At 42.1% G+C, this 225444-nt stretch overlaps 6 protein-coding genes and 1 pseudogene across 20 annotated transcripts; 2 read left to right on the forward strand and 5 right to left on the reverse strand.

Annotated features, from left to right (window-relative positions):
* The first annotated feature begins 11908 nt into the window (after positions 1-11908).
* On the forward strand, positions 11909-140824 carry LOC139382416 (leucine-rich repeat and fibronectin type III domain-containing protein 1-like). Of its 10 annotated transcripts, none has more exons than XM_071126448.1 (8): positions 12180-13076; positions 29723-29796; positions 75478-75531; positions 81143-81196; positions 81356-81425; positions 103764-103894; positions 119039-120463; positions 138988-140824. In XM_071126448.1, exons 7-8 carry the CDS (start codon positions 119067-119069, stop codon positions 139901-139903), a joined length of 2313 nt encoding a protein of 770 aa, XP_070982549.1. In that variant the 5' UTR covers positions 12180-13076; positions 29723-29796; positions 75478-75531; positions 81143-81196; positions 81356-81425; positions 103764-103894; positions 119039-119066; the 3' UTR covers positions 139904-140824. The 10 variants fall into 10 exon arrangements, with proteins under 10 accessions (XP_070982554.1, XP_070982551.1, XP_070982549.1 ...); XM_071126447.1 differs by lacking the exon at positions 81143-81196 and having other exon boundaries at positions 12224-12287; positions 12980-13076; XM_071126450.1 differs by lacking the exon at positions 81143-81196 and having other exon boundaries at positions 12170-12287.
* A 237-nt stretch (positions 140825-141061) lies between these two features.
* Positions 141062-144673, reverse strand: LOC139382418 (NKAP domain containing 1). The gene is made up of 6 exons (XM_071126457.1): positions 144586-144673; positions 144071-144147; positions 143890-143984; positions 143059-143211; positions 142896-142949; positions 141062-142769 (listed from the first exon to the last, which is right to left on the reverse strand). Exons 2-6 carry the CDS (start codon positions 144137-144139, stop codon positions 142394-142396), a joined length of 747 nt encoding a protein of 248 aa, XP_070982558.1. The 5' UTR covers positions 144140-144147; positions 144586-144673; the 3' UTR covers positions 141062-142393.
* A 2311-nt stretch (positions 144674-146984) lies between these two features.
* LOC139382696 (dixin-A-like) lies at positions 146985-177890 on the forward strand. 3 transcript variants are annotated; one of them, XM_071126789.1, is made up of 15 exons: positions 146985-147651; positions 158045-158202; positions 159087-159235; positions 164638-164727; positions 164992-165045; positions 165154-165204; positions 165447-165551; positions 165706-165759; positions 165873-165962; positions 166068-166142; positions 167625-167828; positions 167957-168023; positions 172633-172741; positions 173216-173324; positions 177517-177890. In XM_071126789.1, the coding sequence occupies exons 1-15, from the start codon at positions 147629-147631 to the stop codon at positions 177598-177600; spliced, it is 1422 nt and encodes a 473-aa protein (XP_070982890.1). In that variant the 5' UTR covers positions 146985-147628; the 3' UTR covers positions 177601-177890. The 3 variants fall into 3 exon arrangements, with proteins under 3 accessions (XP_070982890.1, XP_070982891.1, XP_070982892.1); XM_071126790.1 differs by having other exon boundaries at positions 147210-147651; positions 159090-159235; XM_071126791.1 differs by lacking the exon at positions 177517-177890 and having other exon boundaries at positions 147407-147651; positions 173166-173313.
* A 19-nt stretch (positions 177891-177909) lies between these two features.
* On the reverse strand, positions 177910-180597 carry LOC139382698 (PIH1 domain containing 2). 2 transcript variants are annotated; one of them, XM_071126794.1, is made up of 6 exons: positions 180531-180597; positions 180015-180204; positions 179448-179574; positions 178985-179215; positions 178525-178823; positions 177910-178353 (listed from the first exon to the last, which is right to left on the reverse strand). In XM_071126794.1, exons 2-6 carry the CDS (start codon positions 180198-180200, stop codon positions 178219-178221), a joined length of 978 nt encoding a protein of 325 aa, XP_070982895.1. In that variant the 5' UTR covers positions 180201-180204; positions 180531-180597; the 3' UTR covers positions 177910-178218. The 2 variants fall into 2 exon arrangements, with proteins under 2 accessions (XP_070982895.1, XP_070982896.1); XM_071126795.1 differs by lacking the exon at positions 180531-180597 and having other exon boundaries at positions 180015-180224.
* Positions 180598-180836: 239 nt separating this feature from the next.
* LOC139382697 (transmembrane protease serine 5-like) lies at positions 180837-192372 on the reverse strand. 2 transcript variants are annotated; one of them, XM_071126793.1, is made up of 13 exons: positions 191006-192372; positions 189871-190021; positions 189272-189352; positions 188871-188984; positions 184093-184228; positions 183747-183860; positions 183592-183635; positions 182675-182837; positions 182306-182490; positions 182022-182120; positions 181733-181875; positions 181208-181360; positions 180837-181072 (listed from the first exon to the last, which is right to left on the reverse strand). In XM_071126793.1, the coding sequence occupies exons 1-13, from the start codon at positions 191006-191008 to the stop codon at positions 181064-181066; spliced, it is 1395 nt and encodes a 464-aa protein (XP_070982894.1). In that variant the 5' UTR covers positions 191009-192372; the 3' UTR covers positions 180837-181063. The 2 variants fall into 2 exon arrangements, with proteins under 2 accessions (XP_070982894.1, XP_070982893.1); XM_071126792.1 differs by having other exon boundaries at positions 189871-192372.
* A 1109-nt stretch (positions 192373-193481) lies between these two features.
* On the reverse strand, positions 193482-196296 carry LOC139382341 (G protein-activated inward rectifier potassium channel 4-like; annotated as a pseudogene).
* On the reverse strand, positions 196241-225088 carry LOC139382340 (zinc finger and BTB domain-containing protein 16-A-like). 2 transcript variants are annotated; one of them, XM_071126307.1, is made up of 8 exons: positions 224944-225048; positions 221727-223018; positions 218335-218435; positions 215586-215672; positions 208227-208397; positions 199524-199691; positions 199151-199361; positions 196241-196467 (listed from the first exon to the last, which is right to left on the reverse strand). In XM_071126307.1, the coding sequence occupies exons 2-8, from the start codon at positions 222920-222922 to the stop codon at positions 196464-196466; spliced, it is 1938 nt and encodes a 645-aa protein (XP_070982408.1). In that variant the 5' UTR covers positions 222923-223018; positions 224944-225048; the 3' UTR covers positions 196241-196463. The 2 variants fall into 2 exon arrangements, 1 of the variants encoding a protein (XP_070982408.1); XR_011628630.1 differs by lacking the exon at positions 196241-196467 and adding an exon at positions 196583-198794 and having other exon boundaries at positions 198953-199361; positions 224944-225088.
* Between the last annotated feature and the right edge of the window lie 356 nt (positions 225089-225444).

A 225444-nucleotide genomic window follows, 5' to 3' on the forward strand; every position in this document is an offset into this window, starting at 1 on the left:
TGGCGGGCTGGGCGCAGTGTACGCTAACCAAGGTGGCCAGGTGCACGGTGTTTCCTCTGGCGCATTGGTGCGGCTGGCTTCCGGGTTGGATGTGCGCTGTGTTAAGAAGCAGTGCGGCTTGGTTGGGTTGTGTATCGGAGGACGCATGACTTTCAACCTTCGTCTCTCCCGAGCCCGTACGGGAGTTGTAGCGATGAGACAAGACAGTAGCTACTACAACAATTGGATACCACGAAATTGGGGAGAAAAAGGGGTAAAATAAAAATAAAAAAATATATTTAAAAAATCGTTCTATCTGAGGTCCAAGAGAGATAGGGTGTGCTTTAGCACGAGAATTCAATTTTTTAGTAAACATAGCCTACATTCTACTAATCCTATTGTTGTTACTATACAAGTGGAATGGGACTCTTCATTAGTTCTATTGTGTAATAACAAAAAACGTACATCTTATTATGCAATTACAATGCAATTACTAAAGTACAATGTTCGGTACAACTTTATTAGGATCCCTATTAGCTGTTGCAAAAGTAGCAGCTACTCTTCCTGGGGTCCACACAAAACATGAAACATGACATAATACAGAACATTAATAGACAAAAACAGCTCAAGAACAGAACTACATCAATTTAAAAAGGGCATACATAGCCTAGATATCAATACATATACACTATGGTATACACTATCTAGGTCAAATAAGGGAGAGGCGTGGTGCCATGGCTCAGGTACTGAACGCTCTGGAGCAGGTTTTCATCAAGGATCTCTCTGTTCTTTGTTCCGTTCGTCGTTCCCTCGATCCTGACTAGTCTCCCAATCCCCGCCGCTGAAAAACATCCCCACACCATGATGCTGCCACCACCTTGCTTCACTGTAGGGATGGTGCCAGGTTTCCTCCAGACTTGACGCTTGGCATTCAGGCCAAAGAGCTCAATCTTGGTTTCATCAGACTAGAGAATCTTGTTACTCATGGTCTGAGTCCTTTAGGTGCCTTTTGGCAAACTCCAAGCGGGCTCTCATGGGCCTTTTACTGAGGAGTGGCTTCCATCTGGCCACTGTACCATAAAGGTGGAGTGCTGGTGGAGTGCTGCAGAAATGGTTGTCATTCTGGAAAGTTCTCCCATCTCCACAGAGGAACTCTGGAGCTCTGTCAGAGTGACCATCGGGTTCTTGGTCACCTCCCTGACCAAGGCCTTCTACCCCGATTGCTCAGTTTGGCCGGGCGGCCACCTCTAGGAAGAGTCTTGGTGGTTCCAAACTTCTTCCATTTAAGAATGATGGAGGCCACAATGTTCCTGGAGACCTTCAATGCTGCAGAAATGTTTTGGTTCCCTTCCCCAGATCTGTGCATCGACACAATACTGTCTTGGAGCTCTACGGACAATTCCTTTGACCTCTTGGCTTGGTTTTTGCTCTGACATGCACTGTCAACTGTGGGACCTTATATAGACAGGTGTGTGCCTTTCCAAATCATATCCAATCAAATGAATTTACCACAGGTGGACTTCAATCAAGTTGTAGAAACATCTCAAGGATGATCAATGGAAACAGAATGCACCTGAGCTCAATATCACGTGTCATAGCAAAGGGTCTGAATACTTATGTAAATAAGGTATTTCTGTATTTTATCATTATTTATTTTTTTACCAAAAATGTCTAAAAACCTGTTTTCGCTTTGTTATTATGGGTTATTGTGTGTAGATTGATGACCATTTTTTTATTCGTTTTTTTTTAAAGGCTGTAAAGTAAAAAAATGTGGAAAAAGTCAAGGTGTATGAAAACTTTTGGAATGCACTGTAATATTGTACTGTTTTTTGAATTTGTTCTGGATTTGGGGACTGTGAAAAGACCCCCGGTGGAATGTCTGGTGGGGTAAGTGTGTGTGTCAGAGCTTTGTGTAAGTTGACTATGCAAATCAATCATCAGTAATTTGTGTCTGTGCGGTACATGTTGAGTGCCCTTCTCTATAAGCATGCCAGAAGTCTGTGGTTAATTTGTATACAGAGAAATAGCATTGTATTTAGTCAAACACAATTTTTCCCAACAGTTTGCTAAGAGCTGTAAGCAAACTGATAGGTCTGCTGTTATAGCCAGTAAAGGCTGCTTTACCAATCTTGGGTAGCGGAATTACTTTAACTTCCCTCCGGGCCTGAAGACAAAGACTTTCCTCTAAAATATGACAGATAGGAGTGGCTATAGAGTCAGCTAACATCCTCAGTAGCTTTCCATCTAAGTTGTCAATGCCAGGAGGTTTGTCATTATTGATCGATAGCAATCATTTTCCCATCTCTCTCACCCTAATTTTACAATATTAAGTCTTGCATCTTTTTGTTGCGTGAGTACGATGGCTCACTGTTTGTTGTTGACATTTCCCGTCTAAGTTTGCCCACTTTGCCAATGAAGTAATCATTAAAACAATTGAAAACATCAAATGGTTTTGTGGTGAATAAGCCATCTGATTCGATGAAAGATGGAGTTGAATTTGTCTTTCTGCCCATAATTTCATTCCATTCCTTCATTTTTTATATCATTGATCTTTGCATCATCATACAGTTTCTTCTTCTTTGTGTTGAGTTTAGTCACATCATTTCTCAATTTGCAGTAAGTCAGCCAGTCAGATGTGCAGTCAGACCTATTAGCCAGACTCTTTCACCATGTTGTTGCTACAGTTATTACAGTGCTACTGCTCAGGTATAAGAGCAACATGTAAAGTGTTTCAGAGCACTTACGTAGGAAACATTTCAACACTTAGAAAGTGATATAAATGAAGATAAGAATTTCCGATTTGCCAAACCTGCCTTCTGTAAAAAGCAAGAAAAAATATACGAAAAAATATAAATAATATATGTGATTTTTAAAATATTTTATATATATATATTAATTGCGCAAACAACTCATTTTTTGGATCTCATTGTTTATTAGTTTTATGCACTATCTAAGACTATTTAAGTTTAAGGCAGAGCGCGATGTCACCTGCTTTTTTCACTGTTTACTAAACAGACATCGGAAGACCAATGTATTCTAGTTGAAGACCTTTCATTTAGCATACAAGCTCAGTGTAAAAATGCTCAATGTGCTCTGTTACCACTCTTGTATTATTTACAAATGACTCTGAGAAAGTGAAAATGGTTCACTGGCACTCCTACGTTTGTACACACGGTGAGCACAGGAATATACTCATTTATGACTTCCATACCAAGCTCGAAAAACAAGCAGTTGTTTTTGCCAGGAGTTAAAAACAGACTTCATGTCTTTCATAATTGTTTACACTCCCACAATCAACCACAGGAAGCTTGTTGCTGTTCACATATTACACACGTTTCATTATACACTTGCTTGATTTGATTTTGCATTGCATTGCATCATTGAGTGTTAGTAATGTATAAATCACAGCCTTAGCCCAGGGGGGATAAAGTCACCTTCCTTCACCCTCCTCCACCCCTAAGCTTGTCCCCTGTGATTCAGCCTGCTTTGTCACTCACCCACTTGCCCTCCCAGGCAGAGGAACAGACCAGTGGCTGTAACCTTTGCTCAACCAGTGATTTAGCCTGCCTGCCCGCACTGATAACATGCTCCTCCATCAGAGAGTCTTCCCTGACAGGCCGCCCGGTGCCCGGTGTAGAAGAGGAGATCAGCGCTGCTCTGCTCCTAGGTAGGGCCCTCTGTCACCATAGCATTCCCCTGTGTTAGCCAGCATCCTCCTGTACCTTCACCTTGCTCCCCTCTATTCCATACAGCCACTGAACCCTAACACTCATCTATTCTACAGGTCCATAAAACCACCACAATGAACCTTGAAGCTCACCTCCATCAGCTCAGTACAGAGGCAGCAGACACATTTATCTAGTCAACTACAGATGTAGGATCTTAATTTGAGCCAGCTTGCTAGAACAGGAATATAATCCTGCAGCAACAGGAAATGTGAATAATTATGTGGATTATAATTAATGGACATTTGTGTAGGCATTGATCCATTTTTCAAAATGGAAAATCAAGTATGACATTTAAACGCCAAAATTCTTAACTGCAGAAGCCTTTATAAAATGTCCTGCATCAAGTTAAGATCCTACATCTGTATCCTTTCTCCCACCCTCCAGCTCAATCTGCGATCTCAGGGACTAAAGTTACGTAGCTCACTCATTAGTAGCACCTCTCTAAACCTCTAATTTCAGTGAGGTTACATTTCAATAAGATGTGGCTTTCCTCTCGCTTTCCTGCTCTGACCTTAAATGATCTTTCTCGGAATTCGGAGTTAGCGGATAATAAGCACCTAACTAAAGGGTGAAACATCATTTAAATATTAATACTGTCAGCTACAACTGGTACAATTGTATATAACTACATAAGGCTTGTTTTCACTGTGGGTGGTAAAGTCAAGTAAACACAGAAATGCACTGTAGTTTGATGAGCTTGAAGAAATGTTACTGCAGGTATGAAGGTGCAATGTGATGGGATGACATGGTAATAGGCATAACTTATTAGATATAAGTTCACTATGTGCCCTATGCTTTCTTCACATCACATCAGGCATACATATTCATTCACCTTCAATCCATATGGTATCACCAGTCAGGGTGGCTCAGTGTGTTAACTTCAATGCAAATGAAGTTGTTACAGCCATGACACATGAAACAACTGTTCATGAATGTTAACAAATTCTAATGTTGTTTCCTGTCAAAATGTTTATAGAGGGGGACTTTTACCAAGTGTGTGTTTCCACTGAAGAAGTCATCAAATGATAATCATCAGCTCAGGGTTGTATACTATTGACTTGTGTAAAAGGTGTTTAACTGTGGGTGTGTGTGACATTTTTTCAGCCGGCTCTGTGCTGACAGACGGTTTCTGGATCTCAGTGTTGTGTGTGATTATATTTGTCAAGACAGCGTTCCTGTTTGCCGAGCACTGAACAGTGAGATTGGATGGGTAAGAGAATGGCAGCCCAAGATAGACAGCTGGACTGTTATGCTGATTGCCACTTCCCCTCAATGCGATCAGAAATTGAGTTTCTCAGAAAGCACTGACTGGTCCCCACCCATTTACAGTAGCACGTGCAAGTGTCGTGGAAATATTGAATCAAATATTTCTCAGATACCGGAGCTTGTGGGGTAGCCTAGTGTTTACAGCGGTGGACTAGTAACCGGAAGGTTGCAAGTTCAAACCCCTGAGCTGACAAGGTACAAATCTGTCATTCTGCCCCTGAACCTACTCTTCCTAGGCCATCATTGAAAATAAGAATTTGTTCTTAACTGACTTGCCAGATAATAAAAAACAATCAAATTCACTTTATTACAAAAAGTAACTATGCCGAGCAATTCCATGGAAGAACTGACTCTCCATTCTTAGTACTCTGCTTTTATACAGTCTTACCTTTACATAACATTGTCACTCCACTTTATGAATCTTGTTGTCTTGCTTAGTTTCCATTCTCTTATTGGCTCAGACATTGGGGCATAGATTCAATTGGTGGCGTGACATGCACACTCCTACTGCAGGTCTAATGGTGCCTATAACTGATTAGCTAATGTTCCTGTCCAAAGGTCTTCACAAGTTCAGGCCGATGTTGTCTATGTATGATTAACCCATGTGCATGTCCAGTAGCCTTCACAAGGTCAGATATGGCCCAGACCAGTCAAATCTTGTTGGTCTACCTTGGTCTGCCTCATCAACACAGATTCTGCTTATGTTCTGTTTTTTACATGTCTAATGGTTAACTCAGTGTTGATCCTGCTTTGTACAGTCACGCTCAGCCTTCATTCTACTTACACATATCTAATATTTAAACTTATATCGATTCTTCTTTCTACTTCAAAGAGAACAGTATAGGTACTGAAAATCACCAGATGACTGGAAATTCTCTGATACAAGTTTTCATGCTGCAGCAATGCCAATCACATCTCAGTGTCCACCTCCCATCGCTATGCCAACGATTCAGTTGCGGTCTCAGTGTCCTTGATTCAACAGAAACCTGAGTGCTTCATCTAAGGGAAATCAAGATGCTGAAGCCTTCTCTCCTTCTCTGACTGAGGGAATATTGTGATAGGATGACAGCAGAAGACAACAGGGTTTTTGCTAGTCCAGATAATAACTATGCCAAAATACTTGTGTGTGAAATCAGGCTCTGTTGCTGTTGCAATTGGGGTAACAAATTGTCTCCCTTGACATCAGCCTCTCCTTCCCTGCTGCTCTCATCAAAATTCTTTTGAATGCCCGGTTGCCATGGTACCCTGAAAAATGTAGTGCTGAGATTTTCCCCTCAGATAGTGATCCTGACTTCTTCTCTCTGTCTGCCTACTTCAGAAACAGACCTTTGGCTCCACTTGAGAGGCAGAATTAAAACACAACATGTGAGGAAAGGTAATTAGAAACAAAGTAATTGATGAACCACACCATCAACCAATTACACTTTCTGTTGCCGTGGACCGTCTCAGGAGGTTCCGGACTGTGGACCGTCTCAGGAGTTTCCGGACTGTGGACCGTCTCAGGAGGTTCCGGACTGTGGACCGTCTCAGGAGGTTCCGGGCTGATGACACGCACCTCAGGGCGAGAGCGGAGAGGAGGCACAGGACGTATTGGACTGTGGAGGCGCACTGGAGGCCTGATGCATGGGACCGCCTGTGAGGCGTCTGCTTCTCAAACTAGACACTCTAATGTACTTGTCCTTTTGCTCAGTTGTGCACTGGGGCCTCCCACTCCTCTTTAAATTCAGGTTAGAGCCAGTTTGCGCTGTTCTGTGAAGGGAGTAGTACACAGAATTGTACGAGATCTTCAGTTTCTTGGCAATTTCTTGCATGGAATAGCCTTCATTTCTCAGACCAAGAATAGACTGACGAGTTTCAGAAGAAAGTTATTTGTTTCTGGCCATTTTGAGCCTGTAATCGAATCTACAAATGCTGACGCTCCAGATACTCAACTAGTCTAAAGATGGCCAGTTTTATTGCTTCTTTAATCAGAACAACAGTTTTCAGCTGTGCTAACATAATTGCAAAAGGGTTTTCTAATGATCAATTAGCCTTTTAAAGTTATAAACTTGGATTAGCTAACACAACGTGCCATTGGAACACAGGAGTGATGTTTACTAATACTGGGCCTTTGTACGCCTATGTAGATAATCCATTAAAAATCAGCCGTTTCCAGCTACAATAGTCATTTACAACATTAACTATGTCTACACTGTATTTCTCATCAATTTGATGTTATTTTAATGGACAAAAAAATTGCTTTTCTTTCAGAAACAAGGACATATCTAAGTGATCCCAAACTTTTGAACGGTAGTGTATATGTTTCAATGTTGTTTGTGCAATGTATAAAAACAAATGAAATCAACACTTGATTAGGCTTATCGTTTGTTAAAATCAGCACATGGTGTGGCAGTGTAAGGCAGAGTCTATTTCATGTAATTGAGCCATAATTACTGAACAACACAATTCGTAACACAATTTAAGCAATCAATAAACAAGAATAATACAAAAAATAGATCAAAACATCAGAATAGTACAGATAGAGATTCTAATGTGGTCCTCTGTAGCTCAGTTAGTAGAGCATGGCACTTGTAAAGCCAAGGTTTTGATATCCGAGACCACCCAAATGTAAAAAATTTATGCACGCTCCTATACACGTACAGGTAAGTTGCTTTGGATAAAAGTGTCTGCTAAATGGATGCAAAATGTGTTAAGTATCTGCTATGGGTAATTTGTATTGCAGTAGCTACAGTTTTAACTGGCATGTCTGAGTCATTAGTTCTATGCCACATGGTTATCTCCAGTTGCAGGATGAGGCAGCAACCAAAGCCAGGAAACCCTACGGACTGCCCGTACACATTAAGCATAATATGGATAATGAATCTCTTAATGATCCTATTGAAAAACAGAATTGAACTTTTTATTTATCCACCAGGGTTTGTAGGCATGTGCTAACCCACAGAAATAAATCAACAGAACACAAAGGACCACATCCAGTCAGGCTGACCTCGGAAGATACACACTGTTCTGTTCTCTCTGAGGATGAATTTCTTCTGGGTGTGAACATCCCTCCTGACAAGCCAATTACAGGCTGTTATAATGAAAAACACAGGGAGGCTGCATGCTCTCCTCATAAGAATAGGAGTTTTAAGTTGCGTTAAGATGAACATCTGTAGATTGTAGGAGGAATTCAATAATGTGCTCACTGAGATACAGAAATACAGTTGATTTCAGAAGTTTACATATTTCCTGACATTTAATCCTAGTAGCAATTCCCTGTCTTAGCTTCCCACAATAAGTTGGGTGAATTTTGGCCCATTCCTCATGACAGAGCTGGTGCAACTGAGTCAGGTTTGCAGGCCTCCTTGCTCGCACATGCTTTTTCAGTTCTGCCCACAGGTTTTCTATAGGATTGAGATCAGGGCTTTGTGATGGCCACTCCAATACCTTGACTTTGTTGTCCTTAAGCCATTTTGACACAACTTTGGAAGTATGCTTGGGGTCATTGTCCATTTGGAAGACCCATTTGCGACCAATCTTTAACTTCCTGACTGATGTCTTGAGATGTTGCTTCAATATATCCACATAATTTCCCCCCCTCAAGATGCCATCTATTTTGTGAAGTGCACCAGTCCCTCCTGCACACAACATGATGCTGCACCCCGTGCTTCACGGTTGGGATGGTGTTCTTCGGCTTACAAGCCTCCCCTTTTTCCTCCAAACATAATGATGGTCATTATGGCCAAACAGTTCTATTTTTGTTTCATCAGACCAGAGGACAGTTCTCCAAAAAGTATGATCTTTGTTCCCATGTGCAGTTGCAAACCGTAGTCTGGATTTTTTATGACGGTTTTGGAGCAGTGGCTTCTTCCTTGCTGAGCGGCGTTTCAGGTTATGTCGATATAGGACTCGTTTTGCTGTGGCTATAGATACTTTTGTATCTGTTTCCTCCAGCATCTTCACAAGGTCCTTTGCTGTTGTTCTGGGATTGATTTGCACTTTTCGCACCAAAGTACATTCATCTCTAGGAGACAGAACGCGTCTCCTTCCTGAGCAGTATGGCGGATGCGTGGTCCCATGGTGTTTATACTGTACTTGCATACTATTGTTTGTACAGATGAACGTGGTACCTTCAGGCATTTAGAAAAATTTTTCAGAGGTCTTGGCTGATTCCTTTTGATTTTCTCATGATGTCAAGCAAAGAGACACTGAGTTTGAAGGTAGGCCTTAAAATACATCCACAGGTACACCTCCAATTGACTCAAATTATGTCAATTAGCCTATCAGAAGCCTCTAAAGCCATGACGTTATTTTCTGGAATTTTCCAAGCTGTTTAAAGGCACAGTCAACTTAGTGTATGTAAACTTCCAACTTCAACTGTAGATATATGACCATCTAACATACTATATTGGTGTTTTTTTCCTGCAGCGCCTAAACGATGGCTCTTCACAGTATTATTCAATAGTCTGTATACCTGAATATAATAATACTGATCCTCATTCGAGCCACAAAGCACTACACTGGAGAGCATGGGCACAGGAACAGATGGAGCATCAGATTAGGGCTCCTTTGGGCTCACTCACCAGGAAAGGATTGGGACAACAGTGTTCTTAATGGAAATCGATCGCAGTAGCAGGGGAAACTATATTGTCAGAAATTGCATTTTGAGCCTGACCCATATCCATAGATTTTAAAACCATTAGATGGTGATGAGAACACACAAGCTTTTGGTAGTGGTTATCCTGTGTTTCATACGGATTTATCTCATGGTATGTGGTATGAGTTACATTGTTCAACATATGGTCCCTGCGTTAACATGCATATAATCTACCTACAGTATATCCTATATTGTCTTCTGAACAAGCGGTGAGCGGCACCAGCCTCCTCGTAGCCTGCCGGCCAGTGATTGGTCTGTGCCAGCACATGGTCCTGTGGGATGACAAATGTAGTAGTCAGAATGGATCACTATTTAATTAAACATCTCGAATTGTAACAAACTTTAAAAGAATTCACCATGGGGATCGAACTTGATAATAATAATCTAATTTTAGAGCCCAATACCCACAATTTCGATAGGTTTTCTAGGGCAGTCCAGGGCTTTTGGAACCGCTAGGTTGCTACACAGTAGCCAAACACCAAACAGCAGAGTTTGTGACCTCACGCTCCAGACCGGACACTGGGGGCCTGCCCATATCAAACACATGTGCGCCTGAACCCAGGCCAGGAAACATAATCTTGTAATATGTTCCAGAACATTAAGCACAGCCTCTAAGGATATTAGTGTCCGGGTGGTGAGTGCTGGATCTGTACATGTGTATTCGCCACTTTTATGATCTGCAGGAAATGGCAAGTTTCCGTATCAGAATAGATGGATAGCAATGACCTAATCTGCGATTATGCTTTCAGAGATCAGTGCACAGTAATTTCATCACATTGGTGAGTGAAGACAGTTCAGATGGACAGTCTCTCCATATCATACCAATCAATCACTTTTACAGTGCATTACTGGGAGAGGAAGCCTGGCCCCATGGGGTGCAGCCTGACACAAATAGTGGATTGGCTTTCCTTCTTTGCTCTCTTTTTATTTCTATCAGTATGCAGTGCATGAGCCCTATGCGTTCATCCATTCCATGAACACACAGATATTCATGGACTTTAAATTCTGTAGGCTACACAGACTCTGACAATGCAGATTATCAAATGATCTCTTTGTTGATTATAGGTACATGCATGTTAAATCATGGTGGGTTTGCTCTCATTTCCAACATTTAATTATGAACAGTTAAGAAGAAAAACGAAACAGTGCAAAATATCACAGTATTCAATTGCGTAACTGTTCTTGGTAGATATTAGGTTATTGTGGTGAAATCAGTAGGTGAGTATGAGAAACACACCCAATTGGTCTTACTTGGATTGTTAACCTTGGATCTTTCTTTTGAAGTAAATTGTTGAAAGGTTATTATAATAATATTTTATATAAACATAATGACCGCAATGTGTCAAGGCGAAAGGTAAATACACAATCTCATCTGCAGTGACATATTGTTATAAAATGTCATATAAGCCTGACCTGAAAAAGCAGCAAACCATTTTTCATGAATATAGCTGGCAACAGTGGCAGAGGTTTTTTGTTGCCATAATCTCAGGCATTGGACTTGGGTGTTGAGTTCTGTGGTAAATGACTCTAAAAACAGAATATACATATAAAAGACTAGAATAAAATATATAACCACCACAGCACACATTCCCTCAGTTGCCATTGAGCCCTGTATCCCATAAGGTTTGTTACATTGAACTAATTTACAGGCATTGATAGCCTTTCCAGATGCAGAATTTTCAGACAGACAGAATGCTCTTCCTCCTCTTACAAAGAGAGTGTAGAGAGCACACAACTATACATGCTCCCAATTCATTTCACCATGAGATGATTTGGCTGGTTGTAGCTCTGCAGCCCTGAGTGGATTACCCATTGCTTTTCTGGTGGGTGGATACTCACAAGGTTGTGTCTTCATGCACTGTTTGTTCAGCTCCATTGATCCAGCACAGGGCTGAGTGTGTCAGGAACTATGAGGTGTCTTAGAGACAGCATTATGGGGGTGTTAGTGTAATCCTGATCCTGACCAATATACTTTTCTCAACCACATTTCCCTTACAGGGGCAGGTTTCAACCTCTAAAATAAAGATGATGTATTATATTTGTTCCATCAAAGTTCCATCAGATATGGATTAGGTGGAGTGTGAAGTTGAAATGGATGATCATGTAAAAAATAATACTTTTACAAAGGGCAGCTCAACTGGCATTCAGACAACACAGTATCTAATTTTGTGCTGGTCACAACAGCCAGCCCACCCTGAAGTCCCATCCCATGTCACTCTGGCATCCCACCAATATGGATACACTTTCCAGAAATCAAAGACCCTAATCAGCATCACATCCAAGACCAGACTACGCATTGTTTGGTGTATTACCCTAATGACATCACATTGCTGCAATGCTGTGCTTGTCATAGAGAAGGTGTTGCAAAGTAATGTTCTTCGTATAGCATGAATTCGTCCTTGGGTCATTTTGTAAAGATTTGATATGTTCTGCATCTGTTCAAGACATCATGGTGAGGAAATATGTTTTCATTTGTAAGCCTATCATTCGTGATCCTCCTATTACGCAAGTGTTAGGTTGTTGAGTAGAGACGCATTGCAAAATATTGCCTGCTCGCTCTGTGGAATTAAGCAGGATACATTCTCCCACTACCCTGCCCGGAAAAATCGACTGCATTGTCTTTGCTGAACGGGTGGACAAAGAAGCAAGCCATATATGAAAACTAATTGCACGCGTGGGTAAGCATATATTGGCTATCAAGAAAGAATACACGCTTTAAACTATGCGTGGATGGAATTCATTCAAACGACAAGAGAAGTTAACGACCAACATTATCAAGGAGAGCAGTATGTTTGTCAACCTTGATTTCTTATCATAAAATAAAATACATACGAGTTAACTATTCTAGGCTATTGTAGTCGTCGACCTTCACGACCATCTCAGACTTTTAGATACGCAGAATAGCAGAAACCGCGTGGCTGAATTTAAAACCAACCCCAATGCGTTTATTCCATGTCCGTGTCTGTTCAACAACACTAGCTGCCTACCCATTGCTTCAAAGGATCCTTAACTGCATGGCTTTCTACCTCCATCATTCATAATGACAATATTGGTACATGCATATTGCACTATATGAATATACCTCTGATACAGTCCAACGTTTCTTATTCAATTCAAGGCTAATTTGACTGAGGCTACACTGACACGTTCCTTGGACGATAGCTCTGGATTTCAGATTCTGTTTTCAGTTTGTATATCTTTTTCTGTCTCAATTGGATCGTATTGGGATTAAGGTGGTTTTAACCCGATGCAGATGGTTTAAGAAAGGACTTCGCCTACCAATTTGGTGACCAATTTCTGAAGTAAAAGTCAACCCGTTGTTGGTTACTACCTTTACTACCTCTCGTCAATTTCACTCCTCTTCGATTAGAAATGCTTCAGTAAGACAATGTTTGAACAGTGGAAATAACGCCCATGTGTCTACCCCTAAACATCCACGGCGAATCATATTAACGACAACGGTAAAGGTAAGTCAGTCATGTATTTTATATTTGATCATAGCAATTGCATGCTCAATAAAAAGCAAATGAGCTTTGTGCTATATACTTCTTTTGACCTTCCACTTTGGTGCATGATTTGTTATTGTGTGCAGTGTTTACAGATATATTGATAGGTATATAATGTTCAGGTGAGGCTATTTTGAATAACATAATCTAATCTGCTATTTGTTAGTATAGGCTATAGGCTATTAATGCGTTCATGCCGCATAGGCTATTCAATCTAAAGTATTGCCTGACTAATTGAATTATGATATATTTGAATAGCGTTTGATGTTTTGGACCAGTTGTGTTGAATTATTTTGCTAATTAAGTCATGTAGCCTGTAGCCTACATCTGTGTAGGTCCGAAAGCGCGCTATCAAAATGATAAATAGGGATGATAAATAGTAGACTGTAGCCTAAAACTAGTGCTGTGAGACAACGCGCAGCTGGGCTAAAACAGCCCAAATAATATGATATTTGTATGTTGATTGATGACTCATTCATTTTCATATGAGATGGTTGACATTGTAGACTAATAACACACAAGGGTTTCAATTGACCTTTCGCAGTACTGGGTTATTCACCTGGTTTGGAATTCCAATAAGGATTCATTCCTAAAGAAGGCTATTGCTAGGTGATGTGTGTAATCAAATTGTCAGAGGGAACGAAATCAGAGAATAGATTGGTTCAAGGCCGGTCTGTGTCTGTAGAAGCAGCATGCATTCTGCATTTATTATCACAGGGTTGTGTTGGCTACAACCCCTGAAGCTGTATAGGCATTAAAATAAAAAGGAACACAGAACAGACGGGCCACACGTAGCTCGGTGAGTTGAATCCTCCATTGAAGTTGCCAACGTTGGTTGAGAGCACAGACCAGCTTGCTTGGAGCGCGAGTGGCACGGGCGTGTCTGCATCAGAACAACGTCGACTTTCACAAGTTAGCATCAGCACTGGAGAATATTTCTCACTGCAGAAATGTCAAATGACCGCTTGGGGACACTGACTGCTAAGCTACAACCTTCTATTATTCGTTTCAGTACCGACCAATCGAACTCATAAGGAACGAATGTGAATATTCCGAATTTTATGCAACGGGTTACAAATCAAAGCACGCTTTTCTCATATACCTAACGTTACCCATGGGCGGGATATTGAGAGGGAAGCATAGCCCAAAGTAATGGCAATTTTTCTGCTCAAATGTGTCTATATGACATATAGTATAATTCATGATCATGAGTAGACTAGAATGCTACAGTGCAGCAACATAGCTGACCCTGTGTATTACGGTCGCTGTCCACTGCCCTGTGGTGCTAAACCTCCGGGATTCCGAGGTCATGGCTGTCCATGGTGCTGAATCTGGTTGTTTACATAGGCTCCACATACCCTTTTACCACAAAACAAAGTCGCCACAGAAAGCTACATGTTGTATTAGGTAGACTCCTGAAAGTGACGCTATTATACAGGAAATCATTTTTTTCAATATGCAAATTAGTTCGTTAGCTCACCAATTAATATGCTCATTAATGAGTTGTGAGTGATGCACTCTTAGAAATGTTAATTGAGAGTCTTTATTCAGTTCAAAAGAAAACACAGGACTTCAAAAAAGTAAGGTAAAAAACAATAACAACACAATATTATCTCTAGCAGCTAGCAAAGGTATTATTCACTGCCCAACCACTCTGATGGACCTCAGTTTGAATGTGGTCTTATGGTCAAAAGAGGTGATAACTGGTAGCCATTTTTCTATGGTTATTTTCTCCTCTCTCTTTTTCAGGCATTCAATATTTATATTGTTAGTTTCTGGAATAATAGGCTATGTTTCTGTGGACAGTAGCCAGAGATGGAGGTATTTGTGTCCTTGCCAACCCTTCAGACTCAATAGAGGACTCAAAGAGGTCAGCATGTGGCTTTTATAGGATTATATATATATACTTTTTTCACTCAGGGAATGTAAGGTGCTCTGTCAGATGTAAACAGGGTAGTAGTGAAGGTTGTAAATCCATTAAAGAGAGATGGAGGCAAAATATCTAAACATTTACCGTTAAATGAAGCATACATCCCTTCATATCACTACCATTTTATTTGGACTACGCTCATAAGATATACCAAGGGGAAACTGTGGACATCAATTTGCAGAGTTGCTACATCAGTAGTACAGTATGCCGCATGCATTTTACATAGCAGCTTGCAGTCCCACTCCACCACTGGTTAGTACCGTTTACCAGGTGCAGCTGCGGTATCCACTCCTCCATCTCAATCAGGAATGGGACTCCATGTTCTGGCACATCAGGGGCACCACCTCTCCACAGCTGCCCAGCCTGCCCAGTGCAATGAAGCGTAGAGATGGAGAGGATCTGTCACATGGTTTATGTGTTGTAATGGCCACTCCCTGTCGGACGGATGCCTTCATAGGGGAAGATAAGAGACACACATTCAACACACAGATAAAACAACGTAGTCATGGGTGGAGAAAAGTGCTGGGTCCTTTACAGGAATGAAGACTACAACAATAGGAGTCAATAGCCCCAAGCATATAGAATTTAGGAGACGTATTGCTTTGGGTGTGCATGTTGAATATTTGAATGAGCTGTTGAAACATTTGTTTCAGTAAGAACCAATGACATTTGATGCTACAGAACCAGGTTATGTATTTTAAATACTTGCTCCATGTCTGTACATAATAAGGGCCTGCTTTAAGAACCTTGTAAATATATCTGAACACAGAGGTTAATGAGGTTTATTCTTAGGAGGGTTAATACGCTTGAGCCCTATTGGCTTAGTAATTTGAATTAATTAACAAGTTCAACAGGCCTTCCCACTGAGCACAGGCGTCAATTCAACGTCTATTCCACGTTGGTTCAACGTAATTTCAGTGAAATGATGTGGAAATAATGTTCAGTCAACCAGTGTGTGCCCAGTGGGTTGTTGTGTATTTAGATTTGGACTATCTATGCAGCGGTTGGGGTGAGATAGGTTATCACCGCTTCTCTAGCTTGTCAGCGCATTGGACCGTGTTACAGTAGATACCCAGGGTTCTGGTGCCATGCCTTTGCCTAATGAAATCAGCCATCATGAGATCCTTATTATCATACACTGACTACATGGATTTCAATATGGATGCATGAATACACACAATATCAAGAAATATGTGAGAATAATTTCAAATTCCAATAGCTAATAGTTAAACAGATCCACAAGCAGATAGGTGGGAAGGTTTCTGCTGCTTTCTAGTTTGGCAGTATAGGCAGCAGGGTGAGATTAATGTAGCCTCTCTGTCTTGCCAGTCTGTTGCATTGTGTTACAGCAGCTGCTCTGGTTGCTGCTGTCATGTGTTAGCATTATGAAATCAGGGCTGATATGGGTATTATCAGCCACTGCAGAAATGAGAGGGAAGAGACATGCCAAAAGTACCATATCTGTTTGGGGAGAATGAATGAAAATTTGGATTTGAAAATGATTGTGCAGAGCCTACTCACTGTAGAGCTGCACTCTATGAGGTCTGGATGTCAAACAGCTGTATAAACAATGTCTGTTTTTTAATGTGTAAGATAACTTCACAGGAAACAATATTGCCACTTTCATTTACTATTGGGGTAGCCACAGTAGAATCAGTACACAATTCATGAAAAATGTACCCATTGCCAGCAATTTGTGTTTGAAAAGTGTTAACACACATTTGCATACTGTTATATTAAAGATGAGTTAACATTGAAACCAAAAAAATGCAAGATGTAATTATACTCCCATTTCAACAAACAACTTAGCCTACACATACATCACAGACACTCAGCATGATAGGTGTTTATTTCAAACTAGATAATACTGCTGGTTGACTTGCTCATGTAAAATGTGGTATTCTATCTAAGCAAACATCTTTTTGAATGATCGGTCGGTTGATACATTAATGTACAGAACGGCTTTCCTTTTGCCGCCCCCAAGGTTGAGCTTGAAATCAGCGTAATGGGAATTTTCTGTTGGTACTGGATGATGAGCATAGGCCTGGAGCGTGCATCTCATCCTGGGACAGATGCTGAGCAGATAAACCAGGCTGGGTCCTGGAGCTGGGGAGCTGAAGCGTTGACCTGGTACATGCGGCATGCAGAGCATCAGATGTAGGAAGGAGCTCAAGGGCAGCAGAGAACAATGGGGGTGGGGGCAAAGGTCACAACAGTCAGCAGGGAGGGAGCGCATGGTAACAGAGGAGCAGAGGAGGCAGAAAACCAAGGTGTTTATGGAGCAGAAACAGCCTCTATAGCTTGATGATGGGTGTGATCAGTTGATTACTGGAAGGCGAAGATGAGGACTCAAGGTAGAAGCAGATGGATTTCCAATGACAGGTAAGGGCAAGTTGAGCTTGGTTCGATAGTATCCTGATTCAGATGGAAGATGGACATATTAACAATGTCATTTTCTTTGGAGCATCTCATACCTTAACTGCTACTGCTAAAGAGAGTTTTTATACCCAAGCCATATACCAGCCTCCCAGCCTCTCTGTTGACTCTATGGCGCACAGATAACAAGATTACAGGTGGCACCTGTCTCCCCAAAGAACCTCTCCCATACAGTGTGGCTGTTCCACCTTTGACACAGTTTTAGACTACTGCTACAGGACATAGATGTCACTGTCTTTATAGGGGCATTAAAATGAAGAGATATGATATTATTATCCACACAAGAACTAGTGTTTGCTGTACTGTAGTAGTCAGCCAAGCCAACCAGTCAAGCTCTTAGACCATAGCCGCTCCTTGAATCAAGGAAGGTGTCATTGATCTGGATATACTTTCAGTAGCTGCATCAGATGATATTGATTAGGCTGATCTCCCAGACTAGCACTTTTCTAAGCTCTTTGATGCTCATTCACTAAGGCAGGGGAAGGCAACTAGCCACAGCCCATTTCTTTTGGCCGGAGCGGATGGTCGGGGTAGTTAGAATAATTTGTACACTGCAAATTGACCACAACTAAGCCCAAAAAGAGATTATATTTGAAAATAACTATCATTTTATACCTTGATTACATTGAGACATGTTCACATACACTGTATGTCTCCTTTTTTATTCATAGGAACACTTGAACAGATTTTGTAAATGAAACACATTTTTTACTTGAATTCCTGGTGATTTTAGTCACCTTTTTTTAACCAAAAACTAAAATCCCCCAAAACGAAGGGGGGCCAAAAAAAATATCAATCACGGGTCGGTATTGGCCCCGCGGGCTGCCTGTTACCGAACCCTGCACTAAGGGGGTTCGGCATAGTAGTTACTATGGGCCTTAGTGCTACGGAGAGCAGGTCAAAGCTACATTGTAACAATGATTGCTGTTATGGGAATCATCATTTGCGAACACTCACTCAATAAGGTGAGTTTTTACACTTACTCTGCATGACTTGGGCTGTCTAATGTGTTTGGTCGGCCAGGACTCCTTCGGCCCTGTAAGTGCAGCATGGATCGCTTGCTCCAATACAATTTCATACCACAGTATTGCCTTGGGCGCCAAGTAGTGTTGTAGCAAGCTCTGTAGCAGACCTTGTAGCAGACATCTCGGCTGACCCTTCCCTGCAGTCAAACTAGAAAAAAACATGAACTATTCTTGTGCAACCAGCCCAGCAGCAACTGTCTGTGATAGCACAATCACTTAATTTCCTCTGTTTGGATTGGATGGCTATCTGATGTTAAAACAGTAGCCGGTCCAATCTGCCTGTAGACTTCCTCAGCAGGATATAAACGACCTGAATAATCTATGCCACTTGCCATACTTTTGTTAACCAATTGTCTAAAATGTGCCAGCTAGTTGTACTTCCTCATCTAAAGCATCTCAGCACACTGCTAGATGAAGGGAATGTATCAGGAGATAAGCTAATAAACTACAAAGTTCTCTTTCATAGTCTCGCCATGTTCTTCGGGATTATTCCTTCATTTTGAATCAGAAATGAAACCGCATATTGGAGTTTGAAAGAAAGGTTGTCAGACTGACCTTGCATCTTACTGAATAATTCTGAAGATAGTTCTAAAATGCTCTCTGTAGAGCAAAAAGTATACTTATGTATATTATGAGTCTAGTCAGAGCTGCCGCATTGCTGCTATAGACATGCTGTCCTCTGTGGTAACCCATTGAAGAACGATGCCAATAGGTAATTAGTGGATTTGACAATCACAGAGAGAATATATGATGTAAGGGAATTGATACATAGCTCAAAGGAACACTACTGGAGTGTAGACACTTAGCATTAGAACACATGCTCTCAGTTCCAAGGGGAAGGGTCATGTTTCCAATTAAAGCTTAAGATCATTCATACACTCTTGTTGCACGACTAAGATTCCAAAGATGAATATACAGTTGTTCTTTAGATACCTACCATATGAGTGTCAGAAACAAAGAAGTCAAACTTGAAAGAAATGCGAGATCTTGAGTGAATTTCGAACCTGTAAATATGTACTCAGTGAGTGACGTTCTTGTATTTGATGTATCAGTCCATAGGGAAGGCGGGAGTGGTTTCAAAAGACTATCCTCTCCTTATACAGGGTGCTCGAGCACATCATTGGTGGCTGATATTGACTTGCATGAGATGTGAATTGACAAAAACAAAAGCACCAACCACCAACTCAGAACGAATACATGTTGGAATAGAAAACAGTGACATAACAGGCCCTGTCTGCCCACAGCAAACCTGTCTCTCAAAATGCATTGAGACATGGCAAACTACCAGTCATACCTGTCAGGAGGAAATGTGTGGCTGAATTCTGACAAGTAGAAGGTCAGCCAGCATATTGATAAGAGTGATGCAAGCACGTCCCAGAGCATGCCAGCTTTGTGTTTAGATACCTGGAAAAGTGCTATATGAATACTTTCCATTGTTAGAATACCAAAATCAAAGCAGTCTTTATGATATTCAGAACCAATTGAAGATATGCTTCAAAAATGAATTAGCGAATTAGATATTTAGCTGGCCTATGATTTATAGACACATATCATGCCTTTTCTCAGAATTTATGGTTCTCTTTGAGATTATTACTTTATTGTCCAATAAATGACTAACATTCTCAGTAGAGATGCAGGGTGGATGATACATGCACTGAGTCAATGTTGATGGGCTGTTTATTCACTCACTAGTCCAGTCATCAGGAGATCTCTATAAACCGTATTTCTACCCCTGGCTGGGAAAAGGGACCTAATTAAGGGATTTCTCCCAAATGGCACCCTATTTCTATATAGTGCACTACTTTTGACTAGGGCTCTGGTCAAAATTAGTGGACTATACAGGGAATAGGGTTCCATTTGTGACGCATACATGGTGACTAGGATTAGCAACAATTGATCTGCCAAGATGAATAAATACCTTCTCTCCACTTCCCCACACTCCACCACAATCAAACCCACTTAACGACAGGTTCATTTAGTTATTTTATGCAGATAAAATTACATTCAAAAATCCATGTTCATATTTCTTTAAAAACAGATAATAGATGCAGTATTTGCATTCTATTTGGATGAACAAAAGGGTTCATAAACTGTCAACAAACTGTTCATGAACTAAACAACTTACCAACAATTCACAATCAGTAACAGCAGTTATTCTGTAAACGTTCTGTTTCCCCAGGGCAATTCAATATTTCCTTTTATTGTAAATGTGACCCCTCCTTGTACATTTCCTCCCTGCATGACTTCATTGGATTGCATTAGCCCATAGCTGACGTATTACCATACACATAATGAATCAATGGTTCACAATACTGTGTGCTGTTTTAGAGAGTCACTGTGATAATCTATATGTCCCCGAGAAGATGAATCTTCCCAAACAGAAATGTTTGGCTTATTCAGTTAATGTCCTCTTTTTCTTTTTTTACAGCAGCTGCTCTGTGTTTATTTTGCTGGATGATTGGATGCCAGGCTGCAGTAAGCTTCTTTATGATAAGAAAACAATACTTTCCTACAGGATAAAAAGGAGCTAATGGCAGAGAAATCCTCTAACAGGACTGAGCACGTGGCATTAGCGCAGTAATAGCACATGGATACCCCTTTGATCCATGGTAGGGGTGGGGAAGTCGATTAAGTGACTGGGATAGACATGTAGCTGTAGAGCCCCGTCATTCATTTTTGGGACAGACTGGCATGCTGATAACATTGTTTTGTTCTCTTTTATATGTAACAACATGGAAATCAATCAATTTACCATCATTAACACAATGTAAATATCTCATTATTTCTTATTAAAATATTGAAATAGCATATGGGCGACCAATAATAATTTATTTGTACAATTTACAGCCAAGTGGCAAACAATAATGCAGACACTAGGGATGGGGGTGTGAGCATACGGGTCTGGGCAAATGAGATGTAGTCATTGTTGGTGTTCGCATGTATAAGTTTGTATCTGGAGTAGATTTTTGAAATGTCGTATTATTATTACATGTAATCCCCTATGGCATTGCTGTATACAGTACCGACTTGACATATTTAGTAATACTTGACATATTTAGTAATATAGGTTGACAAGCAATGAAAACATATCAAATCTCTAATGATGGTCTAATAAATAAACTATTATGCGCCTTTAACTGAAATATGTTTTTGTTGTGTTCAACCTTTATTTCTGCTAAAGCTATCTAGATATGTAATTGTAATGCACGGGGTAATCACATCATGAAGCTCTGAGGCCTCCAGTCTGTAAGTGTCTGTAAAGCATGTTGACAGTTCTGCAGATCTTTGAACTTTGACATGACAGTTATCCTCAGATCAGACGACTGAAGGAGGAAGACACTTGGCAGTTGGCTGTCAGCCCAATAGTTTTAAGGGGGAGAGTCTTCTGCCGATGAGACAGTGAGATCTGTTGTGCATTTTATGGTCGTCAAAGATGCCATTTACGTAGAAATCAGTGTGAGGAGAGGACTGCTGCCTATCCATCCAACATTTCTATTTCAATATCTCAGGTTTGAGGTGTCTTCCTGAAATAAAGACTTGAAAAATATGTATCCCCTATAGCCCTTTGAAATCTACATAGGCAAAATATAAAATTATTCACAGAAATCCAGCTGTGAAAAGGAGTGCCCACATCTGTGACAAGCTGCACATTATGCTGTGACGCCTGCTCTATAAAAGGTCTGAATGCCGTTTTGGCTTGATGGATTTATAAAAAAAGATTTGATAAAAAATAATCATTTTTCTTTGATTTTGGTCAGAAACAATTTTTGGGTAGCCTCGTACAGTATACCACACTGATCTCGTGAGCTTACATAAATTATTTGTTATAAGGGTCGGTATAGCACATCATTTATGTAAACTCGCAAGATCAGTGTGTTAAGAACGGACCCTTATAGCTAATTGTTGGGTGGTCTACCAATGATTCAAGATAATTATCTTTAAAAGCTATAATTTCTATATTAATTGCTCTATTATGTTGTATTTTAAGGAACAGAATCTGTAGATATATAAATCATGCAATATGATTGGTGATGCTGAAGACTCTTAAATGGACTGTTTTAAATATGTACCATTAACTTTTGTTTGTTTGATTACAAAAGCACAGATTATGACCTTCTGTGTTGATGATTGTTGATGATTGTTGTGCTGATGCTGTAGTAGTGGCAGTGGAAGAATCGTTAAAACTTGGTGTTTGCAGGTTTACAGCATAACATCAAACCAAATCTGCACAGGCATTCAATCCCATAGAAAATTTGTGGGCAGAACTGAAAAAGCATGTGCGAGCAAGAAGGCCTACAAACCTGACTCAGTTACACCAGCTCTGTCAGGAGAAATGGGCCAAAATTCACCCAACATATTGTGGGAAGCTTATGGAAGGCTACCTGAAATATTTGACCCAAGTTAAAATAATTTAAAGGCAACGCTACCAAATACTAATTGAGTGTCTAAACTGCTGACCCACTGGGAATGTGATGAAAAAAATAAAAGCTGAAATAAATCATTCTCTCTAATATTATTCTGACATTTCACATTTTTCAAATAAAGTGGTGATCCTAACTGACCTAAAACAGGGAATTGTTACTAGGATAAACTTCTGATAAACTGTAGATTACCCATTTTAAAGGAAGTGAAGTGGTTTTAACAATATATTGGGGATGTGCATCAGGGGAGATTGTTGGGGTATTTGAGCATGCATAGAAGCACAAACTACAAATAATACATCAATACAAAATACTACCTTCTATTAAAGTAACTTATCAAATATTCCAGAAGTTTGTTGGTACAGTATAAGCTAAAAAGAAACCATTCCCCTCAGAGAAAATGCAGACATTTTCTGCAGAAACCTTTTGGGATGTATTTAGTTAAAACCAGCCATTGTATTACATGATTGGCAGTGTGGTAGCATTGGAATTTAACATGACTAATTTCTGACTGGATGCTTTGTTTTGAATCAATTATCACAATAATGTTGCCAGTTGTGACTAAGCTGATGCCTCTTAGAGGAGGGTACCTGTTAAGTGGACGCTTGAATTAATTGTCCCCTTGAATCAGATAAGGACATTGGAAAGATGTGGATCAAACCAAACAGATGCACCTCCATATTTATTCTACTTAGGGGATGGTGTTCTTCTTAGCAAGGCTAAGCCCTAATCAGTGCCCTCACCATATGGCTGATGAGCCCAAAGCTCCATCATTTTTTTGCCTGAGCACAGATACAGACACAGCACAGCACTTTCTGTCTTAAATGAAAATGTAGCTTGGTCATACTGACCTGGTTTGTAATGGGCTCTCAGAAATAGCTTCTCTTGACATTAGGATAACAATAGCTTCCAGTCTCAAGTCAGTCTGATCTCCAGCTTTAGTGTTCGACATTTAAATTGTATTTTTTTGAGACATTGTTCAGTGACAAGGCCAGGCTGGCATGGAGCGCCTAGACTTTTAGCTTTGGGCTGGATTCAGCACTTCAAACCAACTTTGCAGACACATTGAACGTTTAATGATGGATAGCATACCCTGTGGAAAATGGTACATTACTTATATTGTAGAGATGATCAAGAAACAGCTCTATTCCACGTGGATGATCAAGAAACAACTCTATTCCACGTGGATGATCGAGAAACAGCTCTATTCCACGTGGATGATCAAGAAACAACTCTATTCCACCACGGATGATCAAGAAACAGCTTTATTCCACCACGAATGATCAAGAAATAGCTCTATTCCACCACGGATGATCAAGAAACAACTCTATTCCACGTGGATGATCAAGAAACAGCTCTATTCCACGTGGATGATCAAGAAACAACTCTATTCCACCACAGATGATCAAGAAACAACTCTATTCCACCACGGATGATCAAGAAACAACTCTATTCCACTGTGAATGAACAAGAAACAGCTCTATTCCACTGTGAATGATCAAGAAACAGCTTTATTCCACCTTGAATGATCTAGAAACAGCTCTATTCCACTGTGAATGATCAAGAAACAGCTTTATTCCACCTTGAATGATCTAGAAACAGCTCTATTCCACTGTGAATGATCTAGAAACAGCTCTATTCCCCTGTGTATGTTCAAGAAACAGCTTTATTCCACTGTGAATGATCAAGAAACAGCTTTATTCCACTGTGAATGATCAAGAAACAGCTTTATTCCACTGTGAAGGATCAAGAAACAGCTTTATTCCACCATGAATGATCTAGAAACAGCACTATTCCACTGTGAATGATCAAGAAACAGCTCTATTCCACTGTGAATGATCAAGAAACAGCTTTATTCCACCTTGAATGATCTAGAAACAGCTCTATTCCACTGTGAATGATCTAGAAACAGCTCTATTCCCCTGTGTATGTTCAAGAAACAGCTTTATTCCACTGTGAATGATCAAGAAACAGCTTTATTCCACTGTGAATGATCAAGAAACAGCTTTATTCCACTGTGAAGGATCAAGAAACAGCTTTATTCCACCATGAATGATCAAGAAACAGCTCTATTCCACTGTGAAGGATCAAGAAACAGCTTTATTCCACCATGAATGATCTAGAAACAGCTCTATTCCACTGTGAATTTCATATTTCCTTCTGATGTGACCTTTTTCTGTATCACACAGAAAAGTATATTTTGCATTCAGTTCTCTGATGGTGAATGGCTTTCTAAATATATTTACAGTAGATCCCAATTTGTTTAAATACTGTTTATCATGTTACTCATTCAATTTAGTGGATAACAAATTAGGCTGTGCCTTTCAGAGATGCTTGCATTACAAATAAGCACATTTTCAAATTAACTGAGCAAAAATATTTCACAGTCAAATTTCAGAGGAATCGTGTTAGTGTAAAAAGGTTATTAATACATATTTATTTTGTGTTTATTTTCCCTTTATATCCCAGGTAAGTTGACTGAGAACACATTCTCATTTACAGCAACGGCCTGGCGAATAGTTACAGGGGAGAGGAGGTGGCACGAATAAGCCAATTGGAAGCTGGGGATGATTAGGTGGCCATGATGGTATGAGGGCAGATTGGGAATTTTGCCAGGACACTGGGGTTAACACCCATACTCTTATGATAAGTGCCATGAGATCATTAGTGACCACAGAGAGTCAGGACACCCAGTTAATGTCCCATCTGAAAGACAGCACCCTACACAGGGCAATGACCCCAATCACTGCTCTGGGACATTGGTATATACAGTATTTGTTTAGACCAGAGGAAAGAGTGCCTCCCACTGGCACTCCAAAACCACTTCCAGAAGCATCTGGTCTCTCATCGGTCTCCCAAATATAGATGGCTCTGTAACTCTTGATTACAAGGATACTAACCATGAAAGAATTTCAGCTATCACTGTGAGCCACTTGCTTTAGTTTGGCTGAGTAATCAAAAACACTCCAAATTAATAGTAGCCTAACAGTTACAGAATTGTCATATCTGGCATCGAGAGGTAACTAAGAATTAAGCATAATTCTTAATGGTCTAATTATCACGTGCTAAAGAGTTACTGAACTGTATGAAGTCAACATTAAGTAGATTCAGGAATCCATTTGTACATCAAGAATTTCATTAGTATGCAAAGTATGCACATATTTCCTATTTCCAGCCATAATTACAAAATGTATTGTTGTCATCCAATTCATGATTAAAGCTGCAATATGTAACTTTTTGGGTGGCCCGACCAAATTCACATAGACATGTAAGTTATAGATCTGTCATTCTCATTGAAAGCAATTCTAAGAAGCGGTAGATCTGTTCTATGTGTCTATGCTTCCGTTATTAAGTTTTGTTTTTGCATCAGTTGAAAACGCTATGTTTTTGGTTATGGAAAAGTTATTTCACAGCGGTTTAGATGGCACAATGATTCTCCACAGTATAATTGCTTGTTTTGTCACAACCTGAAATTAGGCAAACTATTAGAATTTTAGCAACCAGGAAATGGTGGAGTAATTTCTGCACAATGCCCCTTTAATTTGCTTGATTGACTGCATAATGTTGAGGCATGGCAGTATATATTTATTAACCCCCCCCCCCAAGTTTCTTCACCAGTGATTCTATGCATACACCTTAATCTATCTCTTAAAATGCAAAACCATTATCACGGTTTTCACATTTTCTCCATAGCTCTTCATAATTATCACAAATGTATGCTTAGGTTCCCTGAATAGGTTCAAGGCATACAGTTCCTGCAGGGGGGACATTGTATGTCAGTCCATCCAACACAGTCCCCTCATCCTGAAGTGCAGTCACATCACATCAGCATGCAAATGACTCATTTATTTTGAGATCACATCACATGTAACTGGGAGTACGTCTTCATTTTGAACTCTCCATCCTTCGAATCAAATTAGATTTACTTGGAGTTTTTGACAATTGCATTCACTTGGCTGGCTAGTGAGGTTCACGGTGAATCCTAATGTTCATATGGGAGTTTATCAAATAATCAGGTGATGACTACATTGAGCTGTAAGTGTGTCAGCATGACAGCTGATAAAGTACCTAAGCAGGCAATTCAGTGAGAAGAGGGAATAGAGGCTGATATTATTATTGTTGTAGGGGCAGTGTGACCTGACTGTGAATGTACTCACAGCGATTAAGGTCATTTGAAATTTGACTAAAAGCTCCAAACAGGCTCTGAGTCTCATTTTCCTGTTGCTTTGGTCCTTTACATGTATTTTCCTAATGTGTGACATGCACGCCAAGTTGTGTCTACCTCCCACCTTTGCTCAGAGGCATATGAGTAGAACATCTGAGTAATCATGAAAGACTACATGTAGATGTTAAGATTCATCATGTTCAATGTGTGTTGACTGGATGAAAAACATTGATTGGTGGTGGTTTCATTCATTTGATTTGATCTATCTATCACACCGGTTACACAGTATATTTATCAATTGAAATCATTGACCACTTTCATCCCAGACTGTGTCCTAAATTCCTAGGGCTGTTAGACTTAGGAGAGGGGGGGGGGGGGCAACTTAAACGTAGCATATAAGGTGACCATGAGATTCCACAAGGTCATGCAAGGTTGCCTGTTTTTCCACAAGCTCACGCTGGGAAGTTCTTCCATCCAGTTAACAGTATTCAAATGTCTGGAACTTATTATGTCAACACATTTAAACAGCAGTCAAGTTTATGTATCTCATAGGGGATTGCCAATCGCACAAATTAGATATGAAATATTGTATTGATACAATGTCTCAGTGAAGTTCAAGAGCAATTCACTTAAAACAAAATCTCTCTCAATATTCAAATTTCAAAAAGAAGCCAATGACCAGACTCAATCTTCAGTCTATTTGATTTGTGTTGTCCTATCAGATCCTTGTGAAGAATATCAGATGGGATGTTGAAATGCAAAATCTTAGGGCCGAGAAACCCAGTAAGGATACAGCAGATTAACTGATGCCAATGTTCATCTCAGCAAAATTTATTTTGTCCCTTTGACACAATTGAGATGAATGTGACAGACTAATGTATTCAACTTTCATTTCTTAAAGGTCCAATGCAGCCGTTTTTATGTCAAGACCAAATTATATTTGGGTAACAATTAACTACCTTAATGTGAATGTTTACAATTAAAATGGTCAAAAAGAAACAAAAATGGCTTCTTAGCAAATAGCAATTGCTCAAGCAAGAATGGACTGTCTGGGAGTGGTCTGAATGGAAAAATGAGCAATTATTGGCAGAGAGGTTAGGAACTCTCTTTCTTATTGGTCTATTTCAACAGCTCTTACACCAAAATGGTTTTATCATTTTCAAAATGTCACAGTATTAACCTCATAGTGTGAAAATATAAAACACAGATAAATCACATTTTTGATTGCACTAAGCCTTTAAGGTGTGTTTCAGTACAGAACAGTTTTTCTGTGAATGTGTGGACTTTGTAATATACTGTAGATAATATTTAATTTTTCTTTTAATTTTCTAAATCTAGAGGAGCTTGATTTGAAAGACACCATCATCAGCCAGAGATGTGGGCTGTCCTTGAATAACTAGGTCCGTTTTGAGCTTACTCGTTACTCGTTAAGAAGATTAGAAAGGCTATAAGCTACAGCATAAGCTGTCTAATGGAGGTAAATCTTGCAGACAAACTAATGAGAACATGTTTTAGATATATAGATAGGGTCTATCTATATACTTTGTATTTTTATTGGTGCCTGTATTATGACCATACATAAATCCATTTAATTGATTAAATATTTCTACTCTGAGTCATGTAGCCATGCAAGTGACAGGGAAAGGTTAGATACTATCAAGAAGGTTAGTGAGTTAGTGACTACCGCAGTCAGATGGGGTAGATTGAGCTGGAAAAGTCATCAGGGTGAGGTTTGTTAAGTGACCCCATATGACTGCGACACCCATTGCCTTTTAAAGACGTCTACATTTTCTAAGCCATTACATTTGAGAGATGGACACCAGTCAGAGGGTAAAATCCTGCTGAAGCTGTGTTTCTGTGTTTCCCTCCACCAGTGACTGACATGGAAGGTGCCCTTGTTTTGGTCAGGAAATCAACATTGGCCTATGTTTCAGCTATCTGCTCATGAGAGGAATCATCAGCACATCCATCCTCGGTGTACTTGACCGTGTCTAAACTGTGTCTCAGAATGTCAATGACTTTACTGGGAATATGTGCCATGTTACGCAGACTTTTGTATCTGTGTAATGTTCCGCTGTTCCATCGCATATGCAATGACAGTTTAGATATTGTGTTGTATAGTTATTGTGTTGTAAATGTAACAGGGTTGGTTATGTTTCCAATTGACACTGCAGAAATATCCATTTGATGTTTATGTTTTCCTATTGGTTTGTTGAATTTACATATCAATAAGCTGTTATGCCATTCATTGGTCATGCTAGCAGATAGTGGGAGATCGCAAACGTAAATTCTTCCCAGTCTGATATTGACATTGACATGCAAGTGGTAGGTCACGTTCTCAAGTACTGTATTCTATATTCATATTTGCAATCTATACGATTTCACTATGTACATGTCCTGATGTGTGTGCATGTACGGTACCTGTTAGATATTGGGAGCTTCCTGTGATGTGCTTTTGTATGTCTGATTCCTGTCCGTACGAGTTAGCTAGCATGCTTTAATTGTAATGTTCACATTAGCTCTCTGCTAATTCACAGCTATTTTCTTGCTAACAGATGAATCATGAGTCTACAGCCATCAACATATTGTTGTCCTACACATTTAATGTGCATCCTTGTGTCTATCGTCAGAATAAACACCAATCACCTGGGACCGCTGGCTGGACTGGCCTTTCTTTAAAAACACAACGCAGGAGAGTTACGAGGTAAGAACACATCTGTTGCAGAGTCCAGTCTTCGTGTCTTCTCTGGACAGCTGTTACATACAGACTACATTGAAGGGGACAGCACTAATATGACCAAAATTGGAACTAATTTAACAGAGCTGCATATGTGCCTCTTTCAGAGTGTTTAACTAATGAAGCTCGTATCATTTTACATAATGTCAATCAGATAAGCGACAGCTAAATGTATCTTTGAGTAATGTGATTCATACAAGATCCCCCCCAGAGAGATTTTGAAATACAAACAATAGTAAAAAAATATATATCCATCAGTGATGGCACTGGCAATTTTTCAGAGACAGTAAATGTTCAGAAGATCATTTGGTGCAAGTCCAATTTATTATTTTATTTTATTTTACCCCCTTTTCTCCCCAATTCCGTAGTATCCAATTGTTAGTTATTACTATCTTGTCTCATCGCTACAACTCCCATATGGGCTCGGGAGAGACGAAGGTCGAAAGCCATGCGTCCTCCAAAACACAACCCAACCAAGCCGCACAGCACACATCCAACCCGGAAGCCAGCCGCACCAATGTGTCGGAGGAAACACCGTGCACCTGGAGACCTTGGTTAGCGTGCACTGCTCCAGGCCCGCCACAGGAGTCGCTGGTGTGCGATGAGACAAGGATATCCCTACCGGCCAAACCCTCCCTAACCCAGACGACGCTAGGCCAATTGTGCGTCGCTCCACGGGCCTCCCGGTCGCGGCCGGCTGCGACAGAGCCTGGGTGCGAACCCAGAGTCTCTGGTGGAACAGCTAGCGCTGCGATGCAGTGCCCTAGACCACTGCGCTACCCGGGAGGCCCAACAAGTCCAATTTATTTAAACATTTTTAGGGGGTGGATCAGCTTTAATATTACATATAGATTGTTGCTTCTATCAATGTAATTGTCTGCATCCTTTCCAATCCCTCTTATATATTTTTTATAAATCTATATATTATTTTAAATATATATATTTTAAATATATATATTGTCCTTTATTATTTACCCATAACCCTACCACCCCTCCCCTTATTGGCGTAAACTAATGGATTCGGAAAGTATTCAGACCTCTTGGCTTTTTCCACATTGTGTTACGTTACAGCCTTATTCTAAAATGGATTAAATACTTTTCCCCCCTCATCAATCTACACACAATACCCCATAATGACAAAGCAAAAACAGTTTTTTAGAAATGTTTGCAAATTTATAGAAACAAAAGAAATGTAACATCACATTTACATAAGTATTCTGACCCTTTACTCAGTACTTTGTTGGAGGCCCTTTGGAAGCGATTACAGCCTCGAGTTTTCTTGGGTATGACGCTACAAGCTTGGCACACCTGTATTTGGGGAGTTTCTCCAATTCTTCTCTGCAGATCCTCTCACGCTCTGTCAGGTCTCTCACGCTCTGTCACCTGGCCGTGCTGCTGCTCCAGTTTCAGCTGTTCTGCCTGTGATTATTATTATTTGACCATGCTGGTCATTTATGAACATTTTAACATCTTGGCCATGTTCTGTTATAATCTCCACCTGGCACAGCCAGGAGAGGACTGGCCACCCCACATAGCCTGGTTCCTCTCTAGGTTTCTTCCTAGGTTTGGGCCTTTCTAGGGAGTTTTTGGTGCTTCTACACCTGCATTGCTTGCTGTTTGGGGTTTTAGGCTGGGTTTCTGTACAGCACTTTGAGATATCAGCTGATGTACGAAGGGCTATATAAATAAATTTGATTTGATTTTGATTTGATTTGGATGGCGAGCATCCCTAAACAGCTATTTTCAGGTCTCTTCAGATATGTTCGATCAGGTTCAAGTCCGGGCTCTGGCTGGGCCACCCAAGGACATTCAGAGACTTGTTCCAAAGCCACTCCTGCATTGCTGTGGCTGTGTGCTTAGGGTAGTTGTCCTGTTGGAAGGTGAACCTTTGCCCCAGTTTTAGGTCCTGAGCGCTCTGGAACAGGTTTTCATCAAGGATCTCTTTTTACTTTGCTCTGGTCATCTTTCCCTCGATCCTGACTTGTCTCCCAATCCCTGCCACCGAAAAACATCTCCACAGCATGATGTTGCCACCACCATGCTTCACCATAGGGATGGTGCCAGGTTTCCTCCGGACGTGATGCTTGGCATTCAGGCCAAAGAGTTCCATCTTGGTTTCATCAGACCAGAGAATCTTGTCTCTCATGGTCTTAGAGTCCTTTAGGTGCCTTTAGGCAAACTCCAAGCGGGCTGTCATGTGCCTTTTACTGAGGAGTAGCTCCCGTCTGGCCACTCTCCTGTAAAGGCCTGAGTGCTGCTGAGATGATTGTCCTTCTGGAAGGTTTTCCTATCTCCACAGAGGAACTCTGGAGCTCTGTCAGAGTGACCATCGGTTCTTGGTCACCTTCCTGACCAAGGCCCTTCTCCCCCGATTGCTAAGTTTGTCTGGGAAGCCAATTTATGAATGATGGAGGTCATTGTGTTATTGGGGACCTTCAATGCGGCAGACATTTTTGATTCCCTTCCCCAGATCTGTGCCTCGACACAATCCTGTCTCGGAGCTCTACGCACAATTCCTTCGACCTCATGGCTTGGTTTTTGCTCTGACATGCATTGTCAACTGTGGGACCTTATATAGACAGGTGTGTGCCTTTCCAAATCATGTCCAATCAATTGAACTTACCACAGGTGGACTCCAATCAATTTGTAGAAGGATGATCAATGGAAACAGGATGCACCTGAGCTCAATTTTGAGTCTCATAGCAAAGGGTTTGAATACCAAATAAGGTATTTCTGTTATTTTTTTAAAATACATTTGCAAGAAATTCTAAATGCCTGTTTTCGGGGTATTGTGTGTAGATTGATGAGGGGGAAAAAAAACATTTCATCCAATTTAGAATAAGGCTGTAACGTAATAAAATGTGGTAAAAGTCAAGGGGTCTGAGTACTTTCCGAATGCACTCTATGTACATTTTACGGACGCAGTATATTTTACAATAGTTATCTTTTTTGTGTGTTTAGTCTCATCCTCCAGCTACCCTCAACCCCTCCCATCTATTTCTGAAGACCATCCAGTTTTTATTTATATTTGCCATGTATTTTTCAATTGTGCTGTGATGTTTCACAAATGTTCTGAATCTTTCTATTGTCATAGTTTCTACAGATTGTAAATTAAAGATAAACATTTTTGCCAAGAGTATTATTATATTATTGATCAATTGACAGTGACTTTTCAGATCACCCAGCAGTGCTATTTGCAGAGTTAACTCCAGGTAAATGTTGCCATTCCTTAGCCATCCCTGAACCTGTGACCAAAAACAAGCTTCATGAGGATAGTACTGTTAGGTTCTTATTTTTCAGAGTAAATAACCCACGGACACTAGAGAAGCTTTAACCAAGTTTAATTCTTCCCAAAGGTTCTGTACAGCTGTAATCAGACAACCCCAAAGTTTTCCCATCCAGATATGTATATCCCACTTAAGACACTCCCTCTCTCCATTCCTTACAGTTTATGCCCAACAGCAAGAAGATGACAAACCCTGATTACTCCCTTAAGGGAAACTGACCTCACCCCTCATTTGCTGACCTCAACCCTCCCTTCACCTAATCCACAGATATCCATCTGTCTTCCCTATATCAACACATCGCTCTCCTCCCCTCCATCAAACACATTCCAAAGCCTTCTGGCTTTCTACAGAGAACCTTTAACTTTCTCCTTTGATTCTATGCTTCTTCTCTATCATGTATTTAATATTTCAATGTTCAAAATGTCAAAACCAACAGTACCAAAACAAATGATCTAATGACTCTGTCTCTTCACAGCAAAATCTGTATAATAATTTAAATTGAAAAACTGTACGTTTTGAATCCGGCGTCATTATGTGTATCAGTAAATAAACCATGTGCCATGAAATCGGTACATCGAAAATCTCATCCCAACTATTTTGCCATCTGTATGGCACAGCTGTACATTTTTGGTCCTTAAATGAAACTGGTATACTTTTTTATTTATCACAATTTTCTTTAACCAATTGCAAGTCCTACTACTAATTGTTTAATCAGTGATATGTAACTTGTGTTTGTTTTCCTTCTTAAAGTTTGTTAAGTGCTTGAGATGAGGAAATAGTCTCCAGGCTCCAGCTAAGGACTCTGTAGCTAGCTAATTTATTCTGGGTACTCATAGTGCACACAACATGCAGTATTTACATGTTAACTAATATCATTCCCTCCAGACTGTATCTTTTCTGAGATCACACATAGGAATAAGTGAATGTCTTGCTTTCAGCATGGTGTCTTATCAGCCGATTCCACAGCCCACTAATGAAGCTGCATCCAGGGTGGGAATGACGCAAATGGTGTTGCTGTCAGAAGACTTGTTTCTGTGTGAATCTAAATTTGGAACAGGGCCAAGTTGTCTCCATTTATGAACATGCATTAAAGATACAGACTCATAGTAGAGGAATAGGTTTGAACTACATTGTTGCAACCCAGTCCACTAATTTGCCTCTCCTTTCATTTGTATACAGTGGACTGACAATAATGTGAGGAATCTCTTTTGTATGCTCTGACAATGTCAGAATGTACTGAATGTACTGAATGTACTGAATGTACTGCAGTTTATGCCATTGTTTTAAACTCCCTAAAGATTGGGGAAATTGTCAGCGGTTTAGAGAGGAAGGTTATTTCCTCCTGAGTATGGATCCTCTGTCTTTCAGTCAGGAGGGATGTGGTTTTGGGAAAGTTGGCTGCAAACAGTTGGGATGCTGTGCAGCATCTATGGTATAAGCCATGAATACATGAACACATTCCTCTGATTTCCTGCATCCTGTTGCAGAGCCTCTGGGGAGGATAAATGTAACATCACAAAACATGATTTTCACGGGAGAGTTGAACAGCACCTAGCTTCTTAGATGGAGGATAAAAATGAGTGTTAGAGCTTGCAAATCCAGTGCTATGGTTCAGTGATTTGCAGCTATACCGCTTACCCCAGCCATTGGCATATAGTCGTACTGCATTCATTAGTAACTGCACGGTTCTGAAGGACAAAGTCTGGAGGAATTAGCATGCAAAGGGTGCTAAGATCAATCACAAGCTGTGGCTCTACTTCTGCTGCAGAAAGAACAGGTTTTGACACTCTCTGCCCATTGCTCATGGTGGGTATGGGCTTGGAGTGTTAATAGGTTGGTTAATCAAAGGATTTACTAATATCACTTGTACGTTTTAACATATTCTGGACCCATAAAGACAGAGACCATCATTGTCTTGCTGAGTAAGACATACACTGAGTGTACAAAACATTAAGGACACCTTTCTATGACAGACTGACCAGGTAAATCCAGGTGAAAGTTACGACCCCTTATTGATGTCACTTGTTAAATCCACTTCAAGCAGTGTAGAAGTAGGGGAGGAGACAGGTTGAAGAAAGATTTTAAAGCTTGAGACAATTGAGACATGGATTGTGTATGTGTGCCATTCAGAGGGTGAATGGGCAAGACAAAATATTTAAGTGCCTTTGACCAGGGTATGATAGTTGGTGCCAGCACCACCGGTTTGTGTCAAGAACTGCAACGCTGCTGGGTTTTTCACGCTCAACAGTTTCCTGTGTGTATTAAAAATGGTCCACCAGCCAACTTAACACAACTGTGGGAAGCATTGGAGTCGACATGGGCCAGCATCCCTGGGGAACACTTTTGACACCTTGTAGAGTCCATGTCCCGACAAATTGAGGCTGTTCTGAAGGCAAAAGGGGTGCAACTCAAAATTGGGAAGGTGTTCCTAATGTTTAGTATACTGAGTGCATATGATTTTGCATTGTGATTTGGAGAAATAGACTTTACTAGAAGGGTCCACTATGATGACTGATTGTAGATTGGCCAATCTATTTCAAAATGAACTATAGACTAAAATTGTATTTATTGCATGTGTGGCCCAGTGAGCTGAAGTGATGTACGCTATTTCAAAATTACAAGCCATCCATACAGATAGGCCTGCTGTGGTCCTCTTAAGTTTTCAGTATGTGAATATTTTAAATTATGAGAGGGCAAGAGGTTCGCAGGTAATTTATTCTATGGAGTTCTCTATCAAAATACGGGAAGTTATTAAATTACAGTGTGGTTAACATGGGTCTAACTAAAGTCTTCTTTCATGTAGAGAGATTATGTTAAAAGCCAAGGCCCCATCAGCACACACTCAGCGGATGACATTCAACTAATGACTCGTCAGTCCGTAATATATTAATCACCCGGGTGTTGCTGAGAACATATTGAACACACACCAGGGATTTATCAGTCAGCTACCTACACATACATTTCAGTGTGTATAGGTGGGCGAACGGAACGACACCACCATTTCCAAACAGGAGTGGACACACAGCTACACACAGCTAGGAGGAAAGTGTCAGGCTCCAGCCATGGAGCTGCAATAGAACAGCATCACCATAGCCCCTCTCGGTGGAAATGGAGAGTCAATAGAACAGCATCACCATAGCCCCTCTCTCTGGAAATGGAGAGTCAATAGAACAGCATCACCATAGCCCCTCTCTGTGGAAATGGAGAGTCAATAGAACAGCATCACCATAGCCCCTCTCTGTGGAAATGGAGAGTCAATAGAACAGCATCACCATAGCCCCTCTCTGTGGAAATGGAGAGTCAATAGAATAGCATCACCATAGCCCCTCTCTGTGGAAATGGAGAGTCAATAGAACAGCATCACCATAGCCCCTCTCTGTGGAAATGGAGAGTCAATTTTAAGAGCATCACCATAGCCCCTCTCTCTGGAAATGGAGAGTCAATATAAGAGCATCACCATAGCCCCTCTCTGTGGAAATGGAGAGTCAATTTTAAGAGCATCACCATAGCCCCTCTCTCTGGAAATGGAGAGTCAATATAAGAGCATCACCATAGCCCCTCTCTGTGGAAATGGAGAGTCAATATAAGAGCATCACCATAGCCCCTCTCTGTGGAAATGGAGAGTCAATATAAGAGCATCACCATAGCCCCTCTCTGTGGAAATGGAGAGTCAATATAAGAGCATCACCATAGCCCCTCTCTGTGGAAATGGAGAGTCAATAGAATAGCATCACCATAGCCCCTCTCTGTGGAAATGGAGAGTCAATAGAACAGCATCACCATAGCCCCTCTCTCTGGAAATGGAGAGTCAATATAAGAGCATCACCATAGCCCCTCTCTGTGGAAATGGAGAGTCAATAGAACAGCATCACCATAGCCCCTCTCTCTGGAAATGGAGAGTCAATATAAGAGCATCACCATAGCCCCTCTCTGTGGAAATGGAGAGTCAATAGAACAGCATCACCATAGCCCCTCTCTGTGGAAATGGAGAGTCAATTTTAAGAGCATCACCATAGCCCCTCTCTCTGGAAATGGAGAGTCAATATAAGAGCATCACCATAGCCCCTCTCTGTGGAAATGGAGAGTCAATTTTAAGAGCATCACCATAGCCCCTCTCTCTGGAAATGGAGAGTCAATATAAGAGCATCACCATAGCCCCTCTCTGTGGAAATGGAGAGTCAATATAAGAGCATCACCATAGCCCCTCTCTGTGGAAATGGAGAGTCAATATAAGAGCATCACCATAGCCCCTCTCTGTGGAAATGGAGAGTCAATATAAGAGCATCACCATAGCCCCTCTCTGTGGAAATGGAGAGTCAATAGAATAGCATCACCATAGCCCCTCTCTGTGGAAATGGAGAGTCAATAGAACAGCATCACCATAGCCCCTCTCTCTGGAAATGGAGAGTCAATATAAGAGCATCACCATAGCCCCTCTCTCTGGAAATGGAGAGTCAATATAAGAGCATCACCATAGCCCTTCTCTGTGGAAATGGAGAGTCATTAGAACAGCAGGCAGCAGGGAGGGATCTGGGGGCTCAAGGAAATAAAAATAGTGCTCTGAAGGTCTCCCTCCAATAGAACTTGACCTAACCCTGAACCGGGTGTGGCGCTTAGAGACACTCTAGACCCACCCGGATGGAGAAGCACAACATCACATGGTGAAAGTGTCCTTTACCCTGTTGAAGATGGTGTTGTCCCTGTCACCAAGATAACACCAGCCCTCCCTCCACCGTGTATTTCCAAAAGAGGGTGAAAAAAAATGTATGCTAAAGTGGAACCTTTTAGGGCTAAATGTAGTGCACTTAGTGGTCTTTTGTGGTGCAAGATTTTCTGGGAGGTGGGACCTTTCTATAACTGCAGTGTACAGTATGTGTAATAGAAATCTTGATAGGGAGGGACATGAAGTAAAAGGCATCATGCCATGCAGGAAATGAATTGGATGTTTCTTATTAGGCTGAACTTAACCTTCTTGATACTGTAGAGCGAACATAACCAGAGGAAACTGAGGAATCTGTCACCAGAGCTGTGTTAAGTACCTCAGAGAAATAATCCCCACCCAGAAGAATCTGGATCTACACAGAGCTCAGCTCTGAGAAATCCCCAGTGTCAACCCATTTAAACTCACCATCAACCACTGATTGCAAAGTCTTTGAACTTGGGCCTTCAAAATTGATTTTCTTTAAGTTGCTTTAATGAGCGCGGTACTATTTCCCCCCCTTTTTCTATTTCTCTCGTTCATTTTGAATGTGAGATGGGTACGTTTGAATCCAGATGACTCACTGCTTCCCTCTGCTAGGCTGTTGTGACACATTCTGCCCATTTCCTTGTGTGATTGGCTCATACCTTCACAGTCTGCTATCCCCCCACCGTGGTAGGACATAATTTGGACTGAAGTGGTGACCGGGGCTGGTTCTCTACTTCAAGGAATGGACAAGTCGCTACTCCAAAGGCCTGCTGGGTGTTGTAGGGTTGGTCTCTCCCTGGTGGCACATACTGTCGTTATGCCCTCCAGTGCAAGACACTTAACCTGGCCAGTTAATCAGGCATGGTAGTGATGTCTGCAGGGAGCTCATTTGCACCACACAAGAGTCCAGGGATGAACAGCTTTCATCGCAGAACCACAGTCAAATCTACATTCATGTCAACTGTAGGTCTGGCATTCTCTCAACTGATGGGATGTGGGTTGACGATGAAGAGGGATGGTTCTTCTGGCAGCACATTTTATTATGGAATGTTCCATTCATAAACATGAGGACAGGCAGAGGTTCGTGATCAGGTCAGAGTCAGGCAGGTACAGGACGGTAGGCAGGCAGGCTCAGGGTCAGGGAAGACAGAATGGTCAGAACCGGGAAAAACTAGGAATCAGAACTTGAGAAACAGGAAGACGGGAAAGCACGCTGGTAAGACCTGGCAAGACAAGACAAACAAGCAACAGACAAACAGAGAACACAGGTATAAATACACTGGGGATAATGGGGCAGATGGGTGACACCTGGAGGGGGGTGGAGACAAGCAAAAAGACAGGCGAAACAGATCAGGGTGTGACAGTCATTGAACAACCCCATGCCATGATTAAATAGAGAAAAAGCACACCAATCTCTTTCATCATTTCTTTAAACAATAAAGCCAAGTTACAAACTTTTCTCAAAATGGAAATATAGCATTTTGGAATGGAATCAACCTGCAATTGAAGGGCATAATTTATTATATACCAACGCCACACACAACTCACTTGAAAGGTATGTTGAATGTAAAACCATGCAAATGTAGCTTAAAATAATGTTTTGGAAAGGATACAACGTGTGCAGTGTTTCTATGATTCAGTATACAACAGAATGCTCAATTATTTATCACTGCAGCAGAGAAAGGTGCTTAAGTATAGCTTGCAGTGACTCAGATTAGGGCCAAGTTGCTGTGCATCCAACATGAACATTTCATATTATGCCTCTTTACCTTAGGCTATTCTGCCTCATTTTCTGTTTCCTTTGATTGACTGATCTGGTTATACAAAACCCATGTACAAAGGGCTTCCTGGGTGGCGCAGTGGTTAAGGGCGCTGTACTGCAGCGCCAGCTGTGCCATCAGAGTCCCTGGGTTCGCGCCCAGGCTCTGTCGTAACCGGCCGCGACCGGGAGGTCTGTGGGGCGATGCACAATTGGCCTAGCGTCGTCTGGGATTGGTCGGTAGGGATCTCCTTGTCTCATCGTGCACCAGAGACTCCTGTGGCGGGCCGGGCGCAGTGCGCGCTAGCCAAGGTTGCCAGGTGCACGGTGTAGCCTCCGACACATTGGTGCGGCTGGCTTCCGGGTTGGATGCGCTATCTTGTCTCATTGCTACAACTCGCGTACGGGCTCGGGAGAGACGAAGGCTGAATGTCATGCGTCCTCCGATACACAACCCAACCAGCTGTACTGCTTCTCTCACAGGGCTGTCATTATCCTCAAGCCTCAAGATCCAACTTTGAATCACATAGAGATCTATATCTATCACATAGAGTATCTATAATCAACGGTCTAAAAGAAGAGGATGACAGGAAATAAAGCCTAGGTGCAGTCAGGGTTTGGCTCATTTAGAAGTTACATACAGATTTTTATGATAGGACTTCAAAAGGTAAAATAGGGAGTGCTTATATTTGTATTGTTTCACCACATGTACAAGTGTGAAATGTGAAATGTGTTTTTTTCATATCCCAACTCCCCCTGAGACACCCTCGGAGAGTGGGGTCACAGCCAAAGATCAGTCATTATCGATGGCGACCCTGGAGCCTTTATGGTTAAGTGCCTTTACTCAAGGGCAGATTGACAGATTTTTCACCTTATCGGCTCTTTGAAATAGCAACTTTTCGGTTACTGGCCCAACACTCTACCCACGAGGCTACCTGCCGTCTGCCTAGGAAGAAACCTAGAGAGGAACCAGGCAATGAGGGGTGGCCAGACCTCTTCTGGCTGTGCCGGGTGGAGATTATAACAGAACATGGCCAAGATGTTCAAATGTTCATAAATGACCAGCAGGGTCAAATAATAATAATCACAGTAGTTGTCGAGGGTGCAACAGGTCAGCACCTCAGGAGTAAATGTCAGTTGGCTTTTCATAGCCGATCATTGAGAGTATCTCTACCGCTCCTGCTGTCTCTAGAGAGTTGAAAACAGCAGGTCTGGGACAGGTAGCACGTCCGGTGAACAGGTCAGGGTTCCATAGCCGCAGGCAGAACAGTTGAAATTGGAGCAGCAGCACGGCCAGGTGGAATGGGGAAGGCAAGGAGTCATTCTGCCAGGTAGTCCTGAAGCATTGTCCTCGGGCTCAGGTCCTCTGAGAGAGAGAAAGAAATAAACAGAAAAAGAGAGAATTAGAGAGAGCATACTTAAATTCACACAGGACACCGGATAAGACAGGAGAAATACTCCAGATATAACAGACTGACCTTAGCCCCCCGACACAAACTACTGCAGCATAAATACTGGAGGCTGAGACAGTATTTATGATACCCCCGGACAGGGCCAAACAGGCAGGATATAACCCCACCCACTTTGCCAAAGCACAGCCCCCACACCAGTAGAGGGATATCTTCAACCACCAACTTACCATCCTGAGACAAGGCAGAGTATAGCCCATAAAGATCTCCGCCACAGCACAACCCAAGGGGGGGGCAACCCAGACAGGAAGACCACGTCAGTGACTCAACCCACTCAAGTGACGCACTCCTCCTAGGGACGGCATGGAAGAGCACCAGTAAGCCAGTGACTCAGCCCCTGTAATAGAGTTAGAGGCAGAGAATCCCAGTGGAGAGAGGGGGAACCGGTCAGGCAGAGACAGCAAGGGCGGTTCGTTGCTCCAGTGACTTCATTTTCACCTTCACAGTCCTGGGCCAGACTACACTCAATCATAGGACCTACTGAAGAGATGAGTCTTCAATAAAGACTTAAAGGTTGAGACCGAGGCTGCGTCTCTCACATGGATAGGCAGACCATTCCATAAAAATGGAGCTCTATAGGAGAAAGCCCTGCCTCGAACTGTTTGCTTAGAAATTCTAGGGACAGTAAGGAGGCCTGCATCTTGTGACCGTAGCGTACGTATAGGTATGTATGGCAGGACCAAATCGGAAAGATAGGTAGGAGCAAGCCCATGTAATGCTTTGTCGGTTAGCAGTTAAACCTTGAAATCAGCCCTTGCCTTAACAGCAAGCCAGTGTAGGGAGGCTAGCATTGGAGTAATATGATAACATTTTGGGGTTCTAGTCAGGATTCTAGCAGCCCTATTTAGCACTAACTGAAGTTTATTTCGTGCTTTATCCGGGTCGCAGGAAAGTAGAGCATTGCAGTAGTCTAACCTAGAAGTGACAAAAGCATGGATTAATTTTTCTGCATAATTTTTGGACAGAAAATTTCAGATTTTGCAATGTTACGTAGATGGAAAAAATCTGTTCTTGAAACAGTCTCGATATGTTTGTCAAAAGAGAGATCAGGGTCCAGAGTAACGCCGAGGTCCTTATGGCTTGGAGATAGAAGCTGTTAATAAAGAGCCTTTTAGACTGAGACTATGACTTGGGTGACTGGAGTCTTTGACAATTGTTTGGGCCTTCCTCTGACACCGCCTAGTATATAGGTCCTGGATGGCAGGAAGCTTTGCCCCAGTGATGTACTGGTCTGTACGCACTACCCTGGGTAGCGCCTTACCAGGAGGTGATGCAACCGGTCAGGATGCTCTCAATGGTGCAGCTGAGAACTTTTTGAGGATCTGGGGACCCTTGCCAAATCTTTTCAGTCTCTCGAGGGGGAAAAGTCATTGTTGTGCCCTCTTCATGACTTTTGTGGTGTGTTTGGACCATCATAGTTTGTTGGTGATGTGGACACGAAGGAACCTGAATCTTTTGACCTGCTCCACTACAGCCCCGTCGGTGTGAATGGGGACATGTTCAGTACTCATTTTTCTGTAGTCCACAATCATCTCCTTTATCTTGCTCACGTTGAGGGAGAGGTTGTTGTCCTGGCACCACACTGCCAGGTCTCTGACCTCCTTCCTATAGGCTGTCTCATCGTTGTCGGTGATCAGACCTACCACTGTTGTATCGGCAGCAAAATTAATGATGGTGTTGAAGTCGTGCTTGGCTATGCAGTCGTGGGTGAACAGGGAGTACAGGAGGAAACTAAACACGCACCCCTGAGGGGCCCTGTGTTGAGGATCAGTGTGGCAGATGTGGTGTTGCCTACCTTTACCACCTGGGGACGCCCCATCAGGAAGTCCAGGATCCAGCTGCAGAGGGAGGTGTTTAGTCCCAGGGTCCTTAGCTTGCTGATGAGATTTTTGGGCACTATGGTGTTGAACGCTGAGCTGTAGTTAATGAAGTTTACATACACCTTAGCCAAAAACGTTTAAACTCAGTTTTTCACAATTAGTAACAATTCCCTGTTTTAGGGCAGTTAGGATCACAACTATTTTTTAAGAATGTGAAATGTCAGAATAATAGTAGAGAGAATGATTTATTTCAGCTTTTATTTCCTTCATCACATTCCCAGTGGGTCAGAAGTTTACATACACTCAATTTGTATTTGTAGCATTGCCTTTAAATGGTTTAACTTGAGTCAAACGTTTCGGGTAGCCTTCCACAAGCTTCCCACAATAGGTTGGGGGAATTTTGGCCCATTCCTCCTGACAGAGCTGGTGTCAGGTTCGTAGGCCTCCTTTCTCGCACACGCTTTTTCAGTTCTGCCCACACATTTTTTATAGGACTGAGGTCAGGTCTTTGTGATGGCCACTCCAATACCTTGACTTTGTTGTCCTTAAGCTGTTTTGCCACAACTTTGGAAGTATGCTTGGGGTCATTGTCCATTTGGAATACCAATCTTTGACTTCCTGACTGATGTCTTGAGATGTTGCTTCAATATATTTTCACATAAATTTCCTCCCTCATGATGCCATTTATTTTGTGAAGTACACCAGTCCCTCCTGCAGCAAAGCACCCCCACAACATGATGCTGCCAACCCCTTGCTTCACGGTTGGGATGGTGTTCTTAGACTTGCAAGCCCCCCCCTTTTCCTCCAAACATAATGATGGTCATTATGGCCAAACAGTTCTATTTTTGTTTCATCAGACCAGAGAACATTTCTCCAAAAAGCACGATCTTTGTCCCCATGTGCAGTTGCAAACTGTAGTCTAGCCTTGTATGGCGGTTTTTGAGCAGTGGCTTCTTCCTTGCTGAGCGGCCTTTCAGGTTAGGTCGATATAGTGCTGCTGCTCCAGTTTCTTTCAACTATTCTGCATTATTATTATTCGAATATGCTGGTCATTTATGAACATTTGAACATCTTGGCCATGTTCTGTTATAATCTCCACCCGGCACAGCCAGAAGAGGACTGGCCATCCCACATATGCTCTCTCTAATTCTCTCTTTCTTTCTCTCTCTCGGAGGACCTGAGCCCTAGGACCATGCCCCAGGAATACCTGACATGATGACTCCTTGCTGTCCCCAGTCCACCTGACTGTGCTGCTGCTCCAGTTTCAACTGTTCTGCCTTATTATTATTCGACCATGCTGGTCATTTATGAACATTTGAACATCTTGACCATGTTCTGTTATAATCTCCACCCGGCACAGCCAGAAGAGGACTGGCCACCCCACATAGCCTGGTTCCTCTCTAGGTTTCTTCCTAGGTTTTGGCCTTTCTAGGGAGTTTTTCCTAGCCACCGTGCTTCTACACCTGCATTGCTTGCTGTTTGGGGTTTTAGGCTGGGTTTCTGTACAGCACTTTGAGATATCAGCTGATGTACGAAGGGCTATATAAATACATTTGATTTGATTTGATTTGATTTGATATAGGACTCGTTTTACTGTGGATATAGATACTTTTGTATCTGTTTCCTCCAGCATCTTCACAAGGTCCTTTGCTGTTGTTCTGGGATTTATTTGCACTTTTCGCACCAAAGTACGTTCATCTCTAGGACACAGAACGCGTCTCATTCCTGAACAGTATGACGGCTGCGTGGTCCCATGGTGTTTATACTTGCGTACTATTGTTTGTACAGCTGAACGTGGTACCTTCAGGCATTTGGAAATTGCTCCCAAGGATGAACCAGACTTGTGGACGACTACAATTTTTTTTCTGAGGTCTTGGCTGATTTCTTTAGATTTTCCCATGATGTCAAGCAAAGAGGCACTGAGTTTGAAGGTAGGCCTTGAAATACATCCACATGTACACCTCCAATTGACTCAAATTATGTCAATTAGCCTTTCTGAAGCTTCTAAAACCATGACATCATTTTCTGGAATTTTCCAAGTTGTAAAAAGGCACAGTCAACAGTATGTAAACTTCTGACCCACTGGAATTGTGATACTGTGAATTACAAGTGAAATTTGTATAAATTTCTGTTAACAATTATTGGAAAAATTACTTGTGTCATGCACAAAGTAGATATCCTAACCGACTTGCCAAAACTATAGTTAGCTAATAAGACATTTGTGGAGTGGTTGAAAAACAAGTTTTAATGACTCCAACCTAAGTGTATGTAAACTTCCGACTTCAACTGTAGGTGTTCCTTTTGTTCAGGTGGGAAAGTGCAGTGTGGAGTGCGATTGAGATTGCGTCATCTGTGGATCTGTTGGGGGCCGTATGCAAATTGGAGTGGGTCCAGAGTTTCCGGGATGATGGTGTTGATGTGAGCCATGACCAGCCTTTCAAAGCACTTCATGGTGACTGATGTGAGTGCTATGGGTCGGTAGTAATTTAGGCAGGTTACCTTCACTTTTTTGGGCACAGGAACTACTGTGGTCTGCTTGAAATGGCATCGTCCTCTAATATGTGTGTGATTCCTCTGAGAAGAATACCATTCTAACATTCTAAGATTCCTCCCAAGTAACATGGACAAGATGTTCTCCTGTGTTCATTGTTGACTGACCCAGATCCCAGCATCCCTTATTCAAGGCTGTTCTAATTGGTTTTGCAGGAACCTCACATAACAATCAGTCAAGTAACACAGAGTGACTATGTGAAGTAAGCTACTTATCCACTCGGAGTCCTTTTAATCCTAGAGCTTTTTGGTACTCAGTGCTATGATTCTCACACTCAATGGTAAATTGACCAAATTACACATGCTTATTTTACCTTTATATATACAGGTTTTTTCTCATTGAGATAATATCTCTTTTCCAAGAGAGACCTGGTCCAATAGCAGCAGAGGGAACAACGTTTCAGACAGAACAACTTACATACACTAACACATCATTAAACAAAACTATAAACACACATACTGTACAACAAAAACATTGTACATTAAAAACACAAACGTCTTGACTAAAAACAGCTGGCCTAAAAACAATTGCACTCTTCTATGATATATACATCGATCAAGTGTTCAAACTCCACCAACGAAACTAGATCATCACATTTTAAAATGTTCATGACAGAATTCCAGGACCACGGAGCTAAGTAACTAAAACTATTCCTGTCCTGTTCTAATTTTTGGTACTGTTAGAAGCAAATCAGAATGGGACCGTAATTGATATTTATTTACTGACCTGATTTAAAAAGAATAGAGATAAAATGGCATTTTACCCAATATGGCCTTATAAATCAGTGTATACCCGTGTTTAAACCTACGCAAGATCAATGACGACCAGCCAACAGCGCTGTAGAGATCACAATGATGTGTTAGACGTTTCTGATTTGTAATGAACCTGAAGGCTGCATGATACACTGAATCAAGTGCAATCAGGGTAGTGGCACAGGCCTGCATATATATATATAACATTACTAAAATATAAAACTGACAGTAATGTACATCGTACCAGCTCCTTCCTGGCCTCAAAAGAAAAACAAGCCTTATGCCGGTAATAAAATCCTATTTTCAGCTTGAGCTTCCTTATCAAGTTCTGTACATGCACAGTGAAGCTCAGCTTATCATCAACCCACACACCCAAATATTTGTACACTTTAACTTGCTCTATAGTGTGTCCAGCCAATGTAGCAATGACATGATTTGTAACATGCCTGGCATTTGAAAATACCATGCATTTTGTTTTACCCGAATTTAGAATCAGCTTTAAATCATACAGATTATGTTGTATGATGTTAAATGCTCTTTGGGCATTTTCAAAAGCTAAAGATAAACTACTACCACTTGAATAAAGAACAGTATCATCTGCATAAAAATGAACATCCGCTGTTTCAATAAGATCCACAATGTTGTTGATCTACAAAATAAACAACAGTGGGCCCAAAATAGAACCTTGCGGAACACCTGAGCACACCTCTATGGACTCAGATTTACAACCATCCTCCATTACACATTGTGTACGATTTGATAGGTAATTTATAAACCAATCTAGAGTATGGCCAGTAATTCCACAACATTTTAACCTTTGCACTAACACAGCAGGGTCCACGGTGTCAAAAGCCTTCGACAAATCAATAAAAACAGACACACAATGTAACTTCTTATCAAGAGCACAGTGGATGTCATTTAAAACCTTCAATGTTGCTGAAACAGTGCTGTGGCCAGACCTGCAACCTGATTGCATTCTATTTATGTTGTTTTCTTGGAAGTAGACCTTTAGCTGCCTAATAACTAAGGACGCCAGTACCTTTGACAGTACAGACAGTTTTGATATGGGTCGATAGTTGTCAAGTAGCAAAGGATCTCCACCTTTCAGGAGAGGCAGTACAAAAGCAGATTTCCATAACTTGGGGATTTCCTTAACATCAAGCGTGAGGTTAAAAATACATGTTAAGGGGGAGCAATGATGTCTGCAGCTAGGTGTAGGAGGTGGGGGTCTAGTTCATCAGGGCCAGGGGATTTTTTAAAATCAATTTCTTTCAGGGCTTTACACACTTCTGAAACAGAGAAGGATGAAAAAGTGATCCTGGTGAAGGAGTGCACAGGTGTGTCAGGTAAATTCATAGGGGGCTCAATTATACCTTTGACCTTTTCAAATAAACTGCCTGCATCTAAAAAATGCGTATTCAAGGCTTTCAGAATGGAGGTTCTCTCAGTCACAATCTGTGTATCGACCAACAATTGTTTGGGAAGCTGTGTATCTTTTTTGCACTCCAAACCCTTCACTACTTGCCAAAATTTGGATGGATTATTTACATTTTGTGAAGTAGATTTCAAGTAGTGGTCTGCTTTCAATTTACGGATCATAGCCACACCCATATTTCGAAGATGTTTAAAAGCCGTCCAATCATCTGCCAAACCAGTCCCTCTTGCTTTAGCCCACATAGCATTTTGTTCCCTTACGATTTTTGTAAATTCCTCAGTAACCCAAGGGTTCTCTCTGCCCTAAATCCTGAATTTTTAAAAAGGGGCCTATTGCATACATCCTGGAATGTGTTGTGGAAGTAAGAAAAGGCTAGTTCAACATCAGGGATTAATTATATTCTATTCCATTCAATGCTAGATACATCATGTAAAAAACCTTGAATATCAAACCACTTCCAATTTCTTTTCGTAATAACGCGTGGAGATTTCTTAGGAATTTTACCATCTCTCACACAGGCAATAGCACAGTGATCACTTATGTCATTTGCAAAAATACCAGAAGCATTAAAACGATAGGGAGTATTGGTTAAGATCAAATCAATCAAAGACGATTTCAGAGGATACTTTATATTCAACCTCGTTACACTGTTGACAATCTGATTGAGATTGTAGGTATTGCACAGAATTTTGAGTTGGTCAGAGCTAGATGTTAGCCAGTCCTGATTCAGATCACCCATCAGGACAAACTCAGAATTGACATTCTGTGAAAACAATTTGAGAATACAATCCAGAGAGCCAACAGTAGCAGATGGAGGTCTAACAACAAGATACAAAAATATTTAAAGATGAGCCAAGGATAAGGTTCAGAGACAGATATCCAAATTGCTTAGGTTTAGTAACAGAAGTCAGAACGACCACCGAGAACTTGTCTTTTACATATACAGCAACACCACCACCCTTAGATTTACGATCTGTACGAAACACATTGTAACCATTTATGCCAATATTTTTTTGTTAGTAATAGATTTTTTAAGCCAGGTTTCAGAACGCATAAATACATCAGGTTCGGCAGTTTTTATCCATATGTTCACAAAATCAAGCTTCAGCAGAAGACTTCTTACATTTATATGCAAAAACTTCAGGCCACTCTGACTAGTTAATTGGGCAGCGGTAAGAATGTCAGGACCTGGATTAGACTGGACATTTCCAGACAATAGAAACAAGTCTAGATCGAGGGTTACAACATGTGGATTTACAGACAGCAGTTGAACGAGAATCCAGAGTCACCAGAGTCTTTAAAGCCACATATTTCAGGAGATGTGTAAAGTCCAGAGGCATTGAAATAGTTACATGAGATTCTAGGTCCTGGGTAACCACGATGTAATTACTTGCAATGACACCGTAATTATAGTACTGTATGTGCACCAAGCGCCTACCATCCTTCACTCGTCTGGGTAATTACTCCCTGGTTACTGAGAATGCAACACAACCTCCAAAGATACCGTGGCACCGAGTAAGGTATACAGAACACTTATAGGCAATATCATAAAGGCAGATGCAGCGGCAGAACTAAACCATACTTACAACAGACTCTCTGTGTACTATGCACTGTTAGATGCTGCCACCAAATAGACTATGGGAATTTGAATTAAAGAAATGCTTGACTACTCATTATTATAGACTACATGATTTCCGTCTAGAATTTGTGTCTTTCTTTGCAGATGGAGATCCTATAGTGAAGATTTGGTTGTCCAGTTTGACATCAGTCATATCTCCAGGCACAGGAAAATACTGAGGTCAGGACACATAGTACAGTAGCCGTATACTTTATTTATATTGTAATCATGTGCTGTCCAGTCCTGCCATACACTGCCAACCTACACTCTTACGTGGTTTTGTTGTCACTGTAAATTCACTGGGCCATGAAGCATCTTTGGCACCCGTCCTCGCTAGTATACCTCCTACCTCTGCCTCCTTGCTCCCCTTTGTCTGTGCAGGCAGCAGTGTGTTTTCCTTGTCCCTCCTCCACCACAACCTCTCCTCTCCTCGTCCTGACTCTCATAGCACCCAACTAACTCCCAAGGTTTTGACTGGGAAGTAAAAGAGCTCCACCTCCACATATTTCTTTTTTTTTCTTTTGGGTCAAGTGCAAAATGAAATAAAGTAGAGTCAGGGATGATACGCTAACCAGAGCTGGTTACTATGGTAACTGTAAGCCTGAATTTTGTGTTGCAGTTGGTGCCGGGGCCTCTCTGTTTTCCACCACCAGCAGCAGTGAAGAGTGGGGACCATCCCCAAGGGGCTATATAAAAAGGGGGGGGCAACATATCCCTTCACTGTGCATCAATCAAAATCTCACAGCTTGGAAAGGGATCATTTAATGAATTCCCTGCCTTATTGTTAACAGCGAATGGATTCAGACAACAGACACACAAAGGACAGCAGGGTTGTACAGCAGACATGATCAAATATGTAACATACATTTTGTCACAAGGCTGCAAACACAAACACTTAGCAATGTGACCCCAGCACATAACAGTGCCATTACTGACACCTGCATAGTGCTGTACTCTGAATCTTCTAACAGCAGTGTAGAATGCTGCAGCAGATCAGAAACGCAACATAAATAGGCTTCTATTTGGTTTCTGTTGAAATGCCATGGCCTTCTGCATTTTACTCAATGCCCTTCACTGTTGTTAAAACAACGTGTCCGCATGAATACTCTGCTGCACAGGATATTCCTCAAGATAATGTCTTCCGTTTGATTTATAATGAGTGCATTTGTAGGGGGAGTAATATAGTTTGGGCTGAAGCCTGGGCTGTTTGACTGTGAATAAAACTACCTCCAGACTACAGTGCTGCCATTAATCAACAGGCCAGGCTGACAGGGCTCTGCCTCTCTCTGTGCTGCTCTCCCCTTAGACACACTGGTCCTGAATATTTATGTTGATTGTGTCCAGCTCCTCTCCTCATCCCCCTTCATTTCTCTCTGTCATTAATTAAAAGCATGTAGAGAAACGCGAGTCTCAGCTCTCCTAAAACATGCACGCTAATTTCCCCATAGGGCTGTTTTCATCTGGCATGCTTTGGCTCTGGCAACTATCACTCCCGTTCTGTGACAAGACTGAACGTGCCACAAAACACACAATCCAATTCTGTCACAATGAGACGCTGGATGACCCGATCACTGCTGCGGAGAAATTAATGTATTATTTAGTGATGGTTGAGGGACTAAACATGTATGCTTTGGCATGGTCTTGGTCTAAATGCTGGATTCAACACACATTGTCATCATCACAGGATTGTGGTAGCCACTCAGCGTGTGCTGAAATGAACCACATCGGACTGGGGTCAGGTTTAGAAGGAGTGGTAGAGTTCAGGGGTAGAAGGAGTGGGAAGACAGTTGCTATATAGGACAAAATGACTGAAGGAGGTGTGTATGGAACTGATAGCTGCTGTGGATAGCTGGAATGGATAGCATGTGACAAATAAAATCTGATTTGTCTTTAGGCCGGAAGCTGGCCTGTTATTCTAGTGTGCAAATAAATACATTGAAAGTTCACATAACAGCCAAACTCTAGATGATCTGAAAGAACAGACCTAGTTCAATAGATTGTTCAAATTCTTTTCTAACAAGAAGACATACCACACAGAATGACAAACAATCTGAAAATTGTAGTCCATGCAATTCACAAATCTCGTCCTCTTCCAAAGAGAGTGGGTGGTCAAAATGCAATGGAAAAACTATTTGTGGCTTACTCCTCTCCTCCAAAACATTTCATTAGTGAGTACTTCCTTTGTGTTCAGGTTGTATTATTATTATTAAATGTCCACAAATAATACAGATTCCATCTCTCTTTGAAAAGCTTGAGTGCAGTGGTGAATTCGGCATAGAATCTCAAATTGAACTCAGGCAATCAGAGACTAGGGTGGTCTCATTCAGAGGGTCCACGTAGTCCCAAGCATTTTGACACCTTTGTCTTATTGTGGCATAGAATCTGGCTTCTGTGGTAGACAGATGCCTCCCTTTTATATTCTACAGAGAGACAAAGTAGTCTTGGGATATAAATTCAAAGTGAGACTGTCTAGCCATCCCTTGAGATATGAGAATACAGGGTATTGATGCCACGGTCACACCTTAAAATCACCTTTATCTTCTCCATTTTCAAATGGAAACAAATATATTTTTTGGCACCTACTGTATATGTTCGCATTGTACAATGATTGACTGATTGATGTAACATATGTGATAGACTAGTGAAAGGCTTTGATTACTTGTCAATAGATATAGTAGCAGTATAATTTACAGTAGTAATCATATACAGTAGCTTTCTATATGAGAACATTTCCTGAAAAGAGCAACTGGGCTGTATTTCATAAGTCTCAGTACTGTAGCTGCATTCATAGAAATGAGCAGTCCTCCTGAACATGCACTGTAGGTGTGGTGCAGTGGTGGGTGGGAAGTGAGCCCTCAGCTATGAGCAATAAAATCATCAAACAAAACACACAATATAGTCAAATCTTGGCAATTTTCCAGAAGTTTCTTGGAGGCATTATGGGGAGGAAAAACAACAACAACACATCTTGGAAAATAGTAAGATTTATAAAGTACTGAAGTCCATTCAGGGTTGAAACTTTCAAGTCATTTATCAGGGAGGGAGGATAAGCTCCTGCAGCTATCCTTCTAGAGGAATACATCAAATAATCAGAATTAACTCTGTGTGCTGTCCAGTTCAAAGCATAGGTCAGACAGTAAAGCAGATTCTCAGCCACCATTGCAGCAAGTACCAGATAATTCACTATATAGTTTTGTCTTATCTTATTTAATGCCCCCTCCCAGGCTGCACAGCCCAGAGCGGCCCAGTGTGGCCTAGCCCCCTTCTCCCACAGAAGTGGTGTAAATTGCTGTACCACCCCTCTAATTTTTTACAACAAAAAAAGTTTAAAACTTAGGACTTTTATTTACGTAATAGTGTAGACCTTACAGTGTGTAGACCTTACAGTGAAATGCTTACTTACAAGCCATTAACTAACATGGCAGTTTTTTAAAAAGTGTTAAGAAAGTATTTACTAAAATAAACTGAAGTAAAAAATAAATAAAATAAAATAAGAATAACTAATAATTTAACAGCAGCAGCAAAATAACTGTAGCGAGGCTATATACAGAGGGTACCAGTACAGAGTGAATGTGCGGGTGCACAGGTTAGTCTAGGTAATTGAGGTAATATGTACAGGGTACATGTAGGTAGAGGTAAAGTGACTATGCATGAATAATAAACCAAGAGTAGCAGCAGCGTAAAAATGGGTGTGGGGGGTACCAATGCAAATAGTCTGTGTAGCCATTTCATTAGCTGTTCAGGAGTCTTATGGCTTGGGGGTAGAAGCTGTTAAGAAGCCTTTTGGACCTAAACTTGGCGCTCCGGTGGTACCAGAGAGAACAGTCTATGACTAGGGCCTTCCTCTGACACTGCCTGGTATAGAGGTCCTGGATAGCAGGAAGCTTGGCCCCAGTGTTGTACTGGGCGGCACGCGCTACATTCTGTAGTGCCTTGCGGTCAGAGGCAAAGCAGTTGCCATACCAGGTGGTGATGCAACCAGTCAGGATGCTCTCGATAGTGCAGCTGTAGAATTTTTTGAGGATCTGAGGACCCATGCCAAATCTTTTCAGTCTCCTGAGGGGGAATAGGTTTTGTCCTGCCCGCTTCACAACTGTCATGGTGAGCTTGGACCTGGTGATGTGGACACCAAGGAACTTCAAGCTCTCAACCTGCTCAACTACAGCCCTATTGATGAGAATGGGGCCGTGCTCGGTCCTCCTTTTCCTGTAGTCCACAATCATCTCCTTTGTCTTGATCACGTTGAATGAGAGGTTGTTATCCCGGCACCACACCGCCAGGTCTCTGATCTCCTCCCTATAGGCTGTCTCCTGATGATCAGACATTGTTGTGTCATCTGAAAACGTAATCATGGTGTTAGAGTTGTACTTGGCCATGCAGTCATGGGTGAACAGGGAGTACAGGAGAGAACTGAGCATGCACCCCCAAGGGCCCCCCGTGTTGAGGATCAGCATGGCAGATGTGTAGTTACCTACCCTTACCACCTGGGGGCAGACCGTCAGGAATTCCAGGATCCAGTTGCAGAGGGAGATGTTTAGTCCCAAGGTCCTTAGCTTAGTGATGAGCTTTGAGGGTACTATGGTCTGGAACGCTGAGCTGTAGTCGATGAATAGCATTCTCACATAGCTGTTCCTTTTGTCCAGGTGGGAAAAAGCAGTGTGGAGTGCAATAGAGATTGCATCATCTGTGGATCTGTTGGGGTGGTATGCAAATTGGAGAGGGTCTAGGGTTTCTGGGACAATGGTGTTGATGTAAGCCATGACCAGCCTTTCAAAGCACTTCATGGCTACAGATGTGAGTGCTATGTATCGGTAGTCATTTAGGCAGGTTACCTTTGTGTTCTTGGGGACAGGGACTTTGGTGGTCTGCTTAAAATATTTGTTGGTATTACAGACTCGGTCAGGGACAGGTTTAAAATGTCAATGAAGACATTTACTAGTTAGTCAGCGCATGCTCAGAGTACACGTCCTGGTAATCCGCCTGGCCCTGAGGCCTTGTGAATGTTGACCTGTTTAAAGGTCTTACTCACATCGGCTACGAAGAGTAGAAATGAGGTGAAACAGATTTAAGTTTACCTGCATTAAAGTCACCGGCCAATAGGAGTGCCGCCTCAGGATTAGCATTCTCTTGTTTGCTTATGGCCTTATACAGCTCGTTGAGTGCCGTCTTACTGCCAGCATTGGTTTGTGGTGGTAAATAGACAGCTACAAAAAATATAGATGAAAACTCTCCTGGTACATAGTGTGTTCTACAGCTTATCATGAAATACTCTACCTCAGGTGAGCAAAACCTAGAGACTTCCTTAATATTAGATTTCGTGCACCAGCTGTTATTTACAAATAGACATAGACCGCCACCCCTTGTCTTACCAGAGGCAGCTGTTCTATCTTGATGATGGACCGAAAACCCAGCCAGCTGAATGTTATCCATGTTGTCGTTCAGCCATGACTCGGTGAAACATAAGATATTAGAGTTTTTAATGTCCCGTTGGTAGGATTGTCTTGATCGGAGCTCATCCATTTTGTTATCCAATGATTGCATGTTGGTTAATAGGACTGATGGTAGAGGGGGATTACTCACTCGCTGTCGGATCCTTACAAGGCACCCTGACCTACGTCCTTGATATTTTGGTCTCTTCTACATGCGAATGATGGGGATTTGGGCCTTGTCGGGTGTCTGAAGTAAATCCTTTGTGTCTGACTCGTTAAAGAATAAATCTTCATCCAGTACGAGGTGAGTAATTGCTGTCCTGATATCCAGGAGCGCTTTTTGGGTCATAAAAAACGGTGGCAGAAACATTATGTACAAAATAAGTTACAAATAACGAGAAAAAATACACACAAATCAAATCAAATTGTATTAGTCAAATTGTATTTGTCACATGCGCCAAATACAATAGGTGTAGACCTTACAGTGAAATGCTTACTTACGAACTCCTAACCAACAGTGCAGTCTAAAAAAATATGGATAAGAATAAGAGATAAAAGTAATAAGTAAATAAAGACCAGCAGTGGGGGGGGGGGGGGCAATGCAAATAGTCTGGGTAGCCATTTGACTAGATGTTCAGGAGTCTTATGGCTTGGGGGTAGAAGCTGTTTAGAAGTCTCTTGGACCTGAACTTGGCGTTCCGGTACCGCTTGCCGTGTGGTAGCAGAGAGAACAGTCTATGACTAGGGTGGCTGGAGTCTTTGACAATTTTTAGGGCCTTCCTCTGACACCGCCTGGTATAGAGGTCCTGGATGGCAGGAAGCTTGGCCCCGGTGATGTACAAGGCCGTTCGCACTACCCTCTGTAGTGCCTTGCGGTCGGAGGCCGAGCAGTTGCCATACCAGGCAGTGATGCAACCAGTCAGGATGCTCCTGATGGTGCAGCTGTAGAACCTTTTGAGGATCTGAGGACCTATGCCAAATCTTTTCAGTCTCCTGAGAGGAAATAGGTTTTGTCGTGCCTGCTTCACAACTGTCATGGTGTGCTTGGACAATGTTAGTTTTTTGGTGATGTGGACACCAAGGAAGTTGAAGCTCTCAACCTGCTCTACTGTAGCCCCGTTGATGAGAATGGGGGCGTGCTCTGTCCTTTTTTTCCTATAGTCCACAATCATCTCCTTTGTCTTGATCATGTTGAGGGAGAGGTTGTTGTGCTGGCACCGCATGGCCAGGTCTCTGACCTCCTCCCTATAGCACAATTGGTTAGGAGCCCGTAAAACTGCAGCCATCTCCTCCAGCGCCATATGTTCTAATTCAATCCAAGACAAACATATTGTTGAATAAATATAGTACAAAGTCATTGTTTATACACCTACTGTGCATTCAGAAATTATCCAGACCCCTTCCCCTTTTCCACATTTTGTTACATTACAGTCTTATTCTAAAATGGATGAAATAAAAACATTTCCTCATCAATCTACACAGTGCAACATAATGACAAAGTGAAAGCAGGTTTTTAGAAATGTTTGCAAATGTATTAAAAATAAAAAACTTAAATAACTTATTTGCATAAGTATTCAGACTCTTTGATATGAGACTCGAATTTAAGCTCAGGTGCATCCTATTTCCATTGATCATCCTTGAGATGTTTCAACATCTTGATCGGAGTCCACCTGTGATAAATTAAATTGATTGCACCTGATTTGGAAATGCACACACCTGTCTATACAGTACCTCCACAAAGCATTCATACCCTTTGACTTATTCCACATTTTGTTGTGTTACAGCCTGAATTAAAAATGTATATTTTCTATGTGTATTTTTTTCTCACCAATCTACACACAACACCCCATAATGATAAAGTAAAAACATGTTTTTAGATGTTTTTACAAACTTATTGAAAGTGAAAAACAGAGTCAATACTTTGTAGAATCCCCTTTGGCAGCGATTAAAGCTGCAAGTCTTTCTGGGTAAGTCTCTAAGAGCTTTCCACACCTGGATTGTGCAAAATGTTTTCAAAATTCTTCAAGCTCTGTCAAATTGGTTGTTCATTAAACATTTTCAGGTCTTGCCATAGATTTTCAAGTAGATTTAAGTCAAAACTGTAACTCGGCAACTCAGGAACATTCACTGTCTTCTTGGTAAGTGACTCCAGTGTAGATTTGGCCTTGTGCTTTAGGTTATTGTCCTGCTGAATGGTGAATTCCTTTCCCAGTGTCTGGTGGAAAGCAGACTGAATCAGGTTTTCCGCTTGAATTTTGCCTGTGCTTAGCTCCATTACATTTATATTTTATCCTGACAAACTCTCCAGTCCTTAATGATTACAAGCATACCCATTACATGATGCAGCCACCACTATGCTTGAAAATATGGAGAGTGGTACACAGTAATGTGTTGTATTGGATTTGCCCCAAAAATTGTTGGAGATGTGAATCCAAAATATAATTTGTTAACTTGTTGACAAGTTATTACGCTAATTACTGTATTGCAAAAGTGATATTGAGTTGTGTTTGGTTGTCAACACAACCAAATATCCACATTCGAAGGACATCTTTTGTGCCACTGGATTCTATCCATCTCAACCAAAAATCGAAGTTTAGGAATAGGACTAAATCAAATCAAACTTGAAGTGCATTTGAAGTTTGATTTGATTTTGTTCTATTTTTTTTATTTAGGTTGAGATGGAGACGTGAATCGAACATATTAATCAATAACTTGACGATTACATTAGAAATCAACCAAAGCTTGAAACTCTAGGCTTATATGTATTGTCTATTTTTTGTTAAACCCTAGGTTGAATTTATAACAATAGCTGTTGATGACTTTGCAAATTCTATATAGGCCTGAATAGTATAATTGATGATATATGAGTGATAAAGTATAGTGACATTTCATTTGCTCTGTTAAACCTACCCTTTGGAATGACTTGGCAACTGTGAATCTATTTATTTATTAAGAAATCTCTCAATAACCATTCTCACAATAGAACATTGGTAGTATTCAATGACAAATATCAAAGCTAAGCAGGGTTGGACTTTGTTGGACTGATTGGGAGACCAATTGGATATCTGTAGATAGATTAAATCTCCAGTAAGAGTTGCTGCCTAGCCTATAGCTATTTTTTCTGATAATGGATATAACGTTGAAGATCTGACATTGGTAAAAATTCAACATATTATACATGGTTTGTCTGTGTTGAAAACTGGTTACCGTGATGAAATGATCCTGTGGTAAAATGTTTACCATCTAAACAACAGTTTATGTTGATTACTTTTTTCAAATCCAATGTATTTTCCATGTAGATTCCATGTCACAATACAATGACAAATGATGTTGAAGCAACATTGATTGAGCAGTGCCCAGTGGGAAAGTGTGGTATGTATGTCTACCTGACTTCCATTATGTTGGTAGACATGCGAAATATGATACAAATGGTTTTTTTTCCAATGCCCAATTTACAGAAATGTATTTTTACTACTGTAGAACGACCCATACGGTATATGGTTGAGTTCACCCACAGCGCTGTCAGAATGGACATTGTTGTCAGCAGAATGTGACAAGCTTCATGTTGTTTGCCCAGACAGCCTGCAATCTCCTTAATGAGGCCCCTAGCTCCCTTATGTAAAGTAAAAATATGTCAAAAAATATCCTGTAATTACCTTTACCCATAAGTGTCCAAGCCCTGTCTAAGCTGGGGGAGGGGGTGGGTGTTCTACAAAGCTATATGGAATTGTTTTAAGAAGGTCATATCAAGGATAATTTTGCAATTTGATTTGAAATTTTAACACCCCTTGAAGTATGAATAAAAATATGATTTGATTAAACATTTTATTTGTATTTTTTTAAAACTATTTTACATTGCAGAATAATAGTGAATACATCAACACTATGAAATAACACATATGGAATCATGTAGTAACCAAAAAAGTGTTAAAGAAATGAAATATATTTAATATTTTATTCTTCAAAGTAGCCACCCTTTGCCTTGATGACAGCTTTGCACACTCTTGGCATTTTCTCGACCAGTTCTTGAGGAATGCTTTTCCAACAGTCTTGAAGGAGTTCCCACAGATGCTGAGCACTTGATGGCTGCTGTTCCTTCATCCAACTTATCCCAAATCATCTCAAATAGGTTGAGGTCAGGTGATTGTGGAGGCCAGGTCATATGATGCAGCACTCCATTACTCTCCTTCTTGGTCAAATAGCCCTTACACAGCCTGGAAGTGTGTTTTGTGTCATTGTCCTGTTGAAAAACAAATTATAGTCCCACTAAGCGCAAACCAGATGGGATGGCATATCGCTGCAGAATACTGTGATAGCCATGCTGGTTAAGTGTGCCTTGAATTCTAAATAAATCACTGACAGTTTCACCAGCAAAGCACCCCCACAACATCACATCTCCTCCTCTATGCTTCCTGGTGGGAACCGCACATGCAGAGATCATCCGCTCACCTACTCTGCGTCTCACAAAGACATGGAGGTTAGAACCAAAAATCAAAAAAATCTCAAATCTCAAAATCTCAGATTCATCAGAATAAAGGACAGATTTGCACTGGCCGAATGTCCATTTCTCATGTTTCTTAGCCCAAGCAAGTCTCTTCTTATTATTGGTGTCCTTTAGTAGTGGTTTCTTTGCAGCAATTCACCGCCGGCGGTGAAAGTCGGCGATGAGGATGGTCATCGATGACCCGGGGAGGAGGGGGGGAGGGGTGGGCCTAGAAACAGAAGACAAAGAGCTGTGAGACAAGGGCTTAATCCTAGACACATGAAAAGTAGGGTGTATACAGAGGGTACAGGGTAACAGCAGACAAACTTCAGTGGGAGTAAGAGATGGAGAAAGAGATAGGGAAATCTAGAGATGGGGAAAGGACCAATGAAACGGGGGTAAAGTTTGCGGGACTCCACCCGGAGGGGCAGGTCCCATACAGACAGCCATACCCTCTGCCCAGGATGATAGTGGGGAACTGGAGTCCGGTGGCGGTCCGCTTGTTGACGGGACCTGGAGGTGGTCTTGAGAAGAGCCAACAAGCTCTTTTCCAGGTACGCCGACAGTGGCAGTCTGGACTGGGGATGAAACCCGAAGGACAGGCTGGACGACGACCCAATAAGGGTGCAAAACGCCTTCCAGAATTGGGACGAGAACTGAGGACCGTGATCAGAGACAATGTTGACTGGGAGTCCACGGATTCGGAAGACGTGCTGCACCATGAGCTGGGCCGTCTCCTTGGCTGATGGTAACTTGGGGAGAGGGATGAAATGGGAGACGTTAGAGAACCTGTCCACCACCGTAAGGATGGTGGTGTTGCCATCTAACGGAAGGAGCCCAGAGACAAAATCCAGTGAAATATGGGACCAAGGGGTGATGAAGAACATGGAGTGGCTGAAGGAGGCCAGACGGAGCTTGCCACCAGAGTCTTGTTTTGAGCACACACTGTGCATGCCGTGACGAAGGCTGTGACGTCCGGAACCAGAGTGGGCTACCAGAAGCGTTGTGAGAGGAAGGTCCCGAGACCGGGCCGAATCAGGGATGAACATCCGGTTAGCCGGGCCCTCCCCAGGGTCTGTCTGGGAATGTTGTGCCTCGCAGACCAGGGCCTCAATACCACAGACAACTGAAGCCACAAGACATGAGGTAGGGAGGATGGGCTCAGATTCAGAGGGTGTAGCAGCAGAACTGTACAGGTGAGAGAGGGCCTCCGACTTCACATTTTTCGACCCTGGGCTGTAGGAGATGGTGAAGTTGAACCTGGTAAATAACAGGGCCCAACGGGCCTGCATAGAGTTAACCTCTCAGGGATAATGCAGAGTGCAAAATTCAAATAAATTACTATAAAAATCAAACTTTCATTAAATCGCACATGCAAGATAGCAAATTTTATTTTTTTTATTTTACCTTTATTTAACCAGGCAAGTCAGTTAAGAACAAATTCTTATTTTCAATGACGGCCTGGGAACAGTGGGTTAACTGCCTGTTCAGGGGCAGAACGACAGATTTGTACCTTGTCAGCTCGGGGGTTTGAACTCACAACCTTCCGGTTACTAGTCCAACGCTCTAACCACTAGGCTACCCTGCCGCCCCAAATTAAAGCTACACTTGCAGTGAATCCAGCCAACATGTCAGATTTCAAAAAGGCTTTTTGGCGAAAGCAAACAATGCTATTATCTGAGGATAGCACCTCCGTAAACAAAGAGAGAAACCATATTTCAACCCTGCAGGCCCGACACAAAACGCAGAAATAAAAATATAATTCATGATTTACCTTTGACAAGCTTCTTTTGTTGGCAATCCAATATGTCCCATAAACATCACAAATGGTCATTTTGTTCGATTATTTCTGTCGATATATATCCAAAATGTCAATTTATTTGGAAGATGGGATGATCTGTGTTCAATACAGGAAGAAAACAAACTGTAGATAGCTTTCTGGTCATGCGCCTCTATCTAACAGTAAACATCAAGTGACCCTCGTTCAAGATGGCCATACTTCTTCATTACACAAAGGAATAACCTCAACCAATTTGTAAAGACTGTTGACATCCAGTGGAAGCGATAGGAACTGCAAGACAAAATCTGGATTCCCAATGAAAACCCATTGAAAAGAGAGTGACCGCAAAAAAAAAATCTGAATGGTTTGTCCTCAGGGTTTCGCCTGCTAAATAAGTTCTGTTATACTCACAGACATGATTCAAACAGTTTTAGAAACTTCCGAGTGTTTTCTATCCAAATACATAAAAATAATATGCATATCTTATCTTCTGAGGATGAGTAGCAGGCAGTTGAATTTGGGCATGCATTTCATCCGGACGTGAAAATACCCTGTCACCAAGAAGTTAAGGCACTTGGCTATGCGGAGGTATTATAAATTCTAATGGTCAGTCCTCACCAAAAATGGATGTTCCGCCCCTTCCAGCCTGTGCCTCCACTCCTCCAGCACCATCTTAATCGCCAGAAGTTCCCGGTTCCCAACGTCATAGTTCCTTTCCGCGGAGTTGAGACAATGGGACAGGAAGGCACAGGGATGAAGCCTTTGTTCCTGGACAGACCGCTTTGACAGGATGGCCCCCACTCCCACGTCAGAAGCATCAACCTCAACCACAAACTGACGGACCAGCTCCGGATGGACGAGGATGGGGGCTGTAGTGAACCATTGCTTAACCTGTTGCGTCTACCAAACCCGGATCCGGGATTCTATTTACAGACCTAAGCTCATTACCATAACGCAACGTTAACTATTCATGAAAATCGCAAATGAAATGAAATAAATATGCCATCTCTCAAGCTTAGCCTTTTGTAAACAACACTGTCATCTCAGATTTTCAAAATATGCTTCTCAACCATAGGAAAACAATCATTTGTGTAAAAGTGGCTAGCTAGCGTAGCATTTAGTGTTAGCATTAGCGTTAGCATCCAGCACGCAAGATTTCAACAAAAACATAAAAGCCTTCAAATAAAATAATTTACCTTTGAAGAACTTCGGATGTTTTCAATGAGGAGACTCTCAGTTAGATAGCAGATGCTCAGTTTTTCCAAAAAAGATTCTTTGTGAATTCGAAATAGCTCCGTTTTCTGCATCACATTTGGCTACCAAGAAAAAAACGAAAATTCAGTCCTCAAAACGCGAACTTTTTTCCAAATTAACTCCATAATATCGACTGAAAACATGGCAAACGTTGTTTAGAATCAATCCTCAAGGTGTTTTTCACATATCTCTTCACAATATATCGTTCGTGGAAGCATGGTTTCTCCCCTCAATCAAATGGAAAAGTACAAGCAGCTGGCGTTTGCGCACCGAATTCCACGCAGGACACCAGGCGGACACTTGAAAAATGTAGTCTCTTCATCACGCATCATCACGCATCATCTTGGTTTCGCCTGTAGAATGAGTTCTGGGGCACTTACAGACAATATCTTTGCAGATTCTGAAACTTCAGAGTGTTTTCTTTCAAAAACTGTCAAGAATATGCATAGTCGAGCATCTTTTCGTGACAAAATATCGCGCTTAAAACGGGAACGTTTTTTATCCAAAAATGAAATAGCGCCCCTAGAGATCCAAGAGGTTAAGGTCCACAAATACCCTGTCAACAGCTGGGGACCATGTCAACGGTACCTTGGGAGAGGTGAGTGCAAATGTGTGTTGGGGCCAATCCACCACCGCCATCACCTTTACAGGATCCATCTGGACATTCCCTTCAGTGATGACGTATCCCAGAAAAGAGATATTAGAGAGGTGAAAATCATACTTCTCTGCTTTCACAAACAACTGATTCTCCAGGAGGCGCTGAATGACATGGAGAGCGTGTTCTTGGACAGAACGGGAGAAAACAGGTAGACAAATACAAAACGATTCAACATGTCCCGGAGCACATTGTCTACCAGGGCCTGGAAAACAGCGGGAGCATTGGTAAGCCCAAACGGCATGACCAGGTACTCGTAATGTCCACTGGCAGTGTTGAAGGCCGTCTTCCACTCGTCTCCCTCACGTATCCAAATAAGGTGGTAGGCATTCTGAAAGTATTGGAAAACATGGTTGCCCCCTGGAGAGGTTCGATACCAGAGGAAATGAGTGGCAGGGGGTAATGATTCTTAACCGTGATGTCATAGAGGCCCCGGTAGTTGATACATGGACGCAGGGTCTTGTCCTTCTTCTCCACAAAGAAGAACCCTCCGCCTGCAGGGGAGGCAGAATTGCGAATGCTCCCGGCAGCCAATGTCCTCAATGTACTCCTCCATGGCCTTGGTCTCAGGACCAGACAGGGAATATAGCCGGCCTTGAGGTGGTGTGGTGCCCGGGAGGAGGTCAGTAGCACAGTCGTAAGGACGATGCAGAGGAAGAGAGATAGCACAAGCCTTGCTGAAAACCTCCAGGAGGTCATGGTACTCTGCAGGAACAGCAGAGAGATCCGATGCTGTACTTAAACCTGGAGGAGGACGTCCTGGGGGATGCTGCGCCGCCTTAAGGCAATGTGAGTGGCAAAACGGGCTCCAACCCAGGATTGAACCCATGGTCCAGTAAATAACAGGGTTGTGCTTCTGGAGCCATGAGAATCCCAAAACAACCGGGATGTGGTGGGATTTTATGAGGAGAAGCTGTATGGACTCACTGTGATTGCCTGATACCCGCAGGTTAATGGGACCTGGGCTGTGCGTGCACCTTCCAATGGAGTGGCCGCCCATTGCTCTGGCGTCCATGGGAATGGAGAGGAGTTGTGTGGGGAGTACGGGTAATGGGAGTAAGAAAATTCCCAGTCTGGACCACCAGCGTACTCGTTCCTACTGATGAGCCTGGTCTTTTGACTGGCGGGTGGCTATGTAATGCCCTACATCACCAAAATACAGACAACAGATGGAGCTCAGCCTTCGTGAACGCTCCTTAGGCGATAATCTAGCTCTGCCTAGTTGCATAGGCTCCAGAGTAAACGAGTCACCCGTCCCTGATGATTCCCAAGGGAACTCGGGTGGCTTTGGCTCCTCTCGAACATGCAGATGTCGGGGACTTCTGGACTTCTTCGGAGGTGAGCAGGGAGCAGTGGATGAACGAGTGTGACCGAGACCCGACCTCCTCTCACTCCTGCGTTCCCATGGACACCCATCAATCCTAATGGTTAGGGCAATGAGGGGATCGAGGTCCAAAGGTAACTCCTGAGCTGCGAGCTCGTCATTTATCTCCTCCAACAGTCCGTGAAGGAAAGTATCGAATAGGGACTCTTGATTCCAGGCACTTTTTGTGGCCAACGTGCAAAAATCTACTGTGTAGTCTGCCACACTATGGGAGTCTTTACGTAATCCAAGTAGTTTTTAGGCCGCCTCTCTCCCGGATACCAGAGAATCAAACATCTTCCTCACCTCCACCATGAAATCTTCCAGATCACGACAAATGGGGGATTCTTGCTCCCAAACTGCAGTCGCCCAGGAGAGCGCCCTTCCAGACATTAGCGTAATCAGATACGCTATCTTCGATCGATCCGAAGGGAACGAAGATGGATGCAGCTCAAAAACGAGGGAGCACTGAGAAAGAAGCGCCCCACCACTGGGTTGTACCAACCCATACCGTTGTGGTATGCTGCCTGTAAGATAATCCACAGAATTGCTCCAGTAACGTCTTGAACCGCTGGTCGTGGCATTCCGCCAGTGAATGGAGCCCTTCCACAAGGTTCTGGAGTAGCTCCTTATGTCATTCAATGGTGGATCCATGCAGGGAAACAGTGCTGCGGAGATGGTCCGAGTCTGCTGGGTCAGTCATGGCCAGTTCGTACTATAACAACACAGGGTGAGTCCCAGATGCAGACACAGGAGGCAGATGGTTCAAGTCTCTGATACTTATTGAACAACAAGGGGCAGGCAAGAGGCAGGTCGAGGGCAGGCAAAAGTTCATAGTTCTTGAAATGTTCCGACTGTCATTTCTATTTGCTTATTTGAGCTGTTCTTGCCATAATATGGACTTGGTCTTTTACCAAATAGGCCATCTTCTTAATACCACCACTACCATTTCACAACACAACTGATTGGCTCAAAAGCATTAAGAAGGAATTTAAATGCATTCCAGATGACTACCTCATGAAGCAGGTTGAGAAAATGCCAAGAGTGTGCAAAGCTGTCATCAAGGCAAAGGGTGGCTACTTTGAAGAATCTCAAATAAACATATATTTTGATTTGTTTAACACTTTTTTTGCTTAAAACATGACTCCATATGTGTCATTTCATAGTTTGATGTCTTCACTATTATTCTTCAATGTAGAAAATAGTAATAATAAGGAAAAACCCTTGAATGAGTAGGTGTGTCCAAACGTTTGATTGGTACTGTACGTGTCTCACCTTATTATATTAGTGTGTAGCGTAAACTGTTCGGACGCCCCAGCAGATCGGCTGTACTGACTTCCGATGAATCCCAAGACTCTTGTGGGGGTCATAGATCGAAAAGGAGAACACAACGATTTTCGTGAGAGTCTAATAGTTTGTAGGCCAAACCGTTCGGACGGTACAGACGATTTTGTGAGAAGACTGATGTCTCATGGTGTGACAAACACTGCTCTAGCTCTGTCACCTTTCACCACAGATGGGGAAGTGCGACATAGTTAATGCGGTGGATTGAGACGGATATATGTAGTTTAAACTGACCGATTTTTCAGGGATTTGAACATTTATGTTAATTAGATTTCCGCAGGGGCGTGGTGAAATCAATATGTTAATTGTAAGAGCAAAATAAAGTAAGGGATTTATTTATGCTGTTTGTATTGAGAATGTAGTAGAAACCAACTGACGAACAAGAATGTAGAGATAATGATGTTGAGAGAAATGTCAAACAGGAATCTACCTTTAATGAAAAATAGATTCCTGGCAATGCTTGTGTGTCAGATCCCAATCTACATATGAGATGTCATGTAAAGAGGGCCTCATTGAACTGTGGATCTGATCCGGCCCGGTGACAGGCTAGGGGCCTGGGTATATGCCACACCTCTCCTGCTGTCTGGGTTATCAATCTCTGACAGCCCACAGCTCTCTGATGGTTGCTGCCGTCACAGGAGTATGCATCACACACTTGTCAAACCACCTCTCCATTCCCTCCACCCCCGTTCCTCTTTACCAGCCAGCCAACAACAAAGTCTCAACACCCTGTTTTCATTATGGAGACAAATCCTGCTTGATCTGGCATCCATCTGTGAGGCACGGGCGTTGTGTTGAGTGACTCAAGTCTCTCATCATCTGCGCTTCACAGATGGATCTCCATGCATGCAGGGTCTCCGGGGGGCTGTCTGGTGGCCCGGTGGCCTTGATCCTGGCCTGGGCGGGGTGGAGGACAGAGCCACATGGCCTGAGCCCCGGGGCCAGAAAGGCCATCTACTCCATAATAGAGTGAGGTTAATGAGCGGGGCTTGCCATTCAGCTTAGTCCATTAACCTGGGAGCTCACTCCACACAGCTCTTTTTCTGCATGGATAGCTGAATGTCCACTCCAGATCTATTCTCTGTGCATGCATATCTCCCAGTCTTCTTCCCTTTCCCACCCTGGCCTTTCCCTGTTCATATGATGGGATAAACTAGAACGACTCCAATCTGAGACCAGGCCTCAATGTGCTGTCTCATTTCACTGTTTATTCCCATAAGGGATAAAGCTGGCGTGGTTACAGTACATAGTTTGCACAGTCTCTCATCCAAATGGATATGATGACAAAGTAATGACAAATAATACTGTAGCCCTTTCATTAGTTTTCAATCCCACCCTATTTAAGCTGCCTCAGTTAAAGCCTTAGGATTCTGATAGAGAATGTAATGTATATGGTGGGCTGAAAAGTGTACATTGCGCCCAGTATGGAGGATAGCTCAAATTAAGGATCTCACACATATTAACCTGACGCCCTACATCTGTGCCAAGGATTCTGGGCAAGGGTGTTAACTTTAACGACATGGTTCACTGTTTTTGTAATGAATATATCGTAATCCATTTTCTACACTAGGCTACTGTAGATACCAGTTAGTTTTCCAGATAGCGGTGCTATCCCACAATAATATTTGATGCACAGCTATTAAGATAGCTTTTTGTCAAGCTCATTTTCCCCTTCGTAATCAAATCAACCTGGAACAATTGACCTTGACAGACCAGAAATCCTTTCACAGCTCTCTCTGCCTCATTCCCATGGTGCAACGGGACATTACAAAGCAGTTTCATTATTGGCTTTCTCACTGCTCCCAGGGCCATTAACAATCAACAACCCCTTTTTTCTCTCAAAATTGTTGCTGATCTGCTCTCAATGGTCAAAAACAGGATAATTCAAGGCCGTATAGCACAGATTTCTTACTGTAATAACACAACATATGGGTGTTGGTGGTAATCACTAGTGGAAGTGCAATGGGCTGTATCTAACCACACTTGACCTAATTTATTTCAAAATGGCAAAAGGTTCTTCACCTCAACAGATGAAAATATATATTTTTTCTGAGAAGGCAATTGAATTTAATTGACAGATGAATGATGTATTATACTGTACATGCTGCTATGCTATACATACACTGCTGTACATATTTTCCAAAATGTGTTCCAAAATCATTTTTTAAGAAGGAATTGGCATCTAGCAAATGTTATTGTATTCCAGGACGCTAGATTACAATTTATTGTGGGAAATGTTGTGCCTTAAGTTGGTTTGAAACTGTAGCTGATATTTATCATCCATCTACATTAAACATTCCATAGGATTTACATCACAGGAACAAATGGAGGGCAGAAAGGGCACAAGATCCAGGCCTTAAGACATTGATACAGTTGAAGATTTAGGGTTGTACCCTGTAGGTCCTTGATCATTTCTGTGAGATTTAGGGCATCTAGCTTAGATTGTAGGACAATCGAGGTGTTAAGCATATCCCAGTTTTGGTCACCTAAACAGTATGAACTCTGAAGATAGATGGGGGGCAATCAATTCACATATGGTTTCCAGGGCACAGCTGGGGACTGAAGGGGGTCTATAACAAGCAGCAATGGTGAGAGACTTGTTTCTGGAAAGGTAGATTTTTAAAAGTAGAAGCTTGAATTGTTTGGGCACAGACTTGGAGTGTATGACAGAACTCTGCAGTAGATTGCAAGTTCTATCTTATCAGAAGATATTATAGTTAGGGATGGAAATTTCAGGATTTTTGGTGGCCTTCCTAAGCCTTCCATGATTCAGACACGGCTACGACATCAGGGATGGCGGAGTGTGTTAAAGCAGTGAATAAAACAAACTTAGGGAGGAGGCTTCGAATGTTAACATGCATGAAATCAAGGCTTTTACGGTTCCAGAAGTCAACAAATGAGAGCTCCTGGGGAATAGGAGTGGTGCTGGGGGCTGCAGGGCCTGGGTTAACCTCTACATCACCAGAGGAGGAGTAGGATAAGGGTACGGCTAAAGGCTATAAGAACTGGTCGTCTCGTGCGATAGGAACAGAGAGTAAAAGGAGCAGATTTCTGGGCGCAGAAGAATAGAGTCAAGGCATAATATATAGACAAGGGTATGGTAGGATGTGAGTACATCTTGACTCTGCCGGTAACAACTCTCCTGTGTACTGTACCTAATCATCTGCAATGCTTCATTGAACAACAGCTGTATTGCATAGAAATAAGTTTGTAAGTGATATGTCGACCGTGTTATTAAGCTGAGTCATGGGTCTTCATCCTTGGAGCTGTAGGCAGCAGTGTCTGTTGGCCATATGACGAGCATAAAAGTAGGTCAAATTATGATTCACAATCTTATATTCTTTATCTTGTTTCCGCTGAAATGTGTGAAGGATGTCGACTTTGCCTGGTGTGTCTAGTATTGATTGAAGAGGGACGTCATCAATCCGACCGGTTTTACAACTCTGCCCACTATACCCAGATGATCTCTGTAGTGTTTCTGTCCTTCAAAAGTACCAAAACATCTTCATGGATATAAAATAGTGAGATCTTTGTGAGTAGGCGACAAAATATGTAGTTCTTTCTGTGTGCAGTAGGAAAGAGAATCTCTCTCTATCTTAATGGAAATCTGCACCTTCTCTACCGAAAGACAGCTGTGGGAAGACATTGGGTCACATCAAATGTTGAAGCCAACACAAGGGCTGAATCCCAAAGAGGATTTAAGGATTCCGGAACACTACTGAAAGTATTAAATATAAAACCGTCTGAAGCCCTCCCATAACTTACAGCTACTGCAGTAAGCAGCGCCTTTTCAACCTCAGGAGGCTGAAGAAATTCGGTTTGTCACCAAAAGCACTCACAAACTTCTACAGATGCACAATCGAGAGCATCCTGGCGGGCTGTATCACCGCCTGGTACGGCAACTGCTCCGCCCACAACCGTAAGGCTCTCCAGAGGGTAGTGAGGTCTGCACAACGCATCACCGGGGGCAAACTACCTGCCCTCCAGGACACCTACACCACCCGATGTTACAGGAAGGCCATAAAGATCATCAAGGACATCAACCACCCGAGCCACTGCCTGTTCACCCCGCTATCATCCAGAAGGCGAGGTCAGTACAGGTGCATCAAAGCTGGGACCGAGAGACTGAAAAACAGCTTCTATCTCAAGGCCATCAGACTGTTAAACAGCCACCACTAACATTGAGTGGCTGCTGCCAACACACTGACACTGACACTGACTCAACTCTAGCCACTTTAATAATGGGAATTGATGGGAAATGATGTAAATATATCACTAGCCACTTTAAACAATGCTACCTTATATAATGTTACTTACCCTACATTATTCATCTCATATGCATACGTATATACTGTACTCTATATCATCGACTGCATCCTTATGTAATACATGTATCACTAGCCACTTTAACTATGCCACTTTGTTTACATACTCACCTCATGTATATACTGTACTCGATACCATCTACTGTATCCTGCCTATGCTGCTCTGTACCATCACTCATTCATATATCCTTATGTACATATTCTTTATCCCCTTACTGTGTATAAGACAGTAGTTTTGGAATTGTTAGTTAGATTACTTGTTGGTTATTACTGCATTGTCAGAACTAGAAGCACAAGCATTTCGCTACACTCGCATTAACATCTGCTAACCATGTGTATGTGACAAATAAAATTTGATTTAATTTGATTTGATTTACTGTTGATGACAATACACATCCCCCTTGATGACTTACAGCTCAGCTCTCACCAGTCATTGTTTTTTCTCCCCCAGTCACCTTAAATCTCATCCATGTTTCACAGCACATCCTCGCTGACATGTGGAAAGATTCCCGAGTGACATAAAAGGGCTGGAGCATCCACGGCCGCATATTTCTGATTCACAGGAATAGAGAGAGCTTTTTTAAGGATAGGCATTCAAAAGTTGTCTTTTTTCATTGGATAATCTGAGTGGGAGGAAGTGAGTAGTCAGACAGAGATAACTGGCGCAGTGAGATCTGTTCCTATCCAAGTGGAACACTTCTCCAGGCATACAAAACATGTAGGCTTAAGTCACATAATCCCTTACAATATCAGTTAGAATGTCAATATGCTGACATGAACGGACAATACGTCTCAGCACACTTACTGTTAAAGGACTGGTACTACATAATATCATTTTATTGTTGTTATTAGTACAGGCTACTATTGCTAGACAGTGCAGTGATGTAAATGTGATAACAACCCACATTTAAACCGAAGCTGAATACAGTTGCTCACCAATGGCATTTGGTAAAGTGAATTTTCTTGACATTTTCTTCTATTTTCCCCTGTACACAAAAGCATTGTTTGTCCAAGGCCTGCAGATATTGAGGCAAGTAATTGGATACACAACGCTCAGACCCAAGTGCATCTCAGAGGCTAAGCAAACAGTTGTGCTCTTTCCACATTTGGGTCTTGGTTCAAATGAGGCCATCAATGTAGAATCCGGTGGTGTTTCTATCACAGAGTTCTGGATGACATAGCACCACCAGCATGACTGAGCAAGGCTGTCTGAGCCCAGCTAACTATTACAGTTCTGGAAAGCTGAGGGAAACCCAAGCGTTTCGTTTACACTTTAGTGTATGAATTAGATATTACATGCCAAATGTTTTCTATTCTATTTCCTTCATGCAACAGATGCAAACGTAGATCAAATCACGCAAAGGAAAGTAAATAAAAGTTGAGTTTGACAGAATAATTTAGTTAAAGGTAAATACTGTAAAGAGAGACGACATCAGTGTGTCAGATGGTGGGTAACACATTCAGTTGGTGGGGATTTTTTAACTGAGCAGTTTTCTAAAGCTTTTGGCCTGACTGCAATCTGTAAAATACCCTGCACCATCTAAGTTAATCCTGAGAGTTGTGAGGCTTGAGACGTGAGATCATAGAACCAACATTGTGAAGATGGAAATGCCCTGACCCTGATACGACCTTCATACCTTCAAAAACCTAACCCAGGCACTTCAACACAATCAATACAGCCCTCCCAGTGTTGGCTGGCAGCTCCAGACCAGCATCCATTAATGCTCTCACACAATTGTTAAACTTTGTATTAAGGAGCAATATTAACTTTGTTATGACATGTATATTATCTGGTACATTACAGTCAGGAGGGAAAGATGGAGAGAGAGAGAGAGAGATGAAGAGAGAGATAGAGATGAAGAAAGATATGAAGAGGTGAAGAGAGAGAGGGGGAGAGAGATGGATGAAGAAAGAGGGATGAAGGGATGAAGAAAGAGATAGAGAGAGAAAGATGAAGAGAGAGAGCGAGAGAGAGAGCGAGAGAGATAGAGAGAGAGTAGGCCTATAGAAGTTGGTTGTAGCTAGAAGTGCTGTGTTAAAAGAATCCATCCTTCATGGACACCCTCCTCTCATACCAACAGATTATTTATGTGGAGCCGGTTAAAGTGCTGAGCATGGCTGAGCGTATAAATAGGACTGTGTACATAATCACAGGCTCACATGGGAAGCAAATGGGAGGGAGAGGAGGGGAGAGAGCCTATTACTAGAGCATCAGATCATCAGCTCCAAACTTGATCTACTCTGACTCATCAACAACTGAGGAAAACTCTGATCTCCCTCTCTCACACATGTGGTCTGCATGTAGGCCTAGGTTCACGGATATAGCCCCATAAACTTCTGTGTCTACTGGTGCACAAAGTTGTGAAATGGCATTGTGTATAATCATTACTCATATGAGCTGACTGAGTGCCTCATCTAATTCCATATTTGACTTGGTTCACTGACTGACTGATGTATATGTGAGAGATGATTTGGGTCAAGTCTGACTTGCAAATACATCTAATTTGTTAGGCAACTTTTTATAAATAGCCGCATAATCAACAAAAATTCTTGGAGCATGCCTGATATGATCATATTCTCTAAGGCAATATTTTTGTTACTGCTTAGTGGTACTAACTAGGGTCATCATTTTCTAAACAATGCCTAGACTCTAATAACGCTCTGATGAGGAATCAAAAGGGATAATTGAATCAAATTCCACGGTAGAGGGCACAATTCATGCTTAACTGTATAACTCCGAAGAGTCTGAACTCATGCATATTTGAATTGTTCTCTCTGGTGGCCGATCTCAGTGGATGCTCTAGGTTGTTGTCTTTCTCTGGAGGTCATATTGGCCATCCTGAAGGTATGGGCCTGGTCAGAGTGCCAACTGTGGAGAGGCCTGCTAGGAGATCCATATGTTATCAGCTAAATCACAGTCAATGGAGGCCGTTACTGCACCGCTCCTGACTGGTATCTAATGAAAACCATGTCATGCTCCGTTGCCTTTGTTTTTAAACCAGCGATGTGAAGGAAATTGGAAACGACAGAGGTAATACTGCAATCAAACCTCACAGTTTCGCATGCAGCACATTCCTACAGCCAAACCTATGATAAATAAAATTGGGGAGTATAGGGCCGCCTCTCCCTTTTCAGTTTATGAAAATGAATACTTCACAGTCCATAACGATCCACATCAAGGGAGAGATGTATGGTGCTTCAGAGAGGAGGTGCAGGTTCTTTAATATGATCAATAGGCTGGTCTGGACTCCCCCCAACCTTCCCTATCTTACTGGTTCAGGTCAAGGCACCACAGGCCACGACCAAATATGATATGTTCATTACAGAAAGCTTTAAGCTGGAGGCGTGGGCCCTAGCATCTTAATGTTGTGTTAGCCTTGTGGCAAGTGAGGTTGACTGACTAATAGAGGAGATATTGTATATGAGCTCTTTGCCCAGGTTTTCACACAGGGGTTTGAGACGGACTGCAGAGAAATGTACTCTCTACTGTAACACGTTCTTTCTCTTCAGTAAACATTTTCAAAGGTGTTTGAACAAGGATGTGATCACTGCAGTTTTTACAATATGGGGAAAGGGGACCTTAAAATGGAGGAAGAAATTAACTTGAAATATCTTTATTGGGATACAGTCAGTTCAATTGAATATTCTAATACAGTACCTGCAATTACCAAAGAGGAATGTCCTCTGCAACTTCCCATTTCCTTCAATACTTGTTTAAAGCATCTGCTTTTGTAGCACTATAATCTGAGTCCTTGGCGCGGCACCAAACAAAGCGTTAGCTTCGTATCTGTCTGCCCGAGGGACTGCATTGGTTGTACATGATGGCAGAGGACCCAGACTGGGCACATCTGGTAGAAGGAGAGGGAAACAAAACACCATCCTGAGACAGCTATGATTTACTTATCTAATGAATCATCAGCCTTTTACACCAGTCCCAGAAATTACATAGTTTGAAGCGATGCATGAGTCTGAACACATCTGATGTTTTCAGCCATACCAGTTATGCTCATAAAGATGCAAGTTGTCTATTTTCATCAGTCATTGACTCCAGCCTCAGAAAAGAAGTCATTTGAGGCAGTGTATGAGTCAGAGCATAACTGATGTGTTGGACCATGCTGAATCACTTGCCTTACTTATACTGTAAGTCCTTTCTTATCGAAATACCATACAATACCATATTTCATAGAGTTGCACATGACTGTCACCACACTGTCCCTACACTCAACACAAACCCCAGAATGGTGTGATATGTGTAGGGTTGGTTTTAGTATGCTCTTTATATAAGATTACAGCTGAGATATGAATGATTCTACTGATGCTTGCAGTGCGAAGAATATCAATCGATTCCTTAACTGTTGGATGGCTCAGGGAACATTAACAGCAGTTGGACATTTCAGTGAAGTGTGGCATGCATGGATGAAATTGTACTTCTCACATCCCTGTCTTAGGTCAGGGTAGTGCTAGCCAATGGGCATCTGTAAATGTTACTTTTCCAACAAAGGAATTGCCAAATCATGCTGGATTTGGACAAATCACAAAAATGTTAGCTTCCATGCTGATTTTATGTGATGGAATCACATGCACATACTGTCAAGAAAAGAGTCGATATGAAATGGAAATAAATGTCATCTCAAAATAGAACCCAAGCCCTAAAAAGTGAACCAATGTTGTGGATACAAGTGTTTCTGAAGGACATTCAAAGGCCCACCTCAATGTCAATGTACTGAGTGATGGACCCACTATGATTACAGTACAGAGGTTTGCTGTGTAAACCTGTCTCCATTGGACACAGAATATGTATTATTATGGCAGGTACCAATAAGGGACCACTGTGGAGATCATAATCAAGATGGCTGCTGCGGCATTTACATTTGACAGAGGAGAATTGGTGCAATGACTTTGTTATCCCTATCTCTGTAAAAGCGGCTAGGGAAAATAGTATTCCTTTCTTCATCTCATGGACCTTCAATTAACGGTATTTGATAGCTGCGTTGAGCCCTCTCAGCCAGCTTGGTGAGAAGGGAGAAAGGAGATGGGTGAAATTTGATAAATGGATATTTTAAGAGCAGTTTGTGCCGCTTGCAGTTGCGTGAAAAGTCTGAGGTGTTCAACAGCATAAATTATTGGGATCTTTTTTCACGACACACTGTACGTCTATCACTTCGGTTATTCACCAGTTGTTCTTACGTATTGCCGTGTTGTATTTCCTCAGAGCGTCACAGTACAGACTATTCTGTACAAATGGTTAATAATCAAATTGAAAAGAGAGACACAAAGGCTAGCTTCTGGTGACCAAGAAATATGATTCAGAAGCATTTCTTTGTAAAGCTGAAAGTTGGTAAATAACATCACTCAAGTAAAATCAAATGTTTAGAACAAGAACAAATAGGCTTGTGGAAATGTATTGGTTTTGTTTCTGCAGATTCATACGATTTGATTTGAAAAGAAGCACTCTATATCTGTTTTACAGCAACACGAATGTCATATAATTTGTGCTGAACCCTGTTTGATGGCATTAAAGATGGAACTTTAATTTGAACCCTGTTTATGATTGTGACAGCAATACATGTGGCGGGTTGTTCTCCAAATGTTATTTGTGGCAGCACATTAAAGTGTGACTGTTTGTTTTCTCTGCAGCCTGCTTTCAAGTCATCATTGAGAGAAGCATTTGAGAAGAGACTACAAATACTGGTGAGTGCCACCTCTTCAAATTGAAGCCACCTTATTTACAGTACATACTGCAGTTCAGGCTAGCCCGGGGAGGAAGGAGTGAGACATGGCATTGAGAATGAAGATATACAAAAGAAAACAGGATAATAATAACTAAAGAAAACAGGATAATGGAATGGCCTGTCCTTATTCCCACTAACAGTTTCTAAAAGCTATTCAAATTATATATTTGTTAAACAGACACACCTGCACATACTCATGCACGCAGACACTCACGCACGCATGCACACACGCATGCATATACACAGAGAGAGCTACACAACTCTGTTCCATACAGCGACATTCCCTTACTGGTCCAGTGCAGCTATTTCACCACGACTGTGTTTTTTCACATAGGCAGGGTTGGGCTGGAACCACAGCTTTTGCATCCCAGCCTGCACAATGGGAGTCGGCTCCATTATCAGAGCTGCTGCCTCGCCACCCTGCAGCAAACCCAGCATCCTCTGCTCCTGCAGATTTAATTTCTTATCTCAATAGGGAAAACAGCCCCTCTGATGAACAGCACAACTGCCCTGGGCTGCTGTGAACATGGCTCCATAATACATAGCTACAATAGATGCTTCTGATTAACTTATGAATGGAGGAAAGCACTGATATTCCTCTCAGGAAATTGAAGTTGGTAATAGATATTCAGGGGGATTTGCTATATAATAATTGTAACTGGGATAGGGCAAGGGAGAACCTCTCTCCAACATTAATCCATTCCCGGAGCAGCAGAGAGCAATGTTTTATAAGGGTCTGCCATCGATGACATATCGAATCCATAAAGAGGATCGCAGGTAGATGAATATCAGTAATGTGCTGCTGTTGTGTATTCTGTGTTCTAAGACAGCCAGGCTTTAAGTTATTGATTGTAGGTAGTTGAAGACATGCACTCATTTCAAAAGAGGATTAGTGATGAGCTCCTTACCAACAATGCTCTGAGTCACATTTCCTGCTTCTTTAAGTGTGTCCAAAAATAATCTGTATTTTTCTTGTAAAACAAACAAAAAAAAGCCATAATTTACAATGGGAAAAGGGCAGACTGTTTTGGCTTACAAGACAAATATATTAAAAAATGCGTTGGTGGAACAAAATATGCAAGCTTTGTACTATGTGACTAGATTTGGGAAATTGTTTATATTTTGCAAGATGCTTTACACTTTTGTCCACTGAGAGGCCTGAGTCTTTTAGCTGAGCCTAAGTGTTCGACTTTTCTTCCGTTTTTTTTGTTGCATTTGCTCACAGCTTCATCAATGTCATGCAGAGCCATGGGAAAAGTAATTGTGTGTCAACTCTTCTGGGCCCTAAAACAAAAGTCATTATGAGAGCGGAAAGTAATATGACCTGATATACCTTAAATTCGTAAATTCGTTTTACCAATGAAGCCTACTGTATGGGCACCAGTTGTTAAGAGTACATGATCAGTAGTTGCATTTATTTTATAATGAGAAAGCTTAGAGTAGCATTATGTCAGTGACAATTTCTTCATCATTCTTAAAGCCTAACCTCCTCAAGAATAATTTATATAAATAATTAAAGTTAAAAGGGAAATAAGCTGTTGCAACATCCATTTTTGGATTTAATATAATTTATAAGAATATAACTTATAAATGGCTCATGAGCATTTTTCAACTGTCGTACCCCATCAGAACCCTAAATATAAGAGGGTTTTGCTCCAATGTTGGTGAACAAAGTAAATGTAAACAAACTCTATATAGCCTCAAAACGTGTTTAATGCTATCATTTTTACATTATGGATGGTCTATGAATTTCAGAGTGGTTCCATTTCTCCAGCCCTATCCCTCAGATTTTTACCGAAACAAGGGCGGGGCTCACAATCTGTACTGTACAAGCTTTCCAGATCTCTACAGGAAGAACATAGACAGACAGTACAACACAGCTTAATAAAGCAGGCCACACAATATATTAGATGGTTAGGATTAGGGCTTTGAATTCTTCTCATGGACTAACAAGTACCTTCCTTATGTATTGGCATAAGTTGTACTTTACATATCATTTTGTCAAATCCTGAAATGAAATTATGCGATCAAGTTGTTACAGTGCATTTGGTAAGTATGCAGACCCCTTGACTTTTTCCACATTTTGTTACCTTACAGCCTTAAAATGGATTCAATTGTTTTTCCCCCCTCATCAATCTACACAGAATATCCCATAATGACAAAGCAAAAACAGGTTTGTATAATTTGCAAATGTAGATTTTCTTTTACTGAAATATGACATTTACATAAGTATTCAGAATCTTTACTCAGTACTTTGGTGAAGCACCTTTTACTGAAATATCACATTTACATAAGTATTCAGAATCTTTACTCAGTACTTTGGTGAAGCACCTTTTACTGAAATATCACATTTACATAAGTATTCAGAATCTTTACTCAGTACTTTGGTGAAGCACCTTTTACTGAAATATCACATTTACATAAGTATTCAGAATCTTTACTCAGTACTTTGGTGAAGCACCTTTTACTGAAATATCACATTTACATAAGTATTCAGAATCTTTACTCAGTACTTTGGTGAAGCACCTTTTACTGAAATATCACATTTACATAAGTATTCAGAATCTTTACTCAGTACTTTGGTGAAGCGCCTTTTACTGAAATATCACATTTACATAAGTATTCAGAATCTTTACTCAGTACTTTGGTGAAGCACCTTTTACTGAAATATCACATTTACATAAGTATTCAGAATCTTTACTCAGTACTTTGGTGAAGCACCTTTTACTGAAATATCACATTTACATAAGTATTCAGAATCTTTACTCAGTACTTTGGTGAAGCGCCTTTTACTGAAATATCACATTTACATAAGTATTCAGAATCTTTACTCAGTACTTTGGTGAAGCACCTTTTACTGAAATATCACATTTACATAAGTATTCAGAATCTTTACTCAGTACTTTGGTGAAGCACCTTTTACTGAAATATCACATTTACATAAGTATTCAGAATCTTTACTCAGTACTTTGGTGAAGCACCTTTGGCAACGATTACAGGCATGAATCTTCTGGGGTATGACGCTACAAACTTGGTACACCTGTATTTGGGGATTTTCTCCCACACTTCTCTACAGATCCTCTCAAGCTCTGTTAGGTTGGATGGGGAGCGTTGCTGCACAGCTATTTTTAGGTCTCTCCAGAGATGTTAGATCAGGTTCAAGTTTGGGCTTTGGCTGGGCCACTTAAGGACATTCAGAAACTTTTCCCGAAGCCACTCCTGCGTTGTCTTGGCTGTGTGCTTAGGGTTGTTGTCCTGTTGGAAGTTGAACCTTCGACCAGTCTGTGGTCCTGAGCGCTCTGGAGCAGGTTTTCATATAAGATCTCTCTGTACTTTGCTTTGTTCATCTTTGCCTCGGTCCTGGCTAGTCTCCCAGTCCCTGATGCTGAAAAATATCCACACAGCATGATGCTGCCACCACCATGCTTCATCGTAGGGATTGTGCCAGGTTTCTTCATGATGTGACGCTTGGCATTCAGGCCAAAGAGTTCAATATTGGTTTCATCAGACCAGAGAATCTTGTTTCTCATGATCTGAGAGTCCTTTAGGTGCCTTTTGTCAAACTCCAAGCGTGCTGTCGTATGCCTTTTACTGAGTAGTGGCTTCTGTTTGGCCACTCTACCATAAAGGCCTGATCGGTGGAGTGCTGCAGAGATGGTTGTCCTTCTGGTAGGTTCTCCCATCGCCACAGAGGAGCTCTGGAGCTCTGTCAGAGTGACCATCAGGTTCCTGGTTACCTCCCTGACCAAGGCCCTTCCCCCCAATTGGTTAGTTTGGCTGGGCGGTCAGCTCTAGGAAGAGTCCTGGTGATTCTGAACTTCTTCCATTTAAGAATGATGGAGCCCACTGTGTTCTTGGGGACCTTCAATGCTGCTAAATTTTTCTGGTACCCTTCCCCAGACAGTTGTGTGCCTTTCAAAATCATGTCCAATCCATTAAATTTACCATAGGTAGACTCCAATCAAGTTGTAGAAGCATCTCAACGATGATACATGGAAACAGGGTGCACCTGAGCTCAATTTTGAGTCTCATAGAAAACGGTCTGAATATTTATGTAAATAAGGTATTTTAATTTATAATTTTTTTATAAATGTGCAACGTTTTCTAAAAACCTGTTTTCACTTTGTCATTTTGAGGTATTGTGTGTAGATTGATGAGGAACATTTTTATTTAATCCATTTTAAAATAAGTCTGTAACGTAATAAAATTTAAAGGTCTGAAATCTTTCCAAACGCACTGTACATAACGCACTCAGTTGTATTACAGAATACATTATTTTACAATGGAAAAGGCATACCTCAGATGGTGCATTTCCTTAGTAGTGTTGAGGTAAGTTTGTCAGTTCCTAACGATGACACTAATTAGGCACAGTGGAAAATTGCATTCCCTGCTACATATCTGATACCTTCAGAGACTGACAGAACAATTAACAGATTGACAGTGAAACCAACCATAACATTGTGTGCGTGATACAAAGGACAGTGACATTATGTTGTTGACAAGATAAGGAACTTAGGAAACAATTCAGACACAAAAGAAATGTGTTTAATTAAAAGTTGTGGTAATTTAGATGCACTTGATCAGTCTAGACTGGAACAGCCCAATTTTAAAATGAGCTGAAATCACATATACAACACTGAGAAACTGCACCGACTGGATTATATCTACCGGTCAGTGAAATTACATCATTTTTCACTATGAAACAGCCTCAGCCTCTTCTATTCATGGAAAATAGCCTACAAAACACATTTTGTTGGAGATTTGTGTGTTTTCACTCTGTGATTAAAAAAAGGGAAATATCGACCCTTTACAGAAATTGGGATTTTGGCTGCCGTTGACATCAACTTCCTCATCTGAAAACTCATACTTAGAATGTGTCTTAGGTCCCCAGTCACTGGTTATTTCAAGCCTGCACTGCTGATTTCAAAATTCCACAAGTACAGAGAAAGCGAATGTCAGCTCATTTTAGAGTATGCTTATTTTATCCTGCTTTAAGTAGAATATGAATACCTGCACAACAAAGAGTAGAGAAACAGTGTACCAGACCTGATATATATATTTCATTAATATCGAGCTAAAAACCCTTGTTGGTTTTTCAATGAGCAGCAAATTGACAAATCAATCGGGGGAAATGGTACCATATGCCAACTATTAATGCTCTTTGAAGCAGGGGTGAACTTGAGGGTATTTTTTCATTGAATTAGCTTTTAGAAAGTGACAACCCGGAGCTTCTGGTGTGCGATTTTACTACGATAAGCAGGAAAGAGGATAAGCTGGTCATTTAAAAAAGAGATGACCTTATCCTCACTTTTCTTGAGAAAGTGATTATGATTTCTTTTAGTGATGAATTAAGTGTAGGAAATGAGACTGACAATCCTGGAACGCAATTATTAGGTTTTGCAGATGACTGTGACGTTATTTTCATTTAGCACCACACTAATAGCAGTCTTGTTTAAGCACCAACAGCCTAGCAGAGGCTGAAGAATTAGCTTTTTGATTCATCTTCTTCTGTAGTCTGGTCATCATATCTGTTTTGCTCATACTGTATATCTCTGCCTCTGTGAATCTAGTAGCATTATGGTTTGCTGCGGGGAATAAGAAATAGCAGCACAGGACACAGACAGGTTGGTTCCTGTTATCATGTTGTATTGTGTGTATACCTTGTAGACCGACAACTGTTGGCAGATTAGCTCTTATTATGGACTTAAATGATCTGAACTGAGACGGTCCTTAACCTACTCTTGCAGATTTATTTTATTTTTATTTCACCTTTATTTAACCAGGTAGGCTAGCGGTGTAACGATCTTCTTCATCTGAGGAGGAGTATGAAAGATCGGACCAAAACGTAGCGTGGTAAGTGTCCATTTTAATGAAATATAACTGAACACTGAATAAAAAATAACCAAAGTGAAACAATGAAAATCGAAACAGTTCTATATGGTGAAACACAGACACCTAAGTATGCCTAGGTATGGTTCTCAATCAGAGACAACGTGAGGACCATACCCGGCCAAAAACATAGAAAAAAGAACATAGAACGCCCACCCTAGTCACACCCTGGCCTAACCAAAATAGAGAATAAAAAGCCTCTCTATGGCCAGGGCGTGACAAGTTGAGAACAAGTTCACATTTACAACTGCGACCTGGCCAAGATAAAGCAAAGCAGTGCGACATAAACAACAACACAGAGTTACATATGGAATAAACAAACATACAGTCAATAATATGTATATGGCAATGGCATGCGGTTCATTGACAAGCAGATCCTGTTGTCTTTAATGGAAGTCATGCATTTATATTAATTTCTATCTAAGGGTCACTATTGGGAAAGACAAAAATGTTGACAATACAACCAAGGCATTATCGTTTGCTAATAATGTAAATGTTTGATACAGTGCCTTCAGAAAGTATTTATAATTCCTTGACTTAATCAACATTATGTTCCGTTACAGCCTGAATTCAAAATTGATAAAATATTATTTTTTTCTCACCCATCTACACACAATACCCAAGCAAATTTATTGAAAATGAAATACATTTACATAAGTATTCACACCTCTCAGTCAATACATGATAGAATTACCTTTGGCAGCGATTACAGCTGTAAGTCTTTCTGGCTAATTCTCTAATAGCTTTGCACACCTGGATTGTACAATATTTGCACATTATTCTTTTAAAATGTCTTTAAGGTCTGTCAAGTTGGTTGTTGATCATTGCTAGACAGCCATTTTTAAGTCTTGCCTTTGATTTAGGGTTGACCTTAAAATAAAGGACATACGTAAATGAATCTCTAATCACATGAAATAAATAATCATCTTCAGAAATGACTTTGTCAAAGCAACAAAATAACTAGGGCTTTACAATGATGGTTATTATTAAGTGGGTTAAAATCTTCCTAGAAGAGAGACAGGGTTGAGTTTTGGCACTTTAGCAGGCCTTCATTCATATAAAAGAAAATCGGATTTATTGATTTTTCCATGTGGTCTATTTTAAAGGGCACTTCATTTGATATATTAGGCTTTTAAAACAATTTATACTTAAAATATCAAAGGGACAAAAAATGCACTCATTTTGTGGAATGGCCCAAATACTGATGATGCCTTTATAATCCCTTAGTAAATCACAGTGTAAAATATGGAGATGGCAGCATAACACATACACTGGAGTTTCATTTCCTGTGTTAGATTGGGTTGCTGTGTGACAGAAGTGACACGATTTGTCCTCGTAGTGCCTGGCTGCTTTAGATCTATGACCGGTTGGAGGGAATTGACAGGGGTAGCACTTATTGTTAGGAGTTATAAAATAGACCATGTTGCTTTTCGTATTGGGGCATCATTACACCAAAATCTGCTTTTTCAAAACTGTTAATAGCTTTTGTCACATCTTCTGTTGGCAGCAATTCAGTTGTCACCAGTTGAAGGCTTCAAATATTATCTTATATTCTTACGCTGTAATTAAACAACGGGGTGTATAACCAATAGATGTCAAAAAGCACACAGATTACTCACACAATGGAGGCCATTTTGGGGAATGTGTAGGCCCCTACCTAACTACGGATTCATGAACTAATCCTCATTATCTGAATGACATGCATGTCTCAAACACACTAGGGAAGTGGTTGGCAGAGCAATTTGCTAAAAAGTGTCTTATTAACAGCCAATTTTCATTTGCTGCCAAAAACGATCACATGGATATCCTATTAAATGTGTTTATTTGTAGAAATACAGTTGCATGTCCAAACAATTTCTGCAAACGAACCCATCTAAACCAATAATAGGATATCCCCGTTTTAGCTGAGCCATATCTCTATGTATTGTGACTATACCAGTGAGTGTTTTTCAATGGAATCATTTCCAAACACTATTAGAGGATAAACACAGACTGGACACGCTGAAAGTTAATAGTCAATGTTAAGGTCAATTTAGCAGAGTGAATCAATTTGAACTTTTTTCGTTTTATTTTCTGAAAGGTGTATTCCATCACAATATCCATAATTTAGTAAACGCTGATGTTACAGAGTACTTGTTTGAATCATTTTTCATGTGTCAGTGCCTTACCCCACGCCCACCACACAACTCCTGAGTTGACAACCTCCTGCAGTGATAAACCTTGTCTGTCATCATTAATGTGAATGGGCATTCAGTCAGAGATACTGTCCAATACAAAAGGAAAGGAAATACAGTACAATTTAAATACATCCCAAAAAGTCATAAAGAACAAGACGATCAAACAACAAACATATTTGTCACAATTGGTTATTTCACTGTACTAAGAGGGCTTATGCTTGTACAGTATATCATAGGGAGAATGACTGCAGCTGGTGTATTGCATGTGCACTTGATTGACCCTACAGATTTATACCCCATTATGGTGCATTAGCGTGGTGATTACGTTCTAATGTATGGGAAATGCTGTTCCTACAACTTGCATTCTGTAATGGACCCAGGATTCCATTGTACTTTTGTTTGTCAGTGAAACTACCCTCTAATATTAAGCTTTTTGGAGCCATGTTTCCATAGACAATGATATGTACATAAAGAAGGATGGGTCCAATTTATTGAGGTTTGTAAAGGCTCAATGACTGCTTGCACTAAATTACAGTAATGTGTATCTAATACGTGGTTGCGTTGGATGAAAAATGAACATGTTATTTACCAGGGTGGTTTATAATTGTGCATAACATAAAAGAAGCCACTTTCCTTTTGGATAACCCTTAAACAGATAGATTACCAGGTAGATTACCAGGTAGATTACCAGGTAGATTACCTGGTGAAAACAGACAAATTACTAATGAAATAAATTGGCTCATTTGAATTGCTTAACTTGCACAAGGGAACAGGAAGGAAATAATGAAAAGATGACACAATATTAAAAGCTGCACAGGGGAGGACTTTTCTATTCCTGTCTTAGGGTCCTGTATCATCACAGTTTGCTGCTCAGTGCTCTCCCTGGATTTGGTCGATCCCTCTTTGTCTCAGTGGTGGTTTTGTGTTGTGCAGTGCAGCTGAGCAGCTGGGTAATGTGCTTGGTAGGCGCTGTAGCTACTGTCAATATTCCAGAGCTTGGGGTTAGACACAGCAGCTCAGTGCTAGCTAAACAAGCATGGCGCTGCTGATAGATACAAAATAAAAGAAAGGAAATGGCTGCCTCCACAGAAGAAACATATCCTAGTGAATATGCTAAACTAAAATGTTCCCCATCTCATGTATCTGTTGTTTTGAAAACTTGAATGGCTGAAATGTATTAACCTTGTCAGAGCACATTTCAGTAGAAAGACTTAGCATGCCGTGTTGTTGGATCTCCTGAGGCAGAGCAGTTAGCTCTCCTGAGGCAGAGCAGTTGGCTCTCCTGAGGCAGAGCAGTTGGCTCTCCTGAGGCAGAGCAGTTGGCTCTCCTGAGGCAGAGCAGTTGGCTCTCCTGAGGCAGAGCAGTTGGCTCTCCTGAGGCAGAGCAGTTAGCTCTCCTGAGGCAGAGCAGTTGGCTCTCCTGAGGCAGAGCAGTTGGCTCTCCTGAGGCAGAGCAGTTGGCTCTCCTGAGGCAGAGCAGTTGGCTCTCCTGAGGCAGAGCAGTTGGCTCTCCTGAGGCAGAGCAGTTGGTTTCCAGATCAAGACATATGTGGTGGATTCTGACACCTGCCATATTGATAATGCAATTACTCAGGAACCAGTAGCAGATGCATTCATTATAAACACATGCCACAAAATTCCTAAATCAAATAAAGTAAATGTAATACATATGCAAATTAGGAGTATAAACATGACACGCTGAAACAGCATAATAGACACCCTGGTCTCTGTGTAGGACATAAAGCCTCCTCATTGTGCTGCAAAACAAGAGGACCTATCAATTATTCAGGACCTCTCTGATGGCTGCCCATTTAAAGTCGCTTGCTTTAGTCTGGCTGGACACATTCTTTCTGCTTTATTCCTATATGTTCTGACTGACTTAAAATGTCTGCAAAATGCATGTGACCGCTGAGTAGGACTCTGTCTTCGCTGCCCTAATGTTTCATTTATACATTACACTACTCTGCCTATATTGGGTATGCTTCATGTAGCCCTAAAAGCAAATGGAATACGAAAACGAATGTGAAGGGGGAAAAGAATATGGACGATTATTACTGCAATATGTAAATAATAAAGTGAAGTGTTGCCTCAATCGGTGCCACGGTGCGAGCATAAGATGGGGGAATCAAGGGCATAGGATGGAGTGCTCATATATAATAATAATGTAAGTTATTCAGTCTACCCCATGAAGGAAACGTATTCTTCAGACAGCACAGAAGTCTGCCTCTCCTCCTCCCTGTCCTTTCATCTGTGATCATGAAAGCTTTTTGCTGCTAGCTAGCCAGGGTCAGGCCAGAGAAGATGTAATCATCCCTAGGATTTGACTTTTTGGGGAAAGGGCACACGCCTCCTTGTCTACTGTAGCTGTCTAAAACTGTTAGGGGAATACAGAACAACCCCTGCATGTGGAAGTTTATTGTCGTTGTAAAACTTTAACGTAGACTTCTAAGGCATTTAATAAAGCACCGCTGGACAACTCGTGAAGAGACAATACTTGAGATGTAAAGTTTTCACAATTCCTGACATTTAGTAAAAATCCCATGTCTTAGGTCAGTTAGGATCAATACTTTATTTTAAGAATGTGAAATGTCAGAATAATAGTAGAGAGAATGATTTATTTCAGCTTTTATGTCACATTCATCACATTCCCAGTTGGTCAGAAGTTTACATACACTCAATTAGTATTTGGTAGCATTGCCATGAAATTGTTTAACTTGGGTCAAACGTTTCGGGTAGCCTTCCACAAGCTTCCCACAATAAGTTGGGTGAATTTTGGCCAATTCCTCCTGACAGAGCTGGAGTCAGGTTTGTAGGCCTCCTTGCTCGCACATGCTTTTTCAGTTCTTCCCACAACTTTTCTATGGGACTGAGGTCAGGGCTTTGTGATGGCCACTCCAATACCTTGACTTTGTTGTTCTTAAGCCATTTTACCACAACTTTGGAAGTATGCTTGGGGTCATTGTCCATTTGCAAGACCCATTTGCAACCAAGCTTTAACTTCCTGACTGATGTCTTGAGATGTTTTTTCCATATATTCACATCATTTTCCTACCTCATGATGCTATCTATTTTGTGAAGTGCACCAGTCCCTCCTGCAACAAAGCACCCCCACAACATGATGCTGTCATCCCCGGGCTTCACGGTTGGGATGGTTATGTCGACTCGTTTTACTGTGGATATAGATATTTTGGTACCTGTTTCCTCCAGCATAAAGTCCTTTGCTGTTGTTCTGGGATTGATTTGCACTTTTCGCCAAAGTACCAAAGTACGTTCATCTCTAGGAGACAGAAAGCGTCTCCTTCCTGAGCGGTGTGACAGCTGCGTGGTCCCATGGTGTTTATACTTGCGTACTATTGTTTGTACAGATGAACGTGTGCCTTAATTAAGGATTTTGGCAATTGCTCCCAAGGAAGAAGCAGACTTGTGGAGGTCTACAATTGTGGAGGTCTTGGCTGATTTATTTTTATTTTCCCATGATGTCAAGCAAAGAGGAACTGAGTTTGAAAGTAGGCTTTGAAATACATCCACAGGTAATCTGCCAATTGACTCAAATTATGTCAATTAGCCTTTCAGAAGCTTCTAAAGCCATGACATCATTTTCTGGAATTTTCCAAGCTGTTTAAAGACAGCTTAGTGTATGTAAACTTCTGACTCACTGTAATTGTGATACAGTGAATTACAAGTGAAATAATCTGTCTGTAAACAATTGTTGGAAAAAGTACTTGTGTCCTGCACAAAGTAGATGTCCTAACCGGCTTGCCAAAACTATAGTTTGTTAACAAGACATTTGTGGAGTGGTTGAAAAACGAGTTTTAATGACTCCAACCTAAGTGTATGTAAACTTCCGACGTCAACTGTATTTGGGTATTTGTTAGCAAGCAGGTAGCCGCCTCCATTTGATGTGCAAATTAAATCATGCACAGCCTTTACACGTACTTAAATTACTGTACCTGCCTGTGATAGTCTATCATACACAGTGCATTCAATATATGATGTGATACTAACTACTGGTTGTGGTGCCCAAACATTTCAAGTAACATTTTTTTTTATCTAGCACACTATTGCTTTTGTGAATTACCTTTCTCTCCATCTGGTAAGGCCTGCATTGTGAAGTCACAACAGGTCGTAAAATTGTCACAAGCACTTTATCACTTAAAAAAATATATGATCATATGATTATAGGTGTAATAGATTTGCCTGGGATCATATGTAGAGAAATAAGTCCCTTGATGCTGACAACCATTATCCCATTCTATGCTCGACTGACGGCCGCTGAGCAGTTTTTAAATCCTGTTTGTCGTTGAATAGCTTTAGGAAAATATGCAGTCATCGGGAGGGCTAAAGAAACAAATTGAGGTGTAGTCCATTCACTTTGAACAGAGAAGTTACCCAAAGACATGGATCGATATTGCCTCTAATCACTTTGCTACTGTGACTCTGACTGCTTAAATCCTTTTCCAAAAGACCAAGGTGAGGAAGGAGCCCAGTGTTTCACACACATTTCCCCATTATTGGTAATTGCTGCTATATCATTGAGGTATATTTACAGAAAAATCTCTTTAAAAAATGCATCAAAAGCTGGAATGCAAAATGTGTTTAACAGAGAGCATCCAATCTGAAAATGTGTCTGATCCCTCCTTGGCTGTGTCTTAATTTGAGCCAGTTTGCTACATCAGGAAAATAATCCTGCAGCAACATGAAATGTGAATTATTATGTGGATTATAAATAATGGACATTTTAAAGTGGAAATTACAAACAATATAAGCCTTTTTAAACCTTGAATACACCACATGTTTGCATTTCCTGCTGTGCAGATCCTACATCTTTATGCACCAATGATGTACACTGCCTTCAGAAAGTATTCACACTCCTTGACTTTTTCCACATTTTGCTGTGTTACGGACATATTTTAAAATTGATTAAATTGAGATTTTGTGTCACTGGCTTACACACAATATCCCATAATGTCAAAGTGGAATTATGTTTTTAGAAATTGTCAGAAATGAATACAAATATACACTGGAGCTTACCAAGACAACATTGAATGTTCCTGAGTGGCGTAGTTACAGTTTTGACTTAAATCAGCTTGAAAATCTATGGCAAGACTCGCTGTCTAGCAATGATCAACAACCAATCAACAACCATAATAACGTGCAAATATTGTACAATCCAGGTGTGCAAAGTGCTTAAGAGATTTACAGAGAAAGACTCACAGCTGTAATCGCTGCCAAAGGTGATTTTAAAATGTAATGACTCAGGGGTGTGAATACTTATGTAAACAATATATTTCTGTATTACATTTTTTATATAGTTGTAAAAAATTCTAAAAACATGTTTTGACTTTCTCATTATGGGGTATTGTGTGTAGTGGGTGAGATTTTTTTTTGAATCCATTTTGAATTTAGGCTTTAACACAACAAAATGTACAAGTTAAGGGGTATGAATACTTTCTGAAGGCACTGTATATAAACCCTGGATTGCTAATACTATGTATTGGCCATTGAGAGGCTTCGAATCCACCGGTCGAAGATATTGACTCTCCCCAGTAGAAGAAGGACTCCATAGGAATACATTTCATTTGACAGTAGTTCAATTAAAGGACAACATTACATGTATTACGTAACTGTTGGTTGTAGTGGGGACAGTAACATCAGTAACAGAAAAATAAAATAGTACTTTAAGGAAAATATTTGTATATATTTTTTATTTTTAGCTCACATGATATAATTTAAAAGTATGCATTAAGGTGTCTGTAATGTAGTACATGTGTGGCAAAAACGAATGTAGATATTAATAAATACTTTCCTATAGCTTCCCAAAAATGTTTTACAATGGTGGGGGAGTGCCAAGATGGAGGCACGGTGGCTTCAACACAGCGCCCCCAATTAGCCATATAATGTACATTTAAATCATTGATATGCACTTCCCTTGACAACCAAAACAGTGTTCTGCTAAAAGTTGTCATGGTAATATGTGCAGGATTCCTTTATTGGTCATTAGCCATGCACCAGTGGCCATGTTCAGATGTGCATCTCACGCTGAAACAGTCTGCTTGTAGAGCAGAACCTGACTAAAGCATCTGGATAGCAGGTTGATTAATTTCCCTCTGTACTCATGTCACCTCGTGTCCTCTCCTTTCTACAAATAAATTGGAGTGAACTGACCTTTCGTCAGATATGCTTGGCAGGTTTCAAGTGTTGAAGCTTGAGGAACCAAGAATGTTAACTTCAATGAATCATCTTAATGCTGTACTGTAAGTGACATCCTCTCAGTGGTTTACTGCACCATCCCCAGCTGTTGCTCAGTCTCCTCCACAGTACCCATGTTTCACTGTGTGGTGAACAACACTACACTTTGACCCACAGCCAAACTCACTTAGATTGCCTCATAATAGGAAGGTCCAACATGGGACATCTGTTGACTTTTGTGGCACTCAAAAGTAAAGATTGCCTGCAACTTCTGAGTGGAATGGAGTACTTGTGTCAGACTGTGAGGAAGAATCAAATTTGTGAGGTACCGATAGTGGGGGCAAACTCTGGGGAATAAGCTCAGCTTACTATCGTATACGCCATGTAGCACACTCTCTAGGAAGCCAGTGAAGTGTAAGGTTAAAGTCAGGCTATTCCAGTCTACACGAACGGGTACATTGAGACTCTTTACAAATGCAAATCAAAATCAAATCAAATGTATTTGTCACATACACATGGTTAGCAGATGTTAATGCGAGTGTAGCGAAATGCTTGTGCTTCTAGTTCCGACAATGCAGTAGTAACCAACGAGTAATCTAACCTAACAATTCCAAAACTACTACCTTATACACACAAGTGTAAAGGGATAAAGAATATGTACATGAAGATGTATGAATGAGTGGTATCGAGTACAGTATATACATATGAGATGAGTAATGTAGGGTATGTAAACAAAGTGGCATAGTTTAAAGTGGCTAGTGATACATGTATTACATAAAGATGCAGGGTAGCCTAGTGGTTAGAGCGTTGGACTAGTAACCGCAAGGTTGCAAGTTCAAACCCCTGAGCTGACAAGGTACAAATCTGTCATTCTGCCCCTGAACAGGCAGTTAACCCACTGTTCCTAGGCTTTCATTGAAAATAAGAATTTGTTCTTAACTGACTTGCCTAGTAAAATAAAACAATTATATAGAGTACAGTATATACATATGAGATGAGTAATGTAAGGTATGTAAACATTGGTTAAGTGGCTAGTGATATAATTTCCATCAATTCCCATTATTAAAGTGGCTGGAGTTGAGTCAGTGTTTTGGCAGCAGCCACTCAATGTTAGTGGTGGCTGTTTAACAGTCTGATGGCCTTGAGATAGAAGCTGTTTTTCAGTCTCTCTGTCCCTACTTTGATGCACCTGTACTGACCTCGCCTTCTGGTTGATAGCGGGGTGAATAGGCAGTGTTTTGGGTGGTTGTTGTCCTTGATGATCTTTATGGCCTTCCTGTAACATCGGGTGGTGTAGGTGTCCTGGAGGGCAGGTAGTTTGCCCCCGGTGATGCGTTGTGCAGACCTCACTACCCTCTGGAGAGCATTACGGTTGTGGGCGGAGCAGTTGCTGTACCAGGCGGTGATACAGCCCGACAGGATGCTCTCGATTGTGCATCTGTAGAAGTTTGTGAGTGCTTTTGGTGACAAGCCAAATTTCTTCAGCCTCCTGAGGTTGAAGAGGCGCTGCTGCGCCTTCTTCACGACGCTGTCTGTGTGGGTGGACCAATTCAGTTTGTCCGTGATGCGTACGCCGAGGAATTTAAAACGTACTACCCTCTCCACTACTGTCCCATCGATGTGGATAGGGGGGTGCTCCCTCTGCTGTTTCCTGAAGTCCACAATCATCTCCTTTGTTTTGTTGACGTTGAGTGTGAGGTTATTTTCCTGACACCATACTCCGAGGGCCCTCACCTCCTCCCTGTAGGCCATCTCGTCGTTGTTGGGAATCAAGCCTACCACTGTATTGTCGTCCGCATTGGAGCAGCTTGATGGTGTGGGACTAGCGGTTCTCCAATTTCAATGTTAAGCAGAGAAGTCAGATTGGATACTGTCAAATGTGCTTAGTAATTCTAACCCATTACTATTGGCTATACACTCAGTGGCCAGTTTATTAGGTTCACCACCCTGAAAATGGTTCGCTCCTACAAACACATGGCCGTGGCTTGCTATATAAAGCAGGCAGACAGGCATCGAGGCATTAAGTTACTGTTCGATTGAACATTAGAATGGGCAAAACAAGTGACCTAAGTGACTTTGAGAGGGGTATGATCATCGGTGCCAGGCGCGCCAGTTCCAATACCTCAGAAACAACCAGCCTCCTGGACTTTTCATGCACAACAGTGTCTAGGGTTTACCGAGAATGGTGCAACAAACAAAAAGCATCCAGTCAGCGGCAGTCCTGTTGGCAAACAGCTCGGTGATGAGGTAAAAGGAGAATGGCAAGAATCGTACAAGCTAACAGGCTGGCCACAAAGAGGCAAATAACGATGCAGTACAACAATGGTGTGGAGAACAGTGTCTTAGAATGCATAACTTGTCGGTCCTTGTCACGGATGGGCTATTGCATTAGATGACCACACCGGGTTCCATTCCTATCAATTAAAAACAACACTGGACAATTAAGGAGTGGAAAAACATCGCCTCCTCTGACGAATCCGGTTCCTGCCAGGATTTGGAGTAAGCAACATGAGTCCATGGCCTGGTGTCAGCGGTACAGGCTGGTTGTAATGGTGTAACACATTTTACACACAAACTGTAGGCACTTACAAAGGAGACAAAAGTGAACTGACACTAAGGGTATGTAAGGTCTATTATTTGTGAACTTAGTTTTTTTATTTTCATTGAACGCTCTGTCAATGCTGTATGGGAGAAAACGGGTGATAATGAGTTTTTCGTCAGGGCATGACAGGCTCATTGTGAAAAGTTATGGACTCATTGTTTTTGTTGTCTGGGCCTGAACGTTGTATAATATAATTTAGAGTTTTACACTATAATGTTTCTGGGTGATTGTTTTGTTGCATTTACATACTTAAGGAGTACTAAGAAATTATAAGGCTTCAGTTTCTCTGTAACTTAGTTCTTTTCAGTTTTCTATAGTTTGAATGTGTTTTATGAAGACGTTATTGCTGTGAAACAGGGTGAACGGTACAATGGTGTGGGGAATGTTTTCCTGACACATGTTATGTCCCTTGAGCCCAATTGAGCAAAGTTTGAACGCCACACCTTGTAGAAACCACTCCCCAAATAATTCACTCCCCAAGGCCGTTGTGGGGCAAAGGGGTTCCGACCCTGTACTAGATGAGTGTACCTAATAAACTGGCCACTGAGTGTATATTTCCTCACTATCCAAATCACATAGGGATAACAGTTGTAAAATCTGAGAAAATATGCATGCCAAGTCACATAAAGTACGAGAATGAAACAGCTTGTCAAGTCTTTTGCTTTCCATCAAGTGCAGAGGCTCTGGTGCAAACACATTATAACCCCCAAAACATCCACATCTGTTCTGGATACTTGACATAACCCATTTCATTCTGATGAAGCACTTATTTTTCCAACACCGTTGGGGGGGATCTCTGAAGGCTTGATAAAGAGTAAAATACATGTTCTATGGCTACCCTCCTGTATTAGACAATCACGAGAAACAATGAGCATATTTGAGGCCCACTTTAACATTTCATAAAGGCCCACTGTACCCTCCTGGAGGTGACTTGTTCCACCTCACACTCTCTGGTACATATGTTTACCGCTGTTGAAGTGTACATGGAGGACTTAGACTTAGGTTCCCTACTGAGATGCTCCTTTCTGAGCGAGATGGATCTGTAAGACCTCAGTGTAGTGTTATCTCCCAGCTATATCAATAATACATTCACAGATAAGTGTGCTTGAGTGCATAGGATCAGGAGGGGTGATACTACTGGATGACTTCTTATAAACAGGATGCTCGCTTGTACGCTATGTTACCTAAATAAAATTGATAATATGGTGTACTGTAGAAAGCCTCAGCTGCATCTACGGAACATGTACAGTGGTAGTGAGACTTTAAACTCTGCCCAAGTTTTCAACCTTTTATACAATCTATGAAAGAGCTATGAAAGAAAACAAAATGTATTGTAAAAAAAAATTGTTGAGTAGGCGATTGCTTTTTTCTGGCACCTACACCTCTGTTTCAATAACATCTTAGGGAATATTGTTGGGGGTTGATGTAACGGATCTCTTCGTCATCTGAAGACGAGTATGGAATATCGGACCAATGCGCAGCGTGGTAAGTGTCCATGTTAATTTATTAACTGAACACACAAAACAAAATAACGAAGTGAATGGAAGAAACAAAACAGTTCTGCAAGGTGACATACACTAAAGAGAAAACAACCACCCACAAACAAGAGTGGGAAAACAGGCTACCTAAGTACACACATAGAAAAACCAAACATAGAACATAGAACAAAAACATTGAATGCCCACCCCAACTCACGCCCTGACCAACCTAAAATAGAAACATACAAAAGGAACTAAGGTCAGGACGTGACAGTTGAAGTGAAATGGAATTTTAAATGACTGTCAAGTGCATGAAAGCTACTACCCAATTAAACTCAGAGAACTGCAGCATCTTTAAAGTTAGTTTTTCACTGTAAGATTTAAGCAGTGATTTCAATTTTACTCAGACAAATTAGACCACATGGGCACTTAGGGGACTCATTCTAGTTTCCAATGCGTCTTGAACTGTATTATTAATTCTCAGTGGCAGGGGGTTAGCGCTGAGGGTGCTGGGGATCTGTTTTTGTTTTTCTTTGTTTTGGGGAAGGTACTTGCATTATATATGAGCCACATAAACCATGTTGTGCCAAAAATTACAGTAATGGTGAATTTCTATGTGACGTTTATCTCATATTTATGTCACAAGTTGTGTAGCTAGCTTTGCCAAATGGGATGCTAGAGGAGTTTAACTGAGAGAGATTCAATTGTGAGCTGGGAAAAAAAGTAACCATATTAGTTTGGATTGCGAACTTGTAGACAGGTAATACGGCTGCTAAAGAACCTTCCTGATCTTGTGCCAGTTTGTGAGCTAGTGTTTGGGAGGAAAACAAGCAGATAAAGGGGGAAATCAGATTGTCCCTAGCTCTACTTTCTACTTTTAAGATTAGCTGCCTTTATTCCTGCTTTGGTGTATTGCTAATTATCAGATCAGAGTGAGCAGACTCTGATCTCCTCTGTGTTCATCCTTCTTCTTGTCTTGACAGAAACACAACTAATGTGTTTTGACAAAAATGCTATAAATATAGAAGTGGAGGACTTCAAATTACACAAACCATGAATATTCTGGAGCAGCAACATACTTTTTTTTTGCCTTTTCATGAGGATAGGAAATGATAAGCTGTTGTGTTTTCCCAGCAGCATCACCCAGCTTCTCTTAGGTTGGTTGGTGTTGTGCATATGATTTAGTCTTGAGCAGTTGCACAGGCTGTCAGTGTGACAGGTCTGACAGAGCACAGGAGCAGCTCTAACATTGTTTACACACAGAGACTCGGAGAGCAGAGCAGGGAGATTTATCTGGCTTCATTAGCAAGGAGGGTTCGTCGATAGTCTCTGCCCTTGTTTACAGAAGTTGTCACATTCATTTGGCAATGCTGGGGCTATGATGGAGGCTCTGTGTTAGAATACAGTGTTCATTCAGTAAAGGAGTACTATGAAGGATTACTGTGGAGGGGAACATCTTTAAATAGCATGTCCTTATGTAGAGACACTGAAAGTCATTTCGTTCCCACTCAACCAGTCTGGTCGTCTGTGAGCTGCCTGGGACTCAACATTCTGTTTCATTGATCCCTGCCAGGGGATTAACCAGGTCAACAGGTGTCAACTGAAGCTTTTTCCCCCCTTCAGGATGGTATGTAACAGGATATGTTCGACACTATGTCAATGCTAATAGTTGTCTCACTAATCCAGGTAATCTCCATATATGAATTTGTGAACATGGGGCAATGTCGTTTTGCAATATAAAAAGCAAAACAGATTTTTTTTTTTTTTTTGAATTTCACCCCTTTTTCATAGTATCCAATTGTTGTAGTCTATCTTGTCTCATCGCTACAACTCCCGCACGGGCTCGGGAGAGACAAAGGTTGAAAGTCATGCATCCTCCGATACACAACCAACCAAGCCGCTGCTTCTTTAACACAGCGCACATCCAACCCGGAAGCCAGCCTGGGCGTGAACCCAGGACTCTGATGACACAGCTGGCGCTGCAGTACAGCACCCTTAACCACTGCGCCACCCGGGAGGCCCCAAGCACAACAGCTTTTTATGAAGAAAACCTTAATTTAAATGTTGATAGGAAATCCATTCCTATGTCAGTGTGTAAAATAAATCCCATGTTATGGAGTGCAGATATACCATAGTCTGTAGAGTGTAAGACCAAAAACAAGATGGAGTTAAAAGTATAGGCTGCTATACTATAGGGACTGTATAAAATTACAATTGAAATGAAATTGAAATTGTAATTGAAATGATTAGAAAATAAATGGACGCAGGTTAAATTGTGTTGCATGCATTAGCCCTCCGTAATAAATAAATGTTCCTGGAAATAGAAGTGCCACGCCATATGATTATAAGGAGTCACTGAACCACAAAATCACTTAAGTATCATAGAGCATAGCTGCGTCCTCAAGTTAAAGCTCAATGGGCCAAGCAAGGGAGTCGTAAAAGCTTATCCTACCGTACAGGAACTGCCCCAACTTACAGTATTATATCTGCATTGAATATGAAAGTGTGATACAATTACTGTGATCAGAAAGCATGCTGATGCAACCGACCACACATTCAGAAAACAATCCAGCCTCAGAGGACATCACAGAAGACTGTTCTTTATGACCGAAAGTTCCCTCTTTCTGGGTGATCTCCTCTGATTCTTCTTATTGACTCACGCGTTCATTCATCGGGCCATGAAAATGAGAATTGTACAATAAATCAAATTTCATACCACTCTTCGTCCTGACCTATTTTGCATTTATGGTGTTTGGCACATTTCTGCTGAGTTGGTGGAATGTGATGTGAATATTAATATCAAACCAGGAGGCCCTACATTTCTTTGTGAGAGGGGACAATAAACCTCCATTTTGACCAATTTAGTAGCTATATTAGTTAGGGTTCATGTGGTGGTGCAGTGGTATTTACTGGGAACAACTAAGTAGCATACCTTGTGGTACTATTGCAGAAGCATAACAGATGTATTTGGAGCATGTTTTCTCTGACATCTGTGCATGTAATCACAAGCACATGTACCTCTGGTGGTTTAACAATCCCCTGTAATGTCTTTCCGCTAATGATCCGGGAAAACGCAATTAAGGGCCCCCGATTTTGTTTGAAATGTCAAGATGCCTCAGATGCTTTTTTGTCCTATTGATCTGGCAAGAGCCTCTCCCTGCAAATCACAATATGCCAGGTATTACTGTGATACTGGTAGAACTAACCACAGCCTGCGTTTAACATTCAAAGACCTGCCTGTGGAAAAGATTACACACATAATCTGTAGAAAATTACAAAAGCATCTTGTGGGAATTAGGTAAATGTGAAATATAATCCGCTCAAGCAATTTGTTCTTACATGAAAATGTAGCTTGATTTTTATACGGAAGGACAGCGTGTTGCCCCGGGATAATCATACTGTAAACTGGGGGAAAGAGTCATTTGGTAGACAGGCCAAAACAGTACTCCTCAGAGACATCAAGAGAACACTCTTAAATATTTGCAACGGAACATCTAAACCATGAGGCCATTTATTTTTACTCATATGCTCAATTGAGAATTACCCCCCCCCCAAAAAAAATCCTTACCCTCATATCTCCCAGAATAAACTGGTGAAAATGTCTAAATTGCACCTAAACTAGTTGATATTATGTTAATTTACTGTAACAATTCATTAGATGATTTAAACAGCTGCTTTGGATTGCTACAATGCTGGGCTGTTTGTGTTGGAAGCAAGCTATGCCCTACTGGCAGAGGTATACAAGATTTTGGCAGAACTATCGCTGATGCCTGCTTGAATCATTCTCTGGAGTCTTCCAAGTGCACCAGGGCCAGAAATGCAAAACCTACTCAAATTAAGAAGAGAAGGCATTATTCTCTGTGTGTGCCAAATCTGACACACACATATACACAAGTATAGCACCATTTGGATTTAAACTCAATATAACCATAACTAAGAATCCAAATTGTCATTGAGATGCAATTTATAAAATTCATTCCCTCCTTTATGTAGAGCTCTCTAAAGGGCTCTTAACCCTGTCCCTGCACCAGATTCATGGCTATTGATTGGCTAGCACATTGGCCGTTAGCTTTAACTTGACCTTTAATGTCAAAGGTTGGTCAAAGCTAATACAAAAAGCTATTAACCAATCAAACTGCATCTACAAGCAATTTCAGGGGAAAACATATTCTAGTCCCACCTCAAATAAAGATGCCCCTCTGAGATACCTATTGGGACTCATTAGAGGGGAACTATAGTGGATTATCAGCACAACATCTACCCAAAATGGCTGCTTGGCCTCAGTAATCATTACTGGTCGGAGGTTGTTTGTCTTCCAGTTTACACTAAGCATTCTGTATGACATCAAACACTTAGCACTTTGTAAGTCGTCAGGAAGACATGATCGTGCCTGCCATGGAATAATGTAATTAACTTCAAATGAGAGGGACCGACTTTGAAACAGATTTCAAGTATCTAAACAGATTTATTTCAGTGGCATGCTCTCAAAATCCTGACAGATTGGGAGCATTAATGTTACTAACAACCTATTTGTTAGACGCAATACAAATTTGATAGAGGTCATATTATGTTGCAGAAAATCATTGAATACTTAATTTGATTGATGTCCTGCCTGTGTTTCTGATGCTGCGATGTCCCAACATTAATCCAGTGGTGGAAAATTACCCATACAGAGCCTTCGGAAAGTATTCAGACCCCTTGACTTTTTCCACATGTTGTTACGTTGCAGCCTTATTCTAAAATGGATACAATTATTTATTTTTCTCATCAATCTAAACACAATACCCCATAATGACAAAGGAAAATTAGGTTTTTAGAAATGTTTGCAAATGTATATATAAAAAAGAAACCTTATTTACATAGGTATTCAGACCCTTTGCTATGAGACTAGAAATTGAGCTCAGGTGCATCCTGTTTCCATTGATCATCCTTGAGATGTTTCTACAACTTGATGGGAGTCCACCTATGGTAAAATAAATTGATTGGACATGATTTGGAAAGGCACACACCCATAAGGTTCCACAGTTGACAGTACATGTCAGAACAAAAACCAAGCCATGAGGTTGAAGGAGTTGTCTGTAGAGCTCCGAGACAGGATTGTGTTGCGGCACAGATCCAGGGAAGGTTAGAGTGGCACTCCTCAGTCTAAGGCACTTGACAGCCTGCTTGGAGTTTGCCAAAAGGCACCTAAAGACTCTGACCATGAGAAACAAGAATATCTGGTCTGATGAAACCAAGAATTAACTCTTTGGCCTGAATGCCAAACATCACGTCTGGAGGAAACCTGGCACCATCCCTACGGTGAAGCATGGAGGTGGCAGTATCATGCTGTGGGAATGTTTTTCAGCAGCAGGGACTGGGAGACTAGTCAGGATCAAGGACAGATGAATGGAGCAAAGTATAGAGAGACCCTTGATGAAGACCTCCTCCAGAGCGAAGGTTCACTTTCCAACAGGTACCCAACCCTAAGCACACAGCCAAGACAATGCAGGAGTGGCTACAAGTCTCTAAATGTCCTTGAGTGGCCCAGCCAGAACCCAGAACTTGAACCCGATCGAACGTCTCTGGAGAAATCTGAAAATTGCTGTGCTACGATGCTACCCATCCAACCTGACAGAGCTTGAGAGGATCTGCAGAGAAAAATGGGAGAAACTCCCCAAATACAGGTGTGACAAGCCTGTAGCGTCATACCTAAGAAGACTTGAGTCTGTAATCTTTGCCAAAGGTGCTTCAACACAGTACTGATTAAAGGGTCTGAATACTTATGTAAATGTGATATTTCAGTTTTTTATTTTTAATACATTTGCAAACATTTCTAAAAAGCAGTTTTTGCTTTATCATTACAGGGTATTGTGTGTAGATTCATGAGTGAAAAAAATGATTTAATACATTTTAGAATAAGGCTGTAAAGTTTTTACAAAATTTGAAAAAGTGAAGGAGTCTGAATACTTTCCGGAAAAATAAAGATACAGTGCCTTAATAGGAAATGACTCAAGTGAAAGTCACCCAGTAAAATATTACTTGATTAAAAGTCTAAAAGTATTTGGTTTTAAATATACTTAAGTATCAAAAGTAAATGTAATTACTTAAATATACTTAAGTATCAAAAGTAAAACTATAAATAATTTCAAATTCCTTATACTGAGCAAACCAGACAGTACAATTTAATGTTTTATTTTTTTTATTTACGGATACCCAGAGGCACACTCAGACATACTTTACAAATGACACATTTGTGTTTAGTGAGTCCGCTAGATCAGAGGAGGTAGGGATGACCAATAATGTTCTCTTCATAAGTGTGTGAATTGGGCCGTTTTCCTGTCCTGCTAAACATTCACAATGTAATGAGTAATTTTGGGTGTCAGAGAAAATGTATGGAGTAAAAAGTACATTCTTTTAATTTGGAATTTAGTGAAGTAAAAGTTCTTAAAAATATAAATAGTAAAGTACAGATACCCCAGAAAACTACTTAAGTAGTACTTTAAAGCATTTGTACTTTACACCACTGCATTAATTCACAGTTCTGTACAGTAAAGTATTAAAGCCTGAACAAGTAGTAGCTGCCCCTTGGAAAAAGGTGTTATTGTTACATTGTGGTTAAGCTTGACTTTACCTTTACTACAACTATCTGTCACTCTATACCATAATACCACTCTCACTGTTCCCTGATCAAATGGCTCATTGTGTCCAGTGCTGAGTCATCCTGACTTTGAGAGTGTCCTTTCATACCTTCCTTTCATACACTGAGTCATCCTGACTTTGAGAGTGTCCTTTCCTTACAGGAGCTAGTTACAGCTGGAGCTGCTGCTTTATTGCTTGTCTTCATTTCAGGCAGTTAGGGACAGGTGAGGAGGGAAACACCTGCTAAAATATGACATTCTAAACAAGACCTTTTACCCCACCAAGGCAATTGAAGAATAATTCAATTCCGTGATGAATACACAGAATGTGCCTCACTTGGTTATTTAGAAATTGATTTCCCATATCATGAAAGACTATGAGGCCAGGGTCCTATTTTACCTCATGGCAGGCTAAGGGGTTGTTCTGTCGATACCTGGATGGTGTAGTTTAGAGAGATGGAGAGTATAGGTGCCCTACAATGTGTAGGCTACGTACAGTATGTATTTGGTCAAAATATCTATAATTGATTTGGGCTTGATTTGGGCTTGAAGGCATTTCTTTTGTCCTTAAATGAGATCGGCAGGATCTGACAGACTATCACCTGAGGCCTTTTAGTTTTACCTTCTTTAGGAAGAGACAATATTCCAGTGGACTCAAATCCACTGTCCTCCCAACAGTTTGTCTGTTTTCTCTCTGCCAGAAACGGAAGCAGGAGCTACTGTGAGGCAGAATAACTAAGACAGGCCTTTATTGTATATGTAGATTTCCCAATTGTAGGTATAGATGCCTTTCAGCAGGGTTTGTTTGGATGAAGCATACCCATTTTTATGCAAATAAATGAATCATCAACATACAGCATATTTTACATTATTTACAGTAAGCCTAATGCCTTTTTAAAGTTTTAAAAGTTATCTTAAAGATTTCCTGATCAGGATAATAGACAGTGCAAATCTCAAATCACAACAAATGTTATTTGTCACATGTGCCGAATACAACAGGTGTAGACTATACCGTGTAATGGTCACTGTCATGTTCGTTATAAGGATCGGACCAAGGCGCATGAATGAAGAATGAACACTGAACAAACTAACAAAATAACAAAACGAACCGTGAAGCTATACAAACGAGTGCTGACAAGCAACTACACATAGACAAGATCCCACAAACACCAAAGGGAAATGGCTACCTACCCACCCTAGTCACACCCTGACCTAACCAAAATATAAAGAAAACAGAGATATCTCAGGTCAGGGCGGGACAGTCACTTACGAGCCCTTAACCAATAATGCAGTTCAAGATACAGAGATAAGAAAATATTTACTAAATGAATAAAGTAAAAAATAAAAAGTAATACAATAAAATAAAATAACAAATAACGAGATGTGTTACCTGAGACCGAGTGTGGTCAGTGAAGTGATGCTTCCTCATCTGTTCATATTCTGATCTGAACTGTCTGTCCCTGTTTCCACGACACTCCTATACATGGTTCAGAGTGGTTGATGGACTGAACGTAGCGGTGTGAGAGAAGTCCGCAGCACTCTTAGTAGGAGGGTTGGCAGATGAGGAGTAAAAAGGGAAAGGACTGCCTTTCTAACATCTGACTGTCTCAGTCCAAAGGAGAAGAAGCACAGTGATGGATAATTACTTGACAGAATCTGTCCATTGGCCAAACGTAGCCCACCATTGAAGGATTATTTCTCTTTCTACTTTATAGGAGGGAACTGCAGGTGGAAAGAAGGTGAACATCTGAAGGATGAAAGGGGAATGGCTTTGATATAGTGAAGGAGACTAGGAGAGGGTGAATGGAGATAAAGTCAGACAGGAGGGCTTGTCTTTACCTGACCCTACAGGACTTATCAGTGTGAGCCAGGTGATGGGGTGGCTGAGAGACAGCGATAAAACAGGGAAATCTGTTGTTGAGCCCATTGTGGAAAATCCAAGGACATGTTAGAAAACAAAATGTCAACTTCATGCACCAGTCAAGTACTGTACTTGTCACACCCCTGCAATGTTACACAGGATAAGTAAGCTGTAGATTAGAAGACAGACTTGAAACAATGGCTGCCAGACGCGGATAATAGAATAGATAATATGCATGAGGGTATGATTATGAATTGTCACCCTCCAATTGTTTACTGTACTAATTGCTTGCTCAATAATGACATAAGGTCATTTGCGGGCACCCACAGTCAGTCTTCCATTGTTTCCTTGTAACCTTCTCTCCTATGTGATGCAAAGTCTCTAAGTGGAATTGGATTACAGAAGGTGGGACTGAACTTAACACTAACAAAAAGCTTCCATCATAAATACTTCATTGGATGAAATTATAGCTTGAGAGGACAACCCTCAAACCCCATTCTACATACAAATAGATGGTAACCCTGAGTGGAGAATTCTGTTTTCATGCATGAGGGGCTCTGTGCAGATGAATGAGAGTAATATGGTAATCTATGTAGCATTGCATGCAACCTCCTCTGCTGCTGGACTTGGGACATGTTATGTACAGTAGGTGGTTTAAATTTTAGAGACAAGTGAGAAAACCGAAGACTTGCGACCTTACAATACCTCTGAAGTTTTTTTATTTGTTTCTAGCAATAAAATGGTATCCTAAGCTAGTCTTTAGCACAGGTGTACGTTCTCGTGGAGTCTGGTGATTTATTATAAGGGGAAATTTGCTACAGTTTATGGGTATAAAGCCAATAAAGTTAATCACCTCTGTTCTCTTTTAAAAACTTCATCAGGAAAGAAGAAGAATCCGGTGTGTTTTGTAGCACAGGGATAGATAGATTCCAAAGCTCTTGTCAAAACATGATAAATGTTTCATAATGCGCCTCTTTACACTTTGTTCTTCGTCAGCTACAATAATGCAATGAAATATTCATGATGGGATACACAGCCATAGTCATTGTGTCTCCAACTCACTTTTCTCCCATATATTTCCTGCTGTTTGTGTTTCTTTCTTCCATTGCCTTACAATCAGATCAGTGCTCATATCTCACCAAAGCTGCCAAGTTTAAAAGGAGTAGATATCAGCCAATTAAATTATGAATGTCTCACTGCTTATCTTTGGGAGTTCTGTCTTTTTTTCTAATAATATTGAGTGGCCAGATGACCAACCTCAAACAATGTGTTCAATCAGCCAGGGAAAGTTCCCATGGCTCTGAGCATCAACTTAGTTTAGCCTCAGTTACAATGTAACACTGTTTTAACCAGAGATGGTATCTTGTGTTCCCAGGCCTCTAGGTGTTTCTCTCTAATGCCAGTGGGTGTCGTTCTACTCTCAGAGCTGTGACTGACTGACTGCAAGAGAGACGGGATGCCTATACACATGTGATTTCTGCCATGGAGACCAGAGCTTAATATCTGGTGAGTAGCCCAGGCTGTTTGCAACCCTCCCCATGCCTTCTTTTCCGAGCCACTGCGAATTGACTTGAACAGTTGCAGTCTGTTCTTCCCTTACCCGGGGCAACTTTTCACATTGCGGAAGCGAGCTCTCTCTTTCGGGAGAGAGTGCATCATCAGAGGCAGCCTTATGAAGATAACTGGTAGTTGGGAAACAGCTGTTCCAGCTACAAAAAAAACACACACACAAAAACAACAAACTGTTCCATCAAAGCCACCGGTGCATGACCAATTATTAAAATGGCCTGTTCTGCTACTTTGACAAAGCCCAAACAGACCAGGGTTCTCTTTTTGCTAATAAACCCCAAATATAGGAGAGATGTAAAGACAATTATCACTGTCTAAATAATATGTAATATGAGCCTATTAATTAAAGCCGTAGTACACCAGAGGATCCAGTTGAATCATCTCTGCTGTGTCTTCAGAGTGCAACCAGCCAGAGATCAGAGTGTGCTTCAAAGAGCTGTGCAATACACACCTGTTTCCTCCATAACATCTGTCTTCTGACTGGAGTCGGGACCAGACATGTAGCCTGAAAATGTCACTGCACGGTAACTATTGCTTAAAGTAAATGATGATCCAATAGGTGTATGTGATGCCAGTAGTGTTGTCTGAGCTGAGGGTGTTGGTTAGGGAAGGGAGAGCTAGCTGGTGGCCATTCCCACGGGGGGCTGGTGGGGATGGTGGATTACGCTGTCTACTCTGTGACCCCCTGTGGTCAGAACTCCTGTGGTTTCTGTGGTCAGAGGGGACACACAATGCTTCTAACAAAGAAATATGATGTCCCCCACTTGTCCTCCCCTGCTCAAAGGGAATGAGAGGGCAATGCTAATTAGCCAGCTTGTGAGCTGAGCTGAGTTTAGCTAGTGCACACACCCCACCCTGTACACATATGCACACCTTGCCACACACACACACTCGCCCCTTCTGCTAACAAGCAACGCCTGCAATAGCCATGCTTTATGGATGCCTCTGCATATTTCCTTGCACCATAGGACTTTCTGATGGGTTTGTGTCATAAGAAATGCTTCCATTTTTAACTAGGCATTGTCAAGGAATGTATATTTCATGTCAAATTAAAGTAATTTATTCATGTCTGTATGAAGCCATTCTGGTCCATTCATATTTGTTTAACATCTTTGGTGCAGCTGTTCTTTTGTCTGCAGTTTAATAGTTGTCAGGGATGATGCAGGTGATAATAACATGCATAACAGGTAGAGAACTACTCCCAGTTCATCTCTACTCACATTAATCTAAGCCTACAGCTAAGCCTACAGTCAGTGCTCTGTAAGCAGGTAGTAAATATGAGTGTTTAATCAAGAATCAGAGCAAAGCAGGATTATGGCAGAGGTTAAGTTGAGGTATCATCCCTAAAACACTCCCAATGCAAATGAAGCTGAAAGGATAAGACTCAGCGACATTACATTACCCAGTTCTCTCCTCCTCTCCTCTCCTCCTTTTCCTCCTCCCATCTCATGTTGTGTGGTCAGATCTCTCCCCTTCACAGTAATCTGAGCCTTTCCCTCTCTAGTTCCTGGACTACCAAGTATGAGAGGCTGAGCGAGATTGAGAGACTGAGAGGCTGAGTGAGGAAGTGCGAAGCTGAGCGAGGCTGTGCGAGGCTGAGTAATAACCTGTAAAGGGGAGGCTCAAGGTGTACTCAGGGGGGTTCAGGTCTGCCATGATGACAAGACACTATTTTTATCTCAAATTGCACCATAGTCACTTAACAGTGCTGCGAGTACACTCTCTTTGGATAATTCATTCAAATCGTTTAAAAGTTAACAGCAGGTATTTTGCATGTAAGTTTAAGTATTTTGATATGTTCACAAATCTACAAAACACTGTTATGTTGCCATTTGGGACACATCCACTCTCTGCTGGGCTCAATCCCTGTTATCTGTCCACTAATCATCCACCAAATTAAAACCATATGCCAGCCGTATCACACTGAATCTGGGGAATAGCAAATGAAATGGAGTAATTTCAGGAACATTCTTAGTGGTGAAGTGATTGGTTAGAATATGCCTCTATCTTAGGCGAGCTTTCAGGTAACATCACATCACATGAAAAGCATAACACCAAACCAGACGCAATGGCTGTGTGACAGTGACACAGGGGGAGCTCAGTGGATTATAGATTTGACCTCTTGCTGTTTACTCTTACTCAGTCACAACTGATTAATATCTGGTCATGGTGAACACATGCAGAACGTAACGGACTCACTGAAGCTGCCTTATCTGATCCACCACCGACTCATTTAGATGTTCGTGGGCTTTTTCAGATGCATTGGTGACTGTTTGTTGTTTATCATGTGGTTGCTGTCTTTCTACTCCTCTGAGATGTCCGTGATTCATTCTTCCCCTCAGACACCAACAGGAACGGAGACGGTTCTCCAAACTCTTCTGAAGTCCCTGATATGGAGACATGTAATAGCCAGTTATGATAGATATCTCTGTAATCTCATTCAACCCCACTAATATAACAGATTTGTAATATTTCCTTTCAAAGTTTCATAATACTACATGTATGAATATGTATATAAATGGTTATGAATAATGTTTTTAGATCTAATGGATATCATTTCAGTAGTATAAAAGGGTCAACTGGCTAATATAACCGTAATGTTGCACTACTATCAAAGAACTGTGGTGAAACATTGCCTTATTGCATTGATGTACTGTAGATGAAAAAGTGGTGGTTTTCCCAACACAAGATTTGTTATGTGTTCCTCAGTCAAGTTAATGACACTTGTGGTATGCCAGCTTTGCATAAGAATGTATTTCACTATCCTCAGTCTCATTGTTCAAATGCTGCTATTACTTCTAAATGTTGCCTGTTCAGTGTATTGGTGCTATGATCAATGAGATGGCCAATATCTCATCCAGGCAGTATTGGTGTCCAACTGTGTGATGGAGTAAACAAGACCATGAAAGAAGGAGCCCAGCCTACTGCTTTCCTTTCGTTAAGTACATAGTGGGAGTGCACCATGGGACTTGCAGGCAGATGAGAAACTGGTTGTGAGCCTCCTCTCTTTCCACTGTCTACTCGTGCATACGGGAGACGCAGTGTCCTCAAAGAGGCCTGGCAGCACTCCTCCCGGCCTTCATCTGCCTTCATTCCTGGCCTTGGAGCAGAGCTCGCACCACTTGCAATTACTGTCACGTCCAAGCTGTTACTGTCATTTGCATTGGCTCATGGGTAGGGGGGAGTAAGGAGGAGGAGGAGCACATGAAGCAGGCCTGATATAAGTGGCCCTGGCAGCACAATGAGCTCGCCTGGCTTTAGCTTTCTGGATGAGTTGCAGAAGCAGGGCTATATTAAAGTGTAATAATGGCATCGAGCAGGTTGCTTTGCTGTTAAAGATTAAGCCTGGTGCAGGGTGGTAAATTGCATAAACACAGGGTGGGAGATTTGAAAACAAAGAAACTGGGGTTTAATTCACAGTTTATTAGACTGTGTGATGACTTTTCAAGGCTTTTTTTCTCCGAGTAGTCTCTAAATCTGTCCCATGTAGAATAATTAATGTGCAGTCTGAACGTGTGAACATAAAACAGAGCTGCAGCAACTACTCTGGCCAAAACTCAAGTTAAAGGCTTACATTTGTATTGACTTCTTTTTCACTTATTTGAAATATTTAACTTTCTGTGCATCAATAGCAACATTTTCTGTCACACTGAATCTAAATGTGGTTGTCTTACCAGTATTACCAAACGAGCTTGAAGGAAATGCACTTGCAGTCGTATGACCCAAGAAGACATTTCAAATAGACTTTAAGCATAACTATTTCTTTAATATGCCATAGCATAGCTGTCTCAGACCATACATCATAACCAAGACATGGTCCCTGAGTCCACCTTTATGACTCTTAAATGACCGAAACTGAAGTAACACTATTAAATCAGCCCCAATATTAAATTGTGGACCATAATCCTTTAAATCTTGATTTCATGTCTGCAAATTATTAATTAGCCAGTGACAGGAAATTAGAAGTAATTTAAGATAGCACCCCCTCCAGAGATGCTATTTGTAGCAGAAGAGCCAAAGGCCCCTGTCACTCCCTCAGGTATTTATTTTCCTCCTATATGGTACATACTTTCGGTCATGTAGTGTATGTGGACACCAGCTTGTTGAACATCTCATTCCAAAATCATTGGCATTCATATGGAGTTGGTCCCCCCTTTGCTGATATAACAGCCTCCACTCTTCTGGGAAGGATTTCCACTAGATGTTGGAACATTGCTGCAGGTACTTGCTTCCATTCAGCCACAAGAGCATTAGTGAGGTCGGGCACTGATGTTGGGCGATTAGGCCTGGCTCGCAGTCGGCGTTCCAATTCATCCCAAAAGTGTTTGATGGGGTTGCGGTCAGGGCTCTGTGCAGGCCAATCAAGTTCTTCCACACTGATCTCGACAAACCATTTCTGTATGGACTCGCTTTGTGCACGGGGGCATTGTCATGCTGAAACAGGAAAGGGCCTTCCCCAAACTGTTGCCACAATGTTGGAAGCACAGAATCGTCTAGAATGTTGTTGTATGCTAGCTGTGTGCTCGATTTTATACACCTGTCAGCAATGGGTGTGGCTGAAATAGCCAAATCCACTCATTTGAACAGGTGCCCACATACTTTTGTGTATACAGTGCATTTGGAAAGTATTCAGACCCATTGACATTTTCCACATTTTGATATGTTACAGCCTTATTCTAAAGTTGATTAAATAAAAACAATTCCTCATCAATCCCTACACACAACACCCCATAATGACAAAGCAAAAACATTATTTTTTATTTTTTTTGCAAATGTATTGATAATCAACATATATCTTATTTACATAAGTATTCAGACCCTTTGCTGCAAGACTTGAAGTTGAGCTCAGGTGCATCCTGTTTCCATTGATCATCCTTGAGCTATTTCTTTAACTTGAGTCCACCTGTGGTAAATTAAATTGACTAGACATGATTTGGTAAGGCACACACCTGTCTATGTAAGGTCCCACAGTTGACAGTGTATGTCAGAGCAAAAACCATGCCATGAAGTCAAAGGAATTGTCCGTAGAGCTCTGAGAAATGATTGTGTCAAATCAAATCAAACTTTATCTGTCACATGTGACGAATACAACAAGTGTAGACTTTACGATGAAATTAACCAACAGTGCAGTTCAAGAAGAGTTAAGAAAATATTTACCAAGTAGACTAAAATAAAAAAGTAATAATAAAAAGTAACAAAATAAGAATAACAATAACGAGGCTATATACAGGGGGTACTGGTATCGAGTCAGTGTGAGGGCGTACAGGTTATTTGAGGTAATTTGTACATGTAGGTGGGGGTGAAGTGACTATGCATAGATAATAAACAGCAAGTAGCAGCAGCGTACAAAAGGGAGGGGGGGGGGGGGTGGAGTAAAGGTGGTCTAGAGTTTTTTTTCCTTTAGTTGCACATGTAACAAGCTGGTAGAAATTAGGTCAAATGGATTTAAGTTTCCCTACTTTAAAGTCCCCGGCTACTAGGAGAGCCGCCTCTGGATGAGCATTTTCTTGTTTGCTTATGACAGTACACAGCTCATTGTGTGCGGTCTTAGTGCAAGCATCGGTTTGTGGTGGTAAATATACAGCTACGAATAATATAGATGAAAACTCTCTTGGTAAATAATGTGAGATACTCTAAAAACCTTGAGACTTCCTTAATATTAGATTTTGTGCACCAGCTGTTATTGACAAATAGATACAGTCATCACCCCTTGTCTTACCAGATGCAGCTGTTCTATCTCGCCAATGCTGTATGTTATCCATGTCGTCCTTCAGCCACGAATCGGCGAAACAGAAGAACAGATTTTGATGTCCCGTTGGTAGGATAGTCTTTATTCGATTTTTTAATTGTAATTTTATTTAACCTTTAGTTAACTAGGCAAGTCAGTTAACAACAAATTCTTATTTACAATGATGGCCAACAGAAGGCTAAAGGCCTCCTGCAGGAATGGGAACTAGGAATAAAAATATAGGACAAAACACACATCACTGCAAGAGAGACACCACAACACTACATAAAGAGAGACATAAGACAACAACATAGCGTAGCAGCAACACATGAAAACACAGCAGGGTAGCAACACAACATGACAACAACATGGTAGCAACACAACATGGTAGCAGCACAAACATGGTACAAACATTATTGGGCACAGACAACAGCACAAAAAGTAAGAAGGTAGAGACAACAATACATCACGTTAAGCAGCCACAACTATCAGTGAGAATGTCCATGATTGAGTCTTTGAATGATGAGATGGAGATAAAACGGTCCAGTTTAGAGAGCTCATCCGGTCATAAGAGACGGTGACAGAAACAATACGTACAAAAGAAGTTACAATTAACGTGAAAAACACACAAAATAGCACAATTGGTTAGGAGCCCGTAAAACGGCAGCGCCATTGTACCGAGTAAACAATCTGAATATTTACGCAAATGTGATATTTCCACTTTTATTTGTAACATTTCTAAAAACATGTTTTTGCTTTGTCATTATGGGGTATTGTGTGTAGATTGATGAAGGAAAAATACTATTATCAATTTTACAATTGGTGGAATGTGGAAAAATAATGTGGAAAAAGTCAAGGGGTCTGAATACTTTCCGAATGCACTGTATATAATGTATATGTTTACCTAAGATCATATGTTCACTGCATCAAACTCATGTCCACTACATTTACCCTCTACTCTCCAATCCATCACACCACCCTCTAAGCTCACTAGCTCACAGTCCTCTGGCGGTTTTATTTTGTCAGTTCAATTTTCGAATATTACATTCAAATAATAGTGCTTTTAAAAGTGGGCTATAAAGGTCAAATGTCTAAGCAATTTAAGTTGTGTTTATCTCCCTAAGGCATGGCTTTAAGACTGGAAGCAGCTAATTTCCACGGTAGCTAAAGAAAAATGGTTACTGTAGTCAGTGACCGACTGTTTCCTGGTGGTTCACCACTGGAAGGACACATTAATGCAACAACAACCAGTGGACACAGGGAACATTGACTAAATACTACTCAGCACAGAGCTAGACTGCTCCACTGGCTTCTGGGCTTATCCACCTCCATACCCCAACCTCTACTATATCCGTCTTTGTCTCCAGCTGGAGCAGACTACTACTTTTAATCATGAGTCACTCAATCCTCTATCTTCAACAAACTGAGTAGGCTACTATAAGTAGTATTTTTTTCTACAGTCCAGGACTATTTACATTAATAGTATAAACGGTATACAACAGTGTTTTATTACACCAGGGATCTTCAGGATTCAAGTGGAGTAGAATTTGTTTTTCTACTTGCAGTCTAAATATCTCCACTTGATCACTTGGATGTCAATGGTATTTCAGGTAAATAATGCTTTCAGAATAAACAAAGTGGTAATAGTCTTGAAATTGCATCGCCTTTTGCCCTTTATCATGTTTGCACTATTCCATCTCATTTGAATGTTTATTTTCCAAGTGCCTATCAATTTTTTTTATATATCTCACAATAGAAATGCATCCATTGTCGATCAATCTCAATGGGATAATTAAGGAACATCAATGAAATGGTCTGTGTTATATCAATCATTGCCTTATGACTTTGTGAACTTACAGAGAGAACTGTCTAGACAATCAAATAATCATCCACTTTCAACACTTTCAAACTCCTACTCCTGTGAAAATGAAGGCTAGTCAGGAAAATAATATGATTTTTGGTAGATTTCTTCAACAATCATGACAGCTCCTGTCCTTGTTCTATTCAGCTTGAAAAATGTTAGCAATTTGAATGCATAGATTACAGTTTGTTTATATTCATACTGTTCCCTATTATCCTAATGTTGTTAGTATGTACCAGGCGGACAAAAGCAGTAGAGAACACAATACTGTCCTTGAATAAAGAAAGTGGGAGTTTTTGTACAGCTGCTCATTGTCCTAAAGCTGTATTATAGGATAAGGGATGACAACAACCAGCCTAGAGAACACGTTTTGCAGTAATTGATCTGGTAACAGGTTATACAATAACATACAGTAATTTAGTGCTTTTGCCGATGACTCATTTTCATTCATGATTCACCTGCAATGTTATATATCTCAATATACTGCCCCTATGCAGTAATTTAACAGAAAACATAAACAATGAAGTTAAGGTAGATCTTAATTGCTCTCCCAGTGTTCTTAGCATAGTGTTTACTGTGGAATGTTATTTCTTATTCTCAGCACAGAGCTATGCACAACTTCCCACAGAATACTGAAAATGGGCAAGTGGGCAGCTCAAATAAGAGGACTTTGCATTGTCCTGATTATTATCCTAATTAATTAAGGGAGCTGACTGGGGAGGCTTTCTGGCTCGGTGTTTACAATTTATGCTTAATTCAACAACACATCCAGTAATTCCTTTTTGCATAGTTTGTCTTTTCTGTTTTCCAAGTCATCATAATGAAGAATTTCATGGACCTAATCCGGGCTTTGTGGATGATGTTTTTCAGTGGTTGTAAACATGTCTGTATCAGGGTACAATTTGTTTGGTATTACTTCAGAGCAGGGATTCTGTACAGTGCACTTACTGTATTCCAGTGGCGGTCATTGCCGTTTGTGATGAGGGAGGACAATTTTTTTGTTTCATGAGCATGGCCTTATTTCTATTACAGCATATTGGATGACTGTCATTCATATTCACCCAGTTCAATGTAACATCGATAGGTTTAGGCTACTATATGATACTCAAATTGTCCCTCATGAGGTTGCTACTAGAGGTCGACCGATTATGATTTTTTCAATGCCGATACCGATACCGATTATTGGAGGACCAAAAAAGCCTATACCGATTAATCAGACGATTTTTTTTACAATTTATTTGTAATAATGACAATTCCAACAATACTGAATGAACACTTATTTTAACTTAATATAATACATCAATAAAATAAATGTAGCCTCAAATAAATAATGAAACATGTTCAATTTGGTTTAAATAATGCAAAACCAAAGTGTTTGAGAAGAAAGTAAAAGTGCAATATGTGCCATGTAAGAAAGCTAACGTTTAAGTTCCTTGCTCAGAACATGAGAACGTATGAAAGCTGGTGGTTCCTTTTAACACGAGTCTTCAATATTCCCAGGTAAGAAGTTTTAGGTTGTAGTTATTATAGGAATTATAGGACTATTTCTCTCTATACCATTTGTATTTCATTAACCTTTGACTATTGGATGTTCTTATAGGCACTTTAATTTTGCCAGTGTAACAGTATAGCTTCCGTCCCTCTCCTCGCTCCTACCTGGGCTTGATCCAGGAACACAACAGCCACCCTCAAAGCAGCGTTACCCATGCAGAGCAAGGGGAACAACCACTCCAAGTCTCAGAGCGAGTGACGTTTGAAACGCTATTAGCGCGCACCCCGCTAACTAGCTAGCCATTTCACATCTGTTACACCAGCCTAATCTCGGGAGTCGATAGGCTTGAAGTCATAAACTGCTGCTGGCAAACGCACTAATGTGCTGTTTGAATGAATGCTTACGAGCCTGCTGGTGCCCACCATCGCTCAGTCAGACTGCTCTATCAAATCATAGACTTAGTTATAACATGATAACACACAGAAATACGAGCCTTAGGTCATTAATATGGCCGAATCCGGAAACTATCATCTCGAAAACAAGACGTTTATTCTTTCAGTGAAATATGGAACCGTTCCGTATTTTATCTAACGGGTAGCATCCATAAGTCTAAATATACCTGTTACATTGCACAACCTTCAATGTTATGTCATAATTACGTAAAATTCTGGCAAATTAGGCGGCCAAAACTGTTGCATATACACTGACTCTGCGTGCAATGAACGCAAGAGAAGTGACACAATTTCCCCTGGTTTATATTGCCTGCTAACCTGGATTTCTTTTAGCTAAATATGCAGGTTTAAAAATATATACTTCTGTGATACGCACCGCATCGATTATATGCGACGCAGGACACGCTAGATAAACTAGTAATATCATCAACCATGTGTAGTTAACTAGTGATTATGATTGATTGATTGTTTTTTATAAGATAAGTTTAATGCTAGCTAGCAACTTACATTGGCTTCCTGCATTCGCGTACCAGGCAGTCTCCTCGTGGAGTGCAATGTAATCAGGTGGTTAGAGCATTGGACTTGTTAACTGTAAGGCTGCAAGATTGAATCCCCCGAGCTGAAAAGGTAAAAACCTGTCGTTCTGCCCCTGACCGTTCCTAGGCCGTCATTGAAAATATGAATGTGTTCTTAACTGACTTGCCTAGTTAAATAAAGATTAAATAAAGGTGTAAAAAAAATGTTTTAAAAAAAATAAAATATTGCCCAAATCGGTGCCCAAAAATACCGATTTCCAATTGTTATGAAAACTTGAAATCAGCCCTAAGTAATTGGCCATTCGGATGAATCGGTCGACCTCTAGTTGCTACAACCTAGCCTATGAATGAAAGTTTACAACGTAGGTGCCCACAGGTCGAGAGAAACATTTGAGATGAGACAGTGACACATGGACAGACAGTGACACATTCAATACCGCCTTGCACACTATGGCCTGCATCTAGCTTATCTAGGGTGTAATTATTAGTTCAACAGTTGAAAACGAGAGTTTCTATTGGACAATTCAGGTATTTTTATTCCGTTACATTTACTTCCGTTTAAGAAACGTTTTCAACAGAATCGGTGGAATGAATACACCCTATTCACACATAAGCACAGTTGACATTCATAGCAGCCACATTGTATTCCTTCTTGCCTCTATGCACTCTCCTCCTCTCATCTTTTCCCTTCGTTGTGGACTTCAATGACCAACACATCAGCTGTATGTGACCAGGCGAAAAAACAAACAGAAAATACAAGCCAAACCACATCATAACCGCTACACATAGCCTACATAGTTTTCCCCATATTAGCTAAGTAACGTCCTAGAACATAGCTAATAGAACTAGTACTTTAGTAAACCCACTACAATCATCCAGTAACGGGACCACCGGCAGGTCCCGGTGGCAAGAAAATTATAAAACCAAAAGCTTACCTTGACTTGTAAGAGTTCCAGTGTTGTGTTGGATAGTCATAGCCAGCTAGCTAACATAGCATCCCTCTGTTTGAGCAGGGTGTTTGAGTAACTAAACTAGCCAGCTGCATTTGCTAGCTAAGAAAGTAAAACTGGAAAATATTACTTTCTCTTGCTTCTCCTTCATTTGCGAAGAAATGAATTTGTTAAAAAACTGTTCAACTATTGTCTTTCTCTCTCTTTGAGTCAACTACCCACCCAATTTTATGCACTCCAGCGCTAGCTAGCTGTAGTTTATGCTTTCAGTATTAGATTAATTCGCTGATACTTTGATTGGGTGGACAACATGTGAGTTCATGCTGCAAGAGCTCTGCTAGATTGGAGGATGTCCTCCGGAAGTTGTCATAATTACTATGGAAGTTTATGGAAGGGGGTGAGAACCAAGAGCCTCCTAGGTTTTGTATTGAAGTCAATGTACCAAGAGGAGGATGGAAGCTAGCTGTCCTCCGGCTACACCATGGTGCTACCCTACAGAGTGTTGTTGAGGCTACTGTAGACCTTCATTACAAAACAGTGAATTATTTGGTGACATTAATATATTTAGTATAGTTTTATCTAAAAAAGGATAACCTTTTCAATGTTTTACAATTTTTCTTTATATGAAATTCACTGAGGAGGATGGTCCTCCCCTTCTTCCTCTGAGGAGCCTCGACTGCTTTATTCAGTGTTGGCAGCCAAGTGCCATCATTTGTTGTATAGGTTTCTTGACAATAGAAAACGAATTGTTCAATATAAATCAAGCACATAATTTGTCTCAAGGCTCAATCAAGGCTTGCACACATTTACTCTTCAAATTCACAGCCTGTTCAAATTCACTGTGGAGCAAAACCATTTAGATTCCCTTGGATTTTAGGAAAAAGACTAGCAAAATGTCAATGTAGGTGTAGAATAAACCTCTGACAATTACTTGTTGTTCAAATAACCATTTAATCCTTCCTACAATTTAGTAGGATGGCAAAGTCTTCCTTCTTAGGAATTTGCCACAGTTAAAGGCTGTGACTCTAGTTAGTACTTTTCAATTACTTTCCCTGAGTACGTTTTTGGGCGAGGTATGAAATTGAAAATACAGGGCACATTACTCTGCATCCTTTTCGCTATTTGCATGTGGCTATAATTATAAAATGCAAATGTCCTCTATTTACCGAGGTATTCTCTCGATGGGACCAGAACTCCCCAGGGTTGTGTAGCACCACACAGAGCTTGGCTTAGTGGCGGAGATGGAACTGACTCCAATTAACTCAGCATGTCAATAATTATGCCGGTTTCCTGACGAGAGTCACTGTGGGGCAGCTAAAAGTTCACTGCCTACATTGTCTAATTTACTCTCGCCAGACAGTCACATAGGAAATAAATAAGCATTACTTGACCACGTTCTGCTTGTGTATACAATGAGGTGGCCTTTTCTGAACTATGAATAGGACATTGCTTTTGTGGTCAGTTATAATTGACTATTGACAATGTCCCATTCAAACTCATATTCATTTGATTTTAATTGATATGTGTTGATAGCAGAACATGTTTAATATAATATACTGTTGAATACACTATTGTGTGCTTGCATTGATCATTTTAGTAAGATCCCAATGACAATGGGGAATTGACATTCTTGATATTCTGTGTGGATTAGTCAGATGTTTTGATACTACATTTCAAATAATAATCTCTTCTTGATAGGGGCCAATTGTTAATTAGATATTAGACACTAGTTATGGAGGTTATTTAACTAATAAATGTTCTGAATAATTAATGAATGTCATAATTAGTATTTTAATTGATAATGAATATGCATATATTGGAATAATTTAGTCGATTAAAATGCACTATCATGCTTTTAAACTCATTATGTAGATTATTGACTAGTGTCAATTTGTTGTGGTTTGTTTGTTGTGATTGGCTAAGGTTGGACTGGACCACTAGGTAGTCTTATGAACGCTGTCTTTTGCCGCTCAGAGCAAATACAGTATGTCATGAGCTCCTCACATCTTCATCTACAGTCCCTCCAAAAGAGTGGCTGGTGTATAATGCAGTAATACGATTTTAAGCCGGAATCATTTGAGAGTTCTTCCCCGGTACAAGAAATATCCTCAATTAAATACAAAGACAGACTTGCCACCAGTATATTACTCTTTCATTCATTTCAGTTTGCACTTGAATTCCAATGCTATGTGCTCCTCGGGTCCTCCTCACCTATAGACACACATAATGTGGTTTTGAAGTGGGTGGCTGATACAACATCTTGTAAATGTCCTTATCTTCCCTTGTAAATGTCCTTATCTTCTCTATCTCCATTAGGGTTGAAACCTTATTTTTCTGGCAGCTTAACATCTTAATGCAATTGAAAGACCTACATTCTACACCAGAGTTGCCTTGGCAACAAAGTTTTCTTTCTTCACCGGAGATGCTGAGAGATCAATAGAGTATCCTCAATGGTGATGGCAGGAAACACTAGAGCACAGATGGTCCTCAGAGAAACCATAAGCTCTGTGGCCTAGTTACCATTTGAATGCTTACACAATTGTTGGAGAACAATATTCTACCTAAAAGTATATGAGACAATTGATGTTTTGTGCCGGTGAAACATATATATATTCAGACCAACCGAGAACACATTCATTGTATAATACTTTTGTTGTATGAAATGAGATTATGTTTTCTATAACCTACTTTATTAATTTTACCTCTCCAGCTTCTAAAAAAGGGTCAGATTGATATAAATAATTTACACAAGCCAGGCACAGTGTGCTACCAGCAATAAAGCCTCCCGTGACATCCTGATGAACTGAATTAACCGAAATGCAAATATACATACAGGAAATATACACATATGAATACAATAGCTTGTCATAGTCTTAAACTTATTAGTTATTGTTCATGTTCTGCTCTCTATATCTGGGGGTTCTTAGAAAAAAAAGTAGAACATGTTTTCTTAATAAAACAATCAAAAGATTCATGTCATATGATATGAATCTTTGATGTGTGATATACAATAAAGAAATGGAAAGATAAAGAACATCTGATCCAAAGGAAAAGATGAAAGGCAAGCTAAAGACAAATCAAAAGACTGCCAGTCTAGACAAGTAGACGGTTGTTATTTTCAAAAAATACATAGCCAGGAATGATTGGTTATCCGTGGAGAACAGTCAGTTATCATCATATCCCCCCTATACATGGGCTCCATCTGTGATAAACATTGAGTGTTAAATGCATCAGCAACAAAGATTGATACCGAAAAGAGGGAAAAGTACTGCATGGGGATATGGCAGCAGTCATGAAAGAATGGGCTTTCATTGTGATTTGGTGGTTATTACACCCAAGGATCTCTTTCTGCACCTGTCACTGCAGACTTATGCTCTCAGAGCTGGATCAATAGCACTAAATGGGGATCAGAGAATCTGAACATCAGCCTCAACACCGAAGAACCATCTAATAATACCTCCATCTGATGGATTTAGAACCAAGGTCTCTCATCTCACTTTTCACCTTCATGTTTAGTTGCTATGATTTACTTGACAGACTCATGTCTAATTCTGCAGTACAGTTCTGAAGCATGAAGAGTGAAGGGAGCATGAAAAGGCCATATAAATCCTTAAGCAGTGCTGACAAGTACCCCTTCTCCCCTTAATTCCCTACACTGTTGTGAAGTTCAGAGCTAGACAAACACACAAGCATACGGTATGATAGGGAAGTATATGACATATTAGCTCCATGTAAAAACAACACCAAATTTGGATGGGATCGACAGTCTGCTGGCATGGCATATTAGCCACTTTGTGTTTGTTTTGCTGGACTATTCTCTGTTTTTTAAGGGATAATGCCAAAGCTGGGGCAGTACAGTTCAGTCATCTATCATCTCACCATGCTATCAACAACCTCTGACATGTCTCTCTGGTGACCTGTACCCTACTGGCAGTTTCAATCATCTTGGTTGATGACTCCATTTGTGTATGCTCATTATAAATTGTATGATTTTTAAACCCGCCAAATATACTTATTTTAATGTATCTCTGCCCTTTCTTTCTCTATCTTTATCTGTTCCAGGATCTGGAACCTGATAGACAGACAGACCATGGAGCGTCTGGTTTTGTGTGTGCTGCTGTGTGTACTGCTGTGTGCGGTGCTGGTGAAGGGCTACAACTGCCCCGGCCGCTGCATCTGCCAGCACCTCTCCCCCACTCTGACTCTGCTCTGCGCTAAGACCGGTCTGTTGTTTGTGCCTCCAACCATCGACCGCAAGACCGTGGAGCTGCGTCTCACAGACAACTTCATCACCATTATTCGCAGGAAAGACTTTTTCAACATGACCAGCCTGGTTCACCTCACCCTGTCCCGTAACACCATCAGCCAGATCACGCCCAACGCCTTCCTGGGCCTGCGCTCTCTACGAGCCCTCCACATGGATGGCAACCGCCTCAGTGTCATCAAGAGCGACCACTTCAAAGGCCTGGTCAACCTCCGCCACCTCATACTGGGGAACAACCAGATCCACCATGTGGCCCCTACCTCCTTTGATGAGTTTGTGTCGACCATCGAGGACTTGGATCTGTCCAACAACAACCTGAGGACCCTGCCCTGGGAGGAGATAGGCAGGATGAGCCACATCAACACCCTCACCCTTGATCACAACCTGATTGATCACATTGGAGCTGGGACTTTCACGCTCCTCACCAAGCTGGTTCGTCTGGATATGACCTCCAACCGGCTGCAGAAGCTACCACCGGACAGCCTGTTTCAGCACGCCCAGGTGCTGTCAGATGCCAAGGGCTCCAACCCGTCCTCCCTGGCGGTGAGCTTCGGGGGAAACCCTCTCCACTGTAACTGCGAGCTGCTGTGGCTCCGCAGACTGACCCGGGAGGATGACCTGGAGACCTGCGCCTCCCCAGAGCATCTCATGGATAAGTACTTCTGGTCCATCCAGGAGGAGGAGTTCATCTGCGAGCCCCCGCTCATCACCAAACACATATCCACCAAGCCCTACGTCATGGAGGGTCAGGGGGTCACCCTCAAGTGCAAGGCCATGGGAGACCCGGACCCAGCCATCCACTGGCGCTTCCCCGACGGTAAGCTGGTGCACAACAACTCCCGCACGATCCTGTATGACAACGGTACCTTGGACATCCTCATCACCACCTTAAAGGACAGTGGTGCCTTCAACTGTGTGGCCTCCAATGCTGCCGGCATCGCCACAGCTGCTGTGGAGATCAACATGATCCCTCTGCCATTGCTCGTCAACAACACATTGCACCACATGCGCGAGGCCGATCGGGGCCTCTCTGACATCACCACCTCCTCCAAGTCAGGCAACGACACCAAGGGCCATGACAAGCACCAGGACAAGAGAGTGGTGGTGGCCGAGCTGACCTCCTCCTCGGCTGTGATTCGTTGGCCCTCCGAGCGCCACATCCCAGGCATCAGGATGTACCAGATCCAGTACAACAGCACTGCAGACGACACACTGGTTTACAGGTAAGCCATGTGGGAGCTGGGGCTGGAGAAATGGGAGCGCTGGGGCTGGAGAAATGGGAGCGCTGGGGCTGGAGAAATGGGAGCGCTGGGGCTGGAGAAATGAGAGCGCTGGGGCTGGAGAAATGAGAGTGCTGGGGCTGGAGGAATGGGAGCGCTGGGGCTGGAGGAATGGGAGCGCTGGGGCTGGAGGAATGGGAGCGCTGTGGCTAGAGGAATGGGAGCGCTGGGGCTGGAGGAATGGGAGCGCTGTGGCTAGAGGAATGGGAGCGCTGGGGCTGGAGGAATGGGAGCGCTGTGGCTGGAGGACTGGAGCTGGTGGAAAGCGGGTTTAGTTTGGTTTATTAGGATCCCCATTGGCTACTGCATATGCAGCAGATACTGAGGTCTACATAAAACATACAAATATATGACAAAGTACAGAACGGTTATAGACAAGGACATTAAACTCGACAACAAAAAAGGGGGTGGGGATGGGGCTGTGTTGGGGCGGGGGGCGAAGGTCTGAGCCAGCTCTGGAGACGGTCTGAGCCATCTGGAATGCCCATCTGCTGAATGACATGACAGTCCATTATAATAGATCCATAACTCCCAGAGCTGCATAGGTGCTGTATAATTAACTATGTCACTAAATGTAAGTAAGTGCACAATTTGATTATGGTTTTGGGATAAAAGAGTGTATTAACAGACTATATGTTGGTTTTAATAGAAAAAAATGCTTAGTATGACTTTACATTTGCAGTTGTTAGCTCTAGGCCTATTATACGATTAACACTTATGACTTGGCCTTTAGAGAGTAAATATAACCTTTTGTCTCAATATTATCTAGCTTCAGCAGGCACTATCACTTCCCAGTCCTTATCACCAAACCAACAATAACCCCATCCCTTACCATAATCCCAATAGGACATCATTGTGCCCAGGAAACCCATGAGTCAGACATGAACATGATTGCTATCTGCTGCAGACTTCTACCATTTTGAAGAACTATCAGTGGAACATTAGGGGAACCCTGTTTAATATGATAGATATTACAACATGTAATTTATTCCACATTGATGAATGACTCACTAAACACATACAAGCTGTTGAGCTGCTATTTAGCAGTCAGCTGTATAGTATTTATTTAACTAGGTAAGTCAGTTAAGAACAACTTCTTATTTACAATGACGGCCTACCCCGGCCAAACACGGACGACGCTGGGCCAATTGTGCGCCACCAAATGGGACTCCCAATCACAGCTGGATTTGATGCAGCCTGGATTCGAACCAGGTACTGCAGTGTCTTAGACCACTGTGCCTTTCAGGACCCCAGTAATGAAAGGTTTGGTTGCATCACATTGATGAGTAAAAGCACAATGGGTCAAACAACAGAGATTATTATAGTAATGTTTATCTGATCATTTGACAAATAGATATTTTATTAATACCATCATGGGAATTTTAAACCAAAGTTTTTGCGTACAGCCTATAGCCAAACGTGAATTGCAGAAAGTAATTTTACCTATTGGCCAATCTGATTTGTGAATTGCTGTAGAATTTATTAATATAATAGTTACAGTGCCTTGCAAAAGTATTCGGCCCCCTTGAACTTTGCGACCTTTTGCCACATTTCAGGCTTCAAACATAAAGATATAAAACTGTATTTTTTTGTGAAGAATCAACAACAAGTGGGACACAATCATGAAGTGGAACAACATTTATTGGATATTTCAAACTTTTTTAACAAATCAAAAACTGAAAAATTGGGCGTGCAAAATTATTCAGCCCCTTTACTTTCAGTGCAGCAAACTCTCTCCAGAAGTTCAGTGAGGATCTCTGAATGATCCAATGTTGACCTAAATGACTAATGATGATAAATACAATCCACCTGTGTGTAATCAAGTCTCCGTATAAATGCACCTGCACTGTGATAGTCTCAGAGGTCCGTTAAAAGCGCAGAGAGCATCATGAAGAACAAGGAACACACCAGGCAGGTCCGAGATACTGTTGTGAAGAAGTTTAAAGCCGGATTTGGATACAAAAAGATTTCCCAAGCTTTAAACATCCCAAGGAGCACTGTGCAAGCGATAATATTGAAATGGAAGGAGTATCAGACCACTGCAAATCTACCAAGACCTGGCCGTCCCTCTAAACTTTCAGCTCATACAAGGAGAAGACTGATCAGAGATGCAGCCAAGAGGCCCATGATCACTCTGGATGAACTGCAGAGATCTACAGCTGAGGTGGGAGACTCTGTCCATAGGACAACAATCAGTCGTATATTGCACAAATCTGGCCTTTATGGAAGAGTGGCAAGAAGAAAGCCATTTCTTAAAGATATCCATAAAAAGTGTTGTTTAAAGTTTGCCACAAGCCACCTGGGAGACACACCAAACATGTGGAAGAAGGTGCTCTGGTCAGATGAAACCAAAATTGAACTTTTTGGCAACAATGAAAAACGTTATGTTTGGCGTAAAAGCAACACAGCTGAACACACCATCCCCACTGTCAAACATGGTGGTGGCAGCATCATGGTTTGGGCCTGCTTTTCTTCAGCAGGGACAGGGAAGATGGTAAAAATTGATGGGAAGATGGATGGAGCCAAATACAGGACCATTCTGGAAGAAAACCTGATGGAGTCTGCAAAAGACCTGAGACTGGGACGGAGATTTGTCTTCCAACAAGACAATGATCCAAAACATAAAGCAAAATCTACAATGGAATTCAAAAATAAACATATCCAGGTGTTAGAATGGCCAAGTCAAAGTCCAGACCTGAATCCAATCGAGAATCTGTGGAAAGAACTGAAAACGGCTGTTCACAAATGCTCTCCATCCAACCTCACTGAGCTCGAGCTGTTTTGCAAGGAGGAATGGGAAAAAATGTCAGTCTCTCGATGTGCAAAACTGATAGAGACATACCCCAAGCGACTTACAGCTGTAATCGCAGCAAAAGGTGGCGCTACAAAGTATTAACTTAAGGGGGCTGAATAATTTTGCACGCCCAATTTTTCAGTTTTGATTTGTTAAAAAAGTTTGAAATATCCAATAAATGTCGTTCCACTTCATGATTGTGTCCCACTTGTTGTTGATTCTTCACAAAAAAATACAGTTTTATATCTTTATGTTTGAAGCCTGAAATGTGGCAAAAGGTCGCAAAGTTCAAGGGGGCCGAATACTTTTGCAAGGCACTGTACAGAGAAAAGAGTCGGCCCGAGAATTGAACCCTGTGGCACCCCCATAGAGACTACCAGAGGACCGGACAACATGCCCTCCGATTTGACACACTGAACTCTGTCTGCAAAGTAGTTGGTAAGGCGAGGCAATCATTTGAGAAACCAAGGCTGTCGAGTCTGCCAATAAGAATGTTGTGATTGACAGAGTCGAAAGCCTTGGCCAGGTCGATAAATACAGCTGCACAGTAATGTCTCTTATCGATGGCGGTTATGATGTCGTTTAGAACCTTGAGCGTGGCTGAGACCTTAGAAAGACTGGGTAGGATAGATATAGGTCTGTAGCTATTTGGGTCTAGAGTGTCACCCCCTTTGAAGAGGGGGATGACCGCGGCAGCTTTCCAATCTTTGGGATTCTCAGACGATACGAAAGTGAGGTTGAACAGGCTAGTAATAGGGGTTGCAACAATTTCGGCAGATAATTTTAGAAAGAGAGGGCCCAGATTGTCTAGCCCGGCTGATTTTTAGGGGTCCAGATTTTGCAGCTCTTTCAGAACATCGGCTATCTGGATTTGGGTAAAGGAGAAATGGTGGGTGCTTTGGCGGGTTTCTGTGGAGGGTGCCGGGCAGTTGACCGGGGTAGGGGTAGCCATGTGGAAGCATGGCCAGCCGTATAGAAATGCTTATTGAAATTTTCAATTATTGTGGATTTATCGGTGGTGACAATGTTTCCTAGCCTCAGAGCAGTGGGCAGCTGGGAGGAGGTTATTCTCCATGGACTTTTCTTATTCTCCATGGACTTTACATTGTCCCAGAACTTTTTTGAGTTAGTACTATAGGATGCAAATTTCTGTTTGAAAAAGATTGCCTTAGCTTTTCTAATTGCCTGTGTATATTTGTTCCTAACTTTCCTGAAAAGTTGCATATCACGGGGGCTATTCGATGCTAATGCATGTTGACATGAAACCAAGGCTTTTTCGATCACAGAAGTCAACAAATGAGGGTGCCTAGGGACATGCAGTGCCTGGGTTTACCTCCACATCACCCGCGGAACAGAGGAGGAGTAGGATGAGGGTGCGGCTAAAGGCTATCAAAACTGGTCGCCTAGAGCGTTGGGGACAAAGAATAAAAGGAGCAGATATCTGGGCGTGGTAGAATATATTCAGGGCATAATGTGCAGACAGGGGTATGGTGGGGTGCGGGTACAGCAGAGGTAAGCCCATGCACTGGGTGATGATAAGAGAGGTTGTATCTCTGGACATGCTGGTTGTTATGGGTGAGGTCACCGCATGTGTGGGAGGTGGGACAAAGGAGGTATCAGAGGTATGAAGAGTGGAACTAGGGGCTCCATTGTAAACTAAAACAATGATAACTAACCTGAACAACAGTATACAAGGCATATTGACATTTGAGAGAGACATATAGCGAGGCATAAAGTAATCGCAGGTGTTGATTGGGAGAGCTAGCTAAAACAACAGGTGGGACAACAACAGCTAATCAGCTAACACAACAACAGCAGGTAAAATGGCGTTGACTAGGCAGAGAGGGTCGGATTAACTACACACAGAGCCTGAGTTCGCGGTTGGGGCCGACAGATAAAAAATAAATAAACAGAAAGGAGTACCGTGATTAATGGACAGTCCAGCAGGCATCAACTATGTAGCCAAGTGATGATAGTGTCCAGGGGGTAGCAGTAGATGGAACCGGGAAGCCGCCACTACGCTAGCACGCGGGCGACACAGCGTTTAAAGTTAGTAGCCCGGGGCTAGTAGGAGCGTCTGCTCCGACGGAGTCCGGTTGAAGGCACAGCGGATGGAGTATTTGTTGGCAGACCAGTCGTGGTGGTGCGGCGGGGTGCCGTGTCGACAGAGAATCCAAGCCAGATGGCGAAAGAGGTATTGTAGAATTTAGTTTGCTAGCCGGGAGATGCGCCTGGCTCACGGCTAACTGGTGCTAGCTTCGTGGCAGTGGCGTTAGCCACTATAGCCAATCGGTAGCAGCGGTGATCCGGTGCCAAGGTCCAGAGTTTACAGCAAGGATCCGGTGGAGTATTGGGCTCTAGCCGTGTATGAGTGGGGTTCGGGTGAACAGCTGAGTAGGCCGGGAGGTGGGCCTCAGGGATAGCTTCTTTACTGGGTGCCACGGTGAGTGCAAGCCAGCTGTGAGCTAGCTAGCTGCAAGCTAGCTGTGAAGATCAGAAGTAGTGGTCCAGGGATTACAGCAGGAATCCGGCGTTGTTGTGGAGAGACAGTCCGATACTGGTAGACTAGCGAGTATTATCCAGGCTAAAATCAGGGCTGGTATCTGTGCAGAAGGTAAACGCCGCTAGCAGTGGCTAACAATGACTAAATAGCTTGTAGCTAATTATCTGGTTAGCTAGAGGTTCTTGAATGTGTTCTAAAATTGAAATTAATCCGTATCACATTGGGTGAGGCAGGTTACCGGAAGGTATAATCGAATTAAAAATCGAAAAGAGATTGAAAATAAATGGAAATATATATACAAAAAATACGAAAAATACAAAAGTACACAAGAGGACAAACAAACACGTCTTCACTGCTACGCCATCTTGGAATCGTCAGTATTTGTATTTCTTTGTTTTGGCCGGGTATGGTTCTCAATCTGGGACAGCTGACTATCGTTGTCTCTATTTGGGAACCGTAGCTTTTTCCCTCCATTGGGTTGTGGGTAGTTATTTTCTGTTTTGTGTTTTCTGCACCTTACAGGACTGTTTCGGTTTCGTTCATTCTCTTTGTTATTTTGTTATTAGTGTTCAGTCTAAATAAAAAGCATGAACACTTACCACTCTGCGCTATGGTCCGATTATTCCTCATCCGACGACAACACCCGTTACAACTTCTGATTTAATGAGCTATTCGCCTGTATAATGTTCTCCCTTATGATTATACAGCGACCTGAGTATTTGTCTTTAGGTGAGATATTTTTACCTACATGTGAGAACCATCAAGTGTTATCATGCTTCTAATTATATTAACACAGATGTCAGCCTAAAGACAATGTTTTTCTCCTTCATGTTCAAAGACAATGTGTTTATTTCACACATCTAACTTGTCTTCGCACCATGGGCATTTGGTCAGAAGCCTGCATTGTCCTTCCCTGCAGTTGTTGTGACGTGTATGTGTGTATATATATATATATATATATGTGTGTGTGTGTGTGTGTGTGTGTGTGTGTGTGTGTGTGTGTGTGTGTGTGTGTGTGTGTGTGTGTGTGTGTGTGTGTGTATAGTACCAAAATAACAGGTGTAGACCTTACAGTGAAATGCTTACTTACAGGCCCTTAACCAACAATGCAGTTTTAAGAGAAACACCTAAAAAAAAGTATGAAATAAAAAGTACGCTCTGTAGTGTCTTGCGGTCGGAGGCCAATCCAGGCAGTGATGCAACCTGTCAGGATGCTCTCGATAGAGCAGCTGTAGAACATTTTCAGTCTCCTGAGGGGGAATAGGTTTTGTCGTGCCCTCTTCACGACTGTCTTGGTGTGCTTGGACCATGTTAGTTTGTTGGTGATGTGGACGCCAAGGAATTTGAAGATGCTCCACTGCAGCCCTGTCAATGAGAATGGGAGCGTGCTCGGTCCTCCTTCTCCTTTAGTCCACAATAATCTCCTTTGTCTTGATCATGTTGAGGGAGAGGTTTCAGGTCTCTGACCTCCTCTCTATAGGCTGTCTCGTCGTTGTCGGTGATCAGGCCTATCACTGATGTGTCATCAGCAAACTAGATGATGGTGTTGGAGTCGTGCCTGGCCATGCAGTCATGAGTGAACAGGGCGTACAGGAGGGGACTGAGCATGCACCCCTGAGGAGCCCCCGTATTGAGGATCAGCTTGGCGGATGTGTTGTTACCTACCCTTACCACCTGGGGGCAGCCCGTCAGGAAGTCCAGGATCCAGTTGCAGAGGGAAGTGTTTAGTCACAGGGTCCTTAGTTTAGTGATGAGCATTGAGGGCACTATGGCATTGAACGGTGAGCTGTGGCCAATGAATAGCATTCTCACATAGGTTTTCCTTTTGTCCAGGTGTGAAAGGGCAGTGTGGAGTGCAATAGAGATTGCGTCATCTGTGGATTTGTTGGGGCGGGTTGCAAATTGGAATTGGTCTAGGGTTTCTGGGACAATGTGTAAGCCATGACTGTTTTTCAAAGCACTTCATGACCACAGACCTGAGTGCTATTGGTCGGTAGTTACTTAGGCAGGTTACCTAATCTGAAAACAAGGCTCCCAAAATTCTATCAGCATATCGATTGCCGGGCTGGCAAAACCCTGGATCATTGTTATTCTAACTTCCGCGACGCATATACGGCCCTCCCCTGCCCTCCTTTCGGAAAATCTGACCACGACTCCATTTTGTTGCTCCCAGCCTATAGACAGAGACTAAAACAGGAAGCCCGCGTGCTCAGGTCTGTTCAACGCTGGTCCGACCAATCGGATTCCACGCTTCAAGATTGCTTCGATCACGTGGACTGGGATATGTTGAATATGCTGATTCGGTGAGCGAGTTTATTAGCAAGTGCATCGGTGATGTTTTACCCACAGCGTCTATTAAAACATTCCCCAACCAGAAACCGTGGATTGATGGCAGCAAAAGCGCGAACCACTGCTTTTAATCAAGGGAAGGTGACCGGAAACATGACTGAATACAAACAGTGTAGCTATTCCCTCCGCAAGGCAATCAAACAAGCTAAGCGTCAGTATAGAGACAAAGTGGAGTCGCAATTCAACAGCTCAGACACGGGAGGTATGTGGCAGGGTCTACAGTCAATCACGGACTACAAAAGAAAAACCAGCCCCGTCGCGGACCACAATGTCTTGCTCCTAAACAACTTCTTTGCTCGCTTTGAGGACAATACAGTGCCACTGACACGGCCCGCTACCAAAACCTGCGGGCTCTCCTTCACTGCAGCCAACGTAAAATAGTAAAATATTTAAACATGTTAACCCTCGCAAAGCTGCAGGCCCAGACGGCATCCCCGGCCGCATGTGTCACTGTGCAGCTGTCGGCTGTGCTTCCCTTTGTAGTCTGTAATAGTTTGCAAAACCTGCCACATCCGACGAGCATCAGAGGCGGTGTAGTATGAGTCGATCTTAGTCCTATATTGATGCTTTGCCTGTTTGATGGTTCATCAGAAGGCATAGCGAGATTTCCTATAAGCTTCCGGGTTAGAGTCCCGCTCCTTGAAAGCGGCAGCTCAACCCTTTAGCTCAGTGCGGATGTTGCCTGTAATCCATGGCTTCTGTTTGGGGTATGTACGTGCAGTCACTGTAGGGACGACGTCATCGATGCACTTATTGATGAAGCCAGTGACTGATGTGGTGTACTCCTCAATGCCATCGGAAGAATCCCGGCTCATATTGCAGTCTGTGCTAGCAAAACAGTCCTGTAACTTAGTATCTGCTTCATCTGACCAACTTTTTATTGACCGAGTCACTGGTGCTTCTTGCTTTAATTTTAGCCTGTAAGCAGGAATCAGGAGGATAGAATTATGGTCAGATTTGCCAAATGGAGTGCGAGGGAGGACTTTGTATGCGTCTCTGTGTGTCGAGTAAAGGTGATCAAAAGTTTTTTCCCCCTCTGGTTACACATTTAACAAGCTGATAGAAATTAGGTATAACGGATTTAAGTTTCCCTGCATTAAAGTCCATGGCCACTAGGAGCGCCCCTCTCAATGAGCATTTTCCTGTTTGCTTATTGCAGGGTACAGCTCATTGAGTGTGGTCTTAGTGCCAGGATTGGTCTGTGGTGGTATGCAGACAGCTACAAAAAAGTACAGATGAAAACTCTGTAGTTAGATAGTGTGGCCTACAGCTTATCATGCAACACTCTAACTCAGGCGAACAAAATCTTGATACTTCCTTAGATATCGTGCACCAGCTGTTGTTTACAAATATACATAGACCGCCACCACCTTGTCTTACCAGAGGCTGCTGTTTTATCCTGCCGATAGTGTATAACCCGCCAGTTGTATGTTATGGTCCAGCCACGACTCTGTGAAACATACTGTAAGATGTTACAGTTTTTAATGTCCCATTGTTAGGATATACGTGCTTTTAGCTCAATCAATTTATTATCCAGGGATTGTACGTTGGTCAGTAGTACAGAGGGCATAGGGAAATTAGCCACTCGTCGCCTGATCCTCACAAGGCACCCCGATCTCCTTCCGCGAAATCTCTGTCTCTTTGTCCTGCAAATGACGGGGATGAGGGCCTGTTCGGGGGTCTGGAGCAACAATAAAATAACAGTAGTGAAGCTATATACAGGGGGTACCAGTACAGAGTCAATGTGCAGGGGCACAAGGGTTTTTCTTTATTTTACTATTTTCTACATTGTAGAATAATAGTGAAGGCATCACAACTATGAAATAACACATACAGTGGCAAGAAAAAGTATGTGAACCCTTTGGAATGACCTGGATTTCTGTATAAATTGGTCCTACAAATTGATCTGATCTTCATTTAAATCACAACAATAGACAAACACAGTCTGCTTAAACTAATAACACACAAACAGGTATATGTTACATGTCTTTATTGGGAAAAGTATGTGAAAAACTGGTTGACCCTCCTTTGGCAGCAATAACCTCAACCAAACGTTTTCTTTAGTTGTGGATCAGACCTGCACAATGGTCAGGAGGAATTTTGGACCTTTCCTCTTTACAAAACTGTTTCCGTTCAGCAATATTCTTGGGATGTCTGGTGTGAACCGCTCTCTTGATTTACTTCTTTGTTTTGGGTCGTTGTCCTGTTGCACCACCCAACTTCTGTTGAGCTTCAATTGGCAGACAGATAGCCAAACATTCTCCTGCAAAATGTCTTGATAAACTTGGGAATTCATTTTTCTGTCAATGATAGCAAGCTGTCCAGGCCCTGAGGCAGCAAAACAGCCGCAAACCATGATGCTCCCTCCACCATACGTTACAGTTGGGATGAGGTTTTGATGTTCATGTGCTGTGCCTTTTTTTCTCCACACATAGTGCTGTGTGTTCCTTCCAAACAACTCAACTTTAGTTTAATCTGTCCACAGAATATTTTGCCAGTAGCGCTGTGGAACATCCAGGTGCTCTTTGCAAACTTCAAACGTGCAGCAATGTTTTTATTGGACAGCAGTGGCTTCTTCCGTGGTGTCCTCCCATAAACATCTTGTTTAGTGTTTTACGTATCGTACTCATCAACAGAGATGTTAGCATGTTCCAGAGATTTCTGTAAGTCTTTAGCTGACACTGGGATTCTTCTTAACCTCATTGAGCATTCTGCGCTGTGTTCTTGCAGTCATATTTGCAGGACGGCCACTCCTGAGAGAGTAGCAACAGTGCTGAACTTTCTCCATTTATAGACAATTTGTCTTACCATGGACTGATGAACATCAAGGCTTTTAGAGATACTTTTGTAACCCTTTCCAGCTTTATGCAAGTCAACAATTCTAAATCTTAGGTCTTCTGAGATTTATTTTGTTTGAGGCATTGTTCACATCAGGCAATGCTTCTTGTGAATAGCAAACTCACATTTTGTGAGTGTTTTTATAGGGCAGGGTAGCTCCAACAAACATCTCCAATCTTGTCTCATTGATTGGACTCCTGACTCCAATTAGCTTTTGGAGAAGTCATTATCTTAGGGGTTCACATACTTTTTACAACGTACACTGAATGTTTAAATTATCTATGCAATATAGACAGAAAAATACAATAATTTGTGTGTTATTAGTTTGTTATTAGACTGTGTTTGTCTATTGTTGTGACTTAGATCAGATCAAATGATCAGATCAAATGTTACGACCAATTTATGCATAAATCCAGGTAATTCCAAAGGGTTCCCATACTTTTTCTTGCCACTCTATGAAATCATGTAGTAACAAAAAAATTGTTAAACAAATCAAAATATATTTTAAATTTGAGATTCTTCATAGTAGCCACCCTTTGCTTTGAAGACAGCTTTGCACACTGTTGGCATTCTCTCAACCAGCTTTATGAGGAAGTCACTTGGAATATCTTTCAATTAACTGTAGTGGCTTGTTAAAAGTTAATTTGTGGAATTTCTTTCCTTCTTAATGCATTTCATCCATTCAGTTATGTTGTGACAAGGTAGGGTTGGTATACAGAAGATAGCCCTATTTGATGAAAGACCAAGTCCATATTATGGCAAGAACAGCTCAAATAAGCAAAGAGAAACGACAGTCCATCAGTACTTGAAGACATGAAGGTCAGTCTATCCGGATAATTTCAGAACTTTGAACGTTTCTTTAATTAAAACCTCTCTGGGATAGGCGGGACGCAAATGTCCCACTTGGCCAATTGCCAGGGAAAATGCAGAGCGCCAGATTCAAATAAAATACTATAAAATTCAAACGTTCATTAAATCACACATTTAAGATACTCAATTAAAGATACACTCGTTGTGAATCCAGCCAACATGTCAGATTTTAAAAATGCTTTTCGGCAAAAGCATAAGAAGGTATTATCTGATGATAGCACAACAATAAACAAAGAGAGAAATAATAGTTCAACCCTGCAGGTGCTACACAAAACGCAGAAACAAAATATAAATCATGCCTTACCTTTGACAAGATTATTTTGGTGGCACTCCAATATGTCCCATAAACATCACAAATGGTAGTTTTGTTCGATTAATTCCGTCCATATACAGTGGGGCAAAAAAAGTATTTAGTTAGCCACCAATTGTGCAAGTTCTCCCACTTAAAAATATGAGAGAGGCCTGTAATTTTCATCACAGGTAAACTTCAACTATGACAGGCAAAATGAGAAAAGAAATTCAGAAAATCACATTTTAATGAATTTATTTGCAAATGAGGGTGGAAAATAAGTATTTGGTCAATAACAAAAGTTTATCTCAATACTTTGTTATATACCCTTTGTTGGCAATGACAGAGGTCAAACGTTTTCTGTAAATCTTCACAAGGTTTTCACACACTGTTGCTGGTATTTTGGCCCATTCCTCCAAGCAGATCTTCTCTAGAGCAGTGATGTTTTAACTCCCTCCAAAGATTTTCTATGGGGTTGAGATCTGGAGACTGGCTAGGCCACTCCAGGACCTTGAAATGCTTCTTATGAAGCCACTCCTTCGTTGCCCGGAAGGTGTGTTTGGGATCATTGTCATGCTGAAAGACCCAGCCACGTTTCATCTTCAGTGCCTTTGCTGATGGAAGGAGGTTTTCACTCAAAATCTGACGATACATGGCCCCATTCATTCTTTCCTTTACACGGATAAGTCGTCCTGGTCCCTTTGCAGAAAAACAGCCCCAAAGCATGATGTTTCCACCCCCATGCTTCACAGTAGGTATGGTGTTCTTTGGATGCAACTCAGCATTCATCTGACCATATGACATTCTCCCAATCTTCTTCTGGATCATCCAAATGCTCTCTAGCAAACTTCAGACGGGCCTGGACATGTACAGGCTTAAGCAGGGGGACACGTCTGGCACTGCAGGATTTGAGTCCCTGGCGGCGTAGTGTGTTACTGATGGTAGGCTTTGTTACTTTGGTCCCAGCTCTCTGAAGGTCATTCACATGGGTCCCCCTGTGTGGTTCTGGGATTTTTGCTCACCGTTCTTGTGATCATTTTGACCCCACGGGGTGAGATCTTGCGTGGAGCCCCAGTTCGAGGGAGATTATCAATGGTCTTGTATGTCTTCCATTTCCTAATAATTTCTCCAACAGTTGATTTCTTCAAACCAAGCTGCTTACCTATTCCAGATTCAGTCTTCCCAGCCTGGTGCAGGTCTACAATTTTGTTTCTGGTGTCCTTTGACAGCTCTTTGGTCTTGGCCATAGTGGAGTTTGGAGTGTGACTGTTTGAGGTTGTGGACAGGTGTCTTTTATACTGATAACAAGTTCAAACAGGTGCCATTAATACAGTTAACGAGTGGAGGACAGAGGAGCCTCTTAAAGAAGAAGTTACAGGTCTTTGAGAGCCAGAAATCTTGCTTGTTTGTAGGTGACCAAATACTTATTTTCCACCATAATTTGCAAATAAATTCATAAAAAATCCTACAATGTGATTTTCTGGATTTTTTTTCTCATTTTGTCTGTCATAGTACCTATGATGAAAACTACAGAGCTCTCTCATCTTTTTAAGTGGGAGAACTTGCACAATTGGTGGCTGACTAAATACGTTTGATCCAGAAAAAAACAGCATCCAATTTGCGCAACGTCACTACAAAATATCTCAAAAGTTACCTGTAAACTTTGCCAAAACATTTCAAACTACTTTTGTAATACAACTTTAGGTATTTTTAAACGTTAATAATCGATCAAATTGAAGACGGGTCTATCTGTTTTCAATACAGGACAACAACAAACTGACGCTACTTTTCTAGTCTTGCCCAACTCTCAACAGTGTTACACTGTTTCAAGATGGCCGTACTTCTTCATTTCACAAAGGAATAACCTCAACCATTTTCCAAAGACTGGTGACATCCAGTGGAAGCGGTAGGCACTGCAAACAAGTGCCTTAGACATCCAGTTCCCCAGTGAAAACTCATTAAATAGACAATGACCTCAAATAATTCTGAATGGTTAGTCCTCGGGGTTTTGCCTGCTACATAAGTTCTGTTATACTCACAGACATGATTCAAACAGTTTTAGAAACTTCAGAGTGTTTTCTATCCAAATCTACACTACACACTATTTATCCAAAAGTGAAAATGCTGCCCCCTATCCCAAAGAGGTTTTAAGTGCAGTTGAGTGCTATGATGAAACTGGCTCTCATAAGGACCGCCACAGGAAAGGAAGACCCAGAGTTACCTCTGCTGCAAAGGATACATTCATTAGAGTTACCAGCCTCAGAAATTGCAGCCCAAATAAATGCTTCACAGAGTTCAAGTAACTGTCACTGTCGTCGAATGAAGAGGACCAAGATGCAGGGTGGTGAGCGTACATATTATTTTTATTAGAAAAGACGCAGAAGAAAACAATAAACACTACAAAACAAACTGTGAAGCTAAAGGCTATGTGCCATAAACAAAGTAAACTTCCCACAAAGACAGGTGGAAAAAAGGGCTACCTAAGTATGGTTCTCAGAGACAACGATAAACAGCTGTCCCTGATTGAGAACCCTGCCCGGCCAAACATAGAAATACAAATAATAGAACATAGAATAACCACCCCAAATCACACCCTGTCCAAACCAAATAGAGACATAAAAAGGATCTCTAAGGGCCCCCAGACTGTCACTGGGGGCCCCGGACTGGAGACCGTCGCTGGAGGCCCCGGACTGGAGACCGTCGCTGGAGGCTCCGGACTGGGGACCGTCGTTGTAGGCTTCGTGCCATGACTCCTCACTGGATGCTTCGTACCATGGATCATCACCTGAGGCTTCTTTCCATGGATCATTGGACTCTCCGGACTGGAGACCGTCGCTGGGGGCTCCGGACAGGAGACCGTCCCTGGAGGCTCCGGACTGGGGACCGTCGTTGTAGGCTTCGTGCCATGACTCCTTCCTGGAGGCTTCGTGCCATGGATCATCACTGGAGGCTTCGTGCCATGGATCATCACTGGAGGCTTCTTGCCATGGATCGTCACTGGAGGCTTCTTGCCATGGATCATCACTTGGGGATTCCTGCTTTGGATCATCACTGGAGGCTTCGTGCCATGGATCATCACTGGAGTGGAGAGACACACAGGAGGCCTAGCTCTGGGAGCAGGCACAGGACTCACCAGGCTGGGGAGACATACAGGAGGCTTAGTTTTAGGCGCAGGCACAGGACTCACCAGCCTGGGGAGACATTGGACAAGGCTTTGTCCTTGGCAGAAGCACCGGATACACTGGGCCTTGGGGGCACACTGGCGGTCTCGAGCGCAGAGCTGGCACAACCCGTTCTGGCTGGATGCCCACTTCCACCCAGCAAATGCGGGATGCTGGCACAGAGCACACCGGCCTGTGAATGCTCACTCGAGACACCGTGCGCATCACCCCGTAACACGGTGCCTGACCAGTCACATGCTCGCCACGGTAAGCACAGGGAGTTGGCTCAGGTCTGAATCCTGACTCCTGAATCCTGCCTCTCGTGCCTGCTTCGATGGTTAGCCTCCTCAAATCGCCGCCGCTCAGCTCTAGCTGCTTCCAGTTCCACTTTCGGACGGCGATATTCCCCAGCCTGCCTCCAGGGTCCTTTCCCATCCAGGATTTCCTCCCAATTCCATGAATCCTGAACACGCTGCTCCTCCTTACCACGCTGCTTGGTCCGTTTGTGGTGGGACGTTCTTTCACGGCCGTCGAATGAAGAGGACCACGGTGCAGCGTGGTGAGCGTACATATTCTTTTTTATTAGGATGACACCGACAAAAACAATAAACAATACACGATACAAAAACAACCGTGAAGCTAAAGGCTATGTGCCATAAACAAAGTCAACTTCCCACAAAGACAGGTGGGAAAAAGGGCTAACATCGATAGACAGCTGTCCCTGATTGAGAACCCTACCCGGCCAAAACATAGAAATACAAATAATAGAACATAGAATACCCACCCCAAATCACACCCTGACCAAACCAAATAGAGACATAAAAAGGATCTCTAAGGTCAGGGCGTGACAGTAACAGACACATCTCAACATCAACTGTTCAGAGGGAACTGCATGAATCAGGCCTTCATGGTCGAATTGCTGCAAAGAATCCACCACTAAAGGACACCAATAATAATAAGAGAATTGCTTGGGCCAAGAAACACAAGCTATGGACATTAGACCGATGGAAATCTGACCTTTGGTCTGATGAGTCCAAATTTGACATTTTTGATTCCAGCCGCCGTGTCTTTGCGAGGCACAGAGTAGGTGATCGGACGATTTCCGCATTGTGTGGTTCCCACTGTGAAGCATGGAGGAGGAGGTGTGATGGTGTGGGGATGCTTTTCTGGTGACACTGTCAGTGATATATTTAGAATTCAAGGCATACTTAACCAGCATGGCTACCACAGCATTCTGCATTGATACACCATTGCATCTGGTTTGCGCTTAGTGGGACTATAATTTATTTTTCAACAGGACAATGGCCCAACACACCTCCAGACGGTGTAAGGGCAATTTTTTCATTAAACAGTACCCGCAAAACACCAGTCTCAACATCAACAGTGAAAAGGCAACTCCGGGATGCTGGCCTTCTAGGCAGAGTTGCAAAGAAAAAGCCATATCTCAGACTGGCCAACAAAAATAAAAGATTAAGATGGGCAAAAGAACACAGACACTGGACAGAGGAACTCTGCCTAGAAGGCTAGCATCCTGGAGTCGCCTCTTCAATGTTGATGTTAAGACTGGTGTTTTGCGGGTACAATATAATGAAGTTGCCAGTTGAGGACTTGTGAGGCGTCTGTTTCTCAAACTAGACATTCTAATGTACTTGTCCTATTGCTCAGTTATGCACCGGGGCCTCCCACTCCTCTTTCTATTCTGGTTAGAGCCAGTTCTGTGAAGGAAGTAGTACACAGCGTTGTACAAAATCTTCCGTTTTTTGGCCTTCTTTTCTCAGAACAAGAATAGACTGACGAGTTTCAGAAGAAAGTGATTTATTTCTGGCCATTTTGAGCCTTCAATCGAACCCACAAATGCTAACCCACAAATGCTGACATGTTCATCTGTACAAACAATAGTACGCAAGTATAAACTCCATGGGATCACACAGCCGTCATACCGTTTAGGAAGGAGACGCATTCTGTCTAATAGAAATGAACATACTTTTTTGCAAAAAGTGCAAATCAATCCCAGAACAACAGCAAAGGACCTTGTGAAGATCCTGGAGGAAACAGGTACAAAGTATCTAGATCCACAGTAAAACGAGTCCTATATCGACATAACCTGAAAGGCCGCTCAGCAAGGAAGAAGCCACTGCTCCAAAACCGCCATGAAAAAGCCAGACTACGGTTTGCAACTGCACATGGGTACTTTTTGGAGAAATGTCCTCTAGTCTGATGAAACAAAAATAGAACTGTTTGGCCATAATGACCATTATTATGTTTGGAGGAAAAAGGGGGAGGCTTGCAAGCAGAATAACACCATCCCAACCGTGAAGCACGTGGGTGGCAGCATCGTGTTGTTGGGGTGCTTTGCTGCAGGAGGGACTGGTGCACTTCACAAAAAAGATGGCATCATGAGGGGGGAATATTATGTGGATATATTGAAGCAACATCTCAAGACATCAGTCAGGAAGTTTAAGCTTGGTCGCGAATGGGTCTTCCAAATGAACAATGACCCCAAATATACTTCCAAAGTTGTGGCAAAATTAAAAAGTTGTGGCTTAAGGACAACAAAGTTAAGGTATTGGAGTGGCCATCACAAAGCCCTGACCTCAGTCCCATAGAACATTTGTGGGCAGAACTGAAAAAGCGTGTGCCAGCAAGGAGGCCTACAAACCTGACTCAGTTACACCAGCTCTGTCAGGAGGAATGGGCCAAAATTCACCCAACTTATTGTGGGAAGCTTGTGGAAGGCTACCCGAAACGTTTGACCCAATGTGATGAAAGAAATAAAAGCTGAAATAAATAAATAAATATTCTCTCTACTTTTTTTCTGGCTTTTCACATTCTTCAGGTAAAGTGTTGATCCTAACTGACCTAAAACAGGGAATTTTTACTAGGATTAAATGACAGGAATTGTGAAAAACTGAGTTTAAATGTATTTGGCTAAGGTGTATGTGAACTTCCGACTTCAACTGTATATACAGTGCCTTGCGAAAGTATTCGGCCCCCTTGAACTTTGCGACCTTTTGCCACATTTCAGGTTTCAATAATTTTGCACGCCCAATTTTTCAGTTTTTGATTTGTTAAAAAAGTTTGAAATATCCAATAAATGTCGTTCCACTTCATGATTGTGTCCCACTTGTTGTTGATTCTTCACAAAAAAATACAGTTTTATATCTTTATGTTTGAAGCCTGAAATGTGGCAAAAGGTCGCAAAGTTCAAGGGGGCCGAATACTTTCTCAAGGCACTGTATATACAGAATATATGTGTGAATGCTCCACACTACCTTGTTTGTCACCTTGCTTTTTAACCTTTACCATCATAGAATACTGTACATAACATGTTGGGGAGTCATTTCTCGCTGTCACCATGTCTAGAATTCAAGTGTCAGCACTGTTTTCTTTACTTGAGCCCCTCATATGAGGGTGATATTTAAAGCCTTCCTGGAGCTGAACTAAGTTGACATGACTGTCTCTTTTCTGTGTTTTTCAAACACCTCTGTGTCAGGTTAACACTTCTCATGTGCATGCCGTTAATGAGAATGCAGTGTGACACTGTGTCTGACATGGTTTTGTTCCATACAGTAGTATATTGGTGGTAATTGAGGGGGGCAGTCAAAATTCCCCTGGCAAAGCTAACCTTCACCACTCCTGTTTATTCCTTCCTTTTTTCTGCAGAATGATCCCGTCCACCAGTAAGACCTTCCTGATCAACGACCTGGCGGCGGGCCGGGAGTATGACCTGTGTGTCCTGGCGGTGTACGACGACGGCATCACCTCTCTGACGGCCACGCGCGTGGTGGGCTGTGTCCAGTTCCACACGGCCAGCGAGGTCAGCCAGTGTCGCTTCATCCACAGCCAGTTTTTGGGTGGCACCATGATAATTATCATTGGCGGCATCATTGTGGCCTCAGTGCTGGTGTTTATCATCATTCTCATGATCCGTTACAAGGCGCACAGCAGCCCCGAGGACAGCAAGGCCAAGGTCAGCTCCAGCATGCACTCCCAGACCAACGGCAGCCAGCACAGACTCCAGCGCTCCACCTCCAAGCAACCTGCTGAGGACAGCCACCAGAGAGAAGCCCTACCGGTGGCAGCCAAGGAGTGCATGGCCCTGGTGCTGAAGGTGGACAGTGACAAGAGGGAGTGGGACACCCCTCCAACCACTATGGCCATCCTGGAAGTGGAGCTGCCCCCCCTGCCCACGGACAAGATGAAGAGGACCAGCCTGGACGTCCAGTGCTCTGGATCTGGCCCCCCATCGGAGGATACACAGACAGACAGCAGCCTGACGGGCTCCACCATGTCCTTGTGTCTCCTAGGCCCCAACGCCGGCACCAAGGAGGCCCCCAGGCTCAAGGACAAGAAGAGCGCCCTGGCCAACATGGGGTTTAATAATGAGCTGGCACGAACTAGGCACAGGTTCAGCTTTGATGGGGGAGACTACTCCATATTTCAGAGCCACAGTTACCCCCGCAGAGCGCGGACAAGGCGACACAAGTCCACCAACCAGCTCAACGTGGAGTCCTCACCGCTCGCCAACCGGAGAGTCACTTTCAGCAGCACTGAATGGATGCTGGAGAGCACAGTGTAAGAGATGCAACCTGGCCTCTCTGGCTTGCTGTCACACACATACACACAGACACACACCAACAGTTTGACACATACACATTTACACATCTAACAAATAAAGTTACATGCATACACACACACAGACTCTCAGAGAGAGTTGCTGGAGAAGAACATAGTCTCCTTTCATCCTGCCTCCCCTCGTACTCCCAGAGAGACAGAGAGTTGTTGGTCATTTCATTATTTTATGCAGCAGTGCCTTATTCTAAAATATGTACAAATGGAGGATGCTGCTCACTGTAGTCATAAACCTTACTTTCTATCATGGTTTCCCCCTGTTTCATGGGGAGTGTTGCTTAGATTTTTTTACATGCCAGGGGGTGGGGCAAATGTGCCAGTTTTCCATTTAATGTTAAAAAACAAACATCACAGTGTAAAGTGAACAACCAGGTATCCTGTATGTTGATCATCCTTTGGGTTCTTTCAAAGACTTTTGCACACGAAGACACGACGATACGAGGACAAGTATCACACCAGTCTATACAGTAATAAAAAGATTATAGAACTATACACATGCCGATTTCAAATGTTAGCATAGAGAGGATGGACCTGAAAAACCTGTGGACTCCTCAATGCTGGTTGGACTCAATGATATTACTAGGTATTGTTCCTGATGTGACTGTATGATATTAATCGGTATTGTATCTGGCGGGTCTAGATAAAAAGTTAACTAAAAATACATATAGAAGTATATTAAAAACATTGGTGTATGTGTACTATGTAAGTAAGTCATATGTCACAACTTTTTACTGAGCATTTGAGTGTTGGCCACAAGTTCTTACATTAAAAACCTGTGTCATCACACTTCTCCCTATTTAGTATGACAAGGTTTGGACCACTTATCCCTCATGAGAGGGTATTAAATTTTTTGTGTGGGTTAACTGTACCGGTTGTGCACTGTGTCCTTTTCTTATGGTGATCCTGGATCCTTTCATCAATGTCATGAAAGCTGCTTGCGCATGGATCAGTGAGAAGTCCTATATGCATTAAGGCATATCTCATCATATATGAAATATATATTAAGATATATCTTGTGCCTGTTGAGACAAACATATGTGGGAGACTTCAATGGTCTCAAAGGAAGCTGTTGTCAAAGTATACAAACATCAGGTCGGAAAAAGTATTGTTTTGTCGCAAATAAATTCTTTATTCTGAAAAAGAAGCCATGAGTAAATAAATCCTCAGGGTGTACTACACTGATTGAACCACCAGGTGAAGACAACAGACCATAGATAACATTAGGATAGTGGATACTGTAGGCCTTCTAGCCCTTTCACTAAATAATAAATTAACCTTGTATAGTGATGACTAGAAAGGAATGAAATTGAAAATATACTTTCTAGCAGTGGCCTGCTCTCTACGTTGAATGAAACTCAAACCTGGTTTAGACAATAGCACCTTTTTCAGCAGGTCTCTTATTAAAAGAGTTTATATAGAAATATAGACATTCTCATTCAGTGTTAATCTATTCCATTTTCTTGCACATTGCATCTACAGTGAGTACTGTAGAAACTGAACACTAGAGGGAAACCGTACACCATTAACACAATGTTCCATTGTACATGGTACACATGAAGGATTCAACCAAAGGGCCATATGGAAGCAATATTTAATGTAGAATTGGATGCATAAAGAGTAATATACATGGTCATGGAATAGAACGGCTATAGGCCTACTGAGAATAGTGAATGATAGTCATGTAGATATCCTGTATTCAAAAGCATACATGAGATATGTGATATGTCTAAATGTGTGGTGTGATAACCAGAGTACATTTTTACAAACAAATATGCATTTTATTTTCAATGTTGTCCTGACATTCCATGAAATCCTGACTACCATAAATTACAAAAGTTTTAAAAAATAAATACTGAATAAAAAAAAGCAGAAGAGATTGTCATAATTGGTCGGGAAATCTGCATAAAATGAAAATTTTCCATAATATAACAGCTAAAGTAAAGCCTGGACACTAACTATGAGACATGGCTCTACAGTCAGTTTGTCATGAGGTGGCTTTTCTGAGTCCATATTTGTGCAGTGTCAGCTCACTATCTGAGCACTGCAGCCGGAGCAGAACCAGTAACGAAAGAGGTGAGGTATTACTGTGAAGAATGCCCAAGGGGAGGAGAACACAGGTTTGTGCTCAGCAGTACACAGAAAGAAGTACAACACAAAAGAGTATTGCAGAGGAAAGGTGTAAAGCGAAGAACAATATGCTTTCCCCTGCCAGTAGGTCTGTTCAAAAGTTGTATTTGTACTTTAGCCAATTCCTCAGTTGTCTTGTCATTGGATAAATCACAAACTTATCTAGCTATGGTGATGGCCATGTTCACAAGAAATCTAGTGGGAAACATTGAACTCAAGTGGAAGTGGGGTGTAACTGAAAGCTTTGAGACAGGCAACTGAAAGGGAGCAGTATGAAGTTACAGGTTACTGGCTGCCAATGGAAAAAGGTTCAATCCTCAGAACTGTCCTCTGATTTGTCCGCTCCTGCTTTCCAGTTTTTCCTCTTCTTGTGTGACTCTGGTCCTGAGTCTCTGTGGGAGTCCATGTGTCGTTTCCTCCTTCTCCCTCTCTCCTCTGAGCTGCTCTCCTCCTCTCTCTCACTCTTTTTCCTCTTGTGTTTGCTCTTGTTGCTTTTCCTCTTCTGTTTGACACTGTCGCTGCTGGACTCACCATCTGACTCACCGGTCCTATTTTCCTCTTTCTTCTTCTTCTTCTTCTTCTTCTTGGAGGACTTCTTCAGATGTTTTGATTTGGCTGTTTTAAGTCTGGACTTAGTCTTTTTCTTTCTGCAATGCCCATTCTGATCATCCCCACGGTCTCTTTCCCTGAAAAGACAAATCAGGCATTATAAAATGCAACATTTCTTGTATCGAAGCAAATAGTGAGATCTTCACTACAGCTACTACTGTTATGAGACATGGTATTTCATGTTAATGCAGTTCATGTCATACCAGTCACTTTTAAACTCCTCTGGGTATAGCTCCTTAAAACCGCTGTGTCCCCATCTGTAGAGGAAACATGCACATTACCAATGAGATCTACCTTTCATAGCATGTCGTCGACAAACTCACGAGACTATATTTCTACAGAGTTGTAGATAGAAAAGGTATGCACCTGTCTGGATCATTGGCTTCGAAGTCATAGAGTTCCTTGGTCCAGTAGCGTGCCTCCCTCTCGTCCTGGCCAGAGCTGTGTTCTCTTCTCCGCAGCCGGTCTCCCAGTCTATCTACAGACCCATCCTCCACGCGATCACAGTGCATGTGACTCCTGAGTAATAGTGAACTCTAATTCTGATGTCTATCAACCTGTTCCATTTAACACACTTATAAACTATTGTAAGGCTGCATCCTGATTCTCCACCCTACTCTCAAAATGTACACTTGCACAATTCCCGTCATGGATCTAACAACAGTGGAAACTGCCTCCAACCAATATTTACACAAATACAATGCTTTGAAATCCAGAACTGAAAGTGTGCAAGTGCACACTTTGGGAAAAGGGTGGTGAATCAGGATGCAGCCTAAAATAGCTAGCTATCACCTGCTGATGTATCAGGCTAACACTAACGCTATGTACCGTCTGAGACAATGTCATTTTTGGAAAGGCTCCTCTCTGGACCTCTGCAAGCCAGAATGCTGAATAAAATTACATTTGAACTTATTCTACCGGATGTCTGGGTGTTTGGTCCTTATGCAGCTAAAATCTGAGACAATAACCTATATCCACAGGTAAGTATTATTAAACCAACTTGTCAAAGCGATAGTAACTTAAGTGCGTTCAGACTTCTATCACCTATGCATATGCATGCATATTAGCCGGGCTCGTGCACGTGTTTATATGGTTTTACATTCTCCAAATAAGTCTCAGACGGTACATAGTGTTAGCTTGCCATCACCGGCTGATGTATCAGTCTACACTACTTCAATGCTGGAACAGTTAGTGGACCTGGATGGATTTGAAGATGGTGGCATCGGTCTGTGGCTGGTGGACGGACCCTTCTCCATCCACCTCAACTTCCACATTTCTGACTCCTCTTGGATCTGAAACAGACAACATCTATCATCAGGAGAGTACACAGGAGAGTGCAAAGCCACACACACAGATTAGTTAACTCCCCCACTCACACCTTGTTGTGGGCATCTGTGTGACGAATAACATTTCGCAGCAACACCTTGCCCATCGGCACCCTGGACATGATGACACCTTCAAGTAGAGAAAAAGTATAAGGTACTGTACACACAACACTGTGAATTACATTGGCAGCAACATGCTGGGATCACACTGCAAACAGGTCAGGTGCACTGGAGAAGTTGTGGATGCTAGCTAGCTAGCTAGCCAGGTGCTTTTAGCAAGGCGGGTGTATTTGTATACACCGGCGCTGCATTCAATTGTATTGGGTTGCACAAAACAGTCCGTGACAAGTCAGTTATCTAGCTAAACGTGTTGCTAACCAGCTGTCTACAACTGTAAGTGTGTATTTTGCGTACTTCCTACTATCACAACAACCTAGCTCCAACTGGCTAGCGTTAACTAACGGGTACTTTTATCAACAAAAGCTTTGCTAGATAATAAATAAACTCAAGATATGAATCGTATATCGCTAACTCTAAACTTGATTGAATATGTATTAACCAGAATTACCGTTTGATCTTTAACGTTTACGATTAAAACCACACAAACAGCTGACTTCCCTGTCTGTGGCGTGTAGCAGATGAACCACATGCGTAATATCCTGCTGCATAATCCCGCCTATGTGGGGCTTGTTACGTCACATGGCAATTTGGACGCTGATTGGCCATGTGTCTGTCAATCATTGGTATCCAAGTAAAAAAAATGGTTGAGGGCCCCAAGAGGTGGTTGGATGTGGTGATTGAAATACTGCACAAATTCACTCATTGAGCCAGTTGTTCTCACTTGGAAATGGCTCTAAAAGGCCAAGCTACATGGCATCTCACTAGCCACAATCCACTCTATTAATCAGACCTAGGTCTTTTTGGCTGATATCATCTGGATAAAATGCAATGATTACCTGTAGTAGGTTATGTAGCCTATTATGATTGACTGTATTTCTAACAATAACATACTTCCTAATGAGCACAGATGGTTTGACACACAACGACACAGAAGGCCCATCAGTAACTTTTCAGAGTAGGCGCTAAGCAGCATTGAGAGAATGTCCTCAGTCTTTTGCATTGTGAACTGTTGTACTAATGTTGTATATAGAAGTGTGATACACCTTTCATATTGTTATGTACACAATATAAAACAGATAGCAATGAGCTGTGTTTGAGAAACTGTTTATTGTTAACTGATGCTTAGGGTGGTAGCAAGGTATGGGTTATATAACAACAACAGCCAGTTTTGTCAAGGGATGCCCTCAAATCCTCAAAAAGTTATATAGCTGCACCATTGAGAGCATCTTGACTGGCTGCATCACCGCTTGGTATGGCAACTGCAAGGTACCCGACCGCAGGCACTACAGACTGTGATTAATACGGCCCAGTACATCACTCGGGCCGAGCTCCCTGCAATTCAGGACCTCTATACCAGGCGGTGTCAGACGAAGACACAAAAAAGTGTCAAAGGTTCCAGCCACCTCAGCCATAGACTGTTCTCTCTGCTATCGTATGACAAGCAGTACCAGTGCACCAAGCCTGGAACCAACAGGACCCTGAACAGCTTCTACCCCCAAGCCATAAGCCTGCTAAACAAGACTGCTAAATAGCTAATCAAATGGCTACCTGGACTACCTGCATTGACCCTTTTCTGCACTAACTCTCTGGCACTGACTCTATGAACACACACACTAGACTCTACCCACACACTCACACATACTGACACTGACATCCCAACACACACACACACACACACACACACACACACACACACACACACACACACACACACACACACACACACACACACACACACACACACACACACACACACACACACACACACACACACACACACACACACCACTGCATCTGCCCAGACACACATGATATGCGCACCTTATGCCTACTGTTGCCACAAACACACACACTCTCACACACTTTCACACTCACCGCGTACGCTTCTGCTACTGTCTATTGTCTATCCTGTTCCCTAGTAACTTTATCCCTACATATATGTACATAGCTACCTCAATTACCTTGTACCCCTGCACATAGATTCGGTACTAGTACTCCCTGTATATAACCATGTTATTTTTCATTATTGACTGTGTATTTTTTCCTCTTGTCAATATTTACATTTTGTATTTAATTTTTTATCTTTATCTTAACTCTGCATTGTTGGAGAAGGACGCATAAGTAAGCATTTCACTGTTCGTCTACAACTGTTGTTTACAAGGCATGTAGAAAATATGATACTTAGTTTTCATTACAAGAACACCTCGATCCCTTTCCGCTGTACTCTGCCTGCTGCTACTGCTATGGCCCAAAAGAGTCAATACATATCATTAGCATTCCATGTCACACAAAGCCTTTTGTCTTCATTGCCTCCCTTATTCAAACCAAGATGATCCTAGTTTCCCACAGTTTTGGTCAGGCTGATAATACTGTGTTGTGCAAGTGCCCTATCTGTCTCCAATCCAAAAATCCAGACATAAAATAAATGTCTTTAAACTCAGGTTGTAAGTATTTGATCTAATAGAGAACATATGCTTATTTATTCAAATCATAGAGTTGATGTGACATGCTATCATTATAGCTTTAAAATACTATTATTATCAATGCTTAAGCATTATATGGCCCAGTGTCCTCGATCTGATTGTTCAAGTTATTGACTGAGATAATATATCATTACTCACACATGCTTCAACTTGTTTGACGTGGCTTCATACAAACCTGTGATTTTGTGTCAGCCAAAAATGGCTCAGTTGGAAACCACATACCACACAGTGTTAGCCTATAATATACTGTAGCTTAGCAGACCAATGTAAAGGAGATATGCCCCATTTCAGCTAGCAGAACATACAGGCCCCCTCCTCCTCTAGTGAGAGGGGAAGAGTGTGGGAGGGGGAGGTAAGAAAGAGAGAGTGGGAGGGGGAGGGTAAACACTCAGCCAGAGCTATGTCTGACAGCCCTGCTGCTCACTGAAAGAACAAGGGACAGAGAAAAAAGCCTGTGCGGCTGAACACGAGAAAGACTGTGAGGAGGGAGGGAGATATAGGCTGAGGGAGAGAGAAAGCAAGGGAGAAAATATATGGAGGAGAGCTGCAGGAATTCTCCTCTAGAAAGAACACAAACATTGTGTTTGTGAATGGGAGTTGGTGAGCTCAGCCACAGGGGGAGTGTGTTCTGAAAAACTAGGCAGCCGCTGGTGAGCCTGAACACCAATCCTCTCCCTTCTGCCAGGGGCTGGGGGGATTGAGCCAGGATTTCCATTGGGTTCTTCCAGGGAGTGATTTAGAGAAGAGTCCAGAGCTGTTGGTTAGGATTTCTAGCTGTATGTAAGGAATATGCTGGAGAAGGTTTGAACACACTGTTAGCTGTTATTGCAGATTGAACACAGTAGTGTGTGCGACGTGGAGGCTCAGTCCGCTGGTTTAGTGTTGGCAGTGCTGCTCCCACCCCTGCTGCTGGGTCTGTTTTGGGGCTATGTTTCTGACTGACTAGGGAAGCATCACCCACATGCAGGGCAGAGGCTGAATGGGAGGTTAAGAGTGCAACAAACCAGCATGGGAGCCAAACAGATGAAATGGTAAGAGTTGGATTTGACAAATTATTTGCAATATCTCTTTTTTTACACAACACTGTCTCGCTCCCTCTCATTGTTACAATCAGTGGTTATAGAAATGCAGTGTTTGTTCATTGTCTTTACATGTTGCTACCTTAACAGTGACGGGAGTGGTTATGACACCTCGATACAATGCAAGCACTATGTCATTTAGAAGGAGATGTCATTTCTTTGTCTAATCAATATTATCTTATGTTCATACAATATAGATATATATTACACGTGTTGGAGAAACTAATCATAGTGTGATACCTTGTAGAAATTGAGTAGTTCACATCATTTTAGGGCTGGGCTGTCGGCTATTGTCTGAATGTAGGTGTGGGTGTATGGGTACTGTGCGTCCGTCCGTGTAGGTGTTTGTCTGGAAGTCTATGTGAGCTGGATGTGTGACATTGCCTAGCAACAGCTAACTACAGTGTTTGGCATTGCTGTGATTTCCATTTGCAGATTGGCTCACATCTCAGATTTACTTTGATCAGACTGATTAGCATCACACTGTATATGAGCATGTCCAATCTCATATTGTGTTTTAGTGTTATATAGTATTTAGTTCCAGAGATTAGGATAATTTCTGTTTAATATTTGCCCACCATAGTGGAGGTTTTATTTCTAACCCAAAATAAATTGACAGTAAACAAACAAATGACATTATACTGTAAAACTAGGCCACAGGTCTTGAATGTGTGTAAGTGATCCTCTTTCAGAGATAACATTGAAAATATAAAGCAATTCAGTTATATTGAAGAAAGATATGAGGTAAAAACATTTATTATTTGAAGAGGATTTACTATATTTTATACAGTTGAAGTCGGAAGTTCAAATACACCTTAGCCAAATACATTTAAACAATTCCTGACATTTAATCCTAGTAAAAATTCCCTGTCTTCCGTCAGTTAGGATGACCAATTTATTTTAAGAATGTGAAATGTCAGAATAATAGGAGAGAGATTTATTTATTTCAGCTTTTATTTATTTCATCACATTCCCAGTGGCTCAGAAGTTTACATACACTCAATTAGTATTTGGTAGCATTGCCTTTAAATTGTTTAACTTGGGTCAAACGTTTCGGGTAGCCTTCCACAAGCTTCCCACAATAAGTTGGGTGACATTTGGCCCATTCCTCCTGACAGAGCTGGTGTAACTGGGTCAGGATTGTACTCCTTGCTCGTACACACTTTTTCAGTTCTGCCCACAAATGTTCTATGGGACGGAGGTCAGGTCTTTGTGAAGTCCACAACAATACCTTGACTTTGTTGTCCTTAAGCCATTTTGCCACAACTTTGGAAGTATGCTTGGGGTCATTGTCCATTTGGAAGACCCATTTGTGACCGAGCTTTAACTTCCTGACTGATGTCTTGATGTTGCTTCAATATATCCACATAATTTTTTCTCCTCATGATGCCATCTATTTTGTGAAGTGCACCAGTCCCTCCTGCAGCAAAGCACCCCCACAACATGATGCTGCCACCACCGTGCTTCACAGTTGGGATGGTGTTCTTTGGCTTGCAAGCCTCCCCCTTTTTCCTCTAAACACAACGATGGTCATTATGGCCAGTTCTATTTTTGTTTCATCAGACCAGAGGACATTTCTCCAAAAAGTATGATATTTTCCCCCATGTGCAGTTGAAAACCGTAGTCTGACTTTTTAATGGCGGTTTTGGAGCAGTGGTTTCTTCCTTGCTGAGCGGCCTTTCAGGTTATGTTGATATAGGACTCGTTTTACTGTGGATATACTTTTGTACCTGTTTTCTCCAGCATCTTCACAAGGTCCTTTGCTGTTGTTCTGGGATTGATTAGCACTTTTCACACTAAAGTACGTTCATCTTTAGGAGACAGAACGCATCTCCTTCCTAAGCGATATGACGACTGCATGGTCCCATGGTGTTTATACTTGCGTACTATTGTTTGTACAGATGAACGTGGTACCTTCAGCCATTTCCTTTGATTTTCCCATGATTTCCCATATGTCAATTAGCCTATCAGAAGCTTCTAAAGCCATGACATAATTTTCTGGAATTTTCCAAGCTGTTTGAAGGCACAGTCAACTTAGTATGTGTAAACTTCTGACACACTGGAATTGTGATACAGTGAATTATAAGTGAAATAATCTCTCAGTCAACAATTGTTGGAAAAATGACTTGTGTCATACACAAAGTAACGTCCTAACCGACTTTCCAAAACTATAGTTTGTTAACAAGAAATTTGTGGATTGGTTGAAAACATTTTTTTTAATGACTCCAACCTAAGTGTATGTAAACTTCCGACTTCAGCTGTATGGGGATATTTTATACACTGCTCAAAAAATAAAGGGAACACTAAAATAACACATCCTAGATCTGAATGAATGAAATATTCTTATTAAATACTTTTTTCTTTACATAGTTGAATGTGCTGACAACAAAACCACACAAAAAATATCAATGGAAATCAATTTTAGCAACCCATGGAGGTCTGGATTTGGAGTCACACTCAAAATTAAAGTGGAAAACCACACTACAGGCTGATCCAACTTTGATGTAATGTCCTTAAAACAAGTCAAAATGAGGCTCAGTAGTGTGTGTGGCCTCCACTTGCCTGTATGACCTCCATACAACGCCTGGGCATGCTCCTGATGAGGTGGCGGATGGTCTCCTGAGGGATCTCTCCCAGATCTGGACTAAAGCATCCGCCAACTCCTGGACAGTCTGTGGTGCAACGTGGCATTGGTGGATGGAGCGAGACATGATGTCCCAGATGTGCTCAATTGGATTCAGGTCTGGGGAACGGGCGGGCCAATCCATAGCATCAATGCCTTCCTCTTGCAGGAACTGCTGACACACTCCAGCCACATGAGGTCTAGCATTGTCTTGCATTAGGAGAAACCCAGGGCCAACCACACCAGCTTATGGTCTCACAAGGGGTCTGAGGATCTCATCTCGGTACCTAATGGCAGTCAGGCTACCTCTGGCGAGCACATGGAGGGCTGTGTGCCCCCCCAAAGAAATGCCACCCCACACCATGACTGACCCACCGCCAAACCGGCGGTGGGTCAGTCTCCAGCATGGAGGATGTTGCAGGCAGCAGAACGTTCTCCATGGCGTCTCCAGACTGTCACGTGTGTCACATGTGCTCAGTGTGAACCTGCTTTCATCTGTGAAGAGCACAGGGCGCCAGTGGCAAATTTGCCAATCTTGGTGTTCTCTGGCAAATGCCAAACGTCCTGCACGATGTTGGGCTGTAAGCACAACCCCCACCTGTGGACGTCATACCACCCTCATGGAGTCTGTTCCTGACCGTTTGAGCAGACACATGCACATTTGTGGCCTGCTAGAGGTCATTTTGCAGGGCTCTGGCAGTGCTCCTCCTGCTCCTCCTTGCACAAAGGCAGAGGTAGCGGTCCTGCTGCTGGGTTGTTGCCCTCCTACGGCCTCCTCCACGTCTCCTGATGTACTGGCCTGTCTCCTGGTAGCGCCTCCATGCTCTGGACACTACGCTGACAGACACAGCAAACCTTCTTGCCACATCTCGCATTGATGTGCCATCCTGGATGAGCTGCACTACCTGAGCCACTTGTGTGGGTTGTAGACTCCGTCTCATGCTACCACTAGAGTGAAAGCACCGCAAGCATTCAAAAGTGACCAAAACATCAGCCAGGAAGCATAGGAACTGAGAAGTGGTCTGTGGTCCCTACCTGCAGAACAACTCCTTTATTGGTGGTGTCTTGCTAAATGCCTATAATTTCCACCTGTTGTCTATTCCATTTGCACAACTGCATGTGGAATTTATTGTCAATCAGTGTTGCTTCCTAAGTGGACAGTTTGATTTCACAGAAGTGTGATTGACTTGGAGTTACATTGTGTTGTTTAAGTGTTCCCTTTATTTTTTTGAGCAGTGTATATGAATGCTTCCGCTCAGTGTTTGAGATCAATTGACACTCTTTACCATGGCACTTTGAGATTTATTTTAAATTGCAAAACCCTTACGCACCACTGCACTTTGTATACCAGGGTTGGCTGGCCTTCTCTAGTCACTCGTAGGCTCAGCCACTGGTATACTTTTATTTACAAAGCCATTTTGGGTTTACTACCTTTTTATTTGGGCATTTTTATTGTTCAGAAATGTCGTGGGTACTCTTCGTTCGCTGGACTTTATCCTGCTAACTGTTCCAAACGTCCGAACTGAATTTGGTAAAAGGGCTTTTATGTACTCTGCGCCATCGTCTTGCAACACCTCACAAAATACTTTTAAACTGGAAGAACTTGTCCCGATTGGTGTTTTTAAATCACTGATGAAGGATTTTGGGGCTGATTCCCTGACCTGTCAATGTTTTTAATTTGCTGTTTCATACTCTTGTGTATTCAATGGTTTTTACTAGATTACTTGTAGTTTTTCATGTTGTCTGTCTGTAATTTTTTTTGTAATGACTTGGTGCTGCCTATCTTGGCCAGGGCGCTCTTGAAAAATATATTTTAATCTCAATGAGCCCTTCCTGGTTAAATAAAGGTTAAATAATATAAAATAAAGGGATTACAAAAGACATGCAAAGACCAGATATGCTGAAGTGAAGCTCATCTCTTGCTAATCTCAGTGGCTAATTTTGGTATCTCTACTGTATGTTGTTGTTTCAGTTGGCACAACAGATCAGCAGGGTACATCCTTTAAGGGAAATCCACAGAAATTACCACATGTAGCTATAACAAACTGCACCCAGGGCAAAGGAAGGGCGGTGCCGCGATAAGAGTGGTTTATACAGAACATTGGTTGGCATGTACTTCATACGTCTTTGCCTGCAGTTCTTATTCCAAGATGATTTGAAATGAGTTGCAGTGGAGTACTTAGGGATAATCACTTCAGTAGAATCAGATAAGATGAAACCGGCTGTCCTTGTTTCTCTGTAGCTCAGTAGAATCATCAAAGTAGGCCCCTTATGACAGAACATTTTCCAAACTTCCTGAGTATGATGGTACAGTGCATTTGGAAAGTATTCAGACCCCTTCACTTTTCCCAAAAATGTTACATTACAGCCTTATTCTAAAATGGATTAAATAAAACATTTTCCTCATCATTCTTCACACAATATCCCATACTGACAAAGCGAAAACAGGGTTTTAGAAATGTTAGCAAAAAATACAATAAAATAAAAACAGAAATACCTTATTCACATACAGTAAGTTTTCAGAGTCTTTGCTATGAGACTAAAATTTGAGCTCAGGTGCATCCTGTTTCCATTGATCATCTTTGAGATGATTCTACAACATGATTGGAGTCCACCTGTGGTTAAGTCAATGGATTGGACATGATTTGGAAAGGCACACACCTGTCTATATAAGGTCCCACAGTTGACAGTGCATGTCAGAGCAAAAACCATGCCATGAGGTTGAAGGAATTGTCCGTAGAGCTCAGAGACAGGATTGTGTCGAGGCACAGATCTGGGGAAGGGTACCAAATGTCTGCAGCATTGAAGGTCCCCAAGAACACAGTGGCCGCCATCAGTCTTAAATGGAAGAAGTTTGGAACCACCAAGACTCCTCCTAGAGCTGGCCGCCCTGCCAAACTGAGCAATTGGGGGAGAAGGGCCTTGGTCAGGAACCTGATGGTCACTCTGACGGAGCTCTAGAGTTCCTCTGTGGAGATGGAAGAACCTTCCAGAAGGACAACCATCTCTGCAGCACTCCACCGATCAGGTCTCTATGGTAGAGTGGCCAGACGGAAGCCACTCCTCAGTAAAAGGCACATGACGGCCCGCTTGTAGTTTGCTAAAAGGCACCTGAAGGACTCTCAGAACATGAGAAACAAGATTCTATGCTATGATGAAACCAAGATTGAACTCTTTCGCTGAATGCCAAGTGTCACGTCTGGAGGAAACCTGGCCTTATCACCTGGCCAATACCTAGATGTTACCATTCGGCCATCAGATTTGCCACCAATGCTCCTCATAGGACACATCACGGCACTCTATACTCCTCTGTAAACTGGTCATCTCTGTATACCTGTCGCAAGACCCACTGGTTGATGATTATTTATAAAACCCTCTTAGGCCTCACTCCCCCCTATCTGAGATACCTACTGCAGCCCTCATCATCCACATACAACACCCGTTCTGCCAGTCACATTCTGTTCAAGGTCCCCAAAGCACTGGTTCGCCCTGGGTCGCTCCTCTTTCAGTTCGCTGCAGCTAGCGACTGGAACGAGCCCCAACAAACACTCAAATTGGACAGTTTTATATCTGTCTCTTCATTCAAAGACTCAATCATGGACACTCTTACTGACAGTTGTGGCTGCTTCGCGTGATGTATTGTTGTCTCTACATTATTGCCCTTTGCACCATGCTTGTGCTGCTCCCATTTTTGTGTTGCTACCATGTTGTGGTCATGTTGTGGTGCTACCATGTTGTGTTGCTACCATGTTGTTGTCATGTTGTGGTGCTACCTGCCTAAATAAATAAAGGTTAAACAAATAAAATAAAATAAAAACCATCCCTACGGGGAAGCATGGTTGTGGCAGCATCTTGCTGTGGGGATGTTTTTCAGCAGCAAGGACCTGACAGAGCTTGAGAGGATCTGCAAAAAATACAGGTTTGCCAAGCTTGTAGTGTCATACCCAAGAAGACTCGAGGCTGTAATTGCTGCCAAAGGTGTTTCAACAACGTACTGAGTAAAGGGTCTGAATACTTATGCAAATGTGTCTAAAAACCTGTTTTGCTTTGTCATTATGGGGTATTGTGTGTAGATTTATGAGGGAAAAAAACAATTTAATCAATTTTAGAATAAGGCTGTAACGTTACAAAATGTGGAAAAAGTCAAGGAGTCTGAATACTTTCCCGAATGCACTGTATATAACATAATTCTCACAATTCTATTCATGTCATCATACTGTATCTACTATACATCCCTACCAACTCAATTACATATCAATCTAAGCAAGCATTATATGGTACCTGCCTCCACATACAGTATTAATAATTTATAGCTGAGGCACAGTAAGAGAGCACATACAGACCCACCTGTGGCCCAATTAACCCCCATACATCTCCCACTGTTCACAGTGTTAGTGAATGGATAAAGGGTGGATAAACGTCAATTCCATGGTAACAGAGTGATGCTGAGACTCCGATTTTTCACTTTAAAATGTATGTCAAATAAAAACCAGTGATTGCAAAGTAAAACAAACCACATAACTATATGCACAAGGACTACTTTTAACAATGTCCACTGAACATCACTCTGTTACCTCACGATCACTCTGTTACCATATAGTTTACGTTTATCTACCCTTTAATCATTCACTAACACTAACAAACCTAGTTGTACAGTTTGTTTAATTTGACAATCTTTTTTTTTTTTTACATACATTTTTAAGTGAAAAATCTAATTCTCAGCATTTCTCTTTTATCATGGAATTGCCGTTAAAGTAAAAACAATGTGTAGTATTCTTTCCCTATAGCAACCCCAAGTCCATCTAATTACATGGTTTGCAAAAGGGACAGATCAAGCCAGGGCAGTTATACGGTCGCAGCTCTCAAATTTAGTCATGCAATGTTGTTTTTTTAAATGCAAAAAGACAGATGCCATCCTAACACTACATTAAACCAGATATTCATCTCACACACAGGCTGTAATGTGAGTCTAATTACTCATGTCAACATTCCTCTTCACACCAAGTAACATATGGATACATACATGCAATCCATCATCATCCACCAATCTTGCAGAAAGGTTCAAACATAGTCTCTCTCCCCTTTTCAACATGTTATGCCCAAGGGTCTTATGTTGAATAGTGGCAGAGATGGGCAAACATGACAAAATACAATTACAAAATACCATGAAGACCAAGGTATTAAAATAAAATACATCATACTTTTGCAAAGCATTGATTTAAAATACAAGTATTGTATCTTGAATATTCAAAATACAAAATACATTTGCAAGTACTCCCTTAACCTCAACAACATTTTCAGTAATGGTAAAAGTGTTTTACTTGCTATCACTGTTTTAATGTGCTTGTTTACCTCTTTCTACATTAGTTGAATGCACTGACTGTAAGTTGCTATAGAAGCTAAATGACCAAAATGCTAATGTGAAGGGTAAAAATGAACACTTGCAAAGCATGTTAGATATTATTATTAATCCCCGAATGAGACCATAATATTTGAATAGAAATGTGAATGGCTGTAGAGATGGGTAAAGATACATCAAAATGTGAATGGCTGTAGAGATGGGTAAAGATACATCAAAATGTGAATGGCTGTAGAGATGGGTAAAGATACATCAAAATGTGAATGGCTGTAGAGATGGGTAAAGATACATCAAAATGTGAATGGCTGTAGAGATGGGTAAAGATACATCAAAATGTGAATGGCTGTAGAGATGGGTAAAGATACATCAAAATGTGAATGGCTGTAGAGATGGGTAAAGATACATCAAAATGTGAATGGCTGTAGAGATGGGTAAAGATACATCAAAATGTGAATGGCTGTAGAGATGGGTAAAGATACATCAAAATGTGAATGGCTGTAGAGATGGGTAAAGATACATCAAAATGTGAATGGCTGTAGAGATGGGTAAAGATACATCAAAATGTGAATGGCTGTAGAGATGGGTAAAGATACATCAAAATGTGAATGGCTGTAGAGATGGGTAAAGATACATCAAAATGTGAATGGCTGTAGAGATGGGTAAAGATACATCAAAATGTGAACGGCTGTAGAGATGGGTAAAGATACATCAAAATGTATCTTGTCATAAAATACCCCCAACAATTTATAAAAATAAAATATGAAATACATAAGTCTATCAAAATACAAAAAATACATTTCAAGTAGGCAAAAAACCAAAATAAATCATGCTCTAAAGTATCTTGTTATAAAATAGATCGGACTGTAGTACATGCCAGTGAAATACAAATGACAAAATACGCAAAAAAAGTAATTGAAATACATATTTCAAATACATTAAACAGACATACTGCCCTGAATAGTGGTGTAGTTTATCCCTTGTCTGGCAAATGACTTTATAACACAGACAGAAGCATGGTTGTTTTCCCACAGATACTAAGAAACGGATCTTGGAATCCCCCATCTGAGAGCCATTTCCAATGCCTGGGGTCATAGTACACATGATCGCATTTCTAGAAAACACAGAAGAGGGAACATGACAAGAGGCCTAGACCTCATCATAACATACAGACTGACTACATAACAGACCCAGTACCTAACAGACTGACTACATAACATACACAGTACGTAACAGACTCAGTACATAACAGACCCAGTACCTAACAGACTGACTTTATAACAGATCCAGTACCTATCAAACTCAGTACATAACAGACCCAGTACCTAATAGACTGACTATATAACAGACTCAGTTCCTAACAGACTCAGTACCTAACAGACCCAGAACCTAACAGATCCAGTACCTAACAGATTGACTATATAACAGAACCAGTACCTAACAGACCCAGGACCTAACAGACTGACTATATAACAGACCCAGTACCTAACAGACTGACAATATAACAGACCCAGTACCTAACAAACTCAGTACCTAAGATAATGACTATATAACAGACCCAGTACCTAACAGACTCCGTACCTAACAGACCCAGTACCTTACAGACTCAGTATATAACAGACTCAATACATGCTGAAAGAGGAAATAATCCTCTCAGAGACATTGAAATCATTGTTAGTTTTGAACTGATGTCCCCTGAGGAAAAAATTATCCTAAGAATGTGTTCATCCCCAAAACACTAAAACAGCATGTTTCTAAATCCTGCCCCTATTTTACTTTTTGAAATAATTGTGACTCAATGTGTCCCATGTGTCTTCTGTTGCCTGTAAAGTGTATTCTAATTTAAGTAAAACTTTATACAAACAGTCACTTATGTTTGTGTCAATCAAGTTGAATGAATGAATGAACAAACAAAGTCCATCTCTGTGTTTACTTTCACTCCCTCCATATTTATTTGGACAGTGAAGCTAAAACGTTTAGTTTGGCTCTATATTCCAGCATTTTGGATTTGATATCAAATGTTTAATATTAGGCCACTGTACAGAATGTCACCTCTTATTTGAGTGTATTTTCATACATACTGTCAGTTGCATATGAAATACTTGATCTCAAGTCCAAAATGCTGGAGTATAGAGCTAAATTTAAAGTTTTAGCTTCACTGTCCAAATAAATATGGAGGGAGTGTATGTTCACAGTGTATCATTCAGTTGAAATATTGCTTAGTCCAGATGGCATTTATGTACAGTATGTGTAATTTCAAGAAGAATAATGTCTTCCTTTTATATTTATTTACTGTTTCTTTTTATTTGGCTCAGCAGCAAACAAACTCATTCCTTATTCCTGTCTTTTCGCACCATCTGTTGCAGCCTCAGTTCAGCCAGCCCTGCACACTCCCCTAAAGAAGAGTACATCATCGCTCAGTCCACAGACACTCCTAAAGAAGCATTTATCTCAGCTCAATCTGAAGACCATGCCGAGCCTGGGGATAACAAATCAGAGTTGACGGAAAGGAAATCTGATACAGGTTGGCTGCACATCCATTTTCTCGTGCTGAGATCTGTTTCCATTTGATTAATCTGCTACAAAAAGGATGTTTTATCATGCCCGGTCTGTTTCTGTCTCTGTCCATCTATCCATCTGTCTGTCCATCTATCCATCTGTCTGTCCATCTATCCATCTGTCTGTCCATCTATCTGTCCATCTATCCATCTGTCTGTCCATCTATCCATCTGTCTGTCCATCTATCCATCTGTCTGTCCATCTATCCATCTGTCTGTCCATCTATCCATCTGTCTGTCTGTCCATCCATCTGTCTGTCCATCCATCCATCTGTCTGTCCATCTATCCATCTGTCTGTCCATCTATCCATCTGTCTGTCCATCTATCCGTCCATCTATCCATCTGTCTGTCCATCTATCCATCTGTCTGTCCATCTATCCGTCCGTCCGTCCGTCCGTCCGTCTGTCCATCTATCCATCTATCTGTCCATCTATCCATCTGTCTGTCCATCCATCCATCTGTCTGTCCATCTATCCATCTGTCTGTCCATCTATCCATCTGTCTGTCCATCTATCCATCTGTCTGTCCATCTATCCATCTGTCTGTCCATCCATCCATCTGTCTGTCCATCCATCCATCTGTCTGTCCATCTATCCATCTGTCTGTCCATCTATCCATCTGTCTGTCCATCTATTCATCTGTCTGTCCATCTATCCATCTGTCTGTCCATCTATCCATCTGTCTGTCCATCCATCTGTCTGTCCATCTATCCATCTGTCTGTCCATCTATCCATCTGTCTGTCCATCTATCCATCTGTCTGTCCATCCATCCATCCGTCCGTCCATCCGTCCGTCCGTCCGTCTGTCTGTCTGTCTCCGTCTGTCCACGTGTCTGTCTGTGCCCTCCAGAAGAGGTGTTGTCTCTCTGTGGCCTGTGTCCTGCCACAGGGCATGGTGTGCCAGAGGAGGAGAGATCATGGGAGGAGCAGCTGGAGTGTCACCAGGAGCAGCTGGAAAAGGAGATGCAGGAGGCCAGGAGGATGGTGTTCCGCCTGCAGGTAACTAACAACAAACACACACACACACACATGGACTCACACAAACACACACACACGCACTCACACATGCATTCACCCGCACACGCACACACACACACACATAAACCAAGGTTATATAGTACAATAAAACTGAAACCAAAACAAAAACAAATTAGTAAACTGAAATAAAATAATTAACAAACTTGTTTGAATAAGTAAAACCATGCTGAAACTATTATCTAAGACTCCAAAACAAACTAAAAGTAAAATAAAAAACCATCATGAATTATGTTCCGTTATAGTTTTTTGCGGGGCAAAAATCCAATGGAGTTTTCAAGCTTCTGAATCATATTGAGATTGACTTCATCATTTAAAGGTAGACTCAGCGAGACGACTAACCACGAGCAGCACTGCAGATTTTGGGCACGTTTGAGTGGTAAGGCTGAAGCAACCGACTGCAGACGAAAGTCGAGGAGTGAAGTTGGGGGAGGTGCATCTGGGACAGCCAAAAGTCGGACACTAATGTGGTTTTCCAACAGTAACCCACTGGGCACAGACGTCAATTTAACCTCTATTCCACGTTAGTTCAATGTAATTGAACTGAATTATGTGGAAACAACGTTGATTCAACCAGTGTGTGCCCAGTGGAATGGCTCAGATCAACATGGCAGTGTTTTATTAAAGGTTTTCTTTATAAAGTCAAAATATTTCTAACCCCCATATCACACACTCACAAACTGAAGTCATAATACAATATTATGTGTATAAACATTGTACAATCAATTAGGCCAATATCACATTTATTTGTATGTATCTACTGTACCCTAGTGATTTGTTGACAATAAAGCCTCCCACAATACAGGCGATGGCTACAGGACGAAGTTGACGAAGAGCAACTGCAGAAACTTGCCGTTGACTGCAGTCAGAACTTCATGACCTTTGATCACATGATTTTTGTAAAGTTCCTGCAGTCGACATGTAGGCACAATTTTTTGAATGCAGAATGCAATGCAACACACTTTGAAAGGCAGTGACACTTAACCAAAGTGATCTGCTCGAACGCATCCAGTGAGATGGCTCCTAGCATAGCATCTTTCTGTCTGTAACACTAAAACGGAAACAAAATAATATAAGAACGAAATAGAACTGTTTTTATGAAACTTAAACTAAATTAAAAGTAGTCATGTGGATCTAAAAACTAACTGAAATAACAATCTTAAAACTAATAGAAATAAAAATGAATATAAAAACACAATAAGCTTGACACACACAGATTTTAAAAAAACAACAACCTTTATTTAACTAGGCAAGTCAGTTAAGAACAAATTCTTATATCAAATTCTGCCTTGTTCAGGGGCAAAACAACAGATGTTTTATCTTATCAGCTCGGGGATTCGATCCAGCAACCTTTCGGTTACTGGCCCAATTTTATTTTACCTTTATTTAACTAGGCAAGTCAGTTAAGAACAAATTCTTATTTTGAATGACGGCCTAGGAACAGTGGGTTAACTGCCTGTTCAGGGGCAGAACGACAGATTTGTACCTTGTCAGCTTCCGGTTACTAGTCCAACGCTCTAACCACTAGGCCGCCCCATACACACAGATACAGTGCCTTGCGAAAGTATTCGGCCCCCTTGAACTTTGCGACCTTTTGCCACATTTCAGGCTTCAAACATAAAGAATCAACAACAAGTGGGACACAATCATGAAGTGGAACGACATTTACTGGATATTTCAAACTTTTTTAACAAATCAAAATCTGAAAAAATGGGCGTGCAAAATTATTCAGCCCCCTTAAGTTAATACTTTGTAGCGTCACCTTTTGCTGCGATTACAGCTGTAAGTCGCTTGGGGTATGTCTCTATCAGTTTTGCACATCGAGAGACTGAATTTTTTTCCCATTCCTCCTTGCAAAACAGCTCGAGCTCAGTGAGGTTGGATGGAGAGCATTTGTGAACAGCAGTTTTCAGTTCTTTCCACAGATTCTCGATTGGATTCAGGTCTGGACTTTGACTTGGCCATTCTAACACCTGGATATGTTTATTTTTGAACCATTCCATTGTAGATTTTGCTTTATGTTTTGGATCATTGTCTTGTTGGAAGACAAATCTCCGTCCCAGTCTCAGGTCTTTTGCAGACTCCATCAGGTTTTCTTCCAGAATGGTCCTGTATTTGGCTCCATCCATCTTCCCATCAATTTTAACCATCTTCCCTGTCCCTGCTGAAGAAAAGCAGGCCCAAACCATAATGCTGCCACCACCATGTTTGACAGTGGGGATGGTGTGTTCAGCTGTGTTGCTTTCACGCCAAACATAACGTTTTGCATTGTTGCCAAAAAGTTCAATTTTGGTTTCATCTGACCAGAGCACCTTCTTCCACATGTTTGGTGTGTCTCCCAGGTGGCTTGTGGCAAACTTTAAACGACACGTTTTATGGATATCTTTAAGAAATGGCTTTCTTCTTGCCACTCTTCCATAAAGGCCAGATTTGTGCAATATACGACTGATTGTTGTCCTATGGACAGAGTCTCCCACCTCAGCTGTAGATCTCTGCAGTTCATCCAGAGTGATCATGGGCCTCTTGGCTGCATCTCTGATCAGTCTTCTCCTTGTATGAGCTGAAAGTTTAGAGGGACGGCCAGGTCTTGGTAGATTTGCAGTGGTCTGATACTCCTTCCATTTCAATATTATCGCTTGCACAGTGCTCCTTGGGATGTTTAAAGCTTGGGAAATATTTTTGTATCCAAATCCGGCTTTACACTTCTTCACAACAGTATCTCGGACCTGCCTGGTGTGTTCCTTGTTCTTCATGATGCTCTCTGCGCTTTTAACGGACCTCTGAGACTATCACAGTGCAGGTGCATTTATACGGAGACTTGATTACACACAGGTGGATTGTATTTATCATCATTAGTCATTTAGGTCAACATTGGATCATTCAGAGATCCTCACTGAACTTCTGGAGAGAGTTTGCTGCACTGAAAGTAAAGGGGCTGAATAATTTTGCACGCCCAATTTTTCAGTTTTTGATTTGTTAAAAAAGTTTGAAATATCCAATAAATGTCGTTCCACTTCATGATTGTGTCCCACTTGTTGTTGATTCTTCACAAAAAAATACAGTTTTATATCTTTATGTTTGAAGCCTGAAATGTGGCAAAAGGTCGCAAAGTTCAAGGGGGCCGAATACTTTCGCAAGGCACTGTACCTGCCACCCAGATACACTCAGTCAGTCAGACAAACATATGCTGAACAAAAATATAAAACGCAATATACAACCATTTCAAAGATTTTACTGAGTTACAGTTCATATAAGGATATCAGGATATCAAATAAATTCATTAGGTCCTAATCTATAGATTTCACATGACTGGGAATACAAATACGCGTCTGTTGGTCACAGATACTGTACCTTAGAAAAAGATAGGTGCGTGGGTCAGAATTTGCTTCATGCAGCGCGAAACATCTCCTTCGCATAGAGTTGATCGGGCTATTGATTTTGGCCTGTGGAATGTTGTCCCACTGCACTTCAATGGCTGTGCGAAGTTGCTGGATATTGGCGGGAACTGGAACACGATGTCGTACACCAGATCCAGAGCATCCCAAACAAGCTTAATGGGTGACAAGCAACTTTTCAGACTACCCTGGAAACGTTTTTTTTTTCTTCAAACAGCACCTAGCAACAAATTTAGCTACTTTTAAAAATGTGGAACTTTTAGCAACTTTTGAAAAGTGACTCAAATGCTAAAATGCTAATATTTTCCCTCTAAATGACACAAAAAATATTTTTTTCTGGCACACACTGTCACAACACACGTGCCTGGCTGCAAAAGTGCATTGTGAGTGTCGTCAGCAGTAGGCCAGCAGCAATTTCAGCAAATTGCAAATCATTGTTGGCTGACTGCAGCAGCAGTTGTATGGGTTCGACGAGCCAAACCCAATTAATATAGTTGGTAACGAATGTTTGATCTTGAACAGAACTTACAACATCAATCAACATATCTCAATCAAAATTGTACAGCCAGAAGTACAGAAAAGAGTGGGAGTCTGTACCTGAACAAATGTCAAATCATATTTTTTGCAGAGATGGCCAGTTAATTTGAGTAACGTTATTGTGTATTCTATGTAATGACGCAGTTTTACGTTATCATGCAATGACATCGCAACGTCATTTAGCAACTTTTAGCAACAAATCAACCTGCCTCTAGCAACTTAGCCTGAAAATTAGTTGGCAACACTGCTGGTGAGTGTGCAGGCCATGGAAGAACTGGGACATTTTCAGCTTCCAGCAATTGTGTACAGATCATTGCGGCATGGGGCCATGCATTATCATGCTGAAACATGAGGTGATAGCGGTGGATGAATGGCACGACAATGGGCCTCAGGATCTAGTCACGGTATCTCTGTGCAGTCAAATTGACATCTATAAAATGCAGTTGTGTTCGTTGTCTGTAGCTTATGCCTGCCCATACCATAACCTCATCACCACCACGAGGCACTCTGTTTACAACGTAGGCATCAGCAAACTGCTCGCCCACACGATGCCATACATGCGGTCTGTGGTTGTGAGGCCGGTTGGACGTACTGCCAAATTCTCTTATGGTAGAGAAATGAACATTCAATTATCTGGCAACAGCTCTGGTGAACATTCCTGCAGTCAGCATGCCAATTGTACTCTCCCTCAAACTTGAGACATCTGTGGCATTGTGTTGTGTGACAAAACTGTACATTTTAGAGTGGCCTTTTATTGTCCCCTGCACAAGGTGCACCTTTGTAATGATCATGCTGTTTAATCAGCTTCTTGGTATGCCACACCTGTCAGGCGGATTAATTATCTTGGCAAAGGAGAAATGCTCATTAATAGGGATGTAAACAAATTTGTGCACAACATTTGAGAGAAATAAGCTTTTTGTGAATATGGAACATTTCTGGGATATTTTTTTTCAGTTCATGAAACATGGGACCAACACTTTACATGTTGCGTTAATGTTTTTGTTCAGTGTAGCTTTATGGGAACATGTTTAGTGTGTCTAAGATGTATCCCTCCAAGGCTCCAGCTAAGGTAAGTTTACAATGAGATTGTGATCATCCAAGCTTTATCTGGTATCAGGATTTAACTGCTCTAAAACAGCACAATCTAATCTATCATGTCAGGTATAAAAATCACCCCCCACCTCTACCCCGCCCTGCCCAACTGAGCTTAAAATGGTCCTGCAATGTCTAAGCCAAGCATTTGCTCTATTTTCACTGTCCAGTTCAGGTTGGCAGCCGTGTGGTATAGGTGAGGTTGTACATCCGTGTGTGTGTGTGTGTGTGTGGCTGTCTTTCTCTCTGTGTTTTTATACTGTGAAATATATTCTGGGTGTATAGACTTTGTTACGTATACAGTAGGTACAGTATGTATCTATCCCTCTCTTCTCTCTCCAGGCTCTACTGCTGCACGGCTCTCTCCCTGAGGACGAGCAGGACGTCTCCCTGGGCTTCGGGGATAGCAGAGCTAACTCTGAGCAGCAGCTGGTACTGTGTCCGCCCCCATCCTCTTTAGTCACTTTAGATAATACAGCATGTTCAGCCACTCACTGTGATGTGACGGTGTCAGACCTCGGCATGCTATAATGTTTTTATTGTCACTCTAGAGTCCAGAGAAGACGCAGATACTGTTGAAGCATGAATTAGTCTATGTTATCTGCTTAGCCTGCTTTCATGCCAGGTCACTGTCTCCTTATAAGCTCTGACATTTCTCTATTCTCACATAATGCCGCTCATCCCCTCGCTTTGAAGGTTCTAATCCGCAGTCGTCTGGACCAAAGCATGGAGGAGGCTCTTGATCTGAAGGTACAGTGGTAATTGGGCTTAATGTGGATGAGCTGCCATAAGAACACAGACCTTCCCCTCCTAATGAAATGTCTCTGAGTCTGTCTGTCTGTCTTTCTGTCCTCTCAGAGGGAGCTTCTGAGGCACAAGCAAGAGGCACGCCACCTTCAGGCTATTAAGGTAAGACCTGCCAGTCAAACCCTCTTAAGTTTGTTTGGATCATTACTTATACATGGATTACTGGCTTTTATTCAGTTCTCATGGCAGCATTGTGTAGAGAAGCAGCCCCTTTTATCCTCCTCCTTTACAGAAGAGTGGTGTGCTCTGTTTTAGGCTTCATAATGATCCATATGTGGGTCCTTACTCTTTGTTAGGCAAGCCGGCCTCTCTAGCGTTGTCTTTGATCTGCCTTTCCTCATTAGGATGCTCTTCAGCAGCGTATGTCTGTACAGGAGGCTGCGGTGCTGCAGCTGAAGCAGGAGCTACTGAGGTGCAGCATGGGCAAAGAGCAACTGGAGGGGGAGAACGTGAGTCAGATGATATGATAATACACACGTTGACATTTAGAATAAATATTTGACCTTTATATTCAATGGCTCTATCTATTTATGTATTAAAATATTCACAAAATGTTTTGTTCATCCACGTTACAAATATAAGTATATTTTTGTATATTTGTAGGCAGAGCTCAAACGGAAGTTGAGCGATCGGAACAAACTACTCAATGAGTATGAGGTAAGATAAGGAACTAAGTGCATTTTCACAATTTCAACAAACTTTAACAATTTTGGATATGATTATGTAGTTGAAATGTATCAGATATCTCAGTGATACGTCTATAAAACCAGCAGCAACTTGGAAAAAAGGATAGACTACTTCAGCAACAGCAAATGAAACTGGATGATGCTCGGCACAACTCTAATGAAGGAAGCCACAGGGTATGGTACCATAATCAAACTGTTTCCACTGCACTTACAGTAAGTGACATCTATATGTTGTAGCTTGCAAAGTTGGTAAGATTTATTATATCTATTTTTCTTCAGTCATCTAGGAGTGAGAATAGTGGGTACAGTAACTCTGTGAGCCCACCCCCTGGTCCGGCCTTCCAACACACAGCTGTGAGTCATGAACGCCTACAGTGCATTCGTAAAGTATTCAGACCCCTTGACTTTTTCCACATTTTGTTACGTTTTTTAAATCCTCAGGATTCTATAAACCATACCCCACAATGACAAAGCAAAAACAGGTTTTTAGACATTTTTACAAATAAAAAAATGTTTTTGGAAAGCACACACCTGTCTATATAAGGTCCCACAGTTGACAGTGCATGTCAGAGCAAAAACCAAGCTACGAGATTGAAGGAATTGTGCGTAGAGCTCCGAGACAGGGTTGTGTCGAGGCACAGATCTGGGGAAGGGTACCAAAAATGTTCTGCAGCATTGAAGGTCCCCAAGAACACAGTGGCCTCCGTCATTCTTAAATGGAAGAAGTTTGGAACCACCAAGACTCTAACTAGAAGTGACAGTCCGGCCAAACTGAGCAATCGGGGGAGAAGGGCCTTGGTCAGGAACCTGATGGTCACTCTGACAGAGCTCTAGAGTTCCTCTGTGGAGATGGGAGAACCTTCCAGAAGGACATCCATCTCTGCAGCACTCCACCAATCAGACCTTTATGGTAGAGTGGCCAGACGGAAGCCACCCCTCAGTAAAAGGCACATGACAGAGTTTGCCAAAAGGAACCCAAAGACTCTCAGACCATGAGAAACAAGATTATCTGCTCTGATGAAACCAAGATTGAACTCTTTGGCCTGAACGACAAGCATCACATCTGGAGGAAACCTGGCACCATCCCTATGGTGACGCAAGGTGGTGGCAGCATCATGCTGTGGGGATGTTTTTTCAGCGGCAGGGACTGGGAGACTAGGCAGGATCTAGGCAAAGATGAACAGAGCAAAGTACAGAGAGATCCTTAATGAAAACTTTCTCCAGAGTGCTCAAGACCTCAGACTGGGGCAAAGGTTCACCTCCCAACAGGACAACGACTCGATCGAACATATCTGGAGAGACCTGAAAATAACTATGGAGCAACGCTCCCCATCCAACCTGACAAAGTTTGAGAGGATCTGCAGAGAAGAATGGGAGAAACTCCCTAAATACAGGTGTGCCAAGCTTGTAGCGTCATACCCAGGAAGACTCGAGGCTGTAATCGCTGCCAAAGGTGCTTTAACAAAGTACTGAGTAAAGGGTCTGAATACTTATGTAAATCTTATATTTCATTTTTTTATATATTAGCACAAATTTATTTTTCCCCCCCCTGTGTAAATTGAGGTGAAAATTTAGAATAAGGCTGTAGCCTAACAAAATGTTGGAAAAGTCAAGGGGTCTGAATACATTCTAAAGGCACTGTATGTACATTTCCTGGGAGGGAGTGTGGGTGGGAGGGAGTGTGTGATTAATTTAATGTGTGTTTCATGTCATCGTTATAGCTGTCTCTAGAGCTAGAGACCTACTGGAGGTTAAAGGCCATAGCCAAATGATCAACAATCTTCAAATTGGCCTGGCCACCAGTTCTAGTATTTTATGTCATTTTGTGTGTATTAGCAGGGAGAGGAACTGCAGCTGGTGAGGGAGGCCCTGCGCAGTCTGAGGGATGGTTTCTCAGGTCACGACCCTCAGCATCACACCCTGGACACACTGGAGCAAGGGGTGGCCAGTCTCATGGACCGCCTATACACACTCGACACACGCCGCAGGCAGCAGGACAGAGAGGGACACACACAACAATACACACAGAAGACCACAGAGGTGGGTGCTGTGTATGCTGTTAGCGTTATATTTTGCACCTGATGTCATAATCATGTGTTTATCGTGTGCACATCGTGACTGGCTGAATTGGCATTTCTTCTAGTAACTGTGACTCTGTCTTCTTGTAGGGTCCATACAAGTCACCAGGACGAAGAGCCAACCCCACAGACAGGGATTCATGGCCACCCAGCTCAAGTAAGATATACTGTTTGTTACAATGCCTTGCAAAAGTATTCACCCCCCTTGGCATTTTTCCTATTTTGTTGCATTACAACCTGTGATTTAAATGGATGTTTATTTGGATTTCATGTAATGGATATACAGAAAATAGTCCAAATTGGTGAAGTGAAATTTAAAAAAATACCTTGTTTCAAAAAATTCTAATTAAAAAGTGGTACTTGAATATGTATTCACCCACTTTGCTACGAAGCCCTTAAATATGTTCTGTTGCAATTAATTACCTTCAGAAGTCACATAATTAGTTAAAGTCCACCTGTGTGCAATCTAAGTGTCACATGATCTGTCAGAAGTTTACATACACCTTAGCCAAATACATTTAATCTCAGTTTTTCACAATTCCTGATATTTAATCCTAGTAAAAATACCCTGTCTTGGGTCAGTTAGGATCACCACTTTATGTTAAGAATATGAAATGTCAGAATAATTGGAGAGAGAATTATTTATTTCAGCTTTTATTTCTTTCATCACATTCTCAGTGGGTCAGAAGTTTACATGCAGTAAATTAGTATTTGGTAGCATTGCCTTTAAATCGTTAACTTGGTTCAAACGTTTCGGGTAGCCTTCCACAAACAATAAGTTGGGTGAATTTTGGCCCATTCCTCCTGACAGAGCTGGTGTAACTGAGTCAGGTTTGTAGACCTCCTTGCTCACACATGTTTTTTCAGTTCTGCCCACAAATTGTCTATAGGATTGAGGTCAGGGCTTTGTGATGGCCACTCCAATACCTTGACTTTGTTGTTCTTAAGCCATTTTACCACAACTTTGGAAGTATGCTTGGGGTCATTGTCCATTTGCAAGACCCATTTGCAACCAAGCTTTAACTTCCTGACTGATGTCTTGAGATGTTTTTTTCCATATATTCACATCATTTTCCTACCTCATGATGCCATCTATTTTGTGAAATACACCAGTCCCTCCTGCAGCAAAGCACCCCGACAACATGATGCTGCCACCCCCGTGCTTCACGGTTGGGATGGTGTTCTTCGGCTTGCAAGCCTCCCCCTTTTTCCTCCAAACATAACAATGGTCATTATGGCCCAACAGTTCTATTTTTGTTTCATCAGACCAGAGGACATTTCTCCAAAAAGCATGATTTTTGTCCCCATGTGCAGTTGCAAACCGTAGTTGCAGTTGCAAACCGCCATTTCAGGTTACGTCGATATAGAACTCATTTTACTGTGGATATAGATAGTTTTGTACCTGTTTCCTCCAGCATCTTCACAGGGTCCTTTGTTGTTGTTCTGGGATTGATTTGCACTTTTTGCACCAAAGTACGCTCATCTCTAGGAGACAGAACGCGCCTCCTTCCTGAGCGGTAAGGCGGCTGCGTGGTCCCATGGTGTTTTGTTTGTACAGATGAACATGGTACCTTCAGGCATTTGTAAATTGCTCCCAAGGATTGACCAGGCTTGTGGAGGTGTACAATTTTTTTTTGAGGTCTTGGCTGATTTCTTTTGATTTTCCCATGATGTCAAGCAAAGAGGCACTGAGTTTGAAGGTAGTTCTTGAAATACATCCACAGGTACACCTCCAATTGACTCAAATTATGTAAACTATGTTAATTAGCCTATCTAAAGCTTCTAAAACCATGACAGAATCTTCTGGAAAACGTTCCAAGCTGTTTAAAGGCACAGTCAACTTAGTGTATGTAAACTTTTGATCCACTGGAATTGTGATAGGGTGAAATAATATGTCTGTAAACAATTGTTGGAAAAATGACTCATGTCATGCACAAAGTAGATGTCATAATCAACTTGCCAAAACTATAGTTTGTTAACAAGAAATGTGTGGCGTGGTTGAATGTAAACTTCCGACTTCAACTCTACACCTGTTCTGAAAGGCCCCAGAGTCTGCAACACCAATAAGCAAGGGGCACCACCAAGCAAGCGGCATTGAAGACCAAGGAGCTCTCCAAACAGGTCAGGGACAAAGTTGTGGAGAAGTACAGATCAGGGTTGAGTTGTATAAAAATATCCAATCCTTTGAACACCACACGAAGCAACATTTAAATCCATTATTAAAAAATGGAAAGAACAAGGCACCACAACAAACCTGCCAAGAGGGCCGCCCACCAAAACTCACAGACCAGGCAAGGAGGGCATTAATCAGAGAGGCAACAATGAGACCAAAGATAACTCTGAAGGAGCTGCAAAGCTCCACAGCGGAGATTGGAGTATCTGTCCATAGGACCACTTTAAACCATACACTCCACAGAGCTGGGCTTTATGGAAGAGCGTCCAGAAAAAAATAAGCAACCATGTTTGGTGTTCGCCAAAAGGCATGTGGGAGATTCCCCAAACATATGGAAGAAGGTACTCTGGTCAGATGAGACTAAAATTAAGCTTTTTGGCCATCAAGGAAAACGCTATGTCTGGCGCAAACCCAACACCTTTCATCACCCCAAGAACACCATCCCCACAGTAACGCATGGTGGTGGCAGCAGCATGCTGTGGGGATGTTTTTCATCAACAGGGACTGGGAAACTGGTCAGAATTGAAGGAATGATGGATGACGCTAAATAAAGGGAAATTCTTTAGGGAACCTGTTTCAGTCTTCCTGAGATTTGAGACTGGGATGGAGGTTCACCTTCCAGCAGGACAATGACCCTAAGCATGCTGCTAAAGCAACACTCGAGTGGTTTAAGGGGAAACATTTAAATGTCTTGGAATGGCTTAGTCAAAGCCCAGACCTAAATCCAATTGAGAATCTGTGGTATGACTTAAAGAATGCTTTACACCAGCAGAACCCATCCAACTTGAAGGAGCTGGAGCAATTTTGCCTTGAAGAACAGGCAAAAATCCCAGTGGCTACATGTGCCAAGCTTATAGATACATACCCCAAGAGGCTTGCAGCTGTAATTGCTGCAAAAGGTGGCTCTACAAAGTATTGACTTTTGGGGGGTGAATAGTTATGCAAGCTCAAGTTTTCAGATTTTTTTGAGATTCTTGTTTGTTTCACAATAAAACATATTTTGCATCTTCATAGTGGTAGGCATGTTGTGTAAATCAAATGATAAAAAAACAAACATATATTTTAATTCCAGGTTGTAAGGCGACAAAATAGGAAAAATGCCAAGAGGGGTGTATACTTTCGGAAGCCACTGTACGCAGTATTCAACAACCTTGATAATTCTCTTTCACGCAACTTTATCTAATTGTGTAATTCAATTACATTGAACATATGTTCGGAGCTATACAGCATTTTAATCAGCTAGCCTGGTTATCTGTAGAGAAAAGGGTCATTTTAATCAGCTAGCCTGGTTATCTGTAGAGAAAAGGGTCATTTTAATCAGCTAGCCTGGTTATCTGTAGAGAAAAGGGTCATTTTAATCAGCTAGCCTGGTTATCTGTAGAGAAAAGGGTCATTTTAATCCAACTTGGTCTGGTCCACATAATTATTACAGACTCAGCCCCCAGGTACCGATCAAATTATTTGACATATATAAGATGTCCACCAATACAACGCCAGAGCCAGAGACTCTGATATTGCCTGTTTGAAATGTAAGAGTCTATCTGGTAAGAACACTTTTTTAATATTCCGGCATTGTTGAGTGGAACAAACTACCACATCAACTCAAAGCCATGGCAACCATAATTGAGGACACTAAATTACTTGGTGTTACCACAGATTTTAAAATGTCGTGGTCAAAACATATAGATTCAATGTTGTAAAGATGGGGAGAGGCCTGCTTTTTTGACACTCCACAAAGCAAGTCCTGCTGGCTCTAGTTTTATCTTATCTTGATTTTTGTCCAGTCACCTGGTCAAGTGCTGCGAAGAAAGACCTAGTTAAGCTGTAGCTGGCCCAGAACAGAGCGCCACATCTTGCTCTTCAATGTAATCAGAGGGCTAATATTAAAACTATGAATACCAGTCTCTCTTGGCTAAGAGTTGAGGAAAGACTGACTGCGTCACCTCTTGTTTATATAAAAAACATTAATGTGTTGGAAATTCTGGTTTCAAAAAACAAACACTTCACGGCACAACGCCTCTCCCCCATGTGAACTACTTGTTGTGTGTATGCACGTGTACCTGATAGATGTGCACACACACACACACTACATGTTGATTTTAAATGTATGTATATTTTAAAGTCTTTTGTCTGTAATGTATTTTTCGTTATGTGTCAGACCATAATAAGACTAGCTGTCACCATTGCCTAATCAAATCAAATCAAATCAAATGTATTTATATAGCCCTTCGTACATCAGCTGATATCTCAAAGTGCTGTACAGAAACCCAGCCTAAAACCCCAAACAGCAAGCAATGCAGGTGTGGGGATCCTAATAAATCAAATCAAAACCATAACTTAATTTAAAAAGGTCAAAAGCTGGGTAATGATCAAGCCATAGACACATTTTCACGTCTGTATTTAGGTCATGTGTATCTATGTAATGTTGGAATGTTTTTGTACCATGGAAATCCGTCTTTCTTGTGATATCCCTGGCATGGGTTTTTGGATGTATGTACTGTATATGTGTTTCTTAATTGGCAAATAAAATCAATCAATCCTGTCTTTAAGCTGTAGCCAGTAAGCAAACCTATATGTTTTTATTTGTTTTCAGAAATAGCTCACTCCCACAGTAGTCCTGGCCTGGACTCCACAGTCTCCACTAAAGTCCTCTACTTCACTGATCGTTCACTCACTCCTTTCCTGGTCAACATCTCCAAAAGGTACAAATCCAGAATCCCTCTTTGGATCTTGATGATGTCCATTGCATATGTACCTTTGTGTTGCATGCTGCCTGTAAGTTGTGGATGCAATGTACAGTGCCAGTCAAAAGTTTGGACACACCTACTCATTCAAGGGTTTTTCATTCTTTTTTTTTCTTTTTTTTTTTACAATTTCCTACATTGTAGAATAATAGTGAAGACATCAAAACTATGAAATAACACATATAACACATCATGTAGTAACCAAAAAAGTGTTACACAAATCAAAATATATTGTAGATTTTAGATTCTTAAAAGTAGCCACCCTTTGCCTTGATGGCTGCTTTGGGTATTGAATGCATGCATGTGTGTCATTGGTGTGTTTATTGTGTGTCTATGTGCTGTAGCGTTGTGAGGGAATGTGCATGTATGTGTCTCTGCACAGATCAGTGTACCATGATGCCATTTGACACTGAGACTGTGCTGTGCTGTTAGGCTGGGGGAGGTGACTCTGAGAGACTTCAAGGCAGCGGTGGACCGCCAGGGTAGCTTCAGGTACCACTTCAAAGCCCTCGACCCAGAGTTTGGGACTGTGAAGGAGGAGGTAGGCATGTTTTGGGTTACAGCTTTGGGTTTACATTTAGACAGGGTCAAATGTTACCACTTAGGGGGAAATGCCTGAATGACCAAAATGAAAAGAGAAAACACTTGGAATTGGCAATAGTTCCAAAACCCAGTAACTATGTTAAGATCATAAAGATGTGGATTCTCTATTAAGGTTGATATGTGTTTAGAGACTGTCCCTGTGTATATCATACACTACACATACAAAAGTATGTGGACACCGCTTCAAATGAGTTGATTTGGCTATTCCAGCCACAGACAAATCTGGGTTTGGGGAATGCCAGGAGAACACTACCAGTCCGAATGCATAGTGCCAACTGTAAAGTTTGGTGGAGGAGGAATAATGCTCTGGGGCTGTTTTCCATGGTTCAGGCTAGGCCTCTTAGTTTGAGTGAAGGGAAATCTTAACGCTACTGCATACAATGACATACAATGACACCACCTTCCTTTTGAAGCTTCCAGTCTGTTATTCGAACTCAATAAGCATGACAGAGTGATCTCCAGCCTTGTCCTCGTCAACAGTCATACCTGTGTTAACGAGAGAATCACTGACATGTCAGTTGGTCCTTTTGTGGCAGGGCTGAAATGTAGTGGAAATGTTTTGGGGGGATTCAGTTCATTTGCATGGCAAAGAGGGACTTTGCAATTAATTGCAATTCATCTGATCACTATTCATAATATTTGGACATTGACCAACTTATTATTATTTTAGCTGTCTACCACAGCATTGGAGTTGACATTAAATAATGAGCTGTAAATGCAGGCTTTCAGCATTAATTTGAGGGTATTTACATCCAAATCGGGTGAACTGTGTAGAATTTACAAAACTTTTTACGTGTGGTTCCCCCCTTTTTAAGGGATCAAAAGTTAGAAAACATCTAAAAAAGCCTGTGCAGTTCTGGAACAGTCCAATGGACAGATGAGACAAAGATCAACTTGCACCAGAATGATGGGAAGAGAGTATGGAGAAGGAAAGGAACTGCTCATGATCAGAAGCATACCACCTCATCTGTGAAGCATGGTGGAGGTAGTGTTATGGCGTGGGCATGTATGGATGCCCATGGAACTGGTTCCCTTGTATTTATTGATGATGTGGTGACTGCTGACAAAGCAGCAGGATGAATGCTGAAGTGTTTAGGGCTATATTATATGCTCAGATTCAGCCTAATGCTTCAAAACTCATTGGACCGCGCTTCACAGTGCAGATGGACAATGACCCGAAGCATACTACAAAAGTAACCCAATACTTTTTTAAGGCAAAGTGGTGGAATGTTCTGCAATGGCCAAGTCAATCACCTGACCTGAATTCAATTGAGCATGCATTTCACTTGCAGAAGGCAAAACTGAAGGCAAAACGCCCTAAGAACAAGTAGGAACAGTAGACAGCTGCAGTAAAGGCTCGGCAGAGCATCACCAGGGAAGAAACCCAGCATCTGGTGATGCCTATGCGTTCCAGAGTTCAGGCAGGATTTGCAACCAAGTATTAAAACTCACAATTTAATTTATGATTTATGTTAGTTTGTCCAATTTACTTTTGAGCCCCTAAAATTGTGTGTGTGTGTGTGGGGAGGGCCACGTGCGCTATGTTTAAAAATGGTTGTAATACCTACATGGTTCATACAATAATTTTGAGAAAACCCTTAAATTAAAGATGAGCGTCTACACTTAAAGCACATCTTGAATGTTTCCTTTCAAATCTATTGTGGTGGCGTACAGAGCAAAAATTATGCAAATAGTGTCACTGTCCAAATACTTATGGACCTGACTATAGCTGGGCAGCAAAGCTCCCCATCCAACCTTACAGAGCTTGAGAGGATCTGCAGAGAAGAATGGGACAAACATACAGGTGTGCCAAGCTTGTAGCGTCATACACAAGAAGATACGAGTCTGTAGTCACTGCCAAAGGTGCTTCAACAAAGTACTGAGTAAAGGGTCTAAATACAGTACATATGTCGATGTGATATTTCACTTTTCTATTTTTAAAGCATTTGCAAAAATGTCTAAACCTGTTTTTGCTTTGTCATTCAAATTAAATGTTATTTGTCACATACACATGGTTAGCAGATGTTAATGCGAGTGTAGCGAAATGCTTGTGCTTCTAGTTCCGACAATGCAGTAATAACCAACGAGTAATGTAACCTAACAATTCCACAACAACTACCTTATACACACAAGTGTAAAGGGATGAACAATATGTACATACAAATATATGAATGAATGATGGTACAGAATGGCATAGGCAAGATGCAGTAGATGGTATAGAGTACAGTATACATATGAGATGAGTAATGTAGGGTATGTAAACATAAAAGTGGCATTGTTTAAAGTGGCTAGTGATACATGTATTACATAAAAGTAATCTCTGATAGACTTCTCTGATAGAGTTCAGTGTGTCAAATCGGAGGGCCTGTTGTCCGGGCCTCTGGCAGTCTCTATGGGGGTGCCACAGGGTTCAATTCTTGGACCGACTCTCTTCTCTGTATACATCAATGTTGTCGCTCTTGCTGCTGGTGAGTCTCTGATCCACCTCTACGAAGACGACACCATTCTGTATACTCCTGGCCCTTCTTTGGACACTGCGTTAACAACCCTCCAGACGAGCTTCAATGCCATACAACTCTCCTTCCGTGGCCTCCAATTGCTCTTATATACAAGTAAAATTAAATGCACGCTCTTCAACCGTTCACTGCCTGCACCTGCCCGCCCGTCCAACATCACTACTCTGGACGGTTCGGACTTAGAATATGTGGACAACTAGAAATACCTAGGTGTCTGGTTAAACTGTAAACTCTCCTTCCAGACTCACATCAAACATCTCCAATCCAAAGTTAAATCTAGAATTGGCTTCCTATTTCGCAACAAAGCATCCTTTACTCAAGCTGCCAAACATACCCTTGTAAAACTGACCATCCTACCGATCCTCGACTTCGGCGACATCATTTATAAAATAGCCTCCAATACCCTACTCAACAAATTGGATGCAGTCTATCACAGTGCCATCCATTTTGTCACCAAAGCCCCATATACTACCCACCACTGCGACCTGTACGCTCTCGTTGGCTGGCCCTCGCTTCATACTCGTCGCCAAACCCACTGGCTCCAGGTCATCTACAAGACCCTGCTAGGTAAAGTCCCCCCTTATCTCAGCTCGCTGGTCACCATAGCAGCACCCACCCCAGCAGGTATATCTAAACCAATTCTTCCTTTGGCCGCCTCTCCTTTCAGTTCTCTGCTGCCAATGACTGGAACGAACTACAAAAATCTCTGAAACTGGAAACACTTATCTCCCTCACTAGCTTTAAGCACCAGCTGGTAGAGCAGCTCACAGATTACTGCACCTGTACATAGACCATCTATAATTTAGCCCAAACAACTACCTCTCACCCTACTGTATTTATTTATTTTGCTCCTTTGCACCCCATTATTTCTATCTCTCCTTTGCACATTCTTCCACTGCAAATCTACCATTCCAGTGTTTTACTTGCTATATTGTATTTACTTTTATTTGCCTTTACCTCCCTTATCTCACCTCATTTGCTCACATTGTATATAGACTTATTTTTCTACTGTATTATTGACTGTATGTTTGTTTTACTCCATGTGTAACTCTGTTGTTGTATGTGTCCAACTGCTTTGCTTTATCTTGGCCAGGTCGCAGTTGCAAATGAGAACTTGTTCTCAACTTGCCTACCTGGTTAAATAAAGGTGAAATAAAAAAAAGATGGCAAGATGCAGTAGATGGTATAGGGTACAGTATATACTGTACATATGAGATGAGTAATGTAGGGTATGTAAACATTATATGAAGTGGCATTGTTTAAAGTGGCTAGTGACTTTTACATTTTTACATCAATTTTTCCATTATTAAAGTGGCTGGAGTTGAGTCAGTATGTTGGCAGCAGCCTCTCAGAGTTAGTGGTGGCTGTTTAACAGTCTGATGGCCTGGAGATTGAGAAACAGCTTCTGTCTCTCTGGGGGTATGGGTATTGTGTGTAGATTGATGAGGAAAAATGTTTTTTAAATCAATTTTAGAACAAGGCTGTACTGTAACAAAATATGGAAAAAGTCAAGGGGTCTGAATACTTTCTGAATGCACTGTACTGTTGGTCATGTAGTGTAGTGTAGTTTATTTTTAAAGAGTATGCCTGTCTGGTTCTGGTTGGTGTTTTCAGGTGTTCCAGGACGGAGCCCTGGTGCCTGGCTGGGAGGGGAAGATAGTGGCCTGGGTGGAGGAGGACCATGGAGAGAGACGGTAGAACTGGGAACCAACCAACCATAGAGGGAACCACTAGCCTCAAACTGTGACCACTGGAATATGATGTCATAACACCCTCTCAGTATTCACAGCAGCCCTGCAGAGGTAGTTATTAAAACAATTGGGACCAATCTATTTATTAGTTTTGAGATAAAACCATTCTTTCAAAAATGGCTCTGTCCTATGGACATTTGACTTACAGTAACTGTTTGAAGTACAAGTTGTTGCCAAATATGAATAAAGTTCTTCACGATACAATTTTGAAGTTTTAATAAACATGGATTATTGCATGAATATTGACTTTGTGAATTATTTCCCAGACATGCAGTTAATGTAGTTCATGATCATGGAGGACTAAAATTCCACTCGAGTCATTGTTGTTGTGAATGTCTTTACTAAGGTACTGTTTACTACTACAAAGGTTCAGATACACAACTTTTATGCATAACATAACAGAAATTACATCCCTGCCTTCTCTAATTTCCAAAGTCCCAATCTCTTCAGAAAGACAAATGACCTACTGGGTGTAACTGTGTCTTGCAGGAAAAGACAGTGTTTAATTGTTATTTTCTTTGTCTATTAATGAATTTGCGTCTTTTTAGTGTTGGCAGTACCAGCACTAGAGTATAGACACCTGCAAAGTTAATAACCGTTTCTTCTTGTTGAATGTGGCAGAGGCCGACTCCTCATTCACAGTCTCAGGCAGCTCCAGGTGTAGATGGTACATATCCTCCACTTCTAGTAGTACATCATCCTACAGAGAAATACACACAGACTATTAGACCGACAAGACCACAGAAAGGATAACTTACAGGCTATTATGTCAACATAAGAAGCGTTTAAGCAAAAGGGACAGAATTTTTGTTAATCCATCACAGGGCCTTATTCATAGCACAAGGGAAGGGGAAGCAGAGTGGTCCCTGACCTGGGAAATGCTGAGATGGCACTCTGTGATGGACTGAACCTTTGGTAGCTCCACAGTCAGCTTCAGGCTCCGGGAGAGGTCACTGGGGTCAGAGTTGACAGTGAGCTGGTGCTGTGGCCGCTGAGGCTCGGCTGTCACTGAGCTAGAGATCACCTGGATCAGGTTCTTGGTCTTGTTGCGTTGGTCCCCTGGCCCAGGAGTTAGCTGGACAGATGTGATGAGCTGCACAGGTGTACTGTCCTCAGTCTGCCCTTCACGCAGAGAGATCTGCTGAAGCAGGGAAGCTGGGGTCTGGGAGGCTGGGAAATTGATGTCAAATGAATGTCAAAAAATGTATCTTCATCTACAGTATACCTTTAAAGAAATCTTGAATTCAATAATCTCGCCTTTATCTTGGTGGTGTCACCTTAATAAAAAATAAAACCCCTTGAACCAGGGAATAATTACGTAGAGGCTTTACCTGTGTTTGTGGCAGGGCTGGACTGTTTTAGAGAACCCAGGCGGCGCTGCATGTCCTCTAGGCTGCCCTTCAGCTTACTGCTGCTGATGTTGTACTGCTGGATCAGGCGCAGGCCATGCTGCTGCTGGGTGAAGCTCAGAGCTAACAGGTGAACCTGGTCCTCCTTCTTGTCCTTCTGAGCCTGCTGCAGCACCGCAGGGCTGAACGCCACATCCATCACACTGTAGTCGTCTGAATACAGGAAACACAACAAAGTTGTAGTACTGAGAAACGACAATGATACAACTTTTTATTTCAGTGTTACATAACAATATCAAAACCATAAGAAAGTCAGCTGTAGTAGAAAGTAATTTGGGGAATGTTAACTTTTTTTGCCAGCACCTCTTGTAATACAGGTTACAATGCAGGTAATTATGCAGAAATACAGGTTTGTGTTCTGCAGGACAACAGTGACTCTTGGTACCTCCTCCTTCATCAGTGTCTGTCTCCAGTCTCCCTCCACACACAGGCACTGGCTTGTTCTCATCAGCAGGGGTAGGGACGCGCTTCCAGCCACACACATTGATGTACAGCAACCCTTTCTTTGGCTCCTGACACAAACAATAAAGCAACTGTTCAGCCTCTTTATAGTTCACACCTCCATATTAGCCAGCAGTGCAGTCAAACGTGCACTGCAAACAAATGAACCAGTATTCTCTTACCAACACACTTTGCTATGTCATTTTTATGTAGGCCAGTGTTTGTATGTTTTGAATCGATAAACTCTACAGCGTGGGTGTAGCTGATGAACTCTACAGTGTTGGTGTAGCTGATGAACTCTACAGTGTGGGTGTAGCTGATAAACTCTACAGTGTGGGTGTAGCTGATGAACTCTACAGTGTTGGTGTAGCTGATGAACTCTACAGTGTGGGTGTAGCTGATGAACTCTACAGTGTGGGTGTAGCTGATGAACTCTACAGTGTGGGTGTAGCTGATATACTCTACAGTGTGGGTGTAGCTGTTCATAGAAAAAACAGATACTTGATGGTACCAGTATTTCAGTGAGTAGGCAGGAGTCAGGCTGAGGTGGTGCATTATAATCAGTTCCCTGTTTCATCTGTTTCTCGATAAACATCTGGTAGCTTTGAGGGTCATTCTGAGACAGGTCGTCTAACATGGACCAGAACTGGTTGACCTGCTGCAAAACTTCCTTTGTACACCCCAGGGAAGAAGACATATTTCTGAAAAGATTTTGAGGGATTTAGTTTAGTAACGTTATACACACAGATCATTTGAGTTTTGTATTTGATTATGGGTATGACAATGAAAGTTAGCTATAGATGAACAAGCATGGAGATAATTCATAGCCAGGTTAAATAACGTTAACGTTAGCTAGCAAGCTAGCTACAGTAGCTAAATAGCTAGCGCTAGGTCTACCACCTGTTGCAATACACCAGACAGCAATGCCTTTGAATACAATCAAACTATTTGATACGAATACTGTGAATCAAATGGTGAACAGTAACGTTAGTTATCTTTCTAACACAAAACACATGGAAATACTCACAGTAAACTTGCTTGCTTCAAGTTCTTGCGACCCCTGTGCTAACTTTACAGCTAAATGTTGACTAAATCAACTTTGTAGCGAGTGATCTCTGTTACTATGGAAACGAGATGAGAATGGTGCATGCACGCCCTCTACAGACAGAAGAGATGCTACTACTTTGCACTAAACGGTGGACACGGTCTGCATCCTGAAATGATGGCTCGGGTACATAAAGCTCTTTCATCACACCAGAGTAGACAATGAACATGTTTAGATATGAAGCATCATTTATTTTCAATACAATACAAATATATGGTATAAATATGTTCTCATTCAGGTGCTAAAAATACAATGTATGACAAACATGTATAGTATAAAATATTTCCTACTGTTAAATAATGTATGCATTTCTGCAATCAACATGGCCGTTATAAGGAGGTAAAATTACATTTACAGTACAGGAGGAAGAATGTCAGGAGCATCATATGTTTCAGTTTCCTCTAGGCCTGTTCTGGAGTCTCCCTGATCATCCATTGTCTTATTCATCTTCCTCCTCAGTAGCTCTGTGGATGGAAAAACAAATGTAACAGTATTATGCAATTTCAAGAGGAGAAACAGAACTGCAAAGCAGATGTGGTCCTGATATGTAAAACATCAATACATAAGCCTATCCAACGGAAGAGTTAGTGTAAGTTTACCTCAATCATGTCGTAGATCCAGCCGAGAAACTCGGCCACCTTGGTGTAGACTCCGGGGTGGTTGGGCTCAGCGCAGCCTGTACCCCAGCTCACCACCCCCACCAGTCTCCACACGTTGTCAATTTGACAGACTAGCGGACCCCCACTGTCTCCCTGGGCAGATATACATTGCTGTCAATCACACGGGTTACCAGACTACCACACTGACTGTTATGGGTTGAGATATTGTTAAGTCACAGTGATTTAGTGATTATGTGTTGGGATATTGTGGAATACTGAATCCTGAGCGCCACTGAATTTGATTGGTAGGACCCTGAATAAAGCTGGTGTGCTCTCTCAGGCACATGCCTAATGAGCTTTGTCTTTGATCATTTAGAACAGTACAGGGGGATACCTGAGGGAAAATATTCTCATTATAAAGAACAAATTCTACTTTTGTAAGACAACAACTCTCTGACCTTTGGTAAATCTCTTCATAAAACAAACCACAGGAGGAAGAACACTGGTATGTGTTTATGAACTAACCTGACATGCGTCCACTTTGCCCTCGGTGTATCCAGCACAGAGCATGCGGGGGGTGACCTCTCCATTGTACATGCAGGAACTGTTGCATTTCTTGGTGCTTATCAGTGGAACCGGAGCTTCTTTTAGCGTGGCAGGGATGAGAACTGTCAAAGAAAGTCAAACTAATGTAAATATACCTCTCATTTTTATGATTTAAATGACTTTGGGCTATGAGAAAACATTTAACCATCGATATAGATACATTAAATTTTCCTATTTAAATGATATTATTGATTTAACATAGTCGTACCATCATCTGGTTGAGTGTAGCCCCAGCCAGAGATCCAGCACTGTGTTCCTCCTGGTAGATCATGCTCGTACTGTGGCAGACAGATAGGCCTGATGGTATCTAAAAAATGTAATACAAAATAATATTTGGAATATTAGAGAACAGTGTAGGTCATGTTGAAGTTAATTTCAGTAATATTGGAACATGGTTTGGAACTGATTGCTGTAATCATGTAGTTGAGTGTTCCAGTCGGCCAAGGGACTATGTGATGCATTCAAAAGTGAAGTAATCAAGTTCCCTGTCACCTGAGAAATTCAGTGGGGTCAGTAGTTTCATCAGAGCAATGTCATTGTCGTGGCTCCTGGGGTTGTATTTCTTGTTGTAGATGATCTTTTCCACTGCATATCCAGTGTACTGAGCCATTTTAGCTGAACTGCGTGTGACAATACCAGCGTAGACCACCCAACTGGACACCTGTGGCAGCCTATAACTGGAATGTTATAAAAGAGATGAAGAGATGTATGTCAGCTAGATGGCTCTTCAATTCTCAATTGTATAAAGTATTAATTACTTTGTGCAAAAGAAAGTGAGAGCAATTGCTGTCCCTAGTCATCACTACACTGTCATGAGTCAGTGACCTCTGACCTCTAACCTTTTACCCCGAGGGGTCTTACTTGTGCACACAGTGGGCTGCGGTGACCACCCATTGGCTGGTGATGATGGTGCCTCCACAGGTGTGTCGGTTGCTGTAGTAGAGACTGACTTGCCAGGGCCACCTTCCCAAGGTAGCCTCCACTCCCCCGATTATCCTGGGCAGCTTAGCCCGCGTCCCACACTCTACACAGGCAAAGGAAACATATATGAAGGCATTTTTTCCCAGATCACTTTACATACATTGTATGGAGGTAACTCATCACCCTACTGTAAAAAACATTAGGAACACTTTCCTAATATTGAGTTGGACCCCCCTTTGCCCTCAGAACAGTCTCAATATCGGGGCATGGACTCTATAAGGTGTCGAAAGCGTGTTGAAAGGGATGCTGGCCCATGTTGACTCCAATGCTTCCCACAGTTGGCTGGATGTCCTTTGGGTGGTGGACCATTCTTCATACACACGGGAAACTGTTGAGCGTGAAAACCTAGCAGTGTTGCAGTTCTTGACACACTCAAACCGGTGCACTTGGTACTTACTACCATAACCCGTTCAAAGGCACTTAAATCTTTTGTTTCTCACATTCACCCTCTGAATGGCACACATAAACAATCCATGTCTCAATTGTCTCAAGGCTTAAACAATATTATTTAAGCTTTCTTCTCCCTTTCATCTACACTGATTGAAGTAGATTTAACAAGTGACATCAATAAGGGACAATAGCTTTCACCTGAATTCCCCTGGTCAGTCTATGTCATGGAAAGAGAAGGTGTACCTAATGTTTTGTACACCTAGTGTATACCACCAATATGTAGAACTAGGAAGTCATGACTGAGAGGTCGTGTGAAGGTCATTGGGTCTTACCTGTGTGTGAGATGCATACATTTACAATGTAATCCACTGTTATGTTAGTGTTGTTAGTACCCTGCAGAAACTTACCAAAACATTTCAAAGCTATAACCTTCCCTGTGACGCAACTCCCCCTAAATAAAAACAAATCCATCCATTAAAAAAGCTTGATGACTATGTTATAGCACATCTATTTTCTTCTGAATCATTAGGTTATGTATTATATCCTCAGACAGCTGCCGTACCTTAACTGCCATATATTTTCCAGGCTGGTCTTGTGTTCAGATGTGATCTGTATAAAGCCATCGGTGTAGTTAGGTCCGATGTCCGTTAAGTTCACCCCTTTTTGCTTGGTCAGTCTGGAAACAAAATTAATCGTAGTTATATCTTCTATAAAAGCAGGCGAGATGGGAGAGTGTCTGTTTTAAAAAGTAATGTATGATCCACGGGGCATCGGGCAAGCCTATAAACGAGGTATTAAATCATCTAACATTAACTGGGAGCAATCAGCCTTATGGTTAGGTGAATAGCCTTTTATGTTGCCAAGCTGCTGTGGGCTTTATGGTAAGGAAATGGTCTCAGTTGACTAGCCTTAGATATCCCAGCTGGCGGCAGACCAGGGTCCCCAGGGAAGAGTTCCATCTCTCATAGCACACAGGCAGCCACGTGGGCACCTTCTCTAGCTGGATCTCCAGGAGAGAGTTCTCCGGGCTGATTCTGTAAAACACTGAACCTCATTGATTGAAAATAATCCCTCCAGAGACCAACTAGATCAACAGTAATGAACTGCTGTCTTGTTTGAGAGGGAAATGTTAAGCAGCTTATATCCAAAAACTAATGTAGTCAATATAAACAGATCATTATTTCATGTTTTGATGTCGGTTGATAGACAGTCTCCACTCCTCTCCACTGAAGTCTCCACTCCTCTCCACTGACTGTGATCATGTAGAAGTTGTTAAGAAATGTATTAATAAAGATATGTACTACAATAAAGACAATTATAGTTGTAATATAAACACATTTGGTTTATCAAACTGCTAGGAAGGTCTTTCTGCCTGACAAAACAAGTGTGTCCCTTGACTTGTTCCACATTTTGTTGTGTTACAGCCTGAATTCAAAATCAATTAAATATTAGTTTTTCTCACCCATATAAACACAATACCCCATAAGGACAAAGTTAAAACATGTTTTTTGAACTGTTGGCAAATTTATTGAAAATGAAATACAGAAATATCTCATTTTCATAAACATTCACACCCCTGAGTCAATACTTTGTAGAAGCACATTTGGCAGCGATTACAGCAGTGAGTCTCTAAGAGCTTTCCACACCTGGATTGTGCAATATTTCCACATTATTATTTTCTTAAATTCTTCAAGCTCTGTCAAATTGGTTGTTGATCATTGCTAGACAACCATTTTCAGGTCTTGCCATAGATTTTCAAGTAGATTTAAGTCAAAACTGTAACTCAGCCACTCAGGAACATTCACTGTCTTCTTGGTAAGCAACTCCAGTGTAGATGTGGCCTTGCATTTTAGGTTATTGTCCTGATGAAAGGTGAATCCATCTCCCAGTGTCTGGCGGAAAGAATTTTGAACCAGGTTTTCCTCTAGGTTTATTTTTTATCCTGAAAAACTCCCTGGTCCTTAACGATTACAATCATACCCATAACATGATGTAGCCACTACTATGCTTGAAAATATGGATAGTGGCACTCAGTAATGTGTTGCTGTCACGTTCTGACCTCTATTTCCTTTGTTTTTGTATTTATTTAGTATGGTCAGGGCGTGAGTTGGGTGGGCAGTCTATGTTTGTTTTTCTATGTTTTGGGGCAGTTCTATGTTTTCGGCCTAGTATGGTTCTCAATCAGAGGCAGGTGTCATTAGTTGTCTCTGATTGAGAATCATACTTAGGTAGCCTGGGTTTCACTGTTTGTTTGTGGGTGATTGTTCCTGTTTTTGTGTTTGCACCAGACAGGGCTGTTTTGAGTTCTCACGTTTCTTGTTTTTTCGTTAGTTTGTTCTTGTATAGTGTCGTAAATAAAGTACAATGAACAACCACCACGCTGCGCTTTGGTCCGCCTCTACTTCACAAGAAGAGAATCGTTACAGAATCACCCACCAAAACAGGACCAAGCGGTGTGGTAATGGGCAAAGGAGAAAGCAGCAGCAGGAGCAGCGCGAGGAGGTATGGACATGGGAGGACGAATTAGACGGTAAAGGACCTTGGGCTCAGCCAGGAGAATATCGCCGCCCCAAGGAAGAACGGGAGGCGGCGAAAGCGGAGAGGCGCTGGTATGAGGAGGCAGCGCGGCGTCGTGGATGGAAGCCCGGGAGTCAGCCCCAAAAATTTCTTGGGGGGGGGGGGGCTAACAGGGAGTATGGCTACGCCATACGCTAGAGAGACCGGGCAGGCACCGTGTTATGCTGTGGAGCGCACGGTGTCCCCAGTGCGGGTGCACAGCCCGGTGCGGTACATTCCAGCTCCGCGTATCGGCCGGGCTAGAGTGGGCATCGAGCCAAGTGCCATTAAGCCGGCTCTACGCATCTGGTCTCCAGTGCGTCTCCTTGGGCCGGCTTACATGGCACCAGCCTTGCGCACGGTGTCCCCGGTTCGCCTGCATAGCCCAGTGCGGGCTATTCCACCTCGCCGCACTGGCAGGGCGACCGGGACCATTCAACCGGGTAAGGTTGGGCAGGCTCGGTGCTCAAGAGCTCCAGTGCGCCTGCACGGCCCGGTCTATCCGTCACCACCTCCACACCCCAGCCCTCCGGTGGCAGCTCCCCGTACCAGGCTGTCTCTCCGGCCCATCCGTCCAGAGCCTTACTCCTCTCCAGCGCTGCCGGAGTCTCCCGCCTCTCCGGCGCTACCAGAGCCTTCCTCTCCAGCGCTGCCGGAGTCTCCCGCCTCTCCGGCGCTACCAGAGCCTTCCTCCTCTCCAGCGCTGCCGGAGCCTCCCGCCTGTCCGGCGCCTCTGCCGGAGCCTCCCGCCTGTCCGGCGCCTCGGCCGGAGCCTCCCGCCTGTCCGGCGCCTCTGCCGGAGCCTCCCGCCTGTCCGGCGCCTCTGCCGGAGCCTCCCGCCTGTCCGGCGCCTCTGCCGGAGCCTCCCGCCTGTCCGGCGCCTCTGCCGGAGCCTCCCGTCTGCCCAGCGCCAGCGCCGCCCGTCTGCCCAGCGCCGCCAGCGCCGCCCGTCTGCCCAGCGCCGCCAGCGCCGCCCGTCTGCCCAGCGCCGCCAGCGCCGCCCGTCTGCCCAGCGCCGCCAGCGCCGCCCGTCTGCCCAGCGCCGCCAGCGCCGCCCGTCTGCCCAGCGCCGCCCGTCTGCCCAGCGCCGCCAGCGCCGCCCGTCTGCCCAGCGCCGCCAGCGCCGCCCGTCTGCCAGGAGCCGCCAATGCCGCCCGTCTGCCAGGGGCCGCCAATGCCGCCCGTCAGCCAGGGGCCGCCAGTGCCGCCCGTCAGCCAGGGGCCGCCAGTGCCGCCAGTCAGCCAGGGGCCGCCAGTGCCGCCAGTCAGCCAGGGGCCGCCAGTGCCGCCAGTCAGCCAGGGGCCGCCAGTGCCGCCAGTCAGCCAGGGGCCGCCAGTGCCGCCAGTCAACCAGGGGCCGCCAGTCAGCCAGGGGCCGCCAGTGCCGCCAGTCAGCCAGGGGCCGCTAGAGCCCCTCCGCCCGGAGCAGCTGCCCCTCTGTCCCGAGCAGCTGTCCCTCTGTCCCGAGCAGCTGTCCCTCTGTCCCGAGCAGCTGTCCCTCTGTCCCGAGCAGCTGTCCCTCTGTCCCGAGCAGCTGTCCCTCTGTCCCGAGCAGCTGCTTCACCTCTGTCCCGAGCTGCCCCTCTGTCCCAAGCAGCCCCTCTGTCCAGTGGGGTCATTGAGAGGGGTGGGCATGGTGAGTAAGCCACGGAGGCGGACAATAAGGCGGACTGAGACAATGGTGAAGTGGGGTCCGCGTCCCGCGCCAGAGCCGCCACCGCGGACAGACGCCCACCCAGACCCTCCCCTATAGGTCAAGGTTTTGCGGCCGGAGTCCGCACCTTTGGGGGGGGGTACTGTCACGTTCTGACCTCTATTTCCTTTGTTTTTGTATTTATTTAGTATGGTCAGGGCGTGAGTTGGGTGGGCAGTCTATGTTTGTTTTTCTATGTTTTGGGGCAGTTCTATGTTTTCGGCCTAGTATGGTTCTCAATCAGAGGCAGGTGTCATTAGTTGTCTCTGATTGAGAATCATACTTAGGTAGCCTGGGTTTCACTGTTTGTTTGTGGGTGATTGTTCCTGTTTTTGTGTTTGCACCAGACAGGGCTGTTTTGAGTTCTCACGTTTCTTGTTTTTTCGTTAGTTTGTTCTTGTATAGTGTCGTAAATAAAGTACAATGAACAACCACCACGCTGCGCTTTGGTCCGCCTCTACTTCACAAGAAGAGAATCGTTACAGTTGCATTGGATTGCCCCAAACATAACACTCTGTATTCAGGACAAAAAGTTCATTGCTTTGACACATTTTTTGCAGTATTACTTTAGTGCCTTGTTGCATACAGGTCGCATGTTTTGGAATATTTTTATTCTGTACAGGTTTCCATCTTTTCACTCTGTCAATTAGGTTAGTATTGTGGAGTTACTACAATGTTGTTGATCCATCCTCAGTTTTCTCCTATCACAGCCATTAAACTCTAACGGTTTTAAAGTCACCATGGGCCTCATGGTGAAATCCCTGAGCAGTTTCCTTCCTCTCCGGCAACCGAGTTATAACTTTAATAACTTTAACATGCTCAAAGGGATATTCAATGTCTGTTTTTTATTTTTACCCATCTACCAATGGGTGGCCTTCTTTGTGAGGCACTGGAAAACCTCCCTGGTCTTTGTGGTTGAATCTGTGCTTGAAATTCCCTGCTTAACTGGGGGACCTTACGGACAATTGTATTATGTGTGGGGTACAGAGATAAGGTGGTCATTCAAAAATCATGTTAAACACTATTATTGCACACGGAATGAGTCCATGCAACTTATTATGTGACTTGTTAAGCACATTTTTACTCCTGAACGTATTTAGGCTTGCCATAACAAAGGGGTTGAATACGTATTGACTCAAAACATTTCAGCTCTCATTTGTAATTAATTTGTAAACATTTCTAAAAACATAATTCAACTTTGACATTATGGGATATTGTGCGTAGGACAGTGACACATTTTTTTTTTAAATTCAGGCTGTAACACAACATGTGGAAAGAGTCAAGGGGTGTGAATACTTTCTGAAAGCACTGCTTACCCTATATAGTGCAATACTTATGACTGGCGCCTATGGGGAATAAGGTGCTATTTGGGATGTAACCAATCACACAGACAAGATGACAGTCTCTGTGGTGGGTGACGGGCTGAGAGGCACAGACCTTTCCTGGGGTCAGCCACAGAGATGTCCTCGGTCACGTTACAGAAGGACGTCTCCTTGGTGTCCCCCAGCCCTGCTGGACTCTGAGAGGAGGTAGGCCGCAACAACAACCTGACTGTGGGAGGGAAAACAACAACATGCAGAGTGAATTATAGCTGCAGTGGATGTAAAACAGATGTTCTTAATCTAGCTCTGTCATTGTGTGAGACATAATTATCATGCATAGTTAATCAGCTATAACAGTCTCATTGTAAAACATTCAAATACAGTGTTCTATATTCTGACATGTAGGGTTATTTGTGTTTGCTATCCACCACAGCAAGGAATCTGTGCTTCACAAACACTAGAACATTGAACATGTCATCATTCTCTTCATGATTTGACACTTGCAGGATGTCTCACCTAGGAACCACACTCCGAATGCTAAGCCTCCCAGAAGTCCTACTGCACACACAGCAACCAGTACTCTCACCAGTCTATGGGCTGACAATGGAGCACAGCTGAATTAGACACTGATAAGAGATAAACTGCTTGGGTATACTGCTAAAAGGCATGTTAGCTGTCTGTCACACTGACATAGAGTGGAAGAGATAGCGGCACAGCATGTAACAGCCATTACAGTCTACAACGTGCACACAACTAAGGATGTGAACAAAGCATACCACATACAGGGAACAGGTGACAAAGATGAATGCTGAACATTTCACAGGCAGTGTCATAATCAACTGACTCATATAAAGTCTGCACGGCAGCTGTGAGGGGTAGCTGCATACTGTACTACAGTTTGTGAAAAGGATAGCTAAAGCACTGAGGCTCGCTGGACTTGGCTTTAACTTAAGACAATGAGACACTAAAGTACTGAAGCTTAAAGCTTATATACTCTAATTAGATTAGACTTTATGTAACATGCCTTGTTTGTGCACTAATTGGATAATGTCATACTAATCATAGCCTGTGGTTCCAGCCCTATTAAACAGTGCACCACCCAGGCATGGCCTTACCGTGGTTTGTAGAATGGATTCCTCTCAGCCAGGCATGGCAGCTCTGACTCTGAGCTCCTCGGGCCTCTCCCACTCCTGTCTTCTCTGGGTGAAAAGGATGACTGACAGCCACAGGATTCTCAATCACAGATAATATATCTCCATCAAGATTCTGCAACATGTGCAATGAATACAACACACACACACTATTTATATCAGTCTCCTGGGAGACTGGATATGAACATAACCTATTCTTCCTGGCTGACTCCCCCTCCCCTTCTACACACACAGAAGCCTTATTCATCCCCTTAATCAAACATATTTAATTAGGATGACTGTGAAACTGAGAGATCTCAGGAGGGTTTGTCCAGGTGTATGGAATTTGAATGGCAGGTGTGTAAAGGTGCGTAGATAATGTCACAGGTGTCCAGGTGTGTGAACTGAAGCACAATGTATCATTCATAGCCAAACGTGAGAACCCAACACGTCATCCAACACGTCATACTTGTGCTGCAGACATATGGATTTACTCTACACAGCACCAGACCTATGCGGCAGGTATTTCACATGCGGGTGAATCAGACTACTTACATTTGTTTTCTATTGCAAGACACACACTTTAAATTTTTTTTAATCAGAGTTAAATACTACAGGGTATTTCTAGCTCATGCAGTGAGATATTGTGGGAAAATAAGATGGCATTATATATTTACAAATCCCCTCTAAAAATCATCTGCTTCAACATGATCCTTAAACATTGTAATAAACCCCTAGAATCAAACCAAAGCATGCACTGAATGCATATATTTCCCTTTAAGTTACCCTCTAGCAGATAATACATTACATTAGTAAGAAGTATACAATGTACATGTACTTGAAATATATTATGATGATTGACATTAGATTCTTAAAAACCATGAACAATTCCATTAAATCATTATAGTTGTTGTTAAACAACATGCACAACAGCTAGTACATGTACAGTAAGTAGACAGGCATTATGAAAACAACATCTGTTGTCAGTGATGTTGAGTGAGTCGATAGCCTAAAGACAGAGGGCGTCAGGGGAGGTGAGAGCAACAGAGAAGGTATCAAGGTGATGTTGAAAGTAAATAGTGGTAAGGAGTGAGACAGAGATTTATGCATGGAGTCTTACCATGTTTTCCTTGTATGTTATGTTGTCCAGAGGAGAGTGTGGCACTGGGCTCTTCAACGCTCATCTGTAGGCCTGTGTTAGGTTAGAGACAGAGATGCGCTCTGCTCGCAGCTGGTTGACCATTTGCCATTTTACAGAATGCAACTCTGGATTTTCCCTTCACAAAGAGACAGTGAGGTCAGCAGTGGTGCTGTGCTGCTGAATGAACCTGTTGTTTTGCCAAGGGGGTCATGGGGCCTATGGAGGCAGGCTCAACCAGTTCTTTGTAGGGGGGAACATCTCCAGGGATACACCCCCAAGCCACTGATAAGGCAGGGGGGTATCTTACCTGTGCCAACAGAGCATCCACTTGGCAGACAGAACATTATTTGCTGAAAATTGTAGCTTCATGAGCAAAGGTCATAATATTACGTCCTCATATCACATCAATCCCGGTCAGACTCATTTTGAATCCTAAGCTATCACATCTCTCAGCAGGCCGCACAAGAACAAAATGAACACTGTTCTGCCTGCTGGTGAGGTGACGGATGTTCACTCTCTCTCAAAATAAAAACATTTATTCATTTGTCCAGTTTTTGTTTTCAATTCTTATTAATGATTTATTTCTGGATACCTGTTACAATATATATAATTTACCCTGCATCAGATGCAGTACAAAAAATAACCAACCAACAAACCATTGTTTGAGTAAATCATATTTTATTTTACAAGGATATAAAAATAAATGTGTTAATTAAAATATGATAAAATCAGGAGTTTACAGGTACAGTATGTGTAAGAAGTATTTTTTTTTTTAAATGTCTCTTCTACGTTACCGCCAAGCTTAATTAACCCAGTCTCACCTATTTAAGTTGAGAACATCAAGCTGTTTCTAAATACTTGAATTTATCTGCCAGCTAGAATTCCAGCCAGCAGAATGTACCTTTAACAGGCAGTATCTCCCATGGGCGTTTTATGGGATTAGGCCCAGAGAGAGCCAGGTGAGGAGGATAACTGCCCGGAAAAACATTCCGTACACCCGGACTGTCCAGGCAGCATCCCGGAAATGGCCTGCATCTCTTTGGCTCATCTGACCACTGTCAGATGAAATGATGTACAAGTCAAACCCACTCTAATAAGTCTGTCTTTCTGCCTGTCTGTCTGAACACTGTGACCTGAGGTGGACGTGGCAGACCAGTGCTGCCAGAGCCTTCCTCCTCTCCAGCGCTGCCGGAGTCTCTCGCCTGTCCAGTGCTGCCGGAGCCTTCCTCCTCGCCAGCGCAGCCGGAGTCTCCCGCCTGTCCAGCGTTGCCAGAGTCTCCCGCCTGTGAGTCTCCCGTCTGTCGTGACCCGCCAGAGTCTCCCGTCTGTCGTGAGCCGCCAGAGTCTGTCGTGAGCCGCCAGAGTCTCCCGTCTGTCGTGAGCCGCCAGAGTCTGTCGTGAGCCGCCAGAGTCTCCCGTCTGTCGTGACCCGCCAGAGTCTCCTGTCTGTCGTGAGCCGCCAGAGTCTCCTACTGTCACGCCCTGGTCTTAGTATTTTGTGTTTTCTTTATTATTTTGGTCAGGCCAGGGTGTGACATGGGTGATTTATGTGTCTTGTCTTGTCTTGTCTAGGGGTTTATTAGATTTATGGGGTTGTGTTCAGTAGAGTTGTCTAGGAAAGTCTATGGTTGCCTAAAGTGGTTCTCAATCAGAGGCAGGTGTTTATCGTTGTCTCTGATTGGGAACCATATTTAGGCAGCCATATTCTTTGGGTATTTCGTGGGTGATTGTTCCTGTCTCTGTGTTTGTTGCACCAGATAGGGCTGTTTCGGTTTTTCACATTTCTTGTTTTTGTATATTGTTCATTTTTCATCTTTCATTAAAGATGCATTTTGGTCCTCCTCTCTTTCACCAGAAGAAAACCGTAACATATGGTAGCTTGGAAATGATGCAGACAATTACGTTGATGGAAGCCACAATCTATCTCCAATGCTAAAGCTTATCTACCACGTAATATATATATATATATATATATATATATATATATATATATATATATATATATATATATATGAGTCTAGCATGGTATATGAATGAGATATCCCCATTGCTGGTGATGAGACAGTAATACTGACATTAATTTGTCTTGTCATGCGCGACTGTCAGTTCGGTCTTCCATTTCTCAAATTGGTTCCCCACAATACAATCATTAAATGACACTCATCATTTAAATCGGGAGAGTTTGGTGTATGGGCAAAAAAAATAAACCTTTTGTAATTCCTCGCATACTGTAAGGAGACCCCTAACAACTCATTCAATCAGCACAATTGTAACTGTATATCACACAAGTGTTTGCCTAGCACAAGGCATGCTGTGCTCACTGCTCACATATACAAATGTAAGTATTCAGAAAGTTTGATAAATAAGATGTGGCAGCTTTAGATATTGGTCATCATCATTCATTTATTCACATTGTATAAACATTCTGGAGGATATGTACAGTGTGTCTTGATTTCATCACTTTGATGAACCCTTCTATGCCGACTTGTCAAACGTCCATATTTATATAAAGAACTCATTCTTACTAAGTTTCCTAGTTCTTGTGCCATTGTTATTACTGACTGAGTTGCACAGTAACATTTGATCAGATAAATACTGGTAATGTACTTTCCTTGTAGACATGTTGGAGGGGACAGTGTCTGTGTCGTGTCCAGGAGATCTCTTATGTCTATGTCTCACTGCCATCTCTTTGTCACTGTGTGTGGCAATCTGGACCTTATAGTTCTTATCAGAGGTCTTGTGATTGGACCCAATCCCCCTCTCATCTAATGGCTTGTATGACTTAAAGCGCTGTCCCCACAGAATATCATATTCAGTGTAGGAGGTCCTCACATGGAAGGCTGTGCCTGAGAAAAAATACATATTTACAGTCAAGTTAATCTAAAATTAAATGATATACATCTGCTGTCCGGACCAGGCATTAAGGATACTGTAGGTCCCTTTCAATTTAGCTATATTCATGTTTTGATAATGATAACATATAAAGAATGTGTCCTTTTTGCGCTGATTGAAATATCTGAAACATTTATTTAATTCCAACTCCACATTTCCTCACCTCTCAGTACAAACCTGCGTCTTGCATGGCTCCATCCATCATGACCACGGTTTCCAAAGGTCTCCCACTTTAAAGAGTCAGTGCTGATGCCCCAGAGAGGCCTGTGTTCATCAATTACATGCTCCATGGTCTAGGGCTCCACTGTGAACAACCTGGCTCCATCTGGTTCCATCCGCAGAGTCAGCTCTCTCTGATCCAACAGGATGAACTCTCCCTCTTTGGTATGGTGAGATTTGATCAGCTTGGCTCTAATCTCTGCCACCAGCATGTGTGTCTCTTTCAAAGTCCTGACGTTGAACATCAGGCACAAGCTCTCATCCCTCTCAGACCACACAGTGCTGACTGAACAACAAAGTGGGCAGCCTCCTCTTAGGCTTGGCTATCTTAGCCAGGATGTAGCCCAGCATCAGGACGTCTAACACTGATTCAATGACGGACTGTGACATCATGAGAACCAGCCTGTCCATGCAGTTGACTGAGGCCTCTCTAGTGCCGTAGCCATTGATGATTTGGCTGTCCATGGAGATAGAGAGGGCCATGGAGAGGGCCGAATGGAAACTGTCCAGCTTCTCAAAGCATGGCTGCCATTGCGGGTTTGTATGTGGAACACATTGTATGTGTTCCACATCACCACGCAGCCAGGCATCCAGGAAGTAGAGCTCTGCGAAGGCTGTCCAGGTGACATTGTAGCACAGGGTAAAGACAAACAGGATCCAGCTGTACTTCAGATCCACCAGGGTGCCGATCAGGTCACACATCTTGTTCTTGGAGCTGTATGACGAGCCGCGACACATTCCATCCTTGGTGAAGTAGCGATATTGCTGGCGACCATTAGAACTGGAACTCTTGTGGCTTATGTCTCCTGTACTCTTGGAGAAGAAGATGTGGCCTTGTACGGTGTTTTCTTCCCTTTATCAGGTTTACTAGAGCCTTTCTCAACCCAGGAGCTTGTATCATAACTGGAGCAGCTCCCAGCACCAGTCTCGGAGAGACTAGCGCCAGTCTCGGAGAGAAATGCAGCCTTGGATGGCAAACAGGCATGGTGACATACTGACCCCTACTGGTGGCCCTGGAGATTTTCTTAGGATCGGCTAAAGATACTCTCGTATCCACCTGCAATCAAGACATCAAGACAGTAAGGTGTCATCTGAAATCTAACAGTGAATGTTGATAACAATATAATAATAAAAGAGTCATCTTTGCAGTGAATATTGAGACGTTATACTGACCCTTCTCAGGTATGGCCTGTATGGGTTATATTGTCTGTGTTGAAGTGAAGCTCTGGGTCTGATGTTCTTCCTGGGGTACGGGGGAGGTCCGTAGTTTCCATCATCCCTATAGAGAGCACAGCTGTTGGAGATCACCGAGGAGAGCATGGATGGAATCCCTCTCTGTGGACCATAGACCAGTCACCAACACCTGAGATACAGAGAAAGAAATTGAGACAAACCGACAGGAGTGTCCACCGTTTATGCTACCAACAAGACGGTTTATCACCTGTGCAATTAAACAAATCTTGTTTGTATCCAGTCTGAGAACATAGAGCTAGAGCTACAGGTGACATGTCCTTGTTTGTGTCTTTGTTGTAAAGACTAATGATGGAGAGGCTGGATAGTGTGTAATCCAGATGGTGTGTAATGTGGTTTGCTTTAACCGTCCACCATGCTCACACTAATTAAACAGAGGGGATTACATTAGCACCAGCTCTTAATCAATCTGCTCATCTACAGAGCATGACCACGGATTTCAGGAGATTATAGAGGAGATACTCTTTTTTGCACATGTGTAACTAAATTTAGCCCACCTTCTATCTTTTCAAAATGGCTCCATTACATTTGGTGGATCTCAAGCTCATCAACCACATAAATAGGACAGGATAGTTCTGTGTCACCACAGTTGTAATACTGTTGTAATACACTAGTGGACTATTCCATCATTGCAAACAAAGTAGGAGCTTTTTTACTACATCCAAGTCATTATGTGTTGTCACTATGCTCTGCTGGTGGATAAACTCTTGTCAGCATATCCTCTCTAGGTAACTAACTCCCTGAATCGAAAAAACACAATAAAAATGAAAACACAGCATTGCTATTGTCAATACCAAAACATCCCAAACCCACAAATAAACATAGAAACAAGTACACATAAACAAAGGTAGTACCTGTGATGAAGAATTCCCCCTTGTCATTGACTGGATTCAGTTACTGCATGGCTGCCATTCTGCTTAGTGTTGGACACAACAGTGTGTGTGGTAGAGCAGAGGGAGAGAGGGCAGGGAGGCAGCGACTTATCCCTTCCCTCATCTGTAGCAGCTAGTCAAACCCACCCAGCTGTTAGTCTGGCATCGTGCCACTAAGGGTCACCAAACCGCCTGTCATGACTTCAGCTGCATGCTACAGTGAGACAGGAAAACACAACCCTTTTTTATTGTCATGTTTATTTTTGCTACTTGATTTTGAAAGGTGCAAATAAAATGTATTATTATTGACACAACCTTCATGGATCTTTTTGGTATTTTATTAGGGTCCCCATTAGCTGTTGCGAAAGCAGCAGCTGCTCTTCTTGTGGTCCACACAAAACATGACACAATACAGAACAATGATAGACAAGAACAGCTCAAGAACTACATACTACATACAATTAGCATTTTGATCTTTTATAACATCTTCAAACATGGAACATATTCCTGTAGTGCATGTGAATAGTATGCACCAAAACCAGGCAGTAAGAACTCACTTTACTTGACTGATGACACAATAAAGATCTGCACTGTAAAATAGTTTCTATTTTATTCTTTTTTCATCATGCCACAGAACACTGATGCGTAAAAAGAGCTGTGTCTGAATCCACACTGAGAAAACACTTGCACACACAGTGTTACAAAGCTGTAATGCAAAGGGATTTAACACACATGGCAAGGAGAACAACCCTGATTGGACACCAGGACAAGCACTGACTGAACTGGTGCTGAGGTAGACAAACATTTACATAATATCTACCTACATGATGATCATCACATCCTGCTAGTACACATACCAAATAAAACTACTTCTGCTTTGTTACAACATAGAACGATCAAAGAAAACACTTTTTTGAAAGAGCTTTGTTAGTTTTGGTCCACCACGGAAATCCTAAGATCCTTATAGTGCATGTGTATGTAGAATAGAACAGTAGTACAGTGAGGATGAGTCGGTGCTTTTAATTGTTTACATGGCATTGAGTGTTGGCTTTTTGTTCTAGAAGGCCATAGTGTTACATAGACCCATATATGCTGAACTTGTAGCTTTATAAAGGTTATTAACAATACCACTATGTATTCTGTGTCTTCTGTGCATTTTATCCCCATTCGACAAGACAGAACATTTTGAAAGAAAATCTCACTCGTAAACTTTGCTTTGAGGCTTGAGGTGCCTGGGGCATAATACCATAGTCATTAGAACAAGTATCTTGTTTCAAATGACAATGTTTAGACAATAGGGTCTACTATGGCATGGCAGTGAAAATCAGTTCTTCACCAACAATAAACAAACACCCAGGAACCACAACGGTCAACACAACAAACATATACTGTATTCATGTATTCAGCACATCTATTCTCCATTTATAAAAGAGGCACAGGGAGGGCTCTTACTCAAATCAGACTCCAGAGACTTACAAAACACACAAGAAAAGATGTTTCTGAAATCAAAACAAATGTAAACAAATTGCAGATCACTGTAATACAAAAATACAACATTTTAAAATCAGAGAAGCCCTCTTTTGGCTCTCGTCTAGGAATAAGAGACAATCACATTTACAGCAACAGACATCACAACTGACCATAACCTGCTTTTAGTGATTCAACCTTTCACGTTTAGTAAAAAGACAACACTTTTACTCACATGTTCTTTCTTTTCACTTAGAAAATGTTTTAATTCTGTGGTTTAACAGACTGCTATAATTCTACTGATAAAAAAATTATTCACACAAAAGTCACTTTGAAGGCTTTCAAAAAAAAAATTATACCCAACAGGCAACCGTCCAAATCAATTCCATTGATGAATTCTCAGAACATTTCAAGCCGCTTCACCAATATAAAAGGACATTTGAAGGTAAAGCTACAGACGATGGACGAAAACACAATGAAAAACACCAGTTCTAAGATGTGCTATTGCCTCTGTGCAAAAGTTGAAGATCGAAGAGGTAGCGCTTATTCTAATATCAAAATAAACGGCCTTGAGGTTGGGTAAAAACAACCAACACCTATTTGGTAACAAAATCGATGCATGACATAAATAGCAAAACCTGTTACACCTTAATGCTTGTCAATCAGCATGAGCAGATAGACTAACTGACAGGTAGGGGAAATTATATGCTTAATATGCGCACTGGAAAAATAAGACACAAATTAAATCAAGCTTATGGAGACCATTCAAGTAAAACATGCAAAAAACAAACACCCCAAAAAATCAATAACAGGAAATGTGACAGGAAATAATAACCCAGGAAATGTTTGTTTGTCTCAACCAATCTGCGTAGTAAGGGTGGCAATAGTACTGCAATTCGACCAGAGAAGTTCTACGTCTCACAATCAGAGTCACAGCAGATAGAACTCAATATCCCTTCTAGTGCAACACTTTCACTGCTGTGGTAACCTGACCAGTAGTCTTTCAGCCTTCAACACATATGGAGGTTTAATGTAATAACAGATAACACTTTCACTGCTGTGGTAACCTGACCAGTAGTCTTTCAGTCTTCAACACATACGCAGGTTTAATGTAATAACAGATAACACTTTCACTGCTGTGGTAACCTGACCAGTAGTCTTTCAGCCTTCAACACATATGCAGGTTTAATGTAATAACAGATAACACTTTCACTGCTGTGGTAACCTGACCAGTAGTCTTTCAGCCTTCAACACATATGGAGGTTTAATGTAATGACATTGTGGCAATTCGTGATAAAAGCAATCAAACCACAGAAATTATCAACTTACTTTTCTTTAGAGGAAATAATAAGATGAAAAACCTGCCCACACATAGGATAGTGTGTCTTAGTGTCTAAGTCCTACTCAGACGTAGCATACGTACAGGTAGGTCTTCTCTATCCTCCAGTCCAGGGGCACATCCTCGGGTCTGTGGCTCTTCATGTGTTTCTGCATGGCTGCCAGGCTGGGGCAGAAGTCCTGGCAGATGGTACACTGGTAGGGCGACGCTCCGTTGTGGGTGCGCAGGTGCTTGATCATGGCAGAATAGTCCCTGGATCGCTGGTGACAGATCTTGCACTCAAATGGCTTCTCACCTATAGGAATACAACAGCATACTCGTGAAACCTTTCCTTGACTATGCGCTAAAACCAGTGGTACTGACACACATTGGTTTGACCTGTGTGTATGCTGTTATGAACACAAAACAACCTAAAGTGGGAGTGTGTTATTATTACGGCCACACACTGCTCTCTAACCTGTGTGCACGCGGTAGTGGGTCTCCAGCTGGTGCTTGAGGCTGAACCTTTTGCCACAGCCGTTACACTCGTAAGGCTTCTCTCCCGTGTGGATGCGTTTGTGTCCCCTCAACATGCCATCGTCCCGGAAACAGCTCCCACAGAACTCACACTCAAACGGGTGGTCACCTGGAGACAGGTTAGACACAGGTTGGGTAAAGGTTGGATACACGTTGTTACAGGTTTCATGATGCTAAACAGTATCAAACGGTTCAGGTAGGCCTCCGCTCTTCAGCAAATGGTATCAAAAGTGTTACTTTATCGTGACTACTACTTATTAATGTAGTTGTACAGGTCAATAAAAACAGAACCTTTGCATATCAGGCTGGAAAAAAGAATGTGCTTTCAGATATACAGGCCTCACATTATTATATATAGTATATCATATAATTATTATATACAGTATATTATATAATTATTATATACAGTATATTATATTATATACAGTATATTATATTGTATACAGTATATTATATTATATACAGTATATTATATTATTATTATATACAGTATATTATATTATCATTATATACAGTACATTATATTATTATTATATACAGTATATTATATTATATACAGTATATTATATTATTATTATATACAGTATATTATATTATTATTATATACAGTATATTATATTATTATTATATACAGTACTGGGCAAAAGTTTTAGGCAGGTGTGAAAAAATGCTGTAAAGCAAGAATGCTTTCAAAAATAGACATTAATAGATTATAGATAGATTAATAGATTATATTTATCAATTATCTAAATGCAAAGTGAGTGAACAGAAGACAAATCTAAATCAAATCCATATTTGGTGTGACCACCCTTTGCCTTCAAAACAGCATCAATTCTTGGTGGTACGCTTGCACAAAGTCAGGGATTTTGTAGACATATAGTCAGGTGTATGATTAAACAATTATACCAAACAGGTGCTAATGATCATCAATTCAATATGTAGGTTGAAACACAATCATGAACTGAAACAGCTGTGTAGGAGGAATAAAACTGGGTGAGGAACAGCCAAACTCAGCTAACAAGGTGAGGTTGCTGAAGACAGTTTACCGTCAAAAGTCATACACCATGGAAAGACTGAGCACAGCCACAAGACACAAGGTAGTTATACTACATCAACAAGGTCTCTCCCAGGCAGACATGTCAAGGCAGACAGGGGTTTCCAGATGTCCAAGCTCTTTTGAAGAAGCACAAAGAAACAGGCGATGTTGAGGACCGTAGACTCAGTGGTTGGCCAAGGAAACTTACTGCAGCAGACGAAAGACACATCATGCTTACTTCCCTTCACAATCAGATGTCCAGCAGTGCCATCATCTCAGAATTGGCAGAAAACAGTGGGACCCTGGTATACCCATTTACTGTCCTGAGAAGCCTGGCCAGAAGTGGCCTTCATGATAGACTTGCGGCCAAAAAGCCATACCTCCAACGTGGAAACAAGGCCAAGCAACTCAACTATGCACGAAAACACAGGATCTGAGGTGCAGATTAATGGCAGCAGGTGCTCTGAACTGATGAGTAAAATACTTGGCTGTAGCAGAAGGCAGTTTGTTCGCCAAAGGGCTGGAGAGGGGTACACAAATGAGTGTCTGCAGGCAACAGTGAAGCATGGTGGAGGTTCCTTGCAAGTTTGGGGCTCCATTTCTGCAAATGGAGTTGGGGATTTGGTCAGAATGAATGGTCTCCTCAATGCTGAGAAGTACAGGCAGATCCTTATCCATCGTGAAATACCATCAGGGAGGCATCTGATTGGCCCAAATGTAATCTGCAGCATGACAACGACCCCAAACATACAGCGAAAGTCATTAAGAACTACCTTCAGCGTAAAGAAGAACAAGGAGTCCTGGAAGTGATGGTACCGGCCTCCACAGAGCCCTGATCTCAACATCATCATGTCTGTCTGGGAATACATGAAAAGAGAGAAGCACCTGAGGCTGCCTAAATCCACAGAAGAACTGTGGTTAGTTCTCCAAGATGTTTGGGCCAACCGACTTGCCGAGTTCCTTCAAAAACTGTGTGCAAGTGTACCTAGAAGAATTGATGCTGTTTTGAAGGCAAAGGGTGGTCACACCAAATATAGATTTTATGTAGATTTAACTTCTGTTTACTCACTTTGCATTTTGTTAATTGATAAATATAATCTATTAACATGTCTATTTTTGAAAGCATTCTTACTTTACCACATTTTTTCACACCTGCCTAAAACTTTTGCACAGTATTATATTTAATAATAATAATATAATATACTGTAGATAATAATAATATAATATACTGTATTTAAGAATAATAATATAATATACTGTATTTAATAATAATAATATCATATACTGAAGATAATAATAATAATATAATATACTGTATTTAACAATAATAATATAATATACTGTATTTAATAATAATAATAATATAATATACTATATTTAATATAAATAATATAATACACTGTATTTAATAATAATGATATAATATACTATATTTAATAATAATAATAATATAATATACTGTAGATAATATTGTGAAGACATAGAAGTCCTCCAGACAGGTGGGTCTTTCCATAGTTTATCCATCTCTCTCTGAGGCTGTGGCTTTGAGTCATCTGCAATGACCTATGTGTCTCATTAGCTCAGAGTCCTCAGCAACAACCAAGTGGGACAGTACACTGCACTGCTCATCAGACACATGACATGTACCCAATGATACTTCCAAGAAGACTGTGGTATAGACAAGATACACAATGATGGCCAAACTCCACTAATCAATTATGTTTTTGTTCAATTTAGATGTGATCAGAAAAAGTGGTCTCTCTCTCTCAATTCAATTCAATTCAATTCAATTCAATTCAATTCAAGGGGCTTTATTGGCATGGGAAACATATGTTAACATTGCCAAAGCAGGTGAAGTAGATAATATACAAAAGTGAAAAAACAAAAAAAATGAACAGTAAACATTACACTCACAGAAGTTCCAAAAGAATAAAGACATTACAAATGTCATATTATGTACAGTTGAAGTCGGAAGTTTACATACACTTAGGTTGGAGTCATTAAAACCTGTTTTTCAATCACTCCACAAATTTCTTGTTAACAAACTATAGTTTTGACAAGTCGGTTAGGACATTGTTCCAACACTTGTTTACAGACAGATTATTTCACTTATAATTCACTGTATCACAATTCCAGTGGGTCAGAAGTTTACATACACTAAGTTGACTGTGCCTTTAAACAGCTTGGAAAATTCCAGAAAATTATGTCATGGTTTATAAGCTTCTGATAGGCTAATTAACATCATTTGAGTTAATTGAAGGTGTACCTGTGGATGTATCTCAAGGCCTACCTTCAAACTCAGTGCCTCTTTGCTTGACATCATGTGAAAATCAAAAGAAATCAGCCAAGACCTCAGAATTTTTTTTTAGACCTCCGCAAGTCTGGTTCATCCTTGGGAGCAATTTCCAAATGCCTGAAGGTACCACGTTCATCTGTACAAACAATAGTACGCAAGTATAAACACCATGGGACCACGCAGCCGTCATACCGCTCAGGAAGGAGACGCGTTCTGTCTCCTAGAGATGAATGTACATTGGTGCATAATGTGCAAATCAATCCCAGAACAACAGCAAAGGACCTTGTGAAGATGCTGGAGGAAACAGGCACAAAGTTTTTTTATCCACAGTAAAACGAGTCCTATATCGACATAACGTGAAAGGCCGCTCAGCAAGGAAGAAGCCACTGCTCCAAAACCGCCATGAAAAAGCTACAGTTTTCAACAGCACATGGGGACAAAGATCGTACTTTTTGGAGAAATAGATAGTCCTCTGGTCTGATGAAACAAAAATAGAACTGTTTGGCCATAATGACCATCATTATGTTTGGAGGAAAAAGGGGGAGGCTTGCAAGCCGAGGAATACCATCACAACCGTGAAGAACGTGGGTGGCAGCATCATGTTGTGGGGGTGCTTTGCTGCAGGAGGGAATGGTGCACATCACAAAATAGATGGCATCATGAGGAGAGAAAATTATGTGGATATATTGAAGCAACATCTCAAGACATCAGTCAGGAAGTTAAAGCTTGGTCGCAAATGGGTTTTCCAAATGGACAATGACCCCAAGCATACTTCCAAAGTTGTGGCAAAATTGGCTGAAGGACAACAAAGTCAAGGTAATGAAGTGGCCATCACAAAGCCCTGACCTCAATCCTATAGAAAATTTGTGGGCAGAACTGAAAAAGCGTGTGCGAGCAAGGAGGCCTAGAAACCTGAATCACACCAGCTTTGTCAGGAGGAATGAGCCAAAATTCACCAAACTTATTGTGGGAAGCTTGTGGAAGGCTACCCGAAACGTTTGACCCAAGTTAAACAATTTAAAGGCAATGCTACCAAATACTAATTGAGTGTATGTAAACTTCTGAGCCACTGGGAATGTGATGAAAAAAATAAAAGCTGAAATAAATCATTCTCTCTCCTATTATTCTGACATTTCACATTCTTAAAATAAAGTGGTGATCCTAACTGACCTAAGCCAGGGAATTTTTACTAGGATTAAATGTCAGGAATTGTGAAAAACTGAGTTAGAAAACTACAGTATATTGCTAAGGTATGTAAACTTCCGACTTCAACTGTAAGTTCTCCCACTTAAAATGATGAGAGGCCTGTAATTTTCATCATAGGTACACTTCAACTATGACAGACAAAATGAGAAGAAATAAATCCAGAAAATCACATTGTAGGATTTTTTAATGAATTTATTTGCAAATTATGGTGGAAAATAAGTATTTGGTCACCTACAAACAAGCAAGATTTCTGGCTCTCACAGACCTGTAACTTCTTCTTTAAGAGGCTCCTCTGTCCTTCACTCGTTACCTGTATTAATGGCACCTGTTTGAACTTGTTATCAGTATAAAAGACACCCGTCCACAACCTCAAACAGTCACACTCCAAACTCCACTATGGCCAAGACCAAAGAGCTGTCAAAGGACACCTGAAACAAAATTGTATACCTGCACCAGGCTGGGAAGACTGAATCTGCAATAGGTAAGCAGCTTGGTTTGAAGAAATCAACTGTGGGAGCAATTATTAGGAAATGGAAGACATACAAGACAACTGATAACCTCCCTCGATCTGGGGCTCCACGCAAGATCTCACCCCGTGGGGTCAAAATGATCACCAGAACGGTGAGCAAAAATCCCAGAACCACACGGGGGGACCTAGTGAATGACCTGCAGAGAGCTGGGACCAAAGTAACAAAGCCTACCATCAGTAACACACTACGCCGCCAGGAACTCAAATCCTGCAGTGCCAGACGTGTCCCCCTGCTTAAGCCAGTACATGTCCAGGCCTGTCTGAAGTTTGCTAGAGTGCATTTGGATGATCCAGAAGGAGATTGGGAGAATGTCATATGGTCAGATGAAACCAAAATATAACTTTTTGGTAAAAACTCAACTCGTTGTGTTTGGAGGACAAAGAATGCTGAGTTGCATCCAAAGAACACCATACCTACTGTGAAGCATTGGGGTGGAAACATCATGCTTTGGGGCTGTTTTTCTGCAAACGGACCAGGACGACTGATCCGTGTAAAGGAAAGAATGAATGGGGCCATGTATCGTGAGATTTTGAGTGAAATCCTCCTTCCATCAGCAAGGGCATTGAAGATGAAACGTGGCTGGTCTTTCAGCATGACAATGATCCCAAACACACCGCCCGGGCAACGAAGGAGAGGCTTCGTAAGAAGCATTTCAAGGTCCTGGAGTGGCCTAGCCAGTCTCCAGATCTCAACCCCATAGAAAATCTTTGGAGGGAGTTGAAAGTCCGTGTTGCCCAGCAACAGCCGCAAAACATCAATCTTGCTTGTTTGTAGGTGACCAAATACTTATTTTCCACCATAATTTGCAAATAAATAAATAAAAAATCCTACAATGTGATTTTCTGGATTTTTTTCTTCCCATTTTGTCTGTCATAGTTGAAGTGTACCTATGATTAAAATTACAGGCCTCTCTCATCTTTTTAAGTGGGAGAACTTGCACAATTGGTGGCTGACTAAATACTTTTTTGCCCCACTGTATGTGTGACTTCCATGTTGAGGCCCTCTTTGCGGGTGTGGAGTGCATGGGGTGGGCAGGAGGTGCATAGGTCTGATCTGAGGGGGCCTAAATGGGGTGTAGGCATGGTTGACTAGGGGGGTTGTTGATTGGTTGGGGTGGGGGTGTGGATGTGGCTGATGGTGTTGTGGTCTGGATGTAGGTGTGGGTCCTCTATGAGTAGATCCGGGGGAAGGGGGTCCCGCAGGTCTGGGAGAGTGTCTCCCTGGTCTGGGCGTTGTGTCTATTGATCTGTTGCTCCTGTGTGAAGTGTTGGGGCTGTGTTTGAGAGCGTTGTCCTTTAGTGTCCGGCAAAGGTGGGCACTGCAGCCTTGTATAGGTGGACCTGGTCATAAAGGCTGTTCAAGTCCAGGGTGGAGTGGTGGGCCAGGTAAACATTTGGTTTTGAGGCACAGTCACGGGAAATACTTGCGTTTACCCGCAGTATGGTAGCAGGGTGGAAGTCTTTTCGTGGTAGCAGGGTGGATATAACCACTTGTGCATTGGGGAAAGTGGAATGTTCAGCTGTGGTGTCGAGGGTTTGGTCGGGATCTGAGGTGGGCTGTTCTGCTGGCTTCTCTGTGGAGATGGCCACCTCTCCAGTGGGTTGTTCTCTGTCACCTGCCATCACCCTCACCCTCTCATCCAGCAGTCTGATCCTCTCCTCTAGTGCTCTGTTCTTCTCCTGCTTTTTCTCCTGTTGAAGTTGTCTCACTACAGTCCAGAGGGCAGATATGTCTCCCTCCACCTCCAGCTCTCCGGGTCTGGTTAAGGGGGTGTTGTTGTGCTGGACTGTTGTCTGGGTCTGTGCTGACTGGAGTGTAATCACCTGCTGTTCCAGCTTCACTTGCCTGACCAGTTGATTTCTTCAAATCAAGCTGCTTACCTATTGCAGATTCAGTCTTCCCAGCCTGGTGCAGGTCTACAATTTTGTTTCTGGTGTCCTTTGACAGCTCTTTGGTCTTGGCCATAGTGGAGTTTGGAGTGTGACTGTTTGAGGTTGTGGACAGGTGTCTTTTATACTGATAACAAGTTCAAACAGGTGCCATTAATACAGGTAACGAGTGGAGGAGCCTCTTAAAGAAGAAGTTACAGTTCTGTGAGAGCCAGAAATCTTGCTTGTTTGTAGGTGACCAAATACTTATTTTCCACCATCATTTTCAAATAAATTCAGATTGTGATTTCTGGATTTTTTTTCTTCTCATTTTTCAGCTGGGTGAATTTATCCTTCATTTCAATGAAGGAGTAGTACTCTGTGCTGGGAGGTTGACTTTCTGCTTGGGGTTGCCTGTCTGTGGGGTTATATAATGAAGAGGTCTGGTCTGACCTGCTCGGGTTGGGGGTATCTTCTCAAGGGAGAGCTTCTCCTGCTGAGCTAATTCTTTGATTAGGTGAAAGTCCAGCTGAAACTGTTTGGGGTTGCCCTGTACAATACTGTTCCAGACTTATAGAGATGTACATTAGCTGACTCAGAGTCCTCGTTGTCTAGTATCCTGAGTTTCCACCCCTCGGTAACACCCCACCCTCTTAACAGAGGGGTAGTGTGCTAATATAGCACTAAGTCATGCCAGGGGATGGTCTGTGTGGAAAATGAGGTTGCTGATGTTCCCATTTTTATAATAGTCAGCTAAAAGTGTCTCTTGATTTTTCATAAGGAGCTTCATTTTGTGCTCTTTTCGTGTCTTATCATTCTTTACATAAACAGGGTACTATATTTTAATTACCTCTGAACAGCGGGAGGCAGCTTCTAAGGCCTCTCCATTTGGTTGGAGTAGACTGCGCGACTCTCCTGCCATTGTTGGGCTAAAGGGCTTTGATACCTCTCACTTGACACGTCAGTGCTAATTGAAGTTGTATCAAGCTTGGTAGCCTTAACTTGGCATTCAGAGTCCTCATAAAATAATGTAATGTATCATCTCCTTGGCTTTTGGAAATGAAATATGGCTTCAGACCAAACATTACTCACTCAATTCCAGGTTGGATGGTGTTTCCAGGTTTCTGTTGTTTTTCAGAGCATTTGCTGTATAGCTTTGGAATAATTATCTTTGGTAGTCTCTCTCTGAGAAAAACACAGACATTTGCTGTTCTGTAGATATTTATTTTGGTTTGCTCTGTCATTTGGGGAGAACTGCAGTAGAACTGACAGGCATTAATGGCAGGGGCCTAGAAGGCTGTGTCTAAGAACATTAACACATAAACTGGATAAAATAGCCTCAAACATAACACTGGCCATAACGAAGCATTGCTGTCATCAGGAAAGTGAATCATAGCGGAGTTTATTAACCTTAAGTGAACATAAACATGATAAATTAAGTGAAACTGATTGTAGACTGAAATTAAACAACTCTGGTCTCATGCTACTTCAGTCTACTGCCAAGAGAGAAGTAGTAGTTCAAGTTATTTAAAGATTAAAGGCTTGAGGTTTATGATCTCATTGCAGCTTTGGATTGTGTGTTAGTGTAGGCGATGATGTTGACGGATATGACAGTGATGATGATGATGATGAAAACAGTGAAGATGATGAAAACAGTGGTGGTGGTGATGATGACGAAGATGACATAGGACTTAGATGCAGTCCTTACCTGTGTGTGAGCGCAGGTGGCGTTTGAGGGTGGTGTGGCTGGGGAAGGTGTGGTCACAGTGGCTGCAGACGTAGCTGTGCATCCCTGCATGGACCTCCATGTGCTGCTGCAGAGCCTTCTGGGTCTGGAACCGCTTGGCACACAGCAGACAGAACACTGCCATGTCTGTCCCTGGAGACCACACAGAGACACAGACAGTTATTTCAGGACCAAACATACACTCAGTGGGGAAACTGGATCACTCAACTCTGAGCCTGAGTGTTCTGAGGAGAACACTTCTTTCAAAGAGCAAAGTGTTTCTTCCTAAACTAACCCCCTTGACAGGCGTGAAATACATTCAGTTTGACTTTATACACTTTTCTGATTGACGTTGACTTGGAAGTCATGGTCTTTCCGAGATCTTTTTTTTAACACAATACACAGGATGTTGGAACTGTCAATCACATAATCAATGCCTTCTCCTTATAGGATGTTAAAAGCGGAATTATTCTCCTCAATCCCCATCAAGCCTGTGTTCAAGCAGCCTCTGAAGTCCTCTGTGTCTGTTTACAGAGAGGCTGATAGAAGCTCCACCCTGAACGATGCCTCCACTATGAGCTATGTGCTGAATGTTAAGTAGTGATATCAAGCCATTAAAGGCAGGACTGCAGGAAAAACACAATCCTTTTAATCCTGTGTGTGACCTGGCATCACTTTGGGGCTGCTCTCCTGTTGCACTGAGAGTGGAGTGGAATACAGATAGGGAAACACAGGCTAGTTTTACTCACACAGGATCTGTGAAGAACCACCATTAAATACACTCACACACATTATACAGGGTTCTTACTTGTTCTTAACACTATTCAATGACCCCTTTGCTTATCCCTTTCATGAAAATCCAAATGTGACGTAGGACTGAATTATCAGTTCATCGGGTAATCAATTCCACTGATAATAATGTATGAGTCTTGCAGAGAGGTGGTTAATGTTAGGTTATGAGGTCGGTATTTCTGTCTGCTCGGGTTGAGGATCATTTACAACGCAGGTCCCATCGCTCACGACTGGGATTCAATCAGACATCTCCAGCGGTGGATCATTAGTAAACAGGAGGCTATGCCAGCGTTTCATTGGAATTCAAGTGGCGTTGCTGAGTTGCATTTAAAATGCAGTCTGATGAGGTCCACTAAATCAAATCATTTGTTACTGTTATTGAAGTGCCTTGAGGCAACTGGCAATTAAATTGGAATTAGTACAGGAAAGAGATACAGCACACTCACACTAATACAGGAGATTGTCAGACAGTGTTTGGAGTTCAATCAAGTTAACAGACAAGGATATTTATAGTCAATAATTCCAACAATTTCAGCAATAAATCATAGTACCTCTCTATTGTTTACCATTTTCCTGCAATCCACTTGCCAAAAATGTCTCCCAAATCTTTATTTTATTTTAGTCATGATTACTCCCAGATACATTTCACTTATTGAACCATTACATAACCTACTCTGAGTGAGTCAGTCAGTGCCTCACATTACACGTGGTCCTCTTCACAAATGACTGGGAATACACAACGTGAAAGTCCTAGCTTACATTAGGCCTCATTTATAGGATAAAATGTGTCACTAATATTCAGAATATTTCTAAGATTACATGCATCTGTGTTATTTTTCTTTTCTCTCTCGTTATTAGATATTGATCATGGGACTTGATGGAATTAAAGTAGGCTATGAGCTTGCTGTGGTTTGCCCTAAACGGCACTAGGAGAATTTAGCATTAATTCTACTCAATAACAAAGAAGAGAGAAGATGAGAGATGTTCTCCACTCCACACAATGCAGCAGAAAGAGGGCCTACTGGAATGCACTGCACCTGTTAACTAGCTTTATTCCAGTGGCCATCTATCTTCACAATAGAAACACAATGTGGTTCGGACCCTCAATGGCCAGATCCATTAGTCATAGGCTCTTCATGCAACTCCTACACTTCCAGGCTTTGTGTAGTAGCCTAATGATCAGGGCTTTTCTCACCCACAGACCACAATGTTTTACCGATGGACAAAAGATCTTCCCTGTACCGCCCCCAACCCCGACTAGACAGGAAAGCTTCTCTGTTATGTCTCACTGTCCAGCTGACTATCTACTTTCTTTAGTTTCAGATTTTTTTCTAAAGAAACAGAGCTACCTCTTGGCTGGAATGCACCAACAATCTGGGCTAAATGAACGTGTACCCTGAAAAGTAAAAAAGACCTTTAGGAACTGCAGAATTCATTCTGTGCTGCTTGACCGGTGGTACTAAATGGAGAATCATCTAAGAGAAATGTGTCAAGCCGTTCAATCTCCATGCGTCAGCAGGGGGCGTGCTCTCTACTCTTCTACTCCCTCAAGCCTCCAACATGCTGGATAGGACCTCAAATGATACAGCACCATGAGTTACTTCAGTTCTGTATGATTTTCCTCAGAAAATGTTCTCACTCAGGATCATTCCTCAGCTCTTCTCATTCATTCATTCTTGAAATGACCATTTAATGACCATTCCCACATGTCTGCATTCTGCCTATTTTGAGCACTAAACCATTAAACAGTATGGATTCATTCTTGTTCTACTTGTCATGTCCTGCTTCTAGACACTCAGATGCTCAGTCAATACCCTCTCATCCCACTGCCATGAAAATAATGTGAAACTGTCAAAACAAAAGTTCTCGCTTAACAATGATCTCAGTCCCACCTCCACAGTGACAACTCCTTGAGTAATAGAGTAGTTACCAGAAACAACTCAACTTAATTGAAAGAAAATAACAGAAGCACTAATACAAATAGTTCCTCAAATAAAAGCAGTAGATAAAAGTGACAGAGTCAGAGGTGCAGCACATACAGTATGTTTCTATGCTGACATTCATTAGTTTGATGACTACCTGCACCAGTGCACTCTGTTAACTTTCACACCTAAACACTTGCTTTCACAGCACCTTTTTTCCAGTAGGCTTTGCTCCTTAGTGCAGAGCAGCCTTTCTGTGAGAAAACACAATCTCCAGTAGGCATGCCACTGCTCCCACTGCCCCCTGCTTTCTCACCCTTAACCAGACAAAGGGAATGGGATTTGGTCTTCTGACCTCTTGACCCTAGGTCCTCAATGTGGTAAATACCATGTAATCAATGGTATTCCTCAAAGGCTGGATGGCTGACTGAGCATTGTGCATCTATTGAGTCACACAGGGGAGGGGCCTTGTAGACATTCCACAGAGAAAGATTATTTAACTTCAGTATAGTTTCTCTCAGTACACTTTAGACAGACAGTGTATACAGAACTAAAATCATTCCAGAATTCCTATGTTCCAATTAAAAGAGGTGCCAAGAAACAAGACATTTCATAACAATATTCTAGCCAGGAAGTTCAGCCTGATAGTTTAATTAAACGTCAACCGTTTATCAGATCAGACATCAGATCAGAACATGACATGGGAGCATTTACATAACAGCCTGTCAATAGTCCAACTAAGGCAGGGAACACAGAGGAAGTGGCTCAACAGACAAAAACATGTCTCTAGGCAACCAGATTGGATCATGGCCCTCCTTGGGGTGAAGTGTTCAAACTAATCCCTCCATTCACAAATAAGCAAAGCCTGTTCCTTTTCTAAAGACTAACAAAAGTTTCCCCACGCTGTGAATCTCACAGTAACCCCACTGAAAATTGAACAAGGGATTGCATAATGTTTATACAGATCTCTGTAATGTTAACTCTCTTTAGGTTTAGTTCACCACAGATCTCCATCTAATCTCATTGGTCTGTGTTAACAGCACGTTTCTGTGCAGGTCTCACCATAACTACACTACAAAGCAACCATGGACTGCTCCTTTAAACCAGTATACAAAAGAAGGTATGAATAGTTAAAGAGCTGTTTTGCTCAACCTACACAGTGGCTCTGGGAAATACTGATCTATGAAGCTAAAGAGTTTAAACTAATTTTCTTAAGATCGTTGAAAGTACTATGTCACACTCTTTAAAGAGCTTATTGGGTTAAGTCAGATTCGCTGAAAGGAGGTATAACTGATTGGCTCAACATCAAGGCGCTATGAGTAAAACTCCTAATTTGGCTCACCTCAGCATGTTCACTCACTAGCTGCCCCTGTGACCCAGTTACACATATACACTATGTACATTACATTGAGCAATGAGCACCAGACCGTATATGACCCAATGCCTTCCCTACGAGTAAAAGATTTTGAAAATACGTATTTTTGGTTGAAAAGACATTGAAAAGACCGTGAAAAGACATAGGAAATATGTCTTTCAACCAATTTTGCACACTGGGTTCAGACTGCGTCCCTGTAGACTATATGTTATGATCTGAAGTCTAGAGACAGACAGTAACCATACAGAACCTCAGATGATCCCAGGTAGGCCAGCCACTGATCAGCAGACCGCTAATCTACCAGAGTGAAGAACAACCAGCTCAATAATTAATGCAACAAGAGATATGTTGCTGGTGTTTAACCACCCTTCCATCTTACATGGCCCGTTTCATTGAGGTCACCTGCTGTCTCCAATCTGGATGTTTAGCATATTTTGCCAACAGCATTCACTATGAAGTACATGAGGACAGAGTAGAAGCCTACAGGGCCTGAATGACTGGACTAGCACTAGGCAGTGTGTACTTTGTAGCAAGAGGCCAGCAAAATAGACTGGGGTGTAAGTAGAGTACAGTATGACTCAGTACTTGAAGATCTGTACCAATGATTAGCTATTTATAAGTGGAATGGTGGTATACATTTCAACCGATTGCATATTCATTATTGTGAATGCAGCTTGCACAATAATTATTGCGCAATTAGATGAGGTCTATTTCATTGAGAAGTGGCTATGCTATGCACTTAGGCAGTATTGAATGTACAAGAAAGTGTGATGGAGTAGGATGTGTTCTCTGTATAATAGGGGTTATGTGTACTGTGGACATTCAGTACAGGAAGTGTTTATGTGTAGGATAAGGGCAGCTGTTTGTAAGAGCACACAAAGACAGCACTCTTAGGGCCTTCTCCTGCAGGCAAGGTGGCAGAATGGTTAGCCACTATGTTCTGCACCATGTCCAGTCCATTACTACGCTCTATGATTTGCTTACATTTTCCAAAACTGTTCAAACAAGATGATACCACAGAGAACCTAGCTAACATGGTCTAATGAAATAAGGTCATTGTTGCTTGAGAGTTTGAGACAGTTCCATTATTTTATTTTGGGCACTCACAAGTAGGTCAGAGGCAAAGCAGACGGCAACTGTGACAGAGAGGGCTGTGGCGGAGATGGAGTAAACAGCACCACATGATGTTGTTTTCCTGGGAGTCCTGGCATCCAATGCCACCAACCCTTCCAACCAATGCCCTCAGGAACTCCCCCCTAAACCAGCCCCTTAATGCCAACCCACAGCCACTCACCTCTGACATTCACATTGCCAAAACACACTCTCACTCACTGGAAATAAGCTAGGCTCTGCAGTGCAGTCCTTATAGCGTGATTGATATGAGAGGCAACCAGGTCTTTGTCAGGTAGGGGTGTTTTCCTTCTTGAGGAGAATAGATCAGTAAACTAAAGGGCTATGGCTGCTAAGGTCTGACCTGTGATAATGTCTGTTTGGCTTCCTGGCATACTGTCACATGTATTTTTTATTTTATTTTATTTAACTAGGCAAGTTAAGAACAAATTCTTATTTACAATGACGGCCTGCCCCGGCCTAACCCAGATGACGCTGGGTTGTCCCTATGGGACTCCCAATCACGGCCGGATGTGATACAGCTTGGACATGGGGATATACAAAGCCATGGTAACAAGATTCATTCAGCCAGTGATCTCAAAGGTTATAAACCTAGGATGTGTTGAAAGTATAATCAAAAGAGGATCATGGCGCACTTCAAGTTTGATTGGTGCGTTAAACCAGTGAATCCTTCTTCAGTGTTTAAGTTACACACTGAAGAAGGCAAATAAGCAGAAACGTCTGTTTATGCTATCCTGATGCAGTAAGAATATATATTGTTTTAAAGAAATAAGCTTTATGTGATATCTTTTTGAGTGCAGAAGACCTGTCACACTTTTTCGCTTGTGTTGAAAGTATAAGAACATACAGTTAATGCATAATCTAAAAGAGAATGTGTACAGTAGCTGAATTCCCTAAAACCACCAAACAGCTCCAAAAAAATCATACCATTCTGGTCAGAGCACGAAGTATACAAAGTGGCAGTAAGAGGGTCATTTATCACACTAGACCAAGTTGAGATCATGACAAAATGAGTGTGTAATGCCATCCTGTACCCTGCACTAGATACGCTGCCAAGCCGATAACTGACCCCTGGATGCTTACAACCTGAAGGAGAGTAGGTAGAAACTTTAGGCATCGTTAACACCCCTCCATGCCCACAGGCATTAACTATTCATATTGTGTGTGGCACCTGGAGTTACAGTTACATGCCAATGCTTCAGAGCGGGTTATCAGCTTTCTCTGACAGTAGCAGAAAAGGTGTGGATTCTGACACTCATTGTGGATCGACTGTAGGGTTTGTCTAAGATGACTAAAGGTAAAGTTTAATTTAGATACTGTAATGACTGGGATTCAGGCACTGGGAGAGGGTCTGAATATTTGGAAGGAAGACAAACATAGGCAGTTTTTCTTTCAACCTCATTTGTGTAACTTCGGTAGGAGATACCCAGTCACCTGATTAGAGGAGTGTCTCGCTAATTAAAACAATTGGGTTTCAGAATAGTTCCCAGGAACTGATGTCCATTATCTTCTGAGCTAGAGAGGATAAATATAATCTATCACCATGAGATCATTCCCAAACAAAATGTGTTGATCCAAGTTGTTGACGTGAGTCAGAGCCATAGAGTAACAACCCTCTGGGCTCATCACGCACATAGCCTAGATGCATGGCATATCTATGACACTGTCATGTACTTGCAGTGTGGCCTAGGCTTGCCTGGCGTGTCAGGCTTGCCAGCACCGTGGTAAATAGGCATGCACCCACACGGGACACCAGGAGATATTAGTTGGTGATATCTGAGAGGGCCTTCCTGTCCTCGCTAGCCGCTGATAAATTATGGAGCAACATGACAGGGACAGTTTAACCCTGCCAGCACAATAACAAGGATGTTAATCCCCATAGTCATATATTTATTAAACACCTTTTTTGAATAAGCAGCAAGACAGACAGAATACATTACATATGCAGACCTCAAACGGTGTCTTGTCAATTGTAGCCTGCTTGTTTAAGGGTAGTGAATGAGTGTTTGTGAGTCATTGGGTACCTGTACGTTTTCAACCGTGAGCAATGTTTGTCTGTGTGTGTCTGTGTCTGTCAGACAGTACCTGTGTGCGTGTGTCTGTGTGTCTGTCGTACAGTACCTGTGTGTGTCTGTCTGTGGGCCTCCAGAGCGTCTTCAGCAGAGAATGTAGCTCCACACTGATCACACACCAGGGCCTCAGCTCCAGCTGCAGGGGGACATCTCAGTCATGTGTCATCATCAAACACTCAACATATGGTGTACATTCTTTTGTGAGATGTAAACATTCATGTATACAGTATGAGAAAACAATCAGCAATTTGTACAAAATAATTATGATCATGCTGTAGAGGGTGCAACTGAATTTGATGGATGGGATTCATGGTTATGGCAACCAATGAGCATCTGAATCTCAGATGGCTATAAAAGCTCCACTTTTACTTCCGAATCAAACCAAATTTTTAAAAGGTGAGAAAGCTGTTGGATTAAAACCCATTTCAAACCTTGAGCCAATGCAATGCTCTATTTAAAGGTCACTAAGTAACCATCATCTTCTGTATACACTTTGGTTGTTTACAGTTACATTATGAGTCACACAGAGTAAAAAAGACCAGAACCCACTGGAAAAAAACCAACTCTGGCCAAACAATGACACCAGACAGTGTTCCATGGCCTCTCTATTTCACAGTGAGGAGCTGAGCTGAAGAGTTGTATTTACCCTGTTATCAGGCTCTGAACAGTGCACAGCCTGTCTGCCTGAGTTGACACAGAAGGACTGGGTGTTCTGTGCACAGCAGACAATCTGAGCCTGCGGCACATGCCTTTATCAAAAACACTCCCTAGCCATCTCCCTCAGTAAAACACAGCACCCTGCTCACCTTTGGAATGCCCTTGTCTTTTCCTATGAAGAGATCAGGGAAGACAAGGGCACTGACACCACTCAGCTATAGGAGATGCCAGTTGCTCTGACAAGTGGTGATTCTGTACACACACACACACACACACACACACACACACACACACACACACACACACACACACACACACACACACACACACACACACACACACACACACACACACACACACACTCTCCCAGCTGTTTGGATGTGGGCTGGCTAGTGGTGAAATGTAAATCGGTTTCAGATCCATACTGGCCCAGGGCTCTTTTACTGATCTATTTTCTGCTCAGCTGGCTTTAAATGAAGTTAAAATGACTAATTAAAACGCCCACAAGCTTTGGAAACTGGGAGCGCTACAGCCTAAATGTAGTCCTCTTTCAACTCTCCCCACCTCCCTTGTACAGCTGCACTAGTCCCAGTGCTGTAGCTAGCTACAATCACCTCATCCGCAGATTTCACCTCATTTCAGATATTTGACATTTATCTTGGAAACAAAACATTTCAGCACACTATGTAGCCTTTTCCTAGATGTAGGTAGATGATGTACTGCAGTGCTGTCTTGGCTGAGAGAAGCATTTTAAGGACAGTACATTATATGTTGTGTGTGTGTGTGTGTTGTGTTCTGTGACAGTGTGTCCAGTGTGTTATGTTCTGTGACAGTGTGTCCAGTGTGTTATATTGGGAGATTGCGCGTGATTAGGGAGGAAGAGAATATAGTGCATTGTCTTGTGCTGTCAAAGGCATGGAGTGTGCTCTCATCCATAAACCATCAAACTGTCTCCAGACGCGGCTGCAATAGTCCTCCATCAAAACACTTTGTCTGGCATACCAAAATACGAGCCAGCATCGAGCTGAATACCAAATCAGCCCATTAGAGCTATGGCGCACTGGCTCCTTAGCAACCAACAGAGGGTCTAAAGGCTGCTATGGGCTATACGGCAACACACAATGACAATGAAATAAGATCAAACTCTTTATTTTTGTACAATACAGAGGCTATATATTTTGTTCATGAATACAAATTAGATGAAAGAAGGTTTCAGAAATCTATTTGTAATGAAAGATCAAAGTTTCTAAATGATGTGTAACAGGCCTATATTACACACACTATAGCCAGTATGTCTCACCAGGTCATACCGATGCAGACAGGATGAGTAAAGGAGAGTAGCCGTTTGCCAACTAGCAGAATACTTACTGTATGTCGTGACCTGATGCAACTATCATTCAGATCATAGAGTTCCAAACATGGATTAAAATGTGTCTACTGTGAGAGATCAGGTAGTTTATGAACACAGTTTGGAGAAAGGGAACCTGTCATCTGTCAGCCATCTGTCATCTCCTATCACTTTTACAGGGATCAGAGGAGGGGAAAGACAGATCAGAAGAGAGGAAAGCCAGGGTATGCAGCATTGTTTCTATTCTTCCTTACATCAGCAGAGTGGGGTTTCTGTTTATATTTTTGTTTCATTTTTAAGCCCTCTCTCCGCCTACTCTCCTCCCCTTCTCCTGCTCTATTTTGGATAAAGTGGCTGGGAGAGCAGTCAGGTCTGATTAAGTCGGCGTTTGGGTACAGTGTGTTCCTGGACACACATCTGCGAGCGAGCCATCACACACGCTTCGGAGCACTGGCAGAACACCCAGGCCTGCCGGCAGCTGATGATGTCATCACTCAGAGGGACAGCGCTGGCGAGGAGCCAGACAGACTCTCCGAAAACACACACACACACATATTCACAGGGAGAAGACAAAAGAGAAGACAGAGACACTGAAGATCTGACACATGCAGAGACAGTCTCAGACAGGAGACAGATAGGAGACAGACAATAAGGGGAATCCTCTTTCCTATGGATCCTTTAAGATGTATATATGTGTGATATAATGAAGAGGTACATGTGAAAACAGTACAGCTCTATCAGGGGTATTCTGAATGGAATTTACTCTGTTATTATCATCATATGACAGTGTTACCTGAGTGAGAGAGCATGTGCATCCTGAGCCGTACACTGTCTATGAAGCGTTTGCCACAGAACTCACAGCCGTGTCCCTTCTCGCCTCCACTGTGCAGCTTCCTGTGGGGACAGAGACAAAAGGACTGTGATGAGCCAATGACTGAGCCAATGACTGAGGTCTCAAAAATAGCAGACAATAGCAAAAATGTTTTTGTGCATTTTCTGAAGGGTTTTCAAAAGGCAGCAACATAATTGTCCTTGTACAGAACATAATGTTTAATTCCATCCTGAAAGTATCCCTCTCTGTGTACTGCTGCATCATTAGAGTAAAGAGGTCTCTAAGAGTCGTGAGTCACACAGTATCACACTGTACAAATACAAAAGGAGAATGGGATAATTTTAGAAAGCACAATACAAATAAACGTGCTTACACCCACGTACACATACAGACAGACAGAAGCACAGGCACCCACATACACATAGACACAGACACCCACGTACACATACAGACAGACAGAAGCACAGGCACCCACATACACATAGACACAGACACCCACGTACACATACAGACAGACAGAAGCACAGGCACCCACATACACATAGACACAGACACCCACGTACACATACAGACAGACAGAAGCACAGGCACCCACATACACATAGACACAGACACCCACGTACACATACAGACAGACAGAAGCACAGGCACCCACATACACATAGACACAGACACCCACGTACACATACAGACAGACAGAAGCACAGGCACCCACATACACATAGACACAGATACCCACATACACATAGACACAGACACCCACGTACACATAGACACAGACACCCACGTACACATAGACACAGACACCCACGTACACATAGACACAGACAGAAGCACAGACACCCACATACACATAGACACAGACACCCACGTACACATAGACACAGACACCCACGTACACATAGACACAGACACCCACGTACACATAGACACAGACACCCACATACACATAGACACAGACACCCATGTACACATACAGACACAGACACCCACATACACATAGACACAGACACCCACGTACACATACAGACACAGACACCCACGTACAGACACAGACAGAAACACAGACACACACGTATGCATGGAAATCAAGACACACACTCCTCTCGTAACTAGTACAAAAATTTAAAAAACTGACTTGCCACTTTGCCTGCAGCAAACCCCATGATATCATATCACACACGTCCAGCCATGCGAGGCATCATCTGCATTGTTATCCTCATATCCCCCTCTGCAGTACAATGGTCAGACAGCAGTCCTATAGACAGTTCTAAACAGACCACAGTCAAATAATAGATGATCTAATACATAGTACTAAATATTAGGTCAACAAAACTCTTCAATTAAATCAAGAACACCCGTTACATCAAAATAGAATAGAAAACAAGAGGATTTAAAAGAAAACTAGGGAAGTGATCCACTATAAACCAGACACCTCATACGATTCCCAGCTTTCTCCTTTAGATAATTAACTTAATCAAAGCTTAAGTTAAAGTTCTGAGAAGGTGTGCTATGCCCTAACGAACTTCTCTCTCCCTGTTCTCTCCACAAATGTCAATGTGACTAAAGTGGATGATGCTCAGTGACCTGTCTCCTGACATGGACTAGTTTCATTACAACACCAGCAGTCACCAGAAGGACTGACTCCTCCAACCTTCAAACCTCTGCCTATCTCCATGACTGAGCATTGGCTAGCTAATACCCTGCTGGATGTTCTGTCATCAGGCTCTTTCAAACACTGGAGTGGCACAGGCCTGAAATGTCAACCATCTGCGTGGGAGGAGAAAGGGTAGAAGTTGGTGCTCTGACACTGATGATGGCTCGGTTGATTGATTTAGCAATGGTACCTGAGGACCTGTCTGAAGCTGTTGTAATGTCATGAGTAGCACTGCTCACAAGCTAAAGCTGAGCTGGTGTAGCACATGTCATCAACAGAGTTATGGGAAAGGTGACTCATGAGTTCACAATAATCCTACAAGTTATAAACCCAACCAACCTCTAGTCTAAACCCACCAACCTCTAGTCGACCTCTAGTCTAAACCCACCAACCTCTAGTCTACCTCTAGTCTAAACCCACCAATCTATAGTCTAAACCCACCAACCTCTAGTCTAAACCCACCAACCTCTAGTCTAAACCCACCAACCTCTAGTCTAAACCCACCAACCTCTAGTCTACCTCTAGTCTAGACCCACCAACCTCTAGTCTAAACCCACCAATCTCTAGTCTAAACCCACCAACCTCTAGTCTAAACCTACCAACCTCTAGTCAACCCCTAGTCTAAACCCACCAATCTCTAGTCTAAACCATCAATCTCTAGTCTAAACCCACCAACCTCTAGCCGACCTCTAGTCTAAACCCACCAACCTCTCGTCTAAACCCACCAACCCCTAGTCTAAACCCACCAACCCCTAGTCTAAACCCACCAACCCCTAGTCTAAACCCACCAACCTCTTGTCTAAACCCACCAACCTCTAGTCGACCTCTAGTCTAAACCCACCAACCTCTAGTCTAAACCCACCAACCTCTAGTCTAAACCCACCAACCTCTAGTCGACCTCTAGTCTAAACCCACCAACCCCTAGTCTAAACCCACCAAGTCATGAGGCAGCAGTATAACTGTCAACCAGTGGCTTCTGCCTTCCCATGCTAAGAAGCCTGCTGATCCCTATAGAGGCAGGCTACTCTCCTTCCTCACTAATGCAAAGGAATGCATACCAAATGCACCCAGAGACAGTTTTAAGTATGAGTCATATCTAATTCAAAACAATCATACAGAATTGTGAAATTTAGAAACTTAGTAAACAGCTTCATTATGCCACACCATGTATGCTAAGTGGCTAACAAAGACCCATTTCATACCTCTCATGAAGTCCCTCTATTCAGGCACAAGAGCAGGTGTATTTTTTAAACAAATTAAGATATTCAATATCGTTGCTCCCAGGTCTTTCCTTTGAAGTCTGTTAACGTGTTAAAAGTTAATGAAGACAAAAAAGAAAAAAAATCACCAACCTTTAAATTAGAAGTTGTGTACTACAATTTATCTCTTCCTGCACATTCTAACAAAAACATTTAACCATTTAGCATGAAGACTCCAGACTCACCACACACATACACACTCCAAATCCCTCTCTCGGTCTCTCACAGACCTCCTAGTGTATAGCGACCAGATAGAGTACTTTGTAGGTGAAGGGGTGACACAATCTAATTGCATTCCACATTCAACTACATTTACTTGCCGGCGCTCTCTGACAAAATACTTCCTTCAATGATACCTTGAGATCCATAATACCTAAAGACACCCTGGAGATATAACAGTGAGTTGAGTATGCAGTCTGCAGTAATCTGTACTCTACCTGTGTTGCTCCATGGCCTCTCTGTTATGCAGCTGGAGACCACAGTCCCCACAGCTCTGACTCTGACTCTGGCCCTCCCGCCTCATCCCTGCTGCAAACTGGCCCAGCCTGCTGAGGATCTCCCTGTGGAGCAGGCCCTGGGGCAGCAGTCCCCCGTAGGCCCTCAGGTCCAGGGACATGGCTAGGGAAGGGGCCACTGACATGGGCATAGGCAACCCCACCTCCCCTATGTGATTGGAGGCCATGGATGAGTAGAGGGAGGCCAGGTGTTTCTCAGCCAGCCCAGGGTAACTGTCCAGAGGAGAGTTGTTCCCCACTATGCCCCCCTCCTCTTGGCCCGAGTGCTGCTCTCTAGCCGAGGTGATGACACTGCCTCTTTGGGGGGTCCCCGGGCCCTCATCTCTGGGCTGGTCCGATTCAAAGCCTCCCTCCCCTCCGCTGGAGGACCGGCCCTCGTAGCTATTGACTTCATCCACCTGCATGTTATTGTCCTCTGTCTTTATCCTCTTAGTCAGAGGCAGGGAGGGGTGCTGTGCTCCATTGAGGCTGTACTGTAGTGGAGACTGACCCAGGCCCTCCAGACTAAGCCCTCCAACTTGTGTGGGACTAGCTACAGGGAGCCCCATAGGTAGTCCCCCTGGCATAGAGGGACTCCTGTCAGTCATGTGGTACAGTGCCAGGTGGTGCAGGGCGGTGGGGTTGATACCACCCACCTGCATGGAATGCTTCTTGGAGATTAGCATGTTCCTCCAGTTCCTTGCCCTGCCATGTTCGCTCTCTCCAGACCCGTGGTTCCTCCCACTCAGACTCAGGTGGTCCTGCTTCTCCTCTGACTGGATGGTCTCCAGGACCTTGAGGCACTGCTCCTCCAGGTACTCAATCTCCAGGATCTCAGCGGCGTACAGCAGGTCATCCAGGTCCTCTGCCGTGGCCTGCAGGGAGGCCGTGTAGGCGTACTCCAGGATCTGCTGGAAGGTCTTGGGGGAGAGGAAGTCGAGGGCGTAGCGCAGGCTGCTGCGGTGGAACAAGATCTCAAACATCTTGCTGGTGCAGGCCAGGACGGTGCGGTGGGCCGGGAACTCCTGGCCATCCACCGTGATGATGACGTCACACAGCGTTCCCGACAGACGCATATGATTGGCCCTGTGCAGGAGCGTGGCGGGGAGGGTGGGGTTGTGGAGCTGGAGAACACCCATCTTAGTCAGATGATCCGTACAGCCTCGAACCCTCTCTGAGCCCACGCATGAGGTGTGTTCTATCCCACCTGCTTTTCCTTCAGTGTGTCTATAAGTCTAAAGGGAGATACAGAAGAAAGCACATTAAATATTCAAATCTCAGATCATGGCAATGACAGTACAATTAATAGTGAATAAGAATGGTCTGGTTGATTGCCATGTTTTAAAAAAAAATGATGTCTTAAGTCAATATCTTGCATGTTCAACAATTGCAGAGGGAAAGAAAAGTAATAATATTTTAGCATTGGCTGGCCAAATGTCAGGCACTGAGTTGAAATGTTGATATTGTATGGTAATGTGTCACTATAAGGAAATACTCTGGAAGGAAACACAGGAGAATTATAGATTCCCTAAATCCAGGAGTGCACCATGAGGTCTGTTTGATACTAGTCAGGCACTGTACAGTGCATTCGGAAAGTTTTCAGACCCCTTGATTTTTTCCATATTTTGTTACGTTACATACTCATTCTAAAATGGATTCAATTGTCCCCCCATCAATCTACACACAATACCCCATAACGGCAAAGCAAAAACAGTTTTTAATACATTTCGACACAATCCTGTCTCGGAGCTCTACGGACAATTTATTTGACCTCATGGCTTGGTTTTTACTCTGACATGCACTGTCAATTGTGGGGCCTTATATAGACAGGTGTTTGCCTTTCCAAATCATGTCCAGTCCATCGAATTTACCTCAGGTGGACTCCAATCAAGTTGTAGAAACATCTCAAGGATGATCAATGCAAACAGGATGCACCTGAGCTCAATTTCGATTCTCATAGCAAAGGGTCTGAATACATATGTAAACGAGGTATTTATGTTTTTTATTTTTAATACATTTGCAAATTTTTCAAAATACCTGTTTTCGCTTTGTCATTATGGGTTATTGTGTATAGATTGATGAGGATTTAAAAAAAAAATCCATTGTAGAATAAGGCTGTAACGTAACAAAATGTGATACAAAGTCAAGGGGTCTGAATACTTTCTGAATGCACTGTATGGCTGCAAGTGGACAGAGCCATACACTATCACATGTGCTGTAAATGCATTAGTACACACGCACTTTAACTGTATTACTGCAACAGGTAACACACGGATGCATGTACTTTTATGTCTATAAACTGAGCCACTCGCTGATATGGGCGCATATGGATTGCGTAAACGATTATAGATGGGCTACAGCGGGAACACTCCTGAATAAATCGATCTAATAAGTTACTACTATCAAACCACGATTACATTTGAACCAAATGTTAGATTTAGAAAGGTGAAAAATACCATTCACAATCACACATATTTGGAGCGCTTTTTTAATGTTTGTATGGGTGGCCACTCCTCAACCAATATAGCCTATATAGCCTACGATCATAAAGATAAATGCTACGATAAATAGTTCCATGATTATTTGTTATATTTTCTGACCTTCAGTGACCACTGACCCATATACACTTAATGGATAATGCTGACACTCAGCCTGGGTAGTTCCGCAACAGAGCGCATCAGGTGCTAACTATGCTCTGATGGAATCACGAATTCCTACCCCAAAACACCAACATGTACATTTATCTGGTCACTAACACTCTAAACATGAAATAATTCAATATGGCCATAGTGTTAAACTGTAGGGGAGCAACACATAGCCTGGGCGCACAGCACGGCACGGCTTAGTCACGTCTCTCTCTCTGTCTGATCGTATGGCGGGCATACTAAGCAGTCAAGTTTTTAAATCCGTTACAGTAACGGCGGGCAAACTTTAGCCCCAATAACGTTTTAGGAAACGCGACTATGTATATAAAAACAAACACAAATGGATTGCCATTTAGTGAATATGTCAATTAATAATTCAGCATTGTCCATAAATTGGTAACATGGTGAAGAATAGCTATTTCAGAAAGTATTTTCGATTCACCTGTGCAACGGCAGTATTACTGCAATAGAGAACATTGAAAGACAACTATTTTGCTATCATTCATTCCCCTTACCTTAGCGGCCTGTTACGTCCTCACTCAGCCGATTGCGTTATCATTCAGGCAACATCATGGTAAGGCATTTCACAGAACCCGCTCCAAACTCATCCCCACTCCAAGTAGGCAAATTGTCACCCAGGCGACGTCACAGCTTTGAATTATTGTCCTCTGTTCCCAGTTCTATCAAGGCTGGAAAGAGAGACATCTACAGGGCAGCAGTCCTCACGACCTGGTTTTTGGGCAGGGTGAATGAAAGTCAGTTGTCTTTGGATCCAGATGCAATTGAAAACAACTAGTTAAATTAACCATTATTCATCACTTACTGAGATTTAAAAAAAAATACTGGTAGGTCTGTCTGGGTTATATGTATCTGCCCTTGCTCATTACAATTATATTAGTCACTCAAGTCTCTAACTCAGGGAATCCAGCAACACCAACTCATTATCATACCCTATTACAATCTTATCATTTTCCTATCTCTTCACGTAATCTAGAAGGTAATAATTTAATAACCTT

Source organism: Oncorhynchus clarkii, chromosome 24 (assembly GCF_045791955.1).
Source record: "Oncorhynchus clarkii lewisi isolate Uvic-CL-2024 chromosome 24, UVic_Ocla_1.0, whole genome shotgun sequence".
NCBI classification, from domain to species: Eukaryota; Metazoa; Chordata; class Actinopteri; order Salmoniformes; family Salmonidae; genus Oncorhynchus; species Oncorhynchus clarkii.

What these genes read in the sequence shown, in the direction of transcription:
- LOC139382696 (XM_071126789.1), top strand. Translation starts at nt 147,629, where the DNA reads ATGGGAGCCAAACAGATGAAATG. An exon ending in GGATGGTGTTCCGCCTGCAG is followed by an intron (nt 159,236 to 164,637) that starts GTAACTAACAAC and finishes TTCTCTCTCCAG; the next exon opens with GCTCTACTGCTGCACGGCTC. An exon ending in CTAACTCTGAGCAGCAGCTG is followed by an intron (nt 164,728 to 164,991) that starts GTACTGTGTCCG and finishes CTCGCTTTGAAG; the next exon opens with GTTCTAATCCGCAGTCGTCT.
- LOC139382697 (XM_071126792.1), bottom strand. Translation starts at nt 190,153, where the DNA reads ATGAATAAGGCTTCTGTGTGTGTAGAAGGGGAGGGGGAGTCAGCCAGG. An exon ending in TGTGGCTGACCCCAGGAAAG is followed by an intron (nt 184,229 to 188,870) that starts GTCTGTGCCTCT and finishes AATGAGGTTCAG; the next exon opens with TGTTTTACAGAATCAGCCCG. An exon ending in TATAGCTTTGAAATGTTTTG is followed by an intron (nt 182,838 to 183,591) that starts GTAAGTTTCTGC and finishes TTGCCTGTGTAG; the next exon opens with AGTGTGGGACGCGGGCTAAG.
- LOC139382340 (XM_071126307.1), bottom strand. Translation starts at nt 222,922, where the DNA reads ATGGGTGTTCTCCAGCTCCACAACCCCACCCTCCCCGCCACGCTCCTG. An exon ending in CCACAGACAGACACACACAG is followed by an intron (nt 208,398 to 215,585) that starts GTACTGTACGAC and finishes TGTGGTCTCCAG; the next exon opens with GGACAGACATGGCAGTGTTC. An exon ending in CCACTACCGCGTGCACACAG is followed by an intron (nt 199,362 to 199,523) that starts GTTAGAGAGCAG and finishes GTATTCCTATAG; the next exon opens with GTGAGAAGCCATTTGAGTGC.
- LOC139382416 (XM_071126453.1), top strand. Translation starts at nt 119,067, where the DNA reads ATGGAGCGTCTGGTTTTGTGTGTGCTGCTGTGTGTACTGCTGTGTGCG. An exon ending in GACGACACACTGGTTTACAG is followed by an intron (nt 120,464 to 138,987) that starts GTAAGCCATGTG and finishes TTTTTTCTGCAG; the next exon opens with AATGATCCCGTCCACCAGTA.
- LOC139382698 (XM_071126794.1), bottom strand. Translation starts at nt 180,200, where the DNA reads ATGTCTTCTTCCCTGGGGTGTACAAAGGAAGTTTTGCAGCAGGTCAAC. An exon ending in AGACACTGATGAAGGAGGAG is followed by an intron (nt 179,216 to 179,447) that starts GTACCAAGAGTC and finishes TCCTGTATTCAG; the next exon opens with ACGACTACAGTGTGATGGAT. An exon ending in CAGCCCTGCCACAAACACAG is followed by an intron (nt 178,824 to 178,984) that starts GTAAAGCCTCTA and finishes TCAATTTCCCAG; the next exon opens with CCTCCCAGACCCCAGCTTCC.
- LOC139382418 (XM_071126457.1), bottom strand. Translation starts at nt 144,139, where the DNA reads ATGTCCAGGGTGCCGATGGGCAAGGTGTTGCTGCGAAATGTTATTCGT. An exon ending in ACACAGATGCCCACAACAAG is followed by an intron (nt 143,985 to 144,070) that starts GTGTGAGTGGGG and finishes TGTCTGTTTCAG; the next exon opens with ATCCAAGAGGAGTCAGAAAT. An exon ending in GAAGCCAATGATCCAGACAG is followed by an intron (nt 142,950 to 143,058) that starts GTGCATACCTTT and finishes TTTCCTCTACAG; the next exon opens with ATGGGGACACAGCGGTTTTA.